General features: G+C 40.2%; 6 protein-coding genes, 1 non-coding gene and 5 pseudogenes across 15 annotated transcripts; 11 read left to right on the top strand and 1 right to left on the bottom strand.

Annotated features, from left to right (window-relative positions):
• The first annotated feature begins 5677 nt into the window (after window positions 1-5677).
• LOC134381787 (very-long-chain enoyl-CoA reductase-like) lies at window positions 5678-8178 on the top strand (annotated as a pseudogene).
• A 5258-nt stretch (window positions 8179-13436) lies between these two features.
• LOC134381786 (afadin- and alpha-actinin-binding protein-like) lies at window positions 13437-14398 on the top strand (annotated as a pseudogene).
• Window positions 14399-33413: 19015 nt separating this feature from the next.
• Window positions 33414-48764, bottom strand: SCD (stearoyl-CoA desaturase). The gene is made up of 6 exons (XM_063102442.1): window positions 48293-48764; window positions 47486-47774; window positions 43532-43662; window positions 41759-41964; window positions 40168-40400; window positions 33414-37453 (listed from the first exon to the last, which is right to left on the bottom strand). Exons 1-6 carry the CDS (start codon window positions 48317-48319, stop codon window positions 37254-37256), a joined length of 1086 nt encoding a protein of 361 aa, XP_062958512.1. The 5' UTR covers window positions 48320-48764; the 3' UTR covers window positions 33414-37253.
• Window positions 48765-75786: 27022 nt separating this feature from the next.
• PKD2L1 (polycystin 2 like 1, transient receptor potential cation channel) lies at window positions 75787-107671 on the top strand. Its single transcript, XM_063101599.1, is given in 16 exon segments — window positions 75787-76021; window positions 76558-76671; window positions 98193-98320; window positions 98753-99006; window positions 100167-100391; window positions 100571-100799; window positions 101459-101629; window positions 101809-101990; window positions 102277-102397; window positions 103241-103339; window positions 103539-103660; window positions 104922-105048; window positions 105780-105898; window positions 106142-106265; window positions 106927-107008; window positions 107448-107671. Coding segments are annotated over 16 exon segments (2556 nt in total).
• LOC134382424 (non-histone chromosomal protein HMG-17-like) lies at window positions 83562-83833 on the top strand (annotated as a pseudogene).
• Window positions 107672-109017: 1346 nt separating the features above from the next.
• On the top strand, window positions 109018-116097 carry BLOC1S2 (biogenesis of lysosomal organelles complex 1 subunit 2). Of its 2 annotated transcripts, none has more exons than XM_063102976.1 (5): window positions 109018-109094; window positions 109455-109571; window positions 112883-113002; window positions 113708-113812; window positions 115320-116097. In XM_063102976.1, the coding sequence occupies exons 1-5, from the start codon at window positions 109040-109042 to the stop codon at window positions 115349-115351; spliced, it is 429 nt and encodes a 142-aa protein (XP_062959046.1). In that variant the 5' UTR covers window positions 109018-109039; the 3' UTR covers window positions 115352-116097. The 2 variants fall into 2 exon arrangements, with proteins under 2 accessions (XP_062959046.1, XP_062959047.1); XM_063102977.1 differs by having other exon boundaries at window positions 109078-109146.
• Window positions 116098-117580: 1483 nt separating this feature from the next.
• CWF19L1 (CWF19 like cell cycle control factor 1) lies at window positions 117581-146258 on the top strand. 5 transcript variants are annotated; one of them, XM_063102623.1, is made up of 14 exons: window positions 117581-117665; window positions 120791-120875; window positions 121946-122024; window positions 122564-122665; window positions 124759-124973; window positions 126804-126922; window positions 136971-137055; window positions 138309-138449; window positions 139483-139597; window positions 140358-140437; window positions 141262-141471; window positions 142216-142335; window positions 142834-142931; window positions 145842-146258. In XM_063102623.1, exons 1-14 carry the CDS (start codon window positions 117643-117645, stop codon window positions 145984-145986), a joined length of 1617 nt encoding a protein of 538 aa, XP_062958693.1. In that variant the 5' UTR covers window positions 117581-117642; the 3' UTR covers window positions 145987-146258. The 5 variants fall into 5 exon arrangements, with proteins under 5 accessions (XP_062958693.1, XP_062958694.1, XP_062958695.1 ...); XM_063102624.1 differs by lacking the exon at window positions 142834-142931 and having other exon boundaries at window positions 145842-145959; XM_063102625.1 differs by lacking the exons at window positions 117581-117665; window positions 120791-120875; window positions 121946-122024; window positions 122564-122665 and having other exon boundaries at window positions 124779-124842.
• LOC134382879 (small nucleolar RNA SNORA12) lies at window positions 141885-142027 on the top strand. The gene has a single exon (XR_010024140.1). It is a non-coding gene; the product is annotated as a small nucleolar RNA SNORA12 (small nucleolar RNA).
• Window positions 146259-148392: 2134 nt separating the features above from the next.
• Window positions 148393-189745, top strand: CHUK (component of inhibitor of nuclear factor kappa B kinase complex). Of its 2 annotated transcripts, none has more exons than XM_063101995.1 (21): window positions 148393-148551; window positions 152452-152546; window positions 153391-153505; window positions 154197-154266; window positions 155190-155278; window positions 156105-156194; window positions 156334-156458; window positions 156649-156756; window positions 157259-157394; window positions 165886-166080; window positions 167165-167267; window positions 171174-171297; window positions 171704-171855; window positions 176514-176575; window positions 177552-177661; window positions 178494-178543; window positions 184602-184698; window positions 184943-185090; window positions 185619-185732; window positions 187769-187868; window positions 188598-189745. In XM_063101995.1, the coding sequence occupies exons 1-20, from the start codon at window positions 148447-148449 to the stop codon at window positions 187835-187837; spliced, it is 2157 nt and encodes a 718-aa protein (XP_062958065.1). In that variant the 5' UTR covers window positions 148393-148446; the 3' UTR covers window positions 187838-187868; window positions 188598-189745. The 2 variants fall into 2 exon arrangements, with proteins under 2 accessions (XP_062958065.1, XP_062958064.1); XM_063101994.1 differs by having other exon boundaries at window positions 185619-185749.
• On the top strand, window positions 173457-174801 carry LOC134382471 (protein LSM14 homolog A-like; annotated as a pseudogene).
• Window positions 189746-191940: 2195 nt separating the features above from the next.
• Window positions 191941-227662, top strand: ERLIN1 (ER lipid raft associated 1). Of its 3 annotated transcripts, none has more exons than XM_063102049.1 (12): window positions 191941-192018; window positions 192342-192465; window positions 194134-194215; window positions 198505-198551; window positions 199652-199713; window positions 201526-201651; window positions 203380-203453; window positions 211049-211107; window positions 213022-213113; window positions 221777-221866; window positions 222718-222797; window positions 225375-227662. In XM_063102049.1, exons 2-12 carry the CDS (start codon window positions 192353-192355, stop codon window positions 225594-225596), a joined length of 1047 nt encoding a protein of 348 aa, XP_062958119.1. In that variant the 5' UTR covers window positions 191941-192018; window positions 192342-192352; the 3' UTR covers window positions 225597-227662. The 3 variants fall into 3 exon arrangements, with proteins under 3 accessions (XP_062958119.1, XP_062958118.1, XP_062958120.1); XM_063102048.1 differs by having other exon boundaries at window positions 191976-192075; XM_063102050.1 differs by lacking the exons at window positions 191941-192018; window positions 194134-194215 and having other exon boundaries at window positions 192385-192465.
• A 12829-nt stretch (window positions 227663-240491) lies between these two features.
• LOC134381784 (cytochrome P450 2C44-like) lies at window positions 240492-269232 on the top strand (annotated as a pseudogene).
• The last annotated feature ends 19126 nt before the right edge of the window (window positions 269233-288358 follow it).

The raw sequence follows: 288358 nt of genomic DNA, 5'->3' as shown, positions 1-288358 counted from the left end.
GATTGAGTCATGGGGGCGGATCCGTCATGAATGGATTAATGCTCTCACTGGGGGTGGGGGAGATTAATGAGTGAGTTCTCGCTCTATTAGTTCCTGTGAGAGCTCGTTGCTTAAAAAGACCCTGGCCCCTTCTCTCTCTCTCTCTTGCTTCCTCTCACCTTGTGGTCTGCTTGTACCCGCTGGCTGCCTGCCACTTTCCACCATGAGTAGAAGCAGCCTGAGGCCCATGCCAGATGCAGCTGTCCCAGAATCGTAAGCCGAATACACCTCTCTTCTTTATAAATTACCCAGTCTCAGGTATTTCTGTTATAGCAACACAAAATGGACTAAAACAGAAAATTGGTACCGAGGAGTGGGGTGTTGCTAAACAGATACCTGAAAATGTGGATGCAGTTTGGAACTGGGTAATGGGCAAAGGTTGGAGGAGTTTGGAGGACTTAGAAGAAGAGAAAAAGACGAGGGAAAGTTTGGAATGTCTTAGAGACTTACATGGTGGTGAGCAAAATGCTGATAGAAATGTGGGCAGTAAAAGGTCATGCGGATGATGAGGTCTCAGATAGAAATGAGGGACTTATTGGGAATTGGACAAAAGATAACCCTTGCTACACCATAGCAAGGAACCTGGCTGCATTGTGTCCATGCCCTTGAGCTTTGTGGAAGTTGGAACTTAAGAGTTGTAAACCAGAGCATTTGGCCAAAGAAATTTCTAAGCAGCAAAGCTACTTAGGATGCTGCATGGCTACTTCTAAGAGCCTACTCTGAGTTATGGCAGCAATGGCATTACGTAAAGCCAGAATTTAAAAGGAAAGCAGAGTGTAAAGTTTTGGAAAATTTGTAGCCTGGCCATGCAGTAGAGAAGTGGAGAGCAGGAGAAAAATGCAAGGGTGAAGATGATAAACTGTTTGCTAAAGATATTATCTTGGCGGTGAGGCAGCCAGATGCTAAGAACCAGGACAATGGAAAAATTGCCCTAAAGGCATTTGAGAGGTCTGGAGGGGTGCCCCTCCCATCACAGGCCCTCGGGCCTAGAAGGACTGAATTATCCTGGAGGACAGACCTGGGGTGCAGCTGCCCTCAGGATCCTGCTCCCTGCATCCCAGCTGCTCCAGCTGGAGCAGCCCCAAGTGTGGTTCGTGCAGCATCCCTGGAGAGTACAGGCCCAAAACCTCGGTGGCATCCACGTTGTGTTAAGTCTGCAGGCCAGCAGGACATGAGAGCAGTGGAGGCATGGCAGCCTCCACCCAGATTCCAGAGGATGTATGGAAAAGCCTGGGGGCCCAGTCAGAGACCTGCCGCAGGGGCGGAGCCACTGCTGAGGCCATCTACTAGAGCAATACCAAGCAGGAAAGTGGGGTTGGATCCCCCACAGGGAGCCCCCACCAGAGAAATGTCTAGTAGAGTCAAGGCAGCAGGACCACCATGGAGATCCCAGACTTATGGAGTTACCAGAGTGGAACATCAGCCTGGAAAAGTTGCAGGCACCAGCACAGCTCACTGGGCTGCACCTGGCAGAGCTGTGGGAATGAGGCTGCCTGATGTTTTGGGAGCCCAGATGCCCAATTGTGCCCAGGATGCAGGACTTGGAGTCAAAGAACATTATTTTGGAGCTTTAAGACATAATGTCTGCCCTGCTGGGTTTCAGAAGTGTTTGGGGCCTGTTTTTTCTTTCTTCTGGCCTATTCTTCCCTTTTGGAATGGGAACGTGTACCCAATGTCTGTTCCACCATCGTTTCTTGGCAGTAGATAAATTTGGTTTTGACTTTTACAGGTTCACAGCTGGAAGGACTTTTGGTTTTGGTCTCAGATGAGACTTTGGACTTTGGACTTTTAAGTTGATGCTGGAGCAAGCTAAGACTTTTGGGACTGTTGGGATAGAATGATTGTATTTTATGTGTGAGAGTGACATGAATTTTGGGGGCCAGGAGCAGAATGATGGAGTTTGGATGTGTTGTCCCCTCCAAAACTCATGTGGAAATTTGATCCCCAGTGTGGCAGTGTTGGAAACTGATTGAGTCATGGGGGCAGATCCCTCATGAATGGATTAATGCTCTCCCTGGGGAAGGGGGGATTAATGAATGAGTTCTCGCTCTATTAGTTCCTGTGAGAGCTCGTTGCTTAAAAAGACCCTGGCCCTTTCTCTCTCTCTCTTGCTTCTTGTCACCATGTGATCTTCTTGTACCCGCTGGCTGCCTGCCACTTTCCACCATGAGTAGAAGCAGCCTGAGGCCCATGCCAGATGCAGCTGTCCCAGAATCGTAAGCCGAATACACCTCTCTTCTTTATAAATTACCCAGTCTCAGGTATTTCTGTTATAGCAACACAAAACTGACTAAAAAACCAACATTATATGAAAACAGACAGCAAAGGATCATCAGTTATCTGTGGAAACAGATATGCCAAAACAGAAAACGGGGAGAAAAAAAAAGCCTTGGAGAACAAGAGACTATGTAGAGAGAAGAAAAATGTTTCCCTAAACTATTATTAAAATTCTTAAAGGAATAAGCAAAAATATTACATCCATAGAATAAGATAAGACACAATAAAAAAGGACCATTCCAAAAGAACCTTTGGAAATGAAAGTATGATAGCAGATCTTAAAAACAGAAGATTCAATACTGTACCGTCCAGCAAAACAAAAACAAACAAAAACTCAGAAGATTTGTAAGATAAAGTTGAAGAAATCTCCTAGAAAGCCAAGCAAAAGAAAAAGAGAAAAAAAAAAAAAAAAGGGAAAATAAGAGAGGAAGGATTTTTTTCTTTTACGTAGAGGATCAATTCTGGAGATTCTAGGAGAGAAAATAAAGAAAATGAAGGAGGAGGAGAAAATCATCAATTAATTAATCAAAAAAAATTTTTTTCAGAACCTAAGAACAAGCATTTCTAGGTTGAAATTGCCCACTAAGGGCTGGCCCGTGGCTCACTTGGGAGAGTGTGGTGCAAACCACACCAAGTCAAGGGTTAAGATCCCCTTACTGGTCCTCTTTAAAAAAAAAAAGAAAGAAAGAAAAGAAAACTAAAAAAAAAAAAGAGAGAATTATTAGGTCTAGAGAAAACAAAAAGTTGTACAAGAAAATCATGGGTATATTACATGGCTCTTTTGTGAACAATATTTGCATAGTCATAATAATGTAAAATATAAGCACTGGCAATTGATGTAACTAAAATTGCAACATAATTTTATTTCGAAGAGAGAAATTAAAGCATGCAGGTGCCCTTGTGGATGAGTATGTGGTGGTGGTGGTGGTAGCAGTGATGGTGAAAATGACCAAATCCTCATCTTTCATGGTGGGAAGTCAATAAATAATGTATAAAAATTTTAGGGGCTGGCCTTTTTGCTCAGTTGGTTAGAGTGTGGTGCTGATAACACCAAGGTCCAGGGTTCGATCTCTGTACCAGCCAGCCACAAATAAACAAAAAACAAAAACAAAACAAAAAACTTTAAATCAATAATTTATCCATATAAGCATATCATTTAGAGAGACAGAGATAAAATGCCAAAGTGCGGGAGTGAGCAAGACTGAAGCCACGTTGGGACTTAAAAGTGCATGGGCTCTAAAAGATTTTAAAAGGACACAGTTTTTTTCTTGGCATGCATTTCTCTGACTTACCTCTTTTCCCATGGTTATTTGATATTTGGAACTTTGGTTTGGGGCAAGATGACATTATTCACATAAATGTAACATTGTTTTCCAGCCAGCTTGAAGCTGCAAACTTGCAGACTTGCACGTACTATCCAGACTGCGGGAAACCAAGGAAGACATCAATAAAGCTCTGCTGATTCCGGCCCTCCAGCAGGACCCTAAGATGGTAATATCAAGGATGAGAACAGTAAGAACAGACTGGCTGGTTTGCTCAGTCGGTAGAGCGTGTTGCTGGCAACACTAAGGTCAAGGGTTTGGTTCCCCATAACTGGCCAGCCAAAAAGAAAGAAAGAAAGAAAGAAAAAGGATGAGAACAGAAAACAGATGAAGCCTTGGCAAGACCTTGCATCTGTCTCCTTGCACGGAGCCGCCACAGCTCACGTCCCCCTTCCTCCTGATTTTCATCCCCCATGTTCTATTCCCTCAACCCCCTCTTTAAAACCCCTCAGAAAATCCGAGTCTCAGAGATGGCTTTAGTCTGGCCATTTCTGGCCATTCTCCTTCAGGTTTACTGGAGAGATGGGTCAGCCCAGCATCACTCCTCAGGTCACTGGTGTTCCTGAATAAAAACTGACTTCCATTTTCACCAACATTCGACTTTTGAGGGGTATTGACTTTTGAGTGGAAAGGGGCCAGGCGGCCAGATGGACCTGTGCCCTGTAACAAAGGGTCAGCTAAAAAGAGCTGAAAGTAGTTACCTTTTTAAATTATTTTTTTATTTTTTAAAAGATGACCGGTAAGGGGATCTTAACACTTGACTTGGTGTTGTCAGCACCACGCTCACCCAGTGAGCTAACCGGCCATCCCTATATGGGATCCGAACCTGTGGCCTTGGTGTTATCAGCACCACAGTCTCCCGAGTGAGCCACGGGCTGGCCCTGAAAGTAGTTACCTTTAAAGAGCAGAAAACGGTGAGGAGAGGAAGATGGGGTACTGCTATTTTCCAAAAAAAGCATCATAAAACGATTTGACTCTAAATTATGAGCAAGGATAACATAGGTATAAAACCAGCCACAAAACAAAGATACAAAGAAACTACAGGAAGCTTTTCAAGTGAACAGAGCCCATTGGTATACTCCTCTCCCCAATCTATTGTGACAACTTTGTCATATTACACATCTCACCAACCTTCTCCCACCCTCACCCATTCCCACCCAAAACAGGGGTACTAATAAGAGAAGAAAGGGAGACAAGGGTTGAGTTTGGATCTGCTCTGCTAGAATCTTATTAGGAGACCTGGGTCAGCTTTAGTCCATTATCACTAAATGACCTCTCCCTAGGCAATTTAAAATTTTTCTTTTCTTTCTTTCCCTTTTTTTTTTTAAGGCTGGCCAGTACAGAGATCAAACCCTGGACCTTGTGTTATCAGCACCACACTCTAACCAACAGAGCTGTCTAGCCGCTTTAGTCAACTTAACGTTTTTGTACTGAAGTTACAAATATCAAAGCCAAGCTGACTCAATCCGAATGTATCCTCCTCTTCCTTATATTCTACCCAATATCTCAATTCCAAAACCTTTGATTCTTTTTTTTTTTTTTTCTTAAAAAGATAACTGGTAAGGGGATCTTAACCCTTGACTTGGTGTTGTCAGCACCACGCTCTCCCAGTGAGCAAACCGGCCATCCCTTATGGGATCCAAACCTGGGGCCTTGGTGTTATAAGCACTGCACTCTCCTGAGTGAGCCACGGGCCGGCCCCCAAACCTTTGATTCTAAAAGCACCTTCTACTCCTTCTTTCCCTAGGTTCTCCTCCTCTAGAGTCTGGAATACCTTGGGGTCCAACTGCCTTTCGACTCATACTTTTCCAGTCTTTGACACTTGGACAACAGACTGTTTTCATAACCCTTTTGCTTCGCTCACTGGGGATAAAAGGCAGAGGTAGTATTCATCGTGGTTATTTTTTGTACAGAATATTACTCTTTACCTACCAAATTGTGGAATATTTTCCCTTTTCTTCACTGGCTATTCTATTGGCTCTGATTCTAAGACTGGTCTGCGACATAAATAAGGGGACTGTTTGGAGGACCAAGTTGGAATGGCTCTGGTAGGCTTGTGCTCATCCATTAATTGCACAATACTCAAGGGAGAAGAGTGTCTCCTTTTAGATGAGTTCAAAACATAATATTCCACTCTGTCCTTGGCTCTCACCTATACAACACTCTGATCTGTGATAGAGAAGTCATGTTTATCCTGTTATCAATTAAACAGAGCTAGAAGGGATATTTAATATCTTGGAAGAAAGAATTCAGATTCAAAAAGCTCTTAGTTTCCAAAGTTAGAATTAACAGGGCTGGCCTGTGGCTCATTTGGGAGAGTGTGGTGCTGGTAACACCAAGGCCCCGGGTTCGGATCCCATATAGGGATGGCCGGTTAGCTCACTGGGTGAGCGTGGTGCTGACAACACCAAGTCAAGGGTTAAGATCCCCTTACTGGTCATCTTTAAAAAAAAAAAAAGGTTAGAATTAACGAATAAATGAAATTTACCAGGGATATATATATATATATTTTTTGTCTTTTTTGTGACCGGTAAGGGGATCGCAACCCTTGGCTTGGTGACATCCGCACCGTGCTCAGCCAGTGAGCGCACTGGCCATCCCTATATGGGATCCGAACCGGCGTGAGCCACGGAATCGGCCCTACCAGGGATATGTTTAAAGTCCTATGTTTATGTTTAAAATATTAACTTCATGAACATATGATGGGGAAGACTTAGCTTAACAACTCAAGTGAAAAAGGCTGTGAGTCTTGGCTAATTACAAGCTTAGGGAGTTGACAGCAGGAAGCAGTTAGGAAGTGATTGCCAGAAAAGTAAATCTTCTCTTTCTACCTCCCCAAGAACACAGGCAAGATTGTTTATGCTATATCAATCAATCCATCAGTAAATATTTACTGAGAAACTGCCATGTGTCTAGTAGAAGGAAGGTGCTATGTCAGAAGAGCAAGAGGAGGAACTCTTTCAACAGGCTGAACAGACAACATTGAACTATTTAAATTATACATAGGAAATCATGGCAGTAACAATAAATTACATTTGAGTAGTACTTTAATCAGTCATGTCCAATCATTTATATCACTTCTTCTGACTTCATAGCTTCCCTCTAAGTAGTAAGTCAAATACAGTCACCATGTTTTTTTGTTTGTTTTTTATTTTGTGGCTGGTTGATACAGGGATCAAACTCTGGACCTTGGTGTTGTCAGCACCATGCTCTAACCAACTGAGCTAACCTGCCAGCCCTCAGTTACTGTTTTAACAATAAGAAAACTGATGCTCAGAGAAGTTAAACCAGTGATTCTCAAACATTTAGCCGTCAGGACCCCCTTCTATCCTTAAAATGATTGAGGTACCTCATACCATACACAAAAATTAAAATGGATCAAAGCCTAAATGGAAGAGCTATAACCATAAAACTCTTGGAAGGAAACTAAGTGTAAATTTCTGTGACCTTGAGTCAGGCAATGGTTTCTTAGATATGACACCAAAAGCACAAGCAACAAAATTAAGAGTAGGTAATTTGGACTTCGACAGAATTAAATTTTTCTGTGCTTGAAAAGATACTGTCAAGAAAGTGGAGGGGACCTTTGCTGTGTAGTGCACAGGTGGGCAGCGGCAGGAGCAGTAGCCACCTGTGCAAGGGAGCCCTGCAGCACTGTGAGGTGGAGCTGCTGGACGCAAAGACGAGGGAGAAGCTGTGTTTCCTGGGCAAGATGGAACCCCATGCCACCACTGCTGAGATCAAGAACCTCTTTACCAAGACCCAGCCGCAGTGGTACCCCACCCACCGGTCCTTCCACCCGGACCTCAAGGGCAAGGAGGTTCTGAAGGACAAGGAGGTTCTGCAGAAGCTGCCCGTGGGCACCACGGCCACACTCTACTTCTGAGACCTGGGGGTCCAAATCAGCTGGGTGACAGTCTTCTTGACAGAGTACGCTGGGCCCCTTTCCACCTATCTGCTCTTCTACTTCTGGGTGCCCTTCATCTGTGGCCACAAATACGATTTCACATCCAATTGGCACACAGTGGCACACCTTGCCTGCATCTGCCACTCATTCTGCTATCTCAAGTGCCTGCTGGAGATGCTCTTCATTCACCAGTTCTCCCACAGCACCATGCATTTGTGCAACATCTTCAAGAACTGCTTCTACTACTGAGGCTTTGCCACGTGGATGGCCTACTACTTCATCCACCCTCTCCACACGCCCCCACCTACAGAGCTCAGCAGGTTGAATTGGCCCTCACCAACTTTGTGATCTGACAACTTGCAACTTCTGCAGCCACATAGCCCTGTGGGACCTGCAGCCCACAGGGTCCAAGACCAGAAAGATCCTGTACCCCTCCAGGAATCTCTTCACGGGACTCTTTCCTGCTGGTGTCCTGCCCCAACTCCATTTAAGAGGAGGAGTCTCCCAGTGGCCCTCTTCTCTTTATTGGGCTTGACCCAGGTGACCATCTGGGCCAAAGACAAGCAGCGGAACTACCTGAAGGAGTTCCTTGGCTACCCACCCCTCTGCATGCCCATCATCCCCTTCCTGCTCTGAGCCCCTCACTTCATCAGGCCTCAGCCAAGCCGACCTCTAGTCCTCCCCCCCCCAATATCACCCTGGGGGAAGACTGGGGGCCACAGGTCTCCAGAATCTGGGATAAAACCTGCCTGCTGCAGTTGTGGGGGGAGAAAAAGTGAAAAGACAACACACAGAATGGGAGAAAATATTTGCAAATCATATGTCAGTTAAGGGACAAGAATCCAAAATAAATACTCTTACAGTTGAACAACAGAAAAACAAATAGCCCGGTTTTAATGTTGGCAAAGGATTTGAATAGACATTTCTCAATAGAAGATACACAAATAGCCAATAAGCACATGAAAGATGTTCAACATCATTAATCATTAGGGAATGCCCATCAAAACCATAATGAGATACCACTTCACATTCAATAGGATTGTTATAATTAAAAAGACAGATAACTCATTTTCCTCCCCTTCTGGAATACCCAGTTAGGATGGCTAAAATCCAAAAGACTCTGAACAATAAATGCTGGCGAGGTTGCGGAGAAAAAGGAACTCTCATACATTGTTGGTGGGACTGCAAAATGGTGCAGCCTCTATGGAAAATGGTATGGAGGTTCCTCAAACAACTGCAGATAGATCTACCATACGACCCAGCTATCCCACTGTTGGGAATATACCCAGAGGAATGGAAATCGTCATGTCGAAGGTATACCTGTTCCCCAATGTTTATCGCAGCACTCTTTACAATAGCCAAGAGTTGGAACCAGCCCAAATGTCCATCATCAGATGAGTGGATACGGAAAATGTGGTACATCTACACAATGGAATACTACTCAGCTATAAAAACGAATGAAATACTGCCATTTGCAACAACATGGATGGACCTTGAGAGAATTATATTAAGTGAAACAAGTCAGGCACAGAAAGAGAAATACCACATGTTCTCACTTATTGGTGGGAGCTAAAAATTAATATATAAATTCACATATACACACACACACACACACACACACACACAAAACCGGGGGGGGGGATTAGATATAACAACCACAATTACTTGAAGTTGATACGACAAGCAAACAGAAAGGACATTGTTGGGGGGGGGGGAGGGAGAAGGGAGGGAGGTTTTGGTGATGGGGAGCAATAATCAGCCACAATGTATATCGACAAAATAAAATTAAAAAAAAAAAAAAAAGACAGGTAACAAGTGTTCATGAGGATGTGGAGAAATTGGAACATTCATACACTGCTAATGGGAATACAAAATGGTGCAGTTGCTTTGGAAAACTGTTCGGCAGTTCCTCAAAGGTTAAGTGTAGGGTTACCACATGACTCAGTAATTCTCCTAGGCCTGTATTCAAGAGAACCGAAAACATGTCCAAACAAACACTTAGACACGAATGTTCATAGCAGCATTATTCACAATAGCCGTAAATTAGAAATAACCCAAATATCTGTCAACTGACAAATTGATAAATAAAATGTGGTATATCCATATAATAGAATATTATTCAGCAGTAAAAAAGGATGAAGAATAGATTCATGCTACAACATGGGTGAGTCTTGAAAACATTATGCTAACTGAAAGAAGCCAAACACCAAAGCCAAAGGTTTGGATCCCCTTACTGGAAAGCTGCCAAAAAACAAAAAACCCAAGAAGCCAGTTACAAGGGATCACATATCAGGTGATTTTGTTTATATGAAATGTCCAGAACAGGCTAATCTTGAGAGACAGAAAGTAGAATAATGGTTGCCTAGGGCTGGAGTTGGGTTATTGGGGAGAAATAGGGAGTGACCGCTAGTGGCTATCAGGTTCTTTTTAGGGTAATGAAAATGTTCTAAAATTGATTGTAAAAATAAATAAATAAAATAAAAAGAATACTGTAATAATAAAAATAAATAAAATAAAATAAAATTGAGTGTGATGATGAATGGCTGCACAACTCTGTGAATATACTAAAAACCATTGAACTATAAATGGGTAATTTTATGGTATGTGGATTATATCTCAATAAAACTGTTATAAAAAAAAAACTGAGGACCCTGAATGGTTTTTATTTATGTGGGTTATATCTGTAAATATTCACAATAATAGAAGATAAAGCATATATCTTTTATTTTATTCTTCTGTGGCTGGCTGGAACAGGGATCCAAACCCTTGACCTTCATGTTATGACATCGTGCTCTCCCCACTGAGCTAACCTAACTGGCCAGCCAATCTTTTAAGTATATATTTATTAATTTGTTTTAAAATGACAATAATAAGCCTATCATGTGTTAGCAGGAATAACAAATTTTTATTTTTATTTTTATTTTTTATTTATTTATTTATTTTTTTTAAAGATGACTGGTAAGGGGATCTTAACCCTTGACTTGGAGTTGTCAGCACCACGCTCAGCCAGTGAGCGAACCGGCCATCCCTATATGGGATCCGAACCCGGGGCCTTGGTGTTATCAGGACCACACTCTCCCGAGTGAGCCACAGGCCGGCCCAGGAATAACAAATTTTTATGAAAATAACTATTTTCCAAAACAAAAAAATTTAGTGAGAGGAGTGTTATTATTTTACATTTTAAGTTATCTCTTCAATGTCTGACTTACTAGAAGACAGTTGGATTCTGATATCTATTGCCATATGTTGTTTGGTTGAAGTATATGAAGAAAATCTAATCTCACTCAGATATGTAGTTGGAAAAGGAAGGAGTATTTTAATAGCCTTTTAAAAGATAATTGTGGATATTCTTCTTTCATACTACACTAAAATTCAACCAGTTGAAGTTTCTTTGATTTTATTTTTTGCTGGCTGGCTGGTAAGGGAATCCAAAACCTTTACCTTGATGTTACCAACACCAAGATCTAACCCAGTGAGCTAACATGCCAGCCCCAACAAGGGGTAGTTTCTTAAAGGTTAGCTGCAATGTGCAATCTGAAAACTTATCAATAAAGTTTTCATATTTTGTTACATTAGAAGTCATTGGTCTTGCTTGCCTTTTCTTTTTTCTTTCTTTCTTTTTTTTTTTTTTTCTTTTGTTGGCTGGCTGGTACAAGGATCCGAATCCTTGACCTTGGGTGTTAATAACACTGTGCTCTAACCAGTTTAACTAACTGGCCAGCCCTTTGCTTGCATTTTGAATGTACCTTTCACTCATGCATAATTTTTTAACTGAATAAGAAAAAAATACAAACACTGTTTTTCCTCTGCTTTCACACCACAATGAACACCAAAGATTTCTGTGACCAAATGTGTGGCAATTTCTCCCCTCCAAGTAATCAAGCTCGGTGTCCTCTCGTTCAATTCAGTTCTGACACTATCTACCTGGAGATAGCATCAGATGCCACAGGTGTTGAGGGCTCAGTCCCCAAGACTGGCACACACGCCTGCCTTAGGTGCCAATCACAAGCTGTTTTACCTGTGCTTTTGACCAACTGGCTGTAAATCAGGCTTCCCACAACCCCCTACTTGGATTCAATTAATATCTAACAGAGCAGCTCACAGAACTCAGAGAAACATGTACTTACACTTACCAGTTTATCTTAAAGGATATTAACAAAGGATACAGATGAGAATAAGCATAGGGTGAGGTACGGGGGGTGGGGCGTGGAGGTTCCACGTCCTTCCTGCGCATGCCACCCTCCAGGAAACTCTGCATGTTCAGCTATTCCAGAAGCTCTCCGAACCCTGGAATTTGGGGGTTTTATGGAAGCTTCATTACACAGGCATGATTGGAGCATGGACAATCTTGTAGAAATGTGATTGGACAAGAAGGGCATGATCTAATACAAACAGACTTCGTGGGGAAACCCAGCAAGTCCTGTCTTTTCAGATTCTTCTTGGCCTCTCTGTGCAGCATTTCTTCCTCCTGGGCATAGGGCAAAATCCCTCCTGAAATGGAGGTCTTATCACCTACAATCAGACAAGGTAGGTCAAGGATTTCTTTATGACCAGCTCCAAGACAGAAAGACAGGGGAAGACTAGAGTCTTGCCTTAGAGAGCCAGGAACTGTGGACAAAAACCCATATATACATATGATAATATCACAGTAACATTGTGTTTTGGTCATTTGGAAAATATTGGTTCAGCGAGTTACAAATCTTCTAATATGTTGACATATTTTATTTCACAATATCAAAAAATCACATTCATTAATATCATCACTGACTTCATCAGACAGGTCTTTAATTATTGGTAAGCTGTCAAACTCAGTACCATATGCAAGGTGTCCAAAATGCTAATATTTACAGAAAAAAAAAAGAAAGAAAGAAAACTGACCACTATTCAAGGATCATAAAAAGAAAAAGAAAAAGAAAAAAAATCCTAATTTTTGCTTGAAAGCTCAAATTTTACTATTGGAACAAACACTGTGAGTTGTTTGCTTGAAGTAACAATCTTACTTTACTAATGTTTGAGAAAATGTCTGCCAAATACCACATTTGAAGAACCATAGCTTGTCTCAGTCATTCTTTGAAGTGAAAATGAGGTTACACGAGAAAAGCAGTTAATTCAGCTCACAACTAAAATGGTCACACTAATGCTTTTCTCAAGACAAACATTGTCCTTTGATATGAAACAGAAGTGCTTAATGTGTACTTCCCATTTCATGACACGGAATTGCAAAAAGACATGTTCTCAAGGATCAAGATTTAATACAATTAATAATTTTTTTACTTTATCAAGAACATCTTAAATGAAAGTGAATTCCTCTCTGTGTGTATCACAGTGAAGAACACCATGCTGACTGGCACAGTTTGGTGCTGCTACCTCGATTCCTATCAAGCCTCAAAGAGTTAACCCACCATTGCTTCAGTACCATCAGGACAAATGTCAACATGATGATGAAAAAGTCTTAATTTTGTATTATTATGAGAATCATTTTGGCCTCACGGATCCACCAAAGGTTCTTGGGGTACCCTCGGGAGTTCATGGATCACAGTTAAAAACCTCTGCGTTAAATGCCTCTCCCAAAGTTATACCTCCAGTAAGTAGTGGAACCAATACTTGAAACTAGGTCATATTGACTTCTAACTAGTCTGAGGGTTTCTCCATTGTACCATAGTGTGCAAAATGAGTGATATAGACATGAAGTATAATGAGAACTCATATTAAAACCAAATAATTCAACATTAGGTAGTGAATAGCTTCTCCTCAAACAGCTCCATGACTGTTGTTACTAACCATATTAAAATTCAAACCCAAATTGGGGAGTTTCTATCTAAAACATTAATTGCTTCTTCTCAAGATATTTATGTTAAGTACTGAGTCATATATGCATAAGATACAGCACAGCCATGATTTTGATAAAGTTCTCTCTGGTAATCAATCTGATGACTGCTCCCTGAGTATCTAAAGCCATTTTAAGATACCGTTGTTTTTCTTTTCATCTCTAACCACTCGTAGGTTATTTCTGATGTTGAAGAAGATGCCGGGGAACTGAGCAGAGAGAGTATATGGGATCTTTCCTGTGAAACTGCGAGAGAGCAGCTTAGAAACAGCATCAGAAAACAGTGGAGAATTTTGAAAAGTCCTGTAGAAAAACTTGATAACCAAGTTTCAAAGGTACACTTAGAATGTTTTAATGATGAAGATGTAATCTCAAGACAAGACCATGAACAAGAAACTGAAAAACTCGAGTTAGAAATTCAGCAATGTAAAGAAATGATTAAAACTCAGCAACAACTTTTACAGCAGCAGCTTGCTACTGCATGTGACGATGATACTACTTCACTATTATGAGACTGTTATTTGTTGGAAGAAAAGGAACACCTCAAAGAAGAATGGTCTCTATTTAAAGAACAAAAAAAGAATTTTGAGAGAGAAAGAAGAAGCTTTACAGAAGCTGCTCTTCGCCTAGGATTGGAGAGAAAGGCATTTGAAGAAGAAAGAGCCAGTTGGTTAAAGCAACAGTTTTTAGATATGACTACCTTTGACCACCAGAACTCAGAAAATATGCAACTTTTCAGTGCCTTCTCGGGAAATTCTGATCTGGACAATCTTCTGGTGCACTCGAGGCAACGGCAAAAGAAGCCTCATCGTGTGTCTAATGGGTCTCCAGTTTGCACAGCTAAACTCACGAAGTCTCTTCCTGCTTCTGAATATAACTCCTGAAGAAACTAAACCAAATCAGGTTGGAAGAGAATGTACAAATCAGAAGTAGAGCATTTCATCAGGACCTGGATCACAGGAAGGTTGCTATGGTGGATGCACCTTGACCTACACAAATTCTCATGTAGAAAAAGATGACTTACCTTAGACATGTGGACTGGAAGTTTTATCATTAACATGTTCATCAAATTTCACATCTCAGTGGAAACAGGGTGTGTCATAAAGTCAGTCATCTCTAATAACTGAAGTTGGTCTGAGTTGTTTGGATTACCCTGTCTTCCCCTCAAAGAGCTGAAATGTTAAATCTATTTAAAGGGATATAAAAGCTTTGGATATGTATTTTTAGTAACAGAAGCATCTGGTTCTGCGAATAAAGGAATGCATAGATATTTGGATGGAAACAAAAGCGCTAGAAAGAGTTTCCTCTTATAGGTATTAAAAATAGCACTTTTAGGAAACCGATTATTGTAAATGTTTAATTTTTGTCTCAAATACAGTTGGCATTGGAAGTTTAGCCTTTACTTGAATGTATACTGTAGATTTTTAACAAAACAAGTTCTATATTTATTATGTTTAGTGTGAGTTGGAATTACCTCTTTCATATGTTTTAAATAAAGTGAAATTTATGTATGTTTTGTACATAGATATACACGATTATGTTAAGAGGCTTTAAGATTAAAAAATTTCGCACACACACAAAAAATAAATAAAACCAAATAATTAAATTTCTGCTAGGAGCCTGGTTAGGAATGCAATTAGTGATTATCTGTAGAGGGTTAGAAATCCTGATTCTCATTTGATTTTTAGACAGGGCTCTTTAGCTCAAAAACTTATGGGACAAAAGTCCTTAGAAAGGAGCCAGTGGCCAACAGCTAGCTGGCAAAAACCTATCTAATCAATTCTAGTCAAGTTTATGTTGATTCTCAGTTGATTCTTAGATAGGGTTTTTAGGTAATGCATGTATGGAACAAAAGTCCTCTGTTAGGAGACAATGGTCTACAGCCAGCAGGCAAAAGCCCATCTAATCAATTGTGATCACTGTTTAGGAACAGGATTATGTACTTTGATTATTTAACATACTGATTATTGCTAAAAGATGGTGAAAGAGGGCCGGCCCATGGCTCACTTGGGAGAGTGCAGTGCTTATAACACCAAGGCCATGGGTTCGGATCCTATATAGGGATAGCCGGTTAGCTCATTGGGTGAGTGTGGTGCTGACAACACCACATCAAGTGTTAAGATCCCCTTACGGGTCATCTTTTAAGAAAGAAAAAAAAAAAAAGATGGTGAAAGAATTACTGTAGGGAAAAATATTTTAAAATGTTTGCTAAGGGCAAGCTGTTTATTGGTGGAAACTTTAGAGACAATTATACTTAATCATAAGAATGTAACTCTTGCTTAAATCATTTAAGGAGAAGTTATATTTTAGATTAGATAATGATCACAGTTTGATCAACTTAGCTTTTCACAAATTGTATTTTGGAATGTCATGTTGTTGATTTAAATGATATTACTAGTTTCAGGGCCGGCCCATGGCTCACTCAGGAGAGTGTGGTGCTGATAACACCAAGGCCGTGGGTTCGGATCCCATATAGGGATGGCCGGTTAGCTCATTGGGTGAGTGTGGTGCTGACAACACCAAGCCAAGGGTTAAGATCCCCTTACCGGTCATCTTTAAAAAAAATAAATAAATAATAAATAAATAAATAAATAAATAAATGATATTACTAGTTTCTATTGTTTAAGTTATACTTAGCCATAGATAACTTTTGTCACTTGTCTTTGTGTCCCTTTAAAATGATTGAATCAATTGATTTTTCTTATGAAACCTCCTTGTCTTTACAATAAAACAGAAGCTAACTTTGAATCGGGGCTGTACCCAGTCTCTCCTTCTAACAGAGCAGTTGCCAAGGTGCAGTCCCTTCAGACTTCTCATTGCATTCATGTTGCTTTGAGTTATCCTTTTTGCATCTCCATTACACAGAGAGAAGTATAACAAGCGGTGCCCCACATGAGTTTTTTGACTCCATGGATCAGAGACGGACCTGGCAAAGTCTTGGAGAGAAGGACATCTGACATTTACTCATCCCGGTAAGGGAATCACAGGCAGCTTTTCCATTAGTGTTGCACACCTGTGGTTGTGTTTAGCTAGGCTTTCACCCAAAGGTTTTTTTTCTTACTTTCATTTTTAAAATATGGTTAATTATTTAACTAAAGAGGAGATTCAACATAAATTACAACTCCAATGTCTCCGTAAAGCAGCTGACTGTAAGGTAACTGAATGACAGCTTGTTGAATTATTATCGGTTATTAGACAACAATGCCCTTGGTACCCTAAAGAAGGAAGTCTTGATATTGAGGATTGGGAATGAATTGGTCACTGGTTAAAAAATGCAATAGGTCCTGTCAAGCCTTCTCACCTAATGGTTTGGAATCTATATTGATGGAGTTTGGATGTGTTGTCCGCTCCAAAACTCATATGGAAATTTGATGTCCAATGTGGCAGTGTTGGAAACTGATTGAGTCATGGGGGCGGATCCCTCATGAATGGATTAATGTTCTTCCTGGGGGCGGGGGGAGATTAATGAGTAAGTCCTAGCTTGATAGTTCCCACAAGAGCTCATTGCTTAAAAAGACCCTGGCACCTTCTCTCTCTCTCTTGCTTCTCTCTCTTGCTTCCTCTCACCATGTGATCTGCTTGTACCCGCTGGCTGCCTGCCACTTTCTGCCATGAGTAGAAGCAGCCTGAGGCCTGTGCCAGATGCAGCTGTCCCAGAATCTTAAGCCAAATAAACCTCTCTTCTTTATAAGTTACCCAGTCTCAGGTATTTCTGTTATAGCAACACAAAACAGACTAAAACATATGTTGAGTCACTCTGAGACCTATTTAGGACCTTAACAAAAAACAAAGACATATTTATGTCATCGAAAAAGATGGAACATAATCCTCACCACCACCTCCTCCTCCATCTGCCCCTGACTTTCCTGCCTCCAACTTCCCTGTTCCCTTCCCATCACCAGATCTCACAAACCTAAAACCCTCAGCCCCTAAAGATGTGTTTTGGATAACTGAAAGGACTTTAAATTGGATGAACTAAAGTCAAGGAAGTTGATATTTCTTTGCAATGTTGTGTTAAGGCCTGGAAAGTTATGCCCCAAAATGAAAGCCTCAAAAGCAAATTATTTTTGCTTTGACTTCCTCCTGCCCTCCTGTCTCTTGGCTGCATTCTCCCCTGAGGCAAGCCATAGAAACTAGAATCCTTCTTCCCCAAGGTGATTCATTGATACACTCTGGTCTTGCCCCTGCCTTTCTATATTTGTGCAGGCCATAAAGAAATTTTCTGACCCACATTGTCTGATTGTAGGTCAAAAAAACCCCATTCTGGAAAGGATCCTGCCCAATACCCTGGAGTAATGATTTTCTCCACTCAGTCTGTTAACATGTCTTTATTTTATTTTATTTATTTTTTTTGTTTTCACCTACCAACTAGCTCTATGCCCTGAGACAGTTTCTTTGCAACCCTGGTTTTGTTTGAGCATATTTTTTTTTCCTAACTCCATGTGCTTCTCTTCTTTGCCAAAGACTCTGAGGCCTCATGAGAAACACAGCCATGGCACACCAACCAGACCTCCTTCTGGGTCTGCCACCTTTCTCTTGAAACCACAAAAGTCAGATGGCTTGGGCTCTACTTGTTCATTGGCTCAGCCCTTAGCTCAGTAACCCATTTGAAAAACAAAAACTAGACTGAAATTGATATGTTTTTGTTACCTTACTTGCTATAAAAGAGGATGAGGCCTTACAGATAAGCTTTGACATTTTTTAGAAACACAATTTAAATCCAACTGTCATTTTAAACTAGTGAGTTTTCTATTTTATCTGTCTCCTTATTACATTTTAAACAAACCTATAAAATCCTTATTGTTTCTGTTTATGTCTACATATATATGTACATAAGCTGAATGTTATGTCTACATGTTCATGTCTATATGTGTGTTTGTATCGTTTGCATGGTACCAAATTGGCTTATAAATTATGTGCACTCATTGAATAGATAAGTGTACTTTTCAAGTTCATGTGACTTATTTTTTTAAATTGTTGATAAAAAGATGTGTTTTCAAAATTTGATTTAAACCTTTTGCCTAGATTTGTCTTTTGGTCAACACATTTTGTGGTATGTTTGATACTTGCTTAATTTGTTTAAGGACTAAAAGCTCTAAAAGAACTGGCTGCTGGGCCTCCCCCAAAGCCCTGCACATGTCTTGTTGTTAGCTTGTTTTTGGTTTTAAGCCTCTAAATTCTAGGCACTAAAAGAGGGCCATGGTGAAGCCAGAGAACATAATGTATCCACAGCACATGGGCCATCAGCTGCAGGGCAAAACCCAATATGTCTCCTCCTTATCTCAGCTCTGCCTCCTGGCCATGCTGGGAGAAACAATATCTTTTAAACATTATCTCTGTGAATATCTCTGTGAATCCTGCCCTCTGCCTTGAGGTCCACATGGTCTCTCTGGAATCCACATGGTCCTGAATGCCACATGGGTACTTGGGAACCAGGATGGCTAGCAAAAGGCAACTAATGTCCAATATCTCAAAGGCTCTAGTTAATATTGGTTGATAAAGGTATAGCCTGATATGAGTAAATTAAACAAATATGAATGGGTTAAATGCTTATAAATGAGATCATTATAGTTTCAAAATTTCTTCTCAGTAATTTAAAATCTTAAAGTTGTGTTATATTGATAAAATACAGAAATGTTAGTTTTACACAAAGAAAACTAAATATATTTGGATCTGTTAAAGTTAAAAACATGTCTTTTCAGAAATTAGAAATGGAGGGCTGGCCTGTGACTCACTCGGGAGAGTGCGGTGCTGATAACACCAAGGCCATGGGTTCAGATCCTATATATGGCTGGTTCGCTCACTGGTTGAGCGTGGTACTGACAACACCAAGCCAAGGGTTTAGATCCCCTTACCAGTCATCTTTAAAAAAAAAGAAAAAAGAAATTAGAAATGGTTTTTTATCTACAAATATTAATATAAAACAATTCAAAATTGCTTACTTAGTTCAATAATCTTGATTAGTCAAAGTTTTTACTAATATTAACTGTAATATTGACAGTACATTGATACAAAAAATAAAATTTTGTTTCCTTCTTAAAATTTTCATGTAAACTATAAAAAGTAAACAATAAATAGGAGATATTTTCCATAATTCATGGATACTCAAGATTGCTGCCTCATAACTTGAACCTTTGCTAGAGACCTTTGAAAACTACTTAATACACCAAGGTTTTGGCTGGGAAACCATAAATATCTATTTGGTAAAAATAGCTGAGGCTCAAACTGGGCTTTGTATAATTTTCTCTGACAAATAGACTCCCATTTACTAGATCCTAAGGTTGTAAAAGTGTTTTTTTTTTTTTTTTAATTATCAGCATCCATCTTTGCCTAGGGTTTACTAATCACAAAGGATTACATTTGTCTTTGCTAAAGGCTTTTAAGTTGTGAGCACAGCCAAAAAACAAAAGGATCATTCTGTATATAATTTTTAGGCAAATGAGGCCTATTTAACATTGATAGAGAAAAAACAAGTTCGTAGAAAAAGAGGTGATATAAAGAAAGCGATGGATATGAAGATGTAGTTATGGTTAGGAAGGCTAAAAAAGAAAGAAAATAATTTTTATGTGAGAAAGCATCTGGTACAGTATATTTTTGTCCTAGAGTAAAATGACTCGCTATTTAGGAAGTAGGAAGTATGGGACAAAAACAGAAAGTATAAGTAAGTCATGATAATGGTTTATATGGGTAAATTTATAAAAGAAATTTTAAAAACTGGCTAAAACTGGGCTGGCCCGTGGCTTACTCGGGAGAGTGTGGTGCTGATAGCACCAAGGCCATGGGTTCGGATCCCATATAGGGATGGCCGGTTAGCTCATTGGGTGAGCGTGTGCTGACAACACCAAGTCAAGGGTTAAGATCCCCTTACCGGTCACAAAAAAAAAAAAAAAAAAAAAAAAGCTGACAATGGACCTGCATATAATTCTAAGGCCTTTCAATTATTTTGTGATAATTGGAATATTAAACATGTTACAATAATCGCATATACCTCCCACTGGCCAGGCAATTGTAGAACGAGCTAATGGCCTACTCAAATCTCAATTAAATAAACATAAAAGGGGGAATATGGAGAAAGGTTTGGCCCCTCGAGAACCCGCGGCGGGAGTGCCGCTGCGCTCCCAAGCGCTGCACTCTCCGGAGTGCGCCACGGGGCCGGCCCATTCACTTTAAATTTTTAAAATTATAGTTATCAAAATTTAACAGCTGTTGAATGACATTGTATTCCCACTGAGGGAAGACCTAAACCATTGTTTTTACATTGTCATTCACTACAAGGACCACCCTATTGAACTACTAACCTGGGGAAGAGGGTATGCTTCTGTTCTTTTCCTACAGGCCCCCTTTGAAATTCAGCAAAGACCATTCGCCCATATCATGTAGCACTGTGCAAGAACAAACCAATTCCAGAACTCCAGAATCATATAACTATAAATTCCAAATGTCCAAAGGTAACATGCTTGTTCATAATGTATGGGCTTTTCCTTTTTATTCAGCCTTCCATAAGTAATAACATTTATTGGACCGATGTTTTGAATCCCCCTGTTTTTAATCTGCTTACTTGGGGTGATTCAGAGCCTCGTTCATCTAACGATACTGCTTACACTGGAGGTAACTGCCTCCCTCCCTTAGGTCCTCTTGAAGAATGTGGACAATCCTGCTATAAATTAGGATACAGTGCGGGATGGCATAAACTTACCCATGACTGGTATTTCGTCACTGACAAATCACCCATTTGTATTTCACCTTATTGGACAAATAATAATTTATGTATTCCTTTCTCTCCTCACTGGTATATGAATTATATTATAAAAATCCAGATCGACTTTTAGCATGAAAACATCAATTGTTTATTTCTACCACTAGAGTTCCAGGAGTTTTTCAAAATGGAAAATATCATCCGAAGCCTAATATTCCTATCTCTTCCCATCCCTGAATTTCCATAGAAGACAGTAGAGATTTAAACTGGGTCTCTTGCTGTTACATTAATATTCTGAAAAAACATTATTTACTAATATTACATTAGAAAATTGGGGACCACAAAATGTATCAGTACTTCATCCCAGCACTACTTGAAATTACACTCTTCCTTTTAATTATTCCAGCTTCTCTTATAATTGGAATCCAGGTTCAGCTGCTCCAATTTTAAGATTAAGATATGATTCTTATTACTCTCCCCTTAAAAGGACAATTTGGTGTCTTTCTATCCCATTTTTCCCTTGCATAGTTAGACAAGGAAAATTTCAAATTACAAATTTTAAATTAAGATGGATAGTACAAGATAACGTTGATTCAGTTATGATTTGTACCTCTCATCCTTATATATTTGTTATGTTATCTACAAGTTTCTCTTTCTCCTTTACTTCTGAATTTAATATTACTCTCCTGGCTAATTTTACTTAGTTCACTCCTTGCATCACTCATTTTAATATTACTACTCTTAATATATCATGTTTCTATACTAAAACAGAGAGGAGAAGCTTGTTTACCTACTAACTTCACACAACAATGGATAGGGAATTCTCCCCTGAAGCAAGTCACCTCTGCTATGGAGCAAGTTTGCCCTAAGAGATTCTTGGGCATTCTTATTGCCTCTGTAATCGCTGCTACAGCTATTGCTGCCATAGCAGCAACTGCCGTTGTTGTTTTAATTCACTCTATTCAAACCACACAAAAAATGAATGATTATTTTCAAAATGTAACTTCTGAGTTCTTATCTCAAACTAAAATCGACCAAGAAATCTTACAAAGATTAGATGCCTTAGAGGCAGCTGTATCCTGGATTGGTGAACTACAGCAAGCTCTTTGGAGTCGAAGTCAACTTAATTGTGATGCAGGATATCACTCCATGTGTGTAACTTCTATTCTTTTTAATTCCTCCACTACAAGGGAGGATATACAAAGATTATTACATGGAGCTTTTCATTCTAATTTACATGGAAATACTCAAAACTTAATTAAACTTCAACAACAAATGACACAGCTTCAAAAAGAAGCTCAAAAGATTACTATTAATCATTTAAATGATTTGGCCCGTTGGCTTAATCCTACCCATTAATTTTCAAGTTTAAACATAAGAATTTGGATTATTGCGGCAATTAGTATCTTACGTATTTTGTGTTTTTTTAATAGTGATTAAACTGTTATGTTCCATGTTCCAATGAACTCGTCTAGCTGAAGTAATGCTGACTCTTCTTCATCAAAACGTCCTTGTTTCCAGCGTTGACTCCAATTCCTTGATTTCTTCTGATTCTTTTTAATAATTAAAAGGGGGGAAATATAGAGAGTTAGAAATCTTGATTTTCATTTGATTTTTAGACAGGGCTCTTTAGCTAAAAAACTTATGGGACAAAAGTTCTTAGCTAGGAGCCAATGGCCTACGGCTAGCAGGCAAAAAGCCTATCTAATCAATTCTAATCAAGTATATATTGCTTCTCAGTTGATTTTTATTTATTTATTTACTTATTTATTTTATTTATTTTTTAAAAGATGACCAGTAAGGGGATCTTAACCCTTGACTTGGTGTTGTCAGCACCACGCTCTCCAAAGTGAGCTACAGTCCGGCCCCCTCAGTTGATTTTTAGATGGGATTTTTAGGTAATGCACGTATGGGACAAAAATCCTCAGTTAGGAGACAAGGGTCTACAGCTAGCAGGCAAAAGCCCATCTAATCAATCATAATCACTGTTTAGGGATGGGATTATGTACTTTGATTATTTAACATACTAATTGTTGTTAGAAGATGTTGAAAGAATTGCTGTAGGGAAAAATGTGAAAAAATATTTGCTAAGGGCAACCTGTCTGTTGGTGGAAACTTTAGAGACAATTATACTTAGATTTAATCATAAGAGTGTAATTCCTGCTTAAATCATTTAAGGAGAGGTTATATTTTAGATTAGATAATGATCACAGTTTGATCAACTTAGCTTTTCACAAATTGTATTTTGGAATGTCACAGTTGTTAATTTAAATGATGTTACTAGTTTCTATTTTTTAAGTTATACTTAGCCATTAGATAACTTTTGTCACTTGTCTTTGTGTCCTTTTGAAATGATTGAATCACCTGATTTTTCTTGTGAAACTTCCTTGTCTTTACAATAAAAACAGTAGCTAGGGCCGGGCCGTGGCTCACTTGGGAGAGTGTGGTGCTGGTGATGCCAAGGCTACTGGTTTGGATTCCTGTGTAGGGATGGCTGGTTGGGTCGCTTTGGAGAGTGTGGTGCTGACAATGCCAAGTCAAGGGTTAAGATCCCCTTACCAGTCATCTTTAAAAAAAAAAACGAAAAAACCCAGAAGCTAACTTTGAATGGGGGCTGTACCCAGTCTCTCCTTCTAACAGAGGAGTTGCTGAGGTGCAATCCCTTTGGGCTTCTCATTGCATTCATGCTGCTTTGAGTAATATTTTTTGGATCTCCATTACACGGAGAGAAGTGTAACAATTATCATACAGGTATGAGCACTTGAAGCTCTCTTGTCCAAATCACAAAGACAACTTAAATAGATTTGCTAAAAACCACGAAGAGATGAGAAATAGCTAGAAAATCAAAATGGACAAGGTTGACATCCTTTCCATAAACTTAAAATAACAAAACTTAACTCCTGTCACCTTGTGTTTGGTTATAGGGCTCTCATGTGCTTGAAATCATAGTGTTAAAACAGGTGGAACCTAAGAGGTAATCTAGTCCATTATATCATCGCATGCAGGAACCTCCTCACAGCATCCTGGATGGGTTGAACAAATCTGATGAAGAGAGTTTATCTCTCCTAAGACATCCTAGAACAGCTCAAGTTATTTTCCCCTGAAATCAGCCCTTCTATCTTGCCCTCCATAGCCACGTGAGTTTCAGTTCTTTATTCAGTCTTCTAGAACAATAAGGAATAGATCTTCTTCTGGGCAAATTTTAAGTCAGCTACCAATTTTCCCATTTACCTTCCCTTTTTCAGTCTAAAAGTACTCAGTTTTTTCAATTTTGTTTTTTGTCTGGATCCACTCCAGGGTCTTTTGTTTGTTTAGGGTTTTGTTTTGGAGGGCCAGGTGTGGTCTCCACTTGCTCTCCCCGGTCTTGCTCCCAGTCCCGCTTCCTCCATGCAGTGGTCCTGGGTCACCCTCCCCTTCTCCACTGATTGAGCCTTGCTGTGTCCCAAGAACTGTGCTCTGTTCTGCCATTTAATCCCCTGCACACCTCTATGAAGTAGATACTATCAACAGCCCATCCACCTCCTTCTTTAATTAAGGCATTACACTTTGAAGATTTTTGTTAATTGTACAGAGCTGTGTAACCACCACCTCCATCAACATATAGAACATTTCCCTCACCCTTAAGGTTCCCTCATGCCCTTTTGCAGTCACATATGCAATTTTTTAAAATGACATAATTGTATATGTATTATTTTTTAACCTGAATGTTTTTCTTAAGATGCATTGAACATCTTTTGATGGCAATCAATATGGTTTTACAACGTAATATGAATGGCTATGTAGTATTCCTTCAAATGAATGTCTCATAATTTATTTAATCAATGTCCTGTTGTCAGATATCTATCTATCTATCTATATATACACATACACACACATTATATATATATATTATATATTTTTTTACAATGTCCTTCTCCCTTTTCCTGGAATTATTTTTTCACTTCTATTATACTAGTCTAGTTTCCACCCCCCCATATTTTTCTGATATTTCTTAGTCTGTTTTGCTAACTCTGTGTCTTCTTTCTGTTAAGTATTGGTACTTCCCATGATTCTGTCACTGAGTCTTCTTATTCTGTAATTTCTTTTCAGGTCATCAATTTTCTCCTTAGTTTCACTATTAACTCTTTGGATCTCCTCTCCACTTCTCTTCCAAACACCAAATCCTTATTCCTAACTGTCTTCCGCGTATTATTTCCACGTGGATGTACTTCCCTTTTTTTTTTTCTTAAAAGATGACCAACATGTTCAAGTTTAGTCAATGCAACAAAAGAAGAAAAGAATTGAGAAATATAAATATTGAAAAGGAAAGGTAATTTGGTGATATTTATTAATTTTTTTTTTTAAGACGACTGGTAAGGGGATCTTACCCCTTGACTTGGTGTTGTCAGCACCACGCTCTCCCAAGTGAGCCATGGGCCAGCCCTGGATGTACTTCCTGAAACTCAAACTTCACATGTCAAAAACTAAACTACTATTCCCTTTCCAAAATCTGCTTCTCTCTCTTTTTCTTTCTTTTTTTCTTTCTTTTTTTTTTTTACTACCTATTTCAGTTAGGGGAAGTATATCCTTCCCGTCACTCAGGCAAGAATCCTCAAAATCATCTTTGACTCCTGTCTTCCCTCATCTCACATCAATTGAATGCTATTGATTCTTCTCCAAAATGCCTTTCAGCTTGTGCCCTTCTTTTCCATTCCCACCATTACAATCCTAGTTTTTGCGGTCCCATGACCCATCGGTGGAGTTGTAACAATAGCCTCATAGCCTCAGAAAAGATCTTTCAGCCCCTAGTCTGGTTCCCCACTCTGCTCTGCTACGTTGCCTCCAGAGTCAACTTTCTGAAACACAGAAGAGAGTATTTTCCTCTCCTGCTTGAAAATATCTGATGAGTCCTTATCACTTACAGGAGCAAGTCTAAACTTTCCACGCAGGCATTCAAAGCCTCCTTTCTGCTTTCCCCTCCCACTCTCCCACGACACACCACCTTCATGCCCCTGTTACATCAGCCAGGGACATTCCGAACACTTTGCTGTTTCTGTGCACTTGCTCACGCTCTCCCCTGCGATTGTACAATCTGTAGTCTGCTTTGCTTACTCCTGGCCCTCTGCCTCGTATACGAGAGGCGTTTGCACTGTTGCGGACAAGGATAAAGATGAGCTCTGCCTACTGGCCTGTCCTGGTTAGCAAGGTCTGCACCACCTCAAAGGCAGCCGTAGACTAAGAGCCCACGTTAAAATCCCAAGTTAGGGAGGGGCAGGCAGCAAGGGAGGCTAAATAAAGCTCTGTACATTCCTCACAGCAGAGAAGTGATCGGACCTCTGCTGGGAAGGAACGTGCTCTCCATTCCTATGTAAAACTCTGAGTTCTGGAGCGCAGACTGCTCCCCAAATGAATGCTATGTCCGGACTTTCCCCATTACAGGGTATGGCAGACTGAGGGTTAGGGGAACGGAACCCTGCGTCAGGCTCCCCGAAAAAAGGAAAAAAGATTACCGCCGACCTGTGATTCACAAGGGCGAGAGGCTGTAAGGCTCGCGCCTCCTGATTGGAACAGACAGAGTCGGACAAGCTTGGAGGCTGCTGATTGGCTCTGGCGTGGTCAGGCGCTGTTGGGCTGTTGTAAACGTAAATAGCTCTTGAAGGCCCCGGGTCTGTGACCGGCAGTAACCCCGGTGAGAGGGGGTGGAGCGGGAGGCCCTTCCTCTCCATTCATGTCTGCTGCCAGCCAAACCCGGACGGGCCGGCCTCAGAGAGGGGGCTGGGCAGGACGAGGCCACAGGTTGAGTCTCGGAGCTCCTGAGCCTGCGCTGAGTTCAACACCCAGCCGCAGGTCTGAGCCGGGCCTGACAGCTTCCTCACATGGCTGCTTCCTTTCTGCACTAAGCTTTGACTGTTTACGGGAGATTAATGGGCTGTTGTGTGAGGACGGAGGTGTTGGAGGTCTCTAGGAGGGTAGTTTCATGGGATCACATTAATGGCTGTACTGGGTGTGCCTTAGTGACCACAGGGAGGTAGGTGGCAGGCTGACCTCGCTTGCTCCTGGTCACAGTACCCTATTTCTGGAAAAGGTAAGAGTCTGGAGGCTTTGGCCAGATAATACTTCTACTAAAGGTGCAATTTCTCCTACCTTATTCCAGGGGAGAGGGAAGTCTGTGGGGACTAGCTTTCTTGGAAGTAGGGCGGAGGAAAGGGACAAATGAGTACATGTTAGGAGTAAAGGGTGACCCTCGTACATAGCTGGTGGGAATGTAACATGTGAAGCCAATGTGGAAAACCGTTTGGTGGCTCCACAAAAAGTTAAACATAGAATTACCATATGACCCACAACTCCACTCCTAGGTATGTACACAAATGAATTGTAAACAGGTGCTGAAATATTTGTATAGAAATGTTCATGTAAGGGTTAGCTCAGTTGGTCAGAGCGTGGCCTTGTAACACCAAGGTCAGGGGGTCAGTTCCCTGTACCAGCCAGCCACCAAAAAAAAAAAAAAGTTCATGGCAGCACTATTCACAGTAGCCGAAGGGTGGAAACAACTCAAATGTTTGTCAATAGATGTATGTACACACAGTGGGATTTTAAACGGCAATAAAAAGAAATGAAGGACTTATGCATGCTACAACATGGATGAATGTTGAAAGCATTATGGTAAGAGAAGGAAGCCAGACACAGGTCATATATTGTATGATTCCAAAATATATTTCAAATAGGTAAATCCGTAGAGACAGAAAGTAGGCTGGTGGTTGCCAGGGGTGAGGTGTGTGCCAGGGGCAAGGTGGCTGCCAAGGGCGAGGTGAGGTGAGGGTGGGGATGGGGAGAAAATGGGGAGTCACTGTTGAGTGGGTACAGGGTTTTCTTCCGGGGTGATGAAAATGTGATGGAACTAGAGGTCATGGTTACACAAATCATGAATATACTAAATGCTTCAAAATTGTTCACTTTAAAATGATTAGTTTTATGTTATGTGAATTCCACCTCAAATAAAATGTACATACAAATCCCCCAGCAGCCAGCTGCCAAAAAAACAAACAGAAAAAAAGTTCATGGAATACTTCTATTAGGGCTGGCTGGTGGCTCACTTGGGAGGGCATGGTACCGATAACGCCAACATCAAGGGTTCGGATCCCTATACCGGCCAGCTGTCAAATCAAAAACAAAGATTAATTAAAATGTATATATGAGCATATATCTGAAACAAATAGACTCAAAGATGAATTCTTCCTGCTGTCCAGAATTCTCTAAGAAAGGAATAAGAATATAGTCTGAGCAATTCTGGGCCCTCTGATACCTTTCACTTTCTTCATTTTTTGGAGCCTGGCATGGCCCTGGCTACTCCTGCTCCCTATGGGAAATGGCCAGGAGGGAGAGGGCCCCTTTGGCCCCTCTGAGACGGTCCTTGCCTGGGCCGAGAACCGCTGTGAGTCAGCACAGCACACACTGTGCCTTTGTGTGGCTCTGCCGCCCCAGGGTGTAGCAGGCTGGGTGGCAGTGGGTGGGGGAGGGGCAGTCCTGGGTCCCGACCGGGGTTGGGGGAGTGGGGAGGCTTCTGCCTCCAGCAGCCCCAGTATAGACTCTCAGCTTCTTGAAGCCTGCAATTACAGCCTGTGGTATTTGCCCCAAAGTTAGTGGACAAGAATCAGCGCTTTGCCTGTGGCACGGAAAGTTAACTACGGGTCACAGAATTTGACTCCCACTCCATGTGACATTTCACACAGTTTGTAGCAGAGACAGAACTTCAAACAAGACATAAGACCCTTCTATTGGTTCATCAAGTACTGACCATTTGGGTGCAGGGAGACATTTCTAAAAGAGGACGTCGCCCCTGAGGAGTTCATAACCTTGCCGGAGGGTGGCATTTGGAAAGGTAGAGAGGAAGAAGTCTCCCTGCTTGCCTGTGGTTTGAGAAGACAGCTTAAAACTAAGGTGTGGTTGAATATTAGGATGGGTCATGAGGTGGTGTGAGCTGGGTTCTTCCAGAACACAGGAGGAGTCTGCAGTTTTACCTTACGTAAATTAAGCTCTCTGCCATTACCACCAGGGAGGAGGACCACGCCACCAGGCTTTGCCTCTCAGTATAACTGGATATCACCAGGCATATACCTGGATGTCTGAGAGATTTAGGCATATCTAGTTTGTCATCTACTCCACACCCAGTAGAGCCAGTAGTTATGACCATAGTTCTGGAGCCAAATCATAGCACCATTACTCATTTTCTCACAGCTTTCTCTCTAAGCATACTCAGTTACCTCATCAGTAAAATTCTGGCAATAATAGCACCTGCTTCTGATACAGTGAGATAAAGCACCATCAAGCACTCAGTACCGTGCCTGGCTTTAGTAATTGTTGTTATTCTTATTATCATTGCATCCACAGTCTGGTGGACTCAGAACTTGGATTTCCCACTCAAAAGATAGTTAGATTTGTGTTTATGCAGTGCCCAAACCCCTTTGACTAATGTAGAAAATGGCATCTGGATTTTTCCTAGTAATTTGGAAGATTAATAGCAAGATTGTCATCTTAGACTCTCAAGTTTACAGCAGCTGCCTTTTCTCATGTGGCTAGTCTTTGTCCCCTTGAAGTTTGAGACTAGAGACCATATCACTATAATTAAGAGAAAATGGAGTGCTTCCTTTAATCAAATAATTTATTTTAATCAGTGCTTCCTTAATGTATTTGGGTTTGAATCTCAGCTACAACTAATAATAAAACCATTAAAATAGAGGGCATTTTTTCTCATATAGTTTCTTTACTGAGATATAATTCATATTCCATAAACGTATACCTTTAAAGTATATGATTCAGCAGGTTTTAGTACATTCAGAACCATGCAACCCCCACCACAATCTATCTTTACAACATTTTCATCTCTCCCCACAAAACCTGTGCCCATTAGCAGTCACTCCCCATCCCTTTCCCCCAGTCCGTGGCAACCACCAACAGGCTTTCTGTCTCTTGATTTGCCCTTTCTGGACATTTCATATCAATGGAATCATACAATATATGGTCTTTTGTGTCTGACTTCTTTTAGTTTTTTGTATGTGTGTCTAACTTCTTTGTCTTAGATAATGTTTCCAAGGCCCATCCATTTGTTTTGGGGTGGCTAGCTGGTACAGGGATCCGAACCCTTGACCTTGGTGTTATCAACACTGTGCTCTCCCAAGTGCACCACTGGCCAGCCCTAAAGCCCATATGATATCATGTATCAGTACTTCACTTTTTATGGTTGAATAACATTCCACTCACTGTATGAATGAATATTCCACATTGTGTTTATCTATTCATCTGTTGAGGGGGCTGGCCAGTATGGGGAACTGAACCCTTGATTTTGGTGTTATAACATTGCACTTCAATTTCTTGATAGTATCTTTTGAAGCACAAAATTCTTAAATTTTTTTTTTCTTTTTTTCAAAAGATGACCGGTAAGGGGATCCTAACCCTTGACTTGGTGTTGTCAGCACCATGCTCACCCAGTGAGCTAACCGGCCATCCCTATATGGGATCCGAACCCGTGGCCTTGGTGCTATCAGCATCGCACTCCCCCGAGTGAGCCACGGGACGGCCCCCCAAAATTCTTAATTTAGATAAAGTTCAATTTATCTATTATTTTTAATTTTGTCGGTTGTACTTTTGGTGTCTTATCTAAGAAACCATTGCCTAATCTAAGGGGATGGAGATTTACACCTATGTTTTCTCTTGAGAGTTTTTATAGTTTTAGCTGATCCATTTTAAGTTAATATTTATTTTTATATGGTATGAGGTAGTGGGACAGCATTCTTTGGCACGTGGATATCTAGTTGTTCCAGCCACATTGTTGAAAAAACTATACCTTTGTCAAAAATCAGTTGACTATAGACATATGAATTTATTTCTACATTCCCAATTCTATTCCATTGATATATGTCTATTTTTATGTCAGTACCACACTGTCTTGATTACTAATCCTTTTTTTCCTGCTTGCTGGTACAGATTACCAATCCTTTGAAGTAATTTTGAAATCAGAAAATGTGAGTACTTCAACTATGTCCTTTTTTTTCACGTTTGTTTTGGCTATTCTGCGTCCCTTGAATTTCCCTATGAATTTTAGGATCAGCTTGCTAATTTTTCTAAAAAAAGGAGTTGAAATTTGATAAGGATTGCCTTGAATCTATAGATCAATTTGGCAAGTATTACCATCTTAACAATATTAAATCTTTTAACTCATGAACACGGGATTTCTTTTTTTTTTTTAATTTTATTTTGTCGATATACAATGTGGATGATAATTGTGGCCCATTAACGAAACCTCCCTCCTTCCTCCCTCCCTCCCAACAATGTCCTTTCTGATGAACATGGGATTTCTTACCATTTATTTAACTCATGAACATGGGATTTCTTACCATTTATTTATGTTCTTTCAATAGTATTTTGTAGTTTTTAATGAACCATTCTTGTGCACTTCTTTTGTTAATTATATTCCTATTTATTTTTTTTGATGCTGTTATAAACGAAATTCTTAATTTCATTTTCAGATTTTTCATTGCTAGTTTGTAGAAATACAATTGATTTCCCTCCACCTTTGTGTTCTAATACCCTATTCTAACCAACTGAGCTAAGCAGCCAGCCCTTCTGCAGAATTTCCTGTATATAAAGTGAAGTCATCTGCAAATAGATAGTTTTACTTCTTCCCTTTCATTCTGGATGCCTCTTATTTCTTTTTCTGCCCTACCAGACATTTTTGGGGACTATGCCAGTTCTTCTTCTAGGGAAGAGGGAGAAAACTGGTGGTCATTGGATATTAGGAATTTTATTTCCATGCTCTTCTCTATTATTATCTTAAACTATTTTTTTGCCCTTTTGTCCCGTGGTTAAATTTTTTTTTTTTTTTGCTGCTGGCTAGTGCAGAGATCAAACCCCGGACCTTGGTATTATCAGCACCACACTGTAACCGACTGAGCAAATCGGCCAGCCCCCATGGTTAAATCTTGACTCCTAAACAAAACCTTAACCCCTTTACACCTTTCCATACAAAACATGTCAAAAACAAACTTCATTACTTTGCCCCTTAGGAGCTCTTATTCTGCAATTCACCCTTCCACGGTAAAATGGTCACTTATTTCCTCTGTCTTGAATTCTGCTGAACGAGTTGATCAACTCTTTCCTAGCTCTAAGATCTTTCCCCCTTCCTCTTCCTTTTCGGAACTTTTGCAGCTAGATATAAGGAAACAGCACCAGGACGAAATAACAAATACACCAAATACAGATTTTCTGGAGGAAGCATAGAGGTGTATTTAGTCAGAGGGAAAACAGCCAAGTATAAAATAGGAGGAAATAAGCAGGTAGCAAAGAGCATAGTGAGGATACATGGTTTAAATTGTATGCCAGTTAGTGGGAGACAAAGTGGAGACTTGAAAGGAACACTGCAGTTATAGAACTGGAAAAATATTCCAACCTGAACATTTTAAACAAAATAAAGAGGGAAAGGGGCTGAAGGTAAAGCCAGATATTAATTGAAGAAGATGTCACTATCAACTTCAGATCTGGCAAGGCCTCACTGTATATAGACTTGATTTTTGGATACTCAGAATTACTCAGTCCTGTTTTCGGAATTACACTGAGAAAGTCATGCTGCTTGTTTAAGGTGAGGGTAACCTTAGGTTAGAAGGTGAGGTGACCTGGCAGCTGATTCTGGGGAGCTCCTAGAAGCCTAGGTATTGGTGAAGGTGACTCCTGCTGGAATGTGGAGCTTCTAACTGTAAAGTAGGTGCTTCTGTTTTCCACACATGGGGTCTCAGATAAAGTAGCAAAAGCTAAAAGTGAAAAAAACAAAAAAACAAAAAAACTTTTCCACCCCGTGATCAAGAAGCCCTCTCTATTCCAGGAACTTATGAATCTTCCTTTGGATTGGTTTCCCTCTCTCCTGCTGCTGTGCATCGGCATTCTCAGGAAGCTGTTTTACTCCCTGGAAAGGACTACCTTTCAGAGAGAAACAAGGAGGACCGCCCAGCCTGGGTTGCAAGGTCAAGAACTACTTTCCCAGAGAGTGTGTCTCCTGCTGCTCTTACTCTCCCAGTACCTATCTTGGGTCCATGTGACCAATCACATGACACGTGAGACCTGGCATTTCCCCAGGGCCAAGGTGCCAGATGGGGTTAATGTGTTTGATTTAGTGGCAATAGACTCCTGGTCTCCTGCTGTATGGAGCTTAACCTAAAGTTACCCCTTAGGAAGGGGCAGGGCGGGTTACTGGGGTATGAGTCAACCATCGTAGCTTCTTCTTTTATACTCTTAAAGGTACAGGACATAGTGTGTGAGTCACAGAAATAAGTCCCAGAAGACTGAATCACAGCCAAAAAAACCCTCCCAGACACAGTGCAATCAGATTCACTTCACTTTTATTATGAACAAACACAATCTCAGATCAGTACAACTAGCTTCAGAGTTGATATTAATAGAAATTACTCCATAATTATTCTTAGGTCACAAATAACTACTATCTCACATAAAAAGGGAAAAATCCCACCCCTTGAAGAAAAGGTATCCTGTGTATATCTCCATGGCAATAACTTTATGCATTCTCAAATTTTGTCTGGCTAGTTATCCACCACTTATCCAATGGATTCATACAGTCTCTCAGAGAGAACCAAATAGACTATGATAGCACCTGGGACACACGGACATATCAAGTTCATGGTGGACACTGCTACTATAAAAATACTCAGGACTTGAGAATTCCTCTGCTGAAGGATCCCAAAATGCTTTATATAAAAGCATTAGTCATGCCTCAAAACTGCCCTTTGAGGTAGGTCAGTATTATTATCCCCATTTTAACAGAAGGAAAACTGAGGCACATTACAGTTAAGTGACTTGCCCAGGATCACACAGTAAGTCAGTAGCACAGTGGTAGGAGAGGCCTTGGCCTTAACCACCAGTGAACATTGCCACCTTGCTTTCTTAACCTTCCATGTTGACCTATTTGAGCTACACTTACAGAGAATATTTCGGATACTAGCAAACTAAGGAGAAAATATTTCATTTAAAATGCTACAACCATCTTTTAATCTAAAAAAAAAGATAAATCAAATACATTCAAATTACTTCCACCCTCCATCAAATGTGGGCACTTAATAAAAATAAAAATAGCCCTAAGAAAACTTGCCAGAATGAAGCCCAGAGGGGAATCCTGCAAATCACTGTACTGATCATTCTCCAGCCAGTCTCCTTTTTTACCAGCCACTCGTGTAGGCTCTCAGGTGCAAAAGGACTCCACAAAGGGAGTGAGGGCAGGCTCATATGCAACACTGATTAGAAAAGATGTAAGGCACCCAAGTAAGTTGTCAGCACACCCACAAAGGACTGTTAGAAATTCAGACTTGAGCAGATCTGAGTTTTTCATTAATGTGTCACTTGAACTGAGCTTTAGAATCTTGAAAAGTATTCTTTACTCAGCAGACACACTCTACCTACACACCCGCATACACACTGGGGACCTTGGCCTGAGGTGTCCGTCCAACCTTGTGTAGGGTCATGGTATGGATCAGATCTATGGAACACGATTACAATAGAAAGAAGAGAAAGCTGTTTTTATTGTTCTTATATTATAAAGCAGGCATCTGATTACCTGTGAAATTAAAACTACCCAACAGACATTTTTCCAAGGGGTAGGCACACAGGTCAGTAGATCTAAACTACAGTGATCTTCCATTAGATTTTCTACTGAAATGAACAGCTGAAAAGACAAGGGTGTCTTTAGTCCAGGCTAACCCCTGTAGCCTCTATTCAGTTAACACAGGAAGAAAGGCCCTCCTCCCTTCCACCACTGGGGTTCAACAGTGGACAGAGCATTTGGTATTGTACATTTCCAATCTTAATAGAGCAAAGCCAGGCTTCTGCATTGATGACTGAGGTACAGGGACAGCAGTGGTCCAAGGTTCTCAAAACACTGATGTGTGTTTTTTCCCCCCAGATTTCTTCTATACTATTGTCTGCTCTAGGCTGTTATAGGGAATGCTGGTTTGCTGAACAGACTCTGTGTAGCAAAGTTCATGACATCTCAGGTCCAGGTCTCAGCCTACGGTGTGCAGTAGACCCTGGCTCCAGGGTATGGGGCCTCCTTTCGAAGTGAGGCACTTGGGAACTCGCCCTTGCTCCTTGTGCTTCCCAGTGAGGACTAGGCTTCCTCTTACTTCTACAAGCATTGCACCATCAGCTGGGAGCACTGACTCGGGTGGGCCAGCCTTACTGAGCAAGCAGGGGACATTCAGCATGTTCTCTGATTCTGACCCAGACAGGTGACTGAAAACAAACTCTCCTTTGCTCCATGGCTGGCTCACTGGCACAATGTGAATATTTGGCTTGGCTGTGCCTCATGAGAGTGAGCCTCATGGAGCCAGGGATGTTTCTAGGAGGGTTTGCCAGCCTTGTCTTGAGCCATCAGTGTGGGATGGCAGCAGAGGGGTGTAGGTGGAGACACTCTGGAAGCCACATGAAAGTAGCAGCTAGCTCTATGTTCTAAGAAGCAGTGGTTCAGTGACCCTGAGCATTCTGTCTGCAGGAGAGAGCTGCGTGGACAGCAAGTCATCACTGCCTCCGATTACACACAAAGGAGGATGCCTGTCCAGAGAAGGAAGAGAACATCAGGGAGGAGACAAAACCAGTAGAAGAAAAGGGACAGATCGGGTAAAGCCAGGAATCAGACATCAGGGTAATTAAGAGATTCCTACCTCTCCCCTCAGGCAGTCCTATACTTTAAGTTAGAGGTTTACAGAGCAAGGAAGTAATGATGGAGCCCAACATTGTGGGAGGAGCCTTCTAGTTTTTACTCATTCCAAGGAGAAATTGGAACTAATGAATGGACCTAACATCTAACTTCTTTTATTAGGACACCCAACAACTTACTCAATTACCTTCCAAATCCCCTGGCAACATATTCTCAGAGCCCTTCTTTTGTAAAGTTATCTCTTAGGAGCTGCCTACAGGCCCCGCCCCTCAACATCTCCATCTCCTGTTGGGGGCCGGGGTGGGAGGGATAGATAACCCAGCTAATTCCTCCTCTCTTTTAGTTTCTTCAAACATCCTTCTTTCAGAGGAACAGACTCTAAATATCTAAGGTTCCAAGCAAAGTATATATGTATTTATATTTTTATGTTTGACCCAACTCCACCTCCTAAAATCCTTCCTTTCCCATCTTATTACTATGAGGGGAGAGTGACCAATACTCTGAAGATGACAGACCAGAAAGATTTAAGAATTGTGATGGGCAACTCATGGAATCCTCAAAATTTGATGAGCAGCGCTGTATTTACCAGTTATGGAGACACCCAATTACAAGACTTTTTGTCCTATGAAATAAGAAATCTCCTTATTATTAAAGAAGAAAAATCCTTCGCCAGCAGTGGCCACTTTTACTACAAACTAAAAGCTTTATCATCAGCCCAAACTATATTGAGACGTTGAGATTTGCTTTTGTTCTAGCACTGCCAAGTTCCATGGCTGTTCCCTACCCAGTGTCAGGAGAGAAAGGAAGCATGCTATGGGGTGAGGCTCCAAATCCTCACTAGGCAGCTGTACATCTGATCCTGGCAAGAGTTTTCTCTTGCCTTGTTTCCCGCCTTGACCCCATCTCCTCACTTACCAGTCAGACCGTGCATGCTACCTCTCTCCCCTGACTATTCACCTGCATTTGAAGCTTTGTGCCAATAAAGTTATCTTTCCATTCCATCTAGCAAAAGCCTGAGCTGAAGATAATTAACAGGGGACTTCCCAGAAGATTTTGCTGTATCTCTAGCTTGAGCCACCTACCTTGAAGCTCAGGACAGCTCAAGGTAAGAGAGTTATCTGGGGCAAAGACCAATGGTTTTAGACTACAGAAAGGTTGTCTAAGCTTTGGAAGCTGGACACCCACCAATAACTGACGAGTGGTTTTGCCTGGGAGGCAATGAGGGAAAAAAGAAAGCAAGGTGAAAAGATCAAAGCAAAGAGAAAGACAATGGGACTAGAACAGAAAGAATGTAAGAGAAGAAATAAGTATATCAGCTTAGCATCATAAAGGCAGAGTTGTTGGCTTTCAATACTTTTGCATTTTAAAAGAATACTGTACTGGAATGGGTTAACATCATCATCTTTAGCGTTCTGGTAGCATTATTCAGTAGTTAATAAACAGAACATTAGAACTCTGCCCAGGTGGCTTTTGAAAAAGGAACCTGAGGGACCCAAAACTCAGCCACTCTTGTAGCTTCCATCTCCAGTTCTTTTAATCCTGGCCAAGATGGCAGCCTTGGATACTCTCTTCCGGTCATAAGCCAGACCAAGGGCAGCCATGCAATCGATGAAGAATGTGGTGAAGTTGATGTGCCAGCGGTACTCACTGGCAGAGTAGTCATAGGGAAAGGAGTGATGGTAGTTGTGGAAGCCCTCACCTGGAACAAAAGAAAGCAGAGGAGTTATGGAGCTACTGTGGATTGCTGTCTTCCTGATCTTTGTACACTGGTTATCTAGCAGGATATCTTGGACCTGGGAGAAACTTGCTCATGTTGAATAAAGATGAATCCAGTCTCTTCCACTCTGAACCAAATAGATCCCCTCAGAGGCCATTCAAGAAACAATTCGAGAGACCATGGTCACCCAGGGCTGTCTGGGAGCCTTTGTGAGAGGAGGACTGGAAGTTTCTCTCAGAGGTCAAGATGACTAGAGAAAAGCTGCTACTACTAGGAATGGACTGTTGATTAGAAAATTCCAGAGCTTCACTAAATATTGGCCTGAGACCCTAAAGGCTCTGTGCTATGTGCATGTGTTCAGGTGGGAAGGAGAGTCCATAATTAAGAACTTTGACAGTGAGTAAAGGAGTAAAGGAGCACCCTTTCCCCACCCTACTGGTACTACTTCTGAGGCTGGGAGGTTTTTAACAGAAAGGGTGGCAGTGGCCAAAAGTCAGAAGAAAGGAGGCCCAGCCCAGCGGCTAGAGTTTCCTTGGCTAATGCTGGGTCAGGGTGGGTTGCTCTGCCTTCCGATTCTTTGGGCTTTGACCCTGGTATGGGAGTGGTGCTGATAAAACAGAAGCTCTCTGAGGGAAGAAGAATCAAAATGCTTAGATATTCCCTCTAACTTCCAAGATTCTGAGAACTCTTGGGACGAGTGTTTCACTTTGCTGGATACAGGAAATTCTGGATTCAGGACAAGTTCTGTAATGAGTAAAACTTTGGAAACACAGGTAGTTTGCCAACTCTTGGCAGGACTCTTCTTTCTGAACCGTATCCAACAATAGCGATACTGACCCTTATCAGGTGGGGTAAAGTCAGGGTAAAGAATAGCTAATAAAAGAGCTTGTTGGGCCCTTTGTAGCTAAAAATACCCCCATATACAGTAGTAATGATATTAACAACAAGCAAGTGAAGGAAGTCCTGCAGAGCACATGACACCATCTGGGGCATCTCAAGGTATGTGCTCCCTCTGTGACACCTGGTTATCCACAGTGTCAACTGAGCAGGGGGGTGGGATACTGCCAAGGCTAAAGGGACGGACAGGATTACTAATTTCTTAAACGGTTTTTCAGCTAGACTCTGTGTAAGCACTAACCAGGCCAAAGTTATCAGAGTTCAAACTGAATCAGACACACACACCACTGACAAGGGAGGAAATACAAAGGAGAGCCAATAGGTGGAAGAAGGACAAGACTTTACAAATGGGACAGTAAGAGAAAGCCTAAGAAAGGCTCAAGGAGGAAAGCCAGCTTTGGCAGAGAGAAGATGAGCATGTGATTGTGGGAGGTAATTCAAGAAACAAAAAGATTAGAATGGCAGAAACAGAGCTGGAGGAGAACAAAGGGTGAGGTGCCGAGGAAGGAAAGCAGCAGTGCAGAGAAGCGAGTCATCACTTTGACAAAGCACGATATTGACAGCCACTTTGAACTGATGCTCATGAACATGCTGGAACTGAGGGAGTTCACTACAGATCCATTTGCAATACAGGACACATCTCATTCCAGAGAATTCCATTTCTATGAAAATCTCAGATCTATACAGTATGGGTGATTTATGTCAATCCTGGGTCAGAGTAAGAACATGCACAATGGCTGAAGGGAAGGGGGAGATGCATGAAAGTTAAAAAGAGGCAGGCAAAAACGTTTTTAATAAAGATAGGGAAGATGGTCAGTGTTGAGAATATAAAGGAAGATTTTAAAGAGAAACAAAATGAGTGTGTTAGGCAATCAGTGTGCATAAATGTGTGGAGCAGAGCGGCTGCCTTGGTATTACTGGACAACCAACAGCACTGATCACCGGTAAGGAGAGAGGCCACAGGATCTGCTGAAGGAAAATAACTTGAGGCTTTGGTCAAAGTCTATATTCAGTTGGAAAGAAGGACAGGGAAAAAAAAGAAGACAGACGGTAGAACCCTGTTGTCTTAGACTCTGGCAATTGAGACTAGAATTACAGAGAAATAAATTCAGGAATAGTCAACATTAGGTCAGTGAGCGGAAACTTGTGATCAAACTGTTTATTCCCTAAGCCACGTGGGGGGAATAGAAGTAGAAGACACAAAAGGACAAGAGGAGACAAGGTGGTAGGTGGTGGCAAAGGGCTGCCAACAGTTGCTTGGATGTTTGAGTACAGCAGGGAGATAAAAAATACTAGTGGCACACTTGAAGCTTATTGAACTAAATTGTAATTAGTTATTCTACACTTTATACGGCATGTTTATCAGCACCACACTCTCCCGAGTGAGCCATGGGCCGGCCCTATACGGCATGTTTAAATATAAAACGCTAGGCTCACTGGCCACTCAGATGACTCTATTGTTCTATTTATGCATTCCCTGCCCCAAGCAAGACTGCAGCCCAGCCTAGAGGTGAGTGAAAAAGGAAAACTCAAAGGTGCTCATTATACACAGCATTAGGAGATTGTTTTGGAACTTGTGATCAAAGGCAGTATTACTTTTTACCCTTTCCTTTTTACATAAAATTTGTTGCCTGAATCACATGAGGGTTTTCCAATATATCGCTCCACAGTTTTACAGTGGAAAAACTTAGATACACAGTGGTCATAAAAACAGGTTAATCTGGTTTTTCTGGCTCCTAGCCTGATACCCTAAATCAGCAGACCACTAGATGTGGTCTTGCTGTGGACTGCTGACTTACCCACAGCTCCCAGTGAAACCAGGATATTCTCTCGGGGGCTAATGTTCTTGTCATAAGGGCGATATCCGTAGAGGTGGGCGGCACTGTTTACCAGCCAGGTGGCATTGAGCACTATGGCGTAACGCAGCAAAGTGGCAACACACAAGCTGTTTTGAAAAGTTTCACCCCAGAGACACCAGGGCACAAGTGTGGGCAGGATGAAGCAGAGCAGCAGGATACCTGATTTGTAGTACCTACATGGAGAGATCATACACTGAGTCAGTGGCCTTGCCTGGATTTTCCACTCTCACTAGGTTGAGCTCTTTCCTCCTACATTACGAGTATAGTGCAGCAGAAAACAGCAAGAGGGAATGGGATTATTTTTAGATGAGGTAATGAGGAGGAATTAAATAACTTTTCTAGGATCCTACCACTAGGAACCAGTGGAGCAAGGATGGAGTGCTTGTCTCCTGAGTACGTCACTCTTTTTTACTGGAGCATCATGCCATGCTGGTAAAATAGGTGACGTCCAAATTACAAACTAGAAAACAGAGTTCTTCCCAGATTGTCCTTCCTTTCTTCCTTTGGGCTCCTTCCCAAAGGATGGACTCATCAGTGCTCTTTTGCACAGTCTGTGTTTAGTTGTAATGCTACTATTTCCTGCTAGCAACCCTCTAATTCTTTGCTCTTCTTTTCCATTAGAGAGGCATACTGAGTTCCCTTGATCACCTGCAGGTCTCTGTCCCTCTGGAGGCCCTGTCCCATCTTCATTCTCGATGTAGACCAGGCTGTTGAATTCCAAGGAAATCAGTTCCCTACATCCCATCCCTTCAACAGTCTTCTTTGACTTTTGTATCACGCTATTCCCTGCATCCAACTCCTTTCCATTCCTGCCACTGCTTCCCCAGCATGGATCCTTGCTACCTCTTAACATGTGTCCCTGCCTCTCATCCCTACGTTTCGATTGTTTCTTTCACCTGTCCTAAGAACAACCTTCCTAAAGGACATCTGTGACTATGCCTCATTGCTGCTCAAACAACTATTAATGGTTTCCTATTGCCTACTGAATTAAACCCTAAGTCTGCTTTTAGGACTCACTACACCCAAAACTTCAAGCAAAAGGACTTCTGCTAGAACGTGCTCAATGCTTTAGCTCATTCTGTTCTTTCTCGTCACACTGTCCCTCCCCACACATACTTGTGAAAATCTCTATCCATTGGTGGATTTCAGTGGGCTTTCTTCAGAAACCCTTCCCTGATGTTCTCCACTAATCAATCTCCCTCTCCTTTGTATCTCTTATGGTACAGAAAATATTACACCTTGTGTCATGTTTTTTTGGATACAGCCTTATTCCTTCAACCCTCCTACAAACTACTTGAAGGTAAGAACTAGGCTATGTTCATTTTTGTATCCACAGCTGTCATAGGTCAATAGACATTTGTTGAGTTTAATTGGTTTAATTAAGATAGCTCAGAGAGAAAGAAACAGCACACTAATCTATAGCTGTGGGCCTGTGGGATGTTAAAAATTGGGGTTTTAAATAATGATTCTGAACACGCAAACCCAGTAAATTTCTCAGCCGTATCCCCAGTTCCAGCACCACTACACTCACCTCCTCTGGAACATCACCAGTTTCTCAGATTTTAGGTCAGACAAGTCTAGCAAACCGCCTTTCTCTTTGACAGCTGGATGTTTGCGCACAAGCAGCCAGCCCACATGAGAGAAGAAAAAGCCACGTCGGGAATTATGAGGATCAGCATGTGTTTCTGAAAACTTGTGGTGGGCACGATGATCTCGGGCCCATTCAAAAACATCATTCTGGAGGGACAGAGAAGAGGAATGTAAGTATGAGCAGACACCCTCTGAGGAGGATTTCAATGGATAGATATCTTCGAGAGCCCACAGCTCTCAGACCAACCTCACAAAATACGCGGGAGTCTGAGCTCCAAAGGAGTCATGGAATTGCCTCCTCTCTTCTCCCAACTTGCCACTGAAACTCAAGTGGAAAAGCAATGTAAGGTCCCAGGCTCACATGAATAGGACTGCTACTTCTGGAAGGTTATTTGGTAGGTAGAATGGAGGTTAAATCATATAGAGCTCAGATGGTTTCATTAGGAAAGAACGCAACAGTTCTTCAGACAAGGAATGTTGGAAAAGATCCTCGTGGGATGCCTGGGCAGCCCTATGTCCTAGGGTCCTGGTCAGTGGATAAAGATGCAGGGAGTTCCATCCTGATGCCTTGGCAAGAGACAGCTCACACAACCCAATGACAAAGCCAATATGTACCCCATGATCATGAACCACATTTCCAAATGACCTCTGAGCTTCTCTGGGACACTTTTTTTTTTTTTTGCTGGCCAGTATAGGGATTTAACCCCGAACCTCGGTGTTAGCACTACGGCCTAACCAACTGTACTAACTGGCCAGTTTTCTGGGACTCTTTCCATCTCTTAAAGAATGTGCCAATATCTCTTCCTTTCCTTTGCCCCACAGGACATCAGGAGCCTTCAAGGTCTAAGATGATATGGCAGAGATGATTATGCAAATGTGGTAAGTACCCAGGATACCGTCAAGACTAATTTAGTTTTCTTTTTGCCTCTTGCTCTAAGCTAAACCCCACACCACATGCTATCCGTTGCCCATCGCTACAGCTTAATAGCTGTGAGAGTTCCCTTTCACCAATCCCTTTCATTCCATCTCTGCTGTAACTTTTTGCCTCAACAAACCTCAATACTTGACTTAGCTAGCTTGGTAGCCCAAGACAGTACCAAAATATTGGGTTGGTCTATCTAACCTTTCAGTGACTCAGTTTCCTCATCTGTAAAATGGGGATAATAATAGTGTACCTACTTCCTAAGACTGTTGTGAAGATTTAATGAGTTAATCTATGTCAAGTGCATAGATTAGTGCCAGGCATAGTCAGCGCTGTAAAAGTGTTTGCTCTTATTATCTGAAAACATGGAGTTCATGAGTCTATGAAGCATCAACTTCAATCCCATTGTGGTGGGGTCCTAATATATTCACCTTAAATAGTGAATTTATTGTCCAGTGTCTGCCCAGGAAACCAGGGTCAGTCCCTGGCTTATGTGCCACAGCCCCTTATGATGGATTGCAGCAGCCAGACCATGTGATAACACGGGGACCTTAGGGTCAAGAATAATCCTGTATATCAAGAGTATTTCCTATCTGTCTCCTATTTCTCTTTTCCAGTGACTCAGAAGCATCTTCATGCTTTACAGGCCTAACGGCTAAGCCTACCCTTGCGGTGACCACAGCAGAGAGGAGAGTGAAATGGCTGTCCAGGTGTGGCTCCTCAGGGTGCTGACTCCCTCCACTCTTCCCCAGCATCATTGACAGGGTGGAGAGAAAAAAGCCAGCTTCTTACCTGGAATGCCATTGTGTTGGCAATGATCAGGAAGACCCGCAGGGGCAGCCGCGCTTTGTAAGTTCGGTGGCTCCACAGGCGATGAGCTCCTGCTGTTATGCCCAGGGCACTGATAAAATAGTAGACTACTCCTGCCAGGATAAGACAGTGGGCAGTCACCAACCCAGGTCTCCTTTAGGCTTTGTGAGGATCTGCTTTACCCTGAACTCTAGGAATACCTTGTTCTCTTAGGCCTCTTAGGTTTTACCACTTGAAAAATACTATCACTTCCCAGCCTCTCAACCTAGGAATTGAGATAAGCTAAGGAATCCCACAAACTAAGGAGTCAGAAAGGCAGGTGAGAGACAAGGGCGCTCACCAATCAGCCACTGTCGTTCTCAGTCTGCAGGGGCATTCATTATCCCAGGGCCTATCTCTTTTGACCTTCAGCTAACCTCTTCTAAGATTTTAAGAGCCACAGACTACTCCTAAAGAGCTTAGGACCCATAAGGAAGGGTGTTATTAAAATAACAGCCAGGGGGCTGGCCGGTTAGCTTAGCTGGTTAGAGTGATGTGTTATAACACCAAAGTCAAGGGTTCAGATCCCGGTACCAGTCAGCTGCAATAAAATAAAAGAAAATGAAACAGAATAACAGCCAGTACAATCTGGGCACTGACCAATATGAGGAGCCCTGAGGTGAAGGGTACACTCAGGGGACTTACAACTATGGCTATTTACCAATTGGTATAAAAGCATTTCCATGTTTTAGCAGGCAGTGTGGCCATTTCAGGGAAAAAAAATCAGCGCTGCATGAAAGTCATATTTATAATGTCTTAAGTTTTATCAAGGATTTTAATATTCTCTAATTCACTGGATACCTTGAATGGGATAGGTGGTATTAATATCCTCACTTTGTAGCTGAAGAAATAGATGTTTATCCAAGGTCACATGGCTAGGAAAAAATGGAGCCATGGTTTGAAACTAGGTTTTCTGTTAACATGAAGTTCATGTTCCGGCTAAGCCATCTACCTCTCCAAGATGTGTGCACAGTTCCTGTGTCTCCTTTGCCATTTCCCTGTCAATGGCAGGATATGCTCAAAGTTGTCATGAAGCACCCATCATCATCCTGCCTCCCATCCTGGAGGCCCAGAGGCTCAGGAGGTACCAGTTATAATCTCTAAGGGGAAGTAGGTTGCTGGGTGTACCCATTTCTTCCTCTGTTCAGTAGCTCTAGGAGGCAGGGACTGAGGCCTTGGTAGAAACTGTTGTTAACAATGTCTCATTCCTAGGAAAACAGCTAGAAACAATGGATCCTCAGTGGGCACAGAACCTCGTTGCAGTTGGGGACACCACACATTGTAACAAATTGTCCTGTGATCTTCTGCAGCCATAGACAGTTTCCTAAACAGCCTCCTCCTCCACCCTATCCGGTGCCTCCTACAAGATCCCCAAGAGAGCCATAGATCCACAGTCTGTCCCAGTGAAAGTTCCATCTACATTCCCTCTGGCTGGGATTAAGGCTACAGGTGACCAGCGGATCTCAAGCCATGTGGTGACTGATATCTTCCCAGAAACAGTATCTGACTGCATCTGTCCCTGGGAAAACCACAGTTGAGCTAGAGCCCTCCAATCACCAAGGGAGAAGAAAAATAGCTTTGGGCAAGAAAGCAGAAGCACTCTGTTCAGAACCAAGGAAGCTTCTAGGGTTGTTTCCTGCCACAGAAGATCCTGGCAAGTTGACTTAGAAAGCATATAATATCCTGTATTAACAAGGGAATGGTGAAAAGAGCCCAGGCACTCTGGTGCCTTTTCTATCCACACCTCTAAGTCTATCAGATAGAAATGTTTAAGTCAGTTGGAAATTCATTCTCTCTTCCCCAGGGCAAGGATTGTTAATGTCCAAAAATTGAAGGTTAAACAACATCTCATAGTTTTGGCCCTAAGAAAAGAGACTTGGGTTTTGGCCTTTGGCCCTCAGTGTTGCCAGAGAAATCTATTCAGCCGTTCCGTACCCTGAGGGCTGTTCTGAGAGGCTCCAATATGAGATACAAGGCTCTCAAAATTGCTGGGAATCAAGAGAAATGCTGGAATCACAACCAGTTGCTAATTTAACATTGTTCTTAGGGATCAAACAAGAAAAGCTCCTAAACACTGAGGGTGGGACGAGAAGGTGCCCAAGCTAAGTCCTCTGACCCCACTCCCCATCCTCCTTGTTCCTTAAGACGAGAGGGGTTCTGACATCCCCATTATCAGGATGATCATTCTGTCTGTTAAGCAGTCCACCAAAGGGCCTGGGACAAGAGTAAGATTAGTCACCATCCAGTCTCTGTGTGCCAGGTTTCTGTCCAAAGGCACAGCACACACCCATGGGCAGGGCACCCAAAAGGTAGCGGGCACAGCCTTGGCTTTGGGATAGCATTCTGCTCCCTGCACTAGCAGCTGAGGTTGGCCAAGCAGGTGCAGTCTGGTCAAACTCTGGCCTACAGGGAGTGCTGAGGCTGGAAGGGCCTTGCAGGCGACAAAACTACTGCAACTGGAGTTCTGTTGGATTCTCAGAGGGGCTAGAGAACAGATCTCTCCCTCCCCTCACAAGTATAACAGCACTTCCATGCCTGTCCTGCTCACTATGTCTCTGCTGCAGCTATGACACACATAACCAAAGGAATACTACACTCCCAATCCTAAAAAATGACTGTGGCCCCCAATTGGTACTGAGAAAAACTGAGATCTTAAGAAAGGGGATATTCTCAGTTGCATTTCCCTGTGGCACCCAGAGGATTGCCAAAGACAAAGCTTGAGGGAATAGATCTCACCATATCTAGAAGATCTAGGAGGTCCCCAGTGAGGAAACAGCTAATACATGGTCTACCAGCACTTCCACATAGCTACCCTCCAAGAGTGAGCTGTCAGAAAGTACCCCACTCCTGAGACTGCCCTGTAAAACCTCAAGTTGTTTTCTGGAGAGGGAGTCTTCACTCACCACCCCTCAGAGGGGCCCAGGATCTATACAGCTCCCTGCTCTCCCTTCCCAAATCATGCTTATGGGGACAGAGATGAAAATGCCTGCAGAGCGCATGTGTATATCCAGGGGGCAGGGCCCTGCTATCGGCCCACACCATGGATCCCTGAAAGAGCTGAGCTAAAGGCAGGTCAGGGACAAACTGGGAACCGTTTCCATCATTACAGCAGCCTCAAGGCTGGGGATGCTCAGGGCTGTCCTTTCTGGCCTAGCCTGGCTGTCCCTGGCATCAGGAGAGAGGGGTTGGAGCAGGCTGGGTGGGGAATGGAACATCAAACATTTCTTCAACCTTATTTCATTCTGAGAACATTTTGTTGATTGGCATGTGCAGCACCCTGGAGACCTACATGGAGTAATAGAGCAACACCTGGTGTAACCTGGGTCATACAGAAGCTTTCTTTATCTTTCTCTAACAAAGAAGCCTGGTCTGGCCATGGGGTCAGGTCAAAATCATTTTGTGGATAACTACATGTGTCCCTCTCTTTTCAATTAACTCTTCTTCAGAAGTTTCTCCTTGCTTTATCCCATGACCTTGGGCAACATATACCCTAGAAAGCTACTGGTCCGGTACCATGTTCCCATGACTCCCAGGTAGGGGCCTTGATTCTTGTGGCAGTCAGGGCTGGAACAGACAGCCAAGCAAAAGATTCCAACAAAAAAGTTCTTTTGGGGAAAGCTGACTCTCTGGCAGATGTCTAGACTTCAAAGCCCGCAGTGCATGGTCTGAAGGCTCCCTCCCAACATCCACATTAGAAGGGACCACCGGAATTGACACTCTTGTCCCCCTCAATGCCCCTAGGCTCCATTCCCAGCCCAGTCAGCCTCTCAGGCAACCAAAGGGAAATGGCTGGGAAACTGGGCTGGGAAGGGCTGGTGCTATTTAAGATCCTGCCTTATTAAAAGTGCAGTGAGAAACCTGGGGTACTCGGTCAGGAGGACAAGGAAACCTGCTTACCCCAGAGCCAGGTGTAAAACTTGCATGTGGGAACCAACACGATCCCATACAGGGCTCCCAAGTGTAGTAGAGACATGAGGATGATGTTTCTCCAGACATATTCAAGCTTGGGCTTTGGGCCCTCCTTATCCTGGTAGCTTGGGTCATGTATATCATCTTTGATTTCAGGGCGGATGTCTTCTTCCAAGTAGAGGGGAGTCTTCTCCAACTTGCCTCCTCCATTCTGCAGGACCCTGGAGGGAGGCGCTATGATGGTGGTGGTGGTGGTGGTGGTGTAGGAGCTGGACATCTGGAGGGGAGAGGTGGAGTCAGGAGAGAGGAGACACGTGGAGGCAGCAGGGACCGCTTCCCTCTAATCAAGCTGGGAGAAGAGTGGAGTACAGGCACAGACCCTGCCCCAGGTTTCTGGGGGGTAGGGTGTGCCCGGAGTTGGAAGAGGATGAAGTTCCCAGAAACTGTGCAGATAGATTGGGGGCGGAGTGGGTGGAACCTCGGGGCTGAAGGGGCAGTGGAAAGGAGAGATGAAACACTCGCACCACTACGAACACACAAAGGAAAACCCACATACATACATAAAGGTGCCGGCACGACCGGATTTGTTTACTTTAAGCTTAAGAAACAAAAGTTGGGGAATCAAGTCTCCTAACTACAATCTACATTCCCCACCGACTGCAGGCAGTACAACTCGAAAAAAATGGCCAGGTCCTCCCCGGAGCCCTCAATCCTCTCCCCCACCGACGAGTCACCTAGAACCCGACCGCGCCGGCGGCGACCCCGAGGTGTGGGGGCCATTGCTTGGAAGCTCACCTCCTCTTGCAGTAAGTGGGCCGGCATCTTGACGCTCGGACGCAGGGATCACTTTCCCAGGGTTGGGACCGGGGAGCGGAGTTGGGAGCGCTGGCGCAGAGGGTGGACTTCTGTTCCGGAGCCCGCCTGTGCGCGGCTAGACCCGGCGCTGCGCTCGGAGCCCTGCTCTGCGCCTCGCACGCCGGATGGGCGTCGGGGCCGACCTGCGATGCGAGGATCTCCCCGCGCTGGGGATTTAAAGGCTGGAGCTGGCAGTGGGTGACGGTGTCCCGTATTTCCTCAGACCCCTTTTATCCGCTGCCAACAAGGGGCAAAGTGCGCCTAGTTGACCGGCCCGGGCAGCCCCGCGTGGAGGTGAGGGTGGGAGAGGGGAGGAGACAGGGAGCCCAGGCGTGCAGCGACCAGAGCCCGGGCGCCGGGATGCTGCAGACTCCAGCACCGCGCCGCCCCTGCCCCCGGGGAAATGCTAATGAGGCTTCTGTAAACTCTGGAGCGTCATTGGCCAAAGGGAATTTGGTGCCACCTCGTCCCGCTGTCGCCATTGGCTCGGCGCAATCTGCTGTTCCCTGTGCCGCGAGCTCCTAGCTCCCCCTCCCCTCTTTCTCCTTCTCGGCTTCTCTTCCCCCGGCCGCTAGGCCTCTGCCCGCACCCCGCGGCGTCGGAAGCGCTCAGGAGCTTTCTCTACCGGAGCGGGAGAGGACCTGGTCCAGGGGTGGGGGTGGGGACGAGCCCGGGACGGGCCCCGGGCACGCCGCGCACGGCTGGGCATTGGGGAAGTTTCACGGGAGACGGTGGGGAAGCACGGTGGCGCCCACCACTCACAACTCCATCCTGTGTGCCCGTGCCCCCAGGCGCGTGGGAGGGGAGACGTGGCTACCCCCCCCCCCCCGGTCCTGGGTCGGGAGCCGCGCGGGAGCGTGAGATCCCGCTTCCCTCCCGAGCAAGTGCCGGGGGCTCGGTCCGCGGGCGAACAATGGCTCTGCCCCGCCCCCCAGCTACGCGTGCTAAGCAGAGACCGCGCCGAACTCGGGCCGGATCTCCAGACGCGCACACGGACGCACGTGTCCCTGTGCCTGCACGCGCGCTCCGCGCTCTGTCACCTGGGCCGCTCGGCAGTCCCATCCCATGCCCAGCCTCCAAACGCGTGCGGGACGTTTTGGAGATTGTTCAGATTATCAGGTTGCAATTTTGGGGTCTTCTTCGTGGATAAAGGCAGGAAGCACAGACATGTGTTTTCACCCAGCAGCAGGCGAAAGGACTTGTATGTGGAATGACAATAGGTAGCAGGCATTGAATTATTACTGCAAGCCAATTCGAAAGAATAATTTTACTTCATCCTCATTGTGACCCTAGGAAGTGGGTACTGCATTATTCCTGGGTACTCCATTATTCCATTTTAAAGATGAGGAACGTGAGCTATGGAGAGATAGAATAACTTGCCTATGGTCACCGCAGCCAGTAAGTGGTGGGGCTAGGAGTTGAGCCCAGAAACGTGGTGCAAGAGCCTAAGTTCTCAATCCCGGCTCAGAACCACGTTGCCCTAGTTGTCTGAGATGCTCTGATCTCACCAACCTGCCCTCTTTTCCACATTTTCTCTGGGCTTGTGGGAGCCTTTCCATGAGAGCTGGGAACCTGGCTGACCATGCATCCGCCCAGGCTCCTCCCATGCCCCTGTCTCAAATGCTGCCCCAGGGTCCTTCCTCTGGGAAGAGGAGAAAATAAGGAGTTCTGTGCCAGCTAGCGGCTTCTCAGGAAGAGAGGCACCTGGGATTGCCTGGGAGGACTGAGCAACTCCCTGTTGGGCACTGGCCTGAAGGTCAGGCCAACTCCCTGGCCAGTGACCAGGTCCTTCCATTCCAGTCCTGGTACCCTGCCCAGTGCAAAAGTTCTAAATGAGACTAGATGTTTCAGATATGGACAGCTCATATAGTCACGGTTCAGAAGTTCTCAGTGTGTGGAACAAATATACATACACATGCTGCTCCTCTTCAGGTTCTCTCTGCAATGTCTGATTTGCTTAATTCCTTTAAGTTCACTCTTTGTCTTAGTCTATTTGGGCTGTATATTTGTGTTTTCTGTTGCTTATAACAGAATGCCTGAAACTGGGTAATGTTTTAAAAAAAAAAAAGAGGTTTATTTCCTACAGTTTTTGAGGCTGAGAAGTCCAAGGTTGAGGGTGTCTTCTTGGTGGGGACTCTGTACAGAGTCATGTGTCAACACAGGGTATCACATGGCAAGGGCTGGTCAAGAGCACATTTCCACATGCTTTCTTCTTCCCCTTGTAAAGCCCCTAGTCTGAACCCCTTAAACCATTCCTGGACTGGCTGGTTAATTCACTTGGTTAGAGCATGGTGCTGATAACACCAAGGTCAAGGGTTCAGATCCACAAACCAGCCCTCCCCTTCCTCCCCACAAAAGGGCATAGTCCTCATGATCCAATCACCTCTTAAAGGCCCCACCTTTCAAATGCCATAATCAGATTTCCCACCATCTTAACTCTGCCAAATTGGGGATCAAGCTTCTACTTGAGATTTGGAGGGGACAAATATTCAAACCACAGCAGACTGCTATGAAAAAGTACCATAGATTAATTGGCGTTTACAACAGGAATTTATTCTCACAGTTCTGGAGGCTGAGAAGTCCTAGATTAAAGCACCAACAGATTTGGTGTCTGGTGAGGGACGGCCTCCTGGTTCATAGAGGGCCATCTTTCTGCTGTCTTCACATGAGAGAAGGGTGAGGGATCTCCCTGAGATGTCTTTTATAAGGGCACTAATCTTATTCATGAGGGCAGAAAATATTCACAAGAGCATCACCTCTCAAAGCTCCCACCTCCAAATACCATCACATTAGTAATTAAGTTTCAACATATGAATTTTGTCAGCACCATGCTCACCCAGTGACCTAACCAGCCATCCCTATATGGGATCCGAACCCGTGGCCTTGGTGTTATCAGCACCACACTCTCCCAAGTGAGCCACAGGCTGGCCCTCAACATATGAATTTTGGGGGGACATAAACATTCAGGCTGTTGCACTCTTCAATGAAGAAGATTCAGGATTTATTCTGGGGTATATCCTTAATTGTGGCTGAAAATGGCTCTACCATCAAGACCAGCTTTCTTTCTCTTTAACTGCCTAAGTGTATTTGACCCTTTTTCCTCCAGATCTTGGACTTCATCAGGGAACAATTTGAAAAAATCAGGGTTCCATATCATTTATTTTCTGCCAGAGAAAGAAAGGGGAGGCCTGCCAAGACAAAAATGCAGAACAGGATAGGGGCTGGCTGGTTAGATAAGTTAGTGAGAGTGCGGTATTATAGCACCCAAGGTCAAGGGTTTGGACCCCCATACCAGCCAGCTGCAAAAAAAAAAAAAAAAGAAAGAAAGAAAAGAAAAAAGAAAAGAAAAAAAAGTAGACTAGGACTATTGTATTTCTCTCTAAAGACAGGATGCTGCCCTGAAGGGAAAGCTTTGGGAGTCCAGAGAAGGTGTGGATTAGGGAGAGAGAATTTCAAGGAGATATGGTTAGAGCCCATCTCACCATTGAAAACTACGATAGGGCCAGCCCGTGGCTCACTTGGGAGAGTGTGGTGCTGATAACACCAAGGCCAGGGGTTCGGATCCCATATAGGGATGGCTGGTTAGCTCACTGGGTGAGCATGGTGCTGACAGCACCAAGTCAAGGGTTAAGATCCCCTTACCTGTCATCTTTAAAAAAAAAAAAACTATGATAAAATGGTGACTGGTTTATCCCATGCATATCAATCATATGGCTAAGATTATGTCACCCATTACTTTAAAACTCTCAGTAGCTCACTGCCCACAAAATATGGCTATTATATGGTAGGAATGATACCATGAGCCTTGGTATCAAGAAGTACTAGGTCAGTGACAAATTACAAGTTATAAATAAGTATACGACCAATATTTGTATACAATTCAATTTACATTGACTTAGCTGGTAGATATTTTAGCATATAAGAAGAAAGTACAAAGTATACTTGGGGATGGAGATTGAAGCTATAAGCTTTCCTCTACGAAAAGGGGCACAAGGTACCATGGAAGTTTTTAAATTTTGTTTTGATTCTTCAACTCAAGAGAGCAGGAAAAAACAGGCCCCCTTTAACCATCTTGAGTAAATAAGGTCTCAGTAGTAAGAAATCACAGAAGACTATCTCCCACAAAATAAATTAATAAAACTTTAAAAAATGAACCAAAAAACTGAAACAAACAAACCACGCCCCAAACTATCTCCCTATTCATTCAATCCTTCTCAAGTGTTCTGGGTCTGGTACTTATAGGCAAAGAATTGTTCATATTCAGGACACAACTGGGAGTGCAAATCTATGCTTGGAAAAAGTTCTTTGGTTCACCCCCATTTCTCTGGATGTCCTGATACTCTGAGCTTGAGAATCCTGAAGTCCCCTTATGCTGCACAACAGATGGCCAAGTGACATCAAGGGCCCAGAGGAGTATTTCGGTGCATCAATCACTTTTCTATGTATCAGCAATGAACCAGTGAAATTTTAAATTAAAAACACAATACCATTTATATTAGCACCCTGGATTAGTCCATTTCTGTTTCTTATAACAGAAATACCTGAACCTGGGTAATTTACAAGAAAACGAAATTTAACACTTATAGTTTTGGAGGCTGAGAAGCCCAAAGTCCGGGGTACACACCTGTCGAGGGCCTTCTTTTGTGGTGACTTCAGCAATGCGGTGTATCACATTGCAAGAAAGGCAGAAGCAAAAGAGATTATCCTCATTGGTTCTCCTTTTAAAGCCTTCAGAACCATGCCTACGACCACCATTAAATCATCAATAGATTAACCCATTTGCTAGGGTATTGTCCTCACAATCTAATCACCTCTTCAAGGCCCAGCCTTTCAATTACCTTAATAGGATTTCCCACCCTCTTAATGCTGTCACAGTGGGGATTAAGTCTCAATGAACTTTGGGAGGACAAACAATCCACAGCACACCTGAGAAATAAATACTTAGGTGTAAATATACCAAAATATTGTACAAGATCTATGTGAGGAAAAGTACAAAATGCTGATGAAAGAAACCAAGAAGAGCTAAATAAGTTGAAAGATATTCCATATTCATGGACAGGAAGACTCAATATTATCAAGATGCCAGTTTTTCCCAATTTGAGCTATAGATTCAGTGTAATCCCAAACAGAATCCCAGCAAGTTATTTTGTAGATGTGGACAAACTGATTCTAAAGTTCAAATGAACAGGCAAAAGATCCAGAATAGTCAATACAATATTGCAGGAGAAAAACAAAGTCAGAAGACTAACACTACCCAATTTCAAGACTTACTATAAGGGCCGGCCCATGGCTCACTTGGGATAACACCAAGGCCACAGGTTCAGATCCCTATATAGGGATGGCCGGTTAGTTCACTTGGGAGAGCGTGGTGCTGACAACACCAAGTCAAGGGTTAAGATCCCATTACCAGTCATCTTTTATTTAAAAAAAAAAAAAAAAAAAAGACTTACTATAAAGCTACAGTAATCAGGATGATGTGGTATTGATGAAAGAATATACAAACAGGTAAATGGAATACAATAGAGAGCCTCAAAATAGACTCACACAAATATAGTCAACTGATCTTTGATAAAGGAGCAAAGGCAATACAATGGAGAGAAGATAGCCTTTTTAACAAATGGTAGTGTAACAAATAGGCATCCATATGTTTAAAAAAATGAATCTTTTTGGATCCCCATACTGGCCATATGCCAACCCCCCCAAAAATCTAGACACAAATCTTACATCATTCACAAATATTAAGTCAAAGTGAATTATAGACCTTAATGTGAGTGTAAAACCATACAACTCCTAGACAATAACATAAGAGAAGATCTAGATGACTTGTCTCTGGTAATGACTTTTTAGATATGACATCAAAGGCATGATCCATGAAAGAAATAATTGATAAGCTGGGCTTTATTAAAATTAAGTTTTTTTGAGCTGCAAAAGACAAGTCAGGAGAATGAAAAGACAAGCCACAGATGGGAGAAAATATTTGCAAAAGACATATCTGATAAAAGACTTTTATCCAAAATTTACAAAGAACTCTTAAAACTCAACAATATGAAAATAAACAACCTGATTTAAAAATGGGCCAAAGACCTGAACAGACATCTTACCAAAAAAGATACACAGGGGGGCCAGCCTGTGGCTCACTCGGGAGAGTGCGGTGCTGATAACACCAAGGCCATGGGTTTGGATCCCATATAGGGATGGCTGGTTAGCTCACTTGGGAAAGTGTGGTGCTGACAACACCAAGTCAAGGGTTAAGATCCCCTTACCGGTGGGGCCGGCCCGTGGCTCACTCGGTAGAGTGCGGTGCTGATAACACCAAGGCCACGGGTTCGGATCCTATATAGGGATGGCCGGTTTGCTCACTGGCTGAGCGTAGTGCTGACAACACCAAAGTCAAGGGTTGAGATCCCCTTACCGGTCATCTTTTTTTAAAAAAAAAAAAAAAAAAGATCCCCTTAGTCATCTTTAAAAAAAAAAAAAAAAAAAAAAAAGGTACACAGATGAAAAATAAGCATATGAAAAGATGCTCAACATCATATGTCAACACGGAAATGCAAATTAAAACAGCAATGAGATACCACTACACAAATATTAGAATGGCCAAAATCCAGAACACTGACAACACTAAATGCTGGTGAGGATGTGGGGCAACAGAAAGTCTCATTCACTACCTGTGGGAATGCAAAAATGCATAGCCACTTTGGAAGACAGTTTGGCAGTCTCTTACAAACTAAACGTGCTATTACCATATGATCTAGCAATTGGGCTTGGTATTTATCCAAAGGAGTTGAAAATTTATGTCCACACAATCACAGATGTTTATAGAAGCTTTACTCATAATTGCTGAAACTTGGAGGCAACCAAGATGTTCTTCAGTAGGTGAATGGATAAATAAACTGGTACATCCAGACATTGGAATATTTTTCAGCACTATCAAGAAATGAGCTAGCTATCAAAGTCATGAAAAGATATGGAGGAATCTTAAGTGCCTGTTACTTTACTAAGTGAAAGAAACCAATCTGAAAAGGCTACATACCGTATGATTCCAACTATATGACATTCTGGAAAAGGCAAAACTATGCAGACAGTAAAAAGATCAGTGGTTACAAGGGGTTAGAATGGAGGGAGGAATGAAGAGGCAGGGCACAGCGGATTTTCAGGGCAGTGAGACTATTCTCTGTGATACTGTAACAGTGCATACATATTGCTATGGATCAAAACTTAATCTCCACTGTAATAACGCTAAGAGAGTGGGAAATCCAATTATGATATTTGAAAGATGGGGCCATTAAGGGGTGATTAGATTGTGGGGACTGTTCCCTTGTGATTGGATTGATCCATTCATGGAATAATAAGTGTGGTTCTGATGGCTTAATAAGGAGGGCAAGTGAGAAGGTTAGCTCTCTCTTGCTCAGTCCATTCCCACCTTGTGATAAGTTGGTCACCAAGGGACTTCATGTAGAGTTCCCACCAAAAAGAAGGCCCTCACCAGATGTATTCCCGGCACCTGGGACTTCACAGCCTCCAAAACTGTAAGTAATAAACCTCTTTTCTTATGAATTATCCAGTTTCAGGTATTCTGTTATTAGTGACAGAATCAGACTAATACTCATGTCATTATATCTGTCAAAACCCTAGTGCACAGTGTTATAACACCAAGGTCAATGGTTTGGATCCTGGTACTGGCTAGCTGCCAAAAAAGAAAAGAAAAAATCATGGAAAGTACAACACCAAGAGTTAACCCTAATGTAAATGATGGACTTTGAGTGATAATGATGTGTCAATGTAGGTTCACCAATTGTAACAAATGTGCCACTCTGGTGGGGGATGTTGATGATGGGGAAGATTATGCATGCTTTGGGATGAGGAGTATATGGGGTATCTCTATACTTTCTTCTTAATTTTACTGTGAACCCAAATCTAAAACAAACAAACAAATGTTTCAAAAAAAGAGAAAACATTGCAAATGCATGCAACAACATGGATGATTCTCAAAAGCACGTTCACCTAAGAAGTTAGACACAGATAGTGTATACTGAAAGATTCCTTTATATGAAATCTAGTAACAGGAAAAACTAAAATATAGTGATAGAAGTCAGAATGTGGTTGTCTGGGATAGGGGAAATTGACTTGCAAAGGGGCCCGAGGGATGTTTTTCATGATGAAAATGTTCTATATCTTGTTTTGGGTGGTGGCTACCTGAGTATGTACAATTGTCAAGACTGATCAAAGTGAGCACTTATAATCTGTACATTTTATTATATGGTAATTATATCTCAACTGAAAAAACTAGCAAGGGTTGGGAACCAGCATATAAGCCAGGAATGTGTGTCCTAAATTTCACTTCGTTCATTCATTTATTAGAAATGCAGCAAATATGTATTGAGCACTCACTATAGACCAGGCACTGATCTTGGAACTAGGGACACTGGAAAACAAGCACCGTGTTCCTGCCTTCATGGAGCTTATTATTCTAGTGGGAGAGACAAACAATCAACAAAATAAACAGATATATAATGTCAGGTGCTGAAAAAAGAACAAGGGGATTTAAAGTAAGTTGTCCTTTGAAATGCAGGAACTTTGGAGATTCTGAACGTCATCTTTACTCAAGAGGAACCTAGACAAAGCTCTTTTTTTTTTTTTTTTTTTTGGCAGCTGGCTGGTATGGGGATCCAAACTCTTGACCTTGGTGTTATAACACTGTGCTCTAACCAACTGAGCTAACTGGCCATCCTGTTTTGTATTTTCACTTGTTGTCCACTTGCCCTATGAGCCTGGTGCTTCCGTCTTTTTAGCCTAACAATTTTTCTAGCTGAGTTCCCACTTGGCTGTGGCTTTTTTGGCTTCCCTTTGAAGGTCCAAATACTGTAATCAGGACTTGCCATCATGGATGTTTCCAGGGCTGGGCCCAGAGTAAGCAGAATTCCTCATTAGGTGAGGTTGATTCTAAGAGTGTAAGTAGTCCCAGAACATAGCCTGAAGGCAGAGCTAGCCAGAGGAGTCTGTGTCTATTAACCTAGGTTTTCATCTCTTCCTGACTGTTGCCAGGGTAGGGATCTTTCTGAGGAATTCCGTGCCCTAGCTTTTATTCGATTTTGCCTCCCTTTAGGGTCCCAGCAGCTGATCTATCAGTACCAGAGCTGTTGCATTTACCTGATCTCTGTTTCACAGAGACATCTGACAGGAGGGAAGATAGTTGAGAGGACTTCTCTGCCTCTTCCCACTGCTAAGAGGGCTAAGATATTGATTGTCCTGTCAAAATTTCCCTCCTGCCTGGCTGGTTAGCTTGGTTAGAGTTTGGTGTTATAACACCAAGATCAAAGGTTCAGATCCCCTGACCCCATCCTCCAAAAAAAAGAAAAAGAAAAAGAAAAAATTTCCCTCCATGCACGAAGAAAGGACATGACCCAAGCAGTTCACTGTCAAGTTCAATGAGAGAGCTCTTTGCCTCTTGAAAGGTAGAGGTACTTCTCAGAGTGGCATGGGCCCTCTTCCCTTCCCTCCTGTGGAGGCCTCCCTTCAGTGACCTCAACACTCCAAGCTCGACTTTGCCTTTCCCAGTCAAAACAGCCCAACGGGAGTGCCGTAGAGTTCTTTGGGAAGCCATGAGTTCTCTGGAAGGGGAGTCTTCAAGGGGTTGGAGGTGAGGAGGTAGCCCACTTTCAGAGTTTTCCAGAGTGTCCAGGAAGTAGTGGACTTGTGGGGCATTGTTGCTTCTCCCTTTCTCACCTCTGGTGGTCATGAGTCACTCTTGGCTGCAGACTCAGTTGCCACATCTGTTGAGACAGTTCTTGCCCCAAGGCTGGACCAGGATGTTGAAATCTATGAGCACACTCTGTCTGGTGGTCTTTCTGACCGTTCATTTATTTCTTTATTTTTTATTCTATCCAGTTTTAGATTTGGTTTCTTTCTCTTTTAAAGTCAACTTGTGTTTCTGCATACATGTTCATTGTAGATTACTTGGAAAATACAGAAAACTATTATATTAGTTAAGATGTTGGCTAAGTTCTTTAACTGAAAACAGATGGCAGTGGCTTAGACAAGATAGTATACTCTTCTCTCCTCAAAATTCTGTAATGCCGGGTGACTTGGAAGAAGGAGTTTCTTCTATACTGTTGCAAAAATGCCCTATAAACTCACCACTATTTAAAAAAAAAAATCACTGGGCTGGCCTGTGGCTCACTTGGGAGAGTGTGGTACTGGTTAACACCAAGGCCACGGGTTCGGATCCGTATATAGAGATGGCCGGTTAGCTCACTTGGCTAACAACACCAAGTCAAGGGTTAAGATCCCCTCACCAGTCATCTTTTAAAAAAAAAAAAAAAATCACTGAAAAAAATAAATGAAAAAATTTTTTAAATCACTAAAATATTTAGATATTTTCTCTTCTGTTTTTTTTTTTCCTCTGAGATTTTCACTACCAATTTCTTATTAGTATGACTAATGCTGAAATAAACACATGGAATATATTTATTATTTTGGTACTATCCTTAGATAGTTGCCTCTTTTTGACAGTTTATTAGAGCTGTCTGCTCCCTGGGCTCATGTTGAAGACTCCAGAGTCCTGGGCATTATGATGCTGACTCTGGATTGCTTTGTGACTGACCCAAATGACACCCTTTGTATGTATCAGTTTCTATCCCTATTTCACAGTAGGCAAGGTGGTGACACAGTAACCAACCATGCTCAGGAAGCAAGCTGGTGCTTGAGAGGATGTAGAAAAGCACAATTCTGGAGCCTGTGTCTTCTTCCAACCCTAGCCTGAGCTTCATCTCTGATTTGCTCTTTCAATGCTTTGTCCCTCCTGTGAAATGTGGGAAAGCAGGCTTAAATTCCCATGTGCTTCCCTTGAAGGTGGGAGTCAATACATCTAGCTCTGGTCTCCCAGAGGTTTGGGGAAAGGAGGAAGGCCCTAGGATGGGCTTTCTGCACATATGTGGCTTTTATTCCAGGACACTGTGTGACAGCCTTGAATGCCCACTAATGACATGGACAGGCCCTTTCCCTGTTCTTGACATGTTTAGGAAGAGGAAACTCGGGGACACATGCCTGGAATTATGTTACATTAGTCTGCAGAAAGAAAGGAGATAAGAATTGCAGCTCAGGGGTGGGACTGGTCATTGTCTAACACTGACTTTGAGAGCCTATGACTGTCCACAGCCAGCTGCTAACTGGAGAGAGGGATATGTTCGCAGATCTTCATGCAACCTGGACAGCCCACTTGACATTTCCTTCTTTTTGCCCTTGGGCTTCTTGCATGGAGAGTCTGGAAACATCCATAAGGCTCTGAACCTGAGGAGGACTGACTGTGAGCCCCATATGAGCTCAGGGACCTTAGGGCTGTCCCCTGCTTCAGCTGCCTCTGGCTCTGCCCTTCCTTACCTTCTCTTTCCTCACTGTTTACACTCTTAGCACAAATCTAAGCCAACCTTTGGGTGTACATAAGTAAAGATAATACATTCCTTTGACTTAAGGCCCTAGCCCATAAGTGACAGAAACTAGGTTCATCCCCTACCCCATGACTAGCAGGTGCTGGACCCAAGCCTTCTTCCAGCCATGTCACTTTAGCCACTCCAGATCCTGAGATTAAAGTGTCAACTTGCTCAAATAAACATGTACACTGAGACACTTTGTTATCCAACCAGCTCCACGCATCTGTCCATCCACACTGCCCGTGGCATCGTGACATTGGGGCAAGAGGCCAGAGATAGAAACTGCCCTCACAACCCTTGATCTCTCAGGCTTTCCCATGACAGAGGGCAACATGAGGAAGGGATGGGAGCCAGCATGAGCTCCTGTCCTAGCATTGGCCCCAGCAGTTCTCTGTGCCAAGAGAAGGGGGCAGGGCCCTTCCCAGCTGAGGGCTCTTCCCTGTCTGGTGGTCCAAGCTGAGTCACAGGCAGTAGACAGCCAGGAGAGATAGTGTAAGTGGACTCCCCTTTTTCCTGCCCAGTGGAGAGGGGCCCAGGGTGGTCTGCCCTTCTGGAACCTGTCTGGGTAGTGCTGCCTTCTGGAGGAGACTGGGCAAAACAAGAGATGGGGCTCTCACACCTCCATGAGTATGTTAGTGCACTAATTCAGTAAATGTTTATGGAACACCCATGTGGTCTCAGGCATAGTGGTAAGAGCTAAGGTTGTAGAAGGTCTTGACCTTGGGCAGTTCACCTTAGTGGAGGAGAGCTTTATGACTCTGGATGATGGAGTTACAGACCCCAGAGGAGAGACACACTCCAGACCAGCTTGGGAGAATCAGGGAAGACTTCCTGGAGGAAATGGTGGAGAAATCCTAAGAGGCCATTAGGGGTGAGTGTGGAAAAGGGCAGCTGACAAGTTCAGAGGCCCACAGGAGGCAGAGACTCTAAACTGACTAAGACCCTCAAACATGCTCCTCCTGGGTCCCAGGCTGGAGATATGGTGTAACAGGTCTTCCGCTGAGTGACCCAGGTCAAGAAGAACCCCATGCACTCGCCCAGCTCCTCTTGTTACATCTGCCTAGCCACACGATCCACAGAGCCAGGCCCTGCTTCTCACTCCAGCCCGTCTCACCCCTGTCCTCCCCTTCAAGCACAGAACTAGAGTGTGTGTGTGTGTGTGTGTGTGTGTGTGTGCGTGTGCGTGTGCGTGTGCGTGTGCGTGTGCGTGCATGTGTACGTACCAGGAGAGGGGCCACTACCAGGTTATTACTATCTACCTCTGGGGCCTGGGGATGGGTCTGCAGATCAGATATGGCGTGTGACCAGGAACAGGTAATGTCTCAGGGGCAGAAAGTGAGACGTGAAGACTAACAGTCCAGGAAGGTAAAACCTGGGGACAAAGGTGTTAGGGCCAAGGCCAGAGATTTCTATGTGGCCTGACCTTGTAAAGATGACTGTTTCCAGGCCAGAGGGCCCTCCCCCTCTCCTCGGGAGGCCCACAGGGGATCTTGCCCCAGCCTGGAAAACCAGCCCACACCTGGGCATTTCATCTAGAATGAACACACAGAGAGGACAGACAGATACAGGCCCAGGGCCTCAAACTATAACTAAATGAGCTGAAAGGAAGATCTTTCTTTCCCAGACTTAGCTTCTGAGCCAAAATGGGCAGAGAAGAGGGGCTTGCCCCAGCTCTGCCTTTGTGGTCGGAGAGGTACACCTTCACTTGCTTCCTGCAGTTGTTACAAGTGTCAGAGGAAGGTCACAGCTGTCTTCCAGAGTTCTGAACCAGTGCCTCCCTCTCTCCTGTGGGTGAAAGGAAAGGGCCCCTGGCCATTCTTGGCCCTTCACCCCCTCTCTCTTGCTTCTCTCCTCCTCTCTTTCCCTCCAGCTGCTGCTCCCCAACGAGGCAACCTTTCCCCTAGTCCATCTAGCCTCATGCACCAGGGAGCTCGCCCGCCAGCCCACCCTCCCTGGCCTACCCATTGCCTGATAGTAACCTCTCCCACGGCTGATGTCACCCTTGCTTTGCACTGACACAGCAGCTGAGCCGGCCACAGCAGGGCTGTGAGGTCCAGAGGGCAGCTGGCTGTGTCCAAAGCCAGGCTTCCCCCAGCACTTCCTCCAGAGCATTTTTCCAGCCAAGAGCATGCTTTTCTCCCATTCTGTCCCTCCGAGCCAATAGATCCACCTGGGGATTGAGTGTTGACTGAGCCTCCCCTGTGCCCAGCGGAAAGTCAATTCTCTGCTCTCTGTAGGGGAGAATGGAACCAAAGTTCTGCTGCCACCCCTGGGGAGCTCACAGATTTCTAACAGAAACAGGACAAAGCACAATAGCAAACTGGGCAGGCAGGCTAGCATCTGATGATGGCAGAGTGTAAACATACCATATTAAATGGGGTAGGAGTTCAGGGAAGGGAGAGAGGGTTCCCTTCCTAACAGAGGTGTTCCTAGAATTGGGTAAAGGAAGAGAATGGGCTCAAAATAGTCATTTAGCAGTTTTTAAAATTAAAATTTTATTTTATCTTTTGGCAGTTGGCCAGTGTGGAGATCCAAACCCTTGACTTGGTGTTATCAGCACCACGCTATACCGAGTGAACTAACCGGCCAGCCTAGCAGTTTTTTTTTAAAAGTGTCTATTTATGTGCTAGGGGTATTTACCCCTGTTTTGCAAGGCTCAGAAAAGCTCTACCAGCCTGGGGTTGCTGGGCAGCGGGTGATGTGATAGGAATACATCGTACCTAACATCTGCTAGGTATGTGCTAGGTACTTTGTATATTTTATCTAGTAAGTAGTACTTTACAACCACAGAACAAACGTGCTAAGCAGAAAGTCAGAAGGACACTTGCTAGGCTCTGCTTCTTCCTGTCCTACCACCACCCACCACTGTGCCCAGGCTCCCACTCCAGGCTGCATAAACCCTAGAACCTGGGTCCTGGTCCTGGGTGAGTTACAGTCTGGAGGGCTCCCTAGGTCAACTGGAGGCTCTTCTTCCGTTCCACTCTCCAGCTCCGCCTTTCTTCCCTATCTCTCCCCGTCCAAGAGGGAAAAAGGAAAAATCCCATACTAGCCCTCAGCTTTGCCTTTGGTGTAAATTAATGTAATCATGGTGATTTCCAGGTTATTTCTCTGCTCCTTCCACACTAAGGGTTGGCTAGATTACCGTTTAAAGCCCAGAGTTATTTCCTTCTCATTTCCTAAGGGGACTCTGGATTTGCAATGTCTTCTGACCCAGACATGCTCTTGCAGAACCCTTGGTTTCCCCATGTCCTCCTTTCAAGCAGCAGCTCAGAGAGCCAACTGCATTCATCCCATCTCTCCCAAGCCTGCATTTCAGCTGAAGACCAGCCAGGGGTTTAAAGGAGCCAAGTCCAGGGCCCTATACACAGCAGGTCACTCAGCCCTACCTCAATTCCTATAGCCTCAAGTGCACTCGTGGAGATCCAAAAGGGCTATTGACCTTTTGGTTGACCCCATCAGTCCCCAGGACATGCCAGGTGCCCAGCATTCTTCTCCCCTAAGATTTTCTTTACCAAACCTCTGCCCAGCATTCTTCTCCCCTAAGATTTTCTTTACCAAACCTCTGCTTTCTCCAGATAAATATCAATGTCATCTTCCTGATCCCCAATAGCTACCTAGCCCTCAGGGCCACCTGGCAAAGCAGTGGCTGCCCTATCAGCTAGCTTGTCCTTGGCTCACACCAGGACCTTACTGCTCACTCTGGTGCCAGGAGAGGATCACCTGAGAAACAGGGACCCCAGGGATAGAGCCTGGTGCTGGCCAACCAGCTTTCTGCAAGAGCAGACAGGTGCCTGGGCCTATGGGTCAGGGCTGAAGCCAACACCCAGGTAATCCCATTACCTCCTCATGTTTTAGGGCTTATAAGCAAGAAGAAGCCAAAAGCAGAGGCATGGAAAATGTAGGGCTCTCTTTGGAGGGTAAGTGTACTTGGATTCATCCTGGAGTGCAGGAACAGAGTCCAATTCTGAGGATGGGAGAGCCTATTCTCTGGCTGCTGGAGGATGGGTTGAGAGAAGGGAGCAAAACCAGCCCATGAAGTGAGAAGTGAGAACTGAAGTGTCTTGCTCTGAGGTGGGAAGCAGACATGGCACTTGAGAGAGACTCTTGAGGGCTGAGGCTGTCCCTTCTCCAAAGGAAGTTATGAAGGCCATGAGAATGGGCCCCATAGACCTCCAACTAAGGTAGAGTAATTGACTGAGAGCATTCACCTGAGGCCACACTTCCATGGCCTGCTCCCAGCCCAAGAGCAGCCCAGCCAATAATTGAGCTCAGCAGGGACATTAAAGCAAGCCTGTCCCTGGGAGACACAGAACTCTTCTCAGGGCACATTTTGGTTCACTGAAGGTCTTAGACTACACCACAGTCATCCATGCAATCTCTCTACTCTATCTCTTCACTCAGGGTCAGACTTACATCACACTGACAGCTCTCCCAGCCTAACCCATCTCCCTCCCTTCTCCCACAGGTGTTTCTTCCACTAAAACCCTTGCAGTTATTCAGCCTTACTGTCTGCTTCTCAGAGGACCCAGGTTCACACAGAAGGCTACTAGGCCACTAGAATGATAAAACCCTGTGCATTAGGACCTCTTAGCAGGGCTAGACAGGAGCCTTCAGAGTTACCCAGAGGAGAAAAGTAACAGGAAAGAGCTGGGAGAGAAATGGTCCCTAGATTGGGGGGGGGGGGGGCGTCTGAGTGCACAGCTGTCCAGACTGGTTTGTCTATTCTTTCATATTCAGAAAAGGGCAGTCCCTCCACACTGACCGAGATGGGACAAGGGTGCTGCTGTCACCTGGTGGCCACTGTAGGCAAAGCACCTTTGTGGCCTCCCACTGTGTTGTGGGATTCTGCTGGAGAGGGTAGTGGAGAATTTGTTCTGGTGTTTGGGGTCATCTCTCTCCCTCACTTACAACATAAATTATAGAAATCCTGACGTCCAAACTTAATGCCCAAACTTCCCTCCTTTAAACTTCCCTCCTTTAAAATCAGCACTATAGTTGCACACATCTGTGAACATACTGAAAATCACTGAATTGTGTACTTCAGGTGGTGAATTGAGCTATGGGAACTATATCTTGATGAAATTGTTTCAAAATCACCACCGGAAGAGAATTTGGAATAAACTGATGCTTTTAGCATATGAAGATGAAGATGGTTATTTCAGTTTCTTGGGACATCTCCAAACAGATATGTAAGAAGGTCATACAGTAGGTATTCAATAAATAATAAATAATTAATTAATTACTTGTACAGTTAAATTACTTGTACTTTCATGGTGTCACCACTCACTCTTTAACCTGTGCACTCCCTTTCCCCCAAACCTGCAGGCATTTATAGGCTTCTCACTTCCCAAGGTCACCTGATATTTAGTTTAAATATCCAAAGGCTTCTAATTTATCAGAACCCCTCTTGAGCTTTTAGCAGCATTGGACACTTTTGATCATGACCCCCTTTTTAAAACTCTCCTCATCTGACTTTTGAGTCTTGAAAATTCTTGGTTTTCTTTTTTCTATTATGACTGCTTCTCTTCCCTTATGGCTGCTCCTCCTTCAACTCCTTAAGCTCTGTTCTCTCTTTACTCAGTTCTTTAGTCATCTCATCTATTCCTGTGGCTTCAACCTCTCACTATATGATCCCCATATTACTCTCCCCAGTCTTTATTATTCTCTCAAGCTCTAGACCAAATTCTCCAGTGGCCTCTCAAGTTTCAATATCTGAGTGTCTCATTAATCTTTTAGATGCAAATGTACCTAAAGCTGAATTCATCCCCTTTCTGAGGAAACCCGCTCCTTCTGACCCTCCCTCTCACCCCATTAATGTCACCGCTATTCCTCCAGTTGTCAAGTTTTGAGACTTTAGAGCCACCTTTGATTTCTCTGTCCCTTGCACCTTATATCCAATCAGATGCTTATCTCAGCAGGTTTTGCCTAGAAGATGTCTTGCTTAACTTTCCATTCCTTTCCATTTTTATTTCACCATCATAATCGAAGCTTTCATAATCTGTCTTTGAACTAGCACAAAAACCTTCCAACTGATATCCTTGCTTCCAATTTGCCCCCAAACCAAACCATCTTATTGTCAGATTATTTTTTATAAAGTTTACCTTTGATTTCATTACTCAGTTCAGAAAATGTCTTTGTCTTTCTACTGCCTAATGAAAGGCTGGCACTTGAGGCCTTCCATATTTGCTCCCAACTCTCTTTCCAGTTTACTGCCTTTTCTCCAGCCAAAGTGGAAATGTTCTTCAAAAAAACCATGCTAGGTTCCTGCCTGCCTTTGCTCATGCTGCTTTCTTTGCATGAATGACACAGAGGAAGCCATTACCTTTGTACTCACAAACCTGATTCTGAACATGATTCTACCATAAGTTATCTCTCTGACTCTCAGTTTCCTGTCCTGGAAAGTGCGGATAATAAAAACCTGGGCTGGCCAGTTAGCTTGGTTTGTTAGAACACGGTGCTGATAACACCAAGATCAAGGGTTTGGATCTCATACCGGCAAGCTGCCCCCAAAAAACCAAAATCTACTCTATAATATTGGGCGAGAGTTAACTAAGATAATGCACTGTAATGTGTCTGGCCTATGCGTGGTGAAAGCTATACTTTATTTCACTTTATTTATTTCTCTTAAAATATTACCCATCTTTCAAAGTCCATCTCAATGCCATTCTCTTCAAAACTTCCTTCTAGACTTTCCCACTTCCTAGCCCAATCACCCTCCTTCCTCTGAACCCCTTTTAGACGCTGTATTTCTCATTGTAGCTATTTTCATACTTGTCACATATTTCACCCATATTCTTCCCCAACTGTAATCTCCAAGAGAGTAGCGATGAATACAATGTCTTGGCCTAATCAGGTGATAAGCAAATCTATTGCATGGATGACTCTTAGGTCAAGAAATGAACTGTAATGATTCCCTGCTGATGTGGTGAGCCAGTGTGGTGAGGACAACCAGCCAGGAGTTTCTGAGTCTGAGGTTGAAAATGAGCCTCAAGTCTTTATGAACATACCTACTGCGTACTAGCTTCTAAAAAATAATTATTTTAATTGGTAAAGGGACACGAAAATCACCTACATTGCATATTGACAAATTTAAATAAAAATAAATAATAAAGAAAGACAGAAAGAAAGAATTTTCTAGCTTGCCAATCCCAGAGGTACTTTCAGTGAGCAGTCCGCCAAGGTGGGAGCACTGCCTCCTCTGTATACTTTCTACCACGTAGAAAGGATACGCTCAAAAAATATTTCTCCCACTGCCATGATGATTGCATACTAGACTTGGAACCAGAATGGTGATGTAATGATGCTGATGATTATAATCATTAATAAATGTTAGCATTTACTGAAAAAAATAAAATAAAAAATAATTATTTTTCCAAATATGATAGTACTCATAATCATAGAAAAAAAAAAAATTAAAAAGCACCCATAGTCACACTACGGCTAATTTTCAATTCATTTTTTCTATGCATCTATGTAAGTATAATATACATGTAAAATTCAAATTGTTACATTACAGATGTGTGCCAGAATTTTTCACACATGGGTTGAGCATTTTCTCATGGCATTTAGTATGATTCAAAAGTGTTGTTAATTTCTGTATAATACATGTGAATGTATCATAATTTACTTAATCTTTTTTTCTGTTGCTGGATATTTAGGTTTCCTTCTTTCAGCTTTTTAAAAGAACTGTTAGCAATGATGCTGATAGAAATATCAGTATAGTGGGCTGGCTGGTTAACTCACTTGGTTAGAGCGTGTCCTCATAACACCACGGTCAAGGGTTTGTACTCCTGTACTGGCCAGCCACCAAAAATAAAATCAGGATAGACTTGTAGATTTGGGATTACAAGGCCAAGGAAATAAAAGGAAAAAAAAGAAAACACACGCACACACACAAAACTTCTTGCTTCTGAATCCTCTTCAGGAAACTTTTCGTTGATTTGTAGTTTCACCATGTCTGTCTCTTTTGGGGTTCTCAGGAGATAACAAATGTCAGGAACGAAAAAGTGGTTGGACTCCACGTCCAAGGAAAGAATCTGATGCAAGAGTTTAGGCTTAGCCCAACTCACATTTCAATGGCCACGAGGGATAAAGATTACTGTAAGTTTTAGCATTTCTTGCAGTGTTGCAACCGACTCTTTGGTCTTTTACTCGGTCTGTTCCTCTGTGCTTATTAGCAGTAAAATATGCTTGAGTCTCAGAAAAGCCTTGTTTGTTGCAGGGACAGGAAAGGGGAAGAGAAGTAGAAATCATTATTCTATTTCTCATTAGCTTCAGAAAGTCTGGTCTTCTGCTGTATATCCTTATGGCACCTGTATTTCTCCCTTGTAACCCCCTTTATGATTATAAATCATAAATTATTTACATTAGCATTTGTTTAATGACTGTCTTCTCCACCAGAATGTAAGTTCCGAGAGGCAGGAGCCATCATGGTCTTGTTTGCTGCTTCACCCCCAGAGCTGAGCATGCCTACATATAGTTGGCACTCAGTAATTATTTGTGGAATAAATTAGCAACTAGAGCAAGGACTCTGGATGGAAGAATATGTGTCTCCTGTAATGGGGCCCTCAGAGGCTGGGACAAGGAGGTGACTGCCCTGAGACCCTGAAATGATGTTGGGAGATTGAGCACTGGGAGAATCTGTCTTGGCACTCAGGATCAGCCACAGAACCCTGCCTGAAGGAGCAGAGCATGTGAGCACACCATGTCTGTACTATACTCAGCAAGGGGGCATGATCATGGCCTCAGAACCAGGTGTCCAGGAGCTCATGAACTGAAGAATTACTTCCTTGTGTTTGTTGATGGTATCATCTGTCTCCCACCACCTGGGTTTGATCGGTTTCCTCCATTTGTTCGATCTTTTGTAGAAGGCATGGACAAGAAGACGTAGATGTCCAGGAGGGCCCTCTGGAAATGGGAGGAAAGCTAAGGATTTTACTCAAAAAAGGACCTCTCTGGAGACATGCAAAGAGAAGATGCAAAATGTATTCCAGCGGGAATTGTAAAATAGGGGAGGTGAGAGGAAGGAAGGAAAAGGATAAAGTAGGTCATTTTGATGAGGAGGTGGGTCACCTTCGGCCTCCCTGTGAGGTCTCAAATGAAATTAAACCAAATGTTATTTTCTTGGCTTCCTGGACTGGGGACAGCTACAGGAACAGGACTTCGTGCACCCAAATCTTTCATGGATGTGGCTTGTCCATTCTGATGTATTGAACAGCAAAGGCTTGTGGAAGCCCCTGGTGCAGTGCTCTGGTGACTGTTGCATAAAAACAGGAAGAGGAGGGCTTCCTCGGGCTTATCCTACTCAGGTCTGCTTGCTTGGTCCATGATGTTTGTTGCTGCAGACTTGGGCTACTCAAATTTTAGTATTTTTTTCACACAGATAATTAGTGGTATATTGATAAAGCTTAAGGTCTCATGCCCAAAGTTCTTTCTTATATGTAAGTAATTTCCAATGTCTTCCATTAAGAATCATTGCCAGAATGAGCCACAGATACTTATGCAGTGTGTCCTATGTTTATATTTATGTTTTCTGGAGTGAAAAAGGTGAAGAAACAACATGTAGAATACAGAAGGTGGTTTGAAGTTTGCCTCTCCCTATATAACCTGGAGTGTGAATTACCCCAGGGTTCCTTTGTCTGGGGAAGGTGACATTCCAGGGCTTCCTTCTGGAGAACTTATGAGACAGGCCACAAGTTTCCTTCTTATAGACTTTGATGTCTCTGGGCTCTTTGTTGGGGTCTAGGAGATCTGGGTGGCACTAAAGAAGCTGGCTGGGATGGGCATGATGTGCAAAGGGAGTGCACTGGTGACAGAAATGGGGTAATCTTCCCCACAGTGTCCGTACTAGGATAGCTTGTGACCAGAAAAGTTATCCTGATGAAGCAATGGGATCAATTTGCAAAGTGGGCTAAGAGGCATCCTGATGAAGAGGTCCTTTTGGTTTTGATGGGTCACAAGGCTTGTCATACAATTATTAAAATCCTCTAAGAGGTGCTCTCATACAAAGATTACTTTTATAATTCTCGCCAGCCCAAATGGCACCATTCCATTCTCCTAGTTTCAGCTGCTGGAAATGGAATGATGTAAACGCAAAAAGTTCTGGGACCCAAGTCCCTCAGAGATAATGTCAACAAAGTCCTGACTGATGGTATCTACCTTAACTATGAATTGCTGTATATAAGTGGAGTGCACAAGAATGTATACTATGGTAAGATAATTAAATTTGTTTTGTGCCTTAGAATATTCAGTTTATAAAGACTTCTATATTCTACTATTTTAATCCTGAAATAATCCTTAAGGTCAGCAGGGCAGGCATTGTCATCAACATTTTGCAGACAGGTAAGCAAAGTCTCAAAAGCAACTTATCTAGAACGATGAACCTAGTTAAGTTGCTGAGCCAACAGCTAAACCCAGGAGTTTAATTCAAATTCAAATTAAAGACTCTGAAGTTTTGGTAAGCTGGTAGAGAGGCAGCCTGAGTCACGGGACTGCCCTGACACTGGTTGCCCTTTTTCACAGGAGAAGTTGAGTGCCAATAGAAGCTTGGAGAAGTACTGTACTGGACAGAAAATCATCAGGAAATTTCACCTGATGACCACATTTGCAACTTCTTGAGTAAGTTTAAACATCACAGGAATGCAGAGCACCTTTTGAAAAAATTTCTCAAGTTGTGTTGCATAACTTGTGCTTCTGGGTTCATGTGGGTTGATCCATGCACATGGGGAGTGCTCAACCCTGAACAGGGAAAAGCAATAGGATATTGCCAAGGTAGGTGACCATGAATAGACCGTGGCCTTGAGCTCTCAGTGATGAGAGTCTTGTCGCATGATAAACCTCTTTGAGTCCATTCAAACCCCTGCTGATCACAGGCCTCCTCCAGAATCCAAAATTACCCAAAGGGAATCAGAAACCATCTCCTATTTCTCTCCCTGCTTCTCTGGACCACACTATTAGCTTCCTGTTTATCACCCCTGTCCTGAGGTCCAGTTTTGCAAGTCAAGAGTCCTTTTGCCAATTGTTCAAAAAGCTCATGAGTGAGAGGCAGAAGCCCCCTTTTCCTTCACAATCAGCTGCTTAAACACAACGTGGTTGATACTGGTGCAGTTCCTCATCCTTTTTCTTTTCTTTCTCCCCCCCCCCACCCTGCTGAGTTTCCAAATTTATTGTTTATCAATTGATTCTTCTTAGAAATTGAGCTGTAAAATATCAGGACAAAGGATGATCTTGATTACCAAATCTGTTCCTATACCAGGGCAACATTATACACTTCCAAAACTTTATAGGCCTCCTCCAAATGACTCAAGAGATGGGAATTTCAAGACCTCTCATGGGAGATTATTTAATGGCCTCTTAAATCTCACCCATTATGAAAGTCTTCCTGATGAAACAATTTTTTTCTTTTCTTTTCTTTTTTTTTTTTGTTCATTTATTACCTTTAGAGAGTCCCCTAAAGAGCACCTTCATAATCCCTCTCCTTATTTGGGGCTCATACCTTCAATTATCTGCCAATGGCTATCAGGTCCCCACCCCCACACAGGCACATACACTCCTTAGCTCTTCAGTCCACCAACACACATGAAATTCTTTTTTTCTTTCTTCATATATCAAAACGTTGGGCTGCTTAATCATTTTAGCTCCTCTAACAAGCAGTGAATTTGAAGGGGGATTATGGTTGCCTTCTCAAGCTTTTCTCATGTCTGCTGTATCCCTTCTCCTAAACCACATGCCAGATTTCTGTATGCCAATAGCCATTCATCAACAGGAGTGAGGTTTTTCTGGAATGTGGAGTTATGTAGTTTAAAAAAAAAAATCCCTCCTACCCATAACTCATTTCTAGAGTGAGTCAATATTTATACAAACTATAATAAGAAAGGAAAACCTGAAAGAAATCTGGGACTACCCTAAATTTCCAACCCACTGATAAACATTTTAACTATGAGTAAAAATTTCAACGTAATATATTTCCCCTAAATTTGGATTATGAGCTGATACTCGCAAAAGAGATTCAATCATCTTTTGGTAAGGGTAGTGTGAAAGGATTGACTATGCATTTTCTTATCAATGAAAAATTAGCTTAAATGAGAGTTTCAAATGAAAAGAAACCCACTTTTTGTTCTTTAACTGCTCTCTACATACCTGGTAGTTTCTACAGTACCTCAAGGGACTCTTGTACATCACCATCCTTGGCTGTAATAGGGATCACCAGGAGGTCCTCACCCTCATCACACAATCTCAGGCCTTCTGTCTCCACTATTTTCTCCTAATTGCACTAAGAGCCAGCCTGCTGCTGCCTTATGAGCATCACAGACATCTTCATGTCTCCAAGACCCCACCTGTGGTTCTTTTGCATAAAAGGAACCTCTTCTTCACCGAACCTTCCCATCCAAACCTGATGGGGATCTTCATCCCCAAAGCTCACTCATCCATCAAGATCGTGCTTCAGATCTGTTTCCTCCAAGGAACCTGCCCTTTCCTCTAAACTTCATGACGTTTAATGTCTACACTGTTAAAATATGCTATCTCATATTATTCATGCTTCCATTTGCTTCATGTTTTTTAAGTTTTGTTTTATTTTTATTTTTATTTTATTTATTTATTTTTTTAAAAGATGACTGGTAAGGGGATCTTAACCCTTGACTTGGTGTTGTCAGCACCACACTTTCCCAAGTGAGCTAACCGGCCATCCCTATATAGGGATCCAAACCCGTGGCCTTGGTGTTATCAGCACCACACTCTCCCAAGTGAGCCATGGGCTGGCCCTAAGTTTTATTTTATTTTTAATTGACAGATAATAATTACATATATTTATGGGGTACAATGTTATGTTTTGATACATGTACACATTGTGGAATGATAAAATCAAGCTAATTAGTATATCCATCACCTCAAATATGTATTATTTCTTTGTGGTGAGAAAATTTTAAATCCTCTCTTTTGGCTATTTTGAAATATGCAATACATTATTATTAACTATAGTCACTGTGCTGTGCAATAGAATACCAGAACTTATTCCTCTTATATAGCCGAAACATCATACCCATTGACCAACATCTCCCCTTTCCCAGTCTATTCTCCACACCCGCCTCCCCTGCCCCTAGCCTCTGGTAACCACCATTCTACTCTCTACTTCCATATTCCACATATAAGTGAAATCATACAGTATTTGTCTGTCTGTGCCTGGCTTATTTCACTTAACATAATGTCCTCTAGGTTCATCCATGTTGTCACGAATGACACTTCCTGATTTTTTTTAAATTATTTTTTTAAAGACTGAATAGTATGCCATTGAGTATACATGTATACCACATTTTCTTTATCTATTCATCTGTTGATGGGCACTTAGGTTGTTTCGATATCTTGTCTATTGTGAATAATGCAGATGGTAGTGCAGACATCTCTTCAACATCCTGATTTCAGTTCCTTTGGGTATAAACTCAGTAGTGGTATTGCTGGATCACATGGTAATTCTATTTTTAGTTTTTTTGAGGAAACTCCATACTGTTTTCCAACATGGCTGTACTAATTTACAGTACCACCAACAGTGTATAAGGATTCCATTTTCTACACATCATTTACAACTCTTGTTATCTGATGTCTTTTTGATAATAGACAATCTAACAGTTGTGAGGTGGTATCTTATTGTGGTTTTAATTTGCATTTCTCTTTTGATTGGAAATGTTGAGCAGTTTTTCATATATCTGTTGGCCATTTGTATGTCTTCTTTTGAGAAATGTCTGTTGACATTTGAAATGTCTATTGACATATTGAACGTGAAATCTTTACCCATTTTAAAAATAGGGCTATTTGTTTTCCTGTCATAAAGTGATTTGAGTTCCTTTTGTATTTTAATATTAGCCCCTTATCTGACACATGATTTGCAAATATTTTCTCCCAATCCATGGGTTCTCTTTGCTCTATTAGTTGTTTCCTTTGCTGTGCAGAAGCTTTTTAGTTTGATGAAATCCCATTTGTCTGTTTTTGCTTTTGTTGCCTGTGCTTTTAGGTCATATCCAAGAAATCACTGCCTAGACCAATGTCATGGAGCTTTTCCCCTGTTTTCTTCTAGTAGTTTTATAGTTTCAGGTCTTACGTTTAATTCTCTTTTTTTTTTTTTAAGATGACCGGTAAGGGGATCTTAACCCTTGACGTGGTGTTGTCAGCACTACACTCTCCCAAAGGAGCCACGGGCCAGCCCCTGCATTTAATTCTTTAGTCCACTTTGAGTTGATTCTTGTTTTAGGGGTGAGATAAGGGTCCATTTTTATTCTTCTGTATGTAGATATCCAGTTTTCTCAACACCATTTATTGAAGAAACTGTCTTTTCCCCATTGTTTGCTCTTGGCACTTTTGTTGAAAATCAATTGTCTACATCTGTGTCTCATCCTTTTTCTTCCCAAAGAAAACAGGCACCTTGGAGTGTGTCTCACTGTCTGGTAAAACAGAGAGATGAAAACTCTTCCATTCAGGAAGGCTCACTGACAGTTCCTCAGCTCCAGTCCAAGCAGGGAGTTTGTTTCCTTAATAGTGTCTGGGCCTGGGCAGGAGATTCATGCTGCAGACTCAGGAGTATGACAGCCACTTTTCCAACCTTGTCTTAGAAGTTGGGGTACACTTATTTAACAAGGGGCTAAGCCCAGCCCTGGGTTGTCTGGCATCAAGATCTCTTTATAGAGACACTCAAGACTGGTGACTTCCACCGGCTGATTTTTTACTGAATGTGAGGTGGGCTTCAGGACAGTGCATCAGTAGAGTAGCCCCAGGTGGGGAGTCAGGAGTTGGGAGAGGACAGTTCCCTTCCAGCCATTAAGGATGAGGGACTGCAGGGTGGGTGGGATCAGCCCCATTCTGGGGCATAGCATATGCCTATAGGTGAGTTGGGGCAGGTGATCAGAGGCTGGAGCTGAGGATAGGCAGGGATGTGCTTGGGAGCCCATGCCAGAGTTTTAATTCAGAGACCTGAAATTGGAAAACAAGCATATCAATCCTGATATCTCTCATATTTCCATTTTGTGCTCAATCTTATGGTTGTAGGCCTAGGGCTAAGCAGAGGCACAGGAAAATGTTGCCAGATCAGCTGGGTTCAGATGTCCACTCCCATTAAAGAGTCCAAAGTCACATTGTTCCTGCCCTTTGCTCTCTGATCCATTCCTCCACTCAGGATTTAGCCTTTTTCCTAAGCTGAGTCCCAGACCCTTAAGGAACACCCTTTTATTGGTGCACTTCACCCATAAGCCATGGGACAGCAAACCTGAGAAAAAGAATGCAGACAACCTGGAATTCTGCAGTCCTTTTCCCTTCCCCATTAGGGGTCAGAGTATCTCAGACAGTATCTGAGACAGGGATTTCTCCTGCTGTTGTCCTCCCCCTGCCTTCTTCACTCCACTAGGGGACAGCTCAAGGTGAGACATTAAAAGAGCCACGTCAGGAGGCAGCACTTTCAGTGCTTTTCAGTGTATCCACCTGGCCTTGGTCCCCACCCTAATCCATGTCGGCCCTTTCAGGAGCTTTTAGTGGAAGTTAGCTCAGATGTGCAAAGAGTCCCCCAATCTCCCTCTTTTCTCAGTTCCTCCCACTTCTCTTTAATCATCTCTTCTGACTGACCTCTGGACCATCCCTTCATCGTCTGCAAGCAGCCCCCTTCCTCCCCAGCATTCGCCCCTTTCATCCATCTCTCCTTCTACTCCCAGTCTCCACCTCTTCCTCATATTTCCCTCTCTCTTTTCTTCAAACCCCTGATTCATGGTTCCCTCACACCCCCTCTCTTGTCCCCTGGGACCTGCAGCAAGAGGGAGAGAGAGAGCCCCTGACAGGATTGATGGTCATTCTCCACCCCTGTCTGCTCCCTCCCCCAAGCGCGCACAGGTTTTCCCTACAAAAGGCAGGAGGCAGAGGCTGTGTAAGAGCAGCTGCTCTCAGGCTTTTTTCCTGTTGCCCTTAGCTGGCTAGGCTTTGCTGTGCTGTTGCTTCCTCTTTCTGCAGGTGACAGTGGGCACCTCATTCCCCATGAATGCTGTGGAAAGTCCTGAGGGACAGGAGATGCAAAAGCTGGGGAGTGGAGCCTGGGACAATCCTGCCTACAGTGGTCCCCCTTCCCCACTTGGGATGCTGAGGATCTGCACCATCTCCAGTGTGGTGCCCCCCCAGCCACAACCCAAGAAGCCTGAGGATGGACACCAGGAGAAGGCACACAGGACCCTGGTGTCCAGCTGCTGCTTCCATATCCGTCATGGCATCAGAGGTACCGGAGTGGGGAAGGGCTCTCCTGGGATATTGGAGTCAGGAGATGGGGGTCACCAAAAGCTTTTAGAGGGGAAATGTGATCTGAAGAAGAGGTGAAATCTCAGGGTCTATTTGGGGTTTGTGATTGCTTGTGTTAGAGCTGCATGCCCCAGAACACAGAGGCTAGTCTAGTGGTCTGCAAGAGGGGGAGCCTGGCATGCATCACTTGGGGGACCCAGAGGGTTATGCAGGAGCTTGTTTGAAGGAGGACAGGATGAGATGATACCCTACAGTGCTCCACCTGGAACAAATGCCTCTTTTTCATGCCTTTGTTCTCTTTGACCCAGGGCCTTCACCCCTGTCTACTGCAGGGAGTTTGATGGCTGAGGGCAGGCATGGGTGTGGGTAGAGTTGCCAGACTCAGCCAAGGGATAAGGCGATGGATAAGGAAGAGCCGGGGTGAAAATGGGGATAAAGTCCAGGGACAGATGGGTGGAGATAACTGGGAGGAATGCTGCTATTGGGGATCTTGGGAATCTCTCCAATGCCCCTTAGGACTTTGGGGAACAACCCTGACTGAGAACACAGCTGAGAACCGGGAACTTTATGTCAAGACTACCCTGAGGGAGCTTGTGGTATATATCGTGTTCCTGGTGGACATCTGTCTACGTGAGTAGCATCCGCCTTTGTGTACATCTGTTTGTGAGAAGCATCTATGTGTGCAATATCTGTATACACATTTCTATGGGCAACATCTGTCCTGGGAACTTTATATATCAATATTCAAGGTATATAAATATACCTACTCAGCTTAAGATGTTTTGTTTAAAAATAACTTATCCTCGAGTTCAGTAGAAGACAGATTGTTAGAAAGCTGTTAATAAAAGTTGTTTTGTCAAGAATTACAAGGGGAACTCAGTTTTTAAGTTCAAGTTACTGACATCGACTCAGCAATCATTGTTTCCTATTGGAAGGTGAGTGGGGATTTTTTACTCTTTTGCAAAGGGTGGAAACCCACTCCTTTCAGCTGGAAAATACAGTCGGTGGTTTCATACAGTTACTTACTATCCTGTATCTGATCCATGTTTCTTGAGAGGCAGGGAGAAAAAGATTCAGGAGAACTTAGAGCTCAGATCCCTGATAGGAGGGTTAAAGATGCAAATGGTGTGGTGGTGGTCCCATGAGAGAGACTACCACCATGCCATAGGCAGTTCAGGGAAGCCTATCTAAAGCTCTAGCAATAGACACAAGCTAGGAAGGTTTGGTCTCTAAGTTGAGAGAAGCGAGTGAAAAGAAAGAAGGGTAGACTATGAAAAGGCATAGTCAAAGAAAATTAGATGACAATGAAGTTGTGCCAAAAAGATGCTATTAGGCCTATTGATGAAGGTAAAAACTTTGTATCCAGTTAATTACCTCTTTAAAAAGTTACAGAAGTGAAGCTTGCGTAGTTTAATAGAGTTGTATGTGTAGTTGTATGTGTATGCATGTGTTGATTAAAGCTATATCTTGGACCACACATCTGAGCTGCCTTTGTTACTAGATGGCCTTATATCCTTCAGAAGGCAATTATTTTTCAGGTGCATGAATCTTTTGAAAGTGGAATCTGAAGGTCTGATAACATAAGTGTTGATGGAAAATTTCACCCTCTTTGTGAGCCGCCCACATTTGTGTGAGCCCTCTAGGAAAGATGAGCAGAAAGCACTCGCCTCTGGCCGTGCTCTGTTGGGACTCACTCTGTGCTGGGTAGTGGGGGCAGTTCTGAGTGTTTACCACCCGTCACCCAGCACAGAGTGAAAGGATTCAGTGCGTGTGAGGAACAATGGACCACCCAATGTACATTTTGTGGGGTCCATTTGATTCCTTTTGGCAAATGACTGTCAGAAATTCATTTGCTGGCATATTGACTTTTTTTTCTTATGCATCTGCTAGGAAGGAGCGTTCATCTCCTTTTTCTGATCTCGTGACAGCAGCTGAAACCCATAGGCAGGGTCTTTTTTCTATAAATGACTTAAATGTCTCTATTTCCAGATCAGCCTTTGGAACAGGATTGGGAGGTTTCAGGCTCCCAGAGTTACAGTGAACCATTTCTGACTCCTCTGTGTGGGGCTGGAAGGGGTGGAAGCTTGGGATCCAGAAAGAAGCCCAGAAATCTCATCCACTCATGTTCTCTACTTTCTGAGATCTCAGTGCACTGATGTATGCCAGGTGCTGTCTTGCCAGAGTCTGAGTCATAAACTCAGTCCACTAATTACAGAATCCTAGAGTGGACAGGGACTTTAGAGCTCATCTAATTCAAGGAGGCAGAATACACAGATTCCCTTCTCTGTGATCCTTCCCGTGGTGTTCTGTCAGGTGGCCCATCAGCCCCATCCTGGGGATGGTCACTGTTTCAAGGGCAACCCATTCCACTCTTGGGAAATTCCATTTCCTTCCGTTTATGGGGCTCCCTCCTCTGTGCCAGACATTAGAATGAGGGATACATGGAGACTGATACTTGGGCCTTTCCCCCCAGGGCTCGCCTTCTCCTCTTTAGAACTTTCTTCTATTGAACCATCTACTTCCCTCTTGCTCTCTGAAGTGACAGCTTTTCAACTGTTTGAATGAATGTAGCTATCATGTTCTCCTTAGTCATCTGTTCTTCGGGTTAAATAACTTCTATTTACTCACTAACGAATCATGATAATATAATATTATATTATAACCAGAGGCAGTATTATAATATAATATTATAATCAGAGATAGTATTATGCAGAGATTGAATGCATAGGCTAGGAATTTGCACAGATTTGGGTTCAAACACCATACTCTATCATTTACCATTTGAGGAACCTTGAGCAAGTTGCTTACCTTCTTTGAGTTTCAGTTTTCTAATTTTTCCAATAGGATTATGTGAGGATTATGTGAGATAATATCCATGGTCATTAACTTGGTACCTGGCATATATTAAGAACTATTTGAGAATGCTCCCCATACTGGTTACCTATCTTCAGACCTTATCTCTATGATGCCCAGTACTGGACAAAATATGCTGTGGGCAATCTGATCAATACAAAGTACTGCAATGCTATTACTTCTGTTGTATTCATATTTGGGAGATCTATGAGGACATGCAGAGGAAGTGATGTCTGAGCTGAAACCTGAGAGACAAGGGGGATTTGGCCCCTTGAAAAAGAGATGAAGAGAAGGAAAATTTCCAGGAAGAGGGGACAGTATGTGCCAAGGCCCAGAGGGGCAGTTTAGTGAAAGTACATCAACATGGCTGGAGCAGAGAAGTTGAGGAGCAAAGTGGTAAAGATGACAAGGCTGGTCACAGAAGCAGGGCACATCATGAAGGGCCTTCTAAGGCATGATAAAGAATTTGGACTTTATCCTGAGAGCTACAAAGAACCCTTATATGCATTATTATATGTGTATAATCATTGAAGGGTTATAAGCATAGAAGTGGCATGATACATTTAAGTTCTTCTAATTCTGGGGTGAGGATAAAAGCCTGGACCTTGGGTCAGAGAGATCTCTAGAAGAGTTGAGAGGGGAAGATGATAGTTCTGTGCTAGGCATATTAATGGGATATTTTATTTAACCCTCACAATAAGCTTATCAGGGCCACTGAGTCAATTTAGTGACTGTATAACATGCTGGTTGAGAACTCGGGCTCTGAAGGCAGGCTGGATGAGTTCAAGGGCTGGCACTTCAAATTATCAGCTTTTAATTTGAAATTTTAAAAGCAGGTTTGCTAACCTCGCTTAGCCCTGGATAGTGATCATACCCATCTGTTAAGATTGCTGTGAAGGTTAAATAAAATAGCCCGCTGATATACATAGCATAATATCTATCTGACACGTGGTAAATAATGTCTATTATTATCTTCAGCTCACCACAGGCGCTGTAAAACCATACTGCAATGTCATGAACCCAACAGCAATGGAGAATGAGGAAGGGAGAATTAGTCTGAAAACTCTGAGATACTTTAAAACTCTGAAAACCTCCAACTCCTGTGGAGTTGGGCTCTTAATAAAGACCTTGAAATCATTAAACTACCTGAAGATGTGCCATTTAACTGCTTTTGACCTTGAGAATTGAATTTTGCACTTGCAATGTGCCATCCTCCACCAGAAATTTTTGTAAAATATGGAAGCATTTGTATTTGGATGGTTCCTACATCATTTATTAAAGTAATACTCACACTAGTTTTCCAGCCTTCATCTTCTCCCTGCCTCTTCCTTCTTTCAGGCATATCTCCAGGTAACATAGAGCCTTGGGCATGGCCTCAGTAGGGCCACATTGGCGCTCTCCAAGGTCCTGGCCTCGCCTCCCTGGCATCTCAGCTCTCTCCCTGTTTGTCTCCCTGAGTTCTGACTATCTGCAACTAGATGATACATTCTCAGTGGGGATGAGGGGAGGGAGGGATAAATAGGGAAAGTACAGAGGATTTTTAGGGCAGTAAAACTGTTCTTCATGATACCATAATGGCGGGAACATGTCATTATACATTTCTCAAAATCCACAGAATGTTCAATACCAACAGTAAACCCTAACGTGAACTATGGACTTGGGTGACGATGATGTGGCAGTAGAGGTTTATCATGTAACACATGTTGATGGTGGGGACAGCTGCCCATGTGTGGGGGCAGGGGAGATATAGGAAATCTCCATACCTTTAATTCAATTTTTCTGTGAGCCTAAAACTGCTCTAAAAAATAAAGCCTAATTTAAAAAGTGTATTAAAAATACCTTTCATGACTATAGTTAGTAATAATGTATATTTTAAAATAGCTAAAAGAGATTATTTTAAATGTTCTCATGACAAAGAAATGATAAATATTTGAGGTGATAGATATGTTGATTTGCCTGATTTGATCATTCCACAATGTATACATGGAAAGAAACATCACATTGTACCCCATAAATATACACTATTATTTGTCAATTAAAAATAAAATTAAAAATTAATAAATTAAAAAAATAAAAATGCCTTTCAAAAGTTGGTCCCACCTATAGGAATAGCATCATGTGAGCAGCATCCTTTAAGTGATGTTAGACCTTTAAGTTAAGGTATTTTCTCCAGAAGGCCTGAGTTTATCACCCTCATCATCATCATTATTGAATAGCTTTTCTTTCTTTCTTTCTTTTTTTTTTTAAAGATGACTGATAAGGGGATCTTAACCCTTGACTTGGTGTTGTCAGCACCACACTCTCCTGAGTGAGCCATGGGCTGGCCCTTGAATAGCTTTTCAATGTGCCTAGCACTAGGCTGTGTCCCTTATCTCACTGACTACTCCCAATGACTCTGTGAAATTGGTTCTGTTATCACTCCCATTTTTACAAATTAGGAAAGGTTTATTTTGGGGGGTGGCTGGCTGGTTCAGGGATCAGAACCCTTGATCTTGGTGTTACCAGGCTGCACTCTAACTAACTGAGCTAAGTGGCCATCCCCTAAGAAAGGTTTAGGTATGTAGAATAGCTTTCCAAGGCCTCATAGCAAACAAGTGGAAGAAGCAGAAATCAAATTCAGTGACTGTTTACCTGGTTTGAATTCTGAGGCTTTTAACCACTACAGCCTCTCTGCCTGCAAATGTGTTGCCCATTAATTTATTAACACTTATCACCATCTTAGTAAGGACAACTCCCTGTGCTACCCTAGTACTAGAAGCAGAATATTGAGAAATTCTACTAGCTACTTTTCTTTCTTTTTATTGCTGTATTTAAGAGATGATATAAAAACGTTAAAAACATTTTGAAATATAATTCGCCACCACCACACCAAAGATATTCTCATGTTTTTATATTACCAGTCCTTATCCATACATATACATATTTTACTTAATTGTATTGTACACTTTCACTTCTAATTACATCATAAACATTTCCTCATGTTTCTAATTAGCTTTTATATTTTCATTTTAATAACTACAGTTATACCACAATTAACTAAAACATTTCTCTTCTTATTTCAATATTTGCCTAATATGGGAAATATATCTGTATCTGCTGCTTTTTTTCACTTTTATTGAGTTACTTCCTTGAGAATTTCCAAAGAAAGAGATCACTAGGACAAAAGATAGAAATATCTCTTTAGGGCTTGCTATTTGTGGTTGTTTTGCCTCTGTAAGGAATTATACAAATTTATGAGTATCATGCCACTAGTGCTGTAAGATTACACCAATTTTGTCACAGCCTTATCAAAATTGTATATTCTCATATATAGTTTTTATTGTTAAATAGATATAAAATTGTACAATTTGCCTTAATATATTTGTCTTTGATTACTAGTGAGGATGAACAGTTTTCTCATGTTTTAATTTATATTGTGTATTTATTTTTGTGTACATTGTATAAGATATGCTTTAAGAGGGATGCGGGAGGGGATGGGGGGACAGGGAACTTAGATCATTAGACCCTTGGTGGGGAACCAGCCACAGGGGTGTCATTTCTAGGGTCTGGGTGCTGGTAGTGGAAAGAACAGCTAACAAAGTTAGCATCGCCTGCACAGCAGTTTGGCCTGGGATGGGCCCTGGTAAACTATTGAACTATCATGATCAGCCATACCGACCACACTTCTTCTCCTTTATGCTTTATTCTAGGAACTTGGTGGGGCTAGAAACCAGGGCTATTTGAAATCTCATCCGGCTAAAATAGAGCTATTTTTTTTACGCAGGCGATGTGAGTGAACCATCAATCTTCTCATAAACAATATCAATTGCGCAGCCCTTTAAATCTTACAAAGAGCTTTCACGCCTATTATCTCATTTGATCCTGACAGCAATCCTGTAAAGGACAGATATTATTATTTCTGTTCCGCAGATTAAGAAAATGTTATTATTGTCATTATGAATAGCTCAGGAATGATCAGTCATTCAGAATCGTTCCTGATGGGTGGAGTTGGTCCTGACCTAGTTATTCCTCAGCAGAGAAAGTGCTAGAGAATGATCTCCCTGCCTCTCCGTCCCCAACACTTCCCATACCACCATCATGATATTTATGAAAGGGTTTCCAGCCCTTTGTCTTCTTGGAGGGATGGCTGTAGCCTTTTGTTGATGGAAGAAACATTGAAGGGCTTTGTGTAGAAACAATGGCTGTTTGTTTTAGGAGACATTATGGTTATCTCAAAGGTGCACCTGGGACTGGCCTTCTGTAAGAAAGGCTCTGAGCCAGGACAAAGCTGCGTCTGATCACCACGCAGTTGGGGAGGAGGGCAGGGACCCTCAGCCCTTGGTGATTCACATCTACAGATCAATTAATGTCAATTGGATGCTCTTTATCCATCACCGATTGTAAAGAAATGTCTACCTCTATTCACTCTGCTTTCTTTTAGTGGATTTCCAGGTTCTGTCCATAGATTGATGGAACCTTGCATTAACAGGAGAGGTTAAAGTGAGCTTGGAGACTGGGAAGAAGATGTCTTTGTTGACTGAGCATTTCTAGAATTCACAAGGAAAGGAATAGAAATGAGGAAGGAGGTGAAGAAGAAGAGGCAAGAACAATCCTTGGACTGACCAAACAAAGCCCATGCGCCGCTGCATTCCCACATCTGGTGCCTACGTCCCTCTGACATTGCCAACATGCCCAAGAGAAAGGCTGAAGGGGATGCTAAAGGAAATAAAGCCACAATAAATGTTGAACCACAGAGAAGATCTATAAGATTGTCTGCGAAACCTGCTCCTCCAAAGCCAGAACCCAAGCCTAAAAAGGCCCCTGCAAATAAGGGAGAGAAGGTACCCTAAGGGGAAAAGGGAAAAGCTGGTGCTGGCAAGACTGGGATAGCCCTGCAGAAAATGAAGATGCCAAAACACACCAGGCACCGAAAGCTGAAGATGCTGGAGATGCCACATGAAATGTGTGCAGTTTTGAGAACTGTGTACTCCTGGTGACTGTACAGTTTGAAGTACTATTTTTTATCAAGTTTATAAAAATGCAAAATTTTGTTTCACCTTTTTTTTTTTTTTAAGCTATAGCTATGTTGTTAGCACACAGAACACTTCTTTTTTTTTTTTTTTTTCCCGAGGAGGAGGCTTATGTCACTAATAGAACATCTCAAAACCTGGATTGATTTGCGGAAAACACTTTTTCCTTCTAGTTTTGAGAGACTTCCTCTTGGCTCTCGGTATGAAGAATTCCCTGATGTTGACACAAATAGCCAACTTGGCACAAATGCCTTGTGGTGTGGAAAAACTAAAATTTGTTTTTATGTCCTCATCTCTCTCTCCACCTTTTGCATAGACTTAACTCCCCTAAGCCCAGAGACCTGTTGGGATCTGACCCCCAAAGTTGGTTACCATTATGTCAGGCAATGTTGACATGGTGTCCCTCAAAAGACAATAATTCCTCTTCTATGTTGTGGATCTTCAGATTAATTCTGACATTTTTATTTCATGTCCTGAAAGTCAGGGTTGGCTTGTGAAAATTTGTTAAACAACATTCTAAATGAAAAATGTCAACCCTTGCTCTAAACTTTCCCTGTTCAGAGGATCAAAGGGAGACTTCATTTGGTTTTACAGTGGCTTTCTGATTTTGGTACTCATTTGAAGAAAGGAGTTTGAAAGTTGTTGTATACGGTTAACATTTGTCTGCCCATATCCTGCCTGAAATACCATGGTTGTTTATGAAAACTATCTTTAATAAATCTGGATACAGTTTGGCTTGGAAAAAAGAAAAAGAAATATGTTGGAAGTTCAGGAAGTGTCTGTGGGCAAGCCCTATGTGGCTATAATGATGGTAGAAGATAATTGGTCACATAGAACCATGACTTCGGTGAAGGCACGGGAGGAGCACACACTTGGAACAAAGTGACCTGGTTCAAACCATGGTGCTTCCAGTTATTAGCCATGTGTCTTTGACAAGATAGGTCAAGATACTTAAATCGCTCCAAGTGTTGATTTCTTTCTCAAGGGAGGATAATGTCTGCCTTTGTGAGGTCGATGGAAAATGAATGAGATACCTAGTACAGGGCCTGGAATATAGTAGGCTTTCAATAAGTATCAGTTGCCATTCCTCACCAAGGTATAAATTAGGAAAATATTGAAATACTTCTCAATACTCTGAATTGTTGTAGGTGAGATCAGGCTGGGACACTGGTGGTGTAACTCGCCAGAGAAAGAGCATGTGGCTCATATCAGAAGGCAGGAATCTGAGGACTAGCTCTGCCTCTCGCCAGCTGAGTCACCTTGAGCAAATCGTATAAATTCTGAACTTCAAGATTCATAGGAAACTTTGCTCATGGGGAAAGTGGAGTCATCAGACATATCTGACAGGCTACTGTATGGGAAAGTTCTTTGAAAATTATGAAATAATGTATACTACACAGATAAGGGATTATAAAAATATTATTGATAATCTCTTTATGTTATTGGGTGGTGGCAGCAGGAAGGCTGGGATTTTAAATTCAGGCAGATCCTCAGGACTGGGTAGAGGTTCTAGTCACAGAAATAAGGCATAGGGCAATGGTTCTCAAAGGCATGCTCTGAGGACCCCTGGGACTTCCTGAGACCCTTTCAGGGAGTTTGTGAGGTCCCCTCTTACTCATTAACGTATTGTGTAGGTCATATTTTATTCATATACTTCAACCAAAACAACACATTGTAACAGATTGACTGAAGAAGCAGATATGAGAATCCAGCTGTCTTCTGTTAAGCTGGACATTAAGGAGACTTGCAAACATGTAAAACAATGCCACTTTTCTCATTAACATTTTTTTGGCTTTTTAAAGAAAATATAGTTGCTTTTTATAAAAATATATTATTTATGTTTACATGAATTGGGATTGTTATCACTATTTTTATCATTTTTTAAAATGAATGTTAGTTTTTTTCTCAGTTTTAATTTCTAATAAGGCAATGATTGATAGATATAACCCAAATAAACAAAAATTTTTTGGAGTCCTAAAATTTTTTTTAATTGTTTTTTGGTGGCTACAGGGTTTGAACCCTGGACCTTGCCATTATCAGCACCATGCTCTAACACCTAAGCTAACTGGCCAGCCCCTCAAAAGTTTTAAGAGTTACAAAGAGGTTCTGAGAACAAAATATTTGAGAACCACTGGCTTAGAGACTGAGTCTGAGCTGGTCAAAACAGATTATTTCACAGCATGGAGGAAAAGAACAGATGAAACAATGAGAGCTTATTAGCAAAAAGTTCAAACTGAGGACGAGACCCTGGGTATTTGCACAGTCATTCATTCAAATGCTTAGGAAGTCCCACTATGTACCAGGCCCTAGGTCAAGAGCTAAGGGCTTTGAAATACATGACATACATCCTCTTCTTCAAGGAGTAAGGGAGGCCAACATGTAAACCAATAGTGACAGAGTGTGTGAGTGCTGCAGTGGAGGGGTGCTCAGAGACCATGGGGAGGTGTGGGGGACAAAGTGGTCAGGGAGACCTGGGAACTCTTGCAGATCCCTGAAGCAGGTATCCATTCAAGTCTGAGGAGGGCCAAGGTCATTGCCATTTGCTCGCTTGTTTGTTTTAACAGGATTAAAACTGCTTTTCACTATTTAAAAATCATTGCCAGGGAGGTCCAAAGTCATTACCATCTGCTTGCTTGCTTGTTTGTGTTAACAGTCTTGGCTGTCAGCCTGGAGGAGGTAGGAGTTGGAGGAGGTGGCATTAGCCAACTAAGTACTATGAATATGGACGAGCTTTGCCAGAATCAGAGTCTCACGGGGCAAATGAGGTGAAACAATGTAAAACAGTGTTTCTCCTATTTCTCTTCATTTCCATTACAAACTACCCCCTTCTCCCACAAAAAAAGTAAAACTGGGAATATCTTCATTAAATGTTTACTTAATGCATAGTCTTTGTTTTTAAAAAGTCAATTAATGTAGAGAGTGTTAAAGCCCCTCCCTGTAAACAGTTAATTGTTTGTTGTATATCATTTCAGCCATTTTCTAGACACATATAAATATGTATGTATTTTAGATAAGAAGGTATGGCTGGTTTATACTAGAAGGATGTGGGAAATCAATACAAATGCCATTTGTGAGATGGAACATCCGCTGATGGTGGTAAAAGTAGTGTAGGAGGCTCTTCTAAGGTGCTGGTGGCTGACAGCAATGAAGTCAGTGTTGGAAGATCTCTTGATGCATGCTGTGGGAAATAAACCATACTTCAAAATAACCGCATGGAACTGCCAGCTTGCAGTGAAGCCCAAGATCAGGAAAACTGCTTCTTGCTGGATACCTGTGGGTCCTGGACCGGCTCTGCCAGTACCTCCTTCCTTCTCTCTCTTCTCTTTCCCCAAGCACTGGTCCATTTTGCTTTCTTTTCACCTATCTCTGCCTGCAGCTTTTGACTCCTCTTTATTCCCTGTCTTCCTGTTCCTGACATAAGCCTATGGCTTCCTGAGATTTTTTTAAGAGCTCTCCCTACTAGGAAAACTGGGGAAACATTCTTCCACTTTTGATTCTTGAGCCTCTGAGAAAGTTTGATAAGGTGTTTCAGGAACTTCATGCCTTTCAAAGTGATAATGATGTGGTTTCTGTTTAAGTTATTTAAAAACCAATCAATATATTAATTACTTAAATATAATTTCCCTTTCTGTGGAACCATTTGATAGCCTCCTGTAGTGTATTGAGTGAGGAAGCCCTATAGTAAAGGAGAGAATGCATTTATTAGGGGTGACAAAAGCTGTCTTCATATGGTCTTCCTGGATGGCCTTTATTTTGCCATACTTCATGAACCAATCAATGATGAGGCTACCCTTAACAGACCCAGTAACTTCAGTGATAATCCATTCTTGGCATTGGGGGAACATATGGTTTGGCCATGGTGTTGATTATCATGTAATCTTCACAGAGTCTGGAATGGCTGGTTAGCTCACTTGGTTACAGCGTGGTGCTTATAACACCAGCACCAAGGTCAAGGGTTCAGATCCCCCTACTGGCCAGCCACCTAATAATAATAATAATAATAATAATAATAATCTTCACAGAATCTTACTAGTGTACATAGTTTGAACTACACAATTACAAGTAATGTCCAGGATTTCTATGCAGCGAAATCACTCATTACCAACTCCATTAACTTAGTCATCTCTCCCTTATCATTTGTTAAAACAGTGCAGGAAATGGTGGCATCCTAATTGGGGTGACCCCTATCTATGCAGTCACTAGATTTTTCCTGTCTAGTCTCCCATCTCTTCTGAGCCCACATTTTCAAGGACCTCAGCCTTGACAGCCTTTAACACCAAGGGCTCCTCTTCTAATGCTTCCTCAGTTTCTAGTATTAAATACAGTTTTGGTTCAGCTAGATATAGGCAGCAAAAAGTCTTTCAGTTTTAGCTCTGTTGGACTTTCTGTGGCTTTAGTTTTTCCAAGATGATCAGTCTCTGGGAGATCTTGGGCAAATCATTCAAGGAAACACAGTAAGAACAAGCACAGATCTTCCTCCATAAACTTCTACAGAAACGTGTAGAATCACCACCGACTCATCAGCTAGAAAAATCTTCATACTAAGGCAGGTCTCTTATGTTATATTCCAGTTGGTGTTTTCAGCTATCTTGAGACAGTATGCCCTCCTCAGAGACCATAGCTACAAAAATCTTATATATCTCTCAAGACATTGACTGAAGTTCATACTATGTCTTGAGGTTTCTGGACAACACAAAAATAATGCTCTTTGGGGGACAGTATTTTTTCCTGAATGGCTCTAAAGAAGAAGACCATCCGTCATCCTCAGGACCTTTGACCTCCTGGTTTGACTATTGTCTTAATAACCTCTTCAAGCAGTTCCGAAACCACATAAGAGTTTATAAACATCAGCTAAGGCTATACTAAATCTATAAGAATCAATTGCTTTGATTTCACTTGCAGCTGCATTCAGAATTGAATAGAACAGGGAGATTCCAGCAGCTAATTATACATGCATCCTTGTGCCTTGTTCCCTAGTCCTATCTCCAGTCTTCTAGATATCTGATTTTAGTATTCCTTCCCAAGATCATTTGTTAAATTGACTCAGCATGAACAAGTATTTATGGGTCTATTCTTCCTGTGCTAAGATCACAGGGCTACTAGAAACTTCAGGGAGATCGCTAACAAATTCTTGGGTTCATTTTCCATTTTCCAGAGTGTTCACCTTCAGCTTGATTGAATTCGCTTCAACAGCAGCTCATAAAACTCTTTGGCCCTGAATCTGATTTCCCAAAAAGAAACTAGCCATGTGAAGTCATATGTTCTCTAGAACTTGAATCTTCTGAATCTAAAGACTAAAAGGCTTGATAATGCTCATAGCTTTTGTTACTGAGGCAGATGTGAGTGACCTAGTTCTGTCAGCTGTAGCATCTGTAGACGCACTGATGTGAAATGTACTGGTTTTCTGCAATCTGCAAATGTACTGGTATACTCTGAGGATCCAACCTTCCCTCATTTCCAGGTTCCAATTTTCTTCTGCCTACTGTCCGTTTAAAAGTACATGAGGTATTTGGGATCCAACTTGGAATGACCCAATAACATTAACCAGAATGTGTGGGTGGGATAGCAGCAAAGAAGGGATTGAAAGGAGGAATTGCTAAAGAAGGAGAATGGGGGAGGGGGACGGGGACAGGGAGGAGGAGGAGGAGGACGAGAATGACAACAGACTTCTTTAGTAGGGGACTTTCTACTAAGAAAAGGAACAGGGTTCTGTGTACCCAGTAAATGGTTTTAACCAAGAGATCTGTGATTAGACCTGACTTTTCTTAGGACAGGAATTTTGTGTTATCAGCTTGTTAACTTCAGCTCTATTCGTCCCTCTCCATGCCTGTTCTATTGTCTTAGAAAGGTTCCCTTTGCCAAGTTCCCATGTAACATGGATTTCTTCATATGAAATTCTTCAGTTGGGATATTGATTTAGCTGTGATATCAAGACCAAAATTACAGTGGCTTAAATAAGACAGAAGTCAATTTCTCTCTCACATAACAGTCTGGGGTACAAGGAGCCCTACACTAATATGGGGCTCCACAGTCATGGGGGGCTCAGGCTCTTCCTGCCTTACTGCTTTGCCACCCTCGACACACAGCGTTTGTATCACGGGGCAGCTCCTGCTCTAGTTTCCATACTCCAGCTAACAGGAAGGAGGAAAGTAGAAAGAGAAGTCACATTCCTTCCTTTGGAAGGCAGCTATGCTCACCACTATACCACCAACGCCTCATTCCTTCCTTTAAGAACGTGAGCCAGGAGTGCTAAGTGGAACCATATCATTCCACTTACATTCCATCAGCCAGACTTAATTAAACAGTCACTATATCTAGTTGCAAGGGATGCTGGGTAATGTGGTGCTTAATTGGACAGCAATGTGCCCCCAGATAAAATTATATTATGTAAGAAGGGGAGGAAAAGGTATTGGGGAATAACTAGAAGTCTGTGTTGGATAAGGTGAGAAGAAATCTTGTCCATAATTTGGCACTGGGGGCAGCAACAGTTAATGGAACTTGAAGAAATCAAGGCATTAATTGAAATAATCTCCCCGAGACACAATCATTGGAGAGACTGGTGAGAGCTGATTCTTTTCCACCAGGAGTGGATATGAAAGTGCTTAGCAAAACTATTGTGAAAATATGTATTATCAGAGGCTGTTGGAGAGGCCTAAGAAGGGATAGTTTCATGACAATGTGTTTTACGCCACAAGAAAGTAGAACCACCCAATAGGAATAACCACAGACCATGCTCCCCTCAATTATTTACATGACCAAAGCCAAGCTTGATCTGGTGTGACTAGAAACAGGTGGAGATATTTCAGAGAACTTCTCAGTAAGCCAAGTTACAAGAGGGGCTCTGAAAGGGGCCATCAGAGGAGCTGCAGGATAAATTTATCGAATTTGTAAAGCCCAAGGAATTTCCAGCTCTTTAACAGTTGGAAGATTTATGGAACAGTGGAAACTCTATCCACACAGTGACTGTCAGGGCTGGGATTGGGGGTGAAAGAGACCCCCAGATTTCTAGAAAAGTGTCCTCAATGCTTCTCTTCAGAGCTGTCCAGCTTAGGAAGGAGCAGTTGGTTTTTGAGTGTCAAAACCTTGTAGGCACAGAGTTCCCAACACAAGAGTAGTGTAGACACATGAAAGAACTATACATTTTCTGGCAAAAGCACCCCAGATCTCTGAGATTCTTTGTCATTTAATTGAAGGAAGGGATCCCTTTCCTGCCCAAGGAGAGTGCTATTAGAAAAGGACAGCTATGTTCCATTAAAACGTAATTAGGAGCAGGAAAGGCATATGATGGCCTATATGGTGATTACCTGAGAAAGCAGAACAAAGCAACTGTTGACTTCTTATTGCTCTGAGCTGGGAAGGTCTGCCAGCAGTTCAAAAGAGAGGATAAGAACATTCAGTTTTTACTATGAACACAGGAATGGATAAAATCAGGTTAGTACCCAAGCTCATGATGATGATGATTAATAATAATTATTACAGTCATACTTCTTTAATAACAATATATTTATGCCCCACCTAAGTCTAAAAGGGACCTGAGCCAGCTTACATTAAAAAGCACAGATAAAATAAAATACAGCCCATTAGAACTATAATGGAAAGACTTAGCAAAAGAATTGGGAAAAGGTAGGGGAGGAAGATAACTTGTACCCGAAAACTCAAGATAAACAAAAGTACTGCAAATGAGAACAAAACCTGAGGTTCCTGGCAGCCAAAGCAAGGAAGGAAAAACAAATAGGTTGCAGAGTTCTTCAGGTTTAGTAGGAAAAAAGTACACCAGTTAATAAGGAGATGCAACCTCTGAGAATAATTGGCTTTGTTGGTTTTATATAAGGGACATGGAATATTATAATGGATAAAAGTAATGTTAAAAATTGGAGCTACTTTTCATTTGACTGTTTCTTATATCTGTCTCTCTTAAAATCCATATTAAATACTCATTCTATAAGGGTAATTTTAGGAGTGGGAAATATGTGTATGTGTGTGTATTTCATGGTATTCCAGAGATCTGGCTTTACCCACAAATAAAGCTTAGAGAGCCTTAAGGAATTAATGGTAGGCATGTTTCCAGAATGTCATTATCAGTTGACTCAACAATCCCCTTTAATGTAGGATAGAATGTATTTTAATTAATGTAGACTTTGGCACGGATATGCTAAATCATCCACTGCCCTCCTTTTCTGGCTCTGTTTTCCTCAGAAATAATGCAATCTTTTTGAAAATGTCATGGTTTCTGTATAAGTAAGGACTATGTTACAATTAAGTAAAACCCAATGAAAACTGCCTTAAACTGTAATGGGATTCAGTGTCTAGGTAAAGAAAGTCCAAACAAGGGCAGGGTTCAGGGCTGATCCGTGCAGTGGCTTAATGACATTGCCAGAGACCTTTCTGTTTCTGTTACTCAGTTCTGCAAGCTGCACTATCAGTTTCATGCTAAAGCCAACTCTTCTGGAGCTTTCTTATTCATATTTAGCATGAGAGATAAGATTTCAGAAGGTTCCAGAAATCTCTCCTCATGACTCTTTGGCCTGAAATGTCTTGGCTCCTCATCCCTGAGCCTGTAACGGTGCCAAGGGAGAGGCCTTTGTGGATTTGCTTTGGCCTGAGCTTTCTGTACAAATCCTAGGGCCAGAGTTGGATCTAGCTTGTGGCAACATATGTGAGTGATCAGGAAAGGTGTGATATTTCAAATAAAATCACGGTATTAGGCAAGAGAAGAGGGAACAGATCTTAGGGAAGCAATAACAAAGCCAAGGACATCATCCAGCACCTGGAAATTTCAGCCTATAACTTGAAAATACACAGGTGAAAAAAATTTTTTTAATGATTTTATCATTTTTTATATTCTATTTTTATAGCATTAATATAACTCCATGGGAATGAAGAAAATAAAACCCACCTATTATACAACTAATTTTTTTAAAGGTCAGTTTTTCCTTCAACTTTTTACATTTAGTGGTTTTTAAAAATATTTAATTGTAATGATAACATGGATACAATTTTGCATTGTTTTTGGTATCATTTCAACAGCTGTGTCATACTCCATTAAGAGGCTCAATGATATCATAATTTACTTAATTATTGCCTCCCTGTAGGATATTTAGGTTGTTTGTCATTTTTCGATGTTATAAATAACCAGGTAACATTTTGTGCATGTGACTTTTTCTTCTTTGGGGCTCATCTATGTTTGAGTACAGTTCCTTATGCAGATTTGTATATTATTATCCATGTTACACCAGAATGAAAAAATTTAAGGCTTATTCTAAGACGGTAGCTTTTGAGTTTATCGAGTGCTTTTGCAACTCACCTCCTGATTCAGACATTAACCTATTAAAATAGAGTTTGCATATAAAGACACCTTATAAACTTGCACAATCCCAACCGTTTGGATTGAATTTTGGGAGGAGAGTCAGAGTCCCTAATCAGAAGGATTTAGGGTGGTAGAATGTCATAATTAGTGTAGTGTAGGGTAGTGGTTAAATTCATGGTCTTTGGAGCAGGCAGGCTTGAGTTTGAATCCACTTTCTATTTGCTTGTTATATAATTTTTGGATGACTTATTTAATAACATTCTGGATCTCAGTTATTTGCATAAAATGGAGATGTTAGTTCCTACTTTATTGGCTTCTTTTCAGGACTGAAGGAGACAATGTACACAAAGCTTGGTGCATAAGTGTCAATATGGTTATTATTGAGCAACTGTGAATTTGATCTGAGGCCAAGATTAAAAGAAAAAAAAAAATCAGATACTCTATTTGAGTATGAAACCATCAACTGGTCTTGGAATCCCCTTCAGAGTATTTTCATGTGGTCATTGCCCAGACTCTGAAAATTTCTTGGAATGAGGCCTTCACTACTTCAAAATGATTGTGACATACGGACATACTGGCATTTGACATACTGAGTCAAATTCTGATTCCTTCCATTCTCTGGTCTTGTCTCACCTTTCGAAATACATACAGCAATTGCATTCCTTCACTGGATCTGAAAGGAAGGAACCAGGAAGGCCAGCCCTGCCCAGTGCAGCAACCTTTTCACATGATCCTCAGCTGACAGTCCTTTGCCAACACTCCTTATGGTGAAAAGGATGTTTCTGAAGTGGCCCATTTCTTAATTGAAAGCACTAATGGCTAGGAAGGGCTGCCTTTTATGTAGCTTAATGATTCCCTCTGTAACTTCTATGTCTTGGATATAGTTCTGCCCGTGGAGCAGTACCGAATCTTTCTACCATGGAGGCAGACAGATTTGTATTTGAATACTGGCTCTACTAGTTGTTTTCCTTGGGAAAGTTACTTAAACTCTGAGACTGGAAAATGGAATAATAATAGCAGTTACCACAAAGGGTTGTTGTAGGACTAAATGAAATAAGCATGTCAAGCACTTAGCACAGGGCACATGATAGGTGTCCTGAGGGAATAAGTGGCTACTCTAGTCATTTCTTTCTCCCAATATGGAGAAGGATGGTGGTGAAATGGATATGTTGAGCCCCTGGCAGATTCAGAAATCTCTAAACCAGGTGTTCCAGTTAGACAGGCTGGTTCTTCATGGTATAGTCAAACCATGATCCTTATTACCTGAATAGAAACTAATGATTGGGGTGGAGGGAGGGAGACACCAGGAAAGACCCACAAGTTGTTTTCAATCTTCTACAATAATACACCCAAGATATGTGATCCCCTCGCATGACTACCTGTGGTTCAATAGATTCAATGATTTTCTGCCAGGGTGGGGAGGGGGTGTTCTGAGTGGTCTGTGTAGTTTGTCAAAGCTCTCCTAATCCCAGGGAGTTCTGAGAGCCCATTGGGAGGGGCTCCCCCCACCCCCCCTTTTCCACTCCCAGTCTCGAGAATCACTGAAACAGACACTGGGAAACCCACTGCCTTCTTGACATCTCTACTAAAGACAAATGGTATTGATTGATTGCCTGATTGCAACAGGTCAAGGTAATGGTTCTCAAAGTATGGTCTCAAGACCAGTAGCATCAGTATTAATTAAGAATTTATTAGCAATACACATTGTTGAGCCCCACTCAAACCTACAGCAGTCAGTGTTTTAACAAGCCTTCCAGGCAATTCTGATGCAGGCTAAAGTGTGCTTATAAGTGAGTTAAGAGAAGGGGAGAAAGACACAGGAGCTGGAATCATCACCCCCTCTAGCAACCCTGAACTTCCTCTGCCCTGCTTTTGGATTTGGATTGCTGCAGCCTCCAGGCCTGAGGCAATAAGTGACTTACTAGGGATACTGAGTTCTGCCAGCACCATTTCTACTGTCACACTGTGTAGGGGTTACTAGCCAACTGTGCTTGCTCATCAGGTCAGCCAGAACTGGCTTCATTTCTCTTACCCAAGACTTGTATGAATTTATCGTTCTCTTTAGACTAAGGAATATTCCAGCTTCTTTCCAACATCTACTAAATAGAAGTTGTTCTTGACTATTTTGGTGACATTGCTATTATGGGGCAAATATAGAGTCATAACACTTTTCTCAGTTTGTAAATTACTGTTATTTCATTCTACCTTGAATTATAGTTATTTTTTATTTTTCCACTGTTGGTTCAGCCCAACAAACACTTACTGAGAACCAGTTAAATACCAGGCATTATGCTAAATCAATACAACACAGTCCTTATCCCTGAGGAGAATACCATACAGTGATGAGAACTATTTGTTAAGTAGCCTAAAAGGTATTATATTCCGCATTTTACAGATGATGATGCTGAGACTCCGAGCCCAAGTCTTTACTGTAAGTGGCAGAACTGGAATTTGAATGTATGTCTGTCTGGCTCCAAAGCTCATGCTCATTCTACTACACCCAGTTCATTCTGGGACGTCTCTTCCTCAATAGAATTTTTTAAGGATAGAAACCATGACATCTAGCTAGGTATTTCACACATGGTAGACTTTGAATAATGTTTGTTTAATAAATATAAAATTGCTCTTTAGAATAATTCAAGATGATAGACTGATGAAATGGGCTACTAAGTATCAAAATTGGGGGTATGAAAAATACTGAGTCTGGGTTTCATAAAGTGTTAGGGGAAAGTACCCCTCATTTTGTGAGACCAAGTACGAAATTTGCAGAAATAAGAATTAGCCAGGAAGAAAGGATGTGTGAATGGGGAGAAAGTGTTTAATAGGTACTAAACCAAATTTAGGCCCTAATTTAGAACGTTTTTAAGGTTGCTTCTTGGTCTTTTCTGTATGAATACATTTCAATTAAAAAGTTGCACAGAAAAGCGAATACTGAATTTCTGCATGTCAATGGGCATTTTACCAGGTGAAGCCATTTTTTTTCAGAAGACATTGTCTTTACTTTCCTGTGTAATAATCAGAGATACTATTCCACAATAAATGGAGCAGTTCAGAGCAATGTTAATTCTGAGCGGTAACAGAATTGAAGAGGAAAAGCTGTAGCAATGAGTACCACCTAGTGGCCATTCAGAAGGTGTAACGATTTAGTCAGCCTGTGTCGCAAGGACAGCTCACTAACCACCAGTTCTAACTGTGATAGGCTCTCAGCAAACAGAAGTTTGATTTCCAGTGGGAGCCCATTTTTCGGGTCAGAAGGACTCAGTCGAATCTGAGTCCTTTTCCAGATACTAGGGACAGGCAATCACAGATTTGAGTTGGAGAAAAGTAAAACCATGTCTTGAACTTAATAGAGTGGAATGGGGTAATGTAGAATAATAATGCTTCCTTCTTTGCTGATTTTCCCTCCTACAAAGTATGATGTTACTGCCCAGTCTGGGATCACTAATTGGTCCTCCTTTCCTCCAAGGATATAGTCCAGTCCACCCCAAATCATTTCCCTTCCAGGTGGGGTGGTGGCAGAAAATATGGACCAAGGTCTGAAAAGGAAAATTCTTAAAGGGAATTGCTCACAAGAGGATGACAAATCCTACTTTAAAAATTTTAATGTAATTACCAACTTATGGAAAAGTCTCAAGACAAATACAAAGAATTCCTGTATAAACTTTATACATTTCACCCAGATATCTTAAATATGAACATTTTACTAAGCTTTTTCTTTATCATTCTCTCCCTTCCTCTCTCTCTCTCCACACAGACACACAAACTAACATTGAGAGTAAATTGTAGACATTACACCCTGTTATTTCTAAATATCTACATATATCTTTTCTAAGAACAAGGATATTCTCTTATCAAAGTTAAGAAATTACCACCAATCCAGCACTATCATCTAATGAACAGGTCTTATTACAATTTCACCAATTATTCCACTAATAGCCTTTGAGAAAAGAAAAAAAAAATATGGTCCAGGATCCATTCCAGGATTATATATTACATTTAGTATTCATGTTTCTTTAGTATTTTCTTAGTCTGGAAAAATTCTTTAGTCTTTCTTTATCTTTCATAACCTGACCCCAAAAATTGAGTAACAAAATGAATAATAGCAAATTATAATGCATAGGGAAAAAATAAGAATCCATGACTTCAAACTAATATACACAGATGAATAAGTATAAGGGAAAGAAGGGAAAGCTCTACCTGAAGAGAATGCCAACTAATAAATGCAAAAGGAATTACAGAATAAGAAAATCACCACTTGACAACCATATTGGTAATAATCAGGCAAAAGTCATCAATGGATACTAAAATTAGTAGTGAAAGATTGATGAGAAATAGGATATTTACATAGTTTCAAAGTGTCTCCTCACAAAATGCATATTGATTACAGAAAAATGACAATTTTACATTGAAGAGACCTGGCAGACACCACCTGAACAAAGGATCAAAGTTAACATTCCCAGTAATGAGGCAAACAAACGATGTGTACCTCCTGATATGATGCACTGAGGACACAGCATCACTTCTATGGTATTCCTCCCCAAAATGTACAACCTGAATTTAATCACGAGGAACCATCAGACTAATCTAAATTGAGGGACACTCTATAAACTAAATGGATTATACTCTTCAAATTCTGCCTTTCAACCAGAAAACTTAGAGCTCCCCTTGTCAGCCCTACTTTAGGCACATGGGACTGGGTGTATGCATTAGGGTGGTTGAGGGAGATCCAGTTCTTCAGGGTAAAGGCCTGGTCTTTTTTGATCTGGGGATGCTCTGAGTCCCTCTCTCAGGAGACTACTGTGCCCATTAAGGATGCACTAATCATGCCACCATAAGCCTTCTCAGCCAACTCTAGGGGTTAGGTATGACAGGCTACCATCTAGGTAGCATCTCTGGCCCCAGGGCAATGAACTTTCCTGTCTCCTCTGGGGAATGGAGATGGGAATAGTGAGAATGACACAACCTCTTGGGTTGTTTTCTAGTGACCTATGGAATGACAAGCTCCAGCGCCTATTACTACACCAAAGTGATGTCTGAGCTCTTCTTACATACCCCCTCAGACACCGGTGTCACCTTCCGGGACATCAGCAGCATGGCAGACTTCTGGGATGTAAGTATGAGATCTCCTCTACCCCTAACTTCTCCTCAATGGCCTGAGGCCACAGGTCAAAGTTCATGGAGGTCAGACAATGGATTAGGCCATATGCCCAGAGATGAGGTCAGTCAGGGATCAGGCTGAATCAGAGGGTCAGGCTGAAGGGTTAGACTAGAGTGCAGGTGGAGCTAGGTGAGGAATAAGGGTGTTGATCCGGGAGTCAAACCAGAACAGTAATGGGAGTTAGAAGTAAGGCTGAACTTCAAAATACATTTTAAATAAAGAGTAAGGTCCTATCAGGTCGGGATCTGGTCAAGGTTCATGGGTCAGCTGAGGAGTCCAACAAAAGCAGACTGGACACAAGCTGGGAGTCAGAGAGTGAGGGTGAAGGTAAATTTAAGGGTAGGAGGTCAGGACTGGGTCAGGACAACCCAGCTTGTGGTACAGTTTGCCCAGGGCCCACTCCTGGACAGTTTGTATTGGACCAAATGGTACAACAACCAGAGCCTGGGCCATGGCTCCCATTCCTTCATCTACTACGAGAACCTGTTGCTGGGGGTTCCGAGGCTGCGGCAGCTGAGGGTCCGCAATGACTCCTGTGTGGTGCATGAGGACTTCCGTGAGGACATTTTGTGCTGCTATGATGTCTACTCTCCGGACAAAGAAGAGCAACTCCCCTTTGGGTCCCTCAATGGCACAGCGTGAGTTAACCCCCCACCGATGTCACAGGGCTTGTCCTTCTGGGCGTGACACCATACCAAAGTGTGGGATCCACTTCTGCCAAGGCTAAGAGAACCTTGGGGGCACTTCAGGGGATTTGGGGAGGTATCTCCCTAAGTCCCAACTGTGACTGTTTGGAGACCTTGGTCTGTGTCACTTAAGATCAAAAGAGGTATGTTAGTGACAGAGCCATAGCCTCCAGACTTGCTCCCATTCATGGGGAATAGTCACACTCATCCTACCTGGCCAATAATCATTCCAGGGAAACCATCCTTTCTTGCCCAGAAGTTCTTTGGGGGTGTAGAGAATGGGTGAAGTTGATGACGCTGCCACACAAATCATGGTCAGAGACTCCAACCCTTGGGACTGACATGGGGAGCAGCAAGAGGTCAAGATGGAGGAAAAATCAGGGAAGAAAAAGAAAAGGGTGGACAGGACAGGAAGGAAGGCAGAGGAAATAAAAGCCCAGGGTAGAAAGTTTGGTGGACCGAACAGAGAATCACAGGGCTGGGCAGCCATTTGCACAATCACAAGACCCAGATGGATCTTTTTTGGACCATGTGCTCCAGGCGCTTCCCTTATGGGGACTACTCAGGTTGGGGTCAAAATTGGGGCTTGGTTTTGTTATCTACAGCCTTGAGTGAAATAGGGAAACATTAGGAGATTTACATTTGAGTTTTAGTCTGTCACTGTATAACTGGATTATCTCTGAGTCTTAGTTTTGTCTTCTGCAAAATGTAGACAATATTTTCCCTCCCTTCTCAAACAGTTATTAGTATCAAACAACATAGTATATGTGAAATATATATTCTATGTGATATATAATACATATGTATATATTTTACATATATAATATATAATAATGTGTATTTCACATATACTATACATGAATGTACATATATATCATATAGAATTTATATATACACATATACGAGGGAACTTCAGAAAGTTTGTGGAAAAATAGAATTAAAAGATAATACTAAACTTTCCATGAACATTTTGAAGACTCCCTTGCACATATACACCTAAGTATGTGAAACTATAAAGCCCAGACAATGACAAAGTTTCGCCATTGCCTTGGCAGGTGAGCTTTCGGGCTGGCTCAGGCCTGTCTTTGCTCAGATGGCTTTTTCTGCGGCAGGTGGACATATCACTCACAGGATGAGCTGGGGGGCTCCTCCCACTGGGGCAGGCTCACAAGCTACAGTGGAGGCGGCTACTACCTGGACCTTCCAGGATCCCGACAGCCCAGTGCAGAAGCACTCCGGGACCTTCAGGAGGGTCTCTGGCTGGACAGGGGCACCCGGGTGGTTTTCATTGACTTCTCAGTCTACAACGCCAACATCAATCTTTTCTGTGTTCTGAGGTGGGCCCCCCTTTCCTACTGCCTCCATCCATCCATGATTCCTGGTTCCTTTCCTCTGTGCTTGAGACCCTTCCCTGGACTTGCACCCTATGGTGGGGGTGGGGAGGAGAGGAAGTGGGAGTAACAGTCCCAGCCCAGGCCCCACTAGGCATCTGCTCCCCCACCCCTCAACCCCATAGACTGGTGGTCGAGTTTCCAGCTACAGGAGGCGCCATCCCATCCTGGCAAATCCGCACGGTTAAGCTGATCCGCTACATCAGCAACTGGGACTTCTTTGTCGTTGGCTGTGAGATTATCTTCTGCATCTTCATCTTCTACTATGTGGTGGAGGAGATCCTGGAGCTCTACATCCACCGGCTTCGTTACCTCAGCAGCATCTGGAACATACTGGACCTGGTGGTCATCCTGGTGAGGGACGGTTATCTTGGACTGAGATACTGGGAGGAGGAGGGGGCTCCACCTTGATAGGGGCTCCGTGTCTTTCCTCTTGGAGCTCCAAGTCCTCCTGCTGACTTTGGTCACATGACTGTGTAACAGCTTCTGAAGTGAGAGGCTGATACTCCTCTGGCTCAGCCTTGAAAAACCCTGTCTCCCACATCTCTCCTCCTCATCTGTGGTCCGGGACCTGCTCTTTTCTTTATGTACTTCGTATTCTGTTCCTCTTCCGTCTTTTGCCTTTATGACCTGTCCCCTTGAAATCTCTGCCTTTTCTCTTCTACTCAAATATTCTGTCCATTCATTTTCTTCTCTTCCCTACTAACAGGACACCTTCAGTTCCTGACAAGACTTGGAAGTGGTGAGGGTGGGGGGAAATAAAATTTATTGGCTCATTCCTGTGACCCTTTACAACCTATATATTTACCACTGGCCCCAAAGGTTTCTCCTGAGCTTTAGAACACTGAAGATGCTCCCCAATTATCCTATCCAGTTCCATCTGAACCTCAGCAGAAAAGGGCGTTTCTTTCCACCTGTCTTACCTGCCCCCGTTCTCCCTGGGACATCATTTCTTGAGCTTTTCCTGAGATCCCCTTGACTTCTCTGACATCCCCATGACCCTTGTGTGACAGCTGTCCATTGTGGCCGTGGGCTTCCACATATTCCGAACCCTCGAGGTGAATCGGCTGATGGGGAAGCTCCTGCAGCAGCCAAACACATATGCTGACTTCGAGTTCCTTGCCTTCTGGCAGACACAGTACAACAACATGAATGCTGTCAACCTCTTCTTTGCCTGGATCAAGGTACCCGGGAACCCCCCGCCTCCAGCTCTGCCTTGGGGCACTCATTCTCCCTTTTTTCATATGTGTCTCATTTTCCTTCTCTGTTTGGCGATTCCTGGGGCCTCCACAGGTCCCTGGAATGGACTTTTCAATGCTTTTCTTTTTCTTCCTTCACCACTTGTTCAATATGGCCCTTCTAGATATTCAAGTACATCAGTTTCAACAAAACCATGACCCAGCTCTCCTCCACATTGGCCCGCTGTGCCAAGGACATCCTGGGCTTCGCCGTCATGTTCTTCATTGTTTTTTTCGCCTATGCCCAACTCGGCTACCTGCTTTTCGGGACCCAAGTGGAAAACTTTAGCACTTTCATCAAGTGCATGTGTGTGTCCTGCCCGCTTCACTCCTCCCTGGCCCTTCACCCTCCAGCTCCATGGGTATATGTATCCTTGGGGAAGATGGGTAGATGTGTGTGGATGCGCCTGTGCTTAAAGCATCTGCGTGAGAGTCTCTGGAAGCCCTGGTGTGTGCACACTGCTCTGTCTCTATTAGATTGGGTTGTAAGTGCAGTGAGGGGTCTGTCTGGAGTTATGAAAGTAGAATGGGAGTGTGGGTTGGGGTCAGGGTTTAATTAGGCTCTGAGGTGAAGTCCAGACCTGGTCTCTCAGTTTCACTCAGTTCCGAATAATCCTTGGGGACTTTGACTACAATGCTATTGACAATGCCAACCGCATCCTGGGCCCTGTCTACTTTGTCACCTATGTCTTCTTCGTCTTCTTCGTGCTGCTGGTGAGTGTCCTCTGAGGGGTGGGGACATAGAGAGTCTGTAGGGTGGAGTTCTGGTCCCTTTATTTCCCCCACTCAGCATTATAATGGGTTTCTCAAGTCAAGACTGGACAGTGGAGTTGGGGGGACTTCTGGATCTTCTGAGTGCTGGCTAATGTGGTCCATGTAACCAGCATAGTCAGGCAGTTTGTAGAGTATGAGAGAACCTGTAGACTGTCTCAGTAAAATCAACCCCCCATCCTCCAAGGATGGAAAGGGAGGGAAAAGCGCCTGATGAGGAGAAGGAGCTGCAGCTGGAAGCTTCTATGCCTATTCTCCATTCTCTCTGGAGATCTTTTGCTGATTTCTACTGCCATTACTTGGTAGTTGTTCTTTCAACGACCAACCGTGAAAGATCTGGGTTTAATTTCTGTTAATAAGATCAGCAGTTTGCCTTATTTGATCAATGAATGGGGATACAGACATGGATTGGGGGTTGATGAGAAAGAGACCACAATTGTGCTCTCACCTTGCAAGATCTCTGGCTTCAATGATTAGCAGGCCCTTGTATGGAGGAGGTCTGTGGTACAGTGGGGAATCTGTGTGGTCAGAAAGGTTACTGCAGCAACCGAGAGTGAGGACATCAGGTTGGTGAGGGAGCATGATCCATTCCTAACAGAATTATGCTGAAAGGCTGGGCTCTGAGGACCTTGAGAAGCAGAGACTGATGGGCTGCAGAGCTGGAGCTGAGGGCATTGGCCCCTTTAAAACACGTGTCTGGTACATTAATGGGGTCACTGGGTTCAGTGCTTTTAGAGGATATGGGGGTGAGGTCATAAGAAGGCAGGTCCCTGACTTATCCTCCAGAACATGTTCCTGGCCATCATCAATGACACATACTCAGAGGTCAAGGAGGAGTTGGCTGGACAGAAGGATGAGCTTCAGCTTTCTGACCTCCTGAAACAGGTGACTACTTTGTGTCCTTGAGCTGCACATCTGCATCAGAGCCCAGGTCCAAGTCTCTGTCCTGGTCTGTTCCTGACTGGTATAGAGCCTGTGCCTTTGTATGCCTTTGACTTATCCTGGGAAACCTGGCATCCTGTGGGTGGGGGTGGAGGCCAGTGATGAAAAGGAGCCTGTGGGGACTGTTTCTTTTCCCTTTCAGGGCTACAACAAGACCCTACTAAGGCTGCGTCTGAGGAAGGAGCAGGTTTCAGATGTGCAGAAAGTCCTGCAGAGTGGGGAGAAGGAGATCCAGATCGAGGATTTCACCAACACCTTGAGGGAGTGAGCAAGCAGAGACCCATCCTTCTCTGATATTGGTCTATAACTCCTTGACCCTCAACCATACTTCCTTTCCCTATAAGCTTTTGGTCTTGGTCTATGGTCCTCTGACGTTACCTTGCAGGCTTCTGTCCTTGACCCATAGGTCTCTGATCCTGACCTGAGAATTGTGCCCGTAGTTTAAAAGTCTCTGACTGTGGCCTATAACATTCTGGACCTCACTGAACAACTCTTAGCACTAATATAATAATATAATTCCTAAATCATTGCATACATGCCCCACTACCACAAAACTCTGATCATCGTTCTATGTGCCACCCCACCTCCCCAAACACTGGTCTAATCCTTTAATCATTCTCTCCCTGCTTCCAAGTCAGACATATTAATAAACATTGACCAAATATACTGTGAGCACCAGCTGTGGGCCAGGCACTGAGCAGGGAACAACATAATTAAATGAGACAAGGTCTTTGTCCTCTAGGAGCTCATAGACATGTAAGCAAATACAGTGAATCACAGAATAAGTTCAACAACAGAAAGAGGGGCCATGGAGTAAAGAGAGTGATCAATTCTACCTTTGAGCTTAAGGGGAGGCTCCCTGGAAGATGTGATGTCTGAATAGCATTTTGGAGGATGAATAGCTTACAAGTGAACAAGCAGAGGGCATTACAAGAAAAGATAAAAGTACATACAAAGGTATAGAGGTCTGAAACCAAGGAACACGTTGAGGAGTAATAAGTAGTTGAGCATTGCTAAGGTATCACATAGTAGGTGGATCATAACAGGAGATGAGACCAGGAAAATGGGCAAAAGCCACAATGGGAAAGGCCTCAAATACCACTACTCTATCCAGAGGGTGCCGCAAGAGGGATTTTAAGCAGAGAAAGGGTGCATTTAGACTTGCACTTTAGAAAGGTTAATTACTCTAGCTGTATTATGGAGGATGGATTTCGGGAGTGATGAGGGAAGGGGAAGCTGGGGGTGGTGGGTTATTTAGAGGCAATAATCCCTGTACGAGGTCAGGAGGACCTGAATCTAGTCAGCAGGAGTCAGGAGAGAAAGAAAAATAGATTAAAGTGATTTTTTAGGGGTAAAGTTACTAGACATTGGAGATCCTGGCTTTCCCATGTGGTCAACTTCTTTCCCAGAAAGCAAGACCCAGAGAACAAGACTCTTGCCAGAGTCTGGTAAAAGAAGGGGAGTCCATAATGAAGAGATCAGTCATGACAGGGCAGGAGTCATTTTATCATCCTCTTCTTCTCAGACTGGGGCACACAAAGCATCAGATCACTGAGCTCACAGCCGCCTTCACGCGGTTTGACCGCGATGGGAATCGCATCCTGGATGGGAAAGAGCAGGAACAAATGCGACAGGACCTGGAGGAGGAGAGGGTGAGTGGGCTGGTAGGGAGGCAGTGTAAGGAAAATTGCACAACCTCCCCTTTCCCCCCTGGCCCAAACTGAAAATCCTCCCATAGATGAGCAGGAAGGAACTCTCCTGAGTAGTGATTCTCAAACTGCTACACATTAGAATACCCTGGGGAGCCTTTCAAAATCCTCATACTCAGGCCACACACCCTAGACCAATTAAATAGGAATCTCTGGTGATGGGGTCCAGATATCAGTACTTTTTAAAACCCCCCAGGTGATTCCAGTGCATAGCCAAGATTAAGAACCATGGCTCCAAAACACAGTCTTGGGGGAAAAGGACCAATTGCCCAAGAATCCCTGACAATTCCCTCTGAGGACTTGCCGTCTCTTTGGGATTTTCAAACTCTGATCCTCAGCTGCTCCTACTATGCCTGCTTCATCCCTAGATGAAAAGGGAAAGTGCCAAGAATTCCAGTACTGTTCCTCCCTCTTCCACACGGAGTTGGCCTCTAGTGAACACTTCATTAATCAAGGCTTCAAAGGCTGGATTTCTTTGGGAGGCAACTCCCTCTCCAGAGGTTGATCCAGTATCACCACCCTGACCTTATTGTCTTGAGTCTGGGAGGGAAGGGGAATAGCAAGTACCAGATCCTAAGGCTTGGTCCTGAGAGCCCATTAGAGCAGGTGATAGAACAGGAACCGATGGCTTCCAGAGTAATCTTCTCCCCACTAACCTATGACTTCCTGATTAGGTGGCCCTCAAGGCTGAGATTGAGAACCTGGGCCGGTCCATTGTGAGCAGCCCATCAGGAGAGTTGGGCCCGGAGGCTACCAGACCAGAAGGCTGGGTTTCAGGAGACGAATTCTACATGTACGTGCAGCCAGAGGCAGAGGGCTGGCTGTGTTCCTATCCTGAGCTTCCTTCCACAACTTTCTAATTCCCTGTCCTAGCCCAGGGAGAACCTCTGCTCCCCGTTCAATTCTCCCTACAAGGCTGAGCCTTTCCTTACTTGTTCCCATCCAGACACACAACATTCTGTTACCCTGCCTCTGTAGGCACCCGGGCCCCAGACACGTATTTCTCCTCCCTTGGTCTCTCTCAAATCCTGTACAGGCTCACAAGGAGAGTTCTGCAACTGGAGACTGTCCTGGAAGGAGTCGTGTCCCAGGTTGATGCTGTGGGCTCAAAGCTGAAGATGCTGGAGAGGAAGGGGCAGCTGGCTCCCTCCCCAAGCATGGTGAGTGGTCCTTCACCTGGGTCCTCTTAGCTCCCCATAGCTGAACTCTACCATTCTTTCCACTCAGTGGGTGGAGGGAGAGAACATTCTTGAAAGAACTATGTTTTTAGGCTCCTGGGGAAACCTCTTCACTGTGGTCAGTGTATTAGTAGAAGTGGGGGAAGGAAAGGCCTGGAAGTTGGTTTCCCTGGCCTAAGGGCTGCTTTAGCCTCTAGGAGATGGTCTATCTTTATCCATTTGGGCTGCTATAACAAACTGTCAGAGACTGGGTGACTTATAAACAACAGAAATTTATTTCTCGCAGTTTGGGAGGATGGGAAGTCTAAGATGAAGGCAAATCTGATATCTGGTGAGGGCCCACCTCCTGGTTCACAGACAGCTGTCTTCTCACGGTGTCCTCACATGGTGGAAGGGGCAAAGGAACTCTCTTTCATGAGGGCATTTATCCCATTCATGAGGGCTCCACACTCATGACCTTATTACCCATCAAAGGTCCCACCTCCTAACACCATCACATTGGGAGTTAGGATTTCAACATATAAATTTGGGGGGGACACAAATATTCAGTGTATAGCAGTCTGGCTTCTCTAGAATTATATTCAGGGAAAGGGAAAGTGGGATACAACTCCTTTAAATGACCTATCCCTTTTTCTTCCAACAGGAGGAACAAGCCATTTGGGAACACCTGCAGCCAGTCCCAGCTGTGACTTCAGTTCTCTGGGGAGTTCAGGGTGGACAGGAGAGTGTGGGGGAGGGGTCCTAAAGCATCAGACAGCAGGCTCCTCTCTCTTTGCCTCCTCTCCACATGCCCTCCACTTTTAGAGCAGCAGGCCCCATCATGGCTGCTGCCGAGTCCCACCCTGCCTCTAGCCTTTTGAGCCAATGTTTCCATGTGTAGCTAGGCATCATGCTTAGGCTCGTGACTCAGTGTTTCTGTGTGTAGCCACATAGCCCTGTGAAATAACATTGCCTGTGCTTCTTACTCCCCGTCCACTTAGCTCTACTGTGGTCATAAAAAATGTCAATAACAAATAGGATAAAGGAAGGGAGGGTAATGACTCTCCAGTGGCTATCATGGATAGCCACGATGTGTGAAAAAGGTAGAAGCCAAGAGAATAGGCAATGTCTAGATGTCTTCATACTTGCCAGTTAATCTTATCCTTATCCTTTGTGTATCTAAAGATATGCTGCTAGCACCCATGGGTTTCTCATCTTGCCTCATAGAATTTTCCTGTAAAAGAGAAGGGGAAGTCTTAGAGGAGAGGTGACTCTCAAATGGTGAGATTCTAGTGTTGCAGAGGAGTTACAGTGACACCCTCCCAGAGCAAAGTCTAAGAAGAAAGACTCTTTTGGAGGAGTCTGCCTCCTGGCATTCCACTGAACACTGGGAACTGAGGGTGCTATAAACCAGGAGATGAAAATGGAGACCAAAGTAAATCAGGCAAGGAAATGACCTTACAATCCAGAGATCTTTGGACTAATATGTGGTGGGCTCTGACTCTATTCTTCCACAGGACAATGTGGGTTTCCCTGGTGACTATCAATAAAACTCCTTAGGAAAACCAAGACTTTGTATTTGCTTCTGGGATTATAGAGGAAAGAAGAGAGGCTGGAATTGTGAGCCATCTATGTGCTTGGGTTGAGGTAGATTCATACACTTTAGGTGGTATAGAGTGGGGGCAGTGACAGTGTGAAGGAGCTGGACTGCCCCAGAAGTCCTGAAATAAGAACTTCTGGCATGTAGGAATGGGTTTGAAATGGTCAGCACCACGATTGTACCATAAGGAAGAATGGAGACAAGTGACTCAGGGAGACCCAGTCCTCAGAGTAGGCGGAGTCGGGTTAGAGGGCTGGGTGTGTGTGTGTGTGTGTGTGTGTGTGTGTGTGTGTGTGTGTGTGTACACATGTAAGGGTGTGGGGTGTGTGTGAGAGGGTTCAGATGGAGGAAAACCAGGGATAAGACAAGAAACTCCTACACCAAGATTTTGAGTGTCCAGGATCCTGCATCCTGAGTCCTACTGTATATCTCCTCTCCCTTCTCCTGTGACCTTTACTCCTTCTTCATTTTTCACTTTCCATTGCTCCCCAGTCACTTTTTCTCATCCATTCCCTTCACCCACTCACGTTCTCCCATCCCATTAAGTACTCTACACACCTAGGAGACTTGTGAAACAGCTCTGTGCAATTAAGATAACCAAAGTGTGGCCTCAGCCCTAAAAAAGTTACATTTAAACTTCCTTCCAGAAAGGCTGTATCAACTGAAGAGAAGTAGGTGCAGGCCTGCAGCTTAAGAAATAGGCACCAATGAATTGGTGTTAATTCAGGACACTGGGAGGGAGAGTATTTAGGATCAGGGATCAATGCCTGAAGGTTTCCCAAAGCCTGTATGAGACAACCTGCAAAAGCATGGATTCCCTGAGCAATCTTTTGGTAACTAACACCAACCAGCGTGCAGCGTGTCTGGGGAAGAGGCAACCTATTTCTAGTGACTTAGGTGGTTTTCGATGGGTCGTGGGTCGTACAAGACGAGTGACGCCTCCAGGGTGTGGCTGCAGGGAGGAGGGCGTCCTAAGTCCCAGATGTCGCGACTCAGCAGCGGATCGATTCACGTTAGCCTATTTCATTTTCCATTTTGGCTTTGTGCTTACACTTTTTGTAAGTCATCTGCGGCAAGACAGGCGAGAGGCGCAGGACTGCAGGGCGGCGCACGCGGGAGGGCGCGCCCGGTGCGCATGCGCAGAAGCCCCAGAGCCGGAAGCGGCGCAGGGACCGGCATGGCGGCGGCTGCAGAGGGTGTCCCGGCCACCCGACGTGAGGAGCCCTCTCGAGGTACCCGGAGTGGATGGGGATGAAGTGCCCGGCGGGGGACCTGGGGCTCCGGGTAGGGACCCGGGATGGCGGGGCCGAGTGTATGGTTGGCTCAGCTGGCAGGAGCGGGCAGGTCGGAGGGATGCACCTGTCTATGTGAGCGCGAGTGTCCTGTCAGAAAGACTGAGGTGGTTTGGCCCGAGGATCGGGTATGAGGGAGGGGCGGTGCAAGAGAGAAGAATTGTGTCAGGTGGGCAAGGACAGAGAAATTATGGCAGATGGAGACTAGAGCCGACATGATCGAATGAGGACAGGTGGGGGGATCAGCTGGATAAGGATCGGGTGTAGGGCAGGACGCTTACTTATTCTCCCTTGGCCCAGACGATGCCGCGGTGGAGACAGCTGAGGAAGCAAAGGAGCCCGCCGAGGCAGACATCACTGAGCTCTGCCGGGACATGTTCTCCAAAATGGCCACTTACCTGACTGGGGAGCTGACGGGTAAGGCGGGGTCTGGGTGGATTCGGGTAGTGCTCTGCACCAGTCGCGGGAACTGTGGTTTGGCCCCGGGAGACCTGGGAGGTGCTTTAGCAGCATCAATCTGCGGCTCCCGACCCGACCCCACTTGCCCTGAGACAGGCCTTTTGGAAGTTTGGGGAGGTCGTGAATGCGAGGGGAAAAGGTCTATTCCTTTCACGAAGAGTTCATGAAACGCTTTCAGAAACATTAAGAATACAGTAATTAATGCAACTCTGCAAGCCTTTGTAGTGTAGACTAACGATGAGAAGGCAGAAAAAAAAAATTGGTATCTGGTAACATTAATGAAGAAGTGCTTCCTTGGGGGAGGTGTATTTTGAGCAGGCTCCTGAAGGGAATGATTGGTGGAAAAGCGGGAAATGATACCGTAGTGAGTGAGGTGGTATAAGCAAGCAGTTTACTTGGCTAAAGCAGAAGATGTGTTTACGGGGGTAAAGAGAAATGAAACTGGGAAATCGGGAGTGACCTGCAGATTTAGGGACCTATTAGGTTGGTCTGAGGATTTGGTGACCCACCCTTTGGGACACGATTGTGTTGTGTTGTGTGTTTCTAGGTGGACACATAACCTATGGTGGAGGAAGGTCAGGAAGCGAGTCTGGTCTAAAGTAGCCTCTCATAAGCATTTGTTCTATTCTTTCACTTCCCCAGGAATTGCTGTGAGCTAAATTTGTGAACCAGAATCTATGAGAAAATGCTTGATGCATTAACAGGAGGGGTTGTCAGTCTTTAATTATCAGCCTGATTATTTGTTTGTTTGTTTTTGAGAAGAGAAACCAAGTAACAAAATCTAGATTTCTGGCTTCTCTTTAAAAATTCCAAAGATTTGGCAATACTAGTCCCCCATTCTTGTGGGGCTATAGTTTGCTAGAGCTGAGCAGCTGCCTCCTTTAAAAGGAGTAATGCTGTTCAGTTTGTCCCCACCACTTCCTCTTTTCTCCTCTTTACTGAGACCTACTGTATCACCGTTCTCATACTGTTGTTTTAATTAGTAGTGGTACAGAAATGGTTTAACTGGTAAAGTAAATGATAGGTTAAGAGTATCACATATTCTAAGAAGTGGGAGGAAGCATATTTCTTTGTGGAAGTGAATAATTTTCTTATGTGTTTAACATGCAAACACATGGCTTGCTTTATTCATTTATATTATCTTTCTGGCTTCCAGGTATTTGAGTGTGTGACCCTTGGAAGATTAATTTGATAGCAGTGAGAGTACAGATATGGGGGAGAAAAACTAGAGACAGGATGACCAGTAGTTCAGATAAAAAGTAATGATGGTCTGAGGCAGAGTGATGGTGAAAGGAATGGAAAGGAAAGCATGGGTGCAAGAACTTTACAGAAGTAGACTTTATAGGACTTTTTGAAGTGAGTATTGAGGGATGGGAGCTGCCTAAGACGTGTCTGAGGTTTTAAGCCTAGGTGGTGCCATCAACCAGCATAGGGAAACTAGAAAGAGGAATCATATTTGGTGTGAAAATAATGTTTTCAGTTTTAGCTTGGCTGTTTGTAGATATTACTAGGACACTCAAGTGACTTATACATGTGAGTCCAGAGCTCAGAGACTGATCAGAGCAGGAGAAACAGATTTGGGAGTCACGTGCATAGCAGTGTGATTGGAGGCTGTGCAGGATGAGATCGCCAAGGAAGAGCTTAGAGGTAGGTAAGAGGGCCTAGACTGAAATCTCGGGGAATGCCTGTATGGGGCAATTAATTTGTTTTTAATAACAGTATTTAAAGTATCTAGGTTTCCAAATGATTTATTTGTTATAAAATTAATTTTAAGCAGATCTTTATTTCCCTATGATTGTCATTCTTACTTGCAGTAATTTTTTTTGTTTAAATTCAAGATATTTAATATCGTACATATTTGTGGGGTACAGTATGTTGTTAAAATAAATGCATGTACTGCACAATGATTCGCTTAGGGTAGATAGCATAGTTTTGTACCTGTTAGTCCACCACTCCCCCTGCCCCCTGTCCCCATGAACAAATGCTTTTTTGAATTTGAGGGGAAGCTAGCATAACCCTGGGAATGCTCATGGGAATATGCCACCTATGTAAACATCAGTTATGTGTCACAGCTGAGAAAAAGCTGAGAACTGATAGTTAAGGGGGTTGCATGAGAAAGGATCTGATATAGAAACCTAGGAAGAGCAGTAAGAAAGAGATTAGAAAATATGTAGTACAATGCTATATCAGCCAAGAGAAATGAGCATTTCATAAAGAGAGGGAGATCAGTAGTGTCCGAGACAATGGAGAGGTTTAGGAGGATAAGAAACTGAGAAAATGCCATGGATTTGGTGGTTAGGAGGGCACTGATGACCTTGGAGCATGTAAGTTCTCTGGATGGTGGGGGCAGAGGCCAGACTGCAAGAGTTTATGAAAGTGAATGGTGAGGAAGAGGAAGTAGTGAGTGTTAGCTACTATTTAAAATTGCTTGGCGGTGAAGCTCCTTTGCTTTACTGAGCCAATGATATAGGTGTAGCAGAATAGAGGGAGTAGTTTTGAGCTGGAGGAAACCTGAATATATTTCTAGATAGAGAAGAAGGTGCCAGAATGGAGGGAGAGTTTGGAAATGCAAGTGAAACATCATTGAAGAGGGGCCTTGAAGAGGTAGAAGGATTTGGGACCAAGAATACAAGAGGAGGAGCTGTCTTGGCAAAAATAGGAATACTTTTCTGCCTCTTGCGAAAGATATTAAGGTATTAAGGAAGAAGTTTAGAAGTAAGTTAGAGAGGTTGAAACAGCTTATGTTAGTGGGCTTGGCTTTCAGGAATATTGGAGTAGTGGCCGTTTGCTCTGGGTGGGAATGAAGAGAATAGAGGATATGAGAAGCAGACAGGTGGTTTGGAAAAGTCACTGCACAAAATGCAATGTAGGATCAACACAGTAATAAATGAGTTAATAAAAAGTGGTGAGGTCCTAGTTGATAGGATATAGATATATTATGATGCATTTCCCCAAATTACATGTATTCATGCTGTGGAAGTACCAAGACTATTTCACCTCCCTTTTCTTAGGACATAAGTTTATTATTTCCTTTTCTAACCGTGGTCCTGAACCTTCTGATCTTGTTTGGTTTAAATAGTTTTTTGATTGTGGCCTGAGTTTCTACTTAGACATTCAGAGTACACAGGCTGAGTATAAATATCATACATAAGTGGCCTGCTCCTTTGACATTCCCTAGGTACTGCCCTGAACTACAATTTGGAAAAAGTTCACATTTTAATGATCTAAAACAATTTTTAAAGGTATCACATTTTCTGTTTACTTTAAAGCCACCAGTGAAGACTATAAGCTCCTGGAAAATATGAATAAACTAACCAGCTTGAAGTATCTTGAAATGAAAGATATTGCTATAAACATTAGCAGAAACTTAAAGGACTTAAACCAGAAGTGTAAGTAATATTTTTTATAATTAAACATGTTTGTATTTAATGTTCTTTTGTGCTTAGGACCATGGAGAAGGGAAGGGAACATGACATCCTTGTCTTCTGGGGATTCATTTTCTAAAAATGAATTACAAAGTTAAGGTGAATTTCTTCCATTCTGAGAATTAGCATGCTTTGGTGGTATGGTTATTTCTACTTCCAAATCTTTATTTTATCAGTTTATTTCTGGAAAGGAAGTGGGGAGAGGAGGGGTGGCCAAATTCTAGGGAATTGATTTAACATTGAAATCCATAAAGGACTACTCTATACGGAAAACTGGAAAGTCTATAAATGGAAAAAGCTAATTCACAGTGGTGAAATATATTTTTTTCATTGACTTATATTTGTATTCCTTGTCTTTAAGGGCACTCTTTCTTGGTATTTGAATACTCAAAAAACAGAATCAGTAATGGAATAATTGTTGAGGACCAGGAGATTAAAAAGAAAGGAAAATTAGATGAGAGAGACTTACTTTGTCTAGGTCACAGTCGTACCTGATCAGCTAGCTACTGTCTTCTAAAGCCTCTGCCCTACTAGTGATCAGAATCATGTCTCCCCACCTATTCTGTCTTAGGCACATCTGGGGAGACACTAGTATTCTCACTTTTCCGCTTTTTCTATACTTCTTGTTGATGCCATATGAAAAAATGCAGTTTGTTTTTGTTTTTAAAGATGCTGAACTACAGCCTTATCTGGATCAGATCAGTGTAATTGAGGAGCAGGTAGCAGCTCTTGAGCAGGCAGCCTACAAGTTGGATGCATATTCAAAAAAACTGGGTAACCATTTTTATTTTTGTTTTGACTTAATAAAGAGTACCCCTGGCCAGTATGTCACTAACTAGCATAATAGTTAACATTTATGCTGTAGCTACAATGATCTGTTAATCTTCACAAAAACCTACTGAGTAATTTATTATTATTATAGACTAAAACAACATTTCCTGAGTACTTAACTGTTCTTAGTGCTTTACATGTATTATGTTTTTTATCTTCCCAGTAATCTATACGTGATTTTTATTCCCATTCTTTAGAGGAGGAAAATGTGGTTTAAGGGGTTAAGGAACTTGCTTAAGGACTACAATACCAGTACATGTAAGAGCAATTCTGTTCGATTAAAAGCTGAGCTCTTAGTTGTGATCTAGCAGGCCAGATCATCTTTGATAATGTAGATATGTATGTCTTAAAAAGCAGAATAGTCAATCAAGAATTTTCTTGAAGGGTTACTTTTCCTTTAAGAAAGATACTAATATTTTTAGTGTTGATGGTTTGCTAACTGGCTCTGGCTCTTATATCCATGGTTAAAAATAATGAATTTGCTTTTTTCCTAGATAACACTTACAGATTATTTTGTTTTTATCATTGACAATTGTTGACTACTTCAACAGAGTGGTTTGTAGCAGGCTGAGATTTGACATGGATGGTGATCAACAATCAGTTTCATTGTCTACAGTTACATTTATTAAATGGTTACTGTGAACCTTACCATGCAGAAGGCATTTTACCAGGTGTTTTTGAGGTTTTAAAAGAAAAAGGGAATCTGTCACAGTAAGAGCTTGTGTGATGGACTTTTAAATCTCTGTATCTTTCTTTCTTTCTTTTTTTTTTTTTGTGGCTGTCTGGTGCAGGGATCGAACTCCAGGTGTTATCAGCACTGTGCTGTAACCAACTGAGTTAACTGGCCAGCCCTTCTCTGTATCTTTCAAAATTGCTCTTCTGGAGTGAGGTGTAAGGATAAGAATGTAAAAGAGGAAATATACATTTATACTTCCTGAGAGTTCCGGTCTGGTAACTGAGGGTACCTGGGACAGTGCCTGGAGAGGCAGTTTCCTGTGCTTAGTAAGGCTCCTGATGGGTCATGTGCTAGTAGGTCTGCTTAATCCTGGTGGAGCCGTCTAAGCAGGTGCTATTGACAGGGTTAGAACTTAGTGAACTTATGTCGGATTCCCAATTCTTGATGAGTGTGTTTGACTCCTTATTTCAAGTTGTGCAGATCGAAGATCTGAGTATTTGGGCAGATGATGAGATTGAAGCTAATAGATTTTTAAAAAATGTTATAGGCATTTTTGTTTGTTTGTTTGTTTGTTTGTTTTGAAAAGCAAAGAGCAGTTTTATTTAGCAAAGTGAGAGTATACTCTGGAGAGGATGGAGCAGGCTTGAGCAAGAGAGAGTGACTCAAGAGCCATAATAGGCATTTTTGAATTTGCCTGGAAATGCTAACTAAAAAGTGTCTTTGTAAGAGCCAGTTTAAAAGTATGTAACTCTTCCACCCGCTCTCCTCCTGCAGAAGCCAAGTACAAGAAGCTGGAGAAACGATGAAAAACTTATTTCTATGGGACAAAGTCTTTTTTAATGTGGAAGAATGTTTTATAAGACCTGAATCCTGAGGCTGATGAATTGTCAAAACTCCTTGCAAGGACACTATGATGGTCATCCCAGGAACATCCCAACATTGGAGTAAACTGGAGGACTGTGGCTATCTGAATCTCCTTTGAGGCAGTATTCCTCAGAAACTTACACTTATAACTCCTTACCTTTTACTTGAATGCTTCATTATCCATTCAGGACAGAAACTCAAAGTTCAGGATAAACCTGGGCTTGCCAGTAGAATCAAATGAGAGGACTTATTTTCTCTGGAAGTGGTTGATTACTACATTATTTTCTTAAATGGCTGGTTTTTGAGTTACTGTGTAAATGGTTGTTTTTTTCTATTAATGATTCTAAATTTAAAAAGTAAAACAAAACAAATTTGTTTTTTGCCATTATTACCTTGTGAATGTCAGTAATTTACTTCTCCATAATATTGCAATAACAGAAAATCTTAAAATAATTTCAGTCTGAGTCTTCAGACTGAGCAGAAATAGTGAAAGGAGTGTTTTTACAGCTTGGTGTCTAGGACGGGCCCCTCTTGTCTCTTTTATAAGTGAGTCAAATGTTGGGGGTGGAATGGGATCTTGGCATGTGCTCCCTTTTGGAAATGTGATAAAGACAAAGACAAGATGTGTATGTGTGCTGGGTGGGGAGGTAGGGGCTGCCACTCATAAAATAAAGCGTTTTATAAACTATCTTCCTACTTGTATCTGGAATCAGGGGGGTTCCTGGGGACCTTCTTTTCATGCTAAAGACATCAATTTCATTTCCTGTTACTCATACACTGTGTTCAGCTATCTTCAGCTATCTTAAATTCCCAGATGAGTTTTCTTTTCATAAGCTTTGTATTTTAGAAGAGATTTAGATGTACAGGCAAGTTGCAAAGATAATATAGAATTCCATGGGTAAGTTTTCATACCTTCCTGTAGTTTCCTCTTCCTGGAATTATTACTTGTCCGTGTTTAGCAAACTTATACTCTTCTTCAAGATTCTGTCTTTAGTGCCACTCCTGGGCAGTGCTGTGTTACCCAAAAAGTAGAAAAAAAAAATGCATGCTCAATGTGGCAGCAAAGCAGGGGCATCCATATATATTTATGAGGCAAAAAGCACTACAGAAGTTGGGGAGAAAAGAGAACTTTGTGGTTCTTCCTTTACTTATTTTATGTTTTAGTTAATTTTTTTTTTAAAGATGACTGGTAAAGATGATGTTAACCCTTGACTTGGTTTTGTCAGCACAATGCTCTCCAAAGTGAGCTAACCAGCCATCCCTATATAGAGATCTGAACATGTGGCCTTGGTGTTTTCAGCACCACCCTCTCCCAAGTGAGCCATGGGCCGGCTCTTGTTTTAGTTAAGTTTCAATAACTTGGGTGCCCTTGATGAATCTTCTCTGCCCCTCAATTGTCAGGAACTCTCCCCTTTGTTTCCATTTCCTCATACACCGTGTCTCCTACCAACTTGCCTGAATTCTTCAAAGAAGTCAATGTCATGAAAAACAAACCAAAAAGGGAGGTGGCCTTTTGTAGATTAAAAGAGACTAGAAATAGAACCAAATGCAATTATGAAACTTGACTGGATCCTGGATGAAAACGAACTGCAGGTGTAAAATCAGTTTGAGGAGACAAATGGAGAATTTGAAATGTAGATGTATATTAGGTGTTATTGAGTTATTGCTAATTTTCTTAGGTGCTTTAATGGTATGGTTATGTAGGATGATGTTCCTTATTTTGGGGACATGCATGCTGAGGTATTACTGAGGTCTGCATTTTGCTTTCAAATGATTCAGTGAAAATTAAAGTGCTAGGGCACCTTGAGAGAAAGCGTGCAAGCAAATCTGGCAACATGATGACACTGTATCTAGGTCATGGCTATTAACTTTTTGATAGGTTAAAAACTTACAAAAAGCGTGGTTGGAGGGGGGTCTGTCTTGCCCACTAGACTAGGTTAGATTATGGCCAAATATTGTTCAGGGAACTTTCTAGCAGCTCGCTAACTTCAGTTGCTCCTAAATAAATCATAACTGGAGTCCTTTCGGTCATTTCTTCTTCCTTCTTGGCTTCTCCCTGAGGCGAAACCACCTGCGTGAGGTTTATGACCCTCGGCGCTCTCCGTAGATAACTGACTCCCCATTGGCTGGGGTACGCTGACGTATTATTGTAGTGCGCTCGCATTTATTTCGAGGAGCGCTGGTTCGGTTTCTCAGTTTTAGGTGGTCGCGCTAACCCAGGCTATTGGGCCCGATGGCTCAGAAACCGCTGCGCCTGTGAGTGACCCTGAATTGGAAACCTCTGTGTGTGTAGAGACTGGCGGGGGTCTTTCTCATGAGAGGAAGGGAGAAGGAAAAGCCGGGGGGTGGGAGGGAGGCTGCTGGGGAGCTCGGTCATCTTTTAGCCTAGCTTGGGCTGGGCTTTCTTCCGGGGCGTTTTGGCTTCCGAGGGGGGACTCTCGGTGACAGTCGTTGAGAGAAGCGGAAGGTTCCAGAGTCAGGCTTCCTCCATTTTAGGCCGTCCTGGCCTCTGACACAACATTTCCCCATCATTTCTTCTCTGACGCCATTTATTTGTTAAACAAATACTTCTAGACATCGAGCCCACCGATGGGCCCTGGGCAGTGGTGGATAGGATAGGATAGATAGATAGATGATAGATAGATAGATAGTAGGTAGATAGATAGATAGATAGATAGAGCGGGCCCCTACCCTGGCTTACTTTTTTGAGGAAGGAGGAGCCGCGGGATAGTGAATAGAGAACTTCATTCGTTCATTCATCAAGTATTTATTGAACAACTGAGGTATGCCAGGACCTGTGCTAGGCCTTACACAGATGAAGTTCCTGCCTTAATGGAGCTTATTGTCTAGGGGGACAGTTATTAATCAAATAATCTAGATTAATGTATTATGATAGTGGCATACGTCAGGAAGAAAAGGTTCACGGTTCCGGGAGAGTGTATAATAGGGTTATTTGGCTTCATGGGAGGAATCAGGGAAGGCTTCCCCAAGAAAATGAGGGTTGAGCCCTGGTAAATATGTTTGTCTTTAATCTCAAAATAGTCATTGAAATGTTTATATGAATGCCTTGGTGTGATCAAATTTTTGTTTGGCTACAATGTGGAGAACAAATCAGAGCCAAAGTAGAGAATAGCTAGGATTAGGTAGAATGATAGTAGAGGAGAAGTTTAGGGATCAAGGTTTATTAAGGAGGTGAAATCAATAGGGCTTGGTGATGGTTTGTTTGTGAGTGAGAAGGAGCTCGCACTGTTACACCATAGATTTTTATCTTTTTTCAAAGAGATAGGGAACACTGGAAAAAGGGCCCAGATGAGGAGATATGACTTTTGAGGCACCTTGTGATGTACTAATTGGGCAATGGATCTCCCAGAAACAATTATAATTCCATGTCACAACTGCTGTGATAGAAGTGCAGGATCCTGTGGGAGCACCAGGAATTGATAACTGATAGGGACAGGAAGTCTTTCTAGAAGAGGTGGTGCTCGGAAGATAAATAAAAATGCTTAATAGGTTATGACAGAGCTTGCTCTGAAATGCTATATGGGTTTCTGAGGTTTTGAGAAGGGAGTAACTTTCTGAGCTGGCCAGGAAGGCTTCAGAGATGTGCTAGGCCTTGAAGGATGGGAAAAAGTTAGACTCGGAGTAGGACGGGACTGTTAGGAGAGGTAACAGTCTCAGGGAATGGCAGAGGGAGAGGATGATCAAGTTGACAGTAGGGAAGGTTTCAGTTAGGGAAACTAGGAGAAAGCACTGGAAAGACAGGTCAGGACCTGTGAAGGCTACGGTTCTATGGGCAGTGGGGAACCTCTTAATGTTTTTGAGGAAAGAACATTAAAATGATGATTTTATGTAGGATGGATAGGAAGAAGAAAGGGCTTTAGGGGAAACATAAGTGTATTCTTTACTTTGTATCCAGTACCAGATTCATCATATTTCTCTCTGATTCTGCCTCTGCCATGTCTCAGTTGCTTGCAGTTATCCCCCATTCCCACTTCTTCCTCATCCTACTTCCCATCTGCTTTCCCATCCTACTTCCTCACTGTAGTTGTGTTCAAATTCTAAATTTGTCATCTGTTTCTTTCCTCCCCATCTCCATTAGTCATTGTCCTTCTTGCTGAAATTTTTGCTTATAATCACTTATTCCTCCAAAACATCTTTCACCATTTCTAAAACGATCTTTTTAAAGCAGGTAATGTCATGTCACTATCCTGATTGAAAATATTCAGTAATGTGGACAGTAGTCCACTTGATCTTAGCCAAATGGCTGAGAAGTGATGATGTGGACAATAAGAGCACACCAGAAAGACATAACTGAAAAGACAATAAGAACTCTAATATTTCAAAGTGAGTTAAAAGACATTAAGAAAATGATATGAAAAGTGGAAAACTATGTAAGTCAGAATTTGAAAATCTCAGAAATGAGATGATAGAACAAGTCACTTCACAACTTAGGGCCAGTCTACCTTACCGATCTCAGTTCTTGCCATTTTCTACGTCCTGCTCCATAAGACTTTATATATATATATATATATATATAGGGCCAGTCTACCTTACCGATCTCAGTTCTTGCCATTTTCTACGTCCTGCTCCATAAGACTTTATATATATATATATATATATATATATATATATTTTTTTTTTTTTAAAAGATGACCGGTAAGGGGATCTTAACCCTTGACTTGGTGTTGTGAGCACCACGCTCAGCCAGTGAGCAAACCGGCCATCCGTATATGGGATCCGAACCCGGGGCCTTGGTGTTATCAGCACCGTACTCTCCCGAGTGAGCCACGGGCCGGCCCCATAAGACTTTATACTTATCTTCTATTATAGCCTGTTAAGTATAAATTTATAATGATTGAATTATCTTTCCTTTCCTGATTGTAAACTCTTTGAGGCTTGAACTGAGTCTTCCTCCTCTTTGTATTCCTAAGGTGTTCTTAGCATAGTATTTGGCATATTGCACTTAGCATTTGTAGGTGTCCAGTACATATTATTGAATGAATGATTAAAGCCCTGTACTAAAATAGAGTCAGTAGATATAAAAAGGAGAGAATGAATATAAAAGATGTTTGGAAAAAGGGATTGGTAGGACTTGGTAACTGGGGGGCATTTTTGACTCTTTATGACCAAGTTGGTGATACACCCATCTGTAAAACTTAAGAATGAAAAGAAGCTGGCTCAATTGTGAAGGAAATGATAAGCTAAATTTTAGATTTGGCGAGTTAAATGGTCAGTAATAGTTTACATGCACTGAACCTCACAAGGTAACTGCAGAGAAACCAAGTCACACATCTATCTACTCCAGAAGACTAGCATATACCAAACCTGGAAGTCCAATTTGTGTTTCCTGAATTGCCATAATCTTTATCGCTTGTTTGCAGTTTGGCTTGTGGAGATGTTGAAGGAAAGTTTGATGTTTTATTCAATAGAGTTCGAGCAATTCAGAAGAAAAGTGGAAACTTTGATGTAAGACATTTCTTTTTACTGAATTTAGTTTTACCATTGTAGCTAAACATACTAAAATTAAGTTTGAACTCCTTTATTAATTTCTTGATTGAGCACACACTCTTCATTTTTGTTAGACTGAATTCCTTTTGTGTGCATAGGATCTCGGTACCTGCAGTTGTTTGGGGGAGGGAGACCTATTTACTGTAGACTTTTTATACCTTTGAATTTGAATCTTACTACTTTATTATTGTACAGAAAACCAAAAACAGACCAGCAAAACCTCCCTAGGTACTTCTGACCCCTGGGTTTGGGAAACACAAATCTATTTCCTGAGTGTATGGCATGGACCAAATCAGATACCATATGTTCAAATGCTTCACAAACTAGAGAACCCTATATAAATGTTATGTATTGTTGCCAGCTAGACTGTAAACTTCTAGAATACAGAAGAGCATTCTAGGTGTAGGGATATTTTGTTCGTTGGGTTAAAAGTTGAGTAAAGATAACAGGAAATGTGTTTTTAATGCCCTGAATCTTCCAGGTATCTAATATTTTAGGTTTTGTATTTCATAGAGGGATTCTTTAAAGGTCTATTTCCCCATCACTATATACTCCAAGGAAGGAGAAGGATGGTGGAAAGAATTATGGAGTGGCAGAGTGGGACTAGGATTAGTTGAGAAGCACTTGAATTCTGACTTCTTTCGCAAGTTCAGTTCCCTGACTCTATTCTCCATCCCCAACTTGAATTTGACAGCCAGTGTGCCAAAATTTAATAATTCATAGAATCATAGAATTGCTGGTTTTTTTTGGTCTTTTTCATGACCGGCACTCAGCCAGTGAGTGCACCGGCCATTCCTATATAGGATCTGAACCCGCGGCGCCGCACTCCCAGTGCAGCACTCTCCCGAGTGCGCCACGGGCTCGGCCCGATAGAATTGCTGTTAAAGAATTGTGTGTTGAAATTCTGGAAATTGGTTAAGAATAATGGTTTGATACTATTAAGTAGGATAATTAGCTACTGTTACTATCAATTATGTACTGTCTTATATTTAAAAACCTCATATATCTGTTTAAAAAACTCATTTTAGCTGCTGTTGTGTGTAGGAAATTTCTTTGGTTCCACCCCAGTTGCTGATTGGGAGGAGTATAAGACTGGCATCAAGAAAGGTATAAAAATTATTTTATTTAACATATGATTTCTTACAAAGTTTCAAGTTCTTGCTGGATTGCTTTTCACATGTTAGTTATTAAAGAATTTCCCATTTGAGCTCTGCATTGAGCTGGAAAGAATGCTTGTGTATAATCTACATGTTCACATTTTGATTTTGGTTCAATTTAATTTCAGAAAAATAATTCTCTTCTAGGTTGCCAGGAGCTGAATAAATACAACCATATGTGTCCTTTCTTTAGTCCAGTTCTAGTATTTTTTATTAAGCTCTTTAGGGTCTGTGTTTGCTTCATTATACATTGACTATTCTCTTTAAGATGTCACTTCATCGGCTTAGTGACACCATTTAATAGTTAAACCACAAAGTTGGGTGTAGGATATCCTTAGTGGTGAGCATGTTCCACATTTAAGATTGCTGTGAGGGGAATGCACAGACTCTTTAGTTTTGCTTTAAGTATTTTTTCCTATGGGAAAGTATTTCTCAAGTTCCAAAGCAAATCTGGTAACGATATGGTGTCATGTCTATTTCCCTCACTAGCTCCTATTCAAACATATGTGCTTGGTGCCAATAACCAGGAAACAGTAAAACATTTCCGAGATGCTGATGGGTGTGAATTAGCTGAAAATATTACTTATCTAGGTAAGTTGATATTTTTTGTGTTTGTTATGCACATAATAAAGTGTTCTCAGGAATTAGTCTCCTAGGAAATTTTTGGCTGGATTCTTCTCCCATTACTGCCTGAGAGAATGGGGGTTGGAAGTTTTTAGTGCTGATCCTTGGGATTTTTACTCCCTTTGTCTTTTTCCAATTCAAGGTTCTTTTTCTTCAATTCCAGGTTAAAGTTGTTCCTTCCACACCTCTCTGTATTGCTTTCAGTGGTTTTTCAATAGCCATTTTTAAAAGGACTGTCAAATTTTGCTTTTGTTTCCCCCCACTTGTCAGTCTTCTGCCTCTTGGATCATTCAACTCATTTTTTTCCTCAATGGCTCCGCTGCTTTTCATATTTCCTCTTTGTTGGTCTCATTTCTCTAGAAAGCATCTGCATTTCTTTTGCAGTAAATGCTTTCCCTCTCCATAGTCCATCTTGCCCTTTAGTCTCTATATCTGGCTGTGGCTCTCATGTAATCAGTCTCATCTTGCTCATATGGGTTTCCTTTAAGCAAAAAATTGAGGAAAGGATTTTTATTTGTTGTTTTTAACCACAGTTGTGAGATATACATTTTGAAATCCTTTTGTTGTAGATCTTAACGTGGGCCTGACTATGGCAGTTCTCATCTAAATCAGATTTTAGATTTGTATTAAGAGACTACTGTAGATATTTGGCAGCAATTTTATCATATGGATTTAGTGCCATGAGTGGAAAGAGCAGATGGGGTACTTGGGTTATTTCTGTGAAACAGATTTTTTGAGATCCAGTAGGAGGAGCAAGCAATAAACTTGATAGTAAACATGTGATATTGAGGTTTAAGTGCTGGTAGAACATCTGACATATAGTTGGAAGTGATAGTTCTTTCTAAAGTATCAATGTTAAAGGGTGTAGACTTTGGGGAGTTTATGAATAAAGCTGAGAAGAGGATCAAATTTTTAAAGAAGAAATATAATTAGAAGGGGGCTGGCCAGTTAGTTCACTGGGAAGACCATGGTGCTGGTAACATCAGGGTCATGGGTTTGGATCCCCATACCAGCCAGCTGACAAAAATAAATAAATGAAAGCGAAATATAATTAGAAGAGAAGCAGGTAGATGATTATACCGGGTGTGTGTGTGTGTGTGTGTGTGTGTGTGTGTGTGTGTGAATGTAAATGTATCTTCATCTAGGAGGTAGTCAAAGAGAGGTGAAAGTGCTTAAAAGACTGTTTGGAGAGGTAAAGATATTGTCAAATTCATAGAGTCTGAGTAAAGAGAGCATAGTTTGAGGAGAAGACCATTGGCAATTTTATGGTGATCAGTGACCTTAAAGAGAATGATAGAGGGAAACTAGATTGCAGTGGATAAGGAACTAATTAAGAGATAAAGCACTTCAGAAGTTCAAAATTACAGAGGAGGAATTTTCTTTGTATGTTTGTTCATTTTGGATGGGGATGATTGAGCATGTTCTATTCTTTTCTGAGCAGAAAGACCAATTGAGAAGAAGAGACTCAGTAGATGAAAGGGAGGTGAAAATTGATGGAGCAAGGTCTTGGAGGCAACAGAAAGGAGTGGAGTCAAGGCCATAAGCTGGGAATGACTTTAGAAGACAGGAGAGTCTCTAATTTTTCCCAAACAGTTGCTCTTTCCAAATGTTTTCCTTCACTTGGAAGTTACTGTCTGCCTGAAGAGTACATCTTTCTAGACTGTTGCTTCCTCAGAACTGCTGTTATTTGCCTCTTCCTGTGTCCAGGTGTCTGAGTTTCTCTCAGTCCTTGTAGGGTGCTCCTTTGCTTAATCACTGCTTCTCAACTTTTTTCCATAATATTTGTAAGGCACTTGGCATAAACAGACTGGCTCATGGGCTACAGCAGCCTTCGCATGAGGGTTGCTCATACTTACTAAACAGGAATACTGTTGTTGCATCATCCAACATTGATACCTGGCAGCCAGAAGCAGGCTACAGGAGAGTTTACACTTGTTTAGGGATGTAGAATGGCAGGGACATAGGAGAGTCATGGCATGAGGAGAGAGGGTCATAGCCATATTGATGGCCTTTTGTTCTGCAGTTTTCACTAAAACTTGTCCATTTTTCTTTGAACCCAGGTCGTAAAGGTATCTTCACTGGAAGCTCGGGGCTGCAGATTGTGTACCTCAGTGGGACAGAATCCTTAAATGAGCCAGTCCCAGGTTACAGTTTTAGTCCCAAGGATGTGTCTTCCCTGAAAACAATACTGTGTTCAGCATCCCAGTTTAAGGGTGTTGATATCTTGCTCACATCCCCATGGCCCAAGTATGTGGGGAACTTTGGGAATTCTTCTGTGAGTAGTAATGCTTATTCAGTTGGATTTTCTAAAAGCAAATTGTACTGGCTCAAGTTGGGCTTTTTCCCCACCCTTTGCTCTTTATATTGAGTATTTTAGCTCTTGGTACCTTTCACTAAAAGTCTTTTGTAAAATTTTTCAGGATTCTAAAAGCTATATCAACTGACCAAAGCAAAAGTTGATCTCATAAAAATGTGATTCACAGATGAGATTGCTGAAATATTAATTGTAAATGAATGGTTCTTTGAATTATATTCTCTTCTTCAAGTGCCCTCTTTCAAGCCTCCTCTTAATATGTTTTGAGGTTTCATTAATTTTCAGTGAGAAGATTTACAGCTAGTCACAGTTCTGTAGATGTATTTCCCCCTTTCCTTTCCAGATTATCACTTTCTGTCTATTAAAATATTTTTTAAACTAAATTATGGGATTGAGGCAAGTGATCTAAAGATCAAAAGATAGGAAACAAGGTTATGAAAACTTGTGCTTCTCTAATAGGAATACTTTAATGTTGGGATGCATTGGAACTCACCATTGCGTTTGATTTTAATATTTTTATAAGTAATCTGGAAGAGGATGTACAACAGAAATGACAGCTATCATGGGGAGTGAAATTCTACATTGGTGGAAATAAGCCTAAGGAAGATCTTGAAAAGGTTGTCTGTGAGGGCAGAAAGCATCAGCTGAGCTTCAGTGAAGAGAAATGTGGGAATGTGTTTGGGGACAAATTATCAGTGATGATCCAGAAGAGGGCCCTGTAGAGCACTCCCTGCCAACTTTAGAACGATATGTCTGCAACCAAAAAGGCCAACAAGATACCAGGCATTGTCAGGGAAGATGTTAAAAGGAAAAGGGAAAATGCTGTCTTCCCCTTCCACAAATCCATGGTTATTCTTCTCACAGAATAAGGGGTAGTGCTGGTTGCTGCACAAAGATAAAGTAATGCTAGGGAAGATCCAGAGAAGGGCTACTAAAGTGATGATGGAAGGGAGAAAGACACAGGTGATGCTCTGTAAGGATGAGAAAACGAGGCCCCTTCACTATGGGGGAAGCTAAAAAAGAATTTTGATCAAAGTTTATAAATAACATATTTATGGAGGAGAAAAATATAGTTTACCGGTCTGTAATATACAACAACTAAGCTCAAGGCCAATTCCCTGTCCTTCAGCAGAAACATATAGGAGGCAAGCATAAGACAAAAGGAAGTTCCTGCTTTACTTAGTGGAAAATAAACTGGTAATTTCTTTATTTCCATCTAATATCTTCTCTTAGAATAGAGTTCATAAATAGTGCTATGAATGAGAGATCACATAATTGGTTGTTAATGGAAGCTAGGTATGTTTGGGGAACAGGCTTAACTTTTGATAAATTTTATGTTACTTACAAACTTTGTAACAAGGATGTGGTTGGGCCCTTCCACAAACTGCCACTTCCTCAATTGAAGCAAAATAAAGGATTACATGCTTGTGTGATGAGGTCCTTGGGTATTACATACCAAATATTCTGTGGATCCTAGGGGCCCAGAAGGCTAGGCTTTAATTCTTATTTTCTGCATTGACTATGACTATCTGCATAGTCAGAAATACAGGCAACACTATAAACCAAGCTAGAAGTAGAGTTTGTGGGCTCCAGAGAGAGAGCTTACTTTCCAAAAAGGTTCTAATAATCTATGTTTTGGGTACTAGTGTGGAGGAGTTACCTTACTTTTTAACTTCTGGCTTCTAACAATTGTTCCTATTTCTGCTTTCATAATAGTCCAGTTCCCTTATTTGGTTTTTCTCTGATTACCGTGAGTAAGAAATTCACTGTGCAAATCCTTCTCACATGTAGGGAGAAGTGGATACCAAAAAATGTGGCTCTGCTTTGGTCTCCAGTCTTGCCACAGACTTGAAACCAAGATATCATTTTGCTGCTTTGGAAAAAACCTATTATGAGAGGCTTCCATATCGGTGAGTAGCATTTTATTCTTTTTGGCTTTTTGAAGAATTTGTCTTGGGTCTTCTGTTTAAACTTCTTTTATTCTAGCCATATAACATCTTGGTTCCTTTTGGTTACTCAGGTGCTGAAATGAATGATTCTTAAATCATTCAGCTTTTCTGAGTTTGTTCCCTAATCTGAAATATAAGGGGTTGGACAATAAAGCCCCTTAAAGGTTTGAGGGTCTGAATGTTGATCATTATAGCTCTTTGTAGCACTTTAGGTCCTGTTTTGACCATATCAAACCAGTATTCTTTGTACAGTCTTGAAAATTCAGTTCTCAGTATAATCACTTTGGAATTATTTCAGTTTGTATAACAAGACCTTGTATCAATTTTCTCCTTTTCTTTTTTTCTTTTTTTTAGTTTCAGTTTGGAGGTGGAGTTTTTAAAGGATATATTATAGAAAACATAAAACCAGTGTTTTATAAGTCATAGAGTTAAGTTAACTTTGAATTATCTTTGCTGATAAAGGACATGGATAATCCCTAAAATAACTTTTACCTTTCTTTTTCCTCAAAAATAATATATGTGCTTGTTGCTAGTTCAAAAAATATAAGTGAGGGTCTTGCTGGGCACTGAGCCGCGATGTGCACAGTGCTGGGGCTCCACGAGGCTCACCCTGCAGGAGATCCAAAATCTGAGCCTTTGGCCTTCGCCCCGCCCCTTGGGCTTGCTTGCGGGCTCCCGACTCCTCCCGACTTCTTGCGGCCCTCTCCCGACTCCCTCCGGCTCCGGCTTGGTGGCAGCGGTGGAAATGAGATTTTTTTGAAAAGCCAGCCTCAGTGAAGAAGAACTGCTACTGGTCGAGGGGAGGAGAGGAAGTGCACGGCTGTCTGTAACGTGCTGCCGGCTCCCAGAATGGAGGAGTGAAGTCTTCCGTCCCCACGGTTCCAGCCCCCGCAGCGCGCCCGCTCGAAGCTGAGTCCCTGGACAGCCCCCGAGGGAGCAGAGTGGCCACCTGGTCCAGGCTTGACAGCACCACCTGGTTCAAAGGTACCTATTGGATGGTAGCTGTCTACAATCTCTGGACCTCCACCAGTGGATTAGTTTCTTTCAGGGATATGAAGGAATAGAGCCTGTAGATACCAAGAAGGCCAGGCTCTTCTGGGACCAATTGTGCTAAGAAGAAAAAAATTCAAAGGCCCTCAAGAGCCATTTATAAGGGAAAAAGTTTATTTCTGGCAGCCAGGTCTACGCAGGCCAATCGTGGAGCGCAGCCCCAAGCTGAAGATTTCTGTGGCTTTTATCTCAGCTCAGAGATAAAGCATTGGAGAGGAAGAGGACATCCAATTCATCCTGGCAAGGGAGTCGCTAATAAGGGAGACGCATCCCAAGTTTCCTTAAGATTTTTGCTGGATCCAAGCTGACCAGAGAGGTGGCTCCCTGGAGAGGCCCAAGACCCGAGGCAACCAAACATGCAAGGCACTAGTGGCCAACTGAGTAGTCACTGAGTTAGCCATACCAAATTGGCAACCACAGCAACACCTTAGTCAGTCAATAATGTCAAACCTGTGGACTGTGAAACCCCCTGCCACAATGAATAAACATCAAAGAAAAGATACCAGAAATACGAAAAATCAAGAAAGTACACCACCCAAAGATAACAAATCTCAAACTCTAGATCCTATAGAACAAGAAGCCCTTGTAATGACTGCCAAGGAATTTCGAGTGATAATTCTAAGGAAACTGAATGAGATACAAGAAAACTCAGCTAGACATCATGATGAAAGGAGGAAAAGAATACAGGACCTGAAAGAGGAAATGTACAAGGAAATCAATGCCCTGAAAAAAAACGTAGCAGAACTTGCCAAACTGCAGAAGTTATTCAGCAAAATAAAAACCACAATGGAGAGTTTTAACCAGCAGGCTTGTGGAAGTTGAAGAGAGAACCTCTGAACTTGAAGATGGGCTGTTTGAAATAACACAAGCAGACAAAAAAAAAAAAAAAAGGCATTGCAGAAAATCTGAGAAAGATATCAGACAACCTTAAGCGCTCAAATATCCGAGTCATGGGTATTCCAGAAGGGGAGGAAAAAGGAGATCGCATTGAAAACATATTCAACAAAAGAGTGGCAGAAAACTTCCCAGGTATAGGAAAAATCACAGATCTTCAGATCCATGAAACTCAACGATCTCCAAACATATTCAACCCAAAAAGGCCTTCTCAAAGACATGTTATAGTCAAATTGGCAAAACTCAAAGACAAAGAGAGAATCTTAAAAGCTGCATGAGAGAAGCGTCAAATCACCTATAAGGGAGCCCCAATCAGGCTAACATCAGACTTTTCATCACAAACCCTAAAAGCCAGAAAGGAATGGGATGATATATTCAAAATACTGAAAGACAGAGATTTCCAGCAAAGAATACTCTACCCTGCAAGGCTATCCTTCCGAAATGAAAAGCAAATAGTATATTTCTCAGACAAACAAAAACTGCGGGAGTTCACCACCACATGACCACCCTTACAAGAAATCCTCAAGGGAGTACTGGGTTTGGTTCCTGAAAAATAACTACCACTGCCATAAAAACCCAAGAAAAATCTAAACCCACTAGTATAATAAAAATGGCATTCATGAAGAGAAAACAAACAAACAAAAAGGCTATCTACAACCTAAGGAACCAACAAACACAGAAAACAAACAGTAAATCAGAAAGAAAGGAACAAAAGACACCTAAGACAACCAAACAACAATCAATATAATGCTAGGAATAAATCAACATTTTTCAATAACAACTCTTAATGTAAAAGGCTTAAATTCCCCAATCAAAAGACACAGACTGGCTGACTGGATTAAAAAGGAGGACCCAAGTTTATGATGCCTTCAAGAGACCCACCTCACCCATGAAGACTCACATAGACTAAGAGTGAAAGGATGGAAAAAGATTTACCATGCAAACAGAAAAGAAAAATGAGCTGGAGTAGCTATTCTTATATCTGACAAAGTAGACTTTAAACTAAAAACCATAAAAAGAGACAATGAGGGACACTACATAATGATAAAAGGATTGATCCATCAAGAAGACATAACAATCATAAATATGTATGCACCCAATGTTGGAGCAGCCAGATTTATAAAACAAATTCTATTAGACCTAAAGAAGGAAATAGACACTAATACCATAATAGCAGGGGACCTGAACACCCCACTGTCAATATTGGACAGATCATCTAGGCAAAGAATCAGCAGAGAAACACAAGATCTAAACAGTACTCTAGACCAATTGGACTTGGCAGATATCTACAGAACATTCCATCCAACAAGCTCAGAATATTCATTCTTCTCAGCAGCACATGGATCATTCTCCAGGATAGATCACATATTAGGTCACAAATCAAGTCTCAACAAATTCAAAAAAATTGGAATTATCCCATGTATTTTCTCAGACCGTAATGGATTAAAACAAGAAATCAATAACAAACGAAATTCTGGAAGCTATACAAACACATGGAAATTAAACAGCATTTACTTAATGACATATGGGTCCAAGAAGAAATCAAGCAGGAAATCAAAAAATTTATTGAAACAATGAAAATAATGATACATCATACCAAAACCTGTGGGATACTGCAAAAGCAGTATTAAGGGGGAAATTTATTGCATTAAATGCTCTCCTCAGAAGAATGGAAAGATGGCAAGTGAACAACCTAACACTTCACCTTAAAGATCTAGAAAAACAAGAACAATACAAACCTAAAGTTAGCAGACAGAAAGAAATCATTAAGATCAGAGCAGAACTTAATGAAATTGAAACCCAAAAAACAATTCAAAAGATCAATGAATCAAAAAGTTGGTTTTTTGAAAAGATAAATAAAATTGACAAACCATTAGCATGGCTAACAAAAAGAGAGAAGATTCAAATAACAAAAGGTAGAAATGAAAAAGGTGATATTACAACTGATTCATCTGAAATACAAGGAATCATTCGAGACTACTATAAACAACTATACACCAAGAAGTTTGAAAATCTAGAGGAAATGGATAAATTTCTGGACACACACAGGCTCCCAAAACTGAGCCATGAAGATGTAGAAAATCTGAACATACCGATAACAATAAAGGAGATTGAAGCTGTTATCAGAAAGCTCCCAACAAAGAAAAGCCCAGGACCAGATGGATTCACAGCAGAATTTTACCAAACATTCAAAGAGGAATTGACACTGATTCTTTACAAACTATTCCAAAAGACTGAAACAGACACAATTCTCCCAAACTCATTCTATGAAGCAATCATCATCCTGATACCAAAACCAGGTAAAGATATAACCAAAAAAGAAAACTACAGGCCGATAACCTTGATGAATATAGATGCAAAAATCCTCACTAAAATACTAGCAAACAGAATACAGCAACACATACGTAAAATTATTCACCACGATCAAGTGGGATTCATCCCAGGGATGCAAGGTTGGTTCAACATACGCAAATCAATAAATGTGATACACCATATTAATAAAATCAAACACAAGGACCATATGATCATCTCTATAGATGCTGAAAAACCAGTTGATAAAATTCAACACTCATTCATGCTAAAGACCCTCTATAAGTTAGGTATAAACGGAATGTATCTCAACATAATCAGAGCCATATATGATAAACCCACTGTCAATGTCATCCTGAATGGGGAAAAGCTGAAAGCTTTTCCTTTAAGAACAGGAACTAGACAAGGATGCCCACTCTCAGCACTCCTATTCAACATAGTGTTGGAAGTACTAGCCAGAGCAATCAGAGAAGAGAAGGAAATAAAGTGCATCCAGATTGGAAAAGATGAAGTTAAACTGTCCGTGTTTGCAGATGACATGATCCTATATATCGAACAGCCTAAAGCCTTTACAAAAAAACCCTTGGAGGTGATAAATGATTTCAGCACAGTAGCAGGATACAAAATCAACACTCAAAAATCAGTAGCATTTCTATTCTCCAATAGTGAACATGCAGAAAGAGAAATCAAGAAAGACTGCCCATTTTCAATAGCCACCCAAAAAATAAAATACTTAGGAATTGAGTTAACCAAGGATGTGAAAAATCTCTATAATGAGAACTACAAACCACTGCTGAGAGAAATTAGAGAGGATACAAGAAGATGGAAAGATATCCCATGCTCTTGGATTGGAAGAATCAACATAGTGAAAATGTCCATACTATCCAAAGTGATATACAAATTCAATGCAATCCCCATCAAAATTCCAATGACATTTTTCTCAGAAATGGAAAGAACTATCCAGACATTTATATGGAATAACAAAAGACCACGCATAGCCAAAGCAATGCTGAGCAAAAAAAATAAAGCTGGAGGCATAACACTACCTGACTTTAAAGTATACTACAAAGCTATAATAACCAAAACAATATGGTACTGGCATAAAAACAGACACACTCATCAATGGAATAGAATAGAGAATCCAGAAATCAACCCACACACCTACAGACATGTGATCTTCGACAAAGGCATCAAGGCTATACCATGGGGAAGAGACTGCCTCGTTAGCAAATGGTGTTTGGAGAACTGGATATCAATATGCAGGAGAATGAAACTAGACCCATACCTTTCACCATACACTATACTCAACTCAAAATGGATTAAAGAATTAAATATACACCCTGAAACAATAGAACTTCTTAAAGAAAACATAGGAGAGACACTTCAGGAAATAGGACTGGACACAGACTTCATGAATACGATCCCCAAAGCACGGGCAACCAAAGGAAAAATAAACAAATGGCATTATTTCAAACTAATGAGCTTATGCACAGCAAAAGAAACAATAAAGTTAAAAGACAACCAACAGAGTGGGAGAAAGTATTTGCAAAATATACATCTGACAAAGGATTAATATCCAGAATATACAAGGAACTCAAATAACTTTAGAAGAAAAAAACCAGCAACCCAATTAAAAAATGGGAAAAAGAGCTAAGTAGGCATTTCTCTAAGGAAGATATACAAATGGCCAACAGACATATGAAAAAATGCTCAACATCATTCAGCATCCAGGAAATGCAAATCAAAACTACACTGAGATACCATCTCACCCCAGTTAGGATGGCTAAAATCCAAAAGACTCTGAATGATAAATGCTGGTGAGGTTGCTGGAAGTGCAAATCAAAACCACACTGAGATACCATCTCACCCCAGTTAGTATGGCTAATATCCAAAAGACTGTGAATGATAAATGGTGCCAAGGTTGTGGAGAAAAAGGAACTCTCATACATTGTTGGTGGGACTGCAAAGTGGTGCAGCCTCTATGGAAAATGGTATGGAGGTTCCTCAAACAATTGCAGATAGATCTGCCATATGACCCAGCTATCCCACTGCTGGGAATATACCCAGAGGAATGGAAATCATCAAGTCAAAGGTATACCTGTTCCCCAGTGTTCATTGCAGCACTCTTTACAATAGCCAAGAGTTGGAACCAGCCCAAATGTCCATCATCGGATGAGTGGATACGGAAAATGTGGTACATCTACACAATGGAATAGTACTCAGGTATAAAAACGAATGAAATACTGCCATTTGCAACAACATGGATGGACCTTGAGAGAATTATATTAAGTGAAAGACGTCAGGCACAGAAAGAGAAATACCACATGTTCTCACTTATTGGTGGGAGCTAAAAATAAATAAATAAATTCACACACACACACACACACACACACACACACACACACACACAAAAAAACCGGGGGTGGGGGGAGAAGACATAACAACTACAAGTCCTTGAAGTTGATACGATAAGCAAACAGAAAGGACATTGTTGGGTGGGAGGGGGGGAGGGAAGAGGGAGGGGGGTTTCAGTAAAGGGCCAGAATAATCAACCACATTGTATATTGACAAAATAAAATGAAAAAAAATAAAAATAAAAATAAAAAACAACAAAAGAAACAAAAAATATAAGTGAGCAAACAGAAGAGAATGACCTTCTCCTCACGTTAATCCCACGGCCTAATACATAATTATAGGTAAAAAGGTTTTCTGTTAAATCTCCATATATGCATTCCAGAAAAATCTCTTACTCTCTAAAAACATACCTTAAAAACAGAGGTTATGGGAACAAGCCACTCAAAACCTGCACAATTTTTAAGGATCTGAATACACAATTCTTCACAACATCAGTAGGCACATAAGATGCTCACATCATTACCATTAGAGAAATGCAAATCAAAACCACAGTGAAATACCACTTCACACCAACTATGATGGCTGTATCAAAAAGTCAAATATGTAATAGCACATGTTGATAAGGATGTGGAGTAATTGGAGCCCTTATACATTGCTGGTGGGAAAGTAAAATGGTGCAGCCACTTTGAAAAACTGGTAGTTCTTCAAAAGTTTAAACACAAGTGTTACCATGTGATCAAGCAATTCCAGGGCTGGCCAGTGGCTCATTTGGGAGAGCATGGTGCTGATAACACCACAGACAAGGGTTCAGATTCCCAAACCGGTCAGCTGCCAAAATAAAAAAAAAAGCAATTCCACACGTATTCCAAGAGAAATAAAAAAATATGTCCACACAAAATCTTGTACACAAATGATCATAACAGCATTATTCATAGTAGCTCAAAAGTATAAACAACTCAACTGTCTATCACCTGATGAATGGATAAATTAAAAGTGGAAAATCTATATGATGGAATGTTATTTGGCAAGAAAAATGAAAGAAGTAGTAATATATGCTACAACATGGTTGAACCTTGAAAACATTATGCTAAGTGAAAGAAGCCAGAAACAAAAGACCACATATTGTATGATTTTATTTATATGAAATGTCCAGAATAGGCAAATCCATAGTGATAGAAAGTAGATTAGTGGTTGTCTAGGGCTAGTTGGAAGGAAACAGGGAGTGATAGAAATGTTCTAAAGTTAGACTGTGGTTGTTGTTGCACAGATTTGTGAATATACTAAAAACTATTAAATTTTACACTTAAAATGGGTGAATTTTATGGTCTGTGAATTATATCTCAATAAAGCTGTTAAAAATAACAAAAAACCATGTGCAACTTTTTAAAGAGAGCTGTAACAAAAACTGATAACTGTCAATAAAAATACTAGCATAGTTAAATCTCCACTAGCGTTTGCACCTAGAATTACAGTCAGTCCATGCTTTGCATCCTTATATTGTGAGTCTTATGCTTCCTTCTTTGAGGAAGAATTTATCATAATTAAAAACATCATCCAGGGATAACATTCTTCGTCAGTCATTTTTATTTTAAAATAAATGAAGGAAATGCCTTTTTTATCTGTACTTGCAGTTTCCCTGCTGTATTAGTTTTTTGTTGCTGCTGTAACAGAGTGCCACAAACTTTGTAGCTTAAAACAATAGGTATTTATTATCTTAGCGTTGTGCAGGTCAGAAGTCTGACACAGGTCTCATGCTAAAATCAAGGTGTTAGTAGTGTTATTTTCTGGAGGCTGTAGGGGAGAGTCCATTTCCTTGTCTTTTTTTACCTTTTAGAGGCCACCTACATTCCTTGGCTCATGGCCCCCTTGCTCCATTTTTAAGACAGCAACTGCTGGTTGAATCCTCATCACTCTTGACCTTTTATAGTCACTTTCCCTCTGACACTCTTCTGTGTTTTCTGTTTTTATGGACCATTGTGATTGTGTTGGGTCTACCCAGGTAATCCAGAATCATCTCCCTATCTTAAGGTCAGCCAGTTAACAACTGATTAGCTGATTAATTCCATCTGCCACTTTGATTTCCCCTATGCCATGTAGCATATTCACAGGTTATGAGGATTGTGACATGGACATCTTTGAGGGGCCATTATTTTGCCTCCTACACTTGGATAGCATAATAGTGGAAAGGGTTAGGAGTTTTTGAGGCAACTGTACTAGTCACTGCATTGAAGAAAGACACTTTTGTAGGATATATTTAGCTGTTTGTCCTTTATGTCTTCATGTATTGTTAAAGCTTCCATTTAATTGTGAGAAAACTCATTTCAATCATTTTTAAAGTTGTAGAAAGTTGCGTATGAACCAGCACAACTTTCACCTTATACTGACATTAGTCCTCTGTTTACTAACTACAAATGCACCTATTTCCTTTAAAGAAACGTTGTAGTAGAACAGACTATATTTTGGTTTATTTTCTTTCAATCATGTTAACATAAAATATGTGTTAATGTATTTATTTATGTAAAATGGTCTTGTACTAGATTTTTTAAAAATAAAATTATATGTTGTGATAGATTCAGGAAATTTCTGTAGCATGAAGAAAGTAAAGGACTTTAAGGATTGCCATCTGTATCATTAATGGTCAACTCACTAAAAATTCTGTGTGTGTGTGTATGTACATATATAAAATACTATACCTTTTTTTTTTTTTTTTTTGCACTGGCCAGTGCTGGGATCTGAACTCTTGACCTTGGTATTACAACATTGGGCTCTAACCAACTGAGCTAACTGGCCAGCCCATATAACATTTTTTTTTTAAATACAAATAATAGTTGCTCAGTGTAGAATATTTTTAAAACATAGAAAAGCTCAAAAAAGTATTTTGGTATACAGTTTCCATATTTTTTTCTTTGACATAGATACTCATGTATTTTTATATTTTTCATAGAAAAATGAAATCATACTATACATTACTATTTGAGGATTTTTTTTCACTTGAAACACATTTTCTCTTTAGTTTTCATTATTTTAGCTTTTAACTACCCAAAAGAAGAGAGAATAGCAAAATGAACCCTTATGTACCCATCACCTGGCTTCAGCAATTATCAATATTTTGCCAATTTTATAACTCATTTAAACCAAAAGTTAAAGTTTTGATGCTTTTTGGAGATATAATTTCATTTCTTCCTTACAACAGCCCTGTGAAACAGGGTTTGTTACCCTATATCTAGATGGATAGGTATCTTCTACTAGATGGATAGGTAACTTATCTGAGATCATGTGACTTGTGGTAATAGACTCAGAATCTCTGCTGTTTTCATGGCCCTATGGAGTTGGCATATTTCATAATTGCAAATCAAAAGTAAAAGTGTCGGTAACCTGTTATCTCTTAAATGTGTTCTAGAAACCACATCGTTCTACAGGAAAATGCACAGCATGCCACCCGGTTCATAGCTCTGGCAAATGTTGGAAACCCAGAAAAGAAAAAGGTAGAGATTTGAGAATTTGGTGGTAGGTTGACATTCATTGTCTGCCTGTTAAATGTTTCTCTTGGGAAATATTAGTGATACCTGGAATCTATCTTTGTATTAGAAAACAGTGTAGGTGGTAAAAGTGTAGGTTGTTTTTCTAACTTCCGAGAGTATTTCTGGTTTCTTATGTCCCAAAACAGCCTATTGTGGATTGAGACAGCTAAAATCAGAACCATCAGTCCAGTGGGAAAATAGGCTGGTAATCTGTAAATTATTCCACTATAACATGCATACAAAAGATAAGCAAATACATATTTTGTTTTTTTCCATAGTATTTTAAGCTTTTAAGCCTAATTCTTTCTTAGCAAATTTAGATTTGTAATTTTATTTGCCCTTCTAAACCGAATAGCACTCATAGTATTTTTAATCTATCAGTTTATTCTCAGGGACATGTTAGCCTCAGCCATAAGCTACTCATACTTCAGTGAAAGGGTATGCACATTTTTAAATTTGGCAAGCATTATTAAATTCATCTGAAATTTTTGTTCAAATTTACACCCTACCAGCAGTGTATCGTTTTTTTCCCTCTCCACATTCTCACTGGGTAGTATCAAATTTTTATTAAAGTTTTTGCCAATCTGATAGATGAAAGATGGTGTATCATTGTTATTTAGTTGCATTTCTCTGATCTGTCGTAAGGTTAAACATCTCTTTATATCTTATCTAAAGTTTTCAATGTCTGTACGATTTGTCTAAGATTCTAGATATTTATATGAATATTTACTTCTTTGCTACAGGTCCCTAAGAAAATTTTATCAGCATGTATAGTAGAATTTGTATAATATCAGAGAGGGAAACCCTAAGTTGTCTAATTGTAGTTGTCATTGAGAAATGAGTGGTAGCTCCATAATTCTGTTGACAAAGTACACAAAAATAAAGGATTCAGAGACAGAAGCAGTTTGTCTTCAAGGGTTACAGAGCAAGTGCCTTTGGGCCTTATAGTGACTATTCCCTTACCTGGATGAGAACCCCTGATTTGTGTAAGGGCTGGGGCTTTGATTGTTCTTCAGTACTTCGTCAGCCCTTGGTTAGCTCCTTCAGAGGCCATAGAATTGGCAACTGATTTACTGTGTATTCACAGATGGGCTGGTTGCTGCTCTTTTAATTTTAATGAGTTTCAGATGCTTTCTGTGAAATCTGCACCATAAAATAGGTTAATTACATTTGGATAAATAGTATTTTCCCTAATGTTATGTTCTTTTTCTCTAAAGTATCTTTATGCATTCAGTATTGTTCCCATGAAACTAATGAATGCAGCAGAACTTGTAAAACAGCCTCCAGATGTCACTGAAAACCCTTACAGAAAATTGGGGCAGGGAGCATCCACAGGAAAGCAAATTCCTGCCCTTGAGGTATGTTCTTATTGAGGGGTGGTATTTTCTGGGCACAATTGCACATTACAGGAGTATTTTTCCTGGTTATAGTTTAGTACTTAAGACAAGTTTAGGCCTTAGAATCTGAAGTTTTTCCCCCCAGGAAATCATGGTAATGTTTAAAAAGTCCTACTAGATTTCAACTAAGCTCAGTGTTTTTTATTGTAGTTTGAGGTTAACAGTTTTATATGTTAAATCTTTCTTTGTCTAAACTTGATTCATATGTTGGGGTTACAATTTCATATAAGTCTTTCCTTGTCTAAAGTTGATGATCTATTCTTAGCTCTTTGGCAAGGATCCAGCTGCTTGGTAGCTATATAATTTGTGATTTTATAATGATTGCTAGTGGGTAAATAAGATTTACTATGCAGAAATTTTCTTTTTTCTTTTTTTGACCGGTAAGGGGATCATAACCCTCGGCATGGTGTGGTGTGCACCATGCTCAACCAGTGAGCACACCGGCCATCCCTATATAGGATCTGAACCATGGCCTCGGCGCTACCAGCGCTGCACTCTCCTAAGTGAGCCATGGGGCCGGCCCAAGAAATTTTCTTAATAGCAGACTTTTCTGTAATTAATTTTTCCCCCATTAAAGTAATGGATGTCAATTTTCCTTTCTAGTATGCATGGTCTGCTTTCTCAGACTTTTCTTTCTTTACAAACAGCCTTCTCATCTCTAATTAAAGCTGAATTAGACTTATTTGACCTGTGAAATTGTAGGACTACACAAGGAATTTGGGTGGGTTCATATTGTTCTGTTTTAGGAAAGAATTGCTCTATAACTTGCATTTTAACTTGTTTTTCCAAAGAGATGAATTTGGCAATATCTTGGATAAGTGCTGAGAGTCGAGGCATCAAGACTGAAAAGATATTTTTCTTCCTTAGAATAGGCAGAAAGGGCTGAGAGGGAGGACAGAAATGACATGAAAGGAATACCTTGTATGTGAATGGTTGGCTGCTTGTCTAAGTGTTAGCTTAATAATATTTACTCTTCTGCCTTTGGCTGTTACAGGAAGAATCAACCTGTCAATTTTTCTTTGATTTAAATGAAAAGCAGGGAAGGAAGCGTTCATCCACAGGAAGAGATAACAAATTTTCTCCTCACCAAAAGCAGCCTCGCAAACCTCGTAAGTACCTTGGTTCCAGAGGTCTTCTATGTGAGCAATAACTGTTATTTTGAGTTTTGTTTGGAAGGCAGCATTGCTAAGAGAACCTCTTCTGGCAGAGGAAAATTGTGCAATGAGTTATTAGGACCAATAGTAAAAATACAATAATATAAAGATGGCCTGACTTTGAGGCTGTCTGAGGCTCTTCTTGTAAGAACTATGGAAAATGTTCCTTTCCTTTTTGTCTGTAAAATATGTGCGGTAAAGACCCTGAAAAACCAAGGTAGATTTATAAAATAATAGAATAATCAAGCTGGGAAGAAGGACTTTAAGGCTATTTCATTGAGATCTTCTTTCTCTAACTCCTTGTTTCAAAGATGAAGAAGCTGACCTTGGGAGGGTAAACTGTTTTCCATGGTCACGTGGCTAGCTAATGGCATAGCTGGGACTAGAACTGGAGTTCCTGACACCCAGTTCAGTGTTCTTTCATTGCAATGTATTTCCTATCATGTGCTACTTTAGTCAAATGTGTGATTATCCATTTGTGGGTCACCTACCTGTGGATTGGTTACAAATTCAGAACTTTTCTAATGGAGGTTTAAGTTCATTGAAAATGCCGATAGGAGTTCATCGTGAGGAGCACAACAGGCCCAGCCCATTGTAGCAGTGCTGTATACCAGTCTTTATAGACTGTAAAGACCAGAGAAGGCTGAATTCTGTAGAGTGATTATATGCTGTAGTGCTTGGACCATACTAACACTTGGCTTTCTTCCACATGAAGCTCAGCCTCCAGGACCCTGCTGGTTTTGCCTTGCCAGCCCCGAAGTGGAAAAACATTTGGTGGTCAACATTGGCACACATGTGAGTTATTTCCATGGACCTTTTACAGAGAAGGAGATGCCTATTTGTTTTTTATTAACTTTATTGAGGCATAATCTACGTATAACATTTACCCGTTTTAAGTGTATAATTCAATATTTTTTAGTAAGCTTACTGAGTTGTGCAGCCATCACATGATAGTTTTAGAACATTCCCATCACTCCAGTTAGATCCCTCATGCCCATTTACAGTTAATCCTTGTTCCCACCTTCAGCCCCAGGCAAAAACTAGTCTACTTACTGTCTCCATAGGTTTGCCTTTTCTGGACATTTCATATAAATGGAATCATATACTATGTGATCTCTTGTGTCTTGCTTATTTAACTGAGCATAATATTCTTGAGGTCATTCATGTCATAGCATTTATCAGTATTTCATTCCTTTTTACTGCTAAACAGTATTTTATTGTATGGATATACCACATTTTGTCTATCCATTCATCAACTGATGTACATTTGTGTTGTTTCCACTTTATGGCTATTAAGGAATAATACTTACATGAAATATTTGCATGCAGGTCTTTGTGTGGACATGTGTTTTCATTTCTTTTGGATATATACCTAGAAATGGAATTGATAGGTCATGTGGTAAATTTATATTTAACTTTTTAAGAAATTGCTAATCAGCAGATACTTGAGAACATTGTTGCTATAACCTCTAAATCAGATTTTTAAAGGTCAAATTTCTATTAATAGTCTCTTGAATACTTTTTCCTACACCATAAGGCTCACTCTTTGCATAGGCTTTTCTTCCTGGAGAATTATACATGTAGTATTGATGTCTCAATTCTGTGCGCTGCTTCTTCAGTGCTATCTTGCCCTGGCCAAGGGAGGCTTATCCGATGATCATGTCCTCATCCTGCCCATTGGACACTACCAGTCAGTGGTGGAGCTTTCAGCAGAAGTGGTGGAAGAGGTAGAGAAGTATAAGGCTACACTGAGACAGTTCTTTAAGAGTCAAGGGAAACGATGTGTTCTATTTGAGAGAAATTATAAGAGCCATCACCTCCAGCTACAGGTAAGTAGTCTCTGCCTGGGAACATGGAAGGGCGCTATGGGGACTTTGATATTGATAAATAAATGTTTAAGTAATGCTTAACTTTAATATTTAATATGGATCTTCATATTAATATTTAAATAATGGTCATTTAAAAGGTTAAAGAGTATCTGGTGATAACCCCAGAGATTTCAAAGGGAAATGCATGTTCAGTACCAGTGAACAGCACAGACAGTAAGTGCCTTGTTTAGGAAAGGATTGAGTAGTTTGGGGAAGGTTCCAAGATCTGGGGCTTGCTAGATAAGAGTTTGGAAGGGAGTGAGTATTTTGTGTGGAGGCCCAGCATGAGTGGAGGCAAAGAGGTAGGAAGTAGTCTCAAAGCCTACATGGGGCTAGCAGCTCAGAAATTTGGAAATTATTTATGGATAATTTGTAGTTGTGGTGGTTTTCTTTCTGGCACATTTGTTAAGTTTTCAAATGGGCCTAACTCTGCCACATATATTATATAGGAGCTGGCAAAAGCTTGATGACAGATCTCTCTCAAGCTTTCCTGCATTAGAGATTGGCTCCCACATGTGGAAAGCTATCTCATAAGTTTAAGTCCTTACAGACTTAAGGCTGACACAGGCCTGTCTGGTTTGAGGAGAGTCTGTGCTGAGGGGTGTTCCTCCACCCCTGTGATGGATTTGTTACTTCTCACAGACCGTACTGGTACAACCTCTCTCAGACCTCTACAAAGAATTTCTCCTATCCCACCCTTCCCAGGTCATTCCTGTGCCACTCAGCTGCTGCTCTACTGATGACATTAAAGATGCCTTCATTATCCAGGCCCAGGAGCAACAGATAGAGCTGCTGGAAATCCCAGAGCATTCTGACATCAAGCAGGTGAAACAGGAGGGGGCGGTGATGTTCAAGGAGGAGTAAAGGTTTCGTTTTTGACATGTTGAGCCTGAGGTACTATCAAGGCATTCCAAAAATGTTAAATAGGCAGCAGGCAATTTGGAACTAGTGCAAAGGGTATTGATTAGACCAGAGATGAAGATAGCATTACAGCAAAGTCTTAGTGCTTTCCTGGGAAGAGCAAGAAATTAGAAATTTCCTAAGGTGGAAACTTAGAAGGATGGTTGCTACTGGGAGGATATTGGTAATATCTTCCAGTTTGGCTTTTTAAACTCCAGCTTCACTAAGCAGCTTGGGATCTATAGCTACTCACACATCCTTTTACTTATGCATCTAGACTGACTGCTTTGCCAAATTAGAGCTTATAGGAGATGAGCTAGGATTTTAGATTTTTAAAGCATATTTAGCAAGGAAAAAGTATGCTCAAGAAAAAAAGATGAAAAAAGCATATTGTATGTCCTCATACAACTCTGTTTACTTTAGATTGCACAGCCAGGAGCAGCATATTTTTATGTTGAACTTGACACAGGGGAGAAGCTTTTTCACAGAATTAAAAAGAATTTTCCTTTGCAGTTTGGAAGGTTTGTATATTTTTCTTTTTTTCAATGTATTTTCACTAGATCTACTATGAACAGAGTAGTGGGCTGCATGAACAGTTGACAAAAAGCCAAACAGGAAATAGTCCTTGCCTTAAGGGACCTATCATCTTAGGGCAATTCAGATTTTACATATGTGATGCAGAATGTGAAGAGTCCCATGACAAAGTAACAGTATGTTTTAGAAATTCAGAGAAGGGAGAGCTGATTTCTACTTTGCAAAAGGCTTCATGAAAGGGGTGAAGCTGAATCTGAGAGAGAGATTTAGAGGGCAAAGATTGGGGTGAGGGCATTCCAGCCAGAGGGAGTAAAGTGCTGCCATTACTTGAACATATGCTCTGTGCCAGGAACTGTGCCAGGAACTTTACATGCATTGCTTCATTTAATCTTCACAACTCTGTAAGGTAGGTACTGTCATCCCAATTTATAAATGTGAAGAATGAGGCTCTAGAGCAGTGCCCCCTTTTCACAATGATAGAAATACTGTATAAATCCGCACTGTCCAATACGGTAATCACTACCAACATGTGGCTATTGAGCGCTTGAAATGTGGCTTATGTGACTGAGGAACTGAATTTTTAATTCGATTTAATTTTAATTAATTAGAATTTAAATTTAAATAGCCACACCTGGGTAATGGCTACTATATTGGATGGCACAGCTCTAAAGGGGTTAGGTAGCTTGTCCATGGTCACACAGTGGTGAGTTCAAACCCAAATCTGTTAGGTCCCAAAACTTGAGGTCTTAACTTCATTTTTCTGTAGTGTTCTAAAGGCCTGGAGGAAGCTTAATTTCGGCTTCTCATCTCATGCAGAACATGACTACAAAACCATACAAGGAGTAGTATAAGTTAGGCAAAGATTGAAGACAGGAAGTTGCTAGCAAGAAGAGACAGATGTGGAGGGGAATAGAAAATGTGCAGAACAGAGTATCTTCTGATGCTGGTGTCTGTGATTTACACCAGTTTTTTCCTAGTTAGAACTGGGTTTTCAGTGAGCCTTGAACCTTACTTGGACTAATTTGGAAAGCCTCTAAGAGATTGCCCCATTGGATAAATCCAGTAAATGTAGTTGTCTGCATGTTCAAAATGTTAATTGCTAAATGGGAACAAGTGTATTAAGAGCCTTAAACATCTGATGTGATCTTTTTGTTATTGCCTCAGCAACAGGTGCAGATGTGGACACTAATGATATAGGCACATGATTGCAGATACACAAAGGCATTTAAAGCCCACAAAAGGGAGATTCTCTGAATGGTTTTGTGCTCATGATAGTTGTATTCACAACATTATTTTTCAAAATACTAATTTATAGTTATATAGCATTCATAGTTAACAAAATACTTGAAGAGACATTTTTTTCCAGCTGTATGAGAATGGCCGTTCTATCTTCATTTTACATACAAAGTAGGCTCCAGGTTTGCCGGGGGAACTTGAGTTCAGGTTCTTTCAGTTTTAGAGGACTCATGTGATTTGTTTCCAACCCTCCTATTTACTGTAGCCGTAAATGGAACACGGAAAATGAACCATATAGATGCATAGGTAGAGTTATTTCTAATATATCAAAATAAATAGAAATATAAAGCAATGGCAGTTAGAAGGCAGCTTGTGTGGGTGTGTGTCTGTATGTAGTTATTCTTTAGCCCTGAGAACTAAGATAAGTTGTTTTTCTGAGCTTGTGCTGCTGTGCCTGTGTGGGCCTGAGTCCCCTAGAAGGAGAGGCAGAGAAATTTTAAATCAGAGTAGGTATGTCACTAGGTGCCTGACTCTGCACCATGCCCTCAGCAAACTCACGGTCTAGTTGGGAAGACAAAACTACAGTTCAGGCAAGAAGTAATCATAGCTAGCATTGTGCTTTGATTGTGTTATCTCTGTACCTCACACAACCCTGTAAGTAGGGGTTCTTACCTGCATTTCATAGGTGAGGAAATCGAAGACTAAAAGATGAAGTAATCTGTCCAAGTCATAGACAGCAAGTAGCAGAGCTGGCCATTTTCTACTCTGCCATGTTGCTTCTCTAAGTACTAATAAAGTAGTTCCAAGGTGTTTAAGAGAAGGAGAAGTAAATAGGATTTGAAGGGTCAGGAAAGGTAGGACCTGAGCCGATCCGTTAAAATGGGTATGATTTTGATAGATAGGATGGCAGAGATAGCACTCAGGACAGGATAACAGTATAAGCAAAGTCAGAGAAATGTGCATACCTTCTTACGGTGATGTTGAGGAGAGCTCTCTGGCTGGAGAGGAATAGAGAGAGGAGGGGGTCTCAGGCTGATACTGTCCATTTTAATACTTTTTTTGACTTTGTTGGGAAAATACAGGAAAATGGTCAGGGCCCCTCAGATGTTCAGAATCGTGCTGAGCATTTGATGTAAATATGCACGTGTGCCCAGGTGTTCCTTGGTTATTGTCTAATGTAATTGTGCATGTGCACCCAGGTGTCTTGGGTTATGTACTTAAGTATAAAGGCTGAGTGGCTCTGATCCATGTTGCATTCCCCCCACCCCCTGGGATGCCCCCGGGAGGGGCCATGGGGAGGCTACTACTGCTGCTGGAGGCTGTTGCTGCTGCTGATGCCAGTGCCTCCAGGACCCTCCAAGAGGCTGCCGCCACCACCAGACCTGTAAGCTGCTGGACCTGTAAGCTGCTGCTGCTGAATGAGCTCGTGTCGTCTGCTAACAGCTCCTGGGATCTTTCCCAATTACCTAGCATGGACCTGTGTGTGAGGGGTCTGGTGACCCAGTCTGTACAACGGGTTTGAAGGATCTGAGCCCTAGCCCTGTTGGCTTTAGTTATGAATTGCTTTGACAATACAATTGGCATAGCTATTAGCTATTACCTCAGCCTGACAACTGGCGTAGTCATGTTGCTTTACAGACTTCTTTATACTTTTTTTGCAGGGAGGTCCTGGCCAGTGAAGCCATCCTTAATATTCCTGACAAGTCTGACTGGAGGCAGTGTCAGATCAGCAAGGAAGAGGAGGAGACCCTGGCACGCCATTTCCGGAAAGCCTTTGAGCCTTTTGACTTCACTTTGGATGACTAAGCAAAAGGAAGGACACTTCATGAATTTCACAGGAAGTAGTAGCAGCCTGTTTTTAAAGAAACTACAGTCTTCCCATAGGGACTGTTTCCTTGCCTCTTTTTTGAGCATTCTCATGAAACCTGCCTGCAGCAAGAGGCCTAGGATTGAGTATTTCTGGGGAAAAGTCATTCTAGGTCAGAAATACTAGGATGTTAAAAAGCATGTCTGTCATCCAGCTCCAAGTGTAGCTTCTGTTTATCAACATTTTCAAAAACTTTTAAACTATCAAATAAAATCCAAATGCTTTTCCGTGGTTGAGAAGTGTCTTGTGTTCATGTTGCCTATGACTATTGAAATGAGATAGTGTGTGTAATAGGATGGGCCAGAGCTTTAGGCCCACCTGTTATCCCAGAATCACACAGGGTAGAGAAGGGACCCAAGGCCTTTGCTATTTCTTTTCTTATAGTGTTTGTCTTATTGATATATAAGAGCCCATTCAGTCCTTCAGACATTTAACTCCTATGTGCCAAGCATTTTTCTAGGCTCCAGGAATATAGTTGTGTCCCAACATAGTACCTGTTGTCCCAGAGTTTACAGTCTAATTGGCAAGAGAAGGGGTAGATTTAAGAAAAGATGAGTTCTGTTTTGGATATGTTGTTTTAGATGCTTGAGATATCTAATATATGTCCAGTGTGTTATTGGATAATTCTAATCTCATGGAGATCTAGGTGGGTAATAGGGCTTTGGAGATCATCAAGGTATAGGCCATAGGTGAAATTATGAGAACGGATGAAAATAAGATAGGGTGAATATAGTCCAGAACTGAAGATGACCACCTGAGAAATACCAGTATTTAAGGAGTGCTTGGAAATACAGTGATCCAACAAGTACATGGAGAAGGAGTGGAGAGAGATCATAGGAAAATGCTATATCTTGGAAACCAAAAGAAAAATAATTGCTCCTATATATTGTGAACTTACGTGGCCCAGACACTGTTTCACTTAATCCTCACAAAATATGAGGTTGGTACAGTATTACCTCCACTTTACACATGAAAAAACAGACTGGCAAACCTGAAGATTGTGGAGCTTGAGGTCAACTGGCCTAGGATTCTAAAAAAACTCAAACTATGCTGTATCCTAGGTGACATTTAAAGACTGAACTACGGGAACCAACCTGGTTTCCATAAAGACGGCCACTTCAGGGTCAGCCCAATCATCAGTATCTTCGGTATTCTTCCCTAACTCTTCTGATTGAGAATTACGAGATTGTGGCCACACCTGTGGAGATTGGACATACTCCAGCACTAGTTATGCTGTACCCACAGCAAATGAGAGGGCTTCACAGTGCTTTGACAATCTGCACCACAATCCTCTGTGCAGTCTGCCCAACTCTAAGGGAAGTGTTCTCAGGGGCACTGTTTGCCATCACCTCCAAGTCTGATACTCCAGCTCCATGGAAATTATGCACATATGGAAACCAGACTCTTACCACCAGTTACTGATGACCTACTTCAACTTCGTATCATGCAGCGCTCAACATTCTGGTTGTACTGACAGATTTCTTTGAGAATTTGATTCCACGCTGATTCTTACATGTGGAGTTACTGAGATTCCCCAGTTCTATGAAGCAGGTTTTTCAAATGGAAAACCGGAAGCTGGTTCCCCTATGCTAAGGCAATCCACCATCAGGAAGCACTTCTTGTCGCACCATCAGCATTCCCGAAGCTTGCCCAAGCGGTCCTGCAGCACGCAGCATAAACAATTCCCACAATGAAGTGGTACCTCACTGGCAAACCCATAACTGGAGGTCTGCCTGATAGCACGCTCCGTGAGTTATTTAGGAAAAGCTGCCCGAAGTCCAGAGGAACATTCTTTACTCCGAACAGCGTTACATTCTTGAATCGTTTGGGATTACAGGGGAGATGCTGGAACAGGTGAACAGGCAGTCATGGCGAACTACGAAGGCTAATGCATCGGTGAGCCTGCTATCGAGGGATTCTTTCGAGTCTTTCGGATTCTGCAGAATGTATGTACGTATGTATTTAGCGGTTAGCTGGTCCAGAATTGCGCAGTATTTAAGTCATCGGTGGCCTCTGCCACCAATGAAGTGTAGACGGGGTGGAGACTATGTAAAATTCAGAAAAGACAAATGCGAGACAGGTTTGGAAAGTGATTTGAGGGGAATGTAGCGTTTCCGGAGATCTTATATTTCTCAAGACCAGGAAAACACAACTGGGTCCTCTCAGCCAAGAAAATGCCCAGTAGACTTAAGAGACCAACTGACAAAGAGCAGCAGACAAACCTCCTCACCCTTTCGCTCCCCGGGTTCTGCCCGGGAGAAGGTGAGGTGGGACTTGTCCTGCGGCAGTTACCGGAAATGACGTGTGTATCTCGCGAGAAGAAAGACGCGCGAGCCTCGGCGGCCCGGAACCGGCCTTGGAACAGCGGCAGGGCCTGAGGCCGCTTGCCCTCCCGCCCCATGGAGCGGCCCCCGGGGCTGCGGCCGGGCGCGGGCGGGCCCTGGGAGATGCGGGAGCGGCTGGGCACCGGCGGCTTCGGGAACGTCTGTCTGTACCAGCATCGGGTGAGGCGGGGTGCGAGAGGGAGCGGCGGTGGCGGTGCTGTCAGTGTGTGAGACATTGTCGGTGGGACCCTGGGCAGATATTTGTGGGCCAGTAAGCGTGTGTAGTAGCGTGTACGGTGGCGGTGCTGTCAGTGTGTGAGACATTGTCGGTGGGACTCTGGGCAAATATTTGTGGGCCAGTGAGCGTGTGTGTGTGTGTGTGTGTGTGTGTGTGAGTCCCAGGTGTCAGGGTGTGTATGTGTGAGCACGAATGGGTGAGAAAATGGGGCTGAAGGGGAGGGGCTGCCTGTTCGAATGTGGGTGTCCGTGTGTGTGTGTGTGTACGTGTGTGTGTGTGTGTGTGCGCTTGCTTGCTTGCTTGCTTGCTTGGAGGCCGTGTGATATCAGTGGGGACTGGAGTAGACAAGGAAGGCTTCGTAATGGGCTCAGAGTGAAGCCTTTGGAAGCATGGGTAGGCTTTGGAATTGGGGATGCATTCCAAGTAGGGAACAGTATGAAGGCGAGCTGGTAAAAATGATCATGGCTTTTAAAGGAAGGAGGTAGATTGGAAGTGGCGGGGGGGGGGGCTTTAGTGGGTGGAAGACAGCTAACATCAGACTCGGGAATTTTACTTTGATTTAACCGAAAATATTTAACCGTTGTAGGAGCAGTTAATAATCATGTTTGAGTCATGTCTTTTGATATACCAATAAAAGCTATGAACCCTTTCCCCAGAAAAATGCACAGATGAATATCCACACTGACGCATATCCATACAACTTGTCATTTGAGGGGTTCGTGCTTTCCTGAAGGATATTTTAGGTGAATAGATCCCGGATTCATAGTGCCTGCAGTATAGCTTTTGTTTCGTTATCTGTAAAATAGGTATAATAATGTATATACATCATGGGTCTGTTTGAGACTTAAATAAGATAATGTATGTAAAGCTTTCACGCTGGCATGTGAAAGCCCACAAACGTTAGCTCCTGCTCCTTCTATGTTGTTGGTGCCATTATCATAATCTTCATTATCATTAATTGGCCATGAAAAAGGAAATGCCAAGATACAAGTGGTATTCTAGGAAGATTATTTTGTAAAGGATGAATTTGAATGGAAAAATATATGGGACAAGGTGAGTAGTTAAGATATTACTAAAATGCCTGTACTTGGCTTGTAAAAGAGAAGTGAATTCAAGAGGAGAAATCATAATTTGCTGTCTTAAGAAACATGGGTATGGGCAGAGAGTCTACCTTGGGGGAATAGACATGTTTGTGGGGCACTTAGAATGACAAATGTCACCGGTAGAACTGAGGAAATTTTGTGAAGCAGGTTCTAGATAGAGTATAGGCGGAAATCTTGGAAGGAGAGGGAATGGAAGGTGAAGAACTAAGGCATTAAGTACTCTGATAGCCAGACAAGTAGTGAATTTAATAATTCTCAACATCGGAAGGGATATAACACACTTAAAGAAAAGAAGGAGCCAAATGCTTCCAGCAGAATGTTGCCTGTGTTATCTAAGCCTGCCCATCAGCCTGATTATAAGGGGGAAAGTATGCATGCTGGCAAGATTTTGTGACTTCCTCTCTTGGTTCTTGGCTCAGGATGGATGATTTTATCACTTTTTGTTTTATTTTGGTAAAGTATACATAAGAAAATTTACCATTTTAACCATTTTTAGGTGCACAGTTCAGTGGCATTAAATACATTCACATTGATATGCAACCATCACCACCATCCATCTCCAGAACTTTTTCATCTTCCCAAACTGAAACTCTACCCACTAAACAGTGACTCCCATTTCCCCCTCCCCTAGCCCCTGGCAACACCATTCTATTTTCCTTCTCTATGGAATTCATCTCTTTTTAAATGGAAGAGATTTGGGTCCCTCTAGAATCTTAGAGATCTCTCAAGAACTTTCCAGTTGATCACAATGCCCTTATCCAAAACTGGGACATTTGACAGTTGGTCCTGTAGTGAGTAGAGAAAGAATACTCTACAGTAAGACTTGGAAATAGCATCATTCTTTTCCTAAGCCTGACTTAGGATTTGCATTTACAGCTTTCAAGATACTCCTGTTTTGGTGGAACCCATGTCTCAGTATTTCATCTACACCTCTTAAAACACAATGAGGAAGAGGAAAGGTTTATTTAGCTGATTGCTGTGCTGGGTGCTAATGGTGCCAAAACCAACAAGAACAGTATTCTCTGCCCTGGAGGAGATTTCAAGTTTAGTGAGAGAGATAGACATAGAAACAAAGTAAAATGTGGTAACCTATATAATGAAGGTATTTGCGAAGTGATATGGAAGCATGACAAAGTAACCAAAGAACTTTCCCCGGGGAATAGGGTAGCACTTCTCTTAAATGTGTTTGGAAAAACTAATCCCGTGAGATCTTTTGAAAAAAAGATACTATGGTCAAATACTCTGGGTAAATGCTCCATATAATATTCCTTTATTTCGTGATTCATTATCCAAATTAGCATGTTAAAAGTTGTGAGAAGTAAAGAAACTAACTTAACTTAGTATTTTCCAACTTTTTTATTGTGGTAATATATATATAACATTTACCATTTTAACCATTTTTAGGAGGACATTTCTGTGGCATTAAGTACATTCACATTGTTATACAACCATCACTGCTGTTCATCTCCAGGATATTCCAGTTTTTTTTAACACAGATTTTTTTTTTTTTTTTGTCTGCCAGACATCTATAAACTTCCCATAGAACAACATTCTTTGTGAAAGGGTACAATTTCACAGAGTAGGTGAAATATATAAACTAAAGAGTTGAAGGATCTTGCAGGGTGGGATCTTTCTGAAATAGATAACTTCCTGCCTCATTCATGTGGGAATTTAGGGCTTAGTGTTCATGGTTGTTCCAGATTATCTCCATAGGGGTAAAAGCTTACATGGGACATAGCTACAACCAAGTACCTACTCATAACAAAAGAACGGTGATGGGAGTGAGGACTGTGGTTAGGCTAGCTTGTAGTCCATCCTAGTTTCTTTCTTCTTTCTCAGTGCATAGACTATCTTCTCTCTAGTCTTCTGCCCTTCGAACCCTATAATTCAGACTATCCATTCCAATATACGTCTTGCTTCCTCACCTATAATTTTTTTTTCCCCTTCCAGCCCTTGGGCTCTTATATTCGTAAACAGCCTTTACTACCCTCTTGTTTGTGTCAGAGACTACACATCTTAGAAGTTCTTTTGAAATCTCCTCACTATGAGAAACATAGCGTAGTGTGTTTGGCCCTGACTGCTGTTCCTGGGCTGCATTATTAATATCGTCAGAATATGATGAGGTCTGGCTATTTCCTGTAATGTACATCAGGATGGGTTTAATTTTAGTCAGAACTGGCTAAATTACTGTCATAGGCAAGAACTGTTAATTCATTTCACAGATGTGGAAACAGAAATTCAGTCATTGTTAGGATTTTTTTTTTCATGTCATTTGAAATGTAAAGATTAAGATCTAATTTTGGAGGGTCTTTTTGATAGGCTTGGTCATATTAAAACTATTTCTTGCTGTTCTAAGGCCAGGGAGCTCTGAATTATCCTCTCCATTTTAGTTATGCTGGGGCTGGGGCCCTTAGTTGTCTTGACTAAGCTCTGAAAAGGGAGCTTAGTTAGGGAGACAGGATCTTTGTATTTTCCTAGCAGTACATATGAGACAGTGTTATGAAGAGAACTGTTATGGGACCAGCCTTAGTCACATTTTGCTTGTGTGCTATGGTGTGTTTGAAGTCAGCTTTAAAGCATTGATGTAATAGTCTCATAGTTTATCTGAAAATAGCTCAAGAGAGCTGTGGACAAATATGTTTGATTAGTAATGCTAAAAAGTTTTGTTTCCCTAGGTTGGCATTTCTTTGATAGCAAGTAAATCTGCACAAAAACCTAATTTATTATTTTTTGGGGCAGGAACTTGATCTCAAAATAGCAATTAAGTCTTGTCGCCTAGAGCTAAGTACCAAAAACAGAGAACGATGGTGCCATGAAATCCAGATCATGAAGAAGTAAGTATAATTGATGACTTATATTTCTCTAGTTATGCAGCCCAGCCAGATGTCATAATAGGGAAGCAGGCCAGGAATCCACTCTCCTCAGAAGCTTCTCAGGAACATATTTTTTCTCTCTTATCAAATATATGTGTCTATTTCAAAGAGTAATATCACATTGTGATTAAGAAAGTTTAATTTAAAAAATCAGCTAGGTAAAGAGCACTTAACTCCCAGTTTTGAGTCCTGCGTAAGATCCTCAGTTGTGCCCCAGAGCACCCATGAAGTTAAGTTAACCAGAGTCACTTGTTATACTCCCAACCCAAGAACTCAGACAGTAGTTACTTTTCCCTAAATTCACTTCCAAGCTTAAATGGGACCAACTTTCTCTTGATATTGCAATTTGGATCATTTATTTTGATTAATAAACTGCAATCTCTTAGTATCTGTCAAAAAAAAAATCAGCTAATTATCAGATTCAGCTCTCTGAAGGCAGAAATCTATTTCTTCTAGATCGTAGGCATTGCTCATCTATTATACTCTCTTATTAAACAATAATCACTACTCATTTCTTTTACACCTAATTTTTTAAAAAATTAGCATATTCATTATTACAAATCATACTTATTCTTTATGCCCCTTATCCAATAATAGTAGCAATAGTGATGGTATTTTTATGTATATTTTCCCTTTAAAAATTACTAATTTTTAATTTATACAAATCAGGAATTAGAATATTATAAATAATACCAATCTTCCTTCCCCATCTCCCACCCCCCTCCTCCCAATTAACTACCATTTCAAATCCAGTCCCTTTTCTTTGGAAAAATATTTTGATTATAATGTTTTTCCTTCTTGTTAGGTTGGACCATGCCAATGTTGTAAAAGCCTGTGAGGTTCCTGAGGAACTGAATTTTTTGATTAATGATGTGCCTCTTCTAGCAATGGAATACTGTTCTGGAGGAGATCTCCGGAAGGTAGTATAGACGTTTTGAGATGATGAGATAGTAAATCACAAACTAGCAGTGTTTGAATCACATCCAATATGATAATCTAGAATAAGAGTCAGTAAACTATAGCTTGCTACTGTTTTGTAAATGAAGTTTTATTGAAACATAGCCATGTTCATTTCTTTACACATTGTCTGTCGCTGCTTTCTTACAGCTGCAGAATTGAGTAATTATGACAGAGACCATATGGCTTGCAAAGCCTAAAGTATTTACTGTCTGGTCCTTTGCTGGAAGCATTTGCTGACCGCTGATTTAGAACGTGTATTTTTGTTGTTGTTTGCAAGATGGGACTATACTGATGGTGTTAGATCAAAATATCAATGTTTAATGTGCTTATAAAAAAGTTGTTTTCTCTATTGCAGTCTTTCTTTCTTATCTCATTTTAAATGTGCCCATATGGCTATTTTTATATGTATCTGTGAGATTTTCCTACCTTTTCCAGTTTCAAATACTTTTGCCCCTTTATCTTTACTTTTATGAGCCTTGATGTGAAATTTACATATCTTCAATATGGATTTGGTAATTTTTTCCCTTCTTATAATTTCTTTATCATGCTTTATTTTGTCATTTGAGTATTCTCTTAGAGTACAGTGATTAATGTATGTAATTTGCAGTACACATTTTTAGACTCTCTCTCATTTTTTTTTTTTTCCTTTAGCTACTTAACAAACCAGAAAATTGTTGTGGACTTAAAGAAAGCCAGATACTTTCTTTACTGAGTGATATAGGTATGTAATCAGTATTAAAATACCATTGTAATTTAATGCCCCTTTGGTCCATAAAAGATTCTATATACTGTTTGGCAATTAAGCAGAATTGTTGATGTACTATATACAAAACATATAGGTTTTTAATATCTGTAAGAAATTATCACAAAAATCTAACTATCATAGTTGATGCTAAGTTAAAACTAGGATATTTTATTATTTTTTGTTTTTGTTTTGTTTTACTCTCTTTTTTTTTACTTTTTGTTTTGTTTTGGGTTTTGGCAGCTGGCCAGTATGGGGATCCAAACCCTTGACCTTGTTGTTGTAACACTGCAACCTTTTTTGTCTAATAGATTTTCCAGTTGCTAAAAAAATGGTGTGAAATTACCTTATTCGGTTTCACTCTCCCCACCCCTTCAACTGACATAGTAATTTTCTTTACAGTGGAATTGCATCCCTTTGGGAAATAGGTTCTCAAATCAACTCTTAGGATGAAAATCTCTGTTTAATCAGAATTACTCCTGAAAAATTCCTAAAATAACCAGTACCTTGGCCTTTGGAGGAAGCTCAAAAGCCAAGAATTTATTTCTTTTTATATTTTGGTTTTGCTTCTTTTCCTAGATCCTGGGGGCCAAACTTTAGGTAAAGAGGGTGATTTGGGTAGGAGGAAAAGGCTACAAGGGTTATAGGGATTTTCTTAATTGCTTGTTCCATTTCTTTTTATGTCAGTTCTAATAAGTTAGCTGAGTATATATTGTAATTCTGCAGTGTTTGTTGAATGTTACTGTATTTTCTGTGAAGAAAGCTGAACTACTGTATATTATTAGTCGTTTAGTTATGATGGTCATATAAATTTGAGCATCAGAGTAGATCTGTACAAATGTGAGATGATCTTTTTTAAACTCAGTGTTCTCTATTCAAAATACATTTTAAACTTTATTTAGGGTCTGGGATTCGATATTTGCATGAAAACAAAATTATACATCGAGATCTAAAACCTGAAAATATAGTTCTTCAGGATGTTGGTGGAAAGGTAGGTGAAATTTGAAGAAATGTTATTGAATATAGTCTCCCTGGTGTAGTCAGTTTTTGAACTTTGGTATCCTTGCTGTGTACACATAGCACTCTATACTTTTTCTGTTTCAGTCTTTACCACACTGAACTGTAGTTCTGTGTTTAGTTTTTTATTTCTTCTGCTAAACAGTGGCTGCATTAGAGAAGGAACTGTACCTGTCTTGTTCACATCTGTTTTTCCATTACAGTGTCTAGCAGAGATAGTAGGCAGTAAGTAATTTGTTAACCCTTACTGTTTTATTCTTATGAAGCACATCCAGAACATACACACACACCTCCTGGGTCTACTTTACTTTAAGAAAAAAAAAGTAAATTTTTAAAAAACTCATTTTCCTTCCCCCAAATCCTAAGTTCTATATTTAATTAAAATTTAAAACCTTGATTTCTAAGATTCCTAAATGAGTCATCTTGAGAAGAACCAGAAATTTTGAAATGAGTCCTAAAAATGTTCATTTTTATCAGAATAATTTGAGCAGCTTTCTTGTTTCTAGCATCCAAGTTCCATTCTAATTACAAGTTGAAGCCAAGAGTCTGATCATTGAATCCTAATAATAATTCTGTGAAGTAGGGACTGTTAGTAAGGCCATTATCAAGGAAACTGAGATTAAGTAACTTGATCAAGATCACGTGGTTAAAGTGGTGGTGCTCAGGCTTGAAACACAGTTCTTATTCCAGAACCCAATCTCTTCATCATCACCCTCTCTACAGCCTTATAAGGACATTGTTGCCTGCCCTTTTCATATTTCTCAAACATTTAATACTTACTATGTCTTAATATTTTATAGATAATGCATAAAATAATTGATCTGGGATATGCCAAAGACATTGATCAAGGAAGTCTATGCACATCTTTTGTGGGAACACTGCAGTATCTGGTAAGACATGTATTGTTTCCTTGACTTTAAGTGTATCATATTCTCATTCTTATTTCTGAAGGTCATGAATGTTGTACTTCAAAAATAAAGTAGCCTTTCCCTTATAGTGTTGGTATTTAAAGCATTTTCTTTTTTTAAGGCCCCAGAGCTCTTTGAGAATAAGCCTTACACAGCCACTGTTGATTATTGGAGCTTTGGGACCATGGTGTTTGAATGCATTGCTGGATATAGACCTTTTTTGCATCATCTGCAGCCATTTACCTGGTAAGAAAAGGATAAGAACTTTGACATGCTTAATGGGAATGGAAATTTTTTTAGTTATCTGCTTTTATTTTTCTTTCTTTAATGGGATAACTGTCTTTTGAACACACAATTGGATAACATTAAATGGCAAGAAATTGTAGAGTGTTTGTGAGAATCTGGTTATCAACTGAGGTAGCTTTTGTTTTTATAGGCATGAGAAGATTAAGAAGAAGGATCCTAAATGTATATTTGCATGTGAAGAGATGACAGGAGAAGTTCGGTTTAGTAGCCATTTACCTCAACCAAATAGCCTTTGTAGGTAAGTGTGTTTTAGTTGAGGAAGCTTGCATTAGTTTTTCCAGGATTGCAAAAGAACAGTAAAGTAGTTTTTTATTTCAGGTAGCATTATCCAGTAGAACTTTTTGTGGTGATAGCAATGTTCTATATCTGTGTTGGCCTCGTGAGGCTTTTGAGCACTTGAAAGTTGGCTAGTGTGACTGAGGAACTGAATTTTAAATAAATAGTCAATGTCAGTAGCCACTTGTGACGAGTGCCTCTTGGGATAATGAAGTAAATAGGTTCCTTGGAGGATGAAAGTATACTCATCTATTGGAGTTAACTAACTTACATATGTGGGTCTTTGGGTTTTTATGGAAAAAAGTTTGTCTCTTGTCATTTCGTGAATTATTTGAGAGTAAGATATAAAATGGTACAGAAAAATGATGGGAAAGGAAATGGACAACCTATAAAATCATCTTTTTAACAATATTAAAGGAAAATTGGAACATAATGATTTTTACCCTATTTTATACGTTTTCTAGTTTAATAGTAGAACCCATGGAAAACTGGCTACAGTTGATGCTGAACTGGGATCCTCAGCAGAGAGGGGGACCTGTTGATCTTACTTTGAAGCAGCCAAGATGTTTTGTATTAATGGATCACATTCTGAATTTGAAGGTTAGTTTTAATGGGGTCTACTTTGTAAGATATGCATTGAAATTAACAACTTTATTTGGAAAATGGGCATAAATATATTTTAATAATCTTTTCCTTGTGTTTTTTTGAAAAAGAAAATGATATTGTTAGAGCCGATGCTTTTTTATTTCTTTAGCAAGCTTTCTCAGTTTGTTTCTAAGTGGTCTTTGTTGATAACTCCTTTGAAGTATCTTTTGGATTTTCCCCTTCCCATGATGGTGCCATTTATCACCTCATTCATTTGGGTCTAATCATACTGGATTTGGTGTGGTGAGGAAGGCTCCTATTTGGCTCTCATGCCTCTGTACTTACTCCCTATCCTATCGTTCATGCAACATGAACTGCCCATTTTTGTCTTCAAAAATGCTTTTTTATTCTTCTCTCCCAGAAACTAACATAGGTTTTTTTTTTTTTGGCCTACCAAATCAAGTCTAAACTGATCTGCTTGACTTTTTGGGAGGCTTTCCCAATGCAGGTGCATCCCAATCAAGTGCTTGCCTCATACCTGCTTCTCTTAATCTTTAACTCAACCAAGACCAGCTTGCCGTCAAACCCATTATCCTTTCTTGTGCTTTGGCAGATGCTGTCCTTCTGTCCAGTATGATCTCTATTTCTGTGCATCTCCTCACCTATACTGACTTATCTTCGACTCTCCTTTTCTTTAAATGGTCTCTGCCACACAGTTTGTCACTTAATCATATTTACTGTATTCTCTAATTACTTCTTATCTTCCACTCATGCCTCTTCACATAGATTGTCTTCTTCAATGCTGGGATTGTTTTACTAATTTTATTAACAGTCACCCATCCTATCCCTACCCTGACATTCTGTACAGAGCATGTATCAGGTTCTTAGTAAATATTCATTGATATGAATGAGGTATAGAAGTTCTGTTATGCTGTACACCCAGAAACAACTCTCATCTGTAGTCTTGCCGTATTTATTGATTTTCCTTTGTATATGGGGTTTCTAAAATTGAAATGAGAAACTATAATCATATAAGGTTTTAATCTATCTTGGCATACTTTATTAAATAGGAACTTGAGGCCATGTTGATGTCATTCTTGGCCAACACTGAAAAGGTATCTAGCTTCTTGATTTTGTTTACTTCTACTGTGCCAGGGAATAAATGATCCTTCAGTGTGTTAGCAAAGCAGGGCTTGGTGACACCTTTTAGTTTTATGTTGCCTCTGAAACGTTTTGTTTGTACATGAACCATATGTCTCAGATGTTTTTCTTGGACTTGTCATGGAAGTTGTAGCATCCTTTCTATTTTGAAGGGGTCTGTGAGCATCTGCTTGTCATAGAGCATGAGGAAAGAATCCTCATAATGGGGTTTGTGGTCTATAGACTTTAGTTCAGTTTGCAGCACCATTATTTACATATCTGAGTCTGAGCAAATATTTACCTCTCTATCTCAGGGACAGTTATATCACCCTCAAAGGATCAACATTATTGTGAGATTTTGCAGAATAAGGTATGCATAGGTTACTAATCATAGTAGTTCAGCAGGCTTTAGGGATGCTTCCTAGACATGATAATAGGACTAGATTTTAAAGAATAAGTAAGATTTAGGGAAGGGTACGGATGGAAGAGATTTACAGGCAGGGGAGCATCATGAGCAAAGGTACAGAAGCATGAAATGTAAAATAGCTTGGTGTTAATGTAGGTCATTTTTCTAAAGTGTTTATATATATTGTGCAAGGAGGGAGTGATGTCTGTTTGAATTCCATTTAAAAAAGAAAGCAAAACAGTTACTGAAATGTTTCTCTTTAAAAAAACAATCTAGAGAGTTTGTGTACATATTTTTCCTTTTTCTTTTTTTTTTTTTGTTATTGAAACATAATTGCTTGTACATATCTGTGGGGTACAGCATTGAATTTCAATACCTGTGTGCAATATGTGATGCACAAATCAGGATAACTGGTATATTCAACATTATACAATGTAGTCATTTTTGTGGCCCTTTACTAATTTCTCATTAACTCCCCTCTCCCTCCCCTTTTGCCACCTCTGGTGGCTTCCATTCTGTTCTCTTTTTGAAAGTTCAACAAATTATTGTGATTGTTGTATCTTTCTTTACTTGCTTTTTTTTTTTTAGCTCCCACTTATACGTGAGGACATGTGCTCTCTCTCTTTCTGTGCCTAGCTTATTTCACTTAACGTAAATTTCCCCAATTTCATCCATGTTGCTGCAAATGGCAGAATGTTATGCTTTTTTATGGCAGAGTAGTATTCTATTGTGTATGGATACCACATTTTCCTTATCCATTTGTCTGTTGATGGTTATTTAGGTTGGTTCCAATTCTTGGCTATTGTAAATAGAGCTGCCATAAACATGGGAGTGCAGGTATCTCTTTGACATGATTTTCATTCCTTTGGGTTTACTCCCAGCAGTGGGATTGCTGGATCCTATGGCAGTTCTATGTGTAGTTGTTTGAGGAACCTCCATAATGTTGTCCATAGTGGCTGCACTAATTTACAGTCCCACCAACAATGTAGGAGGGTTTCCCTTTCTCTGCATCCTCACCAGCATTTGTTATTCTCTGTCTTTTTGATAATAGCCAGTCTAACTGGGGTAAGATGATATCTCAATGTGGTTTTGATTTGCATTTCTCTGATGCGTAGTGATGTTGGGCATTTTTTCATGTGTCTGTTATCCATTTGTATATCTTCCTTTGAGAAATGCCTATTCAGCTCCTTTTCCCACTTTTTAATTGAGTTACTTGTTTTTTAACTATTAAGTTGTTTGAGTTCCTTGTATATTCTGGATAATTAATCCCTTGTTGGATGCATAGTTTGCAAATATTTTCTCCCATTCTGTAGATTGTCTTTTCACTCTGTTAATTGTTTCTTTTGCTGTGCAGAAGCTTTTTAGTTTGATATAATCCCACTTGTTTTTCTTTTGTTGCCTGTGCTTTTGGGGTCTTGTTCGCAAAGTCTTTGCCCAGTCCTACTTCCTGAAGTGTTTCCCTTACATTTTCTTTTAGGAGTTTTATAATTTCAGGGCATATATTTAAGTCTTTAATCCATTTTGAGTTGATTTTGGTATATGGCAAGAGGTATAGGTCTGGTTTAATTCTTCTACATATGGATGTGAAAGAAATTAAAGAGGACACAAAAGGATGGAAAGGCATTCCATGCTGATTGTATAAGTCCATTTTGTGTTGCTGTAACAGAAATACCTGAGACTGGGTAATTTATAAGGAAAAGAGGTTTGTTTGGCTTACGATTCTGGGACAGCTGCATCTGACACGGGCCTTAGGCTGCTTCTGCTCATGGCAGAAAGCGGCAGGTACAAGCAGATCACATGGCGAGAGGAAGCAAGAGAGAGAAGGTGCTAGGGTCTTTTTAAAAAAACTAGCTCTTGTGGGAACTAATAGAGCAAGAACACACTCATTAATCCCCCCTTGCCTAGGGAGAGCACTAATCCATTCATGAGAGATCTGCCCCCACAACTCAATCAGTTTCCAACACTGCCACATTGGAGATCAAATTTCCACATGAGTTTTGGAGGAAACAACACATCCAAACTCCATCACTCATGGACTGGAAGAATTAATATCATGAAAATGTTCACACTACCCAAAGTGATCTAAACATTCAATGCAATCCCCATCAAAATACCAGTGATATTCTTTACAGAAATAGAAAAAACAATCCTGACATTCATGTGGAACAAAAAAAGACCCCAAATAGCCAAAGCAATCCTGAGCAAAAAAAAAAAAAATAAAGCCATAGGCATTACACTACCTGACTTCAAATTATACTACAAAGCTATAGTAACCTAAACAGCATGGCATAAAAACAGATACTCAGACCCATGCAACAAAATAGGGAACCTAGAAATCAACTCATGTAGTCACAGCCAACTGATCTTTGACAAAGGTACCAAGAACATACATGGATTGCATACATATTTTTCTAATTATTTTTTATGAAAAACTTTAAATATGTAGAAAAGTTGAAAAAAGTATACAGAACCTGCCACTGAAGATAATGGTGGATCAGAATTTTTGACTTTTCCTTCTCTGCCTCTGTCATGCCCTTAAAGGTTATTATATCCTTAGAATCTCTCTTTGGTTTTCTCTTTTTCCTATTACTTTTTCTTCCTTTTCTTAGGCAATCTCTTCAGCTGTATAGCTTTACCTATAAACTACATATATATAATTCCCAAATTTATCTCCCCAGTTGTGACTTTTCTGCTGAGTATTTATAACTGCTATGAAACTGTACTTGGGTGTCCCACTGGCACCCAAGACTGAATTTATTAAAAACTGAACACATTTGTTCTATCTGTTAGATCTATTTCTACAGCTTTTCCTATGCCTCTTATCTGCACTTTCACCTTTCCAGTTACCTAAGTGGGAAACTTTGGCTGTTTGACTATTCCTTTCTCTTCAATTTATATACTCAATTATTTTATCAACTTTGTCTTTTCAATATTTGAACAAATCTGAGCTTGTCAGGTTCTCATTTAGAAAGGTTTCCATAGTTCCTTTTCACTTACTGAATAAAGTCAAACAACTATTACATTGGTATCAAAATCTGTCTTGGTCTCATATCATAAGTCTGTATTTCCTGCCTTATCTCCTATTATGCTCTAAGGGGATATCATTTTAGGTTTATTTAAACAGGATTGCTTGTGTTCTCTGATTATGCTCATCCCTTTTTACCTCTCTGCCTCTGCCTACCTAACTGCTTTCTACCTAAAAGTATCTTTCTTCTTTCAATATTTTCTCATTCCAGTCTTCCTTTTTTTTCAAAGCTTAATTCAAAGAGTGCCTCCTTTATTAAGTGCCCCCTTCCTCCTGCCAAGAAATCTTCTTTGGAATCTGTGCAATACTTTATATTGATTTTAATACCTATCACATTTTGCCTTGTATTTTGGTTCTTTTAATGTATCTTTTTTTTTTTTTTTTTGACAACTGGTCAGTAAAGTCATCCAAATCCTTGACCTTGTTGTTACAACACTGTGCTCTAACCAACTGAGCTATCCGGCCAGCCCTCTTAGTGTATCTTAATTCCTTCTATTTGACTATAATCATATGGAGGGCAAGGGTCATAAGTTACTCAGTTTGCATACCCACTACCACTACCACAACATATTTAATAGTATGTACCATAGTAGATACCCATTAAATACTTGAGTGAAGAAAAAGATAAATTTAGGTTGTTTTTCCTCTTCTTTTCTTTGCTCCCATCTGGTTCAGAGCTGTGGTAGTGGGATGCCATGATGACTCACCCTACCTTGACATATACCTTGTGTGAAAGTAAATATCCACTTTAGGGTTTCATCGTAAGTTTCTGCTATTGCTGTTAGTGGCAGCTTTCATAGTTTGAATTCTGCCTAGACTGGGAAGGCATGGAAAGTCTCAGGTACTGTACTTGTATTGTAAATCCATGTCAACCTGGAAGATTTCCTTCCCTCCCCACATTTTAACATAAAAGGTTATTATATATTAAAGAATCTTAATAGTGTTCAAAGAGAAATATTGGCAATCTTATTCTGACATTTAGAATTTACATAAAAATGATCAGTTTCAGGTTATAAAAAGTTTGATATTTCTATAGCACCACTTAGTTTGAGCATTTGTGTCAGGATTTTAAAGTAGAAATAATAGTGGCCCTTCAAACTAAAAAGCTCTGTACAGCAAAGGAAACAAACAATAAAATGAGAAAGTAACCTGTGGAATAGGGAAAAATATTTGCAAACTATATGTCTGATAAAGGTTTAATATCCAAAATGATAAGGAACTCATACAACTCAATATAAAAAATACAAATAACCCAATTAAAAAATGGTCAAAGAATGCTTCTCAAAAGAAGAAATTCAGATGGCCAACAGGTGTATGAAAAGGTACTCAACAACTCTAATAGTCAGAGAAATGCAAATCACAACCACAGTGAACCACAATGAGACATCACCTTGTTACATGGGCCACTCTGCTACTGGCTGAGGCTTCCCCAAATTGTTACCAAATTCACAGGTCCAGCTGCCTGCTCCCAGACAAAAGCAAACCATGCAAAAGTCAAATGTTGGTGAAAATGGAAGTCAGCTTTTATTCAAGAATACCAATGACCTGAGGAGAGATGTTAGGCTAAGGCTAACCTAATCTCTCCAGTAAATCTGAAGGAGAATGGCCAGGCTAAAGCCATCTCAAAGACTCATTTTTACTGAGGGGTTTTTAAAGAGGGGGCTGACAGAATGGAACGTGGGAAGCGAGAAGTAGGAGGGAAGGGTACGTGAGCTGCAGGGGGTCCGTGTCTATGAGTCAGGTACAGGGTCTCACCAAGGCCTCGTCTGATTTTTGTTCTCATCTTTGCTGTTATCTGAGGGCCTGCAAGATTTTGATTTGCTCCAGAGTGGAATCAACTCTTCTGTAAAGTCTTTTGTGTACTTTTGCTTCACAGAGCTCTGGTTGACTTGGCTGGTGCCCAAGGTCAGCTTCCAGTCTTTTGGCCTTGATCACTTCTGAAAACTCTACAAGTCTCAAAGAACTGTTAGCTTTGCAAAGTACTGATTAGCTTCTCAGCCTTGTTTTCCTATTTAGCAAGCAAGATAAGAAAGTCAGGGGGTGGGAAGAAAGAGTGGAGAGAAAAAAACTGTCCTTTTTAAAACTCCCCCCACCACAACCCAGGTGGTTTTAGGTCCCAATGTGGCTTCAGTCCTGCTCACTCCAACAACGTTACACCTGTTAGGATGGCTACTTATGAAAAGGCAAAAGATAACAAGTGTTGGCAGGGATGTGGAAAAAGGGGAACCCTTGTACAGTTAGTGGCAATGTAAATTAGTACATACAGCTATTATGGGGAACAGCACGGAGTTTCCTCAAAAAATTAAAAGTAGAACCACCATATGATCCATCAATCCCACTTCTGGGTAAATATCCAAAGGAATTGAAAATGGTTTTTTGAAGAATTAGCACTCCCATGTGCTATCTCATATTCACAGTATCATATGTTATTCACAATAGCCAAGATGGAAATGAACTAAATTTCCTTTGACAGATGAATGGATAGAGAAAATGTGGTGTATAAGCAATGGAATATTATTCAGCCTTTAAAAAGAAGGAAATTCTTCCATTTGGGACAACACAGATGAACCCAGAGGACATTATGTTAAGTAAAATAAGCAAGACACAGAAAAATACTGCATGATCTCACTTATATGTGAAATCTAAAATAGCTAAACTCATAGAAGCAGAGAGTAGGATGGCGGTTGCCAAAGTTGGGGGATGGGGAGGGGAGGAATGTGGTGATGATCAAAGGATACAAAAATGGTTACTATAAAGAAGCAGTAGATATGTTAATTAGCTGAAATCTGGTGATCATTTCACAATGTATATCAAAACATCAAGTTGTACACCTTAAATATATACAATTTTTATATGTCAAAAAATGAAGAATTTAAGACAAAAAATAAAACACTTCAGAGGAGGAGGTTATGAGGGGGCTATAGATGAGCCAGATTGGCTCTATATAAATGATGGTTGAAACTAGGTGAGGCATGCACAGGGTTGAGAGGGGTGCTGTGATTTGTATTTTAAGAGGGAAAGATTATAGTGGCCTTGGATTAATGCTTTACCTTTGCAGTAAGCATTTCCAGCAGAGATAATTTTAATCATTTGCATATACAAGTCAATGTAAGGTATGGAGAAACATAGGTATTAATTTTGTGTGGCTTATCTAAGGACAGTGGAAGGAAGAGTGTTCAAAAGACTGACCTTCAACTCTAGCTATCCTTGGTTACCTGGGTAGAGCCCCACCTGACTCAGCCTCACTTTCACTTGGCCTGTATCAGGCTACTTTCACTGGGCTTTAGGTTAAAGTAATAAGACTGTTTTCTTATCTAACTTTTGGCCCTCAGGCAAGTCACCCCTCAGGGATTTGGTTGCTTTATGAGGATAACAATGCTTTTTCCTGTTTAAAGAGAAGTGTAGCTCTTCTGTTGGATGGTTATTTCTTAAGGAAACATGAGGTAGTCCAACAGATTGGAGATCAGACCAAAGCTCTACTAGTTATTTAGCTTCTTAGAGCTCTGGTTTCTCTCTCTGCTAAAATGGTGTTAGAAGATCTAATTAATGGGGATGTTATGTGAAAGCACTTAACTCTGTGATTGGCATCTATTAGTTACTTCATAAATGGGAATGTTTCCTTCTAGGTCTATGATAATGTTTCTCAAAATAAATAAATGTTGTTTTTTTAAATTGGGATTTTTATTTCTTGATTTTGCTTATCCCTAGAACTTTCAAATTTTATTTGTTGGAACTAAGATCTATTGTAGTAGAAAAGTAAACTATTCTTCAGTTTTCAGAATGTCATTTTATAATTATAGAAGATCTCACTGGAGACTGAGTGAACCTTGTTTAGTGTAGAAATAAGGCCTTTTGCTCATATTCCCCTTTTAGAATATTGCACTGAGTCTTCAAAGTAGCAACTGATAAATATATCTTTTCTCTTATTTATACAGATAGTACACATCCTAAATATGACTTCTGCAAAGATAATTTCTTTTCTGTTACCACCTGATGAAAGTCTTCATTCACTACAATCTCGTATTGAGCATGAAACTGGAATAAATACTGGTTCTCAAGAGCTTCTTTCAGAGATGGGAATTTCTCTGGATCCTCGAAAACCAGCCTCTCAATGTGTTCTAGATGGAGTTGTAAGAGAATTCTAATATACCTATAGTATAAGAAATCTTTTTGTATAGAGAGATTGTGTGCCCCTCATTTTTTTTTTTTTTTGTTTGGGTGCTGGCCAGTATGGGGATACAAACCCTTGACCTTGGTGTTATAGTACCACACTCTAACCAACTGAACTAAGCGACCAGCCCACCCGCATTTTTTGATGGATATTTGCAATCCCTTGGAGGTGGTGCACATCTTATAATAATTCTTTTAGTTTTGTTCTACTTGTGACTCTTATCATTGGTTTCCAAGGTGAACAAGATAGAAGTGAAACACTTGTTCTTTTGAATTCTGAACAACTTTCTCTTTGGTGCTAGTTCTTTCCTCCCACTTTCTTTTTCTTCTTGTATTTGAAGCCTAGAACCTTGAAATTAGACTAACGGTCTCATAAGTCCTGCCAGAGAATACATGGGTGGTAAAATATGATTGTGGTTATTTTTTTTTTTCATTTTTCTTCTTATGACTTTATTGAGTCATATTTTACATATCATATAATTCACCCATTTCAAGTGCACAGTTCAGTGATTTTTTTAGCAAATTTACCAAATTGTGCAACCATCACCATAAATCAGTTTAAAAACATTTCTATCTCAATAAGATCCCTCATGTCCATTAACTGTTAATCTCCATTCTGCCCATCCCACACAACCACTAATCTATCTCTATAGATTTGCCTTTTCTGAACATCTTCTATAAATGGAAACATACAATATGTAGACTCTTGTGTCTGACTTATTTCACTTAACATTATATTTTTGAGGGTTATCCATGTTTTAGCATGTATCAGTACTTTTTTCTTTTTGATTACTGAACAGTATTTTTATTGTATGGATATATGTCTTTTTGAAGTTGTTCTTTTGAGGGTCTGGTGATGGTTTTTCACTTTAGCCCATGCTAAAGTTTTTTTTTCCTAAGCAAACGTTTATACCTTAAATCTGTAAGATGTATGCTAATGGACATTGAATTTGTTAATTTGCAAATCTGGTTCTTCAGTATTTAGGGAACCTAGGATTTTCAAGGATATTTGAGCAAAGTTTTAATTGTTTGTTTCTTTTTCAGAGAGGCTGTGATAGCTATATGGTTTATTTGTTTGATAAAAGTAAGACTGTATATGAAGGGCCATTTGCTTCCAGAAGTTTATCTGATTGTGTAAATTATATTGGTAAGTAAAATTTATTTAGTGACTAAGTTTAAACTTGAAGTAATACAATTTTGACTCTCAACATGATTAGTAGAAATGGTATTTTGATGTTTCTGTTCTATATCTCTCACACTTAAGGTTTCTATTTGTGGTAAAAAAAAAAAAAAATAGATTTATGTAGTTTGGAAGGTGAAAAGGCAAATTTAAAATCACCACCTTATTCCTCACTTAGTAGATGACTTACTTTCCTGAGGATAGTACTCTCACAGATAGGAGAATGAAACTCAACTGTTAATTAAACCTACTTTTTAATTGTATCTTCATTATCTAGGCATGCTCAAATATTTATTTCACTTTATTCTATGAATACTGTTTGATGTTCAAATGTTTTAATTTATCCTGTGAAAATTATTCTTTTGTTTTGAAGAAGTTAAGTATTTGATCAATTTATGGCTACCCAAACTAAAATTAAGCTCAGAATTGTAAAATCAAGAACAAAATTGGGCATAGGGGCTAAAATATATAATAGTTCCCCTTTGTCCATGATTCACCTTTCTGAGGTTCCAGTTATCCTGTGATCAACTACAGTCCGAAAATATTAAATGGAAAATTCCAGAAGTAAACAATTTATGTTTTAAATTGCCCACTGTTCTGAATAGCTTAAGGAAGTCTTACTCTGTCCCACTCCATCCAACCACAGATGTGAATCATCCCTTTGACCAGCGTATCTATGCTGTATACGCTGCCCGCCTGTTAGCACTTAATAGCCTTCTTGGTTATCAGATCAAAAAAACATGGTATGTATAGGGTTTGGTACTATCAACGTTTTCAGGTATCCACTGGGGATGTTGGAATGTATCTCCCATGGATAAGGGGAGACTACTGTATGTAATCTTTCCTCTCTGTTACCTATTTATTTTCTTTTGAATTTTTTAAAATTGAGGTATAGTTTATGTACTTTATAGAGAAATGCACAGATCGCATAGTTCCATGATTTTTGGCAAATGTATACCTCTGTAATCCATAACACAATCAAGATATAGAACATTTCTTTTACCTCAGAAAGTTCCCTCATGTCTCTTTCCAGTCAATCATCCCTTCCCCAGAGTTTACTTTTTTATTTTTAATTTTTTTACTAATAAACATTTTTTAGAACAGTTTTAGATTTACAGGGAAATTGAGCATATAGTACAGAGTTCTCATGTAACCCGCCTTTCTCACACATATAGTTTCCCCTACTGTTAACATCCTATCATTAGTATGGTACATGTATTACAATTAATGAACCAATATGTTATTATTAACTAAAGTTCATACTTTATTCATATTTCCTTAGTTTTTACCTAATGCCCTTTTTCTAATCTAAGATCCCATCCAGGATTATTGCCATGTCTTGTCATTTAGTTGTCATGTCTTCTTAGGCTCCTCTTGGCTGTGACAATTTCTTAGACTTTCCTTGTTTTTGATTACCTTGACAGTTCTGAGGAGTATTGGTCAAGTATTTTGTTGGATGCCTCTCTATTGGAATTTGTCTTATTTTTTTTTTCCTCATGAGTAGACTGAGATTATGGGCTTTTGAGAGAAAGATCACACAAGTAAAATGACATTTCTATCACATATAAAGCATACATACACCAACATGATTTATGATTGTTGGTGTTGACCTTGATCACTTGGCTAAGGTAGTGTCGGTCAGGTTTCTCCACTGTCAAGTTTAATCTTTTTTCCCTTTTTCCATTGTATATTCTTTGGAAAGAAGTCACCATGCATACCCTACACTTAAGGAGTAGGGAGTTTGGGGCCGGCCCGTGACTCACTTGGGAGAGTGTGGTGCTGATACCAAGGCCACGGGTTTGGATCCCATATAGGGATGGCCGGGTAGGTCACTGGGTGAGCTTGGTGCTGACAACACCAAGTCAAGGGTTAAGATCCCCTATCTTTAGAGAAAAAAAAAAAGAGTAGGGAGTTTATGCTCCCTTCCTTTAGAGTAGAGTATCTACATAATTAACTGGAATTCTTCTGCACAGGAAATTTGTCTCTTCTCTCCCACATATTAATTTATCCAATTATTTATTTATATCAGTATGGACTCAAGGATATTTATATTGTACTTTGGATTATAATCCAATACTAGTTTATTTTGTTGCTCAAATTGTTCCAGCTTTGGCCATTAGGCGTTCTATCAGTTAGCTCCTCTACCTCTTTTACATGCCCCCATCAGTGAGTTGTCTTTTTTTTTATTTCTTAGCACTTCCTTACATTCTGATACTACAAAATACTGTAGGTTCATCTTGTGTTACTTGCCCCTGTCCTAGAATCAGCCATGTCTCCAAGGAACTCTGGTTCCTTTTATTGGAAAATGGAATTAGAAGCCAAGATATGGGCACTAGGTGTGCTCATTGCTACTACGGTATCATTTCTTTTAGGCTCTTTCAGACTTTATTTTTTAAAGTATATGATTTGGGGGGTGGGAGTCAGGCTTCCCTCCCCCAGACCGTTTTTTTTTTTTGAATGATTAATTTTTATTTTTTATTTTTTTGTCTATTGTAAGAAGCCACAGGAGGAAGTGTGGGTACATGAGAATCAAATAAAGGTTAATTGAAGCTATTAATAATTATTAAGGAAGGCAAAGATTTTTCCAGATATATAGCTTTGTTTTTTTAAAGTCTGCTTCAGATAATGTGTTTTCTCATTATGAACACTTGTGTAGTAAGTTTTGCTTAACCTTTCTCTGAAGGTTTTCATTGGAAACCTTAACACTGGAAAAGAATAACAGAGAATATACTTGTCATTTTAAATGTAGGAGAATTTCAGGATGTTAAAATGGAATTTTCTTTCTTTTTTTTTTGTGGTTGGTCGGTGTAGGAATCTGAACCCTTGACCGTGGTGTTTTAACACCACACTCTAACCAACTGAGCTAACTGGCCAGCCCCATAAAATGGAATTTCTAAGTCTGACATTGAAGAAAGCATACCTTATTAAACTGCCATTTACCTGTATGAGGGTAGTTCAAAAAGTTTGTGGAAAAGTAGAATTAAAAGATAATATGAGGGCTGGCCAGTTAGTTCAGTTAGAGCATGGTACTGAAAACACCAAGGTCTAGGGTTTGATCCCTGTACTGGCCAGCTGCCCGTACCCCCAAAATAAATAAATAATATGCATCTTTCCACGAACTTTTTGTTTGTTTATTGCTGGCTGGTAGAGACCTGAACCCTTAACCTTGTGACCTTGGTGTTAGAGCATCACGCTCTAACTAAGCGAATGAACCTGCCAGCCCTCCATGAACTTTTTGAAGTACCCTCATATATTTTCTTTTTTTTTTTTTTTTTCTGACCGGTAAGGGGATCGCAACCCGTGGCACAGTGTGGTCTGCACCACGCTCAGCCAGTGAGCGCACTGGTAATCCCCATATAGGATCCGAACCCACAGCCTCGGCGTTACCAGCGCCGCACTCTCCCGAGTGAGCCACAGGGCTGGCCCCCTCGTATATTTTCTTGAGGCTGGGCTGGTGGTCCAGGCAATGAAATTTATTATTCAGAAATAGGAAAGACGATGGTGTATTGTGGAGGAAATGGGATCTGATTTAGAACTTAAAAGAAATAAAGAATTTGGATTAACAGAGAGGAAGAGAGTGTTCCAGGTTGGAGAGAAGCAAGAAAAAGACAGATATAGGAATAATCTTATGCTCTGTGAGGGTACTGATTATGTCATTCATTTTTATTTTTCCTTGTATCTGGAGCAGAGCTTGTATATTGCAGGTGCTCAGTACTGAACTGAATTAAATCATAACAAGTGGTTCTTTCTAGTGTCAGTTTCTATCATATCTGGGAATGCTATTTGTGTGTTCAGATCACAGAGAATGATAGATAAATTCTAAAATCTTGAAAAGTAATTCCCTTCTCCTTTCTTTCATCTTCTTGCTTGTAGTACAGGACAGCAAAATACAGCTTCCAGTTGTACAGCTGCGTAAAGTATGGGCTGAAGCAGTGCACTATGTGTCTGGGCTAAAAGAAGACTACAGCAGGCTCTTTCAGGGACAAAGAGCAGCAATGTAAGTGGATTCTGTTGTTTATAAGCACAATGCCATGTGTAGTCAAGAAACAATCTTGCCAGTTTTCAGTAATCAATATTCCATGTATTACTAATATATTGGGCCAATTTGAAATGTAATATTTTGATCAGACTTGTGGAATTTTTACTAACTGTCTGAAACCATCCAATTGCAATGGCTTGAGAGTAGTAGTTCCTGAACAATCCTAGTATAAGAACATTGTTTATCATAGAATATCACAGGCAGTAAGTCTTTAGAGACCAGATTCTAGAGATCAGCTATTTCTTGTAGATTGATAATATAAACTTAGGCTTTGGGCTTGTGGCAGTTTATATTTTTAAATTTTTATGCATGTTTCTGCATGCTGACGATATCCTTTATTCTTTATTTTTTTGCTATGGTTTAGGTTAAGTCTTCTTAGGTATAATGCTAACTTGACAAAAATGAAGAACACTTTGATCTCAGCATCACAGCAACTGAAAGCTAAATTGGAGTTTTTTCACAAAAGCATTCAGCTTGACTTGGAGAGATATAGTGAGCAGATGACTTATGGGATATGTAAGTGTCTGGGTAATGTATTTGAAAGGAATGTCTAATCTCTTGAAGGCTTCTTTCTTTTGCCTTCTTGACTCATAGCCAGTTGTTTCACTTACATTCACATTAGAACAAGAGACAAGACAACTTAAATCATCACAAACCATGTTTGTTTTGAATGTCAGCTCTTTTTTTAAATCCCCTAGTTGACAACTTAGTTTTACAATTGGACTAAAATTATTTAGCTCCAGAAAAATACAGAAATAATTTAAGAATCTGAATTTAAAACCTCATTTTTTGTATACAAAATGTATCTGGGGTAATTTCTTAGCTAGTGCTGTAGACTGAATGTGTGTGTCCCCTCAAAATTCATATGTTGAAATTCTGACCCCCAAGGTGATGGTATTGAAAGCTGAGGCCTTCAGGAGGTGATTAATTAGGTCTTGAGAGTGGAGCACTCATGAATGAGATTAGTGTCCTTATAAAAGAGGCCTGAATGAGATCCCTTACCCCTTCTGCCATGTGAGGACACAGTGAGAAGACATCAATGAAAAAGAAAGCAGGCCCTCACCAGACACCAAGCTTGGACTTCCCATACTCCAGAACTGTGAGAAATAAATTTCTGTTGTTTATATGCCACCCAGTCTATAGTTTTTTTTTTTTTTAATAGCAGCCCAAATGGACAAACTACTTATCTTCCTATAAACAACACAAATAATACCAAGGATGTTTCTTTCCAAGAAATATGTTTCTTTCCAAACCACCTACTATGGAGTCCTACTGTTGTTTATTGTACACAGTCTCCAAAGTTTTAGTATTTGGAACTTATCTCCCTTTAGATATACCAAGGAAATATAAAAAGCAGAGTTAAAATTCAAGTAGAGTGAAGGGGTTACCACCAGCATTTCTGTTTTCTTTCATGAAACAAATCCTTTTTCAGGAAACAAATATTGTTTGTACACTTGTCCTGAGCAAGGTATGTGTATCTCAGAATAAATGATCAACAGAGTCCAGTTGGGTGAATACATTTACTCTTCAGAGCTGGTTCTATGACTGATGTTTTAGTTCTATTGATGTATTATGGGCATTCTGGTGAATGACCAAACATTATAATTATTTTATTAAAATATATTTGACTTGTCAAAGGCATATTATAGAACGGTTAAAAAAGAATGAGGTAGATCTCTATGTGCTGATATTAAAAGATCACCTGGGTCTTTAATTGGCAGTGATGTTTTAAGTTATGGGGAAAAAAAAACTGTTTATAGATGGTTTCAGTTTTGAGGGATTAGGGTATGTCTATATAACAAATAATCATAGTAATAAGATTCCTTGGGGTGCAAGGTAGACAGGAGGAAGAGTCTTTTCTTTTTATATGCTTTTATAGTATTTGCTTTTTTAAAAAATCATGTTCAAGTATTACTGTAAAAAAATTTTTTTTAAAGAGAAAACCATGTATTAGTTTCCTTGGCCTTCCATAAGAAAATATTGTAAGCTGGGTGGCTTAAAACAACAGAAATTTGGTGGCACTGCCATGATGGGTCTGAGGCGGCTGCTGTAGGTGTCAGTGGAACAGCCACAGTGGCATGGTTTCTGCCTCTCTCAGAGCAGCCCCCAGCGGCTCCATGAGCCGGGGCACCCCTTACATCGGCAGCAAGATCAGCCTCATCTGCAAGGCGGAGATCGTCTATAAGGGCATCCTCTACACCATTGACACTGTGAACTCCACCATAGCCCTCGCCAAAGTTTGATCGTTTGGTACAGAAGATAGACCAACAGATCCTCCACCTTGAGATGAAGTCTTTGAATACATTATATTCCAAGGGATTGGTATTAAAGACCTTATTGTTTGTGAGCCACCAAAACCACAATGTCCTTTGCCTCAGGGCCCAGCTATGTTCAGTCTTCACTAGACTCATCTACTTCATTCCAGTTAGTGGGTTCCTTTGGAACTTTTGGCAGGATGCTGACGTACAGTCAATTCAGTCCAAGTTCATTACTCAGGTGGCAGTTTGGTGGTGTTGGTGTTGCTGGAAGCTCCTTGACATCCTTTGGGACAGAAACATCAAATAGCGGTACCTTATCCCAAAGTAGTGCACTTGGTTCTGCCTTTACACAGGATACAAGATCTCTAAAAACAGTTAACTCAAGATTGTTCAAGCCCTAGACCCTTTGAGAAAAAGCCCAACTATTGAACAAGCAGTACATACTGCCTCGGCTCACTTATCTGCTTCAGCACCATTGGGAGAAGGAGCCTTGTATCAACCAGGCCATTGCCATCTACCAGCCAAAAAGCAATAGAGAATCAAGAGCACAGCCAAACTGAAGTACATACACAAACTTTCAAGAAAATGAGCAACTCAGAAATGATAGCAAGAGACAAGTAGCTGCAGGTGCTCCTTCAGCTCTAAGGAGAGGGTGTGAAGGTCATCAAGGTGGCAAGAGATTTGGTATTTGGCAAGATAGCCTAATGAAATTTGAGAAAGACTGACTTTGAAAGTGCAAATGAACAATTTAACAAGGAGGAGATTGACAAGAGAGTTTCATAATAAATTTAAGAAACAGGAGAAACCTGTAAATGGTGAAGATAAAGGAGACTCAGGAGTTGATACCCAAAACAATGAAGGAAATGTTGATGGATAAGATCCACTTGGACCTAATTGCTATTATGACAAAACTAAATCCTTCCTTGGTAATATTTCTTGTGATGATAATAGAGAACGAAGACCAACCTGGGCTGAAGAAAGATTAAATGCTGAAATATTTGGAATCCTACTTCGTCCAAACTGTGGCCGTGACAGATACAGAGGCAGAGGAGGTCTGGGTTTTTGTGGTGGCAGAGGGCATGGTGGCAGCAGAGGTGGTACCTTCACCACCTCTCAAGGATTTCATGGTGGATTCAGATGATGGCTTGGGGGCAGAGAGTTTGCAGATTTTCAATACAGAAAAGACAACAGAGTTGCTGCATAATCTACAAATAAGTCTTAAATATAGTTAAATTTGGGCTAGCCAGTTAGCTGAGTTGGTTAGAGCACCACCTTGTAACACCAAGGTCAAGGGTTCGGATCCCCCTACTGGCCAGCTGCCAAAAACAAACCAAAAAACCCAAAAAATCTAAGTAAAAGTAGGTGAATTTCTAGCTTTTCATGGTCCTGGAAATTGGTTTCAGTCTTTGTGAAGAATGAGGAAGTAGGGGATAATTGGGTGGGGGACACAGGGTATAATCGCAATTCGTAGTAATGGGCATGCTGCCAGTGTGGATCTGGCCATCACATTTGGGCATGAGTAGTGACAGTCAGCTTTGTATCTCATGAATATTCATAACCAATAAAGAAAATGTACTATGCAGAAAAAAGAATGAAGTGAATTTGCTGTATATTTGTCACCAGCATTGGTTTTTGTTTATTTGTTTTTCAGCTTAATTTCAAATATACAGTGCAGTTACTTTTGGGGGGAAGAAGGCTCATCTTAAAAAATGATCATTAAAAGGGCTGGCCCGTGGTTCACTTGGGAGAGTGCAGTGCTGAGAACACCAAGGCCACGGGTTCGGATCCTATATATGGATGGCCGGTTGGCTCACTTTGGTGAGCATGGTGCTGACAACACCAAGCCAAGGGTTAAGATTCCCTCACCGGTCATCTTTAAAAAAAAAAAAAAAAAAAAAGATCATTAAATATATTTGAAATAGCAGAGGGTGAAGTAATTTATTACGTATAGTTAAACTAAAGCAGTACTTCAGTGGTACGTAAGCATTTTTCATCACTGAAAGGGTTTTTCTTATCACTAAATTGTATTTAGTAATTATTGCAAGTTGCCTGCAGAAAGGGCCATGATACTGTGTTTTGAGACACAGAAAGTTGTGTCTGCTGTTTGTGTGTCTATAACTATATCTTTCTCTCTTTCTTTTTGGAAATCCTTTAATATAAGGTAGCTTATTTTGTCAATTAATTAGGGTGCTGGATGATAAAGAATTTTGTCAGTCAACTGTGTACACACAGTAAATATTATTTCTTAGGCAAAGGTAACTTTTTTATATAGTTGTAAAATTCCATTATACTCCATTGCCAAAGAAACATTAAGAACTTTGCATAGCTGTGTTAAAAGCAACTAACTTTTGAAAGGATAAACATTTTAAGGTCAGCAGAAAAAAAAAAACTTTGTTGTCTCAAAGTTCTGGAGGCTGAAAGTCCAAAATCAAGGTGTTGACAGGGCTAATTCCTCTGAAACCTGTTGGGGAGAATCCTTCTTGCCTCTTCCTAGCTTCTTGTGGTTTGCCAACAATTCTTGGCATTCCTAGGCTCGCAGCTACAGCACTTTAATCTCTGTCTCAGTTGTCACATGGCATTCTCTCCTTGTATCTAAATTCCTGTGTCTTGTCTATTCTTTTTTTTTTTTTTTTTTTTGGCAGCTGTCCAATAGGTCTTCTCTTATAAGGACACTAGTCATACTGGATTAAGGGTCCACCCTACTCCAGTATGAGTATTAATTACATCTGTAACAACTTTGTTTCCAAATAAGGTCACATTCTGAGGTATAGGGGGTAGGAGTTCAACATGTCTTTTGGGGGGACACAATTTAACCCATAACACATCTTTTATGTTGATATGGCAAGGAGGCAGTTACATCAGAAATTAAAGCTAGAGTTACTCCTGAGATAACTGATTTTAACTTTTCTTTTTAAGCTTCAGAAAAAATGCTAAAAGCATGGAAAGAAATGGAAGAAAAGGCCATCCACTATGCTGAGGTAAAATCACTGAGCTCATTCTGTGTGCTTATTAATTCTTGATGTCTCCTTTAGAAATTGTCCTTGGTTTTGGAATATAAAGAGTATATTCCCAAATTTCAGATTAATATCTAGGAGATGCTTTGTGTAGATAGAGGTACCATAGTAGATAAAAACTAGGGCTTTGGGCAAATTATTTAGCCTCACTGAGATTGAGTTTCCATATGGTATTGTGGGGACAGTACCTTTGCTAGTAGGGTTATAAAGATCAAATGGAAGTCAGTAATAAGTGGTAGTTATTGCTATTATCTTTTTTTAAAATTGCTATTTGTGATTGGTTTAGATAGGATGGCTGTACATTCTGGCTTACCTAGGACAGTCCTGGTTTATACCTGATATCTTGTCATAATTATCAATAGTTCTCCCCTTCACTTTCAAAATTATGCTGGTTTGGCCAGTAAATTATATGGTCTCTCTAGGTATAGGTCATTCTCCAAATGGCAGATTCCTTCCTTATCTGCCCATGGTCCTAGATTTTACTCTCTTTGATACCAGTACTTACCCTAAGGAATGAGTGGGACAGTTGGTATCCTGGGGTGGGAAATCCAGCATCTTTATCTTTCTGTGTCCTTATTCAAAGCAGTTGGGAACAAGAGGCAATGGAAATCATAGAGCTGAGATGCAGGTAATACCGATGGTTTTGGTAGCCACTTTTTCTGTCTTGTTAGTGACACCTCTACCTTTTTGATTCTTTAGAAGAAAAGCAAATCCCAGTAGATTACTGTTGTCTGGAGAGAAGCACAGAAATAAGTATGTTCCTATGTGAAAGATTAAGTGTCAGAATCTGAAGGATAAAAAGGCTTTAGCAAAATCAGTTTCATATTAAATTAGTTATCTTACTACCAGCAAGTCATTAACTATCCTTAAGGTCTGAGTTTTGTTTCATTATTGTATAGTGGCAAGCCTGTCATTTCCTTTGTGTTTCCATCATATTTAGGTTGGTGTCATTGGATACCTTGAGGATCAGATTATGTCCTTGCACACTGAAATCATGGAGCTACAGAAGAGCCCCTATGGAAGACGCCAGGGTGACTTGATGGAATCTCTGTAAGGATGTACTTGTGTTGTTGGTCTTGATATCTGTAATTTTTTGTAGCAGATTGTTCTTTCTGTTTACATGTGGCAAATGAAGCCTCTGTGTGGTTCTTTTCTATAGTTTTCTTTTCCCTAGAAGTATTGGCATCATATTTAAAAAGAAAGCTTTTTCTTAATTATAGAAAATTTTGGAAATAACTCTTTGGGTTGAACTTCTTTGCTTTTTTAATCTTTTTCATGTGAATTTTAAGAATTTTCCAAGTATATCTAAGTTACAAACTATTTCCCTACTTACTATACTTCTAGTCCAAGGTATTGCCTCCTAAATGCCCTGAATGAGGTTAACTTCCTACGTGTCTAGATTAGAAACTTCAGATTTTTTTCTTTAGTCACAGGCCATAATTTTTGCCTGTTTAAGTGTTTCTTGTGCAAGGATGATATATTTGTAGTAGTAGATCAGCGCAGATATGAAGTATATTAAACTTTACATTTTAAGAACTTCTATAGTTCTTACTTATTACTGAATGAAATCCTCTGTAAAATATTCATCGACAATATGTAAAGCATCACTTAACAGGGATACATTCTAAGAAATGCATCATTAGGTAATTTCATCATGCAAACATCATAGAGTATACTTACACAAACCTAGATGGTATAGCCTACTACACAACTCCAGCTCCATTATAATCTTATGGGACCACTGTCACATATGTGGTCTGTCATTGACCAAAATGTCATTATGCAGCACATGACTATAACCAATATTGTTCATTTCAAGTTGTGGGTTACTGGAATCATTAAAATTACTGTCACATATAGAAGCATGTTTTCTCTTTTGTAGAGAACAGCGTGCCATTGATCTATATAAGCAGTTAAAGCACAGAACTTCAGGTAAGATGCTTCTATCACAATACTTGAAGGTATTTTAGAAAACTATCACTAGCTTAACACATTTGGGAGGTTATAAATTTTTAAATATTTAATTTTTAAAAAGGTACAGAATAATTCCAGTTTTGGTATTGCCATTGAGACATTTATAGTATAATAGCTTTAAGTTTATGAGAATTTAAGAGATTAGAAAGGGAGCTGGCCAATTAGCTCAGTTGGTTAGAGCACCACCTTGTAACACCAAGATCAAGGGTTTGGGATCCTTATACCAGCAAGCATCCCCCCGCCCCCCCCAAAATGAGGAAATTAGGTGGAAAAGTTTTTAAAAATGAACTGAAAGGACAAAATGGAAGAGAGAAAAAGGAACTCAAAGAAGAGGAAGCAAGACAATGTATGGAAAAATGGGAAAAAAATCGATCTCTGCTTACAATTAGAGAGTTTGGAAAGATTTAATGCAGTGGGTTATATATTAGAAGGAAGGCCCATATCAAGGGCCAAGCAGTTTACCTTGAAAATGATGCTTTCATCTGCAATGGTCACTGATTGCTTGTTTCATTGGCAAAACAATTCCTGTTGAATATCTGCTAAATATAGATCATCATCTGCTGGAAAGAGTGCTAGATTGAGAATCAGAAGGCTTGAATTCTAGATTGGGTACTTTACTGACTAAGCAACCTTAAGCAAATTTTCCTGTATCTCATTTTCCCCTCCTGCAAAGTTGGGTTGAAACCTAGCTTTCCTAACTCAGTGAGTATGTTGTTGCAATGTGGATGTTGTAGCCTTAAGAGGATGTTTGTAAAAATGCTTTGAAAACTATAAAGTATTATGTATCTGCAAGATTCTATCATTTAGTTAAAAATTTATTTGTTCTGAAGGGTCACGGAAGAAATAAAAAATGAAGCTTCAGCCCTAATATGTAATATACTTAAATTGTAAAAAATGATACGTTTTACATTTTAAAATTTGCAAACTCATAGCAACACATGCTAATTAATATACATATGAAACTGTATTTTAAAAATAACATTATTATGTCTTACTCCGGTTTTTATTGTAGTACAATTTAAGTTTATTTCTACAAACATATAAGACAGGCCCCTAACTGTGACTGGGGGGTCAGTGAAGGTTAGAGGAGGTTTCCTGCAAGAGATGACATCTGAGTTGAGCCTTAAGATAAGTAGCAGTAGCTAGGTGAAATGAGGTGGGCTCTCATATATATGAGTATAAATATGTAAAGACATGTACATGTAGCACTTAGCATGTTTGAGGAAATGAAGTATGAATGCAGTGCAGTGTTTTAGAAGGAGAGAGAGAGATGACTGGATCATAAAGGATTTGGTATGTCATAGTGAAAAGTTTGGATTTCATCATGATGATAAAGAGAAGCCCTAAACAGTTTAAATCAGGGGAATGACATGATCAGATCAGCATTTTAGAAATGCTGCTGGTGGCATTGTGGATAATGGGTTAAAGTGTGGCTAGGCTAGAGATAGGGCATCACTTACGAAGTTGTTGGAATAAATATAGCTTAGTACAGGGTGACCTACTAAGGCAGAGAGCCTGAACTGTGGCTGTGAGGTGAAGAAACGGTAAGGGCAACAGAAATATTTAGAAGATAGAACTGATAGTGTTGGATGATAGATTGAATATGGATGGCTGGGGGTTAGGTGGGGAGTCATGGATACCTCCCAAGTTTCTGGCTAGGGTAGCTGAGTACATGGCAGGACCATTCATCATGATAGGAAATACAGAAAGAATGACAGACTTGATGCGAAAAGAAGATGAATTCATTTTTGTACATGTTGATGTTGAGGTGTCAGTAGGACATTCGATTGGACATGTCTAATACATAGTTTTACATATGTATGTATGTGCATGTATATATAAAAACACACACAATATATATACACATACATACGTATATAGATTTAGTAGAGAGGTCTGGGGTAGATAGCTGTTTTGAAAGTAATCAGCCATAGGAGTGAAGAGATCATCCTGAAAAGGCAGGATGAGTAAGAAAGCCAAGTTTGGAATCCTAGGGAATACCAACATGTACAAAGTGGGTAGAAGCAGAGGAGCCTGCAAAGAAGATTGAGAAATGGCCAGAAATTGTAGAGGGAATGGTATGCTAGAAATGGGATAGAGTTTCAAGGAGAAAGTGATAGTTGAGTGAAATACTGCAGAGGTGTAGATAATGAAAGTGATAAACAGTGAAAATATTTACTGGACTTAGCAATTGGGACATCACTGGTGCCCTTGTAATATATAATGGCCTTCTGAGAATAGAAGCCAGACTAGTGGGCTCCCGAGGGAATGGGACAGGAGGAAATAGAGAAGTTAAGTCTAGACCAGCAGTTCTCAAAGTGTGGCTCATGGACCTCTGAGGATCCCTGAAACTTTTACAGAGTATGAGGTCAAAGCCATTTTGTTAATACTAAGATGTTATTTGCCTTTTTCACCATGTTGACATTTTCACTGATGGTATAAAAGCATTGGTGTGTAAAATGGCTTTCACCTTAGTATGAATAAAGGCATTAGCATCAGACTATGCTAGTAGCCAATATATTTTTCACCACCATGCATCAATAATTTTTTTTAAATGTCAGTTTCATTTAAGAATGTCCTTGATAAAGCAGTACAAAATATAATTTTATTTAAATCTCAACTTTTGAGTATATGTCTTTTTAACATTCTGTGTGATGAAATGGGAAGTACTCATAAAGTGTTTCTGCTATATAGTGAAGTATGATGGTTGTCTTAAGGAAAACCACTTCAGTAATTGTTCACATTGCTAGTTGACTGGCTTCTTTCATGGAACACATTTTTACTTGAAAGATTCAGATTTGCATGTGCAGCAAATATTTTCTCAGTAATTAAGTGAAAATAAAAAGTAAAGTTTGCTCGTTACTTTAAGGAAAAACAGTATTTGTTGCCAATGGTAAAATTGGATGGTTCAAGTCAAAAAATTAGAATTTTAGAAAACTTGTATCCACCAACTGGAATTTGTCAGTGCTGTGGATTGATTGAATTGTGTCCCCAAAGTTCATATATTAGAAGCTTAATTCCCACTGTAACTGTTGAGGGTGGAAAATCCTATTACAGTAATTAAAAGGTGGGACCTCGAGAAGGTGATCAGATTGTAGGACCATGCTGTAGTGAATGAATTAACAATGGTGGTCGAAGGTGTGGTTCTGAGGGCTTTAAAAGAAGAGCACAAGAGGTTAGTCTCTTTCTGCTCTGCCATTTTCTGCCATGTGAGACCTCTGCATTGCTGTAAAGCCACCACCAAAGAAAACTCTCACCAGATGTGTTCCCTGGACTTTGGACTTCTTAGCCTCTGAAACTGTAAGCAGAAAATTTCATTTTCTTACGAATTACCCTATTCCATGGATTTTGTTATAAGCAACAGAAACAGCTTCTTAATACTTAAAGACTTTTCTGATGAGATCAGTGGTGATATTAAAAAGATTTGTAAAAATGTAAAACAATGCCAGTTTTTTCACTAAAATTTATTTCTTTTTGAAAATATAGGTTTTTTTTTTTTTTTTTTTTTTGGTGGCTGGCTGGTATAGGAAACCGTGACCTTGGTGTTATAAGGCTACACTCTAACCAACTGAGCTAACCAGCCAGCCCTGAAAATATAGTTATTTTTAATAAAGGTATGTTAATAGGCAATGGGTTTATTTTTAAATGAATTAAACATAAATATTTTAAAATTTGTTTTAATTCCTGAGAAACCCTTTGGGGTTCTCAAGAATTTTTGAGTGTACAGGGGTCCTGAGACCAAAAAGTTTGAGAACTGCTTATCTAGACTATTCTTTTCAGAGCTTGGTTTTTAAAGAAAGAAGAGAGGTGAGTAACTAAAAATGAGACGTAGGCTCAAGGAAGGTCAGTTTTCAGAAGGAAGACTTAAGCATTTGTATGCTTGGGGCCAAAAGCCTGTGGAGAGGGAGGTCCTTGAGCAAGTTGAAAAGTTGGCTCCAGAGAATAATAGTTGGAGGGATTAGCCTTGATTCCACAGATATTAGAGGGAAAATTAGTGTACTTTTGTGGGAATAGGAGTTGGAAGGTCAGGATCTTGCTGCCTTATGACTTCCTCTTCTGAAGTGGGAAGTGAGGTTAACTGTGATGGAAGAGGATTTGAAGTGTACTGAAGACTTTTAAAAGCCAGTGCGTGAAATGGAAGATGTTGCTGACCCAGAACATATATTAAAAATCCAGAGCAGAAGTGAAAATCTGAATTAGAGACAACAGAGTGAATGGTAATACAATTTTTTTGTTGATGGTTTTAGTAGCTTGGATATAAGAACTGACAGAGCAGATGGTTGGATTTACCCAAGGTAGAATAAGAAAGAGAACAAAAAAGTTGAAGATATTAACAAAATAGTAATTTAAGTGATAGAAGTTGTGGTTATAGTAAAATATTAAAATTTAAGATTTCAAATGGAGCAAGTCTAATTTTTTTTTTCCTTTAATCAATATTCATGACTCCCAGTCTTCTGACCAATGAATCAGATATTGCAGATGAAGATATGCAAAATTATAGTCATTGACTTAGTCAAATTAACTTTCCATGATGAAAGCATTTTTTTAGGTTATAAAAACTTTGCAGTAGCCCTGTCAGCATATCAGCATATCATGGGGCTTAGAAATACATTTGCTATCTAGGTAGCTTCTTTGAACTAATAGTCACCTTGAGTGACAAACTATAACAAATTTTGTCTGTGAGAGGGGCTTATATAATCATACTTGATTTATGGTCTCTGGTTCTTTTGTAGCTTAGAGTTTGAGACTCTTGTTCAGCTGCAAATCATGAAAACCAACTTTCTTCATCCTCTGTGTTGGAGAAGGCTAAATTTCTGAGTGTTTGTCCATCTAAAAGAGCTAGCTGTATGGGAAATCTCTAGGGCTTCGTTTGTTAGATTTAGGCTTTTTGGAGAGAAGCCTTTTTGGAACCTCATATCTGGTTGTTGTAGAGGGAGAGACAGATGTTTGGGGTATAAAGTTGGGCTATGGAGGAGGTCTTTGGAGTTATAACAAAGGACACAACTTTTTTGAAACCTCCTTTGACATTCCTTTCATAGTTTCCTTTTTGGTAAAATGGGGGTAACAGAAGTAGCCATCTTACAGAACTGCTGTGAAATAAAAAAATTTTAAATGAAGAATTTTAAACTTTAAATGAAAATTTTAAATAAAATTTTAAAATTTTAAATGAAAATTTTAAATTTTAAGTGAAGAAATTATAAGCAGGGAGTAGCAAATATTAATAATAATATTATTTTTGCATTCAGGCTAATTATCATCCAAGGAAAAATACTAGCATGAGGCATCTTTCAACTCTTTTAAACTTAAATAGCCATTTTCTAAAATACAACTAATGCTATTAATTTCTTTTTTTTTAATTGAGGTTGCTACCTGTAAGCTATAGAACACTTTCACTGTGACCAACAACCATCCCATTCGAGAACATCTGTCAGCTGCCATGTGGCTTTAAGATGTCATACTACCCTCAAACTGAACTTTCAGAGTGCAAACAGGTCCCTTTATTAGTGCATCAGATTCAGTTTAAGGCAGTGAGCTTTTCTCGAAATTTTGTGGGATGTAAACAGACATGAAATTCCAGGAAACCTAGTTGTGGCAGGGGCCTCCTTCCTTGAGACAGTTAAAGTTTGTTTAATTGTTCTACTGTTTCTAAATAAGTGATGTTAGTCATCCAAGAAAAAATTGCTGTCTTGGCCCAAAGCTGCATATGTGTTTGGGCTTGGGTTAGTATGGGTTAAAAATATCCTAGACTGTTCTCAAGCACAGGCAACTAAGGACTCTGAAGAGACAGTGATAAATTTATATATATCTCATACACACAAACACACACAACTTTATTTTTTGATATATAATTAGTCTGTATAGATAATCTTAAAATCTTTTATCTTAATCCAATCCTTGATTTAAATGGAGATATTTATTAATTAAAGCTAGTTTCAGATTTGGGGGGATTTTTGTTTGGAGGCTGATATGTTCATGCAGAAGAGAGGACATACCCACTGACTAATGTCTCTTATAGATCACTTCTACAGCGACAGCACAGAGATGGTGAAGATAATAGTGCATACCGTGCAGAGTCAGGACCGTGTTCTCAAGGAGCTGTTTGGTCATCTGAGGTAGAAAAATTTATTTCCTACTGAAAAGTCAGCATACTTTTATCTTGTTCCTTTCAAAGTATTAGCACTCTTTGGTAAATATACTAGACTGTAATAGTTCTGGCAGAACCTTGGGTAGCATTGCTTTGGAGATCAGTTATTAAATCTGATGTTGATTGTGGTTCATCTCCCCAGCTCGGTTTAGGAGTATGGTGTGCAGTCTTGGGGGATGTGTAAGTATCTGACACTGATTTAATCTCTGCAGCAAGTTGTTGGGCTGTAAGCAGAAGATTATTGATCTACTCCCTAAGGTGGAAGTGGCCCTCAGTAACATCAAGGAAGCTGATAATACCGTCATGTTTATGCAGGGAAAGAGGCAGAAAGAAATATGGCATCTTCTTAAAATTGCCTGTGTAAGTAATTATTAATGAATTACTTAATGTGACAATGAGTTCCTATTACTCTCTGCAAAAAATATTTTTATCAGCATGAGCTGGGTCTTCTTGAAGACATGTATTTTGTGTTGGGCTGATGCTTATGATCTTTGCCTAGTGTCTGACTAGCAGTTGAGATGGAGGACTTCATGATTCTCCCGCATTATCACTCATCTTTCCAATTCCTGTTTTTATATTCCTCCTAACTCTGGACCATTGTGGTATCCCAAGCCAGCTTGAGAAGAGATGTGCCTGACTAGTTAATAAAACCAACCTTTGTTCAACTGGGGTTTTTTCCCCCCCTCTAACCGAAGTTCTATTGGAGGGGTAGATATATTTGGTTTTAGTCAATGAAGAAAGGGGCCAAGGACAGGATAGTTAATAGTGGTGTGGAAAGGTGGGAATAGTTTTGTACAGAAGTACTCCAGTTTTGCATGTGAGTAGTGATGGAAATGTAAGTCTTAGTGCTTGTCTATATATAATTTTGATTTTTTTTTTTTCATTCAGACACAGAGTTCTGCCAGGTCTCTTGTAGGATCCAGTCTAGAAGGTGCAGTAACCCCTCAGGCATCAGCATGGCTGCCCCCGACTTCAGAACGTGAACATCCTCTGTCATGCGTGGTAACTCCTCAAGATGGGTGGGTTCACTTTGTAACAATCGAGAGTTGTGTTTTCAGAGCAGTGGTGGGAATGAGGCAATAAAGCATAACGGTTAAGGTACTCTTCAGTGCCTTCAGACCAGGGTTGAGTCTTGACTGTCTCTTTGTAATCTTGGGCAGCTTAACTTGATTTTTAATGTTCCTATTTCCTCACCTGTAAAATGGGATTGTCTCAAATAACTACTGTGAAAATTCAATTAGACAATGTATATAAAGTGCATGGGAAGTAAATATTCAGCAAATGTTGCTTATTAGTAGTAGCTCAATCCAAGTTCTAAGTCCTTTCTGTTATTCGCTTATCAGTTTTTTTTACTGAAATCTTATTCCTCTCTTAATGATTTATCTCTATGAGAAATTGTGCTATCTTTTTGCATTTACCATTTTGGGGTCCTTGATTATCCTTTTAATAAATTGTTGATCTACTCTATTTTATAACTTAGCATTTCTAAAATCATTTTTTTCAGTGCCTTACATCAATTTTGCAAATAAGAACTCAAGTTTGAAGCCCTATTTTCTTTTATTAATTCCTACTCTTCTGCTAAAAGCTGAATGACTATCCATTTCTGTTATTTTCTCAGCATAAGATGTGCCGTATCCAAAGCCAGTGGCTCTTTGCTAGCTTGTGTATTATCACTTTTCTCACAACTCATGGAGACCTCTACAGCACCAGCATTTTCTGGAAGCTCTGCCCATAATTAGTTTTGCAGAATTGCAGCCATGTTACATCACTGCTCAGGAGGTCATGCGGTTGCGCATTCTGTACTCTACTTTTATGAGAGAAAAGCACATGACAGAAAGGCAAGCTGATATCAGGTATTTTTTTTTTTTAAAGAAAGCAAGTTCCAGGGTATATCTTGAGGTCATTATAGATTTGGCCCAATGCATTCCATCTACAACTATAGCACAGGCTATAATTAATTATACAGACTTTAGGAAATATTCCATTAATCATAGTTGAAGGAAATAAAATTTAATACATACTAACCTTTTTGCTTTCATTAAAGGCATTTAGGTTTGTAGGGGATGCTAATGGTTGCAGTTGTCACCACTATAATTTCCAATTTCAGGTTGTGGTTGTTTGTAAAAGTATACCTGACAGGTATCTAAAATATTTTCTTGTAGGAATACATTATATGGGAAAACTGATTTCAATTATAATGTACCTGCTGGTACTTAACTAGCAAGGATTGGGAACTGTTGACCTCAATTTTTCCATCTGTTGAATAAGAATTGAATAGAATTTAGTTCAAAGCTAATAGTGGCTGAGGCTTCCATGGCTTAGAACTAACTCTAGTAGAGTAGGGACTGAGGGTTGGTAAGGGTGAGGATAGAAGCCATGTGGTAGAGGAAAGCATGAAGGTAGAAATGAAAATCAGAATCTCCTTCAAAGATAAGCTTCCAGGGATACTTCTTGGTTCTGGGCAGCTCTTATCACCTTGTCTTCTGCTGCTGTTCTCAGGAATCAGCTTGCTTGTTTTCCTTTTCATTGCTATCATCCATAGGTTCCAACCACAATTTTTAACCTTCCTTGATATCTACAGAACAGATTGTACTTTTGTTGTCTTCTCCCCTACATTTGTGTTTGTGAAGTAAACATGCTGGTATTTTTACTACTTGTAAGGACAGGAAAATATTACAGAAACAAAAAGAGGTCTTTCATTTGTCTGTGCCACAAGTATCTCTCCTTGCCCACGCTGTTCGCATTTTCAGGAGGGAAAAAATGTTGTATGTAAGTGCCACTTACATATCAGAGGAAAATCAGATTGAAGTTATAGTGAGCTTATCATTACAGTTAGGCAGAGGCAGCAGCCTGGACTAAGCAGGACTCTCTCCCTTTTGTGGGGAGGGATGAGGAAACACAATTACAGGAGTCAGCTGCATTGGTGTGCTGGATTGCAAGAAGGGCAGTGATCATCCTGACCTAGAAGACCAGAAAGTAGAGGAAGTTCATATGCCCCTTTGCTGAATTTGAAAAGGTTTTGTTCTTTCATCCCACAGGGAGACTTTGGCACAAATGATAGAAGAAAATTTGAACTGTCTTGGCCATTTAAGCACTATTATTCATGAAGTAAATGAGGAACAGGGCAGTAGTATGATGGTAAGTTTTGTGTGGATATGAATGTATGTTTAGGTATGTTGGGTACAAAGGTTTAACTTTCCACGCTAGCCTTATCTGGCGATTGGGATGCATAAGGGGAATAGAAAAACGCAGAGGAAAGAACATTTGAGGAATCTCTTCAATCTCAAGTCTCATCTTCTGTTAGTCAGGAATGTACTAAGATTATGTCATTAATAATCTTCAATAGTAGCATTTTTGATCAGATGAGTGATAAGCTTTCTTCGCAGTGTGACCACTGAAGTTGAATGGTTTTTACCTTTTTGCTTACATCAGTTTTATACAATAAGATGGGACTTGTACTATAATTCAAATATAGTACCTGCTGCACATAAAATGAATTGTTAATATAGTGGTAATTAATAAAAGTGCTTATGTTAAGATTTAGCTACTGTGAACTATTGATTTACTAAAACTTGGAGAAACCACAATAAAATGTTTACTTAACTTTTACTGCATTTAATCTCAGTGTCAACTCTTTATATTTCCTCTTTCATTAAGAATAATTATTTGCTTCTGTTTTTGAAAACTCTTTGAAATTAGCAGAAAACAAGGCGAACTAAACTCTCTAATTATAACTTGTGTGTTTTTAATTTTGCAACTTTTGATTATAAAATGTCCAAACATAAAGAAAACTTGCAAAAATGAACACCCATATGTTTACCACTTATAATCAGCATCTAATTGTAACTTTTTCATGCCTGGTTTTAGAATCTTGATTGGAGTTGGTTAACAGAATGACTTGCCACTCGTTCACTGTCCCCAAACGTATGGAAGTTGTTGCTGCATATGTTGGAAGTTTGTTTATCCCCCATGAAACCAATCTTCAGACACCAGTCAATGGAAGAAATGGCTATAAGAAACTATGCAGGATTTTACAAGCACAATACTTTGATTTTGAGTAATTTTAACTTCTCAACAGATAGGATTTTATAAAAAGTCAATGGACTTGTTTAAATATTTGTTTTAATACTACTGCTACTTAGGAGCATCGTGACCCATTTGTCTTCAAACTTGGTAAAACATTACTTATTTAACTGACTAAAAATACCCTTTAAAGTTTTAACTTTTGTACGTCAGGCCAAATATTATGTACGGAGAAGAAAACCTGAACTGGGGTTTTAAGTGAAAGTTGTCTACCTGTGTTTGTGTGGAAGAGACTGCTCACAAGTAAAATTGTATTTCATGAAGAATAAATCCTACCTCCTTGTGTTGCACTCAACAAGTGCTCTTCCTGGCATCATAAGGAGTTAGTTTAATTCCATTTTTAATTTTACTGCACATTTGACTGTATCCTCTTCTTGTAGAAGGGATCTTGTATTGTGCCTTAGTACAAGTTGACTGTCAAATCATGTTAAGTGTGCTATGTGTATATGTATTTAAGATGTACATTTAATAATATCAAAGAGAAGATGCCTGTTAATTTATAATGTATTTGAAAGCTTGTATGTTTTTTCATTTGTAAAAATGAGTTTGTTTAAACAATCTTTCATGTCTTGTTATTAAGGTCTGCACTCCCTTATCTGTGATTGTAATTCCAAAATCCAAAAAGCTCTGAAAACAAGATTTTCATAAGCTTAGTGACAAAACTTATCAGCTTGCAAATCTGATCTGAACTGACATTGAATCTACTTATCCCATTTAGTGTGAATATTCATTTATTTTGCAGCAGAAATATTAACATGTTTGATTATTGGGGGTGGGGAGGAGTCCTGCAACAGAGTCTGCTGAGCTGAGGGTTAATATAATATGGTACATGCACTGAATTACTTTTCTAAAATTGGAAAATGTCATAATTGTGAAACATCCGGCCCCAAAGGTTTCAGATAAAGGTCTGTGGATCTCTATCAACCTGTTAAGCAATTTAGACGGTGTTGTTTTTTTAAAAAATGTGAAATGCTTTTATATTCTAGACATTTTTTCACTTTGTTTATTAAATGATTTTTAAATTACTTTTTGAAACTCTATTCATTATAAAAATCAAATTATAACAGAACAATTGAATATGGCTTGGGAAAACATGAAAGTTCCATGTAGTAGTACTGGAGCACAGAATAACATAATAGTCTCTCCCTGTACTTTCATTAGGAATTAAACAGGCTTATGGTAGTCAGTATTGGGCAACTTCTTTACTATAGTATTTTTTCCTGAAATGTCCTGTCAACACTATCCGTGTCGAAAAGCCACTTGCCATCAGGTACCATCGTTTCTCTAAAGATGGTGCGTCCATCCTTGTCAGCTATTATAATAGGCAGTCTTGCTTCCATAGTTCTAGGTTTTAATAATAAACATTGGGTACCTATTGCTAGGAAGGTATTAAGCTAGATGTCAAGATCAGAAACAGTTAACACAGGCAGTACAGTAAAAGTGCTTATCTGGGAGTCTGAACACTGCAGAACGTCCAAGCACTTGAATTATTGTTAAAGGATTTTTTTCAATGATAATGCAAATTTTCTAAATGTCATTGTAATCTTTGGTAAAAGATTTGCTATAGGCTGGGGATTGTTTTGATGGGGTGACTAGGGATCAGGGCTGCCTGATCTCATGACTTGGACAGGTGGTGTGAGTTAGAATAGCCTATCTAGTGAGATCACCCCAAACTTGCTTTTGATGCATGAGTGGACCACTCTTTTTTGTTGGGTAACAACTTTTTGGAACTAAAGGGCAATTGCGAACTGCATACATTTCATTCTCCAACATAAGCAATATTATGAAAAACTAAGAATGTATCCAGAAAATATAGGGGCTGGAGCAAGCTATTTTTCATTGTTTTTGCTCCCCCTCCATTTTACAGTGAAAGACTGCTTTTGGAAGTTAAGATAGGTAAGCTCTGCAAATATAACTCACCTGGAAAACACAAGGTCCCAGACACTCCTACGTAATAAAAATCAAGTGAATGATACAGGTAAGTACATTTATTGAAGGGAGTGGGTAGAGTGGTCTGGGAAGGCTGGCTTTAATGAAGACTTGAATTCTATTTACCGCGTCTCATTTCCACTGCTGCTACCGCTGTAACATTGGGCCTGCAGTTCCCTAACCATTTGGATTCCCTGCCTCCAGTCCGTCTCCATTTTCAGCTGTTCTGCAGGTTCACTGGCCCTAAAGAACCGCTTTCCCATATTTCTCTGCCCAAGAAGTTAGAAGACCTTTAAACCCTAGTCTACCTTGTCCAGTTGTGGTCCCACCACTAGCCTTTCAAGGCTTACACCATTACTGCCTAACCTAATCTAATATGCTTCCCTTACTTCCTTTGTATTCCTACATCTCACACCCACCTCTACCCATTTCATTTGCCCTTTTTACACATGCACATGGTGCAAAAAGAATACGCAGTGAAAAGAAAGTCTCTTTCTGTCCTCTAGCCACCTACTTCCCCTAACAGCAGAAAAAGTGCATTCCAGGCTTTCAAAATCCGGTCCTAGTCTAGCCTATAATAACACTCCTTTCCATCACACAAGCCTTCAAAGAAACACAAGTGCTGAGAGCTCTTTCCTTAACCCTGGAGGATCGTCCCTCTCCCGCTACACTTAATATGCTTAACCCATTCTGCTCCTACCGCTTGGATGGCCTTCATAAATCCCTCACCGGATCAGCATTCTTGCAAAAACAAACAAAAAACTTGGTGAGTGAATGATGCACTTGGATCGAATATCCTCCTCTTCTGAACTTCCACAGCACTTTACTTGCAGCAAGAAGTGCAGTATCCGTGCCTGAAGCATGTGCTTGCAACATGGTAAGGCTTGGTATAAACCATAAAACGACAAATAAACGGAACAGTTACCACACTGAGAGAATGGGTTCTCTGCACACAAAAAAACCTGACCAGTCCCTTGTCCGAGAGGCCCTCGCCTTTCTTTTGCATCCCTGCTTACTCCACACTACCGACTTTCCTTCTTCGGAGCAGATAAACGGCAGTGCACAGAGAGACCGCGCCATACTTCCGCAGGAGATCGCGCGGCCTAGCGGCTGGGAGAATTTTGTCCCGTGCGCTCCCCGTCTCTCTAGTTTACGTCGATGTGCGTCCCTGCGCAGCCGCAGTGCTGGGCGAGTGGGCGGGGCAGGCTGTCGGAGGCAGTTGGCGCGGCCCGGGAGGTGGCTGCACGTGCGGGCGGGGGCGATGCGTCACTGATCGGTGAGGCACGGTCTGGGGTCGTCCTCTCTTCGGAGCCTCCGGCTGAACCTCCTTTCAGTTAGTGCCTTCCTCCGGGGAGCGGCCGTTTGGAGAGGGGGTGACACGACGCTCCCCAAGCAGGGGTGGCCCGCGGGCTGTCTGGGGCGGAGGAGTTGGCGAGGGGAAAGCGGGCTCTGCGGGGAGGGAAGAATGAGGGGAAAGGGGTACAGGACTCGCCGGCAAAGCCTGCAAGAGGGCTTCAGGTCTCCAGAGGGAGAGGGAGGAAACTGGAGGGGGTGGGCCTGTCACTCACGGGGCTGAGGGTCCTTTCCTCCCTCACGCAGGAGGAACAAGAATGAATATGACTCAAGCCCGGGTTCTGGTGGCTGCAGTGGTGGGGCTGGTGGTTGTCCTCCTCTACGCCTCCATCCACAAGATTGAGGAAGGACACCTGGCGGTGTACTACAGGTGAGCGGCACGTGCGGTCAGCTCAGATTCTAGAGCAGGTAGAAAGGGCACTCCCGCTAGTGTGGAATCGGGGAAGTTGTTCCCTCTGCAGCGTCCTGGGGAGCACCCTCCAGGTGTTGGACAGTTTGAGTGCTATGTTCGTTTTGTGTAGAGGTCAAGATTCCTTTCACTTATTTCTAGTACACAGCAAACTCAATTATTTGTAGAAAAATTAATAAAGAAGGAAGGTAGTCGCTCTACCTGCAACTGAAGAGATGAATAAGTCATAGTCCGCACAACTGTACAGGCTTTTAGTTTGTCACTGTGGATGCTGTTTAGAAAATCTGCTCGTTTATGGTTGTTCCTTAGATTTTTTTTCATTTAAAAGGTATTAGTGTCTGGTTATGTTTTATAAGACCATAATGACCATGACAGTTATTATGTCCCTGGACCTCAAGGGGCATAAGCACGACATTGACGGGCCACTCTCCTCCCTCCTTACCGTTTCCTTTCAAGTTCCTTTTCAAGTTGAGGAGAGGTATGGTGTGAGATGTGTTGCTCTCTACTTGAGCTCACATAGCTTTTGCTTCAGCATAATTACCACCAGTTTCTTTTGACATAGACTAGTAAGAGAGAGGCCAGTTTGTGGAGAAATTGGGATAGTGATGTTTTCAAAAAGAGCTTTGAGTTTTTGCTTGTTTTCATCGTCCCCCCAAAACTGATATTTCTACTTTTAGATCCATCCTGAATGCTAGAAAAAGTACAATTTTAGTGGTATGTCTTAGCAGATGGAACTCTAGCATAAGAAATGACAGATTAGTCCAGATTTCCATCGATTATGGCATCTTCCTGACAGTAGAACCAAGGAAAGAACATTTCAAGGTATAGCTCTCAAAGAATTAGTAATGAACTTCAAACAGTTCATCTTTTCTTAGTATGACTTCTTTGCAAACTTGTTTATATTTTCAGGATTAGAAAGTAAATTCAATGATTTACTATTCACTAGGTAAAATAGGACTTCTTTGTAAAATTTGCTCCCCAAATACCTCCTTTTGACAGTTTCCAGGGTGTGCTTTCATACTTCTCACATTTCAGAATTTAGTGAACAAGTCCATATCATAATCTATTTATAGTCTTAATCCTCTCACACTTCATCTTTCCATGCTAATTTCTTGTTGTTAGTTTTATACAGAAATTTTATGTTCCCAGTATTACCTTGCAGATAGATAAAAAGAATCATGAGCCTCAGAAATTTCTCCTTTCTGAAAGTGTGTGTTGGCTTCATTTTCTAACCTGGTGATCAAATGTATTTTGTTTTGATTTGGCTCTTGTTATGTGCAATTAAAGTACCTTAACTGAGAGCCATTAGAATTTTTTTCACAAATATTTCTCAGAAGATTAAAGACGAAGGAGAATCCTTTGAACCTGAGAGCAGTGCTGGAGACCCAGAGGTATGGTCGGTCGAGCTTATGAGACAAGGTGTAACGTCGGCAGTTTAATTTGATCTTTTCACCTTTTTAGGTGTGGTAGGTATTTTAAGCAGCAGTTGTTCATCATGAGTAACTCATATTAGTGAGGCTTTAGTAGGTCAGTAGCATGAATAAAAGTGAATCTTTTTTATAGCATTTTAGATTTGGAAAGAGAGTTTCTTTCTTTATAATTTTGTCAAATTGAAACATCTTTTTGCAGGGGAGGAGCTTTACTAACTAGCCCCAGTGGACCAGGCTATCATATCATGTTGCCTTTCATTACTACGTTCAGATCTGTGCAGGTGAGTGATTCCTAGGGAAGCCCCCACACCAGATAGACAGGTGTGACAGGAGTTACCACACTTGTGGGTGGAGATAGATTTCCTTATTGCCTAAGCAGATGGCGGTATTTGCTTAAATGCAGGAGTTAAAGTTCAAAGTACAATTGTCACAGCACAATTTATGATTTTGAGCAACCTCACTCCCTTGAAGCGAATTAGAAGTATGAACTAGGCAGTTTGGAAGGACTTACTTCTGCCATCTGTATAGTGGCATGTAGTTGGTTTGCTGTTGCTGCTGTCAAAATAAAGAATTAGGAACACAACTAGAAATACAAGTCAATGATTGCTTGGTTTAGAACAGTGTTTGGTTTCCATAGAGGCAGTGTGCTATTAACATGGAGGGTCTGAATTTTTATACACAGCTTTTTTGCTTCACATTTTTTGCCTGGTACATTAAGCACAATTTTATGTGGAAACTTAGCGATGGTTGTATTTTGGCAGCATCCCAGATATTTGAAATAAGTGTCTGGTTATTGAAAAGAGTGTCTTGGCCATGGGAGACGCTTTATAAATATCTTTTGACATAAGATGAGAAAACAGGATTAGGTTGTGACGACTTTTGCAAGCTCAGTGTGATCATAAAACTTTGGATTGAGGAATTTGTTTACCATTTGCTGCTAATTTTTCAGAACTCAGGAAAATTCGATTTTAGTTAATCTTGTAATTTTAAGTCTAGGCTTCCTTCTAAGTGAGAGTTTAGTTATAAATACTTATATCCTCTAAGTTTCCTTCCAGTCCCCTTTTCGGTGGCTTAGGGAAAGGATTGTGTCTAATGAAGTGAAATATTGTGTTTTTCTCCTAGTCAGGCTGATTTCCATATTATTTTCCCAAATTTATTTTATTCATTCTTGCCTTGGTTCATGCTGTCACCTCTTCACTCACCATCTCTCCATCCATTTCTTTTCTCCTCTCTAAATCTTGAGAGCCAGCCTGTGGCCCACTTGGGAGAGTGTGGTGCTGATAACACCAAGGCTGCAGGTTCAGGTCCCTATATCGGGATGGCCAGTTGGCTCACTTGGGAGAGTGTGGTGCTGACAACACCTAGACAAGGGTTAAGATACCCTTACCGGTCATCATTTAAAAAAAAAAAAAAAATCAATCAATAAATAAATCTTGCCAGTCATTTTTTTAGGCTTATCCCAGATTCCTCCTTTTCTATTCTTTAGCTCTTAAAGTTTGTATTGTAAACTTTGGCCCTTGTTCTTATTTCCTTTAATGTCATCTTGTATTGTTCTCTAAGTTTTTGTTTCAGAAAGTCTCTAAGCTTCTTGAAGGAAGGAGTTGTAACATTCATATTTCTGACCTTTCTACTTATGGTGGAAGTTGTTAAATTGGGCTGACTTCTCAAAAAGTAATGTGGTGCAGTGAACATGGCCACCTGGCTGTGCCATCAATTGGTTGCATGACTTTGGAAATATTACTGCACTGTTGTAAAATTCAGTTATTCCTCTGTAAAGGAAAGAATTTTAATTACATGACCAATAGCCCAAATAGCCTATAATGATGTTAGTAATGGCATCATCAGAACCTTAAAGATCAGGATTGTTTTTAGATCTTGTTCAAAGCCAGATAAATCTGTCTTTGCCTTCTTGAAACTTAGTGTGTTAAGTCATATTGATTCAGAGATCTAGACTATAACCTCAAATAGATTTTAGAGTTTAATTGTATATATTCAGGGCCGAGCCCATGGCGCATTCGGTAGAGTGCTGCGCTGGGAGCGCGGCGACGCTCCCGCCGCGGGTTTGGATCCTATATAGGAATGACCGGTGCACTCACTGGCTGAGTGCCGGTCACGAAAAAACGACAAAAAAATAAAATAAAATAAAATAATTGTATATATTCGTATAACAAATATGCAGTGTGTGTGTATATAGAGTAATAAGCTATCATACTTATAAGAGACACAAATGAAATTAGTAAAAAGATTTCCTTATAAACGAATATACTTTGCATCACAAAAATATTAAATGCTGGAGCCAGTGTGACTAAATAGGAATGTTTTTTATATGTGAAACAGTAACATTCTAGGAAACAGTTATATTAATAAAACCTTTTAAAGAAAGTGTTCTTATTAGACTAAGATGTAAAGAAATTTATTTTTAGGAATTTTTTTTTTCCTACCAAGTGAGCTAACTGGCCAGCCCCTAGGAACTTTTGGAACACATTGTAAGACGTAGCCCTGTGTAAACAAATGGTTCAACAAACTTGGCAATTGAAAGAAATATATATGAATGTGAAATCCCATATATGATGTAAGAAGAAGAAAACAATACTTAGAGAAATTACATGAAAACTTTCAGCTTTTAAAGTATATGTAAAGTTTGGCTGGCCAATTAGCTCAGTTTGTTAGAGCATGCTGTTATAATACCAAGGTCAAGGATTCATATCCCCATACCAGCCAGCTTTCCCTCCCCCCCGCCAAAAAAAAAGTATATATATATAAAGTAACCATGGACTCACTTTTAAAATACGTATTCTACAAATAAAAATAAAAAATAAATATTCTATCACACTGAGAAAATAATTTTTAAGAGACTGTAAAGGAAGTATAAAAGCACAAAGCACGTAAAGGTAGGATATTAAATTGAAGATTTAATATTTGAGCTCTTTCCTAGTTCTTCTTGATCTGAAAATTGGCTAGAGAATATTCTTTAGTATTTGTGCTGCTAAAGCAAGCACTAGAGAATATGCTTTAGTTCTAAATAGGAACGTGTATTTTATTTAAGGTTGGTGTGGAATATGGACATTGAATTAGTTTAATTTTTGAAGGGAATAAATAGAACTCATCTCTTTATCAACTCCCCTTATTTTACTCAGAACTGTCAGTAATGTTTACCATCACCCTAATCTCTCAACACAAGAGTTGTACTTTATTCTTTTCCCTCCTAGAATTTTCTATTCAACCAGGTATCATATCCCTCCTCTATTATGTCTCCTGGATTGACAGCTTCCGATTTCCATGGCCTTTACTAAATTAACCTAAATAAATTAATTCTTTAGCTTCCCAACTGGTTTTCCTGCCTCCAGATAAGATGGATAATGAGAACCACACCATATATGAGCAGATGAATTAAGTAAAACACATATTTTTGAAAGGTTCATTTTGTGACTATAAGATGGTCTAGAGAGAGCCCAAACTCTCCATCCATCATTCAGGACCCTCTACCTGATATCAACATATTCTCTTCTCAGAATTTTACTTCTCATCTAGCAAGCCGATCTGCTTCCTGTCACCTATACACACAATTTGTTTTTAACTGTGTGTATTTGGATAGGATATTTATTGAACTTAATATGTTCCTCTACCTCATCTGTTCTTATTTCTCCCCCTCTAGACCTGGCTTATAAATACTTCCCCTCAGAGAGCTTTTCAAACTATTGTTTTACTCTCTGTAACTTATCAGTTCAGTTTATGCTGTTATTTTGTACCTGTTGATGGATTGCTTTGTAAGGATGTTATCTCCTGTGCTGGATTTTGAACTCTTTGGAAATAAGGGCCAAGCCTCCTTTTTCTTTTATATTTCAAAAAATAGTATGTTGCTGTGTGCTTGATACGGTGCAGTGTGTCCAAATAGGTCAATAGGTGCTGGCTTATTTGAGGCCTTAGAGTGCAATAGGAAGTAATTCTGGATCCAAACAAGGGTGTGACCTGGGCAAAGCAATTAAGTACCAGATTGTTGGTTCACTGAGAGGATATCGTAATGGTGGTGGCACTTGTATTTAAAAGGAAACACTTTTAAAGATCACTAGGTCCTGAACTAAAATATTGACTGTAGATTTAGAGAAGAAAGGTCGCCATTGAGTTCAAGGGCAGCTTTGAGTCATGGAGTACTTGTATGCATGTAATAGTTATCTTTAATCTTCAATGTAAGCAGTAATATTAGTGGTGGAATCAAAGTTCAGAGCACAAGTCCTAGCCATAGTATCCTTGTGGATAAGATGTGTAGTTTGCAATCTCAGACCATCTCCAGGCAAATAAAGGACTCTACTTTTTAGCAGATTGAACATGGAACCTTTCCTAGTGCATCTTGATTCAGACATTAGCTATCAAATATTTTGTCTCAAGTCTTTCATTTCTGCTAGGTTACAAAAAGAAATGACTGCTCTGAGAGTTAATCTTTGAGGACTGAAATTGTTATGGAGCTCTCTTGTACTTATGTTCAGCAGCTCTCCAGAGGTTTGCCTCTGGGACCAGTAGTTCTTTGATTATATGTGTCTTGAGTATTGATGAGATATTTCTTCCTTCCCAGACAACACTACAAACTGATGAAGTTAAAAATGTGCCTTGTGGAACAAGGTGAGCTTTCTTCTTGCTTACTAACCTCTCTTTAGTTCAGATGGAGTTTCTGTTCCTAAGTTGTGTGATCACTTAGACATCTTTCAAATGGGCATAATAATAACCCAGGGGGATTTCTGATCTGAGCATTATTTGAATAAAGGTCTATCTCCAAATATTAGCTTTACATCTTAGGAGCCATTATTGAAAAGAATGGAGTTATTAGAGCCAGCAGACCTGACTGCTGCATCTGCTTTATTTTTAGAGCAGTTTTATGTTCATAGCAAAATTAAGCAGAAAGTACCGAGTTCCCATATATCCCTTAACCCCACACATGCCTTTATTGACTTTTCTAAGCTTAGTCTCCTCATTTGCAGAGTTTTCGTAAGGATTAGAATTAGTAATTTTGTAGGGATTAGATTTAGTGCCTGACACCGGGGCGCTCACTGGCTGAGCGCGATGCGGACGGCAGCACGCCCAGGGTTGCGATCCCCTTACCGGTCACAAAAAAAGACAAAAAAAAAAAGAATTAGTGCCTGACGAAGGGCCTAACCCAGCACTTGGCCCAGAGTAGATGCTCAATAAAAGATAGTTTAAAGTTAAATCATCCCACCTTTCTCTCGTCTGTGATATTAAAGCCATCTTTTTTTTCTTTTTTGTTTTTATGCCATCTAATTTAGAGTTTCTCATTCAGTAGGTCTGGAGGGAGGCCCATGAATTTGCACATATAACGAAAGTTCTTGGATGATAACTGATGCTTCTGGTCTGAAGACCTCATTTTGAGAACTGATCCCTAAAAAGGTTTAGGAAAAGAAAGACAAGAAGGGCCCAAATTATTTCTGAGTGTAATCAGTATATTGAATCGTATTGTATCTAACGAAGAATGTGAAGTTTAAGATATTTTTTAAATTATCCATTTTAAATGACCTAAAATATTGCTGTTACTTGCAAAAGAGCCTTCAACATCTGTAGACTGATAGAAGAATGCTTTTAAGAAGGGAGTAAGCTCTCTATGTTTTTAAGTTAATATATTTAGTTATCAAGTTCTCCCTAGGTTTATCTGTAGCTCTCTTATGAATTCCCTTTAGTAGCTCACACTTTTTTCATTTCTTTGTTTTTAGTGGTGGGGTCATGATCTATATTGACCGAATAGAAGTGGTTAATATGTTGGCTCCTTATGCAGGTATGTTACCCACCTGTTCTCTTGTTTTTGTAGTTATAACGAGTATTTATAACTGAGAGATTCCCTGAGGAATAGAAACATACTTTTAGAGTTTTACAACCTCATTGATTGTTGATAAATATAAAAGATAAAAATAAAAGAACACTGAAATATTTTCCATATCTAGGGAATGGAGGTAGAAATAAGTCACAACTTATGGACAGAGTTGACTTTTCTGCAACTGTATGAGTTACTCTTCTCTGAGTGTTACTCTTAGTGTTTCTAAGAGCAAGATGGTCACTGATTATTTCTAGAACAGGAAAGTAGCATTTTATCCAGTCAGGATGAGACGTAATTTCCTTGTGTGCTAAAAATCTGTAACTGATCAGTTCTTTTGGCCACACTGATTTGTCACCATAGAGAAATATTTTCTAATTGAGATTTGCTATAACTTGCAAAGCAATTTGAAAGTCCTCAGTGTGGCAAAAGTATTTTGGTAAAAGATGAAAACCCACAGAGATGGAGTGGGTACTCTTTAAATCAAAACCTTAATTAAATGCTGTTAAGAAATATATGCCATTTTATCCTAATCTTTGTTAATAAAACTGGCATGCCTCATATGTACAGGATACTGTTTGGCAAGAACAATTTTAAAAGGTGAAGTTATAGCCTTTGCCTTCAAGGGGTTTTTATTTTACTTGAGAAGACATGACACAGACCTAAAAATATATATATATTGGGATATAAGGTCATGCTAAATTTCACATCACTGGTACAGGCACAAATAGTGAAGATTTCAGAGCAGAGAGCATGTGTATTACTGTCAAATGGATTTGGATCATACTTTTCAGAGATTAACTATTCTGCTTTTCTTTTTTCATCTACTTTCCCTGGTCACAAATCACTGGAATGGATTGTGATTGAAAATAAAAGAAAGGAAGAGATTGATGGTTCTCTAGTCATAGATAAATAGGAAACTGTGAGATCACTAATTCATTTGGAAAATAATCAAACAAATGATTTAGTCAGCAAGTATTTATTGATGGCCTGTCCATCATTGTGACACGGGATCTAGTTGCATCTAATATGCTATATAGAAAGGTCAGTGAAGCAAGTCCTTGAGTCTGAAGACAGAAGCAGAAAACACGTTTTAGTAGATAGAGCACAGGTTCCAACACAGTCTAGTTTGTACCTTTTGGGACGTTTCTGAAATTCTGTGGTTTGTAGTTTCCTAATATGCAAAATAAGATATTTTTGGTGAGGATTAAGTGCTAATGTGTGTAAATTGCCTGACATAAAGCCTAGCCCAGTAACTGTTAGCTCCTTTCCCTTCTAGTCTGGTATCTTTTTTTACAGCCTTTAAAAACTGTCTTTCTAAAAATGGTCTTTTGCAGCTACTTTCCTGTTTTATTCCTACTGTTCCCCAATTAGTTCAGTCCCTGTCTATCTTTTGGCTAAACCTTTGCTTTGCAGGTATTGCCTTACACTTTTCCAGCCTCTGATCTCTATGTCTCTCACTTCATCATCACATTGCTGCCAAAGTACACATCTGATTGTCATGCCTTTGCATGACAAAACTTTTACAGTTCCTTATTACCTCCAAAATAATGTATACTCTCTTTAGTATGGAATTTGAGTTTGCTCATTAGTATTGCAAATGCAAGAATATCTGGAAAATTGAGCATAAGGAACACATCAAGGTTTGTGAGTTGTGTTTTGTTTTCACTATTTTGTGGGCACTTTTGTTCATGTATAATATACCACCCTGGCTGAATTTGAAGATACCTGGGTCATTGTTAGGTAAAACAGATGTGGGTTGTACCTCTCCTTCAGTGTTTGATATCGTGCGGAACTACACTGCAGATTATGACAAGACTTTAATCTTCAACAAAATCCACCATGAGCTGAACCAGTTTTGCAGTGCCCATACACTTCAAGAAGTTTACATTGAATTGTTTGGTAAGTGTCTTATTTGTTTTAAGTATGTAAATAGCCAGCTGAGAATCTTTTTCAACTCATTTATTGATGCTATAATGTTAGTAAATCTTATGCTGTTTGAGCATTTCTTCTGAATTTATAATAGAGCAATTGTCTTTAAAATATTTATTCTTTATCTTAAGTTTAAAATTTCTTATATAGCTTGGTAGAGATTGGAAAGATTTCATATGTTTACAAACTATATTCTGTTTTTATTGTGATAACTTGTGAAAAATAAGCTTTGTTGCTATCTTAATAGATAATTGAGGAAATTTAGAAGTCTGTATTATAGGTCTTCCCAAGACCCACTCCCATGTTTGATGATTTGGTAGGAGGACTGACAGGACTTAGCATATAGTTGTATTCACAGCTAAGATTTATTATAGCCAAAGGATACAAAGCAAAATCAGCAAAAGGAAAAGCACATGGGCAAAGTTTGGAGGCAATTGGGTGTAGGTTTCCAAGAGTTCTCTCACAGTGGAATCAAACAGGATGTGCTTAATTCTTCCAATAACAAGTTGTGACAACATATGAAATGTTGTCTACCGGGAACCTCATTAGAAACTCAGTGCCCAGGGTTGTTACTGGGGACTGGTCATGTAGGCACCCTCTGCCTAGCACATTCCAGACTCCCAGAAGAAAAGCAGGTGTTCAGCATAAACGAAGTTGTTTGTATAAACAGTTTAGGCACACTGAGCACTCCTATCAGTTCTTGAGATGGCAGCAACCCTCCCCCAATCCAAGTTCCCAGGTGCCAGCCAAGGGCAAATTTGCAAATAGGCCTTTCTAAGGATCACAGTCTCAGGCCTACGATGTTAACTCTCTTTGGCACGGTGACTTCATTTGTGAAACTGAAAGTTCTGACCAGGAAACAAATTGTTGCTGATTGTTGCTCACTTTTCCTAACTGGAATTATTAGTGAATTTATTAGAGGGAGGCATAGAGATGGTTAATCAATTTAAAATCTACAATCGATTCCTCTTTGATAATTGACAACTAGTGTGATGACATATAAGGAAACTGATCAGTCCTGATTTGTCACATAACAAATCATTTTAATAATGGTGAAAGTACCATTGAAGTGGATAGAAAATTGATGTTACAGGTCCAAGTGAAATGACATCTTTATTGTTCATTTGTGTGTGCTTCAAAGACTTTCTTATGAGCTTTTATTCTTTCTCTATTTTTGAATCCAAAATAATAGTAAAGCTGAGATCTCAGGAAATTAAATTTAGTTATTTGGGAATTTGAATAAATATTGACTGAAGATAGGAATTTGCTTTTTTGTGAGAATCAGGACACATATTAAGAGCCCTGAATTAACATACATACTAGAGATCCAGATTCTTCTTATTTTATACTTTAATTAAATTTATCCAATAAGTAATTCTTATAAGTTATCCAATAAATACGTTTATCTAAAATAAGTTAAATAATAAGTTTATTGGATAAACTTATTTTATTTGATAAACTTAGATTATATGCTTGTCATCTTGCTTCCTTGATTTCTTTATTAGACAATTCCTTACACTTTTCTCCCACACAAAAGGAAAACTGTTTCAAATATATATTTTCATATAAATATAAGCAGTTTTGAATTCTATAAAAGAATGATACTGTGGAAACTTCAGGTCTAGTTTCAGTATTAATACAGTGTAAAAAAAATATATTGAGTATCATGAGATATGTTGTTTTTGGCTTCCAAAACAGATCAAATAGATGAAAACCTGAAGCAAGCTTTGCAGAACGATTTAAACGTCATGGCCCCAGGTCTCACTATACAGGTAAGCTCTTTTCCTAGGGAGGTACTCTGGGAATTTTGGGAGTTTTGAATTTAATCCTCCTCTCATTGGATTGCTTATTCAGCAGTTATTTAATCTAAGTATTATGGTGATTTATAGAATACCTTTCTCAATTTGACTTTAAGACTCTGCCAAATAAAATATTCTTATAGCTTACTGTGGGTGGCATTTTCTTATGAACTCTTAAACAGAACTGATAAGCTAAGGCTCTCACAAGGAAATAAAATTCAGATTTCTGACACGCGTGAAGCATTATTTAGATACAGTAATAAATCAGTGTAAGAGTAATCCTTGCCCTCAGTAAGATTACGAAAAAGGAGTTTGACTGTAAGATTTAAACAATAATTCTAGATGAAATAGGTGTCACAAAGAATAAATTGACAGATTAATTCATTGTATGGTTATTGCTGTAAGAGTAAGAGAACATTTCAAGAGAGTGTGCCTAGGAGGACTGTGACTAAGTTGAGATTTTAGGTAGGTCTAGAAAAATTCATTGGACTTATATGGGGGAAAGGAGAGTGTATTAGTCCATTTTTGTGCTGCTATAACAGAATACCTGAGACTGGGTAATTTCTAAAGAAGAGAGGTTTATGTAGCTCATGATTCCGGAGAAGCTGTGTCTTGCACAGGCCTCAGGCTGCTTCCACTCATGGCAGAAAGTGGCAGGCAGCTGGCAGGTACAAGACCACATAGCTAAGAGGAAGCAAGAAAGATAGTGGGGAGGTGCCAGGCTCCTTTTAACAACCAGCTCTCAGGGAACTAATCCATTCCTAGGAGAGGTCACTCATGGGGGTTGGAGGAAGTGGAATGTCAGGGCATTCATCTGTTTATGAGGGATCTGCCCCCATGACCCGGACACCTTCTAGCAGTACCGCATTGGGGAATCAGATTTCATTGTGAGCTTTGGGGGGACAAGCATATCCAAACTATATCAGAGTGAAAAAGGTACTTAAAGTGGGCGGGGTGGCCTGAATAAAAACAAGGTAGTAGGTGAATTTGGTGTGGTGGTGGCAGTGGCATTGGGAGATCGAATGGTGAGAGGTTATATCCTTGCTTTTCTGGGTCACTGTTTTCAGATTGTGGGTTGAAGTCCATTAGTGGGTTGTAAAGTCAATTTCAGTTGGTCATGACCAGCTTTTTATTTATTTATTTTACCTTTTTTTTTTTTAAACATATTTGATTATACACATTCGTGGTGTACAGAGTTGAATGTCAGTACCTGTGTACAATACGTGATGGTCATATCAGTATAATTAGTATATTCCTCATTGCAAAACATAATCATTCTTTGTGACCCTTTATCAATTTCTCGCTGACACCCCTTCCCTCCCCTTCCTCCTCCTCTGGTAACCACAGTTCTTTTCTTTCCTTTTGAAAGTTCAGTGAGTTATTGTGAATGTCGTTTCCTTCTTTTTTTTTCTTTCATTCTTTTTCTTTTCTTTTCTTACCTTCCTTTCCCTTCCTTCCTTCCTTCCCTCCCTCTCTCCCTCTTTTTAATTATTTATTAGCTCCCACTTATGAATGAGGATATGCAGTATCTCTCTTTCTGTGCCTGGTTTATTTCACTTAACATGATTTTCTCCAAGCCCATCCATGCTGCTGCAAATGGAAGAATTTCATTGTTTTTTATGGAGGAGTAGTATTCCATTGTGTATATATACCACATTTTCCTTATCTAGTCATCTGTTGATGGACATTGAGGTTGGTTCCATAGCTTGGCTATTGTAAATAGAACTGCCATAAACATGAGAGTGCAGGTATCCCTTTGACATGATGATTTCCATTCCTTTGGGTATATACCCAGCAGTGGGATTGATGGATCGGAAGTTAGTTCTATCTGTAGTTGTTTTAGGAACCTCCATACTGTTTTCCATAATGGCTGCACTAATTTACACTCCCACCAACAGTGTGTAAGAGTTCCCCTTTCTGTACATCCTTGCCAGCATTTGCTATTCTCTATCTTTTTGATAATAGCCAGTCTAGCTGAGGTGAGATGTGGTTTTGATTTGTGTTTCCCTGATGCTTAGTGATGTTGACCATTTTTTCATGTATCTGTTGGCAAGACGAGCTTTTTAAATAAAATGAAATAGAATAGGAAAGGAAACAAACAGCATGTCGTAAGTTTAAGTATTCTGTGAAACTTTTGTTTGTTTGACACACATAGGTGTGGGTGGGTGTTTATATGGATGTCAAGGTAAAATGCATTTCTTACTATGTGCGTGGTCAATAACATTGGAAGGCCACTTCTTTGGATCTAGATTACCTGAGAAGTGGGAATGTGACCTTTCTAGTGTCCTTTCTCAGAGGCTTTAGAAGATCAGTTGATTGTTGTAGTAAACGTTACTGCAACTAAAGATAAAGCTTTCTTAGGTGTCACGTGTATCTCCATTCTTTATGCTCAGGGGCACTGTTAGAGTGTGCATTCACTTGAAGTGATCATGTGTGCGTGCATGCCTCTCATAAACGAGACTGGAAATATGGGTGGGGTATTTCCTGTGGCCTCATTCATACTGTGCAATTAATTGAGACAGGCGCCTGAGAGTGAGCCACCAAAGTTAAGGGATCATTTGAAATGTCCAAAGGTGACTTTTTAAAGTCCTTTTGGTTGTCCAGTCAGTTGTGGTTGGAGTAGCTGTTTAATTTTAAAGATAGTGAATGTGAATGTCAGAGATTCTTGAATTCTGCTCAGGTTGTTACTCAGAGATCTAGCCCATCCTTTTTAACAGCCTCCTAGAATTCCTTGCCTTACATTACTTAGCCATATTTCTCTTCCCGGTTTTTTGCTGTTAACAAACAATAGTGTAATGAGCATTGATGACACATTGTCCCTGTATGTACAAGTTATATTTCAAAGTGGCTACACAAATCCATGATCTTACCAACAGTATATGCAAATACTACCTCACCAGCATTGGAAGCAATCAGACATGCTAATTTTAGCCATATGGGTAGATGTAAAGTTATGTCTCTCTGATTTACGTTTTCTTTGTTATTAATGAGGTTGAGCATCTTTAACTATTTTTATTGGCTATTTAAACTCTTCTATCGATTGCCTATTCGTATCCTTTGCCCATTTTTCTGTTGGATTTTTTTCTTTTTGTACTGATTTGTAGTAGTTTTGTATACATACACACATTATATGTGTTTTAGAAAGAAGTTGGATATTAAGAAATAGATGAAGAACAAAGTGAAATTTACCAGTAATCTTACTGTGCAGAGATAACATAATTTTTTATATCTTTCCAGACTCTTCTTAATATATAAGAATATACATTTATAGATATAAATACATGCTAAACTGAAGTGGAATCATACCCATACCTGCTTTTTTCACTAACAGTATATATGAACATCTTTACAAATCAAAAATATAGACTTGCTGCGTTATAATTTTTAATGGTTATATTTAGTGAATATAAACTTTTTACTATTACATACATATTGCAGTGACCAAGCTTTTATACATCTTTTAAAATTCTTGCCTTGGATTAAATTTTTAAAGTGGGATTGATGAGTCAAAGTGTATGCCCTGTTTGGGGGCTTTTTGATACATACTGCCAAATTGCCTTTCGGAAAATTTTAGTAGCTTACACTCCCTTATTAGCAGGGTTGGTGAGCTGCAGTTCTTACACATTTGATTGTGTGATTGTACCCAAATAATTAGCAGATAAAAGCTCTTTCTCTTTTAATCCTTTTGGAGAAAATTAGTCTGGTGCTTTGTATTAATTACTGAAGTTGAATGCCCTAAGATATTTATTGGCCATTTGTATTTTTGTGTGAATTGTTTATTGTTTTTACTCATTATTTTAAGTTATGTTTCTCTAATTTATTTAAATAAGCGATTTTTGATCTATTAGTTAGTGCAGCTCTTTTTAAGTGTGTAGGAAACATTTTCTCCCAGTTTTTCCTTTGCCATTTAACTTTATTTTTTTCCCCTGACGATTTTGAAGTTTTAAACTTTTACTTTAAAAGTTAAAACAGTTTTTTAAATAGGTTTTTTTTTTTTTTTTCTTTATGATGTGTTGCTAGGCTGGCATGCTTTAAGAGCCTTTCACCACTTTAAAAATATAGAAATTCAAAAGAAATCAGAAATTACAACATTTTCCTTTACTTTTACGGTTGCTTTCTTAGATTTAAATCTTTAATTCATCTGGAATCCATTTTGATTTCAATTGCAAGGCAAGTGTCCAACTCCTCCCTTTCCACGAATTGGGTAGCAACAGTAAGTACTAACTAATATATCCCTGGGCTGGCTGGTTAGTTCAGTTTGTTAGAGTGTGGCCTTGAAATACCCAAGGTCAAGAGTTTGGTTCCCCATACTGGCCAGCCACCAAAAAAAAAAAAGAAGAAGAAGAAGAATAACATATCCCACCATCTCCCCCCTTTATGAAATATATTTGTATTGTATGGTAAATTCCTTTATATAAGGGTACTTCAAGAAGTTTATGGAAAAATAGAATTAAAAGGTGATATGAGTCTTTTCATGAACTTTTGAAGTATCCTTGTATACTAGAGTCTTTTGCTGTACTTTGTTCTGTTCTATTGATCGTTCAATTCCTACTATTTCATTAGGTATTGAGCTCTTGGTCTTTTCTCATCAAATCTACTTCTTTCCTGTTTTTTCCTTCCCATCAATAAATGGTAGCTCTTCCCCTCAGACCAATCTAGAATTGTGGGAGGCATCTTTGACAATCCCTTACTCTCAACATCTAATTGGTCCCCATGTCCTGCTGATTCTACCAACACAATCCATGTAAAACTGTTCATGACTCCATCTTCTCTGCCACCTCTCTAGGCCAAGCCACCATCTCTTACCTGGACTTCTCTAGTAGCCTTCTATCTTCTTTCCCCACTTTCACTTTTACCCTGTTTACTTCATTTTCTACACAGCAGCAAGTAGGATCTTTTGAATTTATTTATATTTATTTGTTGTTTTTATAAAAAGAGTTATTGAATGAAAAAAATGTAGCTTTGTAATGCATTCTTAAAATGGTAGACAAGATCCTTATTGTTTTGGTTGCTTTTGTCTTGTTATAAAATAGTTTCTTACAGTAATCGGAAAGCACTTTTAGAACTTCAAGTCTATTTTTCAGCCTTCATATTTTTTTTAATACCGTATAATACAGTTGTTGTAATTTAACTTTTTATTCAATTTTAAAATCTGGTTAGATAAATCATCTTTTCAAAAAAATGGCCTTTGATATTTCTGCCAGCTTATTCTTTCAGATGGATTTTCATCATTGATGTTTTTAAACTGTATCAGGTACATAAATTGGCATGTAAATTATAGAATAGGAACATAGTTTATGACTTTACTTAATCATATTATCCTTTTTGTTTCTTTCAGAATTTCTGACTTGGGGGAGAAACTCATATCCCAAGTTAAATTAGTACTCATGGAATTAATAAGTTTTAATGCTGTTCAATATGTAGTCTTTTTTTTTTTTTAAGCATTGAGGAAGGCAGTTGATACTTGGTGGGTTTATCCTATATCTACAACTTTATTGAAGTCACTGTCTCTAGTAATTTTTTGTATTAATCTCCTTAGATTTTTGATATGTATAATTATGCCAAAATAAAGATCTTGATTTCCCCCTTCCCATCCTAGCACTTTCCCAGTCTCCAAATCATTCTATTTTAATTCTTCACATAGTGCTCATAATTACCTGAAATGCTCTTTTTCTTTTATTTGCTTTTTGTTGTTATCGTCCCCTTTTTCCCTTTAAATTTTTTAATGGCATGAGAGCAATCTTACCTTGTTGTTCCCTGCTGTATCCACAGTGCCTAGAACGAACAGCACTTGGCACAGGGTAGGCTTTCGATAAGTATTTGCTGTTTCATGAACATTCTCTGTAATAGTCAGTATTTTAACTTTTCCCTTCCCTATATTTACACCCCATTTTTCTTCTTGAAAAAGAACTCTGGCAAATTAGAATGGTGAAAATTGTCATCGTTGGTATTCTTTTTCCTATGTTATTTAAGAGCATGACTATATTATATGCTGGCTTTTGGTTTAAAATATATGCTTATATTCCAGAGATCAGTTTCAACAGGTATATTCATTTTATCAGCTTTTTTTCCTTTCTCCACTCACTCTGTGTTTGTGTGTGTGTGTATGTATTTTGGCCATTGCTTTTGGATATATTGTCATTTTATTTCTTAAATCCTTTAAGATGGTGTCTGTTACTCATGGTATCTCTTGCAGCAGGTTTTTGTATTTTCACATATTTGAAAATCTGTGAGGTTTCCCAAGATTGACAAGCATGCAGTATGTTCTTCAGCCTCATATAGCAAAATAGGAGTCTTCAAAAGACAGTCCTATTTTATGCTTCTTTTCATAAGGCTAAAAAGATTTATTATCAGTCTCTTAATTAAATGCAGTGTGACTGTGCCTCCCTGTGAATCATACTAATCTGTATTGGAAGTCATCTGTGTCTGGTGGTCACATAGTGAAATATGGCATCTTTCACAAATAATGGTTTTGAATTTTTGTCTTCTGGATATCTCTACTACATTGTTCCTTATGGCCTCACATGCTTCACCTTCAATGTGTGATGAGTTCTTTCTGCACAGCTTCTTTTCCAGCTTCTCATTCCATTACACTGTAATCCTTATATTTAGTTGTGATAGAGCTCAAAATTACCTATGGGATTTGACTGTTCTCTTTCTTATAGTGAATGCTATATTGCTTAAAAGTTTTAAAAGCCTTCTTTTAAAAGCTTTAAAGGAAGTCTATATGCTTAGAGGCTTTGTTACTTAAAAGTTTAACCAGTTTTCAGAGGGAAAATAAAACTTTCTTCAGATCAGTAAAGTGTTTTGTGTGTGTGTTTGCAGTACAGGTGGAGGGTGCAAGATGTTTAGTAAAATCAAAAGCTTCTGAGAGATCGAATCATTGATGTAGAAAAGTCAGCCTTCAAAAAACAGCACTTTCCAAGTAGATAATATTATGTTAAAGTGTAGTGTGGTTAGGGCAATAAAGTGTCCAGTAAATAATGTCTACAAAGACAGGTAGACTTGTTCTAAGTAGAATTCCAGGAAGAAAGAATGTAAGCTATTAATTCGTATTTGTTTTCCTTCATCCCTTGGGCTGTTTGTTTACAGTACTGAGTAATTAAAGGTTTAAGAAGTGATAAACTGGTTTACTTACTATGCACAATATTAAATTGCGTATACTGACCTGGGCTTTTTGTTTGTTTTTGTTTTTGACTTTCTGATTTTACAATCTCAGTCTTGAAATTTTGCCTTCCTTTTGTTTCTTTGGTTTGCAAGTTTGAAAAGGAAAGCAGAAGTATCCAACCCAAGATGCTTTGTAAAACATCTTTTAAGGGAGAATCTTTCCCCAAAGGAAGTTTGTTTCCTCAGTGGTGCAGTGGTTTTTCCTGTAGTCAGGCAATTTTGAGGAAACAAGAAGCAGCTTGTCTTTGATTCTTGGTGTGATGGCATGAAAAGTAGATTTTCTAGTGAGATTTCCACAAGTGTTAGTTTTATTAGTGTCATTTAAGAGCTCTTCTGTAGAGGATTTAGTTTGAAGATTTATTTTTCAAATATACTTTGGCTTTTTCATTTTTATTTTTTAGGCTGTGCGTGTTACAAAACCCAAAATCCCAGAAGCCATAAGAAGAAATTTTGAGTTAATGTGAGTAATATGCATGGGCTCCCAATATTTCTATTTAGGGTTGTCAACATATTAATACACCAGTCTAGAAAATACATGTGAGGTAATACACTCTGTGGTGGGCTATGTCTATCTTCTATACTTTTATTCTAGAAATATTGCCTATTCACATGTCTTAATTCCCACTAGACTTACTAGTTTTCTTTTTATGTATGTACATTTCAGGAGCAGTTTCTGTGGCTAAAGATACAGTTTGCTGTAGAACTATTGCTGGAAGCCTAAAAGCTATAATTTGTATACAAATAGTTACTTAAATTAAATATTAATAGAAGAGAGAAAGAGTCCTAGCTGTTAAGGTTGAAAAGATTGCCCATATTCTGTTACTGTGTTGTAATGGTAAGAATAGACACCTTGTTGGTATAAAGTTTGGTTTTCCATTGTGTGTCATTGTGTACATAAAATTAGACTGGATCTTTATAATTTGCCTCTGGGGAAGCCTTGCTTGAGTTGACTCTTGGTACTCTTCTCTTTTATGTGTCCAGGGCTGCCTGGGAATGAGAAGTTACTAGTTTGACATGAAATTAGTTTCTAAGTGTTTTAGAAGATTATTTTTATGTGCAAAAAGTATTGCCCTAAATTTGAAATGGCAGTGTTATTCTCATATGACAGGTACTGAAAAGGAAAAACAAAGGACTTTAGGAAATTTGGCTAGTATGTTAAGAGGAAAAATACTATATGCTGGACAAATAACTTTGCAAAAGTCAAGAATACAACAGATGTGTAAATGCAGGGGGCTGCAAGGAGTAGTAATATTGCTTTATAGGTTGATACACTTCTGAGTCCTTTTTGTTCCCAGGTCTATATCTTCTATCATGCAGAGTTTTATATTCCCTTTTTGGTTGGAGAAGAGGAACTCTTCTTTTAAAAATATGAAGCAGAGAGTACCAGGCTGGGTAGATCATGGGTCTGATCCAGTTATAGAAAAAAAAATTATTGAAGGCTCAAGATGTCTCAGACTTTAAATATGATTGCTTCTCCTGATGGAAAGATAAATACTGTGTGTTCTCCTGCCCTCAGATAACTCATAGTATTCAGAATATTATTTCATGTCTTTATCAATGTTAGCAGGAGGAAAGGGGAGGGGAGGACTTTGGGGGGAGGGAAATGTTTGGGGGAACATCTAGAATTACTTTTCAGATAATTCTGGATCTTTCTTAATTTTGTAGACTGTTGGAATTCCAAAATTAAAAGCCACCTTGGAATTTCCCAGTCTAACCTCTGGACTATTACTGATCTTTTTTTAATACCATTTCTGTTATGTGGTCACCCAGTAGCCACTTGTACATGCTTAGTGATAAGCCAGCCATTTTCATTATTAGAAGCTCAAATTCTTAGAAAATTTTTTACATTAAGCCCCAGTTCACTACCTAATAACTGCCACTTAGTTGTATCTTTTATACAACAAGTAGGGCCCACTGCACATGGGTGTCCACCTGAAGAGAGCAGGGCTGAAATCCAGCTCCATTCTGTTTGCCAGGCCGTGTACCTGAGGGGACTGCATCTGCCCAGAGGCTGTTGCCTTTTTCTAATAGGCACAGCAGTGCTGTAAGAGCCAGCAGGAAGCCTAACAGCAAAGGAAGCATTTATATACTCCCAGATGACAGGACTTTTACATGATACAATTAGAAGGAAAAAAATCATACTCAAATCACATGTACTAAATTTCTTTTCTATCTCTGGGTGTCTTTGGGCAAATCATTTAATCTTTCAACGTCAGATTATTATAAGTAAAATAAAGTAATGACTCTCCTACCTTAATGGGTCAAAAAGTTCTTGTTGAAAAATGGTTGTCTGACCCACTATAGGGTCAGAATTACTGGCTGTGACTACACATAAGAGAAGCATTTCTAATTTTTATAATGTTTTGCTTCACAGGGAGGCTGAGAAGACAAAACTTCTTATAGCTGCACAGAAACAAAAGGTTGTGGAGAAAGAAGCTGAGACAGAGAGGAAAAAGGCTGTTATAGGTACTTGAATTTCTTTCTGAAACGACTGTCTCTAAGTACGTGTGTTATGTTTGTTCTTTGTCATTCTCTTACTGGATGTTGATGGGACTCAATTTTGCGTTATATGGGGAGAATTCTGGAAACCGCATTGTACTTTCAGATGTCCTAAAGCCTTTAAAAGTAGGTGAGGCCAGTTCTTAATGAAGTGCTTTGGCTCTGCATCATGTTATTGGCTGCCACTGTTGTCTTTTTCAAAGACAGCGAGAATGGATAGGGTTTATGGGCAGCTTTAGTCTCTGTGGAGTATGGTTTTCATTATACAGATTAAAGAGGGAAGTTTTTTGGCCAAAGCTCAGGATTATAGTATGCATCCTTGCTATTGATATGTATCTAGTTGTATCTGGGTAGATAATGCCATCTGTGAAAGTATGGCAGGTTGCTTATAGCTCATTTTGAATTACAGTGGTTTCCTTCACACTCTAGGATCCAGCTATCTTAGGCTCTCAGTTGATGCTGAAAATGTAAGACATTTTTTGTTAAATATTCAAATATACAGGAATGTACAGAGAACAATATAATGAAAGCTTAAGATTTTACCCTATTTCCTTCAGTTCGTATTTTCTTTTTTTACTTTTTTTCTTCTTCTTTTTTTTTTTTTTTTTTTTTTTGGTGGCTGGCTGGTACAGGGATCCCACTGTGCTAACCTGCCAACCCATATTTTCTTTTAAGGAAACAAATTATATATCTGAAGCCTCTTTCGTACTCTCCCCTGGTCTTTTTTCTCAGAGTAGCTTCTATTCCGAAGTTTGATATATATCCTTTCTGTCCATATTTTTATACTTTTACTGTTAAGCATAAAACAAAAAAGAGTTTATAGAATTTTTTACCTATTTGAAACTACAACAATGGTATCAAACTCTTCCTTTTATTTTACACCTTTCCTTTTTTTTTTAAACAATATTCGTATTGATACATGTAAATATAGTACATTTTTTAAGTACTGAGCATTTCATTCTATGAGCAGACTTCATTTTATTCTGATGAATTGACGATGAAGGCTTGGGTAGTTTCTAGGTTTTCCTTATTACAAACACTGCTGCAATAACGTCCTTATCCATGTCTCCTTGTGCACTTGTGCAAGAGTTTTCCTAGAGCAGCGTTACTCAGCTTGTGTTCTGGGTCAGTGCCCTATCACCAGCTTTTTGTTTCTGAGCCACAATGAGATGAGCATAGAAATTGAGAATGAATGTTTAGATGTTCTCATGGCATTTTAACATGGTACTTTCATGTCTATTGAATCTAATAAAAAATTAGAGCTTATATGTTTATGTTTTGGTTGTGGTTTTTAATTTCTTTTTTCTAGTAATTCATTTTTATTATAGTTTATAATTTATTGGTTCCTAACAGTTGAAATACAAAAAAACAGGGAGTGCTTTCCCACAAGTAGTTTGAGAAGCACTCTATAGAATATATATCTCAAAGTAGAATTGCTGGGTCATAGGGTATGAATGTCTTCAAAGTGCTCTCTAAAGTGATCCTTCCATTTTACTCTCTCTACAACAATGTTTGAGTTCCAATTTTTGTGCTGCCAAATTTGAGTTCCTATTCTTGCACATCCTCCTCAGTCCTTGGAGTTATCAGACTTTTAAAAATGTATGCCAACTTGACAGTGGACATGGTATCATGTAATTTGAATTTGAATTTCCCTGCTTATTAGAAAAGTTTAATGCTGTTTATTGTCATTCAGGTTTCCTTTTTTATTTTATATGTGAATTGCCTGTTCATATCCTTAATCCATTTTTCAGTTGCTTTTTTGAATTGATTTGTAGGAGTTTTTTTATATCTCCTGGATACTAATTCTTTCCCAGATTTATGCATTGCAAATATCTTCTCTCAATTTGTGGCTCGTCTTTAACTTTATGATATCTTTGACATACATATATATTTAATTTTCATGTAGTCACATTCATTAATCTTTTCCTTTTATGGTTTGTGCCTTTCCTATCTTGTTTGAGAATTCTTTCCCTACGCCAAAATAATAATTTTATTTTAAAAGTTTTAAAGTTTTGCTTTTCATATTTAGTCCTTTAATTCATCTGGAATTTATTTGAGTGTTTGGTGTGATGTGGGGATTCAGTTTTATTTTTCCAAATGCCAAACCAGTTGACTTAGACTATTTATTAAATAATAGTTTATTATTTCCACTACTTATATCCTGTGCCACGTCTGTCATATAATAAGATACTACTGTATATGTAATTTGTTGCTAGGATCTCTATTTTGTTCCAATTTTTTGGTCTATCTTTCCCCAGTATTACCTTATTTTTATCAATGTAGCTTTTATGTTAAATCTTGCTATTTGAGTGAGTTTCTTCTTAACTATTCCTCTTAACTATTAACTATTCCTGAAATTGTTCTAGCCCTTTATTCCTTGATATAAATTTAGAACCAACTCCTCAAGTTCTGAAAAATACTGTGTTGGGATTTTGACTGGAATTACATTCATATACATCAATTTGGAGAGAATTACAATATTTATGATATTGAATCTTATAAATCTATTATATTCCTCTATTTATGAGAATATTTTTCAAAAAGTGCCAATTTTCTTCTTCAAGTTCTTGCACATTTGTTAGAGATTTATTCCTGTATATTCTTTAAGTTTTTTGCTATTATAAACAGGCTCTCTTTTAGAGGCATCTTCTCTAATTGTTGCTTTTGTATACGTTGATTTTTTTTGTTGCTCTTGATTATTTATCAGTTTTGCTGAAAATGCTGTTATTTCTTATAGTCTCTTGGATTTCCCATGTGATCAAGCATATTGTGTTCAGATAAGGACAGTTTTGTTTTTTTCCTTTATAATCCCACACCTTGTATTTCTTTTTCTTATCTTACTGCTTTAAGCTATGACTTCCAGTACAGTGTAGAAAAGAAAGATGGTGACAGGCATTCTTGTCTCCTCCCTTACTTGAGTAGTCCTAATGACATTTTCTATACTTAATATTTATTAGTTAATGAAATTTCCTTCTGTTCTTTGCTTGTCAAGAGCTTTTAATGTGAATGGCTGTTAAAACTTTTAGAATTTTTTTCTACATATGTTGAGATGAACATATGATTTTTCTTTTTAAAGCCGTTAATAGGGTGAATTATATTAACAGATTTTCTCTGACTAAATTACCTTTGCATTCCTGGTATAAACCCACTTGATCATAATGTAGGAGGTTTACCCCAATACATTTCTCTATATTGTTTGCTGGTAATTTCTTTAGAAGTTTTACTTTTATTTTCATAAATAAGACCCCCTTATAATTTTCTCTTTTCTTATCCTCTGCTGTCAAGTTTTTTTTTGTTTTTTTTTTTTTTTTTGGTATCATGGCTGTACTAGTCTCAAAATGAGTTAAAGAGCATTTCTTCATTTTCTATGTTCTGGAGCATTTTGTAGAAGTTTATCCTTTGTTGGTCTGGTGGAACTCACTTATAAAAACCATCTTGGTCTAGTGGGGTCTGTGCTTTTTTTGTTTGCTTGTTTGTTTTTTGTGGCAAAATTTAACCTACTGATTTAATTTCTATATTGAGTATAGGTCTATTCAGCTATTTGTTTCTTTTTAAGCCAGTTTTGGTAACTATATTTTTATAGAAAATTGTCCCATTTCATCTTATGTTTCAAATTTGAAGGCATAAATTTGTTTGTAGAATTCTTTCATGGTTTTTAAAACCTCTGCCAAATCTGTATACCCCCTTTTCATTTCTAATATTATTTTTGCCTTGTCTTTAGCTGAATCAGTTTGCCAGAGGTCTGTCTTATTCATCTTTTCAGAGAACTGGCTTTTGTTTTTGTTTTTGGTGGGTTTTTTATTGTTACTTTATTTTCAATTATATTATTTACACTTATTTTTATTCTAATTGTTTTGAGTTTATTCATTGGTTCTTTTCTAACTTCTTGAGTTAGGTACATGTACTTAATTCATTATTAACTTTTAGTTTTTTCTGATTGAAACATGTAAGATTATTAATTTTCTTCTAAGCACTGCTTTAGCTGCATCTCACAAGTTTTGAAATGTACTTTGTTTATTGGTGTTCTGTTTTAATTCTTTTAAAAACATTTCCATTATATTTCTTCTTTGACTCATGGATTATTAAAAGTGTGTCTTTAAATTTCTGGTTTAGTGGGTTTTAAGGGGCTAACTCTTTGTTGTTGATTTCCAATGTTACTGTATTGTAGTCAGAAAATAAGATCTGTTATACGGATTCTTAAGTGTTTGTTGAAATTTGCTTTGTGGCCTATTTATTGTCAGGCTTATAATTTACGTTGTTCACATCTCTTCTGTATTCTTCTAATTTTTGCCTTCTTGAGCTATCTGTTACTGAGAAAGGTGTTTTAAAATCTCTCACTATGACCATGGATTTGTTGACTTGAAATTGTTTTCTTTATATATTTGGGACTATATCATTAAGAGCATTCAGGTTCAGGATCATTACATCACCCTGGAAAATTGCTCCTGTTTTGTAATAACCTTAGGGATAACTAAACATGTTTTTTTTTGTTTAAGATCTATATAGCTGTGCCAGTGTTTTCTTGGTTAGTTATATTCTTGGTGTATCTTTTCCCATCCTTTTACTTTCAACTTTTCTATGTCATTATGTTTTAGGTGTGTCTCTTGTAAACAGCATATAGCTGGATTTTGTTATCTTATCCAATGTGAGAATCTGTCTTTTAACTGGTGAGTTTAGTCTTTTTATATTTATTGTGGTTACTGCTATATTTGGATTTGTTTGTATCACATAATTATGTGCCATTTACCATGCATTTTTTTTCTCTGCTGCCTTTTCCCCTCTGTTCTGACTGGTATTGAACTGATTAAATTTTCCATATTATTTTCTTGTTCTTACTTAATTGGAAGTTTTACATTCTATTTCTGGAATGTATAACCAGTTATTACCTGTAAAATGTTAACAAGTGTACCTGACTTAACAAAATCTAATCATTCCATCTTTTTCTTGAACAATACCTTAGAGTGTTTTAACTCTTATCACTGTTCTTAAGTCTTACATATTATTATTGCCTAGAATTTTAGTTTCATGTTGTTTTTATCCTCCCACTGATTATCATATTATTGATCTTACAGTAAATATTTTGATTTACATGTATTGAGTAATTTTTTCCTCTCCATTGCTTTTGGCAATTCCTCTTTTTTTCTTTTAGTTTTTTTTCTTTTTCAATTTTGCACAAGTGGCAAAAATTTGGTTTCAGCAGAAGGTGATCGAGAAAGAAACTGAAAAGTGCATTTCTGATATTGAATTTTAAAAAAAGGCTAAGGAGTAGAATTACTTCTTCAGTCTTCCTTGGTCTGAAAATGCCTTTATTATCTTGAATGGTAATTTAGCCTATAATTCTAAATCAAACTAAACTTATTTTTCCTTATCACTTTGGCAATATTATTTCCTTTTTGTTTGTCCTGCTGTTCCTGTTTACAAGTATGCTGCCAGTCTAACTGATCCTTTTAAGTATTCAGTCTTTCTTCTCTTTTTGCTGTTAAGATTTTTCTCTGTATTTGGGTATTCTCCAGTTTTATTATGATGTGTCTAGAGAAAAGCTTACTTCTCACTGTCTAAAGGTTTTTAGACTCTCTTTCACTAGAGTTGCAGCCCTCCAGAGGTATTGGTTTTTTGTTGTTTTTTTTTAATTGAATCATAATTGATTATACATATTTTTGGGATTCAGTGTTGACATATGTTGATCAAATCAATATTACTAGTATGTATATTGTTACAAATTTTACTTATTCTTTATGCCCCTTGTCCAATCCCTCCCTATGCCCCTCTCCCTCCCCACTCCCCACCACTGATAACCCTAGATTTCTTCTCTCCCTCTGAAAGAGTAATGGTTACTTGGTTGATTTATTGCCTAGATGATCTGTCCAATGCTATTGGACAGATAGTTCCCCCAATATTATCATAGAGCAGATGCTTTTTCTGTCACTCTGGAAGGGGCTTTGTGGAGAGAGACATCCTCTTCTTTTCTTTGGTCTCTGTTGGTGACCCTCCTTGTGTCAGTGCACTCCAGTGGCTGGTGAACCATCTGCATGGTGGTTGTGATGTCTAGCCACTTTCGCGGCAGCTGTTGTTAGTGTGGTGGCTATGGCGGGCCACCCACATGGAGGTGATGTTTTTGGCATGCTCCTTGGCGCTGGTGGTGTGCCTGGTTGTAGGAGGGGTCCAGTCCTCGGCTCTATACCCCGAGCCCCGGGGTGGGGCCCTGAGGCGCTGGCGCAGTGTGCCTGGGCTGGAACTAATTTTTTGTCCTTTGTTTACTTCTAAAATGGGGAAACTTCCTATAGGAACCAGTACTTGAGCTGTGTGGTTGAGCTAAATTGCTGCTTTGATGCTGTTTCCCTAGTGAAGGCTTTTTGTGCAGCTCAGGGCTTAACAGTTGACCTTATACTACTTCTGGCTCTCCAGAGACCCGGTGCACCTGGGTTGTGTAGAAACTCTGATCTGGGCCTGAATCTTTTCATCAAAATGCATCCCATGCAATTCTGCATTCCTGACCAGTCTCCTCTGAGTGGTCCTGTGCTGATTGGGGGGTGGATCGGCTATCCTTGCTTGTGTCCCAGTGTTCTGCCAGTTGGTCCATCTCTCCCACCACCCTTGCTCTGAACACTTCCTGGGCCCTGCACCGGTCCATTATGATGACTCACCGGCCTCTGAATGGCTCACGTTTTTCAGCTGTTCTGGCTCCTCACTCCTGCGTGGGTCCATGGGAACCCTATTAGTGGTCTTGCTGTACTGGGGGCCATCAAGTCCCTCTTCTCCCCTGCTGCCTCCAAGCAACTTCATCTGAAGGGCACAGCTGCAGCTTCTGCCGGCTCCTGCTCCACATGCTCAGCAGTTCCAGCCTTAAAGTGGCCACTGCCCAAAATGCTCCAAGCAGTTTTTTGTTTCTCCCATTGTGGCTTCTCCCACTTCATGAACTCTGTAGGTCTCTTCTCTTCCCCTGAGCTCCAGTGGCCCCAGCTTGGCTGTTGTTATATTTTTATAGTTGTAAATTGGTTGATTTGTGGGAGAGAGTGACACTGGGGACTGGCTATTCCACCATCTTGACCGGAGCCTCTAGAGGTCTTGGTTTTTATGGTGGAGTCTTAGTTCTAGCATTGCTCTCATTTCCTGGTCCTGCATGGGTAGTAACCCATTTCTGTCTCCCTTTCTCATCTAATAACCATCCCCCAGGGCTGCCACCATACAAGCTTCCAGCTCACCCTTCACTTATATCACCTAAGGCAATCTCCTGTTCTTTCTTAGGCACTTAGCCATGCATTAAAAACAAATCTGCTATGTTTTATGTAGCATTTTAAGGTGTTGTTAGCTGAAGGGTTTTCTCACTAGCCTATTCTACCAGTTTGCTAGAACTAGAAGACTCGTCATGCTCTTTATTTCCACATGACAGAGTACAGTGTTGAATGGGATTACCACAAAAGTCCCCCTTTGTTGAGACAACATTCTCTGGGTTTCAGCTGTAGGCTCCAGATCCCTTACCTTTTATTCAAGTTTTATCTTGATCTTCTGCTTATAATGAAATTTCTAGCCCCGTTGAGCATAGTGGTTTATTTTTCAGATGGTGTAATATAGATTGATTTAACTCTGATGTCCCTGGAGTAGTTTGTAAAGGATACTGTCTTCTGGAAAGAAGAAACCACTTGGAAATTTTCTTTCCATTATGCACTTGCCCTATGGGTCAAAGATAAGATATGTTAAAATACTCACCTTCTCTGGCTGAAAAGGAGAATTGAGAATGTTCTTTGAGAATTGCAGTGATTAAGTTTGAAATGTAATTAGAGTCTTTCTTCCCTGGTCCTGAGTCCTTTGGTTAGGCTGGAAGTTTACTAAGAGTGTTTAATTTCTCCTATGTATACCTGCCTGCTACAGCTACCATATTCATTCCCAACATTTGCTTTCACATTTTCAGATGAATCATCCTGCTTTCTGTTTTATCTTCTACAGCAAATCATAATACTACTCCTCTGATATTATTTTCATCATGTCATTTCCCTTATGGTAACTTATAGTAGATCCTAAGTATATTAAAACTAAGTTCCTTAGCCTATCACTCAAGGCAGATGTCTTCTTGCCCTTTTTCTATTCTTATTTTTTGTCTTTTCTTGTCAGCTGGCTGCATATCACCTATTCATTATGACTTGTTCCTTTATACTTTCTCATCCTTATGCTTCTTGCCATGTCCTCCTAGATCATGTTCATTATTTTAATATGGTTTCACTTATCTCCCTTTTTCTTTCTTTCTCCTGCCACATTATATTATTGTCCTGTGTTGCTGTGCATTTATGTTGTTCTGTTTTTGTTCTGTGGTAGTTTCATAAAGTATCATTTTTTTCCCATTAGCTTGTGGACCATTGCTATATAGTCCCGTGAAGGATTGAAACTATTAACCTTTTGTTTTCCCTCTTCCCACAAACCTTGCTCTGTAAAAATAGAACAGTGAATTAGGAAATAAATTCCCTTTTTTCCTTTGAGTTGTTCATAGCCTGGATAGATAAAACTTAATGAAACAATTAGCCCATAACATTGCGTAATTAAATGTTAGACTAATTAAATGTGTGCTGCTAATTTTAAGGGTCTCAGGAACTAGAGAGATGTTTTTGAATGTGTCTTCTTTTGTTGTGTAATTATAGAAGCAGAGAAGATTGCACAAGTGGCAAAAATTCGGTTTCAGCAGAAGGTGATGGAGAAAGAAACTGAAAAGCGCATTTCTGAAATTGAAGGTACATTGGGGAGCAATGAGGTTTTGACTGTGCCACATTTTTGACTCAGGGATTGGGCTCTTGTTGTGGTGGGTGGGAATGCCAAAGACAGAATAATCTAGTCTGGAGGAACTAGCTGATAGTCCAGACAGATTTTTAAGATTTGCTATTATCTAGCTCTTGGTTTGGTTTGTGACTGTGGGTATTTCAATTTTTCGTCCCTTCCTTAAACTGGGGCTTATTAGCTACCACTTTCTTCTCAGGTAAAAATTACGCATAATCAATTGTAAAAAGTGTACGAGTTAATAAACACCACCACCACCAGTTTCTTTTCCACTTGTTCCCCCCACCCCAAAAAAAAATTTGGAAAAACAGAAGCCCCAATATTCATGAAGGATCTGAAACTCCTTGATTTCATATAGTAAGATGTTAATGTTCTTAGTTCACAGACTTTTGCATGTATAGTACTGCTTTCTATCTTTCTGTGTCAACTGCTTATAGATCAAATTTGGAGGGGATGGGGACATTGCAGTAAATAAAGCAGAACTTTCATGTCTGGACTTAGTTATTTTACTTGAAGCCTTTGGGTGATGGGAAGTAGGAGAAGGGATGGAGGAAAGAAGAAGCAACTTCAGGTAGAAAATGAGTGGGCTCAGATGAGCTGAGAGTTACACAACAGATTCAAGAGTATTCCCGTTTGAGAAGGAGCTGTCTGGGGACTGGGATTTGAAAACTGTTAATGTTGTTATAAATGTTTAAAGTGAAGTAAGCAGTTGAAATATTAGGTGGTGGAGAATGGGACTCTTACCAGCTGAGGGAATGGATTTCGAACTTTCCTTTGTTTTAAACACCCTGACTCTTTTACTTGCTAGATGCTGCATTTCTGGCCCGAGAGAAGGCGAAAGCAGATGCTGAGTATTATGCTGCACATAAATATGCCACCTCAAACAAGGTGACTGGTTCTCCATGCCACTTTCCTGGTGATACAATTTGGGGTTTTGCTTTTCCTTTTCAGGGGCTCTAATATGATAGAGGTGATTTTATCCAACGTCAAGGAAGGGTAGTGACCAGCACATCCTCCAGAATCAGCCAATCACTTAGCAAGACATACTGCACTCTTATTGGGTATGGAACTTTGTATAGTTCTTTATAAAAGAGAGGAGCTAGGGCAAAAGCAAACTGATACATAAACACAGGTCAAATACCATACATCCATTCATTTGTACTGCAGTATAATCAGTAAAGTTGAAGGTTTTCTCTGGAAATGACAAGAGTGACAGGAAAAGAGTAAAGTTCATTTAGAATTGCTTTCTAGATAAGGTAGCTTTTTTGGTAGGTTCTAAGCTTTAGAGTAGTGTTTCTCATTGGACACATTCTCGGCATTTTGGAGTGAGGTATTTTTTCATTGTTGAAGACTGTTTTATGCATTGTGGGTTATTTTGCATTCCTGGCCCTTGACTACTAAATGTCAGTAGTGCTCATCAGCTGTTTTAACAACCACACATACACATATTTCTAAATGCCCCCAATTGAGTACTTCTTGTTTATGGATTTAAAAAAACAGTTCCAGTCATGAGGAATTACTTGAGAAGGTATGGGTGAGCGATTTTTGTGTAAGTACTAGGGTAAGTTGGCTAGAGAGTATAGGCCTAGTCAGCTGAAGTTATTTAATTAAGAGGCAGCTAGAACACCTGTAGTATTTTGAGAAGGGAAGGATATATCCATGATTTATAAGGTTATTAGTTGTAGAGTAAATTAGAACAGATAAAGGATAAGATAGAGATTGCTGAAGTGTACAATGCAGTTTGAAGGATTAGAGTGAAGATTTAAGGTGTAGACAGGGCTTCAATTTTCAATATAGAAAGGAACAGCATAGTCTGTATTTAGAAGAAATGCTAAGATATGATAGGTTGACAGAATGAAAGTTGTCAGTACTGTGAACACCAGGATAAATTTAGAAATAAACTTAACATTGGAGGGCACAACTGTATAGAAACCGAATGGAATTTGGTCATGAAGAAGGCAAAATAGGAAACTAGTTTATAAAACTAGCAGTCCAAATTTGTAATGGAAGAAGCGGCCAGGCACGAATTAAGACCTTACCATTGAGGTCAGCCTTATTCTGAAAGGGGCAATAAATAGTTTTTTGCCATTTTGGAAAATGCTACTTATATACCAACCTACATTAAAAGGCTTAGGAATTAATTTGGTTGTGCAGTTTTAGTCTATTTCTGCTCCTTATAAACAGAACTCCTGAAACTTGGTAATTTATAAAGAAAGGAAATTTATTTCTTATAGTTTTAGAGGCTGGGAAGTCCAAAGTCCAGGAGACACATCTGGTGAAGGCATTCCTCTTGGTGGTAATGCTCCACAGCAATGCAGGGTGTCACATGGTGAGAATGGGCTGAGTAAAAGAGCTGAACTCCTCACTTGCCCTCCTTATAAAGCCATCTGAAGCATACCCATTACTCCATGAATGGATTAATTCATTCACAAGGGCACAGTCCTCACAATCTAATCACCTCTTAAAAACCCTACCTTTCAGTTACCATAATAGCATTTTCCACCCTCTTAACACTGTTACAATGGAAATTAAGTTCCAATATATGAACTTTTGGAGGACATATTTGACCCATAGCATGCGCTATTACCATATTTGATTGCAATGTTTTGACAGAGGTTATGAATCAACTGGAGAGGATAGAGATCCAGGGAGTGAAAGATGGCAGAGTGCAGAAAATAGAGGCTTTGGGCCTGCGAAGGACAAGATGGGCTTTTGCCTGGAGGACAGTCTGAGACTCAAGATGAGGAGAGTTTCACTAGGGAGGGTTCGGAGGGGGTTTGGGAGGCATATATTCCAGGGAACAATGAAAATGAGTTTTAATCAAATCCAGAGAGGTTTTGGTTGGATATATTTTGGCACCATGATTTAAATAAAACAGAATGCTGTGGGACAGTGAGGGAGGTAAAGAAAAGAGACCAAATCTCATGACTTCTTGAGATCTTTTCTAGTTCTACAATTTGGTCAAGAAAAGCAGAATCACTGACACCTGATAATAAGGTTATGAGCTCAGGCCCTTCCTTTGAAGCTCTGCCACTCTCATTCGTTGGCCTGTATACCTCTCTCAAAAAAATCAGCAGAAATTCCAGACCAATTCCAGGTTGAATTCAGTTAGATGAAATTAGAAAGCATATACAAAAGTACTTCATAGGCCCTAAGTTGCTGTAGAAATGTTAGTTATTATCATTAAATAGTTATCATTAATTTTTCCCCCAAACCCTTCTTACCAATCCTTTTATTAAAATGAACAGCTTCTCCTGCATTGACAGACTTGTTGAAGGAGTCTTAAGTCAGGAACATAGCTGTTAATGTGATAGTCACACCTCAAAGTGAGAGAATCACTGGCAACCATTCAGAGTTGAGTCATGTTATTCAAAAGAGCAACAGGAGAAGCGGATGTAGGGAAAGAGAGAGATGACTATTGCACCAGCGTGTCTTGATGCGTTTGCTCTTGTTTGTCCCACACAGCACAAACTGACCCCGGAATATCTGGAGCTCAAAAAGTACCAGGCCATTGCTTCTAACAGTAAGATCTACTTTGGCAGCAACATCCCTAGCATGTTCGTGGACTCCTCTTGTGGTTTGAAATATTCAGATGTTAGGACTGGAAGAGAAAGCTCCCTTGCCTCTAAGGATGCTCTCAAACCCTCTGGAGAGAGCCCTATCCAAAACAAGGAGAGCACAGGTTGATGCAAGAGGTGGAAATATTCTCCTATATCAAGATGTGGCCCAAGAGTTTCAGTGGGAACAGTGGTTATATGGACTCTTCAGAGAACTTACAGAGAACTTGTGCTCCATCTGTTCTGCCTCTCCTGTGATAGTCCTGCTTTGTCAGCTGATTGCAGGATAGAGCCAGCTGTCTGGCACTCAAATGGTCTTTACAGCCACAGTTTTATCAAGTGTCCTGTATGTGTTTCTTTCTAAACTGGTACTCATGAATGAGGGAAAGTCTGATGCTAAGATACTGCCTGCACTGGAATGTTAAACACTAAATATATAACAAGCTGTGTTTTTCTAAGCTGAGATTTATTGAGTAATGTTTACATTGGTCCCTGGGGAAATGTGTGCTCAACCATTCAGAGAGAAAATGGCCAGGATATGGTAAGTTAAAGAAGACTGATTATACCTGGAACCCAGGCTCTCTCTTTGGGGTCCAGTCTCAGTATTCATCCATGTGATTAACATCCAGGTCACCAAGGTTCCCAGGAAATGATCTTCCACTTGAGCAAAGATTTACTTGATTCGATTTGCACCTTTCTGTTTTCCAACAGTCACGTTGGTGGCCTGCAGACATGTGTGCTTTGCCACCTAACCAGAGATTCCTCATAGAGGTTCCTAATCACTAGTTCATTGCATTAATAGGCTCAGCGATAAAGAGGTCTTGGTTTGAAGCTTTGGGTGATATGAAATCTTTCCTGTGAGCCCAAGCTCTGGGGCCCTGCATTTCCTCCATTGGGTGATGACTGTCAGCATCACTGCTCATGCCATGTGTGACTAAGGTGCCTGGTTTTTAGCCACAATTAACTCCTTATGTCACCTCTTAGCTGTGGCTGGCCGAGAGCGGGAAAGGGCTTTAACCAGAAATAGGAGCAGCATACAATTCTTAGCCTTTACTGCACAGTATTGTATCAATTGCAGGAAGTTTTTATTTTTAAAACTGGATTTGGGGTACATTAATTTGCTCCAGCCCTTCTGCTTAAAGGCCAAATCCTAGGGCTGCCATGGTTACTCGCATGTAATTCTCCTTAATATTGTTCATCAGGAGCCCACACAGTGTTGAACAGAGAGTAACCTAAAAAGTATCCTTGGTCATAACATTGGCTCCTTCCCTCCTGGCCCGGAGATGATGAAATCAAAGTTACATCTCCAACTTTCACCTTCCCTAAGAGATCAAGATTTTACTGACTTCCTGGCAACCAGCAAATTTAATTTTCCGTGAGAAGATGACAGAGTTAACTTGTGGCAATAGGAGACCTACTTCATACGGACTTTTTCTTCCTTCAGATTAACTTTCCTGGAACCGTGTGCCGCATAGTTAGGCCTGAGTTTCTGTGACTTGTTAAGACACCTCTTGTGTGCACCATGTTGAAGCCAGACAGAAAAGTCATGGGACCACTCCAGAAACCTTTCAGCTGTCAGTACTGTCAGCTTCGTGACAGCTTGTGGGTTGTGCCAAATACTTTATTTGGGAAAGGAAAGCCCAGATTTGAATGGGTTTTTTCCCTGGGCCTTATACTATAGAGGCATTTGTAATATGGAGAAAATAATTTTTTTTGCTCATTTAATACTATACATTCTCTTTATGAATGAATTTTGTGTTCTTTAGCCCTTCTTAAAAGATTTTGTGAATTATAAAAGTAAACCTTGAACTTGTCATATTGCTGCAGATAAATAATGATTGTTGTAGGAAATCTGGATCATTGACCTCTGTGCTTTTATTCCTAGAGATGTTTCCTATTCACATGAGTGAAAAGCTGTTGCCCCAAAGTGATGACTGTGGGTTTTCTTACCAGCCACAAGCCCTGGTGGCAGGGTTGAAGAACAGGGAAATGCCATTGTGGAGTTTTAAAGAGAGCACTTCCACTGAAACTCCCCATGGGTGTGCTTCCCTGCACCCACTCAGTGAGCTCAAAGTCTAGCCATCCTTCAGGGATGTTCCTTTTGGCAATTATATACTGTAATCTTGAAGTCTAAATTTATATGTGAAATGCTACATTTTTAAAAATAAGACACTAAATAAAATTATTTTACTATCAGTGATTTGTGTTTTTTCCCATGTCTCCATTCTTTTCTGTTGTCTTAACATCCTAAGGCTGTCTTGCCAATTCAACTAGGTAACCAGTTTATTTCCTGGTTTAATTTAACTGTAGAGACTTTTCTTATGCTTTTCCCAGAATACTGCCTACCTGGTATAAGAATTTTAAAAACAGTTTCCACTCTTTCCTGATTCCTGGAATTTAATAAAGAACAGGGCCCAGCAGCAGAGGAGCAGAGAAGGAGAATAGAGTGTCGTGCCCCTTGGAGCCTTCCCTGAGAGTTAGAAGGGAGGAGGTGGTTATACTGAGGAAGAACAACTTGTGTAACTCGTACCTAGCAGTGATGATATGGTATAACTAACTTCACCGATTCAGATGTTTTTGGCCCAAGAGCCAGGCTTGGACTTGCTCTTCCCAAGCACTCTACATTCCCTCCTGGGGACAATTTTCACGGTGATGTTGGGCCAGCAGGGAGTGGTAATGGGGGGTTTGGAGGAAAGCAGCCCTTCACTCTCAGGTTCTTCTGGGATCCAGCCCCACAGTATCCTATATCAGCTGCTGCAGACCAGGGAGATTTAACTAATTTGAACTGATTATTCTGTAGGCTTTTGGTAGGTATTAAAATGAAGTGATTTCTGCTGCTTGCTGTGGGGAAGAAATTTCACGGCTCCTCATTGCTTTAGGATTAAGTCCCAAATGAGTGAGTGCAAGGCTCTCCCTGTTCTGGCTCCTGCTGGCCTCTCCAGCTACTCTTCTGTAGGGTCCTTGATTGCACCTTCTCTCTGTCCCTTTGCATATGTTGTTCCATCTGCCGGGTTCATTTTTCCTCCCTTGTAGTCCCAACTTCGCTTTGGTTGCTCATAATGATTCTTCATCTCTTCTTCAGAGAGGTGACCCTGAACTACTTGCTCGGGTTAGCTTCTTGTACCTCCCCCTCTGTAACACTCTTCTTATCTCTCATTACCTGCCTAACGTGTGTTTTCAAAAATGCTGAGCTCACTGAGGGCAGGGACTGACTGCTGTTCCTGGGGGGTAGTATCTATTGCTAATGCCTGCTATGATGCCTGGCCCATATGAGTCGGTCAGTTTTGTTGCATGAAAGAACAAAAGGATGAATGGTAAATGCAGACAAGTAAGCAGTGGAAGAAGCAGGACTTAGAAGTTAGGCTAGAGTGTCCATGTCAGGACTTCATGTGTAGAATGGGAAGTTACCTAACATCTCTGAACCATTTACTCATCCTTGCAGGGTGGCTCTTCTGTGGGTTCAACAAGATATGTTGTACCTAGCATAGTGACTCGCACGTGGTTATTGATGAGATTCTTTGGTTCACCTAGACTGTAGGAGTCAGTATATGTTTCTGTGTCTGAGAAGACTGTAAGTTCAACTAGTGGAGTGAGCACAGTGCCTGATAGTTACAAGGGCATAACAGAACACATTGACTTATGTCTTCAGCAGCTATCAGCTAAGCTACCTGGATTTTAAAGCTCACCCATAGACCTCCAGGGACATCCCAACAAGCTGGTCCAGCTCGAAGCTCGAAGCTCTAAATTTAGAGAAAATTCTAGAGGATATGAGGCCTGCAATAGAGGCCAGGAAAACGGGTAAAACAGATAGCTAATGTGTGATGTGAAGTGGTGGCCCATGTTTTGACTTTCTCTGCCCTTTGCCAGGCTTGACAGAAGTGCTCTAGGTGAGCAGGGCAGTATGGCAGCTAATTCCAGAAAGATCAGCCCTTTCGAGCCTGGAGAAGCAGCTCTCCTTGCTTATTAACAGGAAGCAAGTAGGCTATAGTGGATGCTATGTCATATCACCCAGATTCCATGTTCTCAAGTGTGAAGCATTCATTCTCCCAGTTGCTGGGGGAATCCGTGCTGACAGCTCAGTGGAGTTGCTCTGCAAAAACTTCCCTTGGCTGAAGAAAGCCTCCCTACCCAAGAGCACACCCCCTTTCTGGGGACAGCCCACATTCAGTAAGAGGTTGATGTAGGAGTAGAAATGCCAGTAGAGTTACTTGAACCCAGCAATTTGTCCAAAAACAAATTTGCATTGTTTTTCCCCATTTGCAAGTGTGTTGGGATTTGCATCTTAACAGTTACAATAACCATAGCTGGAATTCAGACACATAAGGAAAGTTCTGACAAACTGGGTATATGACTCCTCGGGCACCCTCCTGCAATTCTGCTCAACCTCACCTCTAATTCCAACTGTGGCTGTAGTGGACATTTCCACACAGGCATCAACTCTTTTCCTCTGACTGCATCTCACTTCGCACATGCACTTCACATGCTGTTTTTCACCTCAGGGATCCTCCAACACTATGGAAATGGCAGTCAGTCCATGTGTACACTCATCCCACGTAGGCACAAGAGTGAATACTCCAGGGACAATTCTCACCCAGAAGGAGACAGGAGCACAAATGGTCAGAGATGACCCCAAAAAGTTTTTCAGTGGAGACAACAACCCTCCTGACACAATAGGAGAAATAACGTGAGCATCAAATTAAATGCAATTCAGCAAATGTTGAGTACCTGATATGTGCCGGAAAACCTAAGATGTGTAAAATAATGGACCAACAGTAAACAACACAGCCGTAAGACAGCCATATGTCTGCTCTCTTAGAATCAACAATCTCATGGTAGACCTTCATCAAAGAATTTCAAATATGATAAGGCTAAATGGTAGTGCTGAAAAAAGAGAGGGGAAAGATGAGAAACAGTGCTAGCCAGGTACAGATCAGGAGTTAATAAGAAAACTCAGTTTAAAAATGGGCAAAGGATCTCAATAGACATTTCTGCAGAGAAGGTATACAGATGGCCAATAACAGCATGGAAGATGTTCAACCTCATAGGCATGAAAATGCAATGGGATACCACTTTACACCCACTGGGATGGTTATAATAAAGACTAAGTGTTGGCAAAGAAGTGAAGAAATTGGAAACCTTATACATTGCTGGTGGGCGTGTAAAATGATGCAGCCACTTTGTTAATGTCAAAATTAAAATTTTGACAGTTCTTCGAAACTAAACAGTTACCATATGACCCAGCAATTCCACTTCTGGATATCTACCCAAAAGAATTGAAACATGTCCACACAAAGTCTTGCACATTAATGGTCATAGCATTATTCATAGTATCCAGAAAATGGAAACAACCCAAATGTCCATCAACTCATGAATGGATAAATAGTGCTGCTGGTATAGCCATACAATGCATTATTCCCTAAAAAGGAATGAAGTACTGATACATGGTACAACATGGATGAACTTTGAAAACATTATGCTAGGTGAAAGAAGCCAGTCACAAAAGGCAACATATTGTATGATTCTATTTATATAAAATGTTCAGAATAGGCAAATTTGTACAAACAAAAAGTAGATTGGAGGTTGCCAGAGGCTGGGAGGAGGGGGAAATGAGCGCCCGTTAATGGGTATGGGGTTTCTTTTGGGGGTAATGAAAAAGATTACAAAATTTTATTTTGGTGGTAGTTGTACAACTCTGAATATACTAGAAACTACTGAACTGTATACTTTAAAAGGATGAATTGTATGATATGTGAATTATATCTCAAACTGTTTAAAAAAATAAATAAAAGTATCAGGTAATGGTGTGGAGACTTCAGTTCATGGACCTTCCAGGAATGGGAAAAAAGTCAGTATAGACACAGCATTATTGGTGAGAATGGGAGCGTGGAAAGGTGACACTGGAGAGGTAGGCGTCAAGAGAGGGAAAGTGTGAGGCAGATCATGGTGGGCCATCCAAGTCTTGTTATGCATCAGTGACTAAACCTTTCGAGTGAAACCTTTCAAGAGTTTAAGCAGGGGACTGAATGAGTAAGTACTTTTAAAAGTGCCCTTTCTCAACATGTTTACCAGTCCACTCTATTCACCTACTTTCAACATCCAAATCAACATTAAAGTTCTGACTTTTCACAGTATTTTCAAAGTTAATAATTTACCTCTCTGCAATGTCTGCAAATGTGTACTTGCAGAAACTCAGCAAGAACACCAGTGGAAATACAGAAAATACCAGAAGAAATACAGAAATGTGTGTGAGGACCCTCAGCTGATTACCTTTACCTTGGTTCTTCTCCGTCATCAGCTGTGGCCCCATCCCAGCTTACTGGTCCTAAAGCCCTTCAAGTAAAAATCGTCCTGGTTGTTGTGCTAATGAATACACAAGTAAAGGCTGATAGGCAACTTTGTTTAACGGAAATGTCTGCTATGGGAAATACAGAGAGATGTCTGAAATAAAGGAACATGACAAAGTTGAAACCATTTAACAAAGAATTTTAGTGCTACATGGATTTTTAATGTTTGCTACAATAATAGGAAACCACAGTAGACTTTTAAAATATTTTTAAAAGATTTATTATAGTAACAAATCCCCCATAGTAATGTATAAACCATGAGACAGTAATAGTAAGATTTATCTCAGAGAATAAGTTAATAGCATTAATTATTTTAAATGCAAATAAAAATGAAAAGACATTTTTCAACTACCAAGTTAGTACACATTTTCTTTTTCTTTATTGTGGCAAAATATACACAACATAAAATTTACCATTTTAACCATGTTTAAAGTATACAATTCAGAGGCAATAAGTACATTCACAAGGTTGCGTAACCATCACCATTATCCATTTCCAGAATGTTTTCAACATCCCAAGCAGAAACTCTGTACCTATTAAACAATAACTCCGCATTCCCCTCCTCCCAACCCTTAGTAACCTAACTCTGCTCTACTTTCTGTGTCTGTGAATTTACCTATTCGAGATACCTCATATAAGTGGAATCATACAATATTTACCCTTTTGGGTCTGGCTTATTTTACTTAGCATAGTGTTTGCAAGGTTCACCCATGTTTTAGCACATATTAGAATTTCATCCCTTCTTAAGGGCGAATGATATCCCATCATATATACCATGTTTTGTTTATTCATTCCTCTGTTGATGGACACAGTAGTAGACTTTTAACTGATGAGAAACATGATAAAAAGCAATGTTTGAGGAAGACGACTCTGACTGCTGTGTTTTTCCAAATAAGATTTCAGAATATATGATCTACTTTTTTTCTAATTTGTGAATTTAATTATATGAACAATTTCAGAAAGTTATGAAAAATAAAATGAAGCTTTATATGTAATGGATCATCTATGCTGAAAAGAGAACGTGCATCTAATGGGGATGCTTCAAAAATCTGAGGGATAATGTTGCAGGTTTTCTGAGTAAGAGATAGGAAAATTATGAACCCTTCTGAATCTCAAGATTCCGCCAAGTAAACACACTCAAATTACAATTTTTTTCCAAGCCCAAGAACTCAAGATCATCTTTGGCCAGCAGGGCACACCCTCTGCACAAGACTACTTTCTAACAAGCAATCCAAACAGTTGCTAACCTCCAAGGGCTGAAACGGAGCTGCTAGAACTCATGCGCTTGTTCTTGTGATTTGCATCACTTGCCTGATTTTCCTTTTTACGTGGAAGAAAAGTCACACGGGGAAAGCTCCACCTTGGCCCGACTCCCCTTCTCATCATTGGGAATATGCTGCAACTAAACCCCACGAACATCCCTGCCTCTCTCTCCAAGGTAAGGGGCTTTGATTCTGGGGCTGTGCATCTCCGAACACCCTGGGCTAGCAGTCTTACCGCAATCTTTCTCAGTGTTGCTTATTATCATGGAGGCACTTTTGGGTGTTTATTTCTGTATTACAAGACAAATATCCTCTGCCTTTCGGGACCAGATCACTTTGGAGCAGGTAGTGAGGGGTGCTGACCTGACTTGAGATATTGGTTTAATTCCAGTGAATGAGAAAGTTCTGGGATCAGAACATATTTTAAATGAAAGGTTTCCAGTCCCCTCAGTATATAACACCAAAAGGCAAGCCCAGCAAATGTAAAAATGAAATGAATGTCCTTTTATATTATTATCATTTTATATGAAATGATCTGTGGGAAGCTTTGTGATTCTTCTTCTAAAGAATGGTCCCCCATTCCCTCCCCAACACACTGCTCACACGCAGCTCAGCTCTGCCACCCTGGCTGACATTTGCATCTTTGGAAATACACTTGGGAGGAAAGACATTGTCTCCATGAGTTCTTTGAGCAAAAGCCTATTCTCCAGGACCAAAGAAACAGTACCGGACATTTCTCTGATTATAAACCTTAGCACTAAATAATTTATTAGATAAACATTTAATGAGCCCAAACTTCTTGACAAAAGTCTTTTAGACTCAGAATACTACAATGAGCGAAAGAGGGGGGAAAAAAAACCCTGCCTTGCACAACTCATATTTTGGTAAGGGGAGTCAGACATAACCAAAACAAGTCCGTAATGTTTATATATAGTGCCGTAGTATTATAAATACTATGGAGAAAAATAATGCAGAGAAGGGTAGCAGAGGTAAATTTTTTAAAACATAGATTATTTTTAGGAGGAGTTTAGGTTCACAGCAAAACTGAGTGAAAAAATAGAGAGTTCTCGTATATCTTCTGCCCCCACATATGCACAACCTCTGCCACGACTGACATCCCACACCAGAGTGGTACATCTGTTACAACTGATGAACCTACACCAACATGTTATCATCACCCAGAGTCCATAGTTTACATAGGGTTCACTCATGGTGTTGTATTTCTATGGGTTTGGGTAAACTTATAACGACATGTATCCACCGTTACTGTATCATACAGAAAAGTCTCATTGCCCTGAAAATCCCGTGTCCTGTCTATTCATCCCTCCCTCCGTTCTAACCCTTGGCAACCACGAATCTTTTTAATTTCACCATAGTTTTGCCTTTTCCAGAATGTCACACACCTGTAGTTGAAATCATACAGTCTGTAGTCTTTTCAGTTTGGCTTCTTTCACTTAATAAAGTAATATACATTTAAGATTCCTCTATGTCTTTTCATGACTTCAATGCTATTCTTTTTAGCATTGAATAATATTCCATTGTCTGGATGTATCACAGTTTACTTATCCATTTACCTACTGAAGAACATATTGGTTGCTTCCAAGTTTTGGCAATTATGAGGAAAAATGCTGTAAACATCCATGTGCTGGTTTTTGTGTGGACATACGTTTTCAGTTCCTTTGGTTAAATACCAAGGAGTGCAACTTCTGGATCATATGGTGAGAGTATGCTTGGTTTTATAAAAATCTACCAAACTGTCTTCCAAAGTGGCTGGATCATTTTTTACATTCCCCTGGGCAACGAATGAAAGTTCCTGTTGCCCCACGTCTTCACCAATAGCTGGTGTTGTCAGTGTTCTGGATTTTGGCCATTCTATTAAGTGTGCAGTGGTAACTGATTGTTTTAATTTGCAATGCCCTATTGATATATGATGCGGAGCATCTTTTCATATGCTTATTTGCCATCTCTCTTAGCTCATTTTCTGCAACACAGACTAAGTAATTTATAAAGAAAAGAAGTTTATTTGGCTCATGGTTGTGGAGGCTGGGAAGTCCAAGACTGAGGGGCTACACCTGGTGAGGGCTTTCTTGCTGTGTCATAACATGGCAGAAAGCATCACTTAGTGGGAAAGTGTGCATGTGAGACAGAGCAAGAGAGGGCTGAACTTCAACTGTTTATCAGGAACCCACTCTTGTGATAACCCACTCCTGCAATAACCACACTAACGCATTCACAAGGCCAGAGCCCTTAAGACCTAATCACTTCTTAAAAGTCCTGCCTCTCAGCATTGTTACAATGGCATCATTATTGTTACTATAACAACAGCTAACATTTATGAGCATTTTTATGTGCCAGATACTCTACTAAGGGTATTACATATATTATCATATTTAGTCAACATAATGGTCCCAAGAGGAAGATACTATTTTTGTTTCCATTTTTCAGGTGAAGTTACTGACGCAATAGAAGTTAAATAACTTGCCTAAATTAGAAAGTGTGGGAGTGGAGATCTGAATTCAGTCTGCTTAGTTCTAGAGCCCAGAACCACTAAGCATACTGCCTCAATCCACTAACATTTATTTTTATGTACTGCCTCTCGGATGTCCACATATATATTTTACACATGTCCATATTTTATACTGTAATTGTAGTATACAGAAATATTTGCATTCTGATTTCTTCTAAAATTTTATTAAAATTTCTTGATATTTCTAGTTTTTATAATCATCATTTTTATAGTTGTTTAACTTTCCCTAACATTGGTTTACAGTAATTGCCCTATTATTGGCATTTAGATTGTTCACATATTTCTTAAATTAGTATAGATAGCTTTGAAGTATACATATTATGACTTTTGTTGAATTATTTCCTGTATAAATTCTTAGGAGAGCAATTAATAGAGCAAAGAGAAATTTATTTTTATTTATTTATTTAAAAAAGATGACCGGTAAGGGGATCTCAACCCTTGGCTTGGTGCTGTCAGCACCACGCTCAGCCAGTGAGCCACCTGGCTGAGTATTGTTTGAGGATTGCTGAGTATTGTTCCTCTGTATTGTTTGAGGAACCTACCTCCATACCATTTTCCATAAAGGCTGCACCATTTTGCAGTCCCACCAACAGTGTAGGAGGGTTCCTTTTTCTCCGCATCCTTATCAAAATTTATTATTCTCAGCAAAGACAATTTTAATAGTTTTTGGCTGTATTTCCAAATTATGTAGTGATACACAATGTGACCAAATGAATGCACATAAGCTTGATTGCTCTGGGTACTATAATTTTTAATATTTATTTATTTATTTATTAAAATTTTATTAATATCATTTTTTTACATTCTAGGATATTGTGGCAGAGCAGCTGGGAGAGAGGGGGTAAAGGGAAAGAGGAGGGAAATGGGATGGAAGAAGGAGGAAGGAGGAGGGGTAGGACTGAGGCCTGTGGCACCCCCCCACATTCCCACATGAGAGACTGGGGGACTTCCAGAGCTGGCTTGGTCATTGCTCGGCTGGGTGCAGATGTCAGGGGATTGTGGCAAAAGCCCTTGCCTCCCCAACTCGGGAACCCAAGGCCCTTCTTACTGTGGCTTGGTGGTCATCGCTGGACTGGTTGCTTGTGTTGAGGGGGGTGTGACCAAGGCCCTCGGCCCCCGACTACCCCAGCTCAGGAGAGCCCAGGGCACTTCCTGTGGCAGCTTGGTGGTCATCACTGGGCTGGTTGCTCATGTTGGGGGGGGGCGTGACAAGCCTGAGGCCCAAGGCCTGAAGTTCCCAGCTGCCCCGGCTCAGGAGAGCCCGGGACATGTCTTGCAGCAGCTCAGTGGTTGTTGCGGGGGTGGTTGTGCTTGTTGGGGGTGTGTGGCTGAGGCCCTTGGCCCCCACCCTCAGGACTGGTAGTGTGTGTTGGGGGGCACGGCTGAGGCTCCCAGCCCTCCCCCCTTTCTGGTTTGGTAGCCCAGGGGACTTCTGGTCCTTCTAGGAGTTATAGGTGTTCTTTGGTGCAATGAAACCTTCACTAGTTAATATCAAACTTTGTCTCTGGTTGTGGGTTCTTTATTTTTTCTTTCAGTTCTGTGTTGGATTATTTGCTGTTCCCACCACTTAAACTCTGCACTGGAACTAATTTGTTGTCCTTTGTTTACTTCTAAAATGGAGAACTTCCTGTGAGGAACAGCACTTGAGCTCTGTGGTTGGGCTAAATTGCTGCTTTGCTGCTGATTCCCTGGGGAAGGGTTTTGTGCAGCTCAGGTTTTAATGGTTGGCTTTATAGGTACTTCTGGTTCTAGTGAAATCTGGTACACCTTGGTTGTCTAGAAACACTGCTCTGGGCCTGAGTCTTTTCATCAAACTGCATCTCATGCAATTCTATATTCCTGACCAGTCTCCTCTGAGTGGTTCTGTGCTGATTGAGGAGCAGATCAGCTGTCCTTGCTTTGCCCCAGTGTTCCCCCAGTCTGCCCCATCACCTGTGCTCCAAACACTTCCCATGGGATGGGCCATGCTCTGGTCCCTTGCAATGACTCACTGGCCTCTGAGTGGCTCCTTTTTTTCCATTGTGTGGCTCCTTGGTCCTATACGGGTCGACAGGAACCCTATTAGTGGTATTGCTGGCCTGGGGGCCACCAAGGCCCTCTTCTCCCCTGCTGCCTCCAAACAACTTCATCCAAAGGGCACAGCTGCGGCTTTTGCTGGCTCCTGCTCCATGTACTCAGCAGCTCCAGCCTGGAATGGTGGGAATTCAAAATGGTTGGACTGGTTTTTAATTTTCTCTCATCATGGCTTCACCTGCCTTCATGAATTCTGTAGGTCTCTCCTCTTCCCCTGAGCTCTAGTGGCCCCAGCTTAGCTGTCGTTGCCTTTTTATAGTTGTAAATTGGTTGATTTGTGGGAGAGAGTGATGCTGGGGACTGTCTATTCTGCCATCTTGACCGGAAGCCCCTGGTTACTATAATTTTTAGATGTTGTTAATTTAGTAAATATGAAATGAATATTTAAGTGATCATGTATTGAACATCCATGTGTAAGGTAAGAGATCACCATGTGTCACAGGAAACATTTAGAGAGTAAGCCAGTCACTTAATTACGGGAGACCAAAACCTAGTATGGGGAATAACACAAGTAAACAGATTATTGTGCTACGAGATAGAAAAAGTAAATTGCATTAAAGCATTACAAAAAACAAATGAAGTTAAAAGAAAAAGAGATCACCTCCAATAGAAGAGTACAGGAAAGACTTCAAAGGGAAGGTTTTTGAGATGGCTTTTAAAGAACAGCTAGAAACCCAAGGAAGTAAATAGGGCAGGAGCAGAACTGCAAACAAAAGGGAGAAAATGGGCAAAATGAGGATGTAAAACAACACAATTGAGTTTAGTGAGCAGCTATGATTGCTCCACAGCTCATGGAGTAAGAGCTGAGGGAGATACAGTGGAAAGGTTGAGGTTTTAAAGTTGTCAGGATGGGCCCTGTAGCTTGATTTTGAGTAATCTGGCAACTTTATGGATTTAGAGGAGTGGAAGAGGAAACCAGTTTGAAGATGACTGTAACTTTTAGATTCTAAAAATGTTAGAACCTGAAACATGGTGGCGTGGTATGAACAGACAAGAAGGGAAAGATGAGAAAGATATTTTGGAGATGGAATCAACAGGGTTTAGCAAATGCAGAGGCGTAGGGTGAAGGGCAGGAAGGCTGGGAAGACGCCCAGAGATTTAGATCGGGGAGCACTGGAAACCGACCGTGCATCCGGAGAGAAACAGCAGATTCAGGATACGTAACGGGCTTTGTAGAAAGGAAGAAATAAATAAAGCGTTGGTGTGGAACATATTGAGTTCCTTTGCTCCTTTGTTTCTTCTTATTCGGATTAGGCTAACATTCGTTATAACAAATTCTGAGGAGAACAGAAACATAAATCCCATACTGATCTGCTTCGAAATTGCTTATCCTCTAACAGAGAAAATTACACACAGAACTAAAGCACAAGTTAGAGATGAAATGTGAAAATAGAAATCCAGGGAATAGGTTTGTGAGATCACATGCCATTTTTGACTATTTTTAACAAAACCAGAGGATCCTCCCACACTTGGGAATATTCTCCACCTGCTAAGTATCCCCCTTGTCCAATTGCACCATTTCTGCCTCCTGTTGACCCGACCTTCAGTTCTGTTTTCTTCATGACAAACATTTCAGGTACACTATGGAACATGTGCTCTTAAATCACCAGCTCTTAATCCCTAATAAAGGGGCACTGGAAACCGCTTGTGCCACTTCAGGGCAGACACAAGGGGACAGCTTTAGGAAAAGTCAGGCTCCCTGATACAAAATGCTTTCCTGCTCTTTGCTTCTTTTTCTAGGACTCCTTATCAGTCATGGAGAGAAAACAAGTTTGGAAGCAAATGCGAAGCTTCTCTCTCATGACCCTGAGGAATTTGGAGGTGGCAAAAAGAAGCCTCGAGCAGAGGGTGCAGGAGGCCCAGTGCCTGGTGGAGGAGCTCAGAAAGACCGAGGTGAGTTCCACTGACTGTGTCCTTGGGGCTGAGGGGACTTTCTGCACACACTGCCCCAACCACACTCCCCTTTGGGGGTCACTCTGGGGCCCAGGACCTGCTCTATTAATCAGGGGGTTAGCTGGGAGTAAAGACATGGGAAGAAAATGATCTGTAACATTGCAAGTTAGGACTCTGGAGTCCTTTTGCCTGGATTCATTTCCCATCTTCAGCACTTCCTAGATGTGTACATTTGGACAAATTGCTTAACTTTTCTAAGATGCATTTTGCTTAAAAGCAAACCTCAGGATAAAGATTAAATAATATAGTGGGCAAAACATTTACACAGCATCCAACATAAATGCTCCATAATATTACTCGTTGCTATTACTACTATTATAATCTTCATATAATAATTTATATTAGCAGTACAGTATAATAATACATAGCATCTAGTATCAGATGCTATAATATACTAATACGAATACATACGCAATTTATATTTTTACAAGATGCTTACATTCTAATTTGGGAAAGTTTAGAGAAAAATAAACTATATGTATAAATCTGAGAGGAGGGAAGCCCGGTTCCTGAAATCCCAATGCAGCATGATTAAAATTCCCAATGTGGAAGTCGCTCTTTCCCAGGTCAGCCCAGCCCTTCGACCCCTCCCTCATCCTTGCCTGTGCTCCCTGCAACAAGATCTGCTCCATCCTCTTCGATGAGCATTTCCAGTCCAAGAATGGGGCATTCCGCTCCCCGATGAGTTTGTTAATTAAAAATTTTAAGCAAATAAACTTTCTGTGGAGCCAGAGGACAAGCCTGTATCTGGACTGGTGGCCGATCTCTTTGGTCCGCTGGTAGCCTGCGGGCAGGGTGCGGGGCTCTGAGCTCCTCTGACCCGCCCTCCGAGCCAAGTGCCAGCAGGTGCGCTGTCCCTTCCCCCCATGTACGTCGAGACAGTGACTGCGGTCACTTCACCCGCATCTGCCGGAGTTGCCTTCCTTGTCCCTGCAGCTCATTCGCACAGAAGAAGACAGGGCCTTGCCGGCCGCTTGTGTTTCTTTTCAGGCCCCGAGGACATTTTCCCGTCTGTGACTCTGGGGCGGCCAAAGGTGGGATGAGCAAGGGGAAGGGAAGGGGCTGCTGCTCCGGACGTGACGCCCACCCTGCCTCCCCTCCCCCGGGCTGCAGGAAGCGACCCCGCTCCACGTGGGACTCTCTCTGATCCTCCTCACGAACGCTGTATTTCGGTGGTAGTTGCCATTTTTAGATTTACAATCTACGGCTAGCACTCAGAAAGTATCTCCCTGGAAAGCACAGATAATTAAAAAGACTTACAAGTTTTATTCCAGAAGAAGTGAAGGAGCGTGCAGAGAGTCCCTGGATCGTGACAAGCCTCGGGAGCGGGTCCTGCGCGGGGTCTTTCCCTGACCCTGTAGCGGGTCTTCAAAGAGCTCACGGAGAGTCGTAGTATCTTTTAATTCCATTTTTCCACGAACTTTTGTAAGTACCTCATACTTGATCACTCCATGCAAATGCCTGAAAGCATAATCACACCGTGTAGATAATTCTTGATATATTGGTAGTTTATGGCAATGGAGAACACTATAACCATCAATAATGGAAATTAAAAAAATAACTTAAAGGCCCTCTCTTTCCTTTGTATCTCTATTACATCCTACACTTGGACGTTAGTATGTAAATGGTCTCCAAAGTAAAATACCACTTCACTACATCCTAAGCTGGTTTGGATCACCCGGTTTCCTTAGAAAAACATGCCTAAGGAAGGCGTGTTGATGTCCCTTCTACTTGCAAATTCCCCTGGAATCAGTACAGGCGTATAAAATCATTCCATTACCAAGGAGGTACAGCAAAACATCCTATTCATTCTGAGGGACTCTCAGAGGACTAGATGTTTCTCTGCAAAAGAGGGGGGGGGGGGAAACACAGCCAGGTTATCAATTCAATAATTCAAAAATTGTATTTAGCACACAATATGTACCAGACTTGTTTGGTAAAGGAATAAAATGGTGAGTCAGATTATACTCTGCAATTTTCTTTCATAGCACCCGTCACCATATAATGAAATATTTATTTAATTTACTTCTATGTTTTCCACTACACTGTATACTCCAAGAGGGCTACGGCAGTGTCAATTTTTCACACTTTGTGTCACCAGCAACTAGCATGAGGCCTGGAATATAAAAAGTGCACAATAAAAATTTTTTGAATAAATTTACTAATTAATAGCAATACAGTAACAATGAAATGCTAACAGAGGAAGTACAAGTTGCTATGGGAGAATGTGGCAGGAGCACTAGTGCTGATCTTCTAAACCAAGACCCACTGGTTAGACCCCTACACAGGCAGTAATTGAGCTAAGACCTGATGGGTGAGTAGGGTTTATTGGTGTGAAGGTGGCAGAGAAAAATACACAAAGCAGGGGAACAAGATGTGCAAAGGCCCTGAGGCAGGAGGCAGCTTGGGAATGTGAAGGACAGTGTGACTAATAACAGTGGGAGAAAAGCTGAAGCAGCAGGAGGTCAGCAGCCAAACCATCCCGCAGGACCTGGTAGACCATATTAATTAGTTTTGTTTTTATCCTAATATCAGCAGAAATTGTTTGCAGGGTCTAAGTGTTGTGTAAAGAATGATCATATTTGTGATGCAGAGGACAGATTGGAGGGGTCGACAGTGGATTCAGGGAGAGCAGCTTGGAGTCGCATTAGGGAGGGTTTCGTAGTTACAGAGCCTAAAATAGGCATTTGGATGAAAGTGATTATTAAGGCACTGCCATCTGGAGAAACTTGTATGCATGAGTATATGAATGAGAGAAACAGGATAGGGCAGGGGGAAAAGTTAAACATAGATGTGGTCTCATGTAAAGTATAGTCTCCGCCTGATCCTACAGGGGGCTCTAGAGTATGAATTGCTCAGCAGAGTTTGCCATGCCCTGAGCTGAGGGAGCTGGGCTTTTGTCCCCCTGCACCCATCAGTCATTGGCGATGGGCTGCCACAGTGGTGGTGGTATGGGGGGATCCCAACTCTCAGGTGCCTCCTGACAAAGTGGCTCCAGTGCCCAAGGAACTCCTCCAGGGAAAGTTGTAGGTGAGCCACAACAATTGGGAGATGAGTGATCTGAACCAGTAAAGGGGACCTGGCCAGGACACCAACAGCATCTTCCACATGAGACTATTGTTGTAGTCCAAGGCAGAGAGGATGGCCATGGTGCTGGTGGTGGAAATGAAGGGAAGTGAATAGAATTGAGGGGTTAGATTTAGGAGGCAAAATTAACAGTATTGGTGGTGAGCTGGGAAATGCAAGAGATGAGGAGCTATGTTCCTGGCTTGCCAAACTGGATGGACATTAGTGCCATTCGCCAATTCAGGGGACACTGGAAGGGAACATGGGCAGTTGTAACCATGCATACTAAAGCCTTGAAATCCACTGAACAAGGTAGAGGAAGGAACAAAAGGAAACTCGACAGGCTTGAAATCCACTCCTTCCTCCCTCCCCAGTTCTGTTTTCCTGTAAGATAACTATCAGTAGAAAATGAGTAGAAACTTCAAAAGTGTCCCTGCTTTCCTGCAAGTTTTTAAAAATTTTGTTCTAATGTTAAATCTCTATAACCTTGTTACGTAAGAGATTTGAGTTGTGTTAATTAAACAAAATGATTGCGTCCATCCTACTTAATTAAATTAGAGATAGAACATAAATAAAATATATGTTGACACTTCCATTTTCTATTCAACTCTCTTTACCACCAAAGATTTTTAATAATAACCTACTGGACTTTTTGTCATGAGGAGTTATTTAAAATGCTTAATATTCTTGACTCCAGATAAAGGCAGTAAGGACTATAGGTAGGAAATGACAATGTGCCTAAAATTTTGGACTTCCATATGCAGAAATCATCCCATTTTGAAATGAACAGGAGGAACATGGTATAAACAAATTGAGTGAAGAAAAACTTGAATCAGAGCTTTAAAAATGAAGTTCATTTTAAAAATAAGTACTCTTCTCGAAGTTGAAAACCAATGGTATGGAAAGCCCACCAAAACCAATCAGCAATGAAAATAATTTAGATATAGTGAAATATGGAAACTGTTATGAGCTTAGTTAGTTTTCTATTATTAAACACTCATTTATGAAAAAATTCTAGTGCCAGTTACTGTGCTGGGGACTGGGGATAAAACAAAGAATCCCTGTTCTTTTTGGTAAAGTCATTTTAAAATAAAAAGCTCACTCACCATTTTTAAGTCCTGAATGGATTTATTTTCTAAATGCTTGATAGATCCCATGTAAAAAATTATGAGTCAAAATGTCCAGCTCTATAAGTACAGTCTTCATATTGGAAATGGCATTAATAATGGTGAACATTACATGAGAGCAGGTGGGGCTGGGACTGTCTAAGTCTGTGTAAATAAAGGAAACAGTCCAGTCATGAGCCAGTGATTTCTCTACATTGTGCTCACGTGGAGCTTATCATCTAGTCTTTTCATTATATAGAAGAGAAGATAATATTTCATTGAGTATTTGTATATGTGTGACATTGTTCTAAGAGCCTCTCATCCATTAATTCTTTTAATCTTTGTAATCATCCTATGTGGTATGTTCTTTTATCCCAATATCACAGGTGATGAAACTGAATAAGGAAGTTAAGTAACTTGCCAAGGTCATAGATCTGTGCATGGGCTAACCTGGGATTTGAACCCAGAAGATTCATTTCCATGACAGACTTTTTTATCTACTATACTATGATAAACAAAATGAATCCTGTTAATAGTGAAGGGGTGTGATTGTGGAGTTTTGATAAGCCATTGCCTTCTCTTTAATTCATGTAGTCATTAGCTCTACCATACACAGGAGAAACACAACCCAGAGTCTGAATTTGACCTGGAGAACTTGGTAAACTGTGAAACTAATTTGTTTTCAGCAAGATCAGAAACAACCAGTATAACCCTGAGATATGGGCTCCTGTTCCTAATGAAACCTACCTAATAAGGTACAACAAATATCCTTGTAACCAAATTAAAGATGGGATCTTGGCACTGGAGGAGAGTAGGGTCTGTGATGCTTAGCTTTCTCTGGACTGCCTCATAGGGCATCATGAAAAGGGCTGTCTGTTGTGGTTTTGCTTTTGTAGATCAGGACTATGTCTAATGATGCTGATAAGGAAGAGAGACCTTTAAAAACTCAAAAATGTTTGTTTAAGTTTAAAAACAGGGATGAGCTTCTGAATTCCAAATCTTATCTATGAGGCGCAGTGCTAAAGAGTGAGCCCTAACTGGATGAGAGACACATGGGTTCCAGGCTAGAATCTCACCCCAGGCCTGCCAGTACCCGTGCGACCTCAAACAAGTTATTTCCTCTTGCAGACTTCTATTTTCCCACTTTGAAAATGGACCTAACTCCCCAAAGCAAATTTTTAGCTCTGATATAAGTTTGAATTGAAATTCGAAAAAAGAATTGTAGCTGGCTGGTTAGCTCAGTTGGTTAGAGCTCCGCCTTGTAACTCTGAGGTCAAGGGTTCAGATCCCTGTACCAGCAAGCTGCCGAAACAAAACAAAACAAAAAAACAACAAAAATAAAATTGTAGTAGTTGGGTAATCTCAAACACATTCTCAAAGCACAGGCTGTACAAAGCCAGTGCTTGTATTGCTCAACAAAATGGTGTTTGCCATTCCAACAAAACGTGGGAGAACTGGTGAAGCAAACAAGGAAGACTCGCCCACTAGAGTGAGAATTAAACGCTTTCCCTCTACAGTTGCTCTGCAGAAATCATGGAATAAGCTGTGATCCCTGCCACAGAGCTCCTCTCCTCACCTGGGCGGGAGAACAAACCAATTAAGGCAGGAGGCTGAGGACATACCTGACCCAGCCTTTATGTTTCCTGCAGCAAAGTTATTTATATTTGCAGCAAAATAGGGAAGAGAAATTCCATCAGCAGAGCAATGGACTGCTTGACAACATGTCTTTGACCTTGAGAACCTTTTCTAGGCCACTTTCTATCACATGTTGCAAGCGTTTCCAGAGTATTTGCAGGTCCCAAGAACACAACCCTGAGTAGCATTCAGATTCATTCATGTCTCTGCAGCCAAAGTTCATGAAGAGATTGATCATGTGATTGGATGCACCCAAAGCTCCTGCATGAAGGATAGGCTGAAGCTACGCTATGCTGTGTTGCCTGTGATACAAAGATAGATCACACTCCTTCCTTCTAACGTACCCCATGCTGGGATGCGGGACACCAAGTTCAGACAAAATGTCATCCCCAAACTAAGATGTGTCTTGAAAAGCTGACTGGGCCAGATGGGGTACCATGGTGGGGACCATGAGAGGCTTTTCAGTTCTGTTGCTAGAAGAGATGTAGTCGAGTCACTGAAAGATCACAAGGCCAGAGTCACACGGCCTGAGTTTGAAATCTGTCACTGCCAATGCAATGCACCCTCAGGCCATTCCATCACCTTTCCTAGAATGGGGGAGGCTAACCTGGGGCTTCCAAGGCCCCTTCCCACTCTCATATCAAGTGTATTAACAGAGCAATGACTCCCATTAATAAGAATCTCATGGGAAGAGAAATCTGTTTCATGATGGATGAAAAAAAGGGGGGGAAGTGATGGAAAAGGAGCCTGCAGCTCTGGGGTAATCCAGCCAGATCTCTCCTCCTTTAATCTTAATTCTCTCCTCCCAAGACCTTACAGACCAGGACATTTGGGATGTTGTTGCCTGTGACAGTTAATCTTTGTAAAGCATTTAGCATTCACTAAAATGTTTACATGCATACTAAGGATGCAGTCGGTCTTCCATAGGGATTAAGGATTTGGGCTTTACATATAAATAGTTCCAGGGCACAGGAGAGAAAGAAAAGGTGCCAAACCTGACCAAAATACTGCAAGACAGAAATGGCCATCAGTTTTACAAATATAAATTCAAAGGTTGATTAATACATAGGTCTATGCAGAAAAAGCATTCGATAAAATTTAACACCCCTTCATGATAAAGGCTCTCAGCAAAGTAGGGATAGAAGGAAAGTATCTCAATATAATAAAAGCCATTTACAACAAACCCACTGCCAATATCATCCTGAATGGGGAAAAGCTGAAAGCTTTTTCCTTAAGAAGAGGAACAAGACAAGGATACCCACCATCACCACTCCTATTTAACATAGTATTGGAAGTACCAGGCAGAGCAATCAGGCAAGAGAAAGAAATAAAGGGCATCCAGATTGGGAAAGACAAAGTCAAACTGTCCCTGTTTGCAGATGACATGATCCTATATATAGAAAAACCTAAAGACTCTACAAAAAAACTCTTAGAGCTGATAAATGATTTCGATAAAGTTGCAGTATACAAAATCAACATGTAAAAATCAGTAGAGTTTTTATACTCCAACAACGAACTAGCAGAAAAAGAAATCAAGAATTTAAGCCCATTTACAATAGTCCTCAAAACAAACAAACAAACAAACAAAAAAACCTAGGAATAAATTTAACCAAGGAAGTGAAAGATCTTTACAAAGAGAACGACAAATAACTACTGAGAGAAGTTAAAGAAGACACAAAAAGGTGGGAAGTCATTCCATGCTCTTGGATTAGAAGATTTAACATGGTGAAAATGTTCATACTACCAAAAGCTATCTACAGATTCAACACAATCCCAATCAAAATACCAATGACATTCTTCACAAAAATAGAAAAAAACAATCCTGACATTCATATAGAACAACAAAAGACCCCAATTAGAAAAAACAATGCAGAGAAAAAAAAAAAAAAAAGATAGAAAAGAAAAGAAAAAAAAAGTAAAGCTGGAGGCAAAACACTACTTGACTTCAAATTATACTACAAAGCTGTAGTAACCAAAGCAGCATAGTACTGGCATAGAAATGGACACTTGGCTTAGAGGAACTGAATAGAGAACCCAGAAATCAACCCACATACTTTAAAGCCAACTGACCTTAGACAAAGACAACAAGAAAATACATTGGGGAAAAGACTGCCTCTTCAACAAATGGTGCTGGGAAAACAGGACATCCATATGCAAAAGAATGAAACTAGACCTGCCCTTCTCATCAAATACCAAAATCAACTCAAAATAGAATAAAGACTTAAGTATAAGACCTGAAACTATAAAACTACTAAAGGAAAACACAGGGGAAACACTTCAATAAATAGGACTGGGCAAAGACCTTATGAATAAGACCCCCAAAGCACAAGCAATGAAAGAAAAAAATAAATAAATGGGATTATATAAAACTAAAAAGCTCTGCACAGCAAAGGAAACAATCAACACAGTGAAAAGACAATTTATTAGTCCATTTGTGTTGCTATAACAGAATACTTGGAACTGGGTGATTTACAAAGAAAAATGAAATTTATTGCTTACAGTTTCTGAGGCTGGGAAGTCAAAAGTCTATCTGGTGGTGACAATAGTGACCCAGGGGTCTCACATTACAAGATGGTGGAAGCAGATAGAGCAGAGACAGAGAAAGACAGACTCTCCTCTTCTTTTAAAGCAATCAAAACCACACCCCTGACCACCATTTTTAAACCATTCACTACTGCAGGGTCCTACAATCCAATCACCTCTTCAAGGCTCCACCTTTCAATTACCATAATAGGATTTCCCACCCTCTTAACAGTCACAGTGGGAGCTAAGTTTCTAATACTAAAACTTGGGAGTCATACAAATGCCCAACAGGTACTTGAAAAAATGCTCAACATCTCTAAGCATCAGGGAAGTGCATGTTAAAACCACATTGAGATATCACCTCACTCCAGTTAGACTGGCTATAATCAAAAAGACAGAGAATAACAAATGCTGGTGAGGATGTGGAGAAAGAGGAACTCTTCTACACTGTTGGTGGGACTGTAAATTAGTACAGCCACTATGGAAAACAGAATGGAGGTTTCTCAAACCACTACAGATAGACCTACCATACAACCCAGCAATCCCACTTTTGAGTATATACCCAAAGGAATGGAAATCATCATGTCAAAGGGATACATCTATTCCCATGTTCATTGCAGCTCTATTTAGAATAGCCAAGATACGGAACCAACCATTGATGGAACAACTGGATAAGGAAAATGTGGTATATATACTCAATAGAATACTATTCTCCCATAAAAAAGAATGATATTCTGCCATTTGCAGCAACATGGATGAGCTTGGAGAAAATTATGTTACATGAAATAAGCCAGGCACATAGGGAAAAATACCATATGTCCTCACTCATAAGTGAGAGCTAAGAGAGAAAGAGGGAAGGAAAGAAAGACAACAATGGTGCATTGGACTTGCAGAGGGAGGGAACAGACACAGACTTAGGGTTGCTTGTGGGGGGGTCAGGGGGGTGGAGGTGGGGGACATGGGAAATAATTGCAATCTCAGGTGGTGGATATGCTGATAGTATTGATCTGATTATCACGTCTTGGAGACAGGTGCTGATAGTCAGCTCTGTGCCCATGAATGTGTATAATTAACGAAAATGAAAAAAAAATACTAAATATATGTTGGAAACACACACACACACACACACACACACACACACACACACACACACACACACACACACACACACACACAAAGAAGACAGGTCTAGCATGATATTAGAAATCCTATACCACTAATGGGGGAAGATAATCAGGAACACAGGAATGGTCCAACACCAGGAAATCCACCTTTAGAAAATTCACCATATAAATAGAATTTAGGGGGTAAAAATCACATGATAATCTCATTTATACAGAAAATGTTTTTGATAATATTCAACATCCATTTTTTTAACCCTTAGAAAAATAGGAAGACATGAATATCTCTTTAGCCAGAGAAAGCATATCTCCCAAATGTGGGAGTGGGATATACCTTTGGGTATATGCCCAGAGGTGGGATAGCTGGGTCATAAGGCAGATCTATTTTTAGTTTTCTGAGGGAACTTATACTGTTTTCCAGTGGTTGGTACAAATTTCTTAATTTTATTTTATTTTAACATTTACTTGTACACATTTGTGGGGTACAGTGTGTTGTCTCAATACGTGCATATATAGCACAATGATTCACTTAGGGTAGATAGCATAGTTTTGTACCTGTTAGGGTTCCCCCCACCCTCCACTCCCAGCCTCTGTTAACCATTATTCTACTCTCTACTTCTATGAGAATCTCTTTTTTTTTTTTTAGACTCCACATATGAATGAGATCATATGGTATTTGTCTTTTTGTACCTAATGTACTTCATTTAACATGATGGTTTCCAGTTCCATCCATGTTGCTGAAAATAATGGGTGTTTTTTTGTTTGTTTGTAGGTTTTTTGGCAGCTTGCCTTTATGGAGATCTGAACCCTTGACCTAGGTGTTACATGGCTGTGCTCAAACCAACTGAGCTAAGAGGCCAGCTGCAAATGATAGGATAGCATTTGTTTTTATAGCTGAATAGTAGTCCATTGTGTAGCTAGACCAGTTTTTTTTAGGTTGATTCCATCTCTTGGCTATTGTGAATAGTGTTGTGATGAACATGGGAGTGCAGGCATCTTTTTGATATATTGATTTCATTTCCTTTGGGTATATGCCCAGAGGTGGGAGAGCTGGTTCATAAGGTAGATCTATTTTTAGTTCTCTGAGGGAACTCCATACTGTTTTCCACAATGGTTGTACATTCCCACCAACAATGTATAAGAGTTCCCCTTTCTGTACATCCTTGCCAGCATTTGTTATTTTCTGTCTTGTTGATAACAGCCATTCTAACTGGGGTGAGATATGTCATTGTGGTTTTAGTTTGCATTTCCCTGATGATTAGTGTTCTTGAGCATTTTTTCATATGCTTGTTGGCCATTTGTACGTCTTCTTTTGAGAAATGTCTGCTCAGGTCCTTTGCCCATTTTTTAATTGAGTTAGTTGGTTTTGTGCTGTTGAGTTGTCTGAGTTCTTTATATGTTCTGGATATTAGCCCCTTGTCCGATGTGTAGTTTGCAAACACATTCTCTCATTCTGTAGGTTGTCTCCTCACTTTGTTGATAGTGTCCCTTGCTGTTCAGAAACTTTTCAGCATGATGTAGTCCCATTTGTATATTTATGCTTTAGTTGCCTGTGCCTTTGTAGTCTTGCTCAAAAAAGTGCTGCTCACTCGCATTTTATGTAGCATTTCCCCTATGTTTTCTTCTAGTAGTTTCATAGTTTGAGATCTTAAATTTAGGCCTTTAATCCATTTGGAGTTGATTTTTGTGTGTGGTGAGAGATAGGGGTCTAGTTTCAATGTTCTACTTGTGGACATCTGGTTTTCCCAGCACCATTTTTTTTGAAGCTGTCCTTTCCCCACTGTATATTCTTGACATCCTTGTCTAAAATCAGTTGGCTGTAAGTGCAAGGGTTTATTTCTGGGCTCTCTCATCTATTTAATTGGTCTGTCTATTTTTAGGTCAGTATCATGCTGTTTTGGTTACTATAGCTTTATAGTATATTTTGAAGTCAGAAAGTGTGATGCCTCCAACTATGTTCTTTTTGTTTGGGATTGCTTTAGTTCTATGAGATCATTTGTGGTTCCATACAAATTTTAAGATAGTTTTTTTCTATTTACGTGAAGAATGTCATTGGTATTTTGATAAGGATTGCATTGAATGTGTAGATTTCTTTGCGTAACATGGACATTTTAATGATGTTAACTTTTCCAACCTAAGAACATGAGGTATCTTTCCGTTTACTTGTCCTCTTCAATTTTTTTCAACAACATTTTATAGTTTTCATTGTAGAAGTTTTTCACCTCCTTGATTAAATTTCTTCCGAGGTATTTCGTTTTTTTGGTAGCTATTGTGAATGGAATTACTTTCTTGATTTCTTCTGCAGCTATTTCATTATTGACATATAGGAAGGCTATTGATTTTTGTGTGTTGATTTTGTATCCTGCCACTGTACTGCATTCATTTATTAGTTCTACTAATTTTTTGGTAGAGTCTTTAGGGTTTTCTTTGTATAGGATCATGTCATCTGAAAATAGGGATAGTTTGACTTCCTCCTTTCTGATTTGAATGTACTTTATTGCTTTCTCTTGCCTTACTGCACAAGCTAGAACTTCTAGTACTATGTTGAATAAGTGTGGGGTAAGTGGGCATCATGGTCTTGTTCCAGATCTTAGAGAAAAAGCCTTTAATTTTTGTCCATTCAGTGTGATATTAGCTGTGGGTTTGTCATAAATGGTTTTTATTGTGTTGAGTTACATTCCTTCTATACCTAATTTGTTGAGTGTTTTTATCATGAAGGGGTGTTGGACTTTATCAAATGCTTTTTCTGTATCTATTGAAAGAATCATATGGTTTTTCCCCTTCAATCTGTTGATGCAATGTATCATGTTTATTGATTTGCACATGTTGAACCATCCTTGCATACGTGGGATGAATCCCACTTGATCATCGTGCATGATCTTTGTAATATGCTTCTGTATTCTGTTTGCTAGTATTTTGTTGAGGGTCTTCATATCTGTGTTCGTTAGAAATAATGGTCTGTAATTTCCTTTTTTTGTTCTGTCTTTTCTGGTTTTGGTATGAGGGTAATGCTGGCCTTGTAGAATGAGTTTGGAAGTATTCTGTCCTCTTCAATTTTTTAGAACAGTTTGAGAAGAATTGCTATTAGTTCTTCTTTAAATGTTTGGTAGAATTCAGCAGTGAAGCCATCTGGCCCCAGAGTTTTCTTTGCTGGAAGACTTTTCATTACTGCTTCAATCTCGTTACTCATTATCTGTCTATTTAAGTTTTACAGATCTTCATGATTCAACTTTGGTAAGTTGCATGTGTCCAGGAATCTATCCATTTCTTTTAGGTTTTCCAGTTTGTTTGCATATAGTTGTTCATAGTAGTCTCTTATGAACCCTTGTATATTTCTGTGATATCAGTTATAATGTCCCCCTTTTCATTTCTGATTTTATTTGGATGTTCTCTTTTTTTCTTTGTCAGTCTAGCTAAAGGTTTATCAATTTTGTTTATCTTTTTAAAAAACCTCTCTGTTTCACTGATCTTTTGTAATTTTTTTGCATTGTTTTTTAATCTCTAATTCATTTATTTCTGCTCTGACCTTTGTATTTCTCTCCTTCTACTGATTTGGGGTTTGGTTTACTCTTGTTTTTCCAGCTCCTTGAGGTGTTTATTTGTTGTTTATTTGGAGTCTTTCTTCTTTTTTGATTTAGGCATTTTTTGCTATAAGCTTCACTCTTAGAACTGCATTTTCTGTTCAGAACCCATAGGTTCTGGTATGTTGTGTTTTCATTTTCATTTGTCTCCAGGATTTTTTTATTTCCTTCTTGATTTCTTCTTTGACTCATTCATTGTTTAAGAGCATATTGTTTAATTTCCATGTATTTGTACAGTTTCTAGTGTCCCTTTTGTTTTTGATTTATAGTTTTGTTCCATTGTGGTCAGATAAGGTAGTTGACATGACAGATTTTTATTTTTATTTATTTATTTATTTATTTTACTTTTTTTCTTTTAAAAAATTTTTATCTTGTCGATATACAATGTGGTTGATTATTATGGCCCATTACCGAAACCTCCCTCCCTCCTTCTTCTCCTCCCTCCCACCCAACAATGTCCTTTCTGTTTGCTTGTCGTATCAATTTCAAGGAATTGTAGTTGTTATGTCTTCTTCCCCCCCCCCCACCCCGGCTTGATTTTGTGTGTGTGTGTGTGAATTTATTTATTTATTTTTAGCTCCCACCAATAAGTGACAACATGTGGTATTTCTCTTTCTGTGCCTGATGTCTTTCACTTAATATAATTCTCTCAAAGTCCATCCATGTTGCAAATGGCAGTATTTCATTCGTTATTATAGCTGAGTAGTATTCCATTGTGTAGATGTACCACATTTTCCATATCCACTCATCCGATGATGGACATTTGGGCTGGTTCCAACTCTTGGCTATTGTAAAGAGTGCTGCGATGAACATTGGGGAACAGGTATACCTTCGACTTGATGATTTCCATTCCTCTGGGTATATTCCCAACAGTGGGATGGCTGGGTCCTATGGTAGATCTATCTGCAGTTGTTTGAGGAACCTCCATACCATTTTCCATAGAGGCTGCACCATTTTGCAGTCCCACCAACAATGTATGAGAGTTCCTTTTTCTCCGCAACCTCGCCAGCATTTATCGTTCACAGTCTTTTGGATTTTAGCCATCCTAACTGGGGTTAGATGGTATCTCAATGTGGTTTTGATTTGCATTTCCCGGATGCTGAGTGATGTTGAGCATTTTTTCATATGTCTGTTGGCCATTTGGATATCTTCCTTAGAGAAATGCCTACTTAGCTCTTTTGCCCATTTTTTAATTGGGTTGCTTGTTTTCTTCTTGTAAAGTTGTTTGAGTTCCTTATATATTCTGGATATTAATCCTTTGTCAGATGTATATTTTGCAAATATTTTCTCCCACTCTGTTGGTTGTCTTTTAACTCTGTTAATTGTTTCTTTTGCTGTGCAGAAGCTTTTCAGTTTGATATAATCCCATTTGTTTATTTTTTCTTTGGTTGCCCGTGCTTTTGGGGTTGTATTCATGAAGTCTGTGCCCAGTCTTATTTCCTGAAGTGTTTCTCCTATGTTTTCTTTAAGAAGTTTTATTGTTTCAGGGTGTATATTTAAATCCTTAATCCATTTTGAGTTGATTTTAGTATACGGTGAGAGGTATGGATCTAGTTTCATTCTCCTGCATATGGATATCCCGTTATCCCAGCACCATTTGCTGAAGAGGCAGTCCCTTCCACATTGAATAGGCTTGGTGTCTTTGTCAAAGATCAGATGGCAGTAAGGGTGTGGGTTGATTTCTGGATTCTCTATTCTATTCCATTGATCAGTGTGTCTGTTTTTATGCCAGTACCATACTGTTTTGGTTATTATAGCTTTGTAGTATAGCTTAAAGTCAGATAGTGTTATGCCTCCAGCTTTATTTTTTTTGCTGAGCATTGCTTTGGCTATGTGTGGTCTTTTATTATTCCATATGAATGTCTGGATAGTTTTTCCATTTCTGAGAAAAATGTCATTGGAATTTTGATGCGTATTGCATTGAATTTGTATATCACTTTGGGTAGTATGGACATTTTCACTATGTTGGTTCTTCCAATCCAAGAGCATGGGATATCTTTCCATCTTCTTGTATCCTCTCTAATTTCTCTCAGCAGTGGTTTGTAGTTCTCATTATAGAGATTTTTCACCTCCTTGGTTAACTCAATTCCTAAGTATTTTATTTTTTTGGTGGCTATTGTAAATGCACAGGCTTTCGTGATTTCTCTTTCTGCATGTTCACTATCGGAGAAAAGAAATGCTACTGATTTTTGTGTGTTGATTTTGTATCCTGCTACTGTGCTGAAATCATTTATCAATTCCAACAGTTTTTTTGTAGAGGTTTTAGGCTGTTCGATATATAGGATCATGTCATCTGCAAACAGGGACAGTTTGACTTCATCTTTTCCAATCTGGATGCCCTTTATTTCCTTCTCTTCTCTGATTGCTCTGGCTAGTACTTCCAACACTATGTTGAATAGGAGTGGTGAGAGTGGGCATCCTTGTCTAGTTCCTGTTCTTAAAGGAAAGGATTTCAGCTTTTTCCCATTCAGTATGATATTGGCAGTGGGTTTGTCATATATGGCTTTAATTATGTTGAGATACTTTCCCTCTATACCTAACTTATAGAGGGTCTTTGTCATGAATGAGTGCTGAAGTTTATCAAATGCTTTTTCAGCATCTATAGAGATGATCATATGGTCCTTGTGTTTGACTTTATTAATATGGTGTATCACATTTATTGATTTGCGTATGTTGAACCAACCTTGCATCCCTGGGATGAATCCCACTTGATCGTGGTGAATAATTTTTCGTATGTGTTGCTGTATTCTGTTTGCTAGTATTTTAGTGAGGATTTTTGCATCTATATTCATCAAGGATATTGGCCTGTAGTTTTCTTTTTTGGTTATATCTTTACCTGGTTTTGGTATCAGGATGATGTTTGCTTCATAGAATGAGTTTGGGAGATTTGCGTCTGTTTCAATCTTTTGCAATAGTTTGTAAAGAATTGGTGTCAATTCCTCTTTGAATGTTTGGTAAAATTCTGCTGTGAATCCATCTGGTCCTGGGCTTTTCTTTGTTGGGAGCCTTCTGATAACAGCTTCAATCTCCTTTATTGTTATTGGTCTGTTCAAATTTTCTACATCTTCATGGTTCAGTTTTGGGAGCTTGTGTGTGTCCAGAAATTTATCCATTTCCTCCAGATTTTCAAATTTATTGGCATATATTTGTTTATAGTAGTCTCAAATGATTCCTTGTATTTCAGATGAATCAGTTGTAATATCGCCTTTTTCATTTCCAATTTTTGTTATTTGAGTCTTCTCTCTTCTTTTTTTTTGTTAGCCATGCTAATGGTCTGTCAATTTTGTTTATCTTTTCAAAAAACCAACTTTTTTTTTTTTTTTTTTCCGCTTCTGGCACTTTGCTTTTTTTTTTTTTTTTAAATTTTATTTTGTCGATATACATTGTAGCTGATTAATGCTCCCCATCACCAAAACCTCCCTCCCTTCTCCCTCCCCCCTCCCCCCAACAATGTCCTTTCTGTTTGCTTGTTGTATCAACTTCAAATAATTGTGGTTGTTATATCTTCTTCCCCCCCCCCCCGGTTTGTGTGTGTGTGTGTGTATGTGTGTGTGTGAATTTATATATTAATTTTTAGCTCCCTCCAATAAGTGAGAACATGTGGTATTTCTCTTTCTGTGCCTGACATGTTTCACTTAATATAATTCTCTCAAGGTCCATCCATGTTGTTGCAAATGGCAGTATTTCATTCGTTTTTATAGCTGAGTAGTATTCCATTGTGTAGATGTACCACATTTTCCGTATCCACTCATCTGATGATGGGCATTTGGGCTGGTTCCAACTCTTGGCTATTGTAAAGAGTGCTGCGATGAACATTGGGGAACAGGTATACCTTCGACTTGATGATTTCCATTCCTCTGGGTATATTCCCAACAGTGGGATGGCTGGGTCGTATGGTAGATCTATTTGCAATTGTTTAAGGAACCTCCATACCATTTTCCATAGAGGCTGCACCATTTTGCAGTCCCACCAACAATGTATGAGAGTCCCTTTTTCTCCGCAGCCTCGCCAGCATTTATCGTTCATAGTCTTTTGGATTTTAGCCATCCTAACTGGGGTTAGATGGTATCTCAATGTGGTTTTGATTTGCATTTCCCGGATGCTGAGTGATGTTGAGCATTTTTTCATATGTCTGTTGGCCATTTGTATATCTTCCTTAGAGAAATGCCTACTTAGCTCTTTTGCCCATTTTTTAATTGGGTTGCTTGTTTTCTTCTTGTAAAGTTGTTTGAGTTCCTTATATATTCTGGATATTAATCCTTTGTCAGATGTATATTTTGCAAATATTTTCTCCCACTCTGTTGGTTGTCTTTTAACTCTTTTAATTGTTTCTTTTGCTGTGCAGAAGCTTTTTAGTTTGATATAATCCCATTTGTTTATTTTTCCTTTGGTTGCCCGTGCTTTTGGGGTCGTATTCATGAAGTCTGTGCCCAGTCCTATTTCCTGAAGTGTTTCTCCTATGTTTTCTTTAAGAAGTTTTATTGTCTCAGGGTGTATATTTAAATCCTTAATCCATTTTGAGTTGATTTTAGTATACGGTGAGAGGTATGGATCTAGTTTCATTCTCCTGCATATGGATATCCCGTTATCCCAGCACCACTTGCTGAAGAGGCAGTCCCTTCCCCAGTGAATAGGCTTCGTGCCTTTGTCAAAGATCAGATGGCAGTAAGTGTGTGGGTTGATTTCTGGATTCTCTATTCTATTCCATTGGTCAGTGTGTCTGTTTTTATGCCAGTACCATACTGTTTTGGTTATTATAGCTTTGTAGTATAGCTTAAAGTCAGGTAGTGTTATGCCTCCAGCTTTATTTTTTTTGCTGAGCATTGCTTTGGCTATTCGTGGTCTTTTATTGTTCCATATAAATGTCTGAATAGATTTTTCCATTTCTGAGAAAAATGTCTTTGGAATTTTGATGGGGATTGCATTGAATTTGTATATCACTTTGGGTAGTATGGACATTTTCACTATGTTGATTCTTCCAATCCAAGAGCATGGAATATCTTTCCATCTTCTTGTATCCTCTCTAATTTCTCTCAGCAGTGGTTTGTAGTTCTCATTATAGAGATTTTTCACCTCCTTGGTTAACTCAATTCCTAAGTATTTTATTTTTTTGGTGGCTATTGTAAATGGGCAGGCTTTCTTGATTTCTCCTTCTGCATGTTCACTTTTGGAGAAAAGAAATGCTACTGATTTTTGTGTGTTGATTTTGTATCCTGCTACTGTGCTGAAATCATTTATCAATTCCAACAGTTTTTTGTAGAGGTTTTAGGCTGTTCGATATATAGGATCATGTCATCTGCAAACAGGGACAGTTTGACTTCATCTTTTCCAATCTGGATGCCCTTTATTTCCTTCTCTTCTCTGATTGCTCTGGCTAGTACTTCCAACACTATGTTGAATAGGAATGGTGAGAGTGGGCATCCTTGTCTAGTGCCTGTTCTTAAAGGAAAAGATGTCAGCTTTTCCCCATTCAGGATGATATTGGCAGTGGGTTTGTCATATATGGCTTTAATTATGTTGAGATACTTTCCCTCTATACCTAACTTATAGAGGGTCTTTGTCATGAATGAGTGCTGAACTTTATCAAATGCTTTTTCAGCATCTATAGAGATGATCATATGGTCCTTGTGCTTGAGTTTATTAATATGGTGTATCACATTTATTGATTTGCGTATGTTGAACCAACCTTGCATCCCTGGGATGAATCCCACTTGATCGTGATGAATAATTTTTCCTATGTGTTGCTGTATTCTGTTTGCTAGTATTTTAGTGAGGATTTTTGCATATATATTCATCAAGGATATCGGCCTGTAGTTTTCTTTTTTGGTTATATCTTTACCTGGTTTTGGTATCAGGATGATGTTTGCTTCATAGAATGAGTTTGGGAGATTTGCATTCGTTTCAATCTTTTGGAATAGTTTGTAAAGAATTGGTGTCAATTCCTCTTTGAATGTTTGGTAAAATTCTGCTGTGAATCCATCTGGTCCTGGGCTTTTCTTTGTTGGGAGCCTTCTGATAACAGCTTCAATCTCCTTTATTGTTATTGGTCTGTTCAAATATTCTACGTCTTCACGGTTCAGTTTTGGGAGCTTGTGTGTGTCCAGAAATTTATCCATTTCTTCCAGATTTTCAAATTTGTTGGCGTATAGTTGTTTATAGTAGTCTCGAATGATTCCTTGTATTTCAGATGAATCAGTTGTAATATCGCCTTTTTCATTTCTAATTTTTGTTATTTGAGTCTTCTCTCTTCTTTTTTTTGTTAGCCATGCTAATGGTTTGTCAATTTTATTTATCTTTTCAAAAAACCAACTTTTTGATTCGTTGATCTTTTGAATTGTTTTTTGGTTTTCAAATTCATTCAGTTCTGCTCTGATCTTAATGATTTCTTCCCGTCTGCTAACTAGGTTTGGATTGTTCTTGTTTTTCTAGTTCTTTAAGGTGAAGTGTTAGGTTGTTCACTGGCCATCTTTCCATTCTTCTGAGGTGAGCATTTAATGCAATAAATTTCCCCCTTAATACTGCTTTTGCAGTATCCCACATGTTTTGGTATGATGTATCATTGTTTTCATTAGTTTCAATAAATTTTTTGATTTCCTGCTTGATTTCTTCTTGGACCCATATGTCATTAAGTAGAATGCTGTTTAATTTCCATGTGTTTGTATAGTTTCCAGAGTTTTGTTTGTTATTAATTTCTAGTTTTAATCCATTGTGGTCTGAGAAAATACATGGGATAATTCCAATTTTCTTGAATTTATTGAGACTTGATTTGTGACCTAATATGTGATCTATCCTGGTGAATGATCCATGTGCTTATCAGAAGAATGAATATTCTGAGGTTGTTGGATGTAATGTTCTGTAGATATCTGCCAAGTCCTATTGGTCTAGAGTATTGTTTAGATCTTGTGTTTCTCTGCTGATTATTTGCCTAGATGATCTGTCTAATATTGACAGTGGGGTGTTCAGGTCCCCTGCTATTATGGTATTAGTGTCTATTTCCTTCTTTAGGTCTAATAGAGTTTGTTTTATAAATCTGGCTGCTCCAACATTGGGTGCGTCCATATTTATGATTGTTATGTCTTCCTGATGGATTAGTCCTTTTATCATTAAGTAGTGTCCCTCATTGTCTCTTTTTATGGTTTTTAGTTTAAAGTCTACTTTGTCAGATATAGGAATAGCTACTCCAGCTCTTTTTTCTTTTCTGTTTGCATGGTAAATCTTTTTCCATCCTTTCACTCTTAGTCTATGTGAATCTCTATGGGTGACGTGGGTCTCTTGTAGACAGCATATAGTTGGGTCCTGCTTTTTGATCCAGTCAGCCAGTCTGTGTCTTTTAATTGGGGAATTTAAGCCTTTTACATTAAGAGTTGTTATTGAAAGGTGTTTATTTATTCCTAGCATTTTATTGGTTGTTTGGTTGTCTTAAGTGTCTTTTGTTCCTTGCTTTCTGATTTACTGTTTGTTTTCTGTGTTTGTTGGTTCCTTAGATTGTAGATAGTGTTTTTGTTAGCTTGTTTTCTCTTCATGAATGCCATTTTTATTATACTAGTGGGTTTAGATTTTTCTTGGGTTTTTATGGCAGTGGTAGTTATTTTTCAGGAACCAAACCCAGTACTCCCTTGAGGATTTCTTGTAAGGGTGGTCTTGTGGTAGTGAACTCCCGCAGTTTTTGTTTGTCTGAGAAATATACTATTTGCCCTTCATTTCGGAAGGATAGCCTTGCAGGGTAAAGTATTCTTGGCTGGCAATCTTTGTCTTTTAGTATTTTGAATATATCATCCCATTCCTTTCTAGCTTTTAGGGTTTGTGATGAAAAGTCTGATGTTAGCCTGATTGGGGCTCCCTTATAGGTGATTTGACGCTTCTCTCTTGCAGCTTTTAAGATTCTCACTTTGTCTCTGAGTTTTGCCCATTTGACTGTAACATTTCTTGGAGAAGGCCTTTTTGGGTTCAATACGTTTGGAGATCGTTGTGCTTCCTGGATCTGAAGATCTGTGATTTTTCCTATACCTGGGAAGTTTTCTGCCACTATTTTGTTGAATATGTTTTCAATGGAATCTCCATTTTCCTCCCCTTCTGGAATACCCATGGCTCAGATATTTGAGTGCTTAAGGTTGTCTGATATCTCTCTCAGATTTTCTTCAATGTCTTTGATTCTTTTTTCTTTCTTTTTGTCTGCTTGTGTTATTTCAAACAGCCCATCTTCAAGTTCAGAGGTTCTCTCTTCAACTTCGACAAGCCTGCTGGTTAAACTCTCTGTTGTGTTTTTTATTTCACTGAATAACTTCTTCAGTTCAGCAAGTTCTGCTACATTTTTTTTCAGGACATTGATTTCCTTGTACATTTCCTCTTTCAGGTTCTGTATACTTTTCCTCATTTCATCATGATGTCTAGCTGAGTTTTCTTGTATCTCATTCAGTTTCCTCAGAATTATCACTCGAAATTCCTTGTCAGTCATTTCAAGGGCTTGTTGTTCTATAGGATCTAGAGTTTGAGATTTATTAACTTTTGGTGGTGTACTTTCTTGATTTTTTGTATTTCTGGTATCTTTTTTTTGATGTTTATTCATTGTGGCAGGGGGTTTCACAGTCCACCGGTTTGAGACTATTGACTAACTAAGATGTTGCTGTGGTTGCCAATTTGGTATGGCTACCTCCGTGACTGCTCAGTTGGCCTTTAGTGCCTTGTGTGTATGGTTGCCTCGGGTCTTGGGCCTCTCTGGGGAGCCACCTTTCTGGTCAGCTTGGACTCTGCTGGGCTGCTGGATCACGTACCACAGGGTGTGTGATCTCTGTTGAGCTTTCACTTCCCGTGCAGGACTTCTCCCTGTTCCCTGTGCTCTGGCCGGCCCGGGGTGTTGGATCATGCAGTGGCGACCCCACAGGGTGTGTGGTTTCTGTCGAGTCTCCGCCTCCCCGGCCGTACGTCTCCCCGCTCTGTGTGCACCGGGCTCGGCTGGGACGTGTCTTCTGCAACCCTCATCTATCAGCTTGGCCTTCAAGACCCTGCTCGGCACCGTCTCGCCCAGGAAGTCTACCAGGTTTCTGCTAGGCACAGACAACCGTTCTCTCTGGGTGCCTTTGTAGCACTGTGTAGATCTTTCTCGGGACTTATCACCTCCCTCCTGGTATCGCGGTTATTTGTGTACTTGTCTTATCTCCCACAGCAGAGCATGAGCTCCTCGGGGGAGGCGCCCACAGTACACGGTTCACCTTTGTATCCCCCTGGCATGGACGTGTCCAGTGCCCACCTGCAGACAGCTCTCCGGCAGGTTTAAGTGGACTTGGGAACTCTCCTACCACACTATTCCCAACTAGAAATTGGTTAGGCGTTTTCCGAACTGGTGGCCGCAGAGATGGTATCTGCCTCCCAGTAACAGGAAGTTTACCGGGGACCAGAGTCCAGGGTGTGGTGGAGTGACAGTCGGCCCCGCCCATACTTCCTTGCCCTCCCGACACTGGCCGGGGACGCCCCACACCACCCGCCCCGCCAGAGAATCCCGGAGGGAGTGGGAGGGGAGGCCAGCCCGCAGGCCCCGGGAAGCCCCATGCCAGGGCAAGCAAGTGGGAAGGCTCAGTGAGGAGCCGAGCCGGGCTGGAGCTGCCACCACCTGAGAAAAAGGAGGCAGCCCCGGGGCGGTGAGTGGCCCGGTGATGCAGGTGGAAGCCGGGTGGGCGTCAGCCCCCTGAGCAGGGCCGGGCCAGGGGTAACTCACAGGGCTGTGCCAGGCCAGGCACTCACACTCTGCCTCTGCTTTGTTGCCTTTCCCGTTCTCGGTTCCCGCCGCCTCGGGCTGCTTGCTCGGTCCCGCAGAGCGCTCCCAGGAATCTTCTTTTATGCCGGCCTGAAACCTCGAATCATGAATAGGGCAGCTGGCCGCCTTCAGCACAGCCCCGGCCTCCAGGATCCTGTCTGCATCCACAGCAGCCCTGGCGCCATGTTCCCTGTTTAGAGACTCGCTTTTGCAGCTATGAAACAGTTCTTTTCCTGTTCCATTCTTCAAAGCTATTGGCCTGTAAATGAGGCAGCCTCTCCTGCCGAGGGCAAAGTGGCAGTCAGCCCCCACGACCAGCCACCAGCAGCGGTCCTCCCTTAAGAGATGGCAAGAGGAAGGTCCACAAGTTTCCCAGCTGCCTGAGGCCCAGTGGCCGCCTTTTCCTCCTCAGCTACTCCGCGCCAACCGCCGCAGCCACCGCCATCTTGAATTCTCCCCGAACAACTCTCTTTAGCATTTCTTGTAAGTCGGGTCTAATGTTGATGAATTAATTCCCTTAGCTTTTGTTTGTCTGGGAAAGACTTTATTTCCCCTTCATATTTGAAGGTTAGTTTTGTGGGAGACAGAATTCTTGACTGACAGTCTTTTTCCTTCAGCACCCTGAATATATCATCCTACCCTCTTCTGCCCTGTAGGGTTTCTACTGAGAAATCCTCTGAGAAATGTATTGGGGCTCCATTGAATGTTATGTGTTTCTTTTCTCTTGCTGCTTTCAGTATTCACTCTTTGTCTTTGGTTTTTGTTAATTTGATTATGATGTGCCTTGGGATGTTCCTCCCTGGAATGAATTTGATTGGCATCACCTGATATTCCTATAATTGGATACTGTCATCTTTTTCCATACCTGGGGAATTTTCAGCCACTATTTTCTTGGAGATGTTTTCTACGTCTCTTCCTTTTTCTTATCCTTTGCATATCCTAATTATGCAGAGGTTATTCTGCTTGAGGGAGTCCCATATTTGCTGTATTTCTGTTTCATTTTTTCTTATTTTTTTCTTTTCACTCCTCTGATTGGATAATTTTATGTGTTTTATCTTCAAGGTCACTGCTTCTTTCCTCGTTTGAGTCTTCTGTTGGAGCTTTCTATCAAGTTTCTCAGTTCAGATAATCTATTCTTCATTTCTAGAATTTCTATTTTTTTTAATTGATTCAATTCTTTTGTCAAGTATCTCATTCTGCTCCTGGGTTGTTTTCCAGATATCCTTTAATTTTTTATCTGTGTTTTCTTGTGACTCCTTGAACATCCTTAAGAGGGTTATTCTGAATTTTCTGTTAGACATTTCATAAAACTGCTGTTCTCTGGGTCCATTGCTGGTGCTTTTTTTCTTTTCCTTTTTTTTTTTTTTTTTTTTTTTTGCTGTCATATTTTACTTCCTTCACAATCTTTGCATCTTTACATTGATGCCTGTGCATTTAAGGGGACTGCTTACCTCTTCCAGGTTTTATAGGTATTCTTTGGTAGTGTTAGACTTTTACTCATTAGTATCAGACTTTGGTCTGGTAGTTTTGGTCAATTCCAAAATTGGGGTAACTTCCTGTGGGGACCAGCACTTAAGCCCTGTGGTTGAGATAAATTGCTGCTTTGCTCTGATTCTCTGGGGAAGGCTTTTTGTGTGGCTCAGGTTTCAATTGTTGACCTTTGAATCACCTCTGGGTCTTGTGAGGTCAGATATACCTGGGCTGTGTGGAAATTCTGGCTGGGTACTGAGTCTTTCCAGAAAACTGCATCCCCTTCAGTTCTACCATCTTGAGCAGTCGCCACTGATTGGGTCTGTGCCAACTGGAAGGCAGATCAGCTATCCACACTGCACCCCAATATTCTTCTGGCAGGCCAGCCTCCCTCTCCCACTCCTAATGTTTGCCGTAGGGTGGGCCATGCACCAGTCCCTCACAATGACTCACTGGCTTCTGGGTGGTCCCTTTCTTCAGTCAGCTGCAGCCCCTCTCTCCTATGTGGGTCTTCGGGAACCCTGTCAGTGGTCTTGCTGGCCTAGGGGCTGGTATGGAATGTCCAGAGGCTCTCTCCTCCCTTGCAGACTCCAGGCAACTTCATACAGAGGGGCCCAGCTGCAGCTTTCGCTGGCTCCTGCTCCATGTGTGCTGCAGCTTCTTCCTGCATCTCACAGGGCCAGCCCTGAGAGGGCAGGACATGAAATGGTCAGAGTGGTTTCTTCTCTCTCTTGCCATGGCTTCTCTCACTTGCACAAACTCTGCAGGTCTCCCTTTCTCTTCCCCTGAGCTCCAGCAGTCCCGGGTTGACAGTCTTTGCTATTTAATAGTTGTAAATAGGTTGATGATGGGGAAGAGTGATGGTGAGGAGCATCTATTCTGCCATCTTGATGACATCACCCCAAATTTCTTATTTAAAAAATCAATTGCCACTCTATAAAAATAAAGAACTATTTTAAAAAATAATGAAAAGTTTTCACTAATAAAAATGATAAAGATAGAATACGTAGGAATAAACTTAACAAGAAATTTGATAGATTTTAAAGATCTTTAAATATTTTAAAATTTTAAAGACTTTAAAGATTTAAAGAAAGAAAACTTGAAAATATTAATGAGAGGGGCTGGCCAGTTAGCTCAGTTGGTTAGAAGGTCAAGGGTTTGGATCCCCCTACCGGCCAGACACCAAAAAGAAAAAAGAAAAAGAAAAGAAAAGAAAGAAAAGAAAATGGAAGTATTCATCACGCACTGTACACAAATGCTGGTAGTCAACACTGTACCCCATAAATATGTATAATCAATAATAAATAAATTTTTTAAAAAACTAAAGCACTTATAACCCTAAAAAAAAAAGTTAATGAGAGATATACAATTTTTGAGTAAATTAAAAAACTTATTCTGTGTTTGTGTAAGGAGATAGCAGTTATCCCAAAATAAATCTATGTATTTATAAGATCTCAATGAAAATATCAACCAGATATTTTCCTGGAACTGAATTAACAGATTAAAAAATTTGATATAGAAAATTAAAAAATAAATAATAGTCAGGAACAGGTTATACCAAATATTAAAATATAATACAAAGCTGTATTAAAGCAGTGCAATACAGCTCTTGATTAAGCAGGCAGATCAACTGAATTAAGTCCAGAAATAAACATAATTATACATGGAAACTTAGTATATGATAAAGGCATCCTTTTTTTTTTAACCTAGAGGGAAAATATGGATTATTTGGTAGAGGTTGGAAAACTCCGAGGGGAGTTGGAAAAAAGTAATAATAGATCCCTATCTCACATCTTACATGAAAATTTATTCTTGGTAGCCTAAATATAGACACATAGAATGTTAAACTGTAAAAGCTTTAGGCATTACATTATTAAACTGTAAGAGTTTTGAGAATTTCACAGTGACAAAAGGTTTCCTAACACTGAGCAAAGAAAAGGAAAACGACATCAGTGTATGAACTAAGACCATGTATGAAGCCGAGGAGAGCAAACTGATACATAACTTCAATAAGTTGATGCTACTAGCACATACACACACACACACAAAGAGAAACAAGAGGACTATAAATTTAAAACTGGATAAGTTTGGTTACACACAAAAGAAAAATCTGCCTAGAAAAAGAAACAAAGTCAAAAGACAAATGGCAAACTGAGACAAAATTTTGCGTAGTACATAAGAGCAAAAGATTAATTCCTGAAAAATAAAATGAACTACAGTCAGTATGAATGAACCCCCAAAATCAACAGATACAGTGCAAGGTAAAAATTAAAATTTGAGTAAAATTAATTGCAAATGCTTTTTAAACATGTACCAATATACTCACAAAATATATTGAAAATAAAAATTATAAAGAAGTATGTTTTTACTTGTCATGATATGTCAGCAGGATGTTAAAAAAACAAATTCTTGCTTATAGTGTAAATCAATGTAGCCTCTTTGGAAGGGAATGTGGCAAGATCTATCAAAATTCAAAACACACATGCAACTTGAAGACAAGTTTCACTACTAGGAGTTCATATTTGTGTATATTTTCTCCAAAATGAGAATGTTCATTGCAGCAATATTTTTGATATTTCAAGATTGGAAAGTAACTGGATGTCCATTTAAAAATGACTGCTAAAAAGTTCTAATATTTCTATAAAGTGAAATACTAAGCTAGCTACAGAATGCCATAGGATGCTGCCACTTGTATGAAAACAGTGGTGGTTATCTATGTGTGTGTTTTCTTTTTTTTTTTAATACATAAGATATCTCCCAGAGGATATATTATAAACTGGTAATAGTGATTACTTCGAAAAGGAAACCAGGCAACAAGTGTAGGAAAGGGAGGAAGACTTATTCTCACTTTATACCCTTTTGTACATTTTTTGGTATTGTATATCTTGTGCATGCATTGCCAATGGCAATAATTACAGATAATGTTTAAGGAAATACAGAATAAAAATGAGAGGAAACTTTCATTCGAACAGGGGCACTTTATGATCAGCCAGAACTTGTAACTATGCCATTTGCCAAAATACAACCTCAAGCAAGTTATTTCTCTTTTCTGTACCTCAATTACCCCATATATACAATGTGAATGAAAAAGCACCTACTGGATATACTTGATATGAGAATTAAGTGAGATTTATAAACAACTAAGCACAGTGTCAGGCAAATGTAAAGCATCCAAGTATAAATGGTAGTTACCATCATTATTATTTTGTCATTTAAGCCTCACAAAAATCTTATGAGGCAATGAGGAAAGCTTGTGGTGGTGGTTGTGACGGTGGTTGTGGCTGTAACCCATTTTACAAGTGCGGGAAGTGGGGTTTAATTCAATGGATTCAAAAGATCTCATTTTCTTCCACTTGAACCTGAATCCAGAAAGAAAAAAAATCATGGAAAAGCAAGCTTTCAGATTTGAGGTAGCAACTCCAGTAAAGCTCTTGTCTAAACAATATAAGCTGCAAACCCCAGTTTTTCAACAATTGATTATTGCATATTGACCCTAACATGACTCCCCACAGAGAACCCTCTGATTACTAGATAAAAACTATTGTGTGGTAGTGTGTGTAAAATAGCCATAACTTGAGACAGTCACTTCCAGGTAAGCTTAACAGTGCCCAATCCTATTAAATCCACTGTATTTACAAATGTTAGCCTTGTTTATGAACCAAAGATAAGCATAATAAGTGCCATTGCACTCTGCCTCTCCCTTTCCTGGTTCTGGGGCATGACTGTTCCCATTACTGTCTCTGATCTTGTTGGATTGCAAGGAGTTTCCCAACCCAGAGAAGTTTGACCCAGGCCACTTTCTGGATAAAAATGGCTGCTTCAAGAAAACAGGCTACTCCATGCCTTTTTCCCTTTGTAAATACAAAAAAATCCATTCAGACCACACACATGCACATTTTGGACAATTTTTAGCTTCACTAAATTTGTGGCATAGCTAAGAAATCCACTGACAATAGCAAAGTCAATCAATCAAACTTCCCAAATCTTCATGGAGCCATTTAAGTCTGTACATGAATAGGATCAGGTAAATCATCAGTATAAGGCCAGTTTTTAAAGAAACAAAATCAAGTCAATCCAGTTCAGATGTCACACATTACCAGATGACAAACTTTTTTTTGCAAACTTTTGTCTGTTGATCTCCCCTTTGTAATATTGGCTTTTCACAAACAAAATGTACAGGTTCCTCTCTTTTCTTCTGTTAACTGTTACAAATTTTCTGATTCTTAGAAACAGAGACATCAAAGAGCCATGGCCACTACCTCCTCCTTCTTGTCCTCTGAAATTCAGGGCGCCACACATCATTGTCTCTGTCGAAGAGCTGGCTGTCTTCCAGTGACCATTTCCCAGAAGGGAAATAAAGACGATTTGGGAGTGGTCAGCACATGTTCTTTCTTCTTGTATCCTGTGCATTCACTTGATTAGTTTTTTCAAAAATAACATTTAATATGTTTTGTTTCTAATGACAATGATAATAAATGTTCAACATAAAGAGGGTGAAATGCAGAAAAGCAAAAAAAGAGAAGAAAATAAAAATTATCTGCAATTTCACTCTATAGAGATAACCATTGTTAATATTTTACTGTATATTTTTAAACAAACGTCTAGGTATAAACATGGCAGTTTCAAAAAGTTTGTGGAAAAATTCATGTTATTTTTTATTTCTATTTTTCCATGAACTTTCTGAGTACTTTCGTAGGATGTATAATTTTAAAATAAAAATTGGTTCATTCAGTGCAACCTATTTGATAACCTGCTTTTACTTAGTATTTTATGCTAAAAGCCTGTAGTATTAAACAATCTTCCGTGTTAACATTTTTAGGTTGCATTGTATGATAGGTGCACAATGATTTATTTAACTAATCCATTACAGGGAGATGTCTAGGTTTCATCTAATTCATTAACATCATAAATAATGATGCAAGTGACACCTTCACAGGTGAATCTATTTCTTGCAGATAAATCCCCAAAAGGAGAATTACTAAATTGAAGAATAAAAATCTCTTTAGGGTGTTTTCATCTGTTTTGACAAATACTCCTCCAGAAAATCTGTACCGATTGATTGTCCTCCAGCAGTTTATGAAAGTTCCCTTTCTGGTCAGTGTTTTCAATGGCTTTTAGGGCATATTGTAGTTGAACATGAAGAGAGTTAATGGAAGTGTTTCCTCCTTTCAGGAAAATGGGCCAGTGTTGGAGATGGCCTGGCCGGCATAGCACTGTTCCTGTCCTTCACCACCACGCTGCAAAACTTGCCTCTGAAACCCCTGCTGGAGCCAAAGGAAATAGAAATCAAACCCGTTGTTACTGGGTTTATCAATATCCCTCCACCTTACAAGCTGTGTCTTATTCCTAGATAAAAGAAGAAATTTTCTCTTTTAACCATTCAGATCAAAGTAGTTGCCCCTTCTCCCCTCCAGTTCTCCTGCCTTAGAAATAATCTATCTCCTCATTTTAAACACTGTGGAGTACAGAAACTTACTAAAAACTGTATGGAAATTTCTTTAAATCTACAAATCCCTTCGTAAAACGGAGCTCTGTCCTGAAAACAATACCAAGGGTACAAACAATATTTTAAAATCCTTTACAGTACATTATAAACCATGCTCCAGCAGAACCAAGCCCAAGCCCACAGAAGGCCTTTATCAGGGACAATCTGCCACTCTTCCTGTGGCTTTGGAGTTAGGCTAATTTTCTGTCATTTTTTAAAATAGAGAAGTCAATGTAATGGCCTATGTATATTTTTCTATTTCTGGTTGAAAGCACTTTTATGATTTCTGCCACATTCACAAAATAAATCCTTACCTCCACAATAAATTTTCCTTGTGTGTTTGACTTTATTTCAAGTCTCAGAAATCCTCCTCCTTGAGGGCAATCCACAAGTAGGATATGATAAATAGGTAAATTTAAATGATAACCTCTTATCACAAATCTCTTCTTGCTCCACTCCCACTTATTTGCAACAATTGATTTACACGGGGCCCAAGGAGCCAAGGAGCCTCACCATGCCCATGGCTTGGATTCAGACATGCATAGCTGTGTCCTATTTGGAAACAGTGAGGGGTAGAGCTGGGGCTGAAAAATAAGAGGTGAGTTGCAAGAAAAGACTGTGCATTGCCAAAAGAACAGTGACCCACAAGAGAATAGCAGCAACTGCCCAGCAGTGGCCCAGGGGAGTGCAGTGAGCAGCAGCTGCCACAAGAGGCTGGCTCAAATCAATTATCAGATCTAAAAGTTTTTGTGTAGAGTCTATATATACAATGATGTCATCTGCAAACAGGGACAGTTTGACTTTGTCTTTTCCAATCTGGACACTCTTTACTTCTTTCTCTTGCCTGATTGTTCTGCCTGATACTTCCAATATTATGTTAAATAGGAGTAGTGAGTATGGATTCCTTGTCTTGCTCCCATTTGGGATGATGTTGGTGGTGGGTTTATTGTATATGACTTTTATTGTATGAGATATTTTCCTTCTATCCCTAATTTGAGAGTCTTTATAATGAAGAGATGTTGAATTTTGTCAAATGCTTTTTCTGCATCTATTGAGATAATCATATGGTTTTTGTCCTTGATTTTGTTGATGTGGTGTATCATGTTTATTGACATGTATGTTGAACCATCCTTGCATCCTTGGGATGAATTCCACTTGATCATGGTGTATAATTTTTTTTGATGTGCTGCTGTATTCTCTTTGCGAATATTTTGTTGAGGATTTTTGTGTCTATGTTAATGAAAGATATTGGCCTGTAGTTTTCTTGCTTGTATCTTTCCCTGCTTTTGGTATCAGGATGATGCTGGTCACAGAATGGCTTTGGAAGAATTGGAAGAATGGCCTCTGTTTCAATTTTTTGGAATAATTTGAAGAGAATTGATATTAATTCCTCTTTAAAAGTCTGGTAGAATTAATCAGTAAAACCATCTGGTCCTGGGCTTTTCTTTGTTGGGAGATTGCTGATTACTACTTCAATCTCATTGCTTGTTATTGGTCTCTTCAGGTTTTCTGTTTCTTCTTGGTTCAGTCTTGGTAGTTTGTATGTGTCCAGAAACTTATCCCTTTCCTCCAGGTTTTCAAATTCATTGGCACAGAGTTGTTCATAATAGTCTCTAATGATTCTTTGTATTTCTGTGCTAATATCTTTTTCATCTCCTATTTTTGTTATTTGGGTTTTCTCTCTTCTTTTTTTAGTTAGCTTCACTAATGGTTTGTCGATTTTGTTTATCTTCTCAGAAAACAACTTTTTGTTTCATTGATCTTTTGTATCATTTTGGGGGGACTCTATTTCATTTAGTTCTGCTCTGATCTTAATTATTTCTTAACAACTACTAATTTGGGGATTGAATTGTTCTTGTTTTTCTAGTTCTTTGAGGTGTAGCATTCGGTTGTTTATTTGAAATCTTTCTATTCTTCTGAAGTAGACATTTACTGCAATAAACTTCCTTCTTAGTACTGCTTTTGCAGTAGATGTGTCTTTATTTTTGATAGTTTCAATAAACTTTTTGATTTCCTGTTTAATTTCTTCTTGGACACATAGGTCGTTCAGGAGCATATTGTTTAATTTCCATGTATTTGTATAGTTTCCAGAATTTTGCTTGTTATTAATTTCTAGTTTTAATCCATTGTGGTCTGAAAAGATACTTGAAATGATTTCCATTTTTAAAAATTTGTTGAGACTTGATTTGTGACCTAACATGTGGTCTATCCTGGAGAATGTTCCATGTGCTGATGAGAAGAATGTATATTTGGTAGTTGTAGGATGAAATGTTCTGTAGATATCTGCCCAGTCCAATTGGTCTAAAGAAGAGTTTAAATCCCATGTTTCTCCGTTGATGTGTTGCCTACATGATCTGTTCAAAGTGGAGAGAGGGGTTTTCAGGTCCCCAACTCTTATTGTATTGGGGTATGTCTCTTTCTCTAGGTCTAATAGTGTTTGCTTTATATATCTGGGTGCTCCAGTTTTGGGTGCATATATATTTATGATTGCTATGTCTTCTTGTAATATAGATCCCTTTATCATTATATAATGGCCTTCTTTATCTTTTTATAGTTTTTAGTTTAAAGTCTATTTTATCTGATATAAGAGTAGCTACTACTGTTTGGTTTTGGTTTCCATTTGCATGGTATATCTTTTTCCATCCCTTCACTATTAGTCTGTGTGTGTCTTTACAGGTGAGGTGAGTCTCTTCTAAACAGCATATTGGGTCTAGCTTTTTAAACCAACTGGCCAGTTTGTGTCTTTTGAGAGGGAAATTTAATCCATTTACATTTAGGGTTGTTGTTGAAAGGTATTGTCTTACTCCTGGCATTTCATAAATTTTTGTTTGGATGTTTTAAATATATTTTCTTCCCTTTCATTTTTTGTCTTTGGTGTTTGTTGGATTTTTGAGGTGGTAAGATATAGTTTCTCACTCTTGTTTGCATTTTTGTTCTACCAGTGCTTTTTGTTCTTTCTTGTGCATTCATTGTAGTAAATATCATTTTTTTGATTCCTGATGCAGGATTCTCTTGAGGATTTCTTTTATGGTTGGTTGTTTGGTGGCAACTTCCTACAGTTTTTGTTGGTATGGGAAATACACAATTTCTCCTTCATTTCTGAAGGATAGCCTTGCTGGGTATAGTATTCTTGGCTGGCAGCTTTTTTCCTTCAGTATTTTAAATATATCATCACCTTCTCTGTTTGTCTGTAGAGTTCTGTTGAGAAGTCTGCTGTTAGTCTGATGGGGACTCCCTTATAGGTGACTTGATGCTTTTCTCTCACTGTTTTTAGGATTCTCTTCTTGTCTTTGAGTTTCGCCAGTTTGACTATCATGTGTCTCAGAGAGGATCTTTTTGGATTGAATCTGATTGTGAATCTTTGAGCCTCCTGGATATGAAGGCTCATGTCTCTCCTACCTGCAAAGTTTTCTGTTATTATTTCATTGAATAGGTTTTCAATGCCTTCTCCTATCTCCTCCTCTTCTGGAACACCCATGATTCAGATGTTTATGTGCATAAGGTTGTCTGATAGCTCTCAAAGGTTTTTTTGATTTTTTAAAATTCTTTTTTCTTCTTTTTTTTTCCACCTGGGTTATTTCAAAAAGACTGTGTTTGAGATCAGAAATTCTTTCTTCCACTTCCTCTAGTCTGCTCCTTAAGCTGTCAGTTTTTTAAAAAATTTACTTCATTGAATGAAGCCTTCATTCCAGGAGTTCTGCTACATTCTTTTTTAAGGTATTAATCTCTTTATAAATTTCTTCCTTCATATCCTAGATACTTTTCTCATTTCATTGTGTTATCTAACTGAATATTCTGGTATCTCATTGAGTTTCCTTAAGATCGTTGCTCAGAATTCCTTTTTAGTCATTTCAAGGGTTTCCTACTCTATGAGGTCTAGTAATTGAGAATTATTTTTTTCTTTGGGGATGTCATATTTCCTTTCTTTCTTTCTTTTTTTTAATTTCTAGCATCTCTACATTGATGTCTTGTCCTCTAATATAGCAGTTACTTCTTCTATTACTCTAAGGTGGGCTTTGAGGAGAGAGACTCTCCCTCCTGTAGATATGTTTTGTATTGACTGTTGAGTAAGGTGTTTTAGTATTGGTTTTGGGTAGACACAGTAGTGTAATCTCCATGTGGATACTTTGGCCATATTCAACATTGGAATTGCTTATGAGTGCCTCCATGGCCTAGGCACTGGGGCACTTAGTGGTTCCTTGCTGTGGTTAGTGACAGTGTTGGGTCATTGAGTATGTGGGCAAGATCTTGCTTTCTCTTTGGCCAGGGTGGAGTGAGCCTCTACAGGTTTGTTGACTCACTGGCGAGTGTCCCATGACTCTGATGGTTACACTGGGGTATACTGAATACCCTCAGCTTGAATGGGTGACCCTGGGAAGGGTTTCTCTTTCCTTGTTCCTGCAGACAGAGGCTTCTCCTGTCTCCTTGCTTCCTTGTTTAGGGGATGGGTTGGTGGTGACAGAGAATTTTCTTCTGTACACTATTTGGCTATCCTGGGTTTCTGTACTCTCCAGGGTCTCTGCATGTGTCTCTCCCCCAGTCAAGACAGTTGTGCATGCTGTGCTTGTAGCTCTCACCCCTGCATGCATGACTGCAGGAGCAGCGTAATTCCCCCCAATGGGTTGGGCCACTGGGATGTGGGTCTGCGCTGCCTTACCTCTTTCCAGCAGCTCCACTTGTGACCCTTCTTTTGTCGATGCATGGTGGCAGCAGTGGGTACCAAACACAACTGGTATGACTGGTACAGCAGTCATGTGGATGGCTGCCAGGCAGTGGTGGGGGATCCTGCACATGGCTGGTCTGGGTGGTGCAACTGGGGTGGTGTAGATGGCTGCCAGTGGCAGCAGCCATATTGCAGGTGGCTACAATGGGGGGTCCTGCATGCAGCCTGGGTGGCTGGTGAGGCAGATTGGGTGGAGGGTCCCATGGGTGACCAGGCAGGTTGGTGCAGTGGCATCTTTGTTAGTTTCTAACACATAAGGAATATATTTGATCTTCAATGATGATCCAGTTACTCAAACTGAAAAAAAAAATTGAGGGTCTTAAATCATTATTTTTATCTTCAGGCTCAGTGCTTGCTTTAGGAGACATGATAAAGTAGAATAAAGCTAATCTGATCATATCCAACATTTTCTAGCTGTGTGAACTTAGGTAGGTCCAGGCCTTTCCTGAACTTCATCTGAAAATGGGATTAATAACACTTACCTTTCAAGGTTAGGAGGTTGAAGATTACTGATAATGTATGTATTTTCCCTAGCATTTGGGGGGGGTCATATGCAAATTATGCAAATTCTGGTTTTTAGACATTCTTTGTAAGCCATCTATTGTTTTTTTCCAGTTTGTTTCCTAGTTTAGTTAGTGAAATTCCACACTTAGTCACTATTCAATCAATTAGAACTTGTTATTATATTTCTCTGGTATAATAGTGACATGTTGGATTTCTCTTATACTTATTTAAATATTGCATTTCTGAGATCCAGTCAAGATGGCAGAATAGACAGTCCCCAGTGTCACTCTCTCCCACAAATCAACCAATTTACAACTATAAAAATGTAACAACAGCCAGGTCGGGGCTGCTAGAGCTCAGGGGAAGAGGAGGAGAGACCTGCAGAGTTCACGAAGGGGGAGAAGCCACAATGAGATAAAGAAAAAACTGCTTGGAGTGTTTTGGGCCATGGCCGCTTTAAGCCTGGAACTGCTGAGTGCATGGAGCAGGAGCCAGCAGAAGCCACAGCTGTGCCCTTCAGATGGAGTTCCTTGGAGGTGGCAGGGGAGAAGAGGGATTTGGTGGCTCCCAGGACAGCAAGAACACTAGTAGGGTTCTCATGGACCCACACAGGAGCAAGGAGCCAGAACAGCTGAAAAAGAAGAGCCATTCAGAGGCCAGTGAGTCGTTGCAAGGGACCAGTGCAGGGCCTGTCCCATGGGAAATATTTGGAGCATGGGCAGTGGGGGAGATGGGTCCACCGGGAGAACATTGGGGCACAGCAAGGATAGCCAATCTGTCCCCCAATCAGTGCAGAACCACTCAGAGGAGACTGGTCGGGAATGCAGAATTGCATGGGGTGCAGTTTGATGAAAAGATTCAGGCCCAGATCAAAGTTTCTGTACAACACAGGTGCACCTGGTCTCTGGAGAGCTGGAAGTACCTATAAGGTCAACCCCATTAAACCCTGAGCTGCACAAAAAGTCTTCTCTAGGAAAACAGCAGCAAAGCAGCAATTTAGCTCAACAACACACCTCAAGTGTTGCCATAGGATGTTTTCCCATTTTAGAAGTAAGCAAAGGACAAAAAATTAGCTCCAGCCTAGGCGTCCCCCTGCCCACATCGAGGCACACTGCCAGTGCCTCAGGGCCCCGCCCAGAGGCCAGGAGCATGGAGCCGAGTCCAGACCCCCCCCACCAGGCACACCACCAGTGCCAAGAAGCATGCCAAAAACATCACTTCCATGTGGGTGGCCCACCACTGCCACCACAGTAACCACAGCTGCTGCCAAAGTGGCTAGATATCACAACCACCATGCAGATGGTCTGCCAGCCACTGGAGTGCATTGACACAAGGAGAGTCACCAGCAGAGACCAAAGAAAAGAAGAGGATGTCTCTCTCCACAAAGCCCATTCCAGTATGACAGAAGAAGTATGCTCTATGATAATATTGGGGGACCTGAACACACCTTTCAGCATTGGACAGACATCTAGGCAACAAATCAACAGAGTGACCATTACTCTTTCAGAGGGAGAGAAGAAATCTAGGGTTATCAGTGGTGGGAGCAGGGAGAGAGAGGGGGATGGGGAGAGATTGGACAAGGGGTATAAAGAATAAGTATAATTTGTAACAATATACATACTAGTAATATTGATTTGATCAACATATGTCAACACTGAACCCCCAAAATATGTATAATCAATTATGATTCAATAAAAAAATACTGCATTTCTCTGAATTTAAGATGCCATCTGTTTTAAGACATATATCAGTTTCAGGGATATAAACTGCAAAACAAAGAGTACCTTAGAATCAATGAATATACATACCATCATTGCCTCTACTACATTTTGACACATAACTCATTACTGGTCCAGTTAGTAGGGCCACTCAAAGTCTCATATGTGATAGTTCCTTCATCCCCAATGACCAGATCATTTAGACGCAGGCTCCTCTCTTCCAGTTAACCTTCTGCCTGATACCCTGATATCCTCATCGATGTCATATCAGTGAACACACATCACATTAGTTTTTTCAAACTCAGAAAGAACCACTTTACTCCCGACAAGGAGGATTACACAGGTAGAGGCTATTTACACATTAAGCAACAGTGGTACACAGAATAGATTCAGAGTCCATGCCATGCATGCTTTCTACTGGCTCGAGGGCAAGCCAAGTCAACATGTCACTGAACCAATGGTTGCCCTATTGGAAATAGGGTTAGGGGGGGTATACAGAAGAGCCTAGGTTTCTGGAATTCCACGTAGTCATTTCCTGCCCAGGTCTAAAGTCAACAAAATGTAAATATAGTGTTCATTATTTGTTATTGCTTTTCAATATGAATACCTGTTATATGCCAGGTATAGGCTAGGGATGAGAAACCCAGAAACAGATAAGATATGGTTCCTGTCCTTAAGGACCCTATATTATAATCAGGGAAGACAAACAAATAAGCCAACAATTACATCATGATGTAATGTTTGTAGAGAAGTATGCACAGAGTTCTGCTGGGGTGAGCAGGACTGAAGCTATGTTGAGACCCAAAACCACATAGGCTTTAGGAAAAAAAAGGACACAGCTTTTTTCTTAGCATGCATTTCTCTGAGTTTCCTCTTTTCTCATAGTAATTTGATATTTTGAACTTTGGCTAAGGGGTGAGATGACATTATTTACATAAATGTAAAGTTGTTTTCCAGTCAGCCTGGAGTTGCAAACTTGCCACGAGACACATGATATCCAGACCCTGAGAAACCAAGGAAGACATCCGTTTAGCTATGCTGATTCCACCCTGAAGCAAATGAAACTTCTGCAGGACTCTAAGATAACATTAAGGACAAGAGCAGAAGGCAGATGGAGCCTTGGCGAGAATTTGCACCTGGCTCCTTACACATCCCTCTCCCTCTTGCTTTTCACTTCCCACATTCCATTCCCTCTATCCCCTCTTTAAAACCCCCTCAGTAAATCAGTCTTTGAGATGGTTTTACTCTGGCTATCTCTTTCAGGTTTACTGGAGAGATGGGTTAACCTAACACCTCTCCTCAGGTCACCAGTATTCTTGAATAAAGGTGCCTTCCTGTTCCACCAACAATTTGACTTTCAGGTCATTTGTTTTTGTTTGGGGCAGGCAGCTGGACTTAGGTTTGGTAACAAGATTCTGGTGAGGCTCAGCCAGTAGCTGCCTGCCCTGGGTTCTATAAAAGATTTTGGAGAGCCAAGTCAGGGTTTTTGTAGGGGGCAGGCAGCTGGACTTGGGTTTGGTAACAGTTCTATAGAAACTAAAGGGAAAGACACTGAAATCAGACCAGGGCAAGTGCTAGAAGAGGTTCAGAGAAAATGATGCTTGGACTTCTTTTTGAAACACAAATGGGAGTCAACTTTTCCAAACAGAGGGAGAGGAGATGTGCAAAAACTCAAAGGCATTTGAAAGATTGCAAGTTGTTGGGTTTGGCTAGGAGGAAGGAGGGGTGCTGGTGAGGAGCAGGTATCTGATGCTGGGAAGGTGGTAAACATCAGGTCATGGAGAGCCTTTGGCAGGTAGAGAAGTAACAGAGGAAGAGGGAGAACCAATAAAGGATCTAAATGGTGGAAGGGAGGGGCAAGCAAGAGGCAAGCCATGGTTTGCACTGAAGAAATAGCGTGACAGCAACTTTGTGGTGTGCAATGGAGGGGGTAAAATCCCAGGCAGGAAGACAGGCTGTCGCAATGATCTCAGCAGGAGTGAAAGAGAGCAGAACAGTGGTGGTAGAGGGGAAAGCAAGGGGCAGTCGCAAGGACCCTCAAGACAGTAAACTTTTAAGGGCTCAGTGAGCGAGTGAGTGTGGGAGATGAACGAGAAGAAAGAATTTAGAATGGCTTTCATGTTTGTGACTTGGGCAACAGGTGGTGCCATTTCCCAAGAGGAGCAGCTATGGGGGAAGAGATGTCACGTTTAGATTCAAACAGGTTGTGTTTGTGGCCACTGAAGAACGGGCAAAGGGGGAAAGCATCCAAGCTAAGGCAATAAGAAAATAGTAAATATAACCCACATATGTACAGTACTCTACAGTTTATACAAAACTTTTATTGAAATGTGAGACATGGCTGGAGCAGACAGTGGGGAGGGGGATTAAGAAGGGGATCTGAGGGCAGTTTGTCTGGAGAGAAGGAGTAAGCTGTTAGTGGAGAGCACTGGAAATCAAGCACTGCAGGTGGGCTAGATGCCCAAAGTAGAGGGAATCCCAGAAGGATTGTACAGGGCTGTGTTTAGAAGAAAGCATGTTCTAGAATGTTTATTCTAGTAAATTTGAGTTAAAGATAGTGGGAAAAGGGCATTTTGAATTCACCTTCAATGCAAAGAAATGAAAAAGGAACTTCCATCTTTAATAAAACAAGGAAAAAGTTATAAAACAAAACTATGAAGAATGGCTTCTGAAGTTAACTTTGATTGAAAATATGTGACGACACAGAGCCAACAGTCCTGTACAGACTGTGAAAGAGATTGGTTTCCTGAAAATGAAATGTCATGTTCCTGAGAAGTGCATCCAGTGATCCCCTGTGGTAGACAGACACGTGTAGGGTCTGACTAAGGACGGGGCAGAGATGGCCAATGTTCTGCAACACCTGGTCTCTCTATCATAATACAACATCTGGTTTTTAGCTGGGCCCATGGTTGCCTGCTTCCAAACTATATCTATCTGCTTCTCTTGCACATAGTCATGGCTATATGACTCAGTTCTAGCCTATGGGATATAGGTGGAAGTGGTGTGTAAAATTGTGAGAAATTTGCCTTTTTAAAAACAGCTTTTTTGAGATATAATCCACATGATGCACAATTCACCCATTTAAAGTATGCAATTCAATGGCTTTTAGTATGTTCAGTTATGCAACTATCACCAAAATCAATTTTAGATAATTTTTATCACCCCCAAAGAAACTCTGCACCCTTTATCTGTCATCCCCCAGTACCCCAATACCCCATCCCTAGACAACCACTAATCTATTTTCTGTGCCTATAGATTTGTCTATGCTGAGCATTTCATATAAATAGAATCACACAGTAAGTGGTCTTTTGTGTCTTGCTTCTTTCACTTAGCATGTTTTCGAAGTTCATCCATGTCATAGCATGTGTCAGTACTTCGTTTCTTTTTATTGTTGATTTATATTCCATTATATGGATATACCACATTTTGTTTATCCATTCATCAGTTGATAGATATTTGGGCTGTTTCCACTTCTTGACTATTATGAATAAGGCTGCTGTGAATATTCCTGTACAAGTTTTTGTGTGGATATATGTTTCTATTTCTCTTGGGTATATACATAGGAGTGAAATTGCTGGGTGATTTGGTTATGACATGGTTCTATGTCTAGCATTTTAAGGAATTGCCAGAACTGTTTTCCAAAGCAGTCACACCATTTTTTCTTCCTACCAACAGTGTGTGCTGGTGGGAATGTTGCTTTTAAAGAGAGAAGGTGTGCTTCTTCCTGGAGGCTGGAATGTGAACATGATGATGAGGCTGGAACTGTCACGGACATGAAGGGTGAACGTATGTTGAGACTGGCAGAGAAATAAACTAGAAGTGGACTGGGTCATTTGATGGTCACAACAGTGGTGGTCTTGAACTGCTTCTTTCCAAACTTCACTTATTGAGAAAAAAATAAAACTACAATTATTTGGGGTTTTCTGTCACTTGTAGCTGAATCTAATTCTAATGGATATAGATTGTTAGGGGCTAAAGAACTACCCCTGGAAAATCAGAGAATATAGAGAAAGCCATTCAGGAAGGCAGAACCAACAAGGAGCCAGAGGAAGAGCCAGGTTGACATGCCATTTTGTATCTTTCCAAAATGTCTGTCTTTGTGAGGCAGGATGAAGGAAGAGGGACAAAGGATCACCTTATTACAACACGGAGCACCTGCTGTCATTGATTGAATTGTGTCCCCAAAGTTCATATATTAGAAGCTTAATTCCCACTGTGACTGTTGAGGGTGGGAAATCCTATTATGGTAATTGAAAGGTGGGGCCTTGAAGAGGTGATTAGATTGAAGGATCATGCCCTGCCATGGTGAATGGATTAACAGTTGTGGTCGGGGGCATGGTTCTGAGAGCTTTAAAAGAAGTATGCATGAGTTCTCTCTCTCTGCTCTGCCGTTTTCTGCCATGTGAGACCCCTGCCTTGCTGTAAGCCACCATCAAAGAAGACCCTCACCAAATGTGTTCCCTGGACTTTGGACTTTCCAGCCTCTGAACTGTAAGCAATACATTTTGTTTTCTTATGAATTACTCAGTTCCAGGTATTTTGTTATAAGCAACAGAAATGGACAAATATAGCGCATGAGTGAATTGTGTGGGTTTTGAGTGACACCAATGTCCTAAATTCTAATCTCTGAGAAAAGCTGTGACAGCAGAGGGCATAAGACGATTGATGAGAGGTGCAGAGCTAGGGCTAGGGCTAGGGTCTGGAGCTCACCGACCCCTCGAGCCTGTTCACAAACCCTTCACACGCAGTTCTACGAGCGAGGTCACTGGACAAAATGGTCCTTGGAGTCTTGGCTGAAGAAGGAATAGTCTGTTCAGCACACACTACACTATGAGCCTAGGCAGGACAAGGAGAAACTCAGAAACTCAACATTTTCTTTTTTCTAACTTACTTTACTGTAAGAATACAATATATAATATATATATATAACATACAAAATATGTGTTAATGGACTGTTTATGTCATAGGTAAGGCTATTAGTAGTTAAGTTTTGGGGGAGCCAAAAGATATATGCAGATTTTCAACTGCACGGGGGCATTGTTGGTGCCCCTAACCCTCCCATTGTCCAAGGACCAACTGTATTTTTTATTTTTAATTGATAAATTATAATTGTATATATTTATGGGACATAACATGATGTCTCAATACATATATACATTGTGGAATGACTAAATCAAGCTAATTAACATATTCCTCACCTCACCTACTTATTTTTTTGTGATGAGAACATTTAAAATCTACTCTTCTAGCAATTTTGAAATGTACAATACATTGTTATTAGCTACAGTCACTATGCTGTGTAATAGATCACTAAAACTTATTCCTCCTAATTGAAACTTTGTATCCTTTGACCAATATCACCCCTTGCCCCCACTGTCTCCCCCCAGCCTCTGGTAAACAGTATTCTACACTGTACTTCCATGAGTCTGACTTCTGTAGATTGCACACGTAAGTGAGATCACGCAGTATTTGTCTTTCTGTGTCTTGCTTATTTCTCTTCACATAATGTCTTCCAGGTTCACCCATGTTGTGGCAAATGACAGAATTTCCGTCTTTTTAAAGGCTGTATAGTATTTCGTTGTGTGTATATACACCATATTTTCTTTATCCACTCATTTGTCGATGGATACTTAGGTTGTTTCCATATCTTGGCTATTGTGAATAGTGCTGCAATAAACATGAAAGTGCAGCTGTCTCTTTGACACATGGATTTCAATGGCTTTTCACTTTTTACTGCATAAGCAATTTACTGGAGAGATGAACTGCTCACGTGGAGATGATTAGTGTCACATGTCTTTTTAAATGGAGACACAACACTTGAGCATGGCGCAATACCAAAAGTTCTAAAGATCTGTGAAGATCAGTAAAGCAGACAGAGACACTGATGACCTTGATTTTTATGGCAGGCTTGGCCAGTGGTCAAAACTTACTCTGAAAGCCACTCAAATGCACTTTGAAAGGTATCAACCTAATATCACAAAACAATTTTATTTTTGTATTTGAGTGAAATTCTGTGGAGTTCTTTTTCCTTCTCTACAAATTTTCTTTTTAACATGTAATAATGGGAAACAATAAAATCAGTTTCTCTTCTGAAAGAAAACAGAGAGGGAAGAAAAGGAAAGGAAGGAAGAAAAGTGGGGAAATCCAGTTTTTAAGAAATCATGAGAAACAGTGTATCATTTTTTAAAGTAAAAGCTAAACAACTGGGAGAATTTTGGACACAGAAGTGAATGTAAATGTTATACTGAAATGTATATGTTATATTGAACCTACAAATTATGTGACTAACATAAATCCAGAGACATCAGCTTGCAAAGGAGGTTTTAGGAGAAGAGAGCTAATTTCACGCCATTTCCCTGTTTAAAGCTCTCCAAGGTAAGGGAGGCATTATGGTTCTGTAGAAAGCTCCCAGCCTTTGGAGTCAGAAAGCCAACTTAAACTCCAGATTTACCAAATATAAATTATATGATTGGGGCCAATCATTTAAATTTGAGCAGTTATCACATATGAAAGGGGATGCAATGATCTCTCAAGAAAGATTAATACAGTCTGTACCTGTAAAGCTGAGGCGGATGTGGGGCATTAGGCATAGACGCCTATTAGAAATCCTAGCGGAGACATGAGGTCGGCAGCTGGGAATATAGTTCTGGAGTTCAGAGAAGTAGAAGCAAGAGAGATGAATCTGGGAGTTCTCAGCTTGTAGTGGGATTTGTAGATGAGATCATCTGGGAGCAGGTGCAGGAAAGGAGAAATTCAAGGACAGTGCCCTGGCTGACTCCAACAGCTCAGGTGATCAGAAGAGCCAACAAGCTCTTCCCTCTCCAAAACCCTCCCCATATCACCCCAGACTTCTCCATCCTTTTCATCTGGTTAACATCTACTCATTCAGATCTCAGATCTCAGTTCTCAGTTCATACATAGCTTCATTTGTTTTTTAATGTGTTCAGCACATTGTCCTGGGATTATGTGGTGACAGTAGAATAAGTTAGTCTTGGCCTTCCTCGAGCTTATCTTCTACTGGGAGAGAGAGCCAATAAACAAGTAAATAAGTAAACAAATAAACGAGGTAATTATAGACTAAGACAAACACTCTGGTTGAAATAAACAGGATGATAAGACCGAGCATAACCTGGAGAATCCGTTTCAGATAAAACCATCAGGGAAGTTCCCTTTGTGTAGCTGACCATTGTGCTAAGATCAGAAGTATGAGATGGGGTGGGAGAAGAACATTCCAGGCAGAGAGAAATCTTAAAACCAAGATAAGTGGAGGTCTGGGCTGGGAAAGTGGGTTCCTTTCCCTACACAAGGCTGGCTCTCTCGCCCCCTTATCTAGGCTCTAGGGAAGGATGACAGAAGAGAGGAGGAGTGTAAGTTAAGTGTCCTTCTTCCTCCTCCCAGCCCTTTCCAATTTTTAATTTTTAAAAATTTTTGCTCACATTTCTCTGCTGGGTTCCTACCTCTGCTCCATATCTGTATTCACAGGAGTGATTTGAGTAGGACATTGGTCTGACTGTGCCGGGGGCCTCCTCCACTACTTATTAGTTATGTGACTGGGAAAATCCCTCGTCTGAAATGGGAATTATCATACCATCCCTGCCCCCCAGCTGAGGAATAAATAAGGACGTAGTTGGTACCATGCAAGTCCATGTAGCATTATGAAGCACTATTAATGTTTGTCTAAGGCAGAGTGGAGACTTGTTAGTCCAGGTGGGGACAGCTTTGAGGACAATGAGAACCCAGAAAGAAGGAAATGGCTAAATTAGGGTGAGGAGGAGAAACAGAGAGAACTCTGAAGATGCCGTTTGGTCTGAGCCTACACAGCCATCTGCAGGGCTGGCTTCCCAAGGTTTGAGTCAAGACCCTGGGAGGATGTCAGACAAGTAAGCCTTCTGCTCCAGCCTCCCCCCAAGAACCCCAGTTCTGCCTCAGACTTAAGATATTTGGGGGCATATTCATTCCCTATTGCTATGGTAAGAAAACCACAGGTGTAGTGGCTTAAAACAACACAAATTTATTATCTTACCATTCTGGAGGTTAGAAGTCTGAAATGGGTCTCCCTGCACTAAAATCAAGGTGTTGGCAGAGGCTCTGGGGAGAGTCCATTTCCTCACTTTTTACAGTTTTCACAGGCTGTTCACATTCCTTGGCTCGTGGCCCCTTCCTGCATCTTCACAGCCAGCCACGGCGGGCCGAGTCTCTCACATCTCATCACTCTGACTCCCCTGCCTCCCTCTTCCTCTTATAAGGACGCTGTGATTACATGGGGCCCACCTGATAATAGATAATCCCAGATAATCTCCCCATCTCAAGATCAGCTGATCCGCAGCCGTAATTTCTTCTGCAGACTTCATTCCCCCTTGCCATGTAACAACATATTTGCAGTTCCAGGGATTAGGATGTGCATGTCTTTGGGGGAGGGGCATTATTGTGCCTACCACAGGGGGAGGTAGGACTCTAGTAATAATCTAGTTCAACACCACATATCCTCCAGCAAGCCCTCCTTGACACCAGAAACTAGGGTGGGTGGAGCTGCTTGGCAGTGCCACGTGTCTACACCCATCCCTCTTTGCTCTGCGCTGTGCTCCTTCCTTGCCTGCATCTCTGGGGAGAGGAGGCCGTTTCACCCTTAATTGTGTCTGTCTCTTCTCTAGATATAAACACCGCATGGGCAGGGATCTTTGTTGTTTTTGTTCTAAACTGAAAAGGACAATATATGTAAAGCATTTGGCTTTCAGTAGTAAAGGCTTATATTAAATGAATAAATTGAATGGATGAATAAATTGTATCCCCATCACCTAGCATGATCTCTAGCATGTAGTAGATGCTTAGGGATGTTGCTGCTACTCTTGCTACTACTGTAATATTTATCTAGCTCTTACTATGTGCCAGGCACTGTGCAAAAGGCTTTAGATACTTCATCATATTTGATCCACACACCCCATGAGGAAAGAGCTATATTTTCCCATTGTATACAGAAGGAAACTGAGGTTTAGAGCAGTCAAGTTATTTGCCCAATGTCAAATGGCCTAAGAGGGAGTGGACTTGGATCTAAAATCCTATCCCTGTGACACTCAAGCTCATGTTCCTTTTACTTGCTGCTTTGAGAGGCATTATATGCCCTCTGGCTTCAGGGCACTCACTCTGATACTCTGTGTGGGATTCCAGGGAGGGCATCCTAACCTCAGCCCTGATATTCCCTGTTTACAACAATTTGCAGTGCTGACAGGCAGGAAGGGTGCATCCCTGTCCTAGAGAACGGGCCTCATCTGTTTAGCATGAGCAAGGTCTCCATAAAGAACTATTAGCACATTTGCCAGAGAAATGGGAATTCTTCCTACAGAGAAACAATTTGGGGTTATCTGGGAGCCACTAAGCCAAGCCCTCAGTAGTGACAGTAGATACTGATCTGGATCAAGGGTTTAAAGTATGACAACATTAGTGATGCCCTCTCAGCCCTGTCTTCACCACCTGGGGTGACAGGATCTCACCAGAAAATTATCAGTTTTAGCAGGAAGTTTAAGGCAGCTGTCTTGTGCTGCCTTAAGTGAATAAATTAATACTTATCTTGGTTACAATTGGTTAGCCAATTTGGTACTTATCTTGGGCCAACCCTCTGGACCATCTGTGGCCCAGACTGGCCTGGCTGTGTAGTGTTCACCCCATATATCCAAGAGGAAATAACTATCTTTACTGACAGGTTATAAAGCTTAGGGTTGCCTTGGGAACATTTGCTAAAGATGGAGTAGCAGGATGCAAGGGGAAGAGGGTTTGCTCATTCATTCATTCATTCATTCATTCATTCTTTCTTTCTTTCTTTCAACAAATGTTGAGTGCCTGTGCCAGGCTCTGGGCTAGGGGCTGAAGATCATCTTGGAGAGCAGGATCAGTGTGTCAGCAAGGCTGCACTCTATCCTAACACCTAAAACCCAGCACAGTGAGTAAGTGAAAAACAGGCAAAGTGGTAAGAATTGGAGATACAAAAACTGAGTGTAGCAGCAACTACAAGGGGAGGGAGGAAGACCCAGGATTTGGAGCTTGGTTAAGCTACCTAGGGAAATAGCCTGAGCAAAAGCAGAAAGACAGGCAATGATGGCATGCTCAGAAGGCAGCAGATGGAGCCACGGGGGCTGCACCGCAGTGAGAGACAGGATGGTAAGTCACAATGGGACCTGGTGGTAAGGACCTGAGTCCAGGCTAAGGCATTTGGATTTTATACTATAGTGCATAAAGATCCATTGAAACTTAAAAACAAAACAAAACAACAAAAAAAAACACCTTTATTGAGGTATAATTTACATACCACAATATTTACTCTTTTCAAGTGTACAATTAAATGATTTTTAGTGAATTTACCAAGTTGTGCAACCATCACCAACAGCCAGTTTTGGAACATTTCCTTCCCTCCAGTAAGATCCCTCGTGCCCATTTACAGTTAGTCCCCATTCCCGTTCTCATCCCTAAGCAAACAGTATTTTACTCTCTGTCTCTATAGCTTTACTTTCACAAGACATTTTATATAAATGGAATCATGCAATATGTGTGCCTTTTTGTGTCTGGTTTCTTTCTCTTAGCATGGTGTTTTTTGAAGTCTATCCCTGTTTTAGCATTCATTAGAATTTTATTCCTTTCTATTGCTGAATAGCATTCAATTGTGGGGATATACCACATTTTATTTCTCTATTCACCAGTTGAAAGACATTTTTGGTCATTATAAATAATGTTGCTATGGACCTTCTCATGTGCAAGCCTTTGTTCTCTTGGGTAGGGACCCAGGAATGGAATTGTTGGGTTTTATGGTAAATTTATTTAATTATTTGCAGGCTGTGTTTAATTGTTTTCTTTTTAACAGTTTTATTGAGATATAATTTGCATACCATAAAATTCACCTGTTTTAAGTGTACAATTCAATAGATTTTAGTATATCTACAGAGTTGTACAACCATCAACATCACCACGATCTAATTTTAGAATATTTCTATCATTCTAAAAAAAAATCTTGTGTCCATCTATAGTTACTCCACATCTCTACTACCAGCCCTAGACAACCTCTAATCCACTTTCTGTTTCTCTATATTTGCCTTTTCTAAACATTCCATAGAAATTGGATTATACTAGATATAGTCTTTTGTGTCTGGTTACTTTCACTAGGCGTAGTATGCGTGAGATTCACCCATGTTCTACTGTGTATCAGTACTTCCTCCTTTTTATTGTCAAGTAATATTCCGTTGTAAGGACATGCCATACTTCGTTTATCCATTCAGCAGTTGAACAGATATTTGGGTTGTTTTTGTATTTTTTTCTATTGTAAATAATACTGTGATGTATAGTCATGTACAAGTGTTTGTATACAGGTATGTTTTCATTTATTTTGGATAGATACCTAGGGGTAAAATTGCTGCCTTATACAGTAAGTATATATTTAATCTTTTACTATACTGCCAAACTGTTTTCCAAAGTGGCTGCACCGTTTTACAGTCTCATGAGCAATACATGAGGGTTCCTGTTTTTCCTTACTCTTGCCAACACTTATTGTCTTTTTGACTATAGCCATTCTGGTGGAGGTGAAGCAATATCTCATGTGGTTTTAACTTGCATTTCCTTAATGACTAATAATGGCGAATGTTTTTAAGTGTACTGATTAGCATTCATATATCTACTTTGGTAAAATGTCTATTCAAATCTTTTGCCCAGTTTTTAATTGCGTTGTTTGTCTTCTTATTATTGTGTTGTAAGAGTCTTTTACGTATAGTGAATAAATTGTCATATATGGGACTTACAATTGTTTTCTCCCAGTCTATGGCTTATCTTTTTATTTTCTTAATGCTATCTGTTCAAAGATTTTTGAGGAAAACAAGGGCAAGACAGCCGTGCTTCAGACAGACAGTCTGGCAGCAGTATGTGGGATGGATCAAAGGGGACAGAGAGCTCTTTTTGTAAGTTGTAATAAAGGGAACAGGCACAGGCCAAGTTTCGTAAAATTCTCTGGGAATCAAAGGGTTATAAGCAGCTATTTATTGAAGCCTGTTTACAGTCCAGTTAATCAGTAAACC

The sequence above is a fragment of the Cynocephalus volans genome, chromosome 7 (genome assembly GCF_027409185.1).
Source record: "Cynocephalus volans isolate mCynVol1 chromosome 7, mCynVol1.pri, whole genome shotgun sequence".
Lineage (NCBI taxonomy): Eukaryota > Metazoa > Chordata > Mammalia > Dermoptera > Cynocephalidae > Cynocephalus > Cynocephalus volans.
This window is presented reverse-complemented; position numbering and strand designations above follow the sequence as displayed.

What these genes read in the sequence shown, in the direction of transcription:
- SCD (XM_063102442.1), bottom strand. Translation starts at nt 48,319, where the DNA reads ATGCCGGCCCACTTACTGCAAGAGGAG. An exon ending in CTGGTGATGTTCCAGAGGAG is followed by an intron (nt 40,401 to 41,758) that starts GTGAGTGTAGTG and finishes CTCTCCATGTAG; the next exon opens with GTACTACAAATCAGGTATCC. An exon ending in GGTTTCACTGGGAGCTGTGG is followed by an intron (nt 37,454 to 40,167) that starts GTAAGTCAGCAG and finishes CTTTTGTTCCAG; the next exon opens with GTGAGGGCTTCCACAACTAC.
- BLOC1S2 (XM_063102976.1), top strand. Translation starts at nt 109,040, where the DNA reads ATGGCGGCGGCTGCAGAGGGTGTCCCGGCCACCCGACGTGAGGAGCCC. An exon ending in CCTGACTGGGGAGCTGACGG is followed by an intron (nt 109,572 to 112,882) that starts GTAAGGCGGGGT and finishes TTTACTTTAAAG; the next exon opens with CCACCAGTGAAGACTATAAG. An exon ending in AAAGGACTTAAACCAGAAGT is followed by an intron (nt 113,003 to 113,707) that starts GTAAGTAATATT and finishes TTGTTTTTAAAG; the next exon opens with ATGCTGAACTACAGCCTTAT.
- CWF19L1 (XM_063102623.1), top strand. Translation starts at nt 117,643, where the DNA reads ATGGCTCAGAAACCGCTGCGCCT. An exon ending in GCTCAGAAACCGCTGCGCCT is followed by an intron (nt 117,666 to 120,790) that starts GTGAGTGACCCT and finishes GCTTGTTTGCAG; the next exon opens with TTTGGCTTGTGGAGATGTTG. An exon ending in AGCATTCTGACATCAAGCAG is followed by an intron (nt 142,336 to 142,833) that starts GTGAAACAGGAG and finishes TGTTTACTTTAG; the next exon opens with ATTGCACAGCCAGGAGCAGC.
- CHUK (XM_063101994.1), top strand. Translation starts at nt 148,447, where the DNA reads ATGGAGCGGCCCCCGGGGCTGCGGCCGGGCGCGGGCGGGCCCTGGGAG. An exon ending in CATCTGCAGCCATTTACCTG is followed by an intron (nt 156,459 to 156,648) that starts GTAAGAAAAGGA and finishes TTGTTTTTATAG; the next exon opens with GCATGAGAAGATTAAGAAGA. An exon ending in GCAGATGACTTATGGGATAT is followed by an intron (nt 171,856 to 176,513) that starts GTAAGTGTCTGG and finishes TTTCTTTTTAAG; the next exon opens with CTTCAGAAAAAATGCTAAAA.
- ERLIN1 (XM_063102049.1), top strand. Translation starts at nt 192,353, where the DNA reads ATGAATATGACTCAAGCCCGGGTTCTGGTGGCTGCAGTGGTGGGGCTG. An exon ending in GAGGAAAAAGGCTGTTATAG is followed by an intron (nt 213,114 to 221,776) that starts GTACTTGAATTT and finishes GTGTAATTATAG; the next exon opens with AAGCAGAGAAGATTGCACAA. An exon ending in AATATGCCACCTCAAACAAG is followed by an intron (nt 222,798 to 225,374) that starts GTGACTGGTTCT and finishes TGTCCCACACAG; the next exon opens with CACAAACTGACCCCGGAATA.